Source organism: Spea bombifrons, chromosome 11, assembly GCF_027358695.1.
Source record: "Spea bombifrons isolate aSpeBom1 chromosome 11, aSpeBom1.2.pri, whole genome shotgun sequence".
NCBI classification, from domain to species: domain Eukaryota; kingdom Metazoa; phylum Chordata; class Amphibia; order Anura; family Pelobatidae; genus Spea; species Spea bombifrons.
Genome location: NC_071097.1, coordinates 12,007,837 through 12,243,409, shown reverse-complemented (window position 1 = coordinate 12,243,409; position 235,573 = coordinate 12,007,837). Strand labels below are relative to the sequence as shown.

General features: G+C 41.3%; 2 protein-coding genes and 1 non-coding gene across 3 annotated transcripts in view; 1 reads left to right on the top strand and 2 right to left on the bottom strand.

Annotated features, from left to right (window-relative positions):
- Positions 1-1,441, bottom strand: part of NPFFR1 (neuropeptide FF receptor 1) — a 58,007-nt gene extending 56,566 nt beyond the window's left edge. Inside the window, exons 1-2 of the mRNA XM_053449916.1 lie at positions 1,432-1,441; positions 682-987 (exon numbers count right to left, since the gene is read on the bottom strand). Coding sequence (XP_053305891.1) covers positions 682-987; positions 1,432-1,441 — 316 coding nt within the window. The remainder of the gene's footprint in view (positions 1-681; positions 988-1,431) is intronic.
- Positions 1,442-93,766: 92,325 nt separating this feature from the next.
- On the bottom strand, positions 93,767-235,030 carry LRRC20 (leucine rich repeat containing 20). Its single transcript, XM_053450153.1, has 5 exons — positions 234,912-235,030; positions 229,938-230,048; positions 167,471-167,620; positions 161,796-161,963; positions 93,767-94,390 (listed from the first exon to the last, which is right to left on the bottom strand). The coding sequence occupies exons 2-5, from the start codon at positions 230,005-230,007 to the stop codon at positions 94,272-94,274; spliced, it is 507 nt and encodes a 168-aa protein (XP_053306128.1). The 5' UTR covers positions 230,008-230,048; positions 234,912-235,030; the 3' UTR covers positions 93,767-94,271.
- On the top strand, positions 155,088-155,217 carry LOC128469536 (small nucleolar RNA SNORA35). Its single transcript, XR_008345957.1, has one exon. It is a non-coding gene; the product is annotated as a small nucleolar RNA SNORA35 (small nucleolar RNA).
- Positions 235,031-235,573: the final 543 nt, after the last annotated feature.

Sequence of the window (235,573 nt, the reverse complement as noted above, 5' to 3'; positions counted from 1 at the left end):
GACTATGAGAGAAAGATGGCAGGAAGTAATTTGAGGTATGGAAATACAACTTTTTGTTATTAAACTTCTTTAAACAGGGTACTTTTCCACTAAGACAAAACATTATTAGACCACTTTCCATCTTCAGGTTTGAATGCATAAAAACAGCACAGAAACTTTTAGAACAGATTCCAGAGCATGTTTTGCATCATATGACAATTAAGTATTCCTCACAAATTATGAATACTGCAACATTTATTTTTCTTAAGGGTCTCAACATTTAATAGTATTAGGAATGTTGTTTCCAATATTGCATGTAGTTATAAATATGTTAAATTCAACAAAATAGGTGGAGCAACACCTTTATCTAAACCAACCTAATGTATATCTTATTCTTTACCAAAAAAAGTCTTAAGCTGTATTCCAGCAAGCTAAGGAGGAATGTGCAGAGTGTCTTGGTTCTATATTTACATACGTGTGTACTGCACATATTTTTATTTACCAGAGGTCTAAAACAGACCAATATTAATGTATTTCTGTAGACACAATTGAGGACTATGACATTGGATATTAGAAATCTGTTGACTTTGTCCATGTGAACAATATCAGCCACAAACCAGTGGCTGGTTACAAAGACAAAAAATGAAAGCATACTGGATTATGGATATTTCACATATTGCCTCACCATATAAGGTCTCTTACCTGTAATCAGGTTGTCCACCAAGGTGGTTGGCATGCAGAAGATCCCAACCAGCAAGTCACTGATTGCTAAGTTCAGAATGAACATGTTGGTCACGGTGCGCATCTGCCTGTTTTTCAGGACAATGAAACACACAGACATATTGCCTATCATGCACATAAGAAAGATGAATGTATATGCCAGAATAATAATGGCTGCAATGGCCATGGAATGTTGATAGTATAATGACAATGTTAAGTTGTCCCTGGAGACTTGGGTTGTGTTTCCTGGTCCTGAGAAGCTGGAGTTGAAAGACAAAACAAAGGATCCTGGAAAACAAGACAGAAAAAAAATTGTTAGTCCTATCGGGACACTCATGTCTTAGATTTAGTCAGATGAAATGAAAGATTACGAAATTTAGAAAAAAAGCTTTTATCCTCCAGTGGATGTGTAAACAGAAAAGGTAAAACTTTTCAAGGTTGTTTTTCTCATATGGTTTGATACTATTAAAGGCCATTGTCATTGATGATTTATAATTAAGTAGAGGTGTCTGCATCTAGATCTAAGTAAATTATAAAGTTTATTATTCCAAGAAACTAGAATCTCTGTGGGGAAGGGGACAATTTGTCATGTTTACTGTATTTATCTAGGCCTGAAAATCTTTGAATACATAGGGATCTATTCACTAAACATCAAGGTTATGTAGAAAAAGACCCCTAATTTTCTGGATTTTACTAGAATAAGTACTCCAGCATAAAAACACATCTTCATACCTGGGAACATCTCGGCTCCGGCTACCCGGAGCCTTCCCTTGCTGGACGCCGTCAGGACTGCACACTGACGTCAGCGGGCTGTCCCGCTGACGTTGGTGGGATGTCCCGCTGACGTTAGTGGGTGGTCCTGCTGGCGTTGGTGGGCGGTCCCACTGATGTGGGGGGAGTTCCCACTGATGTCAGCGGCATCCCACTGAGATCAGGGGCGTTCCCGCTGACAGCAGCGGAAAACACCCCCATTTCAAGAAAAAAATGGGCGGGGAGCAGGGCGTGTCAACACCCCGCTCCCACGACCCGGAGGATTAAGGTCTTGACCCGGAGAACTAGAGGAGCAGCGCTCACCCGGCAATCTCCGGGTCAAACACGGAGAGTTCCCAGGTATGCACACCTTGCAATGTTCTTCTTTTACTATTAACTGGGAAAAGTGAATGTATGTCATACAAAATCTGAACAATGATGTGCTGCAAACAATGTTATTAAAGTTAAATAATGTATTGTTTCAAAGTTAAGCAATTTAAATTAAAATAGAAAAAAATGTCTTATCATTAAAAATATTACAACACAGGGTAATTCATCCTCTATAGAACATTGGAATGGCTTCCTAAAAATAGTATTTTCCTGTGGTTTTATGCCCAGAAAGGATTGTGACTCATTATTTAAAAGAAAAGTAGACTAAGTTTCGAGGCAGGTGCTCTTCTCTTATTACAGTTCTAATGCAAGTTTATAAAAGGAAGTACTGTGGCTTAAACTTAAACATTAACAAAGGATTTGGGAAGAAAAATTTGAAATACTTGTTTTCCTTTTAACCCCTTACTCGTAGTACACTGTGGGACAAAGGCTAACATTTTTCAGTTTTGCAGTTTAGCTGTAATTTCCTTCTTTCTCATTTTGTGCACTAACTCCAATTATACATAGTTTTTTTTTCAGGACAAGCAGGGCTTTCTTAAGATACCATTATTTTTACCATATCATCTAATTTACTATACAAAAATGATAACATATGGTGGGTTTTTGTTAAATAAAAGGACTTTTTCTCACTTTTATTTGAAAAATATTTTATTCATCTGCAAAAACTAATAAAAAAAACCTGCTAAATAGATTCTACTATTTGTCCTGAGTTTAGAACTACCCAATGTTTTTATGTTTTTTTCTGCAAGTTATTGGGCAATAATTACAAGTAGCGTTTTGTTATTTCAAAACCATATTTTCCCGGAATCTGGTAATTCTGACTCATTTATTTGGTACTTCTTTGACGCCGGGCAATGCAATTTACCTCATCAAACCATGTATTTTTGAAAACTAGACACCCCAGGGTATTTTTAATGCTGGTATTTAACCCCCTATATGCCCCTCTGCCCTATGATATGCCTTATACCCCTATATGCCACTCTGGCATATAGGGGGTGAAAAGGCATATTATGGGGCAGAGTGGCATATAGGGGGTTAAAAGGCATTTCTGGAGGTATATATATATATATAACTGCTAACAGCAATCACACTCCTATCAAGCACAGGCAGCCAGTACATGCTGGAATCTGGGGATGATAGGAGTGTGATTACAGCCTCCCTATGCCATTTTTTGAGGTCTGATTAGAAGACGACCTCGAGCATCTGCTCTGAAAAAAACCTTGTCTTATAATGGAGCAAATATGGTATATTATTTAAAGAAATTCTTCTTGATGATAGTGATACATTTTGTTTTTAATGTAATGACTAGCTATATTTTTCATACAGTGACAGTGTGTCCAGCCTGGAGGAAGTGAATAAGGGAGAATTGCGCTCCATGGTTTTTCAAGGTCTATAGTTTCTTCAGGTGAAAGCCCAAGTAAGAGAAAATGTGTTTAATCCCTTAGCGTCCATTGACGGGTCAGGCACGTCATGCAAAAACGGTCACTTAATGATCTATGACGTGCCTGACACGTCATTTCATTAAAACAATCTTAGAAAGTGATCTACGATCACTTTCTTCTCTTAAACTGTGTTGCAGTAATGCCTCGAGGTCGAGGCATTCAGCAACACCGAGATCGGCATCGGGGACCATGTCTGGCCCTTCCCAGGGGCATCAACATCAACGATCGCCTCCTAAACTTCAGTAGACCGAACACACACCCCACAACGCTCTGTGACCGGTCACAAACGCCACTGCGAGTGATTTTTCCACTCACAAGATGGCGGCGCGTCCTGTAAAAAAAAATAACAAAGTTGGAAGAGGGTCTCCAGACTCTCTAAAGAACTCTGGCTCTCCTTGCAGGTTGAATACAGGTACTGCATTCAACCATGCAAGTCAATGGAGCCCAGCTCCATTCATAATGTGATTAGTAAAATATTTAAAAAACTATGGAACAAAAAGCTTAAAAAAAGTGGTAACATTTAAAAATAATTATGCATCAGAGGAACCATCCAGTTCCAGCAAAATGTAAAAAAAAGTCCAAAAAGAATAAAATAAAATAAAAAAATAAAGTTTATTATTATGAGCAAGTGCTAAAATTAGCGCTGTATCTTCCCAAAAATCTTGATATGGAAATAGTTAAAGTTAAAGCATTTCAAATACCCAAGGGGTGTCTAATTAAAAAAAAATGAATGGTTTGATGGGGTAAATTGGAGTGACCGGGCTCATGATAGGGCATAGGCACAGACTGACCAAAACGGGGAAAAAAAGTGCACTTCCCAAATGTGGCCTTTTAACATCCAACCCATGCATGTGTGGTATCACTGTACTCGGAAGATGTTGCTGAACACACATTGGGGTGTTGTTTGATAGTGATGTATACCTGGAGCTATGAATTTATACCCAATTTGTGTGAAAAAGGACTAGGGAAACTGTAGCAAGACGGGGAAACATGCAGCTCCGCAGCCGCTATTAGGACACGGGGGCAGTAGGACCAGATGTAAAAGTTCCAAGTAAAAAATTGCGCAAACAACCTGACAAACCCATGCATGGGTGGTATCACTGTACTCAGGAGATGTTGCTGAACACAAATTGGGGTGTTGTTTGAAAGTGACGTATATCAGGAGCTGTAAATTCATACCCGAAGCGCGATTTTAGTGATAAAAAAAACACAAAATAAATTACTACCACAAAGTTTGACAAAGGGTAGTAGTAAAATTAGTGCATGAAAAGGGTTAAAATAATAGCATTTGAAATACCCTGGGGTGTCTAGTCTTCAAAAATATACGGTTTAATGGGGTAAATTGCATTGGCCAGCTTCAAAGATACCCGAAATAGCACATGGGGGAAGATTTACCAGATTTGGAAAAATTGGTTTTGAAATAGCAAAACGCTACTTGTGCTTATTGCCCCATAATGTGCAGAAAAAGGCAAAAAAAAACATAAAAACATTGGGTATTTCTAAACACAGGACAGATAGATTCTATTTTGCAGGTTTTTTCATTAGCTTTTATGAGTAAAAGATTTTCCAAGTAAAATTCGGAAAAAGTCATTTTTTTGTCAATTTTTCACTGTATTTTATACTTTTTAAATGATAACTTATAGGATACAATCAAAACAATGACATCTAAAGAAATCCCTTCTTGTCCAGAAAAAAAAAAACAATATATAACTTATTCAGTAAACGAGTAAAAAGAAAATTGCAGCTAAACACGAGCACCGCAGAAATGTTAAAACAGCCTTTGTACTGAAGGGTACAACATACGTCATAGGTATTCTGCCTTTTTTAGTCAGATGCCTTTCTCCTCACATGAAGGCGATTTCCCCTCCTTGTAGCAGGTTATGTCCTTCGAGGTAATAGTTCATGCCTCACTTCAATATTAGCTAGACCACCTTTATGTTCACTTTTCTCTATATTTATCTCACCCATTATAACCACTCTGAAGTAGGTGGTAGTCCCACTTTGGCATTCATTTTAGTCCACTCAGGGGAATTTCTGCTGAATGTAAACAGTGTACCAATTAATTTCATTATAAACTGTCGCCCCAACCCCTAATGCTAGAAATGAAATGTCAGGATCTAACTCAACTCTATGTGTCCCCTAAATAGTATTTCTTTGAGAAAGTTTTGAATCCACAAATAGTTGAATATTTCAAGGGATGAAAGATATTATTATTAAATTAGTAGGGGAAAGGATTATTATAGTTACTGTCTAAAATGATATTATCTAAAAGGTGTCTAATCCTTTCCCATTCTTTTATTGACAGATCCTCCATTTTATGTTCTGGACTTCTAAGGTAGCAATTCAGTACCATTAAGTATTGCATTTTGCAGGTCTAGGCTTTTCTTTATCCCAGACTTTAATAGTTGGACTAAGAAACAAACAATTGTTCTTCATTGCGCCAAACCTTTAAGGGCTACTATTTATTTACCCATATAAGGAAGGACAGAGCTTTAATTCCTGTTAAATCTGACTCTGTTGTGTACCACGTTTCATGACTAGTGGAGTCTAGTTGTATATATGAACCACAATGTGTGCATGGTAGCACCAGTTTTATAAGAGAATAACCTAAACTGACTGTTAGCTAGAGTAAACCAATTTGAACAAATATCAGGGCATACAATTCTTGCAGAAGGAATTAGAATAAAGAAACATTATAGCTTGATGTATACATCTATCTAAATCAAAAGTTGAGAGTACATTATTTTAAATAACCACAATTGAAGCTGTCAAATGCCTTTTCCGTGTATAATGACTGGGTCAGCAGGGGTATGTGATTTTTCTCAGCTGCATCAAGAATATCAATCAATTTCCTGGTATTATTGCATTAAGATCTTCCTGGGAAAAAGCCAACTTTGTCTTTGTGGACTATTGAACACAAAACACCCTTAAGTCTTTCTGCTAAGACAGCTACATAGATCTTCATGTCTATATTGATTAATGAAATAGACGGTATATGTCTACCTCAATAGGATTCTTATTTTGTTTCAAAATTGGTAGCATTTTTACCTTTAGCAATCCTTTTGGAATGTTTATCGTTACCCTCTTAACTACCAATGACGTGCCAAGCACGTCTTGGAAAAACATTCAGTTAAGGAATGATAAGCAAGGGCTTGTATTTGTGGCGTGCTTTCTGTAAGTGGCCAGTTCTCTAAGTGGCCAGTTGATGCACCACAGCAGCAGAGAAGTGGTATTATAAATATAACGACACCAATTAGAACAAGACTTCACTTGTTTTTTCAGGACATATTTGTCCTATTCTAAGATAGATATGTTCCTGGGAAATAATTCCCTAGTTAACTTAGTTAAAAAGATACTGATTAATGATATTCCATGGTCGAACCATAATATGGTCACTATGGAAATAGAACTCACTAAAATGTTAAAATCAAATAGATCAAACTGGAGAATAAATGGGACCCTATTAAAAGAAAACAAAATAGTAGACTATCTAGGGCAGATAACAGAAATGTTCTTTAAAGAAAACTATAATGGGTTAGTATCAGATGATATGGTATGGTGTACTTTTAAATCAGTAATAAGAGACCATTTGATTAAAATAGAACATCAAAGAAGACGGACAAGGGGCCCATCAATAGCAGAATTATATACATCTATGTATGAAGTAAAAATAAATAAAATTAATCTAGAACAAACAGTAAAGAAGCTAGAATATCTAAAAACAAAATTTTATTATTTTGGTAACCATGCAGGAAAGCTTCTTACTAATAGGGTTAATAGAAAGAAATCAAAGAGGATGGTCACTAAGATAGTGGAGGGAGGGGTCCAGTATTTAACACCCGAGAAAATAGGTCAAGCCTTTAACAAATATTACCGAAGTTTATATATAATACCGAAGGAGGCTAGTACTCTATACAACAATTTAGGGAATTAAATTAGCTAATTAGTGAAAAAGAGATAATGGAAGTTATAACTAAAATTAAAGCAGGGAAATCCCCTGGTCCAGATGGGTTTGATGGAACATTTTATAAGATTATGAAGGGTAAGATCACAAACCCATTAACACGAGCCTTTAACCAAATCATAGCTCAAGGCCATATTCCTAAAGAATTATTAAGAGCGAATATAGCTCCTATATTAAAACCAGGGAAAGATCCAGAGAAAGTAACTAATTTTAGGCCAAGTTCCCTTTTAAACTCAGATTTAAAAATCTATTCGGCAGTGCTGGCCAATAGGATGAAGACCGTGATTAATGAGTTAGTCCATATGGACCATGTAGGGTTTATGGGTTTATCCCGAACAGGTCCTCCACAAACAGTATGCGAAGAATAGTGGACATACTAGATTTGGCAAAAAAAGAGATTTCCCTTCTGAGCCTGTCCTTGGATGCTGAAAAAGCATTTGACAGGGCCAGATGGGATTTAATGGAACACTCAGGGCATAGGGATTTGGAGATTAATTTTTAAGGGCTATCATGATTTTATATTCTACACCCACTGCAAGAACTGTAGGGGCAGGCATAATTTCGGACTGGTTCAATATATATATAATGGGACGAGACAAGGATGTCCTCTGTCACCATTACCAGTAGAGGAAAGACAAATAAAGATCGCACTAGACGCTGATGATACAATATTAACATTAGGATCCCCAGAAAGCTCCTTACCGGAACTGATGAAAGCTCTAGAATATTGTGGAAAAGTCTCTAATTATAAATTAAACATAGACAAATCAGTTGCAATGTCCATTAATATTAAGAAATCAGTTTTGGAAAATGTACAGGCAAAATATACATTTATATGGTATCCCGATGGTCTGAACTATCTGGGCATCAACATTACCCCAAATCCAGAACAAATTGTGGAAGCCAATTTTTTGCCCTTACTAAAAGAAATTAACAAAAAATTAAAACATTTAAGACAGATAGAGGTGTCCTGGAGCAGCAGAATTAAAGTAATAAAAGCATATATGTGTTCCACCATAGAAGCCGCGGCGGAAGTGCCGGCAGCAGCAGATGTTGTCCGTACACATCCCGCAGACAACCTCCTCTGCTGCTGGCACTTCTGCCGGGGCTTCTATGACTGGTGTGACATGACCTGGCTGCCCCCATTAGACACCAGGGAGTCTGAAGCACGGGGGATAAGTCTAGGGATGCATTGGTAAGTTGGGGCATGTGAGGGGTAAGTAAGAGTGGCATGGGGTTTATAAGGAATATCTGGGGGCAGAGTGGCATATAGGGGGGAATAGGGCATTTCGGGGGTGGAATGGCATATAAGGGGGTATAAGGCATATCTGGGGCAGGTGTAAAACAAATACCGTATTTGCTCGATTATAAGACAAGGTTTTTTTCCAGAGCAAATGCTCTGAAAAATCCCCCTCGTCTTATAATCGAGGTCGTCTTCTAATCAGACCTCATTCTGCTGGGGCCAGGCTGCTTACCGGGCTTTGGTCGCAAGCAGCGTCCAGGAGAACAGGAAGCTAGAACAGTCCTCACATAACTCTGCCTCACATAACTCTGGGGGCGGGGCCAACGAAGTTGCTCGCACAGCTGGGCCCCTGCAGAAGTCTGCGAGTGGGAGATCTGCAGTTCAGATAAAGGGGAGGGGGAGGGTTTTTGCACAAGTATAGAATGAATGAGTATTTAAATGTTCGTGAATGAGTGTGTGTGTGTGTGTGTGATAGCATGGATGTGTAAGGGGGGTGGGGGTGGTAGCATGGCATAGGGAGGCTGTAGTCACACTACTATCATCCCCAGGTTCCAGCATGTACTGGCTGCCTTGGCTTGATAGGAGTGTTATTGCTGTTAGCAGTTATGTATATACATATATACCTCCAGAAATGCATTTTAACCCCCTATATGCCACTCAGCCCCATGATATGCCTTTTAACCCCCTATATGTCAGAGTGGCATATAGGGGTATAAGGCATATCATGGGGCAGAGGGGCATATAGGGGGTTAAAAGGCATATCATGGGGCACAGTGGCATATAGGAGGGTATAAGATATTTCTGGAGGCAGAGTGGCATATAGAGGGTTAAAAGGCACATCATGGGGCAGAGTGGCAAATAGGGGGGTATAAGGCATTTCTGGGGGCAGAGTGGCAAGCCTGGGGGCAGATGTGCATAACTGGGGGGGGCAGGTTGGCAAATAAAAGGAAATAAAAAATATATATTTTTCTCAATCATAGCTTTTATTAAATATGAAAATTAGTTTACATGAATTAATATTTACTAGTAAAACTTTTTTCCTATAGGGTAGTCTTATATTCAGGCTTTTTGTTGTTTTTCCTAAATTAATATTTTGATTTTGGGAGGGTCGTCGTATAATCGAGCAAATACGGTAATTTTTCTCAATCATAGTTTTTATTAAATATGAAAAAATGTTTACATGTGAATTAATATTTACTAGTAAAACTTTTTTTCCTATAGGGTAGTCTTATATTCAGGCTTTTTCTTTTTTTTCCTAAATTAATATTCAAATTGTGGGGGTTGTCTTATAATTGAGCAAATACGATATTTAAAAGTTGAATGGTTGAAGGTAACAGAAAATTGTAATAAGCTGGTCAGTAAGAACAAAAAAATTAAAGAAATCACTGTGGTACTCTACAGAAGTACCAGAATGGTAAAAAATAAGGTATATAGAAGAGTATAAAGGTCTAGGTGAAGTTTGGAAAAAACTAATTTTTTTGATACATTTAATAAGTTTATCGAGGCAGAGGTTCTACCTCACTTGTCTAAGTTAAAGACAAATAAGGTGATGGGGCCAAGTTATTAAAAGAGCTTGGATTTATTTAACAAATTCACAAAAAAAAACGGCAGTAGGGACGAGTCAGGCAACTACAGCCCAGTAAGTCTTACATCTGTAGTGGGGAAATTAATGGAAACTATGTAAAAGTATAGGATCTTATGTCACATGGGCTTCAAGATCAAAAATAACATGGGTTTACCTCAGGCAGACCATGCCAAACTCATCTTATTGATTTTTTGAGGTGACTAAAATAATTGATCAAGGTGGTGGTGCAGTAGACATTGCATATCTAGATTTTAGTAAGGCTTTTAACACTGTCCCACATGGCTTATCCATAAACTGCAATCTCTGACTTTAGAGCCCAATATTGTGAGTGACAGACAATAGTGACAGAGGGTTGTAGTCAATGGAGTATATTCGGAGCAATGTCTTGTTACCAGTGGGGTACCTCAGGGATCTATACTTGGATCAATTGTCTTTAATATTTTTTTTAGTGGTATTTAAATACTTAAGGGGAGTCAACATGATAAAGGAAGAGAATTTATTTAAGGAGGAATACTACCACAGCAAGAGGACATAGTCTTAAGAGGGGCAAAGGTTTAAAAGTAACATCAGGAAATATTACTTTACTGAAAGGGTAGTGAATGCATGGAATAGCAGAAGTGATAGATGTTAATACAGTGTAGGCATTTATGCAAGCATGGGATAGGCATAGGGCTAAGCTAGGTATAAGATAAGGCCAGGGACTAAGGAAAGGATTCAGAGGTTGGCCAGACTCGCTGGACCGAATGGTTCTTATCTGCTGTCACTTTCTTTGTTTCTACGTAATGATGTGTATAGCATGTCATGGGGTGAAACAAGCATAAAAAAACTTGCTTTCTTCGTGGTGTTTCTTAAGTGGTGTTGTCGGAGTGCCTCTATACAGGGCTGGCCCAAGACATAATGCAGCCTGGGGCGAAGTTTAAAATGCTGCCCCCTGCCGATGCCAGGGGTCATTATCTACCCTTCCTCTCCCTCCCTCCCTATTATCTACCCTACTCCCCCCTTTATACTTCACTTACCTTTCAGCAGTCCTGCGACGAGTCTCCCTGCTCTGCCACAGTGCACGCTGCTTTACTGCTGAGCGCCGGAAAGGACATCATATACCAGCGCTCAGCATTACGAGCTGGCACAGAGACCGTGCTAGAGGGCTCGCAGAGGAGAGAAAGGGGCGCCGAGCGGGTACTGACAACTTGATAAGCGAAAACCACTCGGCGCCCCACTCTCTCCTCCACTTAAAAAAAAAAACGGCGCTTGGGGCGGCAAAGTGCCGCCTGGGGCAATTTCCCCACCCTGCTCCATGGTAGGGCTGGCCCTGCCTCTATATTGAGTCAGTCAGCAACACCAAAACCGACGATTGCCAAGCTGTTTCCATGCTAACCACAGGTACTCAGCTAAACCGGGCCCCTGAAATATAGCTTACACAGCCCTGTTTTAGTCACTGGCAGCTTGGAGCACAGTTCACCAACATGCTCTCAGATCTCTCTGACTAGACTGAGCACTACCTTTTATAGCCCTCCAACCACACACTTAATTGATTAATTAGTCCCAGATGTATCTGGTATCTTCCCTCAGGCTACAGTGAGAGTTAACTATTTCACCTCTAAATTTGTAGAATCACAGGACCACATTTAAGAGATGTGCAATTCAGTTTTTCAACTTGGAATTTTTACAACTATTCACCCTACCTCCATGTCTTATTTGGGACATCTTTGTAGTCCGCCAATCAAATGCTAGTATTTTAACTCTTTCCAAGCACTAATTCTACTAGCAGACTTTGTCAAACTTTTTGGTAGTAATTTTCTTTTGTTATTTTTCTCACACACATTTTACTTCAGGTATGAATTTACAGCTCCTGGTATATGTTATTGCCAAATAAAAACAACCAGCTTGACAAACTGCGATAGTTATTTTTTTGTCTTGCTTTTTCCAAAGGCTGGAGGTAGATTTATTTCATGGAAAGTGTAAACCCCCTCTTTACTAAGGGGTGTTTTTCAGAATGTTTATACTATGTTTCCTTAACCATGATTTGCCTTTTGAATTCTCCAAGCACCCACAAAAATTACTGTATTTTCCGGCGTATAAGACGACTGGGCGTATAAGACGACCCCCAACTTTTCCAGTTAAAATATAGAGTTTGGGCTATACTCGCCGTATAAGACTACCCCTCCACCCAGTATACAACAACCAGCCAATCACGGTAAGCGATGTACCTTACCGGTGATTGGCTGGTTGTTGTATACAAAGCCTCTCCACACACGCATGTATAGACATACACTGCCCTCACACACCCCTTCCTTTACACACATATACACGTACACACCAGCTTACAAACACACATATACACATACACTGCCCTTACACACACCTGTCCATACACAGACATATACATACATACACTGCCCTTACACACACACACGTATATATATATATATATATATATATATATATATATATATCTACACATACTAACATACGCCTGTCCATACATACACATTTATACACTGCCCTCACCACACACCCCTGCCTTTACACACACAAATATATATATATATATATATATATATATACACACCAGCTGAAAAACACACAAATACCTACACTGCTCTTACACACACCTGACCATACACATACACTGACCTTACACACACACACACACACACACATATATACACATACACTGCACTTACACCCCTTTCTCCCCATCTCTTACCTTTCTCATCTTCTATCTTCCATCCAGTTGTGGAAGCTTGAGGTCTGTCATTTCAGACCTCTGCTTACCTGCTCCATCATCATCACGTGCCGGCAATTGATGCCGAGCGCCGGGATATGACGCCATCCCCGCGCTCGGCATCAATAGCCGGCGCATAGTGATTAGGGAGCACGGAAGCCGAGGTCTGAAGTGCCAGACTTCGAGCTCCCTAATGTTGGGCTAGTTAGAGGGAGGTCGTGATCTCCCCAACCAGCCCTGCATATCGAGCGCCCGCTGATCAGGGCTAGTTGGAGAGATCACGATCTTGCACCTACCTCGGCCCTGAAGACCGGCCCAGGGGAGGCGGCTTCTCCGCTCGCCCCTCCCTTAGAGATTCGCTACAGTTTTAGGGGCTTTGTGGGGAATCGTGATTCTCCAGTCCGGCTCGGTAAGTTTCAGCACCCGGCGTATAAGACGACCCCCAACTTTTGAGAAGATTTTCATGGGTTAAAAATTCGTCTTCTACGCCGGAAAATACGGTATTTATTGTTTTTGCAAGGACAGATATAGCTTTCTTTGGATACATTTTTAAAATGTATAGTCCAACATTTAGTATTAATAATACATTTCTTCCAATATTTCACTTTGAAAATGGTACACAACTAGTTTACATTTTTCGCTGTAGTAGGAGTGCCAGTAGTAACATAGAAACATAGAAAGTGACGGCAGATAAGAACCAGTAGGCCCATCCAGTCTGCCCAACCTCTGAGTACTTTCCTTTAGTACTTGCCCTTATCCTATATCTAGCTTGGCCTTATGTCTATCCCATGCTTGCTTAAATGACTTTACTGTATTAACATCTACCACTTCTGCTGGAAGGCTATTCCATGCGTCCACTACCCTTTACGTAAAGTAATATTTTCTGATGTTACCATTAAACCTTTGCCCCTCTAGTTTATGGTTGTGTCCTCTTGTTGTGGTAGTACTTCTCCTTTTAAATAAACTATCTTCCTTTACCTTGTTGATTCCCTTTAAGTATTTAAATGTTTCTATCATATCCCCCCTGTCACGTCTTTTTTTCTAGGCTATATAGGTTAAAATCCTTTAACCTGTCCTGGTAAGGTTTATCCTGTAATCCATAAACCATTTTAGTAGCCCTTCTCTGCACAACATTTCTATATCTTTCTGGAGATACGGTCTCCAGTACTGTACACAATAGTAGTTTCTGTAGTAGATAGTTTACCTGATATACATTTTCTGTAAGTATTCTGTGTGGATATAAACAGACAACAGTTACAGTGTTTCCAGATACATGCTAGTGGCACACACTGCTGTTTGTGATAGGAGTAGTGTATTAGATCTATACACATCTATACGGTGGTAAAGATTGAATGGGTGTCAGGAACCACTTTTCCGCTGCCTGAACCATGGCATTTTTATACCTGTGGCATTTAAATCTGCTACCACTAGTGGCCACCCTCCGCCCTCGGGAGCACTTAGAACTCAGGTGTGCCTTGTTACCTGGGTTGAGCCCTAGTCAATACATACAGCTGGGCCTTGTTACCTGGATTACCCTGCCTTTATGAACCTGCCCTGAACCTGTTGTGTCTTTGTTTGTATAATAATGCATTGTGGGTTACAGACCGAACCCCAAGTATCCCCTGCACATGGGCTCCTACCCGACCTGATCACCCAAATCCTGACAATGGGATCCAAAGACCCAAATATCTAAGGCCTGGGGAAAAGGCACATCGAAAAGGGGAGCGATCACCCCAAGCATCCTTGGCCTGCGGGAATATCGGGAGTGCTTCTGTTTTGGCAGTGTTCACTAAAAACCTTGAGGCTTTATGAAACATAGTAAAGATGTCCATAAGCAGAGGAATGGATTGTTTTGGATTAGAAAGAAACAAGAGTGGCTCAACTGCGAAAGCGACCACCCTTAATTCGGTCCCCCCACAGGAGTTCCCTCCAACTGCCCCTCAGGATCATAATTCCCTTTTTTGACATCTTTGAAACAGCCAATTCAATTTACCCCATTAAACATATTTTTGGAAAACTGGACACCCAGGTTTTTTTAAATGTTTGGGAAAATACAGTGCCAATTTTAGGACTTGCTCATAATTATTTTTATTAATTTTATTTATTTTTTTACATTTTTTGGACATATTTTTCTTGAACTGCATTATTCTCCTAATGATGTCATGGTGATGTGAGTAGGGTCTCATTTTTAAATTGATTTACATTTTTTTTAAACAATTCACATTTTTAATTTTTTATATATTTTTTTTTTTATTTCACAAATCACATAGTGATTGTAAAGTTCACAGAAGAGTCTGGAAAAGAAAGGTTTCTGACTATATAGAGACACTTCAGAAACTCTGGCTAAGCTTAGAAGGTGATATATGATACTTTTTTTCAGCCGCCAGGCGCCACTATACCGTATTTGCTCGATTATAAGACAACTCTGATTATAAGGCAACATATTTAATAAAAGTATGATTGAGAAGAATGCATTTTATGTTTTTATTTCCTTTTATTTGCCAACCTGCCCCCCAGTTATGCACATCTGCCCCCCCCAGATATGCCCCTCTGATCCCCAGAAATGCCTTACACCCCCTATATGCCACTCTGCCTCCCGGATATTCCTTTTAACCCCCTATTTGCCACTCTCCCCACCTGATATTCTTTTTAACACCCTACATGCCACTCTCCCCACCTGATATTCTTTTTAACACCCTACATGCCACTCTCCCCACCTGATATTCTTTTTAACACCCTATATGCCACTCTGCCTTAGAAAGCCCTTATACCCCCCCCATGTGCCACTCTCACCCTCCCCGACTTACCAGTGCTTCCCCAGACTTGTCCCCCGTGCTTCAGATTCCTTGGTGTGTAGTGGTGGCAGTCGGTGAAGGTCTGCGCGATGCCGCAGCCCTTCCGCCGGAGTTTCTATGAATGAGCATAGGAAGGTCATGTGACGCTGGCGCTCTGTCATAGAAGCCCCGGCCGGAAAGGAAGATCCAGGTCCCCTGCAGCACTGCGGGGGATCTGGACCTTAGTCTTGTAGTAAGACGTCTATTTAAGGTCTGATTAGAAGATGGCATTGAATATAAGAAAGAAAGTGCACCCTCTAGGTATACAAACAACAACACATGACATATTACACCGTGTCATGTTTAATTCAACAAAAATAAAGCCAAAATGCAGAAACCATGTGTGAAAAACAAAGCACACCCTTATTGCTTCCATAGGAAAAAGAATGCTAAGTAGTGGAGAGGTGCTGCTGATCAAATGCCCTTGATTAATTGATCATCAGCAAGTGTAACCACCTCTATAAAAGCCAGAGTTTTAGCAGCTTTCTGGTATGGAGCATTCAGGTGTCTGTTAACACAATGCCAAGGAGGAAAGACATCAACAATGATCTTAGAGAAGCAACTGTTGTTGTCCATCAATCTGGGAAGGGTTATAAGGCCACTCCCAAACTGTTTTTAAGTCCATCACTCTACAGTGAGAAAGATTGTTTAAAATTGGAAACCATTCAAGACCGTTGGCAATCTTCCCAGGACTGGACATCCCAGCACATTCATCCCACGGTCAGACTGTGCAATGATCAGAGAAATTGCAAAAAAACAAGAGTTACATCTCAGACTCTTCAGGCCTCAGTTAACTTGTTAAAAGTTCACCACAGTCCAATTAGAAAAATACTGAACACATATGGTTTGTTTGGAAAGGATGCCAGGAGAATCATGGCAGCCCAGCTTAGGTTTGCAAAGTTGCATCTGAAAAAAATACAAGACAGGCAAAAGGAAACATAATCCAGGTATCAGGCTGAGGTCAGTAAACAGAGAAATCATGATACAATAGGACCAGGACTGCAGTATATGAACATTAGAAACAACAGAGTAGAGAGACCTGGCTCAGACTTTTATATTGATTAACCCCTTAAGGACAATGGGCGGTCCCTAAACCCATTGAAAACAATGCATTTTGAGCCCGTACATGTACAGGCTTTGTCATTAAGGGGTTAAAGAGGCTGCAGGTGCTGGTGTTGATAAGATGACCAGCAAGTGAGTATCACAAATGCAGTGGACAAAAATAGCAGTTAAGATATATATTACTGCTGAAAGAAAGCTCCGGTGATGAAGTACTGGTGGCAGAGAGACCGCACACAGTCTAGAGTGAACCTCATTCAAGACCCGGCCTGACATTGTCTCTCTCTCAGATCATCTTGAATTGCTGTGAGGGTCATTGTGTGTTTATCTTTGTTTCATGTTTCTCTCTTTCTTTTTAACTTCTTATTTCATCAAGCATCGGGTAAAGTACAAAAGAGGTATAAACTGCTTATTAATAAGCGTAAAACATTGCATTGTTACTTATATTCAGTCTTCAATATTTATGTTCAAAATGTATTTAATATTATTTACTCTTTTCTAACCCTCTTATCAAGTGGAATAATAATCCAAAATATAAAAAGATTGCAGATACAAGATACATATTGAGTATTAAATATATATATATATATATGTACACAAAAAATAAGGGTTATAGTAGTATAGCCTCCAAATGAAAGCTATTAATTTCAGTTACAGTTTTAATTCAATATTTTTGGTCTTTCTTTCCTTTCTCACACACGATTATCTGAAGGAAGTGAGGCATCCCACACAAATTTGCTCACTCTAAAAAATTGGTTACACATCTGTATTCCAGATGAACAGTCTACCTAATTATTTCTGAATCATGTTCCTCTAATTCATATTATATCTCTGTGTACACAGATAGGTAAAGTGTGAGACACACTGCCCAAAAATAGAGAATCCAGGTGAAAATTAGTATTCCATTCATTGACAGAAACAACAAATAGCCAAAGAATTTAGAACTAACAGAGAACAGTACTTTATGCAAGTGCTAGCCTTGCTAAGGTACGATTACATATAATGATATGGTCTGAATAATAGCTGAAATAGCATAGATTCGTCTTTGTAGGGCATGTGAATGTAAAATGACACCTTCATAGTTAGTCTATTGTAACCAGATCTTTTATTCAAAACACATCTTACAGCTACAACAGTCAGTCACTTCAGCACCATGGACAGCAGCTTCAAATGTGTTTTTCATTTTCCACCGACTGACTTTGTGTTGAAAATATGAGTTACCGTCAAGCTGAGAGTGAATGGGAAGATGTTACGCTTGAGTTCTTATTCCCTGCCAAAGCATACCTGGTGGCAGACCTATGTAATAAAAAGCTAAATATCCTTGTGTCGTATGTGGTGGGGAACATGGATATGAGATGTAATGACTGTCAGGGATTCTGTATACATGCCACGATGATGTGATTTATGCACCTAAAAATTATTTTTAAACACATTAATGAGAACCTCTGCATACATTTTTTATGAATGTTGTCACTGACAAAGTACACAGTAAAAATAATATATTTCTATTACTTTTTTCTATTAAATTAACATTTTTGCTTCATGGAGGGTCAGACACTTAAATGTAATTCCATGAAGTTTTACTTTATCGAGAGGGTGGTATATAAATGGAAGAGCATCCCAGCAGAAGTAGTCGAGGCTAATACCATGAGGGAATCTAAACATGCATGGGATAGGCTTAAAGCTAGCCTGAATCGAAGACAAGACCAGGGACCGTTTAAGGTCTCTGTCTCTACATCCAGAAAAAATTGGGCAGGGAAGATGGTCCAAGTGGTTCTTATCTCCTCTTAAATTGTATGTTGTTAAGATGTTGACTGCTGATTGAATTGAACTCGCGCAGAGCATATAATGTAAATTTGATTATGTTTGTGCTGTTACCGTATTACAGTGTTATATGACTGTATTTTAAGCAAGAAATGAATTTAGCTTTAGGCAAATTACAGCTCTCCAGACAATGCTGTTACGTGAACACATAATTCTTACAACTTGTAGAATCAAATCTCTTAGTCTGAGTATGTTATCATGATGTTGCTGATTAACTGTTTAATGCCTCTTAAGATGTTCTTTTAGGTCTTAAAAAAGTGGCCCAAACAACCATAGAAGTAATAGCATGTGCTGCATTTTCAGACAACCTGATTTTCCCTTTCTGGCTCTGACCTGCAGAGACAATATACTGACACTCACATTAGAAGTCCAGACATTCCCTACAAGAGGTGTCATTACTAACACTGTTGAAGAGAACCAGTAGTGTCTGTGCGGATTCAGATGGTCCCTTTAATAATCCCCCTCACAATGATCACACTTTTGTAATCAGGAAAGCAGGGCTGATTTTCCTTATTATTTAAAAAGGTGGGAAAGGGCAGATCATCAAAGACATGGATGGAACTTGAGTGAGAACACTTGGAGCTTCTTAGACCCAGCTCCAAATGTAAACAGTTTTTTTCACTTGCCTTGGTGGTTAAGCATCATTTCTCACTCCCAAGGGGATCTGCCATTAGACAGAATTCCTATTATTTACTCAGCTCCAAACACAGACAGGCCAATCCTTCATCTCTGTTGCTTAGGATGCTCCCACATATAATACAAAATCTCACACTTGAACATAAATGAATTTACATACTTTTAAAACAAAAGTTTTAAATACAAAATGCACTGAGCCACATTGATGTCATCAGGACAACTTCCTCAAGTTATGTGCAACAACTGGCGACATCAGTGCTGAGAAATGTGAGTGCCCTCTTAAGAAAATAAGCCCTCCTCCATACATTGGCCTCAGTGGATGAGACTCTGGGAAGGCACCTGGTTTTCCTTCCACTACCAAAGCTCTTGTTATAATACTTATCATATACAGTATATGTGGCTCATATTTGTGTAAAACAGACGTTTTTGTTTGTCCCATAATATAAATCTCACAATTGAGTACTGAATTCACACATTTGCAGAACCATGCTTACTTTAGATTTAAGACAGGAAACATACATGAAGGAAGGGCGCCATTTTGGGTTACACCTTGTAGTAAAGGGTGAGAACAAACGTCACAATGCTTTTTCCAAAAAAAGCTGTAGTAACCAGAACCTCTGAGGAAAACTAGATGAGTTTCAAGGTATGTTAGACGATTCCCTTATGCAAGTTTATATATCACAGGGAGTCTAGAACTCTTAATAAATAAATAATGAATAGATTGTGGCTCCTGAAAAGAACACGTGCATCAGAAGATTAATAAAACTAAATGCCATGCTGTTGTGTGGGTGTTTATTGATTGCATGTCATTTTCTTTATGTAGTAAACCCACAAAGATAGTAAATATAGTACATTTATTCAATATACCATGAATTCCTGTAACCATTTGTTTGTCAATATACATCTAGGGGGTGTTTAGACATTTTATGATGTGAAGGTGCTCTGTTCTGTGGAATTTGTTTAATTATAGAGTAATAATCAAAAGAGATGCAATTGACAACTTTGTGTATTCAATGACACTGAAATTAAATGTTATAGTATTTTATCTATTAAACATTATGGTGTATTTGTCACGCAATGCTTTACATGTTATAGTATTGTTAGTAAAACATAATACAAATAATTTCATTTCACCGGAATACATTTTTTTTTTTGACAATGGAGACGGAAAATGATCAATAAAGGGTGTTTACCCTGGTCAAATCTGAAGGGCTTCCTGCCCACCATGAATTACTGGTACTTAAATGGTTAATATATTTCACAGAAGGGCAATTATATTTAGCATCACCTGCTATGCAACGGAAAACTCTACTGCAATACAGGCTTACAATAAGCAGCAGAAATTAAGGATGTCAATGGAAATCTGAGATCAAAATCAAAACGGCTCACATAAGTTAGTAACTCCCTAGCTGCAAAAGCAGCTGTGCTAGCAATTCATTGTCTACAGAAGCTAATTAATATTTGTGTATGGTGCTGTATTTCATACGTGACTCAGGGGCAGTTTGTCGAATGACACCGCTGAATGTTGTTGTAGTAGTTGTAACACTGTCCCAAAATAATTATTTAATCAGGAAACATTTTCCTTTTTTTCATAATTTTACAAGGGAATTCCAAATTGTCAGATGATTCAAATGTACTCCTCACATGCAGTCCTTAAACGATTCTGGTTTTTATGTGCAACTAAAACTAAAGAGAAAATGTTCTCAGCGTTGTGAATATAGGATGGGAGAAATATTTTGAGTCCTGGATCAGTACTTCTCTCCCAACCCTGTACCTCCAAGCTAAATATTACAGATTTAGACTCAAGATGTGAAGAGGGGAAGTACAAAATAACTCAGTTTGTAGTGACACAGCCATTCAGTATCTCCTCATTTGAGCACAGATCGATACCCTGTAGTGATACTTTCATGCTCAGGGACTAAAGCTGCAGATACTAAACAATTGTCTTTATTATTCTACACCATGCACTTTGTAATGGCTAGTTTACAGAAAAACTGTTAACTTGTTTACATTCATATTACTATATTCACAATACACGTTGATAATGCAGTGGCCGCAATTGATAACACAGAAATCTGTGTGTGTGTGGGGGGGGGGGTTGTTTGCATAAAAAGACATTGCACATATTATGTATTCTTCACAAACTTATCACATTGCCATTTTAAGTGGAAATGTACCAAGCAATCAGTTGGGACCTTGATCCAAGATTGCCACCACTTTCGACTTTGGAGTAAGGAATATCGCTAGTAAACACTAAAAAAGAATTTCTTAACTGTAGAGTGCAAGAAGGGTTCTGCTGGAAAGGCATGGTTGGTTGAGAAGGCTTTTGGACAAAGCAAGTATGCAAAGTCATATGATCTATTAAATAGTATTACCCCTGCAGGGTTTATAAAATAGCAAGTAAATTATAATGTACAAGGCTTATATTCAAGTGATTGCTACCTTGCAGGATACATCTTTTAAATATACATTTTCAATCGCATAAGAGGTCTGTTCATCTCTATATAGAGGCTTATTCCCAAAGCAAAACATTTTTGGATTTAATAACTAAAATGTAATAAAACAAGATTTTTTATCCCAGTAGTTAGTTTTAACTGTTAATTTACTTAGTTATTTCAGTGCATTTTTCATCTTCATTGATAACTAATCAATTCTTGCTACAGATCTGGGGACTGTGATAAATACGGCATTATCCCTTTGGGTGCCCGCAGGGTGCAATGCCCTGCAAAAGCATTCTGTAAACATCTGCCACTCCAAAAGAACAGTCATTATCAAGACACAATAATAGCACTGGTTCTATACATAATGCATTTTGCCAACCCCCATTCCTGTTTACATTCTGTGTTAATAAAATATTACATAATTACACGATCGAGTGTCACGTCTGTAATTAAAGTTGTTATTTAATAAAAACAATAATGTAAATAACTGTTACATAACCACGCATATATATACACTCACTGCAACGAGAAAAACAAACATTTAACAGTAACACATCCTTGCATCCTCTTCTGCTTTCTAGCAAATATATTTCGATTGCTGCTGCTAGCTTAGCACCTGACCCAGACCAGGTATACAAGAATATAATCTGAGCCACAATGTCAGTATTTTCCATGAAATATGGGTCTCAAGTCCATTGAGAACCAAAAAAAGGAAGCGTAAGGCAAGATCTGGAGCCGTTTTTGGTCTGCAACTCCTATCGTGCTCATCCAGCATAAAGGCTGTGATTCATAGAACCTGGGATATGATTTGCTACCACTTTTGTAGTAGGGTTAAAGTGAGGAGCGTCTTGTTTCACCAAATGCAGATTCATGTGTGAACACTCTGGTGTTTCTGGATATGAGAAAAAGGTGCATAGCCACTGCAGCCACTGTATGGAAGCCAGGACCACCAGGCAAACTAAGGCATTCTCTAAACAGATAGTACTTTGCTTTTTCTTTACAGCATCCGTGTGGATGAGAAACCAGATACCCAGAGGAGGGCTGGTACCATTAAGCCCATGGGGCAAGCTCAATAGATTGGACCACTAACATAATGTTCCAAGCCATTTGCCCAACAACATGTCCAATGTGCACTATCCCGTTTAGCACTTCCCAAAAAGGATTACACAGACATCCCTAAAATGATCACAGAAAGAAGGCAGCCCCACAGCACGTATTATCCTTGACAGCCAGCCAATATTTGCCAGCCCTATGTTTGAAAACACAAGTAAAACATAAACAAAAAAAAGGTAATATCCCAACATCTTCAAACCAGAGTAGCGGGGCAGTGGGGGGGATTAATGCCTACCCCCCACCTTGCCAATCCTCCCCGTCATACCCAAGAGACACGAAATAGTTAATAACTATACTATAGTTAACTACTACATCTTACATAATAAAGAATTATCCAAGTTGCCTTCACCTGCACAACGTGTTCAAATAATGGCAAACTCAAGAAAAGAATGATGCTTAGTAACAAATGTTGCTCACCATCCATTACGTTGGTTAATGCAGTGATGGGCAGTGGAAGCCCTCCAGTTCTTGATGTGAGGACAGCTTCTACTCTTATTGGAATTCCTCTGAATTCTTATGAATTTGCCGCAGACGGTATTACATTCAAATAATTCAGTCTAGATCTAGATCAGACTAAACACTTACGCACGTTTACACGTGTCCCTCTCTGTCTTGATTTTTGAGAGCTCCAGGATTGTCAGTTATCCCCTAGCTCTTCGTGCTAGTCTGTTTAGCATATATATATATTCTCATCATCAAATGTCCTTTAAACTTCGCGGAGGGTTAAAGAAAAATACAAGTCAATAACCAAAATAATCCCCCATAATCTTCCGCAACAGGAGAAATAACGAGGGACCCTTCCTTGGTGAATCAAGTCGGTGGCGTCCTGTGAGTCATTAGAGTTACATGGTCTTCAAATGCAGATGTTTGTTTGTTGTGGATGCAGTGGATGTGAACAATCTTAATAAATAGAGTTGAGGGAGAAAAACATGTAAAACAAAAGTGTAAACACAATTGTGTGTATATCGTTAGCCTGGTTTCAGATCTGCAGGGGTTATCTCTGTGCGGATTGCAGACTGACAGGAGAGCTGCTTTTCCAGCCAGAAGTATTTTCTTCCTCTTCGCAGTCAAATCCTTGCCCTGAGTTTCCTCCCTTTATTAGTGTTTTTTATTCTGAGTCATCAGCAGCAATACAGCAGTCCCTTACCTCGTGCTGGAAGGGGCAGGGGTCCTCATGTTGATTCTCACTTCATTCCCCCATTGCTATGGAGACCACTGGTAAACCTATGGCAAGCACAGCCGTGATTCCAAGTACACGTAGTGTGAATAACAACTCCCACTACGCTTAGCCAGACTCAGAGTGTGTTTAAAATCGTTTCATTGGGTCTTCTTCCTTGATTCATCAAGCAGGTATACGATCTCTATGGAGGATAGATCTATTCTCCCTCCAGCTGTTCATTCTAAAGGATCTGTCAAACCTTGTGCATTTTGAGTGTCAAAGCAGGTTGCTGCCCGATTAACTCAAGTGAGCTGACCCTTTGCTGACTTTGAATCTCCATATATATACAGAACATATACATTTGTGTTACACAGACACAAAAATTATATTAATACAGATGGGATAGCTAACAGTTACCGTACTGTGCTTTTAAACATGCTGATTTCCCGAATATGAGGATTTTATATTATATATTTATATTTTTTATTATTCATAAGGGATTTCTTTCAGGACAGTTTACATTTGGCACTGGGTAAAATCTCTCTTATAAATATATGAGATCCTTCCAGATATGTGAATGTTTGGTCTAAATACAGCTGAATGGAGCCATACATTTTCCCCTATCAATATTGCCTTATCTTTGCATATTTTACATAAATACAACAGGGCCACATTCATTCTGTTGGATCCACGCTTACATCACATCTCTACAGCCAGATCCTTGCATATTTCAAATCTATAAAGCTGGATCCTCACCTATTTCAGATCTATACATCCGTATCCTCGCATATTTCGCCTCGATACATCCATATCCTCGCATATTTCGCCTCGATACAGCCAGATCCTTGCATATTTCAAATCTATAAAGCTGGATCCTCACCTATTTCAGATCTATACATCCATATCCTCGCATATTTCGCCTCGATACAGCCAGATCCTTGCATATTTCACAACTATGTAGCTAGACTCTTTTATATTTCACATCTATACAACCAATTCTTGCAAAGTACACATCTATACAGACATATTAAAGCGTAATAAAACTTCAGTACAGATGAATCCATGTATAATTTACATGTATACTGCCGCATCATCTATATTTCACAGACATACATCTGGATCACATATCCAGATCCTTGGGTACTGTATTTCACACATATTAAACATCTATAGAGCTTGATCCACACATATTTCACATAAATACAGCCAGATCCTTACAAATTACCAATCTAAACTGCTGAATCCACGCACATTTCACATCATTACATGCACATGTCATAGGCATACAGCTGGATCACACTTATACTGTTGGACCCAGGCATATTTCACATCTTTACAACCAGATCTACATGCATTGCCCAACTATATAGCTGGATCCATGCATGTTTCACATACATACAGTTGAATCACATTTGTACTGTGGGATCAATGCATATTTCCGCTGGCATAACTACCCCTGCAACCCCTTCTTCCTGTCTCTCCTCCTAGAGGTTCAAAATTGTTTAGAAAGGGTCCTTTGGCCTGGACCGTGTGTGTGTGTGTGTGTGTGCATGCATGTGTACTTGTGTTTGTATGAGCATGGATGTGTACTTGTGTGTATGAGCATGGATGTGTACTTGTGTGTATGAGCATGGATGTGTACTTGTGTGTATGAGCATGGATGTGTTAATGTGTATGTTGTGTGTAAGAATAGATGTGTAATTGTGTAAGTGGGATGAGATGGCGTGTGTGCTAGTGAGTATGAGTAAGTGTATAATTTGTAAGTGGCTTTACATATGTTGTGTGTTGGAAGGTGGGGCAAGGGGCAACAAAGGCATAGATCAGTTGTGTGGCAATGATGGCATAGACCAGCTGTTGAAGCTGAGGGGCCTGTGTCAATTTTTACACAGCCGGATCCTTTCATATTTGACATTAATACAGAGTGATTCATGCATGTTTCCCATTTATACATCCAGATGCATGTGTACAATTGCCCCTCTGATCCGCCAATGGGATACGACAATATTTATGTGAAATATCCATGGATTGGGTTATTTATATGTCAAATATGCATCAATTCAGCAGTATAGATATTAAGTATACGTGGATCAGCAATGTAGATATGAAATATGTGTGGATTCGGCTATATAGATATATAATATGCTAGGATCCAAAAGGTATGTTCATATGCGTTAATGTTAGTGTTTTTCTGGGTATGTATGTTAGTGTGTGTCTGCCTGGGTATGTTAGCGTATGTCTGCCTGGGTATTTTAGTCAGTGTGTCAATGTTAGTGTTTTTCTGGGTTTGCATGTTATTGTCTGTCTGAGTATGCATATTAGGGCCTGTCTGGAAGGAAGGAAAAAGCAAGATTTCCAAAGAAATTGGGGAAAATTTAGCTAAGAGATGGGTACCCCAACTTGGCTAGATTGAATTTAAGAAAGGCAATCTGCTCCATCAGATGAGGAGCCATGCGTGAGCTCTGTGGATTCACTATATTTCCAGTCATAGAACACATGCGCTCACTTTGAACAGTGGTTGGTGGACATTATAGCAGCTACTATGCAACCCATGAGAGTGCAGGCCACACACTCTTCTTTTTATCCCAGTAGCTAAGAGGATCAACATTAGGCTTAGAAGGGACCATTTGACAATTTCAGCAGCACTATTCTCCTTTCTGCTGCTAGCTCTGTCAGTGGGGTCGACTATACTCCCTAGTGCCTCTTCCCAAAACGCAGCTGTGTTGTGCTACTTGCAACGCTGCCGATGCTGCTGCTAGGAGTAGCAGACAACATCATCTCTTCTTCCTCCTGCTCCTCTCCCTCCTCGGACATCATTCCCCTTTTACGCTGCCAGTCATGCACCCTTTGGATCAATTGTTCCCGGTACCTATGAAGAACATTCAATTTGATTGCTAGCTTTCCCTTAATCCTTGGATCGCAAAGGCACGCTAGCATCATTTCGGGACATTCTTCCATTCTTTTGCGAAGGCAAACTTTTAGAGGATCCTTCAGCTTCCTGACTATGGCTGCTACATCAGGATGTAGATATATATAATTAGCCCCTGCAGCCACTATATATAAATATTAGCTCCTGCAGCCAATATGCATGGAGAAGGAATGATCGGTAGCCTTCAGCAGCAGCTTCCTTAGACACACCGGGCTGCCACCAGTGTGCTGTCAAGGAAAGAAAGGCATGCTGCCCGCTAGTTGCACTCCATAAATCTTTTGTGAAATGTACACACTGACTAGCAGCCTTGGAAAGCTCCTCTTTCACTGCTGAAACACAGGAGAGAGACAGTGAGGGGACAATATTCCTACTGAAAGTGGAACATGAGGGAACTGTGTATTGTGGAGTCAGAGCTGCCATCAATTGTTTGAAGAGTCACCAGGATGAGGAATCTGCACACACACCAAAGGAACTCAGGTGCTTAACTGTGCCAGGAAGGGCCAGCTCCCCAGTAGATCAAAATAAATAAAGGCTCCAGGCACTCAAGGGTTCCAGCTCAGGCAGATTTATTGAAGAACAACAACAACAACGTTTCGACCTCACAATGAGGTCTTTATCAATTGTTTGAAAGGCTCCCCTTCAATCATGGAGAAGGATGCCCCTCCAACATCAATGATCTGCCCAATAAGTCGGGTTATTTTATTGACCTGCTGTTTGGACATTGACCTCCTGGAGTGGAATGCCCCAAATTCTTCCAGGGTGGACATGTTGCAGTGCTCCAACCTGCCTTGGTCTTTGGCTGCCAGCACTAGCTGTAGCTGCTATTGGCTCTGAAGCAACTCTTGGGGTTCTTCCACTCTCTCTGGAGATGGTACTAGTTGATGTAGTAGTACCACGGCTACCAGCTATGCTGCCTGCCCTACGTTTTTCTGCCTCTTTCCCAAATAACACAGCGTTATGGTGAGCGCTGAGGTGAAATGTCCAGACACTTTCCCTCTGCTGATTAGCTTCCCACAATGCTTGCACTTTCCATAGAGCCCTTCTTCTACACTTTCATAGGACTCTGCCCTTTTATGTGCTGCTTCTACTGCTCTGGGTGGATGAGCAGCAGCAGGTCTAGTGCTGCGAACACTGGGAGATGGCCCATTTATCTCACTCTCCGTCTCTAGGGTCTCTACACTGCTACTAACAGGGGTTCTTCTTATTGGCACAGTTACAGTACTGGTGGTGGCGCTGGTAATGGTAATCATCCCCAGAATTCCTTTTGTCCCCTCATTCACTAAATCACACATCTCTTTTACTGACTCAAATAAACTGATCAAATAAACAACACATAGAAACAGCACGTGCAACTGAATAAGACATAAAAACAGGTATACATAAATAATGTATGGAAACATAGCATAGCAGATATAGACTAACACATTAACACACAAACCCCTTCTCATTCCATTCTCCCTATTTACCCCTACTCACTCCCTTCTCCCTATCTACTCCCTTCTCACTCCCTTCTGCCCTATCTACCTCTTCTCACTCCCTTCTCCCTATCTACTCCCTTATCCCTATCTACCCCTATCCCCCATCTCACTCCCTATCTACCCCCTCCTAACTATCTACCCTCTCTCTCCCGTCTCACTATCTACCCCCTCCCCCATTTGAAGTTCACTGTGGCGATACTGATGGGAAAAGCAGGCGCAGCACTGGTGGTAGTCTTGCGAGGAGAATTTTCTGCAAAAAGCCTCTGTGAGAAAAAAACAGATCGCTTGGGATTGGGAGCACAACTCTCAGTCTTGCTGCTAAACTTTCTGCCAAACGTGCTTTGCATGGCACCTTGCATGCTGCTCGTGGAAGAGGAAGATCCTGCTGGGGGCAAAAGGCACTTTTTACTCACTGGGCTAGTAGTAGTACTAGTTGTGCTACCCTTTAGCTTTGATGGTGGTACTTACTTGTGCTTTTAGCTTTCCGTAAAAAACCATAGAGCTGGTGGGCCTAGCAGCACTACTACTATTGGTGCCTTTCCTTTACGGGAAATACAATGATTCCCCAAATAACAACTGAGAGCTTGGCCTACTGACACGTAGAAGAACTGCTGGTGGTGCTGGTAGATGGAGCCTGTCCCTGCCTCCTTTTCTTAGTCCCAAAAGGGAATTTTAGGGTAAATCAATGTTTATTGAGGTTTTCATTTTTTGTGAAAAGGGGCAGGGGGAAGGGTACAGAAAATCAAAAAAGGGAGGGGGAGAGGGGAAGAGAGGAACAGGTCCGATTCACACTGTGCGGTGTACAGATAGCACATCAATGAAACATGGGTACATAGCCAAACGGACACAACGTCTATTTAAAATTTTATGTTGTGTGTGTGTTGTTTTTAACAGTAGGGGACCGGGGGAAATAGTTTATTAATGAAATTGAGAAAAATATGAATAAAAAAAAAAGAAAGGAAAGGAAAAATGGAAACCTCAGAAAAATTTAGAGGAAGTTTCTCTTCAGTGCTACTGATGAAAAACTACGCACAACTGCACTGTGCTGTCGTGTGCAGTCTGCCAAAGTGCTCAAGTTATTTAACAATTGTTTAACTAAAGCTACTAAATAGTGTTACTAACTCATGTGTAACTATTATAATACACTAACTAGTAGTAAAACTACTAGCAATATTTCTTATTTTAAATTTACACAGGCCTAAGAGCAAGATTGATCTCTTTCTTCTACTACTAAGCTAAAGCTTTTTTCAGGCTTTATTTCCTTCCTATTGTAAGTTTACCCCTAGGCAAGGACAGATGCTCTCAAGCCCACTAAGCTAAAGTGAGGGTATCTATATATTATATTTAATTAATATTATTTATTTATATAATATAGATTATAAATTATAATTATACTATGGGGTTAAACAACTTTAACTTTAAATCAGATACAGAAGCAGGCAGATATAGTCTTACTACTTCTGTTAAGTCTACAAATATTAGATAAATTATTTTCTTTCTTACTGCTAGTGCTACAGCCAGTGGTGTCGCTACAGGGGGGGGCAAGGGGGGGCAATTGCCCCCCCTAGGATATTCCTTGCCCCCCCTGATTCCCCCCCCCCCCGCCGAATTTGGAGCCACCCAGGACAGTCCCCTTGACTGCTAACGACGGCATGGTGCCGTCGCTAGCAGTCCCAGTCAGGTGCTTACGACGGCACCATGCCGTCGCTAGCACTCTCTTACCTTGATGGAGGTCTGTGGACCCCCATCACCACCTACCCCGGCGATCTGCCCCTCACACTGAAGGGCACCACCGGGCCCACCCGATCCGGCCGGTGACGGCACGCGCAATGACGCGATGACGTCACTGCGCAACTTTATTAATAACTGACAATTGTCAGTTAAAGCGGTATGGGGGCATGCTGCTTAGATGCCTGTATCTCAGCCATCTAAGCAGCTACAGACCTCCAACATATACCGTTGGAAAGGTAAACGGTAAAAAATTAAAATTAAAAAAAAAAAAGAATTTAAAAAAATTACGTTAAAAAAAATTATTTAAACATAAAGTAGTTTAACTTTTTTTTTTTAAAAAAAGTTTAAGTATTCTAGCTAAATGATCACTGTGGTAGCCAATGTTACCACAGCGATCATATAGCTATAAAAAGTAATATTCCCTTTTTAAAAATGGCCGATACTAATTTTTAATCCCATGATCCCTTTGATCATGGGGTTAAATTTAGCCAACGGTAGAGGGAGGCAATTTTTGAAATCCTGATGAACTGCAAATATTATTAAAATCAGCCATTTAGCCTGTGTGGTACGTGAGTAACCATCTCATCCCTGGAGCGCCTTGCATTTTTACTGCAAAACTTATTTTTGCTGTAAAAGTGATTTTTTTTTCTCCCTTTACCATCATTTCTTTGGGATTGTAAGGGGAAAGAATGGTGTGTGTGCTTCTGTGAGTGAATGTATGGAAAGTATGGTGTGTGCTTCTGCGAGTGAATGGAGATATGAAAGGCGTGTGAATGATCAGTAATTAGGGTTGAAGCCTTGACGTGGCATTACTGCTCATGTAGGAAGTTAAATTATGGCACAAAAAGTACACATTTGCAAGAACTACACCCCTTGGCGCATCAAATGAGGGGCTGTATGTGTTTCTAGTACAAACCTGGAGTGCGCTAGACACAAATGAGCATGTCTCTATGGATAGAAAAAACATATTTTCTAGCCAAAGCGACATATTCTATCATTATTTGTGCACTCAACTTTTGTCCTAGAAATACATGTAGCCCCTCATTTTAAGCTCCAAGGGGCGTAGTTTCTTAAAATGGATGAATTGTCTGAATAAGGGAGAGCATGAGTTAATGTGTTTGTGTGTATCATAGATGTATAATTGTGGAAGGGCAAATATGGCACTAGCAAGATGGTTGAGCCTTGGGGACCGAGATGGCACAGGCCGGGTGTATATGGGACAAAGATGGCAAATCGTATGTGTGTTATCTGGGTCCTGGCCAGGTTCTATGTGGACAGTGTGGATGCCAGGGCTTGCTTTGGGGTGTGCAACCTGTGATCTATGCCTGTAATTTAGGGGGTTTTAAATATACCTTTAATGCTGTGTTTTTATGTGAATTAGAATTGATCTGTACCTGCAAAGCTGGGTTTCTGTGTTATTCTGTAGATCCATATCTGCTATGCTATGTTTCCATACATTATTTATGTATACCTGCAAATACAGGGTTTGTATGTCTTGTTCAGTTGATTAATACCTGCAATGCTGTTTCTATTTATTTATTTGATCTATACCTGCGATGCTACGTTTCATATATTATTATTGTATACCTGCAAATACAGGATTTGTATGTCTGATTCTGTTTATTTGATATATACCTTCAGTGCTGAGATCACAAGTGAATTTCAATTGATCTATACATGCAAAGCTGGGTTTGTGTGTTAATGTGTTGATCTATACCTGCTATCGGCAGCAGGGTCTAATATTTATTTAACAGCAAAACAGTTAGCTTCACTGCTTGCTGAACAAGAAAAACCACGCAGCACTTATGTGGCTGGACTCACTAGCCCAACATGTTCACTTTACTGATGGTCTGAGGTGAGCAAAACAAAGGAAAAATATAATTATTATTAATTCATATTAAGAAGAAAAATTGACTTTTTCTCTTGCTGTTGCTAACACAAAGCACAAACTAAAGCACTGCAGCACCAGTACTAGTAAGATTAGCTTAACTTTAAAATGAAAAGTTACTAAGTAATAATTATTAGGGATTTCTTATGTTAATATAATTAGTAATTATCAACTTCTAGTTTAAGCTTAAGGGTAGTAGTGGACTGATTAATCTTTATGTGGGATAAATTAACTCTATCTTCTACCTGATAGAATATAATACAGCTAAGTTAGCTGGCTAAAATGAATTATAACATTATTAATTATAATTAATTAACACCCTAGTAGTCGCCTACTCTAGTATACTATGATTGATATTTATATATTATATTACTATTAAATTATATTTTTAATTAATATTATAATACCAACAGTTCAGCTTAACTAACTTATTGACAGCTCACTCAATCAATGTCCCTCCTCTTCTTTGAAAAATTGGCAGGCGCGCCACAAAAAGGAAGAATCTTAATTTTGTGCGTCTTTGTCTTCGTGTACGTTTTGCCGCCGCCATGTTCGTTTCTTCGTCATTCGGTTTGAACAACGAAAACCCACTATTCGTGTTTGTTTTCATGTTCACCTGAATACGAATGCACAAGTCTAATAATTATATATACAAAATTATTATTATTATTTATTGTTTTATATAGCGCCATCAAATTCCAAATTGCCTCCTATATTATGCATCTAAAGTCTGCAACCTTTTAAACAGGACACGTCATTTGTGTTAAACAGATTTGCTTTAGTGTAAGCAATAAACAAAAAAACAATGGTAAGAAAAAACTGTATCTGCAAGAACAAATGGAATAAAAGGAGAGCCTTTATGCGGGAGTTTGCTTGTATGCATATCAAGTGATGGAATTCAACTCAGATCAGCTTTTCACTGTACACAGTTTTACTAAACTGACTGACAGTACAATAACTATAGTTGATTGTGCAAACAATCCCTTTTTATTGATTCAAATATTGATTTGAAAATAGAAAAATGAGAACATAGAATTCGGCACTTGATGATGATATACTCCTCTACAATCTACAAAGAGTTCATTTCCTACCACTGACATGATTCATGCTGATACTACGTCCTCTTGATTTCCCCACCATGTAAGCCAGTACAGCATTTGATGGAAAGGCTTTTTATGTATGCAGCACACTCTGTACAAATCATTTCCACCCCCTCTCTTCAGGGCATGTTCTAACCTGTGAAATATGACCCTTTAATTTATTCTGCTATGCCTTCTTTGTCTTATTGAGTGTATCCATTCTCTCTTCTAGAGACCATATTGCATTTGGTGCAATGTTTTGATCATGACTTGTTAGTACTCTCTTTTGAACATCACATCATCACAACAATTTTATCATTGTTTTTTGATCCCTCTTGAAGTCTTTCAATGATTTGTAAAATTATATCAGTGCCTATTTTTCCTGAATACATTGAGACTTCACACATTTTCAAGTATGTCCTGGGGCACCAAGTCCAGAGATGTTAATATTACCCAATCAATGGTACTATTCTATTAAGTATTTCCATAAATCACCATACTTTTGCTGCATTATTTAAAGTTGTATTTGACCTTTTTAAGAGCTCATGAGACAAATTATTTATAGAGGTTGAGATCCCAGTGGGTTGGATTATAGTGGGTTGAGATCGCAGTGTTAACATCTCAGGCATGTTATACATGACAAATGTCACATTTGTATGTACAACTTCCTGTAAAGTGCTCTCCTACATAAGGGCATACATAATCTTGATTAAGTAACTAATTTTAGTTGCATCTAAAATTAAATGTATCATGAAAAGAACAATATGACCCTACTTGGACCACAATAAACCTGAAAATCTACACTGTACAAACCATATTGCATCTATTATATCTAGTGGCTTTTTTCGATCAGAGCCTCCATCCCGCGTCAGGAGTCTACCAATATGATTATGTCCCACAATATTTATGGACACCTTATTATCATGAATAACACACTAATAAATTAATTATCGTTAGACATTCTAACATCCATTTATCATATAAACCAAGTCTATGATTCCAGTTGCCTTCAATAATTCTCTTTAATGGGTTTTTTGTGGTCTGAGCCATATGCTCACCTTGGCCATTTGATGATGGGTGGAATGGTGCAATTGTAACATGTGGAATAAGATTACTTCTTGAATTCTGATAAGGTAAATTATGTTTCATTATCAGACACAATTGTATCCGGCAACCCATGTGCAACAAACAGACTCTTTTATGACATTGACTGAGGTAGAAGATGTAACTGGAACAACTTCTAACCATTTCGATAAGGAGTCAAGAACGGAAAAAAACATCTGTCCAGTGTGTGTGAGCCTGAATGTCTCTGTATAATTGTGTTTGAGCATGAATGTCAGAGGAGGCAAAACAAAGACAGAAGAAGAAAAGGTGGAGGAAGAGGGGCTGCAGGAGAGGAGACAGAGAGAGACAGGAAAGGCAAGGAAACATTGTGAGAGCATGAAGCATGTGTGTGAGATGGCCCTCTGATGGTGATACACAATAACTCCCAACACTGATTCAGTGCACTGTAACTCTTATCACTACATACTGAGCAAGAGACTGATTGTGGTACCACTGTCAGTGCCTGGCACAGTATAAAGTGATGGCAGTTATGCTGTACCGCTTTCAATGTCTGGCACAGTACAGTGTATAGTGATGGAAACGATGCTGTATTACTGTATTAATGTTTGGCATAGTATATAGTGATTGCAGTTATGCTGTACCACCGTCAACGTCTGGCACAGCCTATAGTGATGGCAATTATGCTGTACCACCGCCAACGTCTGGCACAGTCTATAGTGATGGCAGTTATGCTGTACCACCATCAATGTCTGGAGCAGTATATAGTGATGGCAGTTATAGTAATGTTAGTTTTGCTGTCTTGCACTGTAAATGTCTGGCTCAGTATAAAGTGATGGCAGTTTTGCTGTACATGTATGCTGTCAGTTATGTCATAATAAATATTGTATTTGCTCGATTAAAGGACAACCCTGATTATAAGACTACCCCCCAAAATTTGAAGATTAATTTATGAAAAAAAGAAAACTCCTGAATATAAGACTACCCTATAGGAAAAAACTTTTTACTGGTAAATATTAATTCACATGTAAATAATGAATCGCAGTGCTACGTGTACCTAACGGAGGGGCTAATTTTGTACCACATTGGGCTTGTATGTACTGCTTCACTCTGTATTCATTGGGCCACTTGCGCACCATGCGGATTCATGGTCCGCGGCATCCTTATGTTGCGACTCTACCTGTTCCTAATGACTCTGTTACATTGTGACTGAATGTGGTGTACCGATTTGTTTTGTTACGAGTTGTGTTGTTCCAGCAATGTACTGGAACTAGTTCTTTCAACTAATGAAAAGCAGTGCTCCACAGAATGTTCCACTCTCGCTTTATGGTTGCGCCTGTAACTAATGGTTGGGCTCATTTCGTCCCACATTTTGGCTTGAGTGATCTGCACCATTCTGTATTAATTGGGGCACTTGGACCCCATGCAGACTCACGGCCTGCGACATCCTCATGGTATGACTCTAGCTGTATCTATTGCTTATGTTACATTGTGGCTGAATGTAGTGCACCGAAGTGTATTGTGGCGACGCCATGCGTGCCATGGTGCATTGCAGACCGTCACATCATCATGACATGATCACATCTATGACCAACGGTAGTGCCCGCCTTCTGTCACACAACAGCTGTATGTATCATACCGTACTGTATCATGCTGGATCACTCACTCTGATGTTGCTGTCCCTCTCCCCCCTTTTTCCTTTTGTACCCCTCTTCTTTTGTTATGTTAAAACAATAAAAATTGATTTACCTAATTCACATGTAAACTGTTTTTTTCATATTTCATAAAAACCATCGTTGAGAAACATGCATTTATTGTTTTTATTTCCTTTTATTTGCCAACCTGCCCCCCAGTTATGCACATATGCCCCCAGTTACGCACATATGCCGCAGATTTGCCACTCTGCTTCTCCGATATGACTTATTCCGTCCTATTTGCCACTCTGCCTCCCTGGTATGCGTTATACACCCCGATATGCCACTCTGACCCACAGATATGCCACTTTGCCCTCCAGATATGCCTTATACCTTATACACCTCTATATGCCACTTTGCCCCCCTCCCAGACTCACCAATACATCCCCAGACTTGTCCCCCGTGCTTCAGACTCCATGGTGTCTAGTGGGGGCAACAGGTGAACGTGTGAGCAATGCATGCAGACAACCTCTGCCGCTACCCAGAACTTCAATGGTGGAGGACCAGAAGGTCATGTCATGCCAGCACTCCGTCATAGAAGTCCCGGCAGAAGTGTCAGCAGCAGCCAAGGTTGTTGGTGCATATCGCAAAGACATCCACACACTACCAGAGAAGAAGATCCAGGTCCCCTGCAGCGCTGCAGGGGATCTGGATCTTAGTCTTATAGTCAGACTTCTATTTGAGGTCTTATTATAAGATAAGGTCCAAGTACAGATCCCTGATGTACCCCACTGGTAACAAGACCTTGATCCGAATATACAACATTTACTACAACCCTTTTTGTCTGTCTTAGCCACTGCCTATATATTTTCCTAACTGAGGTCCCTTTCCTTCATTTTCATCGGTTAAAAATTGAACAGAAATATTAATTGAGGCAGTCAGCTAGACTTTAATCCTCTTCTTCACACCTTCCTTCTTTTGTTTTTAATCTATCTACTCCTTGTTTTACTTTCTTTTTCTCATTTATATACCTAAAAAACCATTGTATCTCCCATTTATTTTTACTGACTGGGCAATTCTCTCTTCTGTATGTGCTTTGGTAGCTCCTATAAACAGGGCGAAATTACGATGACATCAGTGCTAGGCAGATAATATAGGATAGAATCTTATGTGATGGGATAGGGAGTACATCAGTACACAAAAAAATCATTATACATAGGACGTCTAAAGTCACAATTTACTGCTAATTAAACTTGTGCATTTGTATTCGGGCGAACATGAAAACAAACACGAAGGGTGCGTTTTCGTTGTTCAGCCCGAATAGCGCACATATGAACGTGGCGGCGGCAAAACGTATACAGAGATAAAGACACACAACACGAAGAATCTTCGTCTTCGCCTACCTTATCTACGCAGCATCGCAGGGGTTAATGGGAGCGGAAATCCATAGGTTCGCCGTCGACTGATTGATGCCAGGTGACCAATAGACTCACTCGCACGGCCCTTTAACTCCTGATGGCGGAACTTGGCCTAGGGAGACCATGGTCTCACCGCTCCAAGAGTTAAAGGTCCGTACGAGCGATTCTACTGAGACCAGTGGTCTCCCCCAGCCAAGTTGCGGCACTAGAATTTTAAAAGTCTGTATGAGCAACTCTATTGGTTGCCAGCATGGAGCTCGTCTGCCAACAAGCAATCAAGTTCACCTGCACTTCAATGGTTGATGGCAGAGGAGGCCCCTGCCAGCGACCAATAGAGTTGCTTGTATAGACATTTAAAATCTTGGCGCCAAAGCTGCTGCGTAGTGCATACCGCGTTAACCCTGTATTAACTCCTTTTAACTAAGAAAAAAAATGAACACGAAGAATGTACATGAATATTTACTCAAAGCGAACACAGGAACGGGTGAATATGAATACGAAGATTCCCCCCCCACTAAGACGAAGATGAAGACGAACGCGAAGACGAACATAAAGATTAACATGAAGAGTTGGCCGGCGCCCAAGTCTACTGCTAATCCTTTTTAATAAAATATGCAGATTGAAGTAGAGAAACACAATAATACCTTTATTATTATTATCTTTTATTTATATAGCGCCAACAGTTAATGCAGCGCTTAATACAATACATAAATTCAAGGGGTATGACAAGACAAGAATTGACAGACTAAGACAAGCCGATACAATAGGTGGAGAGAGCCCTGCTCGCAAGCTTACAATCTTGAGGGAATGGGGTGACAAACATAAGGCACAGAAAAAGGGTGAGAGGTAGTGTGGTGGTTGTATCAATGACAAGGTAGTTCTAGCAGCTAAGATGGTATGCTTCTCTGAAGAAGTGGGTTTTGAGATGTTTCTTGAATGTTGGGAGGGAGGGTGAATGCTGAAGGTTCCTTGTGAGTAGATTCCAGAGATATGGGGCAGCTTGAATGAAATCTTGTAGACGGAAAAAGGAAGAGGTGATAAGTGAGGAGGAGAGCCTTAGCCCATGAGAAGAACGTAGGGATCGAGTAGGAAAGTATTTGCTTACGAGGGCAGAAATGTATGGAGGAATAGTATTATGGATGGCCTTATATGTCAGTATCAGGATTTTAAATGTAATTCTTTACTAACACCTCTCCCCTCTGTCAGTGTCTTCACTGGCTGCCTGTGTGCTTCAGGATGGATTTCAAAATCCTGACTCTTACTTTCAAAGCCTTTCACAGTGTTTCCCCTACCTACATCTCCTCACTCATCTCTAAATACACTCCTAACCAGTCTCTCCGCTCATCCAATATATCTATCCTCTCCTCTTTCTAGCTCTCATGCGTGCTTACAAGATTTCCCCAGGGCTGACCCTATCCTCTGGAATGCCTTTCCCATGGCCTATCCGTCTTTCCTCCTGCCTTCGATCCTTCAAAAAATCCCTCAAGACGCACTTCTTTAAGGACGCTTATAACATTGCACATTAACGCCCTCCCATATTCCTTTAGCTCACCTTTCTTAGTCCCTCTCCTGCAATACTTACACTAGTGTGGCTGGTCCATCCCTAACAATGGCACTTTTACTTTTTACCTATTTCCTATTGTGTGATATACCCTAACTCCCTCACTTGTTGTTTCTGTAAGTCAAATTCTTATGTTACATACTACTTGTTATGTCCTGTCTACCCATTGTACAGCCCTACGGAATTTGTTGGCGCTATGTAAAACAATAAATAATAATAATAATTGTGGTTGCTGCAGGCTTTTGTCCTGCGTGAAAAATGGCCCTGGCGGTTGTGCGGCCGTATCTCCTAGTTTCCCGGTGGGCCAGTCTTTCTTTCATATATATATATATTGTGACAGAAAGGCCGGTACAGTAGTGGATGGGCGGTATATATGCCCTACCTGTGCCATCTTTGTCTCATAAACACCCTGCCTGTGATATCTTGGTTCCCAATGCTTAAACACCCTGATTATACCATCCTTGCCTTTTTGACAAATCAATTATACACCTATGATTCACACAAACACTTTTACAGTCACTCACTAATTCACTTTCATTCACATCATTCATTTACACAATCATTTATTATTTCACTCTTTCGCACAAATTATTTACACATATTAATTAATGCATTCTCACAAATCCATTAATTATCTCACTCATTCACACAATCCATCCACACATTAATTCATTTATTCTATCACTCATTCACACAATGCATTCACATATTAATCCATTCATTCTCTCTCTTTATTTCAATATTCTTGCTACCCTCCTTTCTCAAACAACCCCCGTCTCTCGCCCTTTTTTGGTACCTTCATAAGCCTTAGGCATTTAGCGGTACGCCTTGAATATAAAGTTATATATAATAGTTATTTTAGGAGCTGTCCACTTTCCAGCACTTAAGTCAGGTTTGCAACAAAACTGGCTATTAGATCTCATTTCATGTTGTTATGCCAAACATTAGTATGTTAGTATGGGGCAACTGAAGAATAAGTTAGAGCAAAAATGTGTTCCTATTTATTTGCGATCATTTAAGACGAGCAAGTTGGGAAGAACTTATGCTTGTTATCTTTTAAACAAGCTCATCTGATTGTAGATTATCACGTTCCACTCTACTCTTACTTTAACTTTGGCTATCTGCCGTATGCATACTGGCACATTTGACAGATGATAAATTGTAGTGTTTTAGAGCAGCAGCTTGCACCATTTCTTTGACGGTCTTTCAAATTATAATCACTCAACATTCATGAATGTGTCAGCCACAAAAGACAGTCAAAATAAGGAAATGAGATCCCCGTGGAGAGAAGTAGGAACTGTGGAATGGTTTATCAAAAATTTGATGAGGTACTTTTTGGTACCAAAAATGACATGCCATTGATGAAGCAAATGCTGAGCATTAAGAATATGCCTATTAGTGCATTCAAAGATACAGTAATTTCCACAGCAAATCAGTCACTGTCTAAAACCACACTACGGTTTGTAACTCAATCAACCCAACAAAGTATACAATGAAAAAAATAGTGTGTACTTTAAAAGTCCTGGTAGTCCTCCAGGAGGACTTTGTTGGGTTGATTTTAACATAAGTTTACAAAATAAATGTGATTTTACTGCATCCTGGGATTTCCAAACATTTGGTGTGCTACAGCTGCTACCTGCTTCAAAGAAGGGTCTGCCTACCCTATATTAAGCACAAGCCACAACACTCAGAGCCAGGAAATTTTATGGCTCGAAACAAGGGAGGAAAAAACCACAGAGAGACGTTTAGGTGAAGTGCCGCCTTAAGGGCACAGTCGTGTGATTTTCAGGAGCGCTTTTTTTAAAGGCTGTTTAAATTGTGAGTATGCACTCTGTAGGATATATATACTATCTATCTCTATATACAGACACACTGCACTATTATTTTTGTATTTCTGTTAGATTGTCTCTATGTTTCGTTTTATCCATGGTTTGATCAAGATTTTTAATATCTTTATCAACCAATTTTTGGAAAGTGTTAAGTGCCTTCTTTGCCTTAGGAGAGAAACCTGATTTTAAGTGGAGGTTAGTGATGTCAACTGTCCTATTGTTCTCACGGAAATATTTTCTCAGTTAATTTTTTTATTAATTTGTGTACACCAATATAAGCATTAAATGGGGAGGGTCTAAGGGAGTGGCCACATTTTAAACCCTTACCCAGCACTTGTTTTTGTTCTTTACTTAGAACTAAATTCAAAGGTTAAAGATATTTACCAAATCTCCTTTTTTTTTTAGGTGATAGGTATATGGTCCTGGTATCTTCCTCTCTATTTCTTTTCTCAATCTCCTTTTTTGTTGTATTCTTTTTGGATAGTGTAAATTGTGAGAGGGGATTGTCGGCTAGACATGTTTGCCACACTTCCAATTCTATTATAATAGTAGCATATTCCTTAAATTATTTCCTAATAGATAGAAAATGTTTCTTTGAAATCACAGACCTTATGGTTGCACGTATATATTATTATTAGAAAGCATTTTGCAAGTTTCTTAATTTTGATATGTATATCATAGAACTTCTGAATTAATTTATAATCTCAACTCAATTAATTTTTCATAGATTACTGTTTTTTATGGTGATTCACACATTTATTGCATTAACTATTTTCCAATCGCAGTGTATGCCCCTAAGGAAGTAGACATGCGCTACAAAACGCGTAGGCAGGATTGCAAATTGTTCCGCTGGCTGAGACCTCACATACTGTATACTATATACGCTGCACACACAGAAAACTTGTTGATAGCGAGTGGACATTTAGTGGCAGACAGTACTTTCTCCATAAGCAGTGTACGAGAGACCCAAAACAGCATCTCTCCTTTTACTGGAACTTTTGATGTGTCTGACAAAGCTTTTTTAAACAGGCTATGAAACCGGTTACTCTTTTTTTGTTAAAAAAAACTAAACTTGTAACTATATTGATAAGCTAAATGCCTTATTATACTTGATTTGATTGTTTGATCAATTTGCTTTATTTATTTGTATATTTATATTTGCTCTGTGTTTGCTACACCTATTGAGTGATTTTATTTCTATATATCTTTATAGTAGAAAATGATCAGGCAGTATAAAACAGTTATTTCATAATGTATTTCAATAATGCCGGTTTCTATAAATCTAAATATTATGTGTTTGTGTGTTGTATTGAAGGTAAATGGCATTTATTCACAATCCTTTTAAACTAAATAAAACGAAACAAATTGAATTTTTCAATCATAAAGAGTGCCCTCCCCAAGAACTGCTGCATTTTGTTTACACTTAGTTTTGTTTGTTTGCATTCATTTCTATTTATTGAGTCGCATAAACAAAAATAATTCATTTATAACATTAATTATTTATTTTCTAGATTGTGTCAAATGGAGTGTATTGACTGATGTTATCTAAGCTGTTTCTACGTCCATAGACTGAATGTAATGAGTGTACAATTTTACATTTACTATTCACTGCCTAAGGCCTTTATATACAATGACAATATGTGATTGCACAGTCCTATGCTCAGTGAGCAGACTGATATGTATTTCCTTTTTGTTTTTCTACCTACACCCAGCAAAGTGATGGTTTTCATCTTTATGTGACTCCTCAAAGGCAATAGCAGGCAACAAATAAACAATTCAAAAATAACAAGCCTTGACAGGGCTTTTTAGCAAGAACACTATTTTATTGTTCTGTGTGCTTGGATACACGGTTCAAAAAAAAATGACAGGCAACTAAAATGAACACTTAAAAAAAAATCTTTGTTATCCTGCTGAGTGCCACATGGATACACAGTGTGCACATTTGCAGGAATCATAGGTGCTAAAAAAGGAATATGAAGAGGAAAAGCCTGTATTGCAAGGATTTTCAGACAATTTGGAGGCTTTTCTTCATCTAGAAATGAAACTGAGCAATAGTTTCAATGATGTAGGTCCCTGCCACCTCCTAGACTCATAGATTTGGACACCATCTTCAAAGAGAGGACCTGATGGAGAACTTTGTGTGGTTTGTTTTGTCTTATTGTATGTAAATTACTCCTTGTACTGTTTAACCCCTTAATGACAAAGCCCGTACATGTACGGGCTCAAAATGCATTGTTTTCAATGGGTTTAGGGACCGTGCAGACCTTCCCCCGGCTGTCAGAGATCAGAGTTCCCCGCACCGGGGCAGCCGGGGAACTCTGACAGCCGGGGAAGGTCTGCGCGATGGACGCAGACAACCCCCGCTGCTGACTGCACCTCCTCCCAGCCGCAGCGGAAGTTGTCTACGCGAATCGCGTAGAGCTCTACATGCTGACCTGACTACGCACCGGGGACTCAGAAACACCGGTAAGTTTGGAGGAGGGAGGGTGAGTGTTAAATGGGGGGAATTAGGCATTTCTGAAGGCAGAGTGCTCTATAAATTGCCTTTTAACCCCCTTAATGCCACTCTGCCTCAAGAAATGCCTTTTAACCCTCTATACGTCACTCTGCCTCGAGAAATGCCTTTTAACCCTCTATACGCCACTCTGCCTCCTGAAATGCCTTATACTTCCCTATATGCCACTCTGCCCCATAATATGCCTTTTAACCCCCTAAATGCCAGAGTGGCATATAGGGGTATAAGGCAATTCTGGAGGCAGAGTGGCACATAGAGGGTCAAAAGGCATATCATCGGGCACAGTGGCATATAGAGGGTTAAAAGGCATATCATGGGGCACAGTGGCATATAGGGGGAATAAGGCATTTCTGAGGCAGAGTGGCAAGCCTCAGGGTCCTATAAGGTCGTCTTATATTCAGGCTTTTTTCTTTTTTTCATAAATTAATATTCAGATTTTGGGGGGTCGTCTTATAATCAGGGTCGTCTTATAATCGAGCAAATACGGTACTCAGACTAGCCTGTCTGGCACCAACAACCATGCCACGTTCAAAGTCACTTAAATCCCTTTCTTTCCATTCGGATGCTCAGTTTGAACTTCAGCAAGTCTACATGCCTAAAAGCATTGAGTTGCTGTTACTTGATTAGCTAATTAGCTGTTTGTGTTATATATATACATATATAAAAAATATTTTCGTGAGCAAGTCCTCAAATTAGCACATTAGCTTAAAACAATTCTCGCATGGAAAGAGTTAAAATACTGGCATATTAAATGCCCATGGGGTGTCTATTTTTTAAAAATGTATGATTTGATTGGGTAAATTGAATTGGCTGGGTTCAACAATGTCCCAATTAACACGGGGGGAAGGATGGCCACACATCTAATTTTCAATTAGAAAAATGCACACGTCCCAAATGTAGCCTTTTAGTTCCCCAAAAAACCCATACATGTGGGGTATACACACAAAACATACTACTGCAAACTTTGAAAAAATGCTGGTGGTAAAATGTGTGCATGCAAAAAAGTTAAAATACCAGCAATTGAAATACCCTGGGGTGTCTAGTTTTCAAAAATATATGGTGTTATTGGGCACACTGAAATGGCCCGGCTCAAAGATGTACCAAATAGGGCATGGGCAGTGGATCACCAAATGCCAAAGTTAAACATTGAAAAATGTGCATGCCCCAAATGTGGCCCTTTTTCCCCCAGCCAGAACACATATTGGGGTGTTTTATGATAGTGACATATACGAGAACCTGTGAATTCATACCTAAAGTAAAATGCGTGTATAAAAAAATGACTACCACAAAGTTTGACAAAGACTGGTGGTAGAATTAGTGCATGGAAGGAGTTAAAATACCAGCATTTGAAATACCCTGAGGTGTGTTGTTTTAAAAAATATATGATTTGATGGGGTAAATTGCATTGCTCGGTTTCAAAGATACCCGAAATGGCACATGGTCGAAGAATTACCAGATTTGAAAATTCCCCATAGCCCCATAAAGTGCAGAAAAAAGCAAAAAAAAAACCATAAAAACGTTGGGTATTTCTAAACTCAGGATGAATAGTATCTATTTAGCAGGTTTTTTTAATTACTTTTTATAGATGAGTAAAAGATTTTTCAACTAAAAGTAATTTTTTTCTAAATGTATCACCATATTTTATACTTTTTTAAATATTTAATAGTAAATAATATGATACAAACAAAACAATGTCATGAAGAAAGCCCTTCTTGTCCTGAAAACAATATATAACTTGTGTGGGTTCAGTAAACGGGAAAGAAGAAAATTACAGCTAAACACGAGCAGCGCAGAAATGTTAAAACGGCCATTGTCAGGAAGGGTACAAAATATAAAATCAGCCATTGTCACGAAGGGGTTAAACATTGTGTGTGCAATCTCATGTTTATGGCCACTGGTGTACATATATCTTTTAGAAGTGATAAACCAATATTGATGTTCCATTCAAGTATTTTTACCTATGAACTGATATTCAAGTGAAGTACTGAGGTGAAGTATTGATGTGAAGATGTTAAAGTCACACATTGTATCATGTATCACATGCTCTGCATGTGACAAAGGGTGCTACATTGGAGAAACTGGGCTTAAGCTGCACCTTAGAATGAACCTGCACCGAAGCTCCATCAAAAACCATGAGGAAGAAAAATATTGCACCCCGGTAGGACATCATTTCACACAGAACAATCACTCCATCCAAAACCTAAAAATTAAAGTACTCAAAGGAAATTTCAGAGACTCTCAGGAAAGAAAAACATTTGAGATGAAAATGATTACACATTTCAACACCATAAAAGAGGGACTTAATGTGGATTCTGGTTTCCTTACACACTACCAGAACTTCATATGAACTTCATCGAGTCATCCAATGTCTAATTGCTGTTATCTTTGATGTTTTACTGTGGTTATTGGTTTCCCTAAGTTTATTTGTTCTGTCCCTGGGTTATCTCTCTACCTCTCTGCATTTCTCACCTCCAGACCTATTATTTACGACACCCCACTCAACCACCCCCCTTCTCTTACACCATCACTTGTTTTAAGTTGTAACCTCTATCATGTTGATTAGTATTGCTTTAGACCTGATGAAGGGAGGATAACTCTCGAAAGCTTGTCTTTTTAATATTATGTTAGTCCAATAAAAAAGGTATCACCGCATACTCTGCAATACTCTATTTTTTGACATCGTGTCTACTGGACTAATACGGCTCCACCCTTTTACATTATCTATATATATATATAGATATATATATAGATATATATATATAGTAATCACAATTGTAAGTATGCCATTCCCATTTATATTAGACTCATTTATTTATATTTGACAAATATTAAACATTTTAGCAGTACAGTTAATAGTAATTATTTTAAAATGTAATTTTTTAGGCTCAGCCTCAATAATGAAGAAGTTTCTACTATATTATTTAAAGAAATTCAAACAATTGGCTATTTCGAATGAAGATCCCACTGAACGGACACCAAGATATGATTCAAAATCCACTTCTAACAATGAACAAAGAATAAAGATTCAGCGACTTATTTTTTAAGTAAGGTAATTTTCATCTAGGTTTTTATCTTTTAGTAAGAAAGCTCAGTGTTTTTACTAAAAAAATTGAATCCCACTACTGACTGTATCATGTTAGGATATTTAACCCCTTAAGGACAATGGGCGGTCCCTAAACCGAATGAAAACAATGCATTTTGAGCCCGTACATGTACGGTGTTTGTCATTAAGGGGTTAAGAAAAAATGTTATAGGCATTTCTGCTGATCAGTATTCTTCTCATTTGATCTATACCTGCAATTTGGGGTTTGCATATGATATTCAGTTGATCTGTTTGTTTACGATGCATTCCTTCTTTATGACATGCCAAAGATATTTTCGTATTTTGACCTATAAATGTTTTTGGCCTGTTGCAATAAAGCTTAGAAAAATATTTTGAACATTAAATGGTTTTTAGGATTGTTATAAAATTATTGGTTAACAAATGTTTTGCACGTTTCCCTCTAAAGAATAATTTAAACTGTCTTGAAGATGGTATAGTAAAATAATTTTGCACTTTTTTTAGGAGAGCTAAAAGTTATTTGCCTTTTTATCATCTACTGTGAAAGTGATTTATGTGTTTTATAACATTGTTTCAGTAATTTAAGTAACCTTGAAAATGGTTAATTTCATACTTTATTTAGCATCATTTGGACTATACCAGCACGCTTCCAGATGATCCCAACCCATTACATGATGTCATTGGCCACTAAGAACTAGACTTGGGCACCGGCCAACTTTTCGTGTTCGTCTTCGTGGGGGAAAAAATCCTCGTATTCCACAAATATTCGTGTACATTCTTTGTGTTCATTTTTTGCCGTTTTTTGTAGAAGGGGTTAATACGGGGTTAACGTGGTACACACTACGCAGCTTTGGCGGCAGGATTTTAAAGGTCCGTAAGAGCAACTCTATTGGTGGCCAGCAGGTGCACCTGCTTGTACAGACTTTTAAAATCCTGGTTCCGCAACTTGGCCGGGGGAGACCACTGGTCGTTCATTTGGACTTTTAACTCTTGGAATGGGCCCAGGCCAAGTTCCGCCGTCGGAAATTAAAGGGCCGTGCGAGAGACCAATACAGTCATTCCGGGAGCGGAAATCCGTAGGTTCGCCATCAGAATGCACAAGTCTACTTAAACTGCTTTTAATAGCCATCTTATAAATGCATATTGTTTCCCTATTCTGAACAAACAAAAATTGGACCAGAACCCCACACATAGCAACAATGAAGCTATGAATTATGGGACAAGTATTCAGTTATTTCCAGGGTTGGTTTTCATTCCCAGTCTGGCCCTGGCAGCAGCAGCAGTAGAGCCCTGGGCAAGCACTTGCAGACAGACACATCCAGCCACATGATTTGAAACTGTATTTCTCCAAAAATTTGACTATTCTTATGTATTGATCTTTTAGAATAAGAAGGCTAAGGTTATAGTGTGGTAGCAGGAGCACTAGGGAGCAAGGTCATATCCCTGAACTTCAGGACTGCCATCACCTGGACCATAAATGGCCGTTCACCTCAATGCTCTGCTCAGAGGACATGGAATGAAGAACTAGCTGCTGCTCTAGGATCTGAAAATATATAACTTTGATTGTCAACACAACTCAGGAACAGCATTTCAAGAAATGACACTGTGCATGTAGTTTAGTGCCCTGACCTGTCTGCCTACTTTGGGGACGATGTTTTCTTATTTATTTTGTGCTTTACAAAAATATGAGGGTATGTTTATCCCCTTAAGGACAATGGGCGGTCCCTAAACCCATTGAAAACAATGTTTTTTGAGCCCGTACATGTACGGGCTTTGTCATTAAGGGGTTAAAGTTTAAGTGTATACCTGAAAGACAACTGAGGAAAAGTATTTCAAGAAACGACACACTGCATGTACATAGTCCAGCACCCTGACCTGCCTGCTTAATATTTCTTATTTATTTTGTGCTTTACATAAATATGAGGTTTTGCTTGTACAGCAAATACAGTACCGAAACACAACTCAGCAACAGTACTTCAGGAAATAGCTTTTCATTTTAACTTTGAAAAGAGACCAAAAAAAAAAAATCAATTAAATGTAAAAGTGTTAGTTAAATGCAATATTAGTAGTCATACAGCTTACCCAAAAGATTTTCTGCACTAGAAGTATACTTACACTAGTTGTAGTATTGTAAAGGAACCTCTGTTTCAGCTCTGTCTAACACTAACACTGCCACCGTCTGTCTGACATGTCTAAATCTCATCTATTTCTGGCTGCTACTGAATTAAAATGGCATCAGCAAGCTTATCAATGGTACCTGTCAGGTACGTGTCCATTATTGCCTATAATTTTTGTCCTGACTTTAGAACCACTGGTGGCGGGAATGAGAAGCCACATCTAAAACTGTCTCACCAGGAACACAAAATTGGCCCATTAGCAGACGTTATAGTGGCTTTCCCATATCCACAAAACTCTATCCCACCACTTGTGGATCTGTTGGAAGACTACTCTAAAGTCTCCTACTACAATAGCAACTCTGGATCTACAATCATACAAAACTGAAAAAACAATAGGTAAAAGTGCACATGCCCTACAACACTCTGTGGGAATCCCACTCTCCCACACTTCAACAACCCACCAACAGTGAACAGCGCAACAGAAGTAAATATAAATGTAACTCACCCCAATGGGTTATGTAGAATAAATGACATGAAAAAATGACAAGAAAAAAAATTATAATAATAGTGCACTCTGTATGATAAAATATAGCGAATTTATAAAAAAAATGTATAAAAAACTCACATTCTGATGAGTCAGACAAAGATTGACTCAAATCATCAACGCCTGGTATGATGAGGGATCACACACCCAACTGTACTTGAATGGAGATATCTACAAATGGATAAAATCGCATAGAGCAGTATTGCAACACATCAGAAATGGAACAGAAAAAGGTGGCTACAGTTAGCGTCTCACCTTGCCTAGAGCCGGTAACCTGGCTCCAGGGATAAAGAACACTGTACTGACTTAGGGCAGTACTCCCACTTTAAGGTGATGGACAGCCGAGTGGATCCAGCAGAGTGTATGGAGTATATGTATATAAATATAATATAAAAGGTGATGTAAAATGTAAAATAAATACTTTATTACATAAATTACAACACTATCATAAAATATACTCTATTTAAGTGTCTCTGTGAATCCTCTGATGCGCGTTTCGCCCGTGGGCTTCCTCAAATGGTTTTGCTCAAAGTTTATTTGAATGTTTATCATCTACTATTTGAGTGATTTCTGTTTTTCAAATAATCTTTTTTTGGGTGATGCACACTATTGACGCAAAGGAATTTCATCCCAGACTGGAATCACCATACAAAGCAAACTAAGCTCCTGACAGTATGCTACACTACCTTGTTGAATCTAATAAAAAACTTTATTTTATGGTCCAATAGGAAGCAGAACTACGAATAACTTTCCAGGAGAAACAGCGGGTGATTGTTGTACAGAATGCCAAATAGCAAAGGTTTTTTATAGATAGTATCTGGTACTGACGAGGATACAGAAATCAAAGCTGAATACGGAATGGATGTGTTGGAGGTATTGCAGGAGGAACAATGATGCGCGTGTATTGGAAATGCCTGGCTGTAGAAGCCCTGTGGGACCTGATTTTCAAGCCCATGTAAGAGATAACAGCCCCAACGTTTACTCCTACCCTGATGTCGCTCTCTAGAAACTGGAAGTTATCTAGGACCATACATAAAAGAGTGTTGGAGTCCCTTATTGAAATACATAACTTTGAATATAATTTTCCAGAAGCTTCAGGGTTCAGTGCCTACATTTAGAAAGATATGGGCGCCATGAATGAGCTGGCAAAAAAATTCCTGGCAAAATCCACAGGATATTTAAATCCACAGGATATTTAAATCCACAGCTCCCCTCTCATTGGATGGACATAGGGGGCTTGGTTGTGACAGTTTGTATTGTCATTACCTCACACAGCCAATCGGCATAACCTGCATTCCTAGACAGAGGAGATGTGTAGGAAGAGGTTAAATACGAGAATTAAGCCTCATCCGTAGATTGCTCAACTTGATAACATGGTCACCAATTGAATAAAAAAAGAATAGATATGGGAGCGCACATGTATTCTGTCATTCGTACTCTCTTGTTATGAGACACAGTGTACGGGACCCTCAAGTTTGATAGTGTGATGATCGTATTAGTTCTTGATGTTATCCCCTTATTAATTCAGTATCCATTAGTGATAAAGTGCTCATTTCAACAGTCTGATGAGATTTAATACATTATCTAGCAGTCCTTTAATGTTACTAATCACTTAAGTGTATAAAGTATATGTTATGAAGACTGAGTATTGTTACTTAATATTTATGATATCATCAAAAAGCACAACTATGTTCATTCCACAATGACACCCACGCTGGAGGAATATCACTTAATATATATTTTGTCAAGGTCCACTTTTCGCTGCCTGAACCATGGCTTCATTATACATCAGGCATATCCATCTGATACCCCTAGCGGCCACCCTCCTCCCTCTGGAGTGCTCAGAATCTCATTATCAGGTACAGCTGCGCCTCATTACCTGAGTGAAGCCCTGCTTTTATAAGACCTGCCCTGCCCTTCAGTCAGGGCCTTGGCATTGATGTTTGAGGACTGCTTTGCTCTGAGCCCATGCCTGAGCCCGTACCCAAGCCTGTACCCGCGCCAATACCGGTACCTGTGCCTGAACTTTTACCTGCACCCGGCCCTGTATTGCTCCGTTCCTGTCCGCCCAGCCAGTGGGTCTCCGTTCCTGTCCGCCCTGCCAGTGGGCATTTGTTCCCGTCCACCCTGTCATTGGGCTTACCTGCCAGTGTGCCTGTCCCCGAGCCTGTGCCTGTACCCGAGCCTGTACCTGCCGTCCGCCTGCCAGTGGACTTACCTGACGTCCGCCTTGCCTCAGCTCCCCTGTCTCTGCCCCAGCTCCCTTCTATTCCGTTTTCTGGTCCTGCTAATCTGTCTGTACCTACCTACCCATCAATATGCATAAAGGGGTACAGACAGACTCCCCAGTATCCCCTGCACATGGGCTCCTACCTGACCTTCTCGCCCGGGTCCTGACATATTTGTACAGCTAGGTGTTCATACTTCCATGTAGTATAAATAAATAGAAATGAACATTAACAACTTATCTGTTTATAGTCCACATATCTAACACCATACTTAATTCTAAACAAAGGAGAAAAAAACAGCTGACTGATAAAAAACTCTACTGATTACTGATTACTCTACCCTACAAATAGAATCAAATGAAACAGAACATCTACTGACGATGCTTACCCTCTTCCCTATAGTCCTTGCTGTCAATGGAGGCAGGTTATGCCGATTGGCTGTGTAAGGTGATGACAAAACCAACCATCATGACCAAGCACCCTACATAAATCCAATGGGAGGTGACCTGTGGATTTAAATATCCCGTGTCTTTTGCCAGGAATTTTTTAGTACCCCTAATAAAGCGGAGCAAAGCCTTGGCAAAATGCACGTCACCTTTCATTTTTTTTTATCCTTAAGTTTAGGTTTAGTTTCTGTGATGATAGGGATTCTCTCCTTCTTGATCAGACCATAGCTTCTTTGGAACGAGTTAGTGATTTCAAGTGGAACCAGTCTCTGCTATATTCACAGCTGAAGTTAGTGATACACTGTAAGTAGGAAGAGTCTTGCCAGATACATGACACATTTAATTTCATTATTTGTACTCAAACGATTAAGTGAGCCGTTCACTGGCGACCCTATGGTCAAGACTATTGGTAGGATTGTCAATGAGTATGTGTGTATCCTAAGCGTTTAGAGACCCTGTTTCTTTGCATGTGTTATTCACTACCTATATTAATTTGATGTTTTAAGGAATTTAGTTTAGTTTTTTAGGTCTCAGTTTTTTTTTGATTTGCAAATAACTATTTTTGTAGGCATTATAAACACCCAGATTTTCTTTTGGTTTAAATGCGTATTTATTTAAATGATCATGAGGTTTGCTAACTCTGAATTCTTAACATGACTGCAATTGTACATCTTAGGTATTAAGGGTGATATTTTATTCTACACAGAGGCATTCTGAAGGGTGTCTTTTATATGAACAATACCTTTCAGTTACAATTATTACATGTCTCCGTAGCAGTAGGCGTGTTTGGAAACCTACTTAACAATGTACAGTCTTGTGCAAGTTGTAGTTAATTTTGACATCTGTGTAAGAACAGTTTTCCAGAAAATGTGAAATTTGTAAAATGTTTAAAAGTAAAGCCTTGCCTTACCTTATTTGAATAGGATTACCCAATTCTACTTAAATTATACATAGTAGGCAATGTCTGGTTCTGCCACATTACTTTAGTTCTGTGTTTGCCCTGTCTTTCATCCCCAGAAAGGGTGTATTTACTAAACAGTGAGCAGTGAGTTATTGTAATAGAGTAACTAAAGTTGGAGTTGTCAGGAGAGCTTCAGTTTCAACTCAATTCAACGATGCGTCATGCCCGTTTCATTTCCTTGCTGACAACATGTAGCAAGTAAAGTAGGTCCCTGTGTAGGGTATTCTCTAGCTCCAGGGTTTCAGCCAGTGGACATCTTAAAAATAATAGTTTATCTTGGAACAAATGCACAAAACATATTCTCTTACACACATATATAGTACCGAGGTGTTGTTTTTTTCACAAATATTTAATTTGAATTCTGGGATAGGATCTTGGTAAGAAAGGGTAATTTCCTGTGTATTCATCTTTTTTATACCAAACATCTCATTTGAAATCTCACCTTTCAGCTTGATCCTGGATTGTTGTACTGTTGGCTATATTTAGCCAGAATAATGATGCATGTTGCATTCAATGTCTAGATACTTTTCTTCTTAATTATCTAGACATTTAAATTATATGTTGAACTCTGTTCTTCTCTTTTGGCTTCAGTTGTAAAGTGTTGTTTCCAATTGATTTGTATGAGCGCATTTGTATTTGGGGACAAGCTGTGCGTTTTTATGGTACAATCAAGCATCTTTATAAAGTATAAAATTGGGTCAATTGAAAATGATTGCAAAGAGATAACAGAAGCCTTTTTATTGTAGGACTTTAGTATGTAGAAAAAGATAAGAATGAGCTAAAATGGCCTCCCGATATTCCCAGCAAGATGAATAGCTATTCTGTTGATGGGTCTATATTATAGACACAGCATTAAATAGCAACTGTAATGGAAGTGGCTTTTTTTATATAAAATGGTATAATAATAGTGTAAACCATATAAAGTAAGTGTGATGCGGTCAATGAAGTCGATGGCTATGGAAAAATTTAGTGTTAGATTTTCAATGTACGTTTTAAGACTTTTTTTCTACTTGGGTTGTGCTGGAGTGAAATAAATTCAGTTGAACAGGTTGCCACCTGTCCTAGAATAAAGAGGTAAATCCCAAATTACGGATTTACATCTTTTGTCCCTGAAACTGCTGGGCTGGTAGGGCAGGCAGGGTTCAGCAAGGTCATGTATAATAGAATTATTTGTGTGAAAGCTGCATTGAAGACAGGCTAAGCCTTCACAGAGAAGTGTGCAAATTTCTGATTAGCGAGAGTGTCTGGGTATGTGTTAGTGTGAGTGTGGGTGCGTTAATGTCAGTGTCTAGGTATACTAGTGTGTGTGTATGGGTAGGTTAACACGTGTGTTACTGTGTTAGTGTCTGGCTGTGTTAGTGTCTGTTTTTGGGTATGTTAGTGTATGTCTGGGTGTATTAGTGCGTTTGCAGTAGTGTAATGTCTGGCTGTGTTGGTGTGAGTGTCTGGGTGTGTTAGAGTTTGTATGCGTCTCTCCCTTTTTTCTCCTCACTTGAATTCTACCTTTCTCTCTTCTTTTCTCTTGTGCCACCCTTCTATTCTCCTGTAAATCAATAAATAATAACAATAATAATAATCTTAGGATAATATAAAGGAATCATACTTTACAATAATTAGAATGTTTTCATTCAAACCCCCTGAAATTGAGGTGTTCAGCAGTCGTAGCATAACAACTAAAGAGAGAGTGTGTACTTGTGTTTAAGTGTTTGTGTGTTAGTCTATTTGTGTTACTGTATGGTGTTAGAGTGAGTGTGTCATAGTGTATAGTGGTAAAGTCAGTGTATGTTAGTGTATGGTGCTAAAGTGTATGACACCAAAAAATCCACAACTCAGGAACCAGGGGTAAAATAGGCTCAACCCTGCATTTACACATACAGTATATAAAAAATACATATATCCTTAAAGGGGACTAGTTCTGACAACAGTTAACCAAAGTTTCATATTCCCAGTTATTTGCATCATCACTTGTGCTCTTTGTTTTTTATTCATTTAAAGATATATGTATATAAGTGCAAAATAAGTGCTTCCAATAAACAAAATGGCCCCTGCTATTCATTGCCATGCCAGTACCAAAATGGTACAAACCATCACAGAGAGAGAGGTGCATCTTCAGTCACATGCAGCCAATATGTTCTGAATTAGAGTTTGTTTACATTTTTTATATGTGTTTTTCTATCATCTAGAAGACCTATACCTTTCTTGTCATGTATTGGACTTTTTGAAGTTTGATGGGATATTTGAGATCTGTAGAGTATATAAAGACTGCTTGCAGAATTAAGGGGTAATGCACAGATCAAAAGACAAACTGGTCATTAAAGTTTACTAACCAATATTTGTTGGGACTTCACCATGTATCCCTTTGGCGAATAGTGTTTTCAAAATCACTGATATGAACTACAATATATGACCACACTGTGGTATATGAAACAGGAAAATGAAAATACGCTTGTCATGTTAACCCCTTGAGGCTGAGGAGGTTTGAGGGGGGACCGTGATGGATTTATGGGGAGACTCCCTGCCTGCCCAGTCCCCTCTTATGTCTAAATCACCCTAGGCTCATTGGAGGCACAGGGTCACTGGAAAACCCAATCTGGTCTTCCTTAGCCAGACTTCCATGGACTTGCCAGCTATGGAGGGGGCTCTACGTGGCAAGAAATGCTCCATGCATTGACTTAAATCTATGGAACTGTGCAGCGGCTAGGAACCACAGTGATGCCCACAAGCTTTGGAACTGAGTCTCTACGGACATCCGTTGCCCTACCATGTCCTTCTTTTAGGTTTACGCTGTATGCGTGTTGGGTCAGAATCGGGGGTGGTTACTGAGAGGTAAGCTCATTTGGGAAACCTGGTTTTACTACCCAACATTAGAATGGGGGTTTACCCAGCCATGGCTCTGAAACTCTGGTCTGGCTACTTTATGGACTATTCCAGGAACATTCCCAATGCTGTTGCTTAGGGTCCCGAAGATGGATCAAGTTGCTTTTTGGAACAAAACATCCTTGGACGATGGGCTCTTCATTGGTAGCCTGGGATTGCTGCCGCTGCTTCAGTATCACCCCAAAATAATGGGCATTGCTGGCCATGAGAATTGTATGGAGGCACCAGTCTGTCTGGTAGATTATATTATTATACTCCTTATCTGAATGTGTTTGTGTATGAATACCTGTACTGTTCTCAATAAACCTACTTCTGTTTGCACCTCATACTAAGTCTTGACTTGAGTGGCCATGAAGATCTCTTTAGAAGAGAAGCTCAGTTAGAGTATGGGTCTCTGTCACAATACTTAAAAACACTTGTCTGTAAATGCCTCTTTGATCCTCTCTAATGGCAGCTAAATAAAGCCAGTGACTTTTATATTGTAAATTCTAGGATCTGTTCAAATCCTTATTCAGAGATTTGCTTACTTACATTCAATTTCATATATTTAATTGAATCAGACTGGTAGCATAAGTAATTTCTAAAAAAAAGTAGATTTGTGCATTTGTATTTATACAAACATTATTTTTAAGAAATTGGCAAAGTTGTACAAATCTCCAATGAGAAGGATGCCCAACAAAACACATAAAAGTTTTGTTAAGATTTGTTAATTAGCTTGCCATGTTTTGGCGCCATTACAACCAGTTTGGGTGCTCTTTGATGAGGGACTGTGTGTAGGACAGTGAATATGAATGACTGATAAGTAGAAGTTGCCCAAAAATCAACGGGGATGGTCTATTTGATGGTTATGGCTGTGATTGACAGGTCCAACAATATTTGGGTTTTTTCTTTACTTATTTCTTTCTGGCCAGTCAGCATTTACAAGAGAAAGTCAACGACAGTTACAGTGCTGAGGCTGACAAAATTAGCCATTTGACTGTGCTTACGAACAATGTGTTAGTTCTTGAAATACTGTTTCTGAGTAGAGTTTAAGACATGAGAGTTTAAGTTGCACATTTACGCCACCAGCAAACCTCTAGTTTGTGGACAACACAAAACAGTAGTTCACTGAATACTGTAAATACTGTATTGGTGACAAAATTAGGCATTGGACTGTGTGCATGCGTGCAGTGCGTTTCAGTTCTTGAAACAGGAAGTTCTACTTACCAAGAGCTTCTTTTCCCTGCCAATCCCTGGCGACAGTACGGATAGACTCTGTGACGGCACCGGGTTAATCGGCCCCGTCTGTAGTAGTGGTTGTGACCCTCCGGGGTTAAAATGTGTGGATATATTGATTATTGGTGATTTACGTATTTTCCCCATATGTGGTGTGTATTTGTATATACTTTATTCTCCCTCATGTCCTACCCTATCCATGTGCCACATGCCCTGCCCCCAGAATTTTAACCCTGTATAACCCGGACAACATCGGCCGGGAATATACAGGCGGTCCGGGGAAGGAGCTGCCTGTATATTCCCGGCCGACAGGACTTCCAGGAGAGCAGGGTTAGCCGGTGCGGTTATGGAACCTGCACCCGGCTACCTCGCGGTTCGTCCTGGCGGAACTTTGAACTGCTGCCCCTCGGGGTCCCTTCGACCGATCACAATGCTTTTTGGACAGGATATCCTCAGGACCCCGAGCTATCCATCGGGATTGCTGCCGCTCCATCAGGATCACCCCGAAAATGATGGTTTATGGTTGTAAGGGCCTTGCGGGGCTCAGTGGCCAGAGTATGGCGCCGGACTGTCTGGGCAGGCCGGGGTTATGTGGACATGATTTATGGCCTTTTCCTGTGTTGGACAGTATATAAGCCTGTGTGTTTCCCAAATAAAGACTCCCTGTTTTACCTCACTACGAGTCTCGTCCTGTTATTGAGACAAGCCTCGGCGCTGTGTGATTGGTTATTGTATTTGTGATTGGTTACATTGTGTGGTTAAAACATTGTTACAAGCACTGAGTGCTTGTACCACAGTCTCGCACACACCATCTATGTATCATCAATTAGCAGTGTGTAAACATCTAGTTAGATAATATACATATTTTCAGTGGGTTATGTGCTTATGAATTCCCCAAACACTGTAAACTTCTTGTTAAGGAGCTCTGTGTAAAATTAAGAACTACATTATTATAAATACAAAAATAAAGAATATTTTGTTTATTAAATAATTTGAAGTGTATATTTTTTAATAATAATAAAAACAACAGTACAGGAGTTAAAAAATCAGTGTTTGATTTTCAGGGACTGGAGTGTAATCTCTGATTAGCAATAATTAATTAATTCATATGGTATTTAAGGAAGATCAAAGGATTATTCTACTGTGTTTCTAAGGTAAATTAGATCATATTTCTAGTAGTAATATAGTTATTAAATAAAATATTAATGAAATTAGCATATTCATATAATTATGTTTTACTTATGATTTATAGAAAGTTTGTAATTTTTTTTTCGCTGTATACACATTAGATACAGGGATGATGTGCAATAGGTAATATATCGTTACATGAATGTTGTTGGGTACAAAAGTATTAGATAAAAAAAAAAAATGCTAACTCTTATTGGTCCAAATGAGGGATTTAATTATGCTGCATTCTTATGAGAGCTTATTGGCTTTAGGAGTACATAAATGGTTCTATTATTATACATACTGTATATTTACAGTATACATCTTAGAATCTGAATGTTAATGCCTTTTTATGTTGTGCGCTCCCCTTTTTTGTATATTTATTGTGCTGTGCATGTTTGTAGGTTTAGAGCAAACTTTAGGGTTGAGCAGCCCTCCTGCCACACATACGCTTCATTAATATTGTCCAGGGAAGGCTTTAAATTGCTTGAGAATCTCTTTAGGTTAAAGTGCAAAGCAGTCCCACCGATAGCTCCTTGGTAAGCAACATATCCATGAAAAATTACAAACACACAAATTTTACATTACAAAATTACACGTCAAACTTAGGTATGTGTTTTTTGAATGGTATTCGCTGGAAATACTATTGAGCCTTGTCACATAAAGAGACGCAGTACAAATACACATAAGTAAGGAATGGTTTTATCTCTCAGAAGCGCAATATCTGCTCTTCAAGGAGTATGAGTGCACCCAGCAGATAACATCACTAGGAAGTGCATTATATAGAACTATAAGCCTCAGAGCTCTGTATACTCTGTGTCTAAGGTGACTGCTAACCCCCATGACCTATTCAGAATGGTATTGAATAAATCACTTATGGCAGTTCTTCTGCCTCTGAGGACTTGGATAGACCTTTGATCCTCAAGTTGTTCCTCCTTCCTGTATTATTTGGATTTAGAGAAAAAGGATCTGAATGTTGTTGGCAGATCCTTTTATCCATAATAGTAAGCACTGTGTGTATCTTGGTGGGATACTTCAATTTCTTCCAGAATAGTATTTGTAGCTGGTAAAAGAGACCACTGAAATTCCCCTTTAACTCAGCTAGGGCTGAGAGGTCTCCCTTGGTGGAAAGAAGCCATGCCTGCTCTTGTCAATCCAGAGGGACAGACGAGTCTGCTTGTAGGCCCACACTGTAGGAGCTGTAAGTGCTGGAGGCCCCAGACTCCATCTTGTCAACCTGTGAAAGCATGTCTGTGCGTAGCACAAAAAAGTTTTCACAGTACTTGGCAGGGCCGGACTGGCCCACCGGGATACCGGGAAATTTCCCGGTGGGCCGGAAGGTCCGTGGGCTGGGACCAGGGGCAATTGCCCCCCAGGCTGCCCGAAATCTAATCTGAGCGGCCGCTGGGTGCTGATGCGGCCGGCGCTACTATAATACTTTTTTCTTAATTTAATATGGCAAGCTGGTCCGGCTTGCCATATTAAATTTTAAAAATGTATTACAGTATCGCCGGCCGACCGCATCGGCACCCAGCAGCCGTGTGCGATGGCCGCCTAGTGATGGGAGCAGCGTGAGGGGTGAAAGCTCCGCCCCCTCGCACTGACCTTTCACCCCTCACGCTGCTCCCATCACTATGCGGCCGTCAGATTGCTGGGAATGTAATCTGAACGGCCGGTGCGTGCTGATGCCGCCGGCCGGAGCTACTTTAATACTTTTTTTTTTACTTTATATGGCGAGCCGATCCTGCTTACCATATAAATAATAAAAAAAAGTGTTAAAGTAGCTCCGGCCGGGGGCATCAGCACGCACCGGCCGTTCAGATTACATTCCCAGCAGTCCGATGGCTGCATAGTGATGGGAGCAGCGTGAGGTGGAAGCTCCGCCCCCTCGCACTCAGGCTGCTGCAGCACCGGATGTCAGGTCAGTGAAGAGAAGTAGAAGGTGAGTAAAGTAATGTATTTTTTTGTACAAAATGTATAATATTTTTTTGAATGTGTTTTCAGCATGTGTGTGTATGTAAGTGTATCCCCCTATATGCCACTCTGCCTCCAGAAATGCCTTTTACTCCCCTATATGCCACTCTGTCCCATGACATGCCTTTTAACCCCCTATATGCCAGAGTGGCATATATATGGGTATAAGGCATTTCTGGATGCAGAGTGACATATAGGGGATTAAAAGGCATATGATGGGACAGAGTGGCATATAGGGGGCATAAGGCTTTTTTGGAGGTATGCCTTTTAACCCCCTTTATGCCACTCTGCCTCCAGAAATGCCTTATACCCATATATGCCACTCTGTCCCATGATATGCCTTCTAACCCCCTATATGCCACTCTGCCATATAGGGGGTTAAAAGGCATATCATGGGACAGAGTGGCATATAGGGGTATAAGGCATTTCTGGATGCAGAGTGACACATAGGAGGTCAAAAGGCATATCTGGAGGTATAGTGGCAAAAAGGGGGTTAAAGGTATATCACGGGGCAGAGGGGCATATAAGAGGGTTGAGGCATATCAGGGAGGCAGAGTGGCATATGGGGGTTAAAAGGCATATCATGGGACAGAGTGGCATATAGGGGGGCATAAGGCTTTTCTGGAGGCAGAGTGCCCCATGATATGCCTTTTAACCCCCTTTATGCCACTCTGCCTCCAGAAATGCCTTATACCCCCCTATATGCCACTCTGTCCCATGATATGCCTTTTAACCCCCTATATGGCAGAGTGGCATATAGGAGGTTAGAAGGCATATCATGAGACAGAGTGGCATATAGGGGTATAAGGCATTTCTGGATGCAGAGTGACATAGAGGAGGTCAAAAGGCATATCTGGAGGTATAGTGGCAAAAGGGGGGGTTAAAAGGCATATCACGGGGCAGATGGGCATATAGGAGGATTGAAGCATATCAGGGAGGCAGAGTGGCATATAAGGGATTAAAAGGCATATCATGGGGCAGAGTGGCATAAAGGAGGGTATAAAGCATATCGGGGAGGCAGAGTGGCATATAGGAGGGCATAAGGCTTTTCTGGAGGCAGAGTGCCCCATGATATGCCTTTTAACCCCCTTTTTGCCACTCTGCCTCCAGGAATGCCTTATACCCCCTATATGCCGCTCTGTCCCATGATATGCCTTTTGACCCCTATATGGCAGAGTGACATACAGGGGGTTAAAAGGCATATCATGGGACAGAGTGGCATATAGGGGGTATAAGGCATTTCTGGAGGCAGAGTGGCATATAGGGGGTTAGAAGGCATATCAGGGGGGCAGAGTGGCAAGCCTGGGGGCAGATGTGCATAACTCGGGGGTAGGTTGGCAAATAAAAGGAAAAAAAAACAAACATGTCTCAATCATAGCTTATATTAAATATGAAAAAAATAGTCTACATGAATTAATAAAGAAACAAAAGTTTCTTACCAGAATATCGTGAAGAATAATGTGATCACTGTTTTGTTCCACTGAACTTTTTCATCTAAAATGTTCGCTGTAGCAAATGTTTTGATCCCATTATGTGTAATGTATTTCATTTATTAGGGCCTTTTAAAACTTTTGCTTTCTGGCATTTTAATACAAATAATGAGATAAAAAGAATGGCGAATAGTGTGAGTCGGGTATGTATAAGGGGTGCGTGTGGTTAAAGAGCGCGACCGTGAGATAAACTATATGGGGCTGGTCTCCAAATTTTTCCAGGGCTGCTTTTCAGTCCCAGTCCGGCCCTGGTACTTGGGGCTGGCAGTATCCTACCCTGAGAGGATCCATGGGTCACATGGTTTTCCCATGGTGGAGGCTAATTTTATCTGGATGGAATGTTAGTTATAGGGCTAGTTGGTGTGGAGCTTCCCCACTGCACATCTGTTTACATTTCTGGCTTGCCATGCCTCCCAGAATTACATTTAACCGCTTAAGGACCAGGCTGTTTTTTATTGTTTGTACTTTTTGGGACCAAGGCTGTTATTCATCCAAAAAAGCTAATGAAAAAAACTTCCAAATAGATTCTACAATTTTCCTGAGTTTAGAAATGCCCAATGTTGTCATGTTTTTTTTTTTGCTTTTTTCTGCAAGTTATTGGGCACCCCAAGGTATTTCAAATGCTAATATTTTAACCCTTTCCATGCATAAGATTCTACCACCAGCCTTTGCCAAAGTTTGTGGTAGTAATTTTTTTTGGTATTTTTTTCACACAAATTGTACTTCAAACAACACCCCGATATGTGTTTAGCAGCATCTCCTGAGTGCAGTGATACCCCATGTGCGTGGGTTTGTCGGGTTGTTTGGGATTTAAAATGCCACATTTGGGAAGTGCACATTTTTCAGCTTGGAACATCTGGTCCTACTGCCCTCATGTCCTAAGTGGGCCTAAGCCAGTGAATTCAATTTACCCCATCAAACCATATATTTTTGAAAACTAGACACCCCAGGGTATTTCAAATGGTGGTATTTTAACCCTTTCCATGCACTAATTTTAGCACCAGCCTTTGTCCAAATTTGTGGTAGTATTTATTTTTTTTTTTTTTTAAATGATCACACAAATTGTACTTCAGATGTGAATTTACAGCTCCTGGTACCTGTCACTGTCACACAACATCCCAATATGCGTTCAGCAACATCTTTTGAGTACAGTGATATCCCCTTTCCCTGCACTAATTCTACTACCACCCTTTTTTCAAACTTTGTGGTAGTAAATTATTTTGGGTATTTTTAAAATTGCGCTTCAGGTATGGATTTACAGCTCCTGGTATATGTCACTGTAACGGGTTCACCAAGAGAGCTGTAGTAACTCCCAGAGATCACTCAGTATCCTCCTGTTGTCCCCGGAATAACTTCCAGCACCAGCCAGCATGCGCACCTTGGAACCCTGCTATGTGTACCCAGTAAGTAGACACACAACTACCTTGAATTGAGTACAGCAGGAATGAACAGTTTATTGATGTAAAACATGGACTCATATAGCCACAGAACTTCATTAACATAAACTAACATTGATAAACAGGTATATGTAGACAACCCAACCTTTAATCCCCTTTAACTACTGAATCTCCCCCTAGTAACAATCCTGTTATGGGATTAGTTTACACAATAGAGTTCCTGCCTGTTTGGCAGCCAGGCTTGGGCGATCTCTTGGGGCCTCTCTTGAGTACCTTGGGGCCCTGTATGACAGGTCATTCTGTCACAGTCACTTTCAAACAATACCCCAATATGTGTTCAGCAACATCTCCCCAGTACAGTGATACCCCACATGCATGGGTTTGTCGGGTTGTTTGAGGGGTAAAACACCACATTTAGGAAGTGCACATTTTTTAACTTGGAATTTTTACATCTGCTCCTACTGCCCTCATGTCCTAATAGGGCCATCTTTGAAGCCAGCTAATTCATTTTACCCCATCAAACCATATATTTTTGAAAACTAGACACCCAAAGGTATTTCAAATGCTAGTATTTTCCCTGCATGAGATTCTACCACCAGCCTTTGCCAAAGTTTGTGGTAGTCATTTTTTTGTATTTTTGTTCACACAAATTGTACTTCGGGTATAAATGTATAGCTCCAGGTAAATGCGATGCTGGCTTCTGCTGTCAGGGGGGAGTCCAGGCTGTCAAACGATCTCCCGTGTAGCGGCAGGGACATATCCAGAAGGACAGGACTTACCAGTACATCCATTGGGGTTTCTTGGTATGCGTTCTTTGGCTGTACTGGTACCTCCGTAGTGAAGGGGTTAAGAAACTTGCTTGCAGATCTGGCAAAGTAGTCCAAATGCAATTGAATTCCTTTTGAATCCTGCAGAGGCCTGGTTTCAGAAGGTGGCTAGCACACAGCTCGAGATGTAACAGTAAATCTTTTGAATCCAGGGCCAGACTGGCTTATTGAAAGATTTCCTGGTGGGCCGGCTGGCTTGGGAGCCGGTGGCACACTGAAGTGGCCAATGCGGCCGCATTACCGACAGGGCCGTTTTAATGCGGGGCAAAAGCTGCAGAAACCGCGATCACAGGGGTCCTGCTGCTTACTTGTGCCACGTCTCTTGTACTGCCCAGGGGAAGCAGGAACCCAGCAGAGTCATGTCAATTTACATCATGTCACATGACCCTGCTGCATTACTGCTTTCCTGTGCGGTACAAGAGACGTTGTTCGTAACCAGTGCAAGCGGCACAGAGAGATCTGCAGTTCACGTAAAGGTGAGGGGGGTGGTGTGTGTGTGATTGAGGGAATGAATTAGTATCCGTGAATGAGGGAATACATATCTGTGACTGAGTGAATGAATGAGTGAATGCACTTTACTTACTGTAGAAATAAATTAAACTATTTAATTTTTACTTATCCAGAGATAAAACACTCTCCTGAATTTGTAGTTACTTCAGAGGAGTAAACATTCCAGGCCCAGAAATCAGTTAGAGGAAAAGTAAAGGTATCATGTTATATACTCTTTCAATAAGCAGATCTTATCACAGATGTATAGTCACAGAAACATGGACGGTGGTTGGGATCGTCAGAGTCTGTGAAACCCAATTTAATTATAAAGCCTTATTTCATTATGCGCTATTTCCTTTGGTTTCACAGTCCTTTCCCCTTAAGGGAGAACCTTTTACATACCCACTAGCAGAACTGGAATGTTTTCACCTATCTATCTGTTTATCATACTTTGGCCTTTTAACACTTTTGGTTTCTGGGATTTTAATACAAATAATGTGATAAAAATGAGCCAACAGACTTTATAAAGACAGTGCCACTGTTTGCATTACCTGTCAGATTCCTGCCAGAAGGATAAAAGAGTCTGGCCAGACCCCGCTGGGATCTCTTTTACTCCTTCTAATAATATGCATTAATGATTGCATTCTGAACAGTACAGGGGAGACTGGAGTGAAGAGGCGGGAACAAAGTTTCTCTTTCAAAGAATGAAAAAAAAAACTATAACGGGAAAGATTGACTAATTAAGCAACTCTAGTATGCAGTGGCATCTCCAGCTTTCATATTTAGGGGGGGCTCATGGGGGGGCAGGGACCAAAGTAGGGGGGCAATTACAAAACGCTACATATACAATATATATATATATATATATATATATATATATATATACATGCGTTAGACAAGCATTTTTAACTACATAATATGTACCTATCTCTTTTGAAGTAAAGACCGTGATTGAAATATGATTTAAAAATAACATGAACTGGCAGTTATTATTCATTCTTTAATATTAGCCCCTGCTGCCGATATATATTAATATTAGCCCCTGCTGCCGATATATATTAATATTAGCCCCTGCTGCCGATATATACTATTATACCTTGCTGCCTATATATACTAATATTATACCCTGCTGCCGATGTATACTAATATTATACCCTGCTGCCGATATATAAATATTATACCCTGCTGCCAATATATATAAGTATTAGACCCTGCTGCCAATATATATATAAATATTAGACCCCGTTGCCAAAATATTTTATAGTGAAAAAATTGGACCCTACCCAAGCATTTCCTTGGGCCCCGCTCCACGCTCCCTAGCATGCAATCACTCCCTCCGCTACCATGCCAAAATAAATATTTGCCACACTGATTGCAGATCAGGGGAAGACGGTGAGAGTCAGTACAGTCTTCCCTCCTTCTTACTGCACCATGACATTGAGAGGCCCTTAATCATCCCCAGAGCCCCTCTGTCCCCTCATTCACTAAACCACACCTCTCTTTTACTTACTCCTTGTAGTTCAGGTATAGATCAAATAAACAACACATGAAACAGCACGTGCAACTGAATAAGACATAAAAACCCTGTATTTTCAGGTATACATAAATAATGTATGGAAACATAGCATTGGAGGTATAGATCAACAGAACACACAAACCCAGCATTGCAGGTATAGATCAACTGGAATACACATAAAAACCTCAGCATTAAAGCTATAGATAAAATACCCTAAATTACAGGCATAGATCAAAGGTTGCACATTCCAAAACCAGCCCCGGCATCCACACTGCCCACATAGAACCTGACCAGCACCCAGATAACACACATAGGACGTGACATCTTTGTCCCCAAACAGCCCAGCATGAGTCAACATTGTCCCCAAACAGCCGAGCGTACACCATCTTTGTCCCATACCTGGGCCATCTAGGTCCCCAATGCTTAAACACCTGTGCCATCTAGGTCCCCAATGCTTAAACACTCTGCTTATACCATCTTTGCCTTTTTGACAAATCAATTATACACCTATGATTCACACAAACACTTTTACAGTCACTCACTAATTCACTTGCATCCATACAATCATTTATTCTTTCACTCTTACACACAAATTATTTACACATATTCATTAATGCATTCTCACAAATTCATTAATTCTCTCCCTCATTCACACAATTCACCCACACATTAATTCATTTATTCTATCCCTCATTCACACAGTGCATCCACACATTAATCCATTCATTCCCTCTCTCTTTCTCATTATTTCAATATTCTTGACAGCCTCCTTTCTACCCATCTACCCCCTCACTCCCCCTTCTGCCCTATTTACCCCTTCTCACTCGGTTCTGCCCTATTTACCCCTTCTCACTCTGTTCTGCCCTATCTACCCCTTCTCACTCCCTTCTGCCCTATCTACCCCTTCTCACTCCCTTCTCCCTATCTACTCACTATCTACCCTCTCTCCCCCATCTCACTATCTACCCTCTCCCTCTTTGAAGTTCACTTACTTCATAAATTTCTAGATCTAGATATTGAATCTTGGTTTTGTTGAGAAGGGGTTAAAGCAATTTTGTCAAGATTAATACATTATAAAGGACCTCCCCTTGAATTTGTTTTGGAGTTTCTGTTGTTAACTTTACAAATGAATTATTTTAGATTCGAAACAGATTGGTTTATGCAGATGCCTATGTTTATGGAGTAGAGAAGCAATATTGGTTAGACAAATATAATGAGAAGATCGTCTGATATTTTCGTTATATCGACGATATCCTCATTATATGGAAAGGCACAGAGGAAGAATCAAATGTTTTTGTTGAATATATAAATGAGTTACCAACACCTATTAAAGTCACTTCCCAGATAAACAAAACCAAGATTCAATATCTAGAAATTTATGTTGCAAATAATATTCTGAATTATACATTGTATACAAAACCCACTGATCGTAACACTATCTTACATGCTAATAGTGCCCATCCTAAACACCTAACTCACAATTTGTGAGAGTGTTACGCAACAATTCAGATGTTATCAATACAGAGAGACAATTAGAACAAATGCAACATAAATTTCTAGCAAGGGGATATACACAGGACCTCATACAACAACTGGTAAGACAACTGGTACAAGCACCAACTAGAAAGGATACTTGTTTGGATCTGGTGATAACAAACAATGTTGATCTTGTGTCTAACATTCAAGTGGGGGAGCACTTGGGTAATAGTGATCACAATATGGTCTCTTTTGAAATAAACTCAAAAAAGAAATTGCCCATGGGGAATACTAAAACGTATAATTTTAAGAAGGCCAATTTCAATAAGATAAGGGCAGCTTTACAACTTATTGACTGGCAAAAACTCTTCAGGGATAAAAATACTGAGGAAAAATTGAGTATTTTCAAACAAATATTAGCAGGGTACACTTCTCAGTATGTACCACTAGGAAACAAATATAAAAGAAACAAATTGAAACCGATGTGGCTTAGTGGGGTCTTAAGCAGGAAATGGCTTTTACAGCATTTAAATCAGACGAATCAGAGGCATCCTATATAAGATATAAGGAAGCCAATAAAGCATGCAAAAAAGTGATTAGATGGGCTAAACTAGAAAATGAGAGGGTGATTGCCAAAGAGAGCAAAACTAACCCCAAAAAATTCTTTCAGTACATAAATTCTAAAAAACAAAGAATGAAAACGTAGGTTCATTAATAACAGAGAGGGGAGTGTTGGTTAAGGAGGACCAGGAAAAAGCAGAAACTTTAAATAATTATTTTTCCTCAGTATATGTTATGGAGGAACCTATGGCAATGGATATACATAGGACCACTGAGAAAAATTTTCAGTCAAACTGTGAGTGGATGGCCCAGGACAAGGTACTGCAGCAACTAAAGAAAATTAATGTTAACAAGGCTCCAGGGCCTGACGGTATTCACCCACGAATACTTAAGGAGCTGTGTCAGGAAATAAGTGAACCTCTGTTTCTAATCTTTCGGGATTCTTTTCTTTCAGGAATTGTACCAGAGGATTGGAGGAAGGCAGATGTGGTTCCTATTTTCAAAAAGGGTTCCAACTCTGTGCCCGGAAATTATAGACCTGTGAGCCTAACTTCCGTTGCTAGGAAAGTATTTGAAGGGCTGTTTAGGGATAATATTCAAGAATTCCTTGGGAAGAATAGTATTATTAGCATAAATCAGCATGGTTTTATGAAACATAGGTCCTGTCAAACTAATTTAATTGCATTCTACGAAGAAGTAAGTAGAAGTGTCGATCAGGGTGTTGCAGTGGATGTAATCTACTTGGATTTTGCCAAGGCGTTTGACACGGTTCCACACAATAGGTTAGTATTCAAACTGAAAGAAATTGGCCTAGATGCAAATTCTTGTTCTTGGGTAGAACATTGACTTAGAGGTAGAGAACAGAGAGTTGTTATAAATGGTAAATTTTCAAGCTGGTCAAAAGTGGTAAGTGGTGTCCCTCAGGGTTCTGTTCTGGGACCAATTTTATTCAACATATTTATAAATGACCTGGCAGTAGGCATTGAAAGTCATGTTTCTGTGTTTGCAGATGACACAAAACTAGGTAAAGTTATACAGTGCTGCAGAGGGATCTAGATAGACTGGGGGACTGGGCACTCAAATGGCAGATGAAATTCAATGTAGATAAATGTAAAGTTATGCACTTCGGGGTAGCGAATGCACAAGCAACCTACACCCTAAACGGTAGTGAATTAGGGGTAATGACAAATGAGAAGGATTTGGGAATTGTTATAGACAACAAACTAGGCAACAATGTGCAGTGTCAGTCTGCGGTTGCTAAGGCCAGTAAGGTATTGTCGTGTATAAAAAGGGGCATCAAGTCGCGGAATAAAGATATAATTTTGCCTCTGTATAAATCAATGGTAAGGCCGCACCTTGAGTATGCTGTGCAATTTTGGGCACCTTTTCTAAAGAAGGATATCATAGCACTAGAAAGGGTGCAGAGGCGGGTTACAAAATTAATAAAAGGAATGGAGCAATATAGTTATGAAGAAAGGTTAACTAATTTAAATCTGTTTAGTTTAGAAAAACGTCGCCTCAGAGGGGATATGATAACATTATATAAATATATTCGGGGCCAATACAAACCATTGTGTGGAAATCTGTTCATAAACAGGACTATGCATAGGACACGTGGTCATGCATTTAGACTGGAAGAAAGGAGATTTAGACTAAAGCAGAGGAAAGGGTTTTTTTACAGTAAGGACAATAAGGATGTGGAATTCTCTGCCTGCAGAGGTAGTTTTATCAGAGTGGATAGGTTTTACCTGGAAAAACATAATGTTCGGGGATATAATCTTTAATTATGGGGAAACAGCTTATTGATCCAAGGAGAAATCTGACTGCCATTTTGGGGTCAAGAAGGAATTTTTTTCCCTGGTTAGTGCAAAATTGGAAAGAGCGAAGCCGGGGTTTTTTGCCTTCTTTTGGATCAACAGCAACAAATTAACAGATATAGGAAAGGCTGAACTTGATGGACGCATGTCTTTTTTCAGCCTATGTAACTATGTAACTATGTAATCTTTGGTGAAGGCCAGATTAGGTCCCAAGGAGAAGGAGACAACAGGGAATCCTAAACTATATTGCACGACCACATTTAATAGGCGTAGTCACGAGCTGACTAATAGCATTCACAGAAATTGGAATATGCTAGCTAAAGACAATACACTTCCTACACTGTTTAGTCAGAGACCAGTGATAAGTTATAGGCGGAATAAAAATTTGAGAGATTTGTTGGTTCATGTTGACCCAGTGGACAGTTATACCAATAAAAGTAAAAAATATGGTAATTATGGTAGTGTAAGATGCTTAGGGTGTGTTACGTGTAGCCATATGATACCTAGTAAGACATTTGCCCATCCACATACAGGAAAGATTTTTAACATCAGACATAGGATCACATGCAAAACTATGTACGTGATCTATAAAATACAATGCCCATGTGGAGTGGCTTATATTGGGAAGACAGAAAATACATTAGGGGAAAGAATCAAAGGACATCGCTCCACTGTTAGGGCGGCATATAGGGATGGGGTCTCGGATAAACCAGTAGTTAGGCACTTCCTTGATAAGGGACATTCATTAACATCTTTTCGCTTTATAGCGATTGATCACATCCCTGAGTCTCCAAGAGGGGGGGTAGAGGTAAAATTTTGCTACAGTGTGAGACATTTTGGATAGTTCACTTGAAGACTATGGCTCCAGGTGGGCTAAATGAGAAATTATCATTTTCCTCATTTCTATAGTGTTAGAACGTTAATTTATTAATAGAAATTATATAACTGTGGGGTAAGGTCTATAAGAATACTCCATATAAATGCTATTAGTTTGACATATGGACTGGGGGCTATTTGTGCATCCATTTGAGATTTGTAATTATTATACTATATAGGAGTCCAATATATTTCATACAATTAAGCATTATGATATGTAGTGCATTATTTTAATTGGTGGTGGTTATCAGGTGTTTTAGGTGAACATTAATAGGCATAGTCCTAGTTTCTAAAAATATAGATTTAATCAGGTAATTATGTTTATTTTGAATTTTCACAGTATTTATCACTTCATTATACATTATAAGTTAATAATTTATTACATTGTTTTATGGTTTCACGATTACCTGAAATATTATGTTTTTATTTATCTTTATGTTTATATTATAGCGGAGGGTAATGATACTCTGCTATAATAAGGTTATGTAACACCATATCTACACAAAACACTATCCGATTATTATGCAGATTTGCCCTTAATATTTATGTTAATATATGTATAGGAGCTGTTGACTCCTTCTAAATTATTATATTATTATGCACAATCATACAAGGGCATTTCACTGAGGTTTATATATCGGCAAACAAGACACGTACTATGCAGATTAACTGCAGTTTGTATACAAACGTTGCCATAACTACCCGGCACTTTGACTATACGTCCGAGTCTTGGGCACACTGGTGACGTCACGCACATGCGCACTTGAGAGTTATACACGCCGAGTTACCTCGAGCACTACAGGTGTGGTAAGTTCTGCTAATTATTTTTTCTATGGTATATAGTATAAATACTACACGCACTCTTCTTTTGTCATGTCCTGAAGGAAGTCTATAAATAAAAAGACTAAAACATTGACTAGAAAATCTGAGTTTTGTGCAATCATTTAAGACAAGTCCCAGGAGTGCCGGTAACTATCATTGGAATTTTTTTATATATATATATATATATATATATATATATATATATATATATGTATATTTATATATATATATATATATATGTATATATATATATATATATATTATAAAAAGAAGATACCACTATTTGTCCCGAGTTAAGAAATACCCAATGTTTAATGTTTTTTTGCCTTTTTATAAGATAAGTAGTGTTTTGCTATTTCAAAACCATTTTTTTCCAAATCTGGTCATTCTGCCCTCATGTGCAAATTACTTCCATCAAACCATATATTTTTGAAAACTAGACACCCCAATGTATTTCAAATGCTGGTATTTTAACCTTTTCCATTAACTAATATTACTACCAGCCATGGTCAAATTTTGTGATAGTAATTTTTTGGTCAGTGAGGTGATACCCCCAATGCAAGCGTTGGTCGGTTTGGGGACTAAAAGGCCACATTTGTAAGTGTGCATTTATCAAATTGGAATGTTAAAAAATTCTGCCCACATATCCTTTTCGGCTTCAAAGATTTTCCAAATAGGACATGAATTTTCCAAATTCCAAGTTGAAAAACTGAATTGTGCATGCCCCAAGTGTAGTCTATTACCCCCCAAACAACCTAACAATGCATGGATGGTATCATTGTACTCAGGAGATGTTGAACACATATGACAGTGACATATACCCATAGCTGTAAATCCATACCAATGTATTTGAAAAGAAACGCAAAACGCAAAACAATTAATACCACAAAATGTGGCAAAGGCTGGTGGTAGAATTAGTGCATGTAAAGAGTTAAAAAACATTTGAAATAACCTGGGGTGTCTAGTTTTCAAAAATATATGGTTTGATGGGGTAAATTGCATTGGTCGGCTTCAAAGATACCCAAATAGCAGTAATGACATCTGCTGCCTATGGCATTTGTAATAATTTATTGCAAGATATGTGTGTTCAGTGATGTATCCAAGCCTAGGCTGACTAGGCCCATATCTGGGACGGCAGTCCCCAGTACAAAACCAGGGGGCAGATTGCCCTCTCAGGAGATCAAGCCTGCAAAATAATAGGCTGGCTACAAAGGAGAGCTTTGATCTCTCCGATCAGCCTATTTATAGACTTAATTAAAAGGTGGTGCGTGCCTTTACTATACGGTGCGCCAGCTCTCAGCACCTTTACTGTTTTTTGTAGTCGTTAAAATGTGGTAAAGACCAGAATAGCAAACATATTACTGGTATTTTTGCATTAATTTGCAGGTTGCTTGCCCCACACATGTTCTATCATCTTCATTATCTATTATCTTCTTTTACACTTGTCTTCAATATTGGTTTTCAAAAATTTAAGGAAGGAATATCCATTGATTTTCAAAATTTTATTTCTAAAAGTATTCTATTATAACATATGGAATGAGAAAATTGATCTGTGGACTTGTGTTTATATATGTGGTGTCTTTACTGTCTCTAAAATATATATTTATGATGTTTATTTCTAGAGTGTCACATAGTACCATAGCTTCCAAGATACATGTATTGTTCATAGAGCAAAGTAAATGTACTCTCTTCAGTCTGTTTGTGGTTATTTTATAAAGTAACCATCTGTTATTTGGAAGTTTGAAGCAAGTCATTAGATTTGAATTATAATATAGCAAAAGAAGAGTCTCTCAATACATTTATTATGGACTATATGTATTATGAGTGCACTGTGCCTCAGGAGGTTGGATACTTCACGGCCGCTGAACACAATCAACACACTTGTGAACCATCTGCTCTCGGAACAGTAAACATGGACAGCATGCACCTTGTGTGTATTCATTTATAGCAAACAGCTCGAGCAAGGTCTTGTCCAGAGTGGGCGGAACCTATGTCTCAGGATCCGTTTTTACAGGCTTTTGTGTTTTAGTGAAATGTTATAAATGGATGTTTTATTAATGTCAACTATTATGGCACTGTTATATGGTCAGGGAGCCCACCACTACCCACTGTGTGCATGTACTGAGATAAGTATGTTGTCAAATAACACTGATATCTGTGTTGGAGGTCCTTGTTTCTTCAGTAATAATAACTCAGGTGTTTTATGCTCTAATATGTGTTATTGTCAAATTATCTACAGCAGTGCCTAGTCCAACATTTAATATCTTAACCTCTGAATTTCAAGAATAGATTACATTGGTTTTTCAATATTCCACAACTTAAATTGGGGGGGTATTGCTAGCAGGAAGGACTAAGAGGGTTTGAGTGTTTCAGCCCCCAGTCGAGATACTCCAGGTAAGACCAGTGTCAAACAGCAAAGTTAGGCACCTGTGAAGTTTTTGCTTTTTTTTTTATTTTTTTTTTTTCTCTGACCAATCAGCAGTTGCAAGGGGTAGGTACTAGCATAGACATATACGTGTGCAGATTTTTTAACATGTTAGTAGCAGCCACATACTTATGGGAATTAGGAGTGTGAGACAGTCATTGAAGCTGAAATTGAGGGCCATCTACCACATTGCAAGTGTCAATAGTTTAATACAATGTACTGGACTGGGGTGGATTGAAGAAGCTATACAATTATAGAAGGTTTTTTCCTTTTTAATGTAATAATTTATTTATTTACTTTTGGGCTCTTTTTTTAAAATAAAAATAAATTTAGGAGACAATTTTTAAAATATTTTCCTATTAAGTTGTACCTTATTAATACACTTCTATACTACCAGCAAAACCTTTTATTTTTGGACAACACAAAACGATTACTATTGGTGACAATTTAGTAAGTCAGAGCAGGGGACTGTGCAATGTGCACAGTGCGTTTTGGTTCTTAAACTACTGTTCCTGAATTGGGTTTAATACAGTTGTACATTAAAGATACGAGGAAAACCTCATAAAACAATAATAGTTCTGACAAATTATATAAGGCATTGTGCAATGAGTGCAGTGTTTTTTAGTTCCTGAAATACTGTGGGTTTAAGTTGAATGAATGCCCGATCAACATGGGTTTACTTCAGGAAGATCATGCCAAACTAATGTTGTTGATTTTTTTGATTGGGTAACGAAATTAATTGACCAAGGTGGTGCTTTTCTAGATTTCAGCAAGACTTTTGCCACTGCCCTACATAGAAGACATAAATAAACTGCAATCTCTTTTAGATCCCAATATTGTTGAATGGATTAGGAGTGACAGACAACAGAGGGCTGTGGAGTTAATGGAGTATATTTGGAGCAAGGTCTTGATACCAGTGGGATCTGTACTTGGACTCATTCTCAATAATATTTTTATTAGTGATATTCCAGAAGGTTATGATGGTAAGGTATGTATTTTTGCTGGTGACACAAAATATTTGCAACAGGGTTGATATTCCTGGAAGGATAAGTCAAATGGCAAATGATTAATGCAAGGTGGAAAAATGGTCAGAGCTGTGGCAATGTAGTTAAGGGCAAGAAAATGTCCCAGGGCACAAAAACCCAAAGGTGAAGTATAGAATATTTGATACTGTCCTAACCTGAAAATCTGATGAAAGGGATTTAGAGGTAATTTTCTCAGAAGACTTAGAAGGTAGGGCAGCAGGAGATGCTAGCCAAATGCTTGGTTTTGTAGGGAGACCACAACAAGCGTACATAGTCTTAAGCTACAGGGGCAAAGGTTTAAAGGTAACATCAGGAAATATTACTTTACTGAAAGGGTAGTGAATGCACGGAATAGCCTTCCATAAGAAGTGGTAGATGTTAATACAGTGAAGGCGTATAAGCAAGCATGCAATAGGCATAAGGCTAAGCTAGGCATAAGATAAAACCAGGGAATAAGGAAAGTATTCAGAGTGTGGGCAGACTAGATGGGCGGAATGGTTCTTATCTGCCATCACTTTCTATGTTACCGTGTGTTTAGTGTCCTTTATAAATCCTTGAGATGGGGACATATTTTTAAGAAAAAAAGTCTATGTATTTGGAGGTGTTACAAGTTTTACCCACTTATGATGGGTCGGCCCATCATATAAAAAATAGAAAACTGGTATCCTTGAAAATGTTTCATTAATGTTCAAAATGCCTTCACCCAATCGCTTCTGTAGTAGATTTTGTAAAACTTTTTTTGTTTTGTTGAATTCCTTGAAAGTTTCTCATAACTTCCCATATCACTCAAAATTATATTTGCCTCTTTAAGATAATATTTTTTACTCTAATATCACTATGGCCCCTCCCTTACTAGCCAGTTTAATGACTAAGTCATGTTTTCTTTGAAGGTTGTTTAGGGCCTTTTGTTCTGCTTTTGTTAAATTGTACCTACCTTCTTGTGTTCCCATTATTTCCAAGTAATTTATTAGGAGATTAGTGAATACTTCTATGTATTTACTTTTTTCTTTAGTAGGAAAAAAAAAATCAGTGTTCATTAAAATGAGAAAGTGAATATGGATCAGGCTAAGAAAAAAATATTTTTATGGTAAGTTTTCATAAAACACATGTATCAAATGTATCTTTTTTTCCTTAGGTCCCTTTCCTTCATTTTTATTTGTAAAAACTGAACAGAAATATTCGCTGAGGCAGTCAGCTAGACTTTTATCCTCTTCTACATCCCTTCCTACTTTTATTTTTATCTAACTAATCCATGTTTTGCTTTCCTTTTCCCATTATATATCTGAAAATCTCCCTTTCTACTGACAGGGTAATTATCTCTTCTGTGTGTGATTTGGCAGCTCTTATAACTTACTTTCTGCTTAATCTGATAGATCTGTCTATCTTCCTCACTTTGGGTTTTTTGTATTTACTAAAGGTAAACAGTTTTTTTTTTTACAATTTTGGCCACTTCTGCGGAGTACCATAGCGGTTTCTTTAATGCTTTACTCTTACTTATCTTCAACACATTGAAGTTATGGTAATATTTTTGTGTAGCTGATTGGGAACATTAGCATATTTAGAATAACAATCCATATGGAGAAAACCTGGTGCTATGGAAAGGGTTCATAAATAACTTCCTGATAATTTGGAAGGGCTCTAGAAAACATCTGGAACAGACGTTTATAGCATAAATTAATACATTTGTCTTCAACATATAAGAAAGTAGTATAGTATATTTGGACCTATGTCTATTTGTAGAAAACATTCAAATTCGGTCAAGGAGGTTTAGCAAATTCATTGACTATACGAGCTGCCACCATCCATTATGGTTGGATATAAGTGCAGCACTTAAGAATCAGAAAAAATCTAAAGATTCAGATGTTCAGACACAGGCCAAAGATCTGAATAAAAGATTTCAAGATATCCAGACAAAATTTTAAATGAACGCTTGGAACAAGTAAGTAGGATGAAAAGATCTATTGAAGGAAAGAGACAAAAAACATAGCACAAATAATGAGAACTTTCACTTTGCTTTCTTAACAAAGTACAATACAAAGGTTTTTGAGATTAAAAGACTAATCAGTAAACACTGGCATATCTTTAAAAAGTGATTATGTCTCAGCGAACATCTTACCTGACAAACCAAAGGCCATATTTAAAAAAACAGACTCACTAAAATCAATTTTAGCCCCAAGGATGTTACCCATAGAGGTGGTCAAATCTCATAATAAATATATAGATCTTAAAGGATTCAGTGGGAACTGAAAAATGTGCCCAAGAAAACAAATTCCGAAGAAAACAAATTAATTTATAGGTACGAGAACAGGTAAAACCTATGAAATAAACAAGTTTATGAACTGTAATTCCAAAAATCTCTTTCAGTATGCCTTTGGCTCCCAATATGTAGGGAGGACCACAAGAGCACCGAAGGAGAGAATCTTGGAACATATAAGGAATATGAAAAACAAGAATCCAAAACATAGTGTACCTAGACGTTGCAATGCGTGTTCCAAATTTAATTGGAAGAAATGTTGTATAATGGGAATAGATGCAATTGTACCATGATGGAAAAGTGTAATATTCAATTTAAAATATTTTTTAAAAAAGGAGATTAAATACAGACCTTGACAGCTTAGCATTTATGCCTTTACCCGTGGAGTGTCTAGTTTTCAAAATGTTATGGTTTGATGGGGTAAATTCCATTAGTCCGGCTTCAAATATAGCCTAATTAGGACATGGGGGCAGTAGAACCAGATGTCAAAGTTCCAAGTTAAAAAATGTGACCTTCTCAAATGTGAGAATGCCTCTCACACCTCCGTTTTATGATCCGATTCTTGGGGGAACACGGCTGGATCATAAACCAAAAGAAATCCAACTTTATTCCAACCAAAAAGATCCAGTTTTTGGGATGGATAGTGGATTCCAACTCTTTGTGACGTCATCTCCCACATTCAAGAGTGTAAGAAAACAAGTTTCCACTTTGCAAAAAAACCCTACCTGTTCTTTCAGCGTCCTGTGAATTCTGACAGCTTGTATCCAAGCGGTAAGCTGGTCCAAGGCACATTTACGACCCCTCCAGTGGGACATCCTGAAGAATTGGTCCAAAAAAGAGGAAGATCTGGACGCCAACTTCAAAGTGTCCGAACACGTCTTAACTCAGCTAAATTGGTAGAGGAATACAGGTCACCTCACCAGGGGTCGTCGATTTCTACATCATTAATAGATCATTCTTACCACAGATGCCTCCAAAATAGGCTTGGGAGCTCATTTAGATTGCCTTTTCCGACAGGACAAGTGGTCGTTAACCGATCAGACCCAATCCTCAAATGTTCTAGAACTGAAAGCGGTTTTGCTAGCTCAAAGAATTCGGTCTGTGGTTAAAAGGGAAAGCAGTAAGGATTCAATCCGACAAAGCCACCACGGTCTCATACATCAACAGGCAAGGTGGTACCCGGATTCTACAACTTCAAGCCCTTTTGGAAAAAAATCATGTCTTGGGCTCAAAGGAACCTGGAAGATTTAGCGGCTACGCATATCAGAGGAGAGGACAATGGTTTTGCAGACGATCTCAGCAGGTCCAGTTGGTCCCAAGCAAGTTGGTCTCTAGACGGGAGAATCTTCTCTATCTTAGTACTAAGATTCGGCCTTCCAGAGATCGACCTTTTGGCAACCAGACAAAACAGCAAACTTCCAGTTTTCACATCTCTGTACAGACAGGACAGCCCTCTAGTACTGGACAGCATGTCTGTGGTATGGAAGAGCTTATGTGTTTCCTCCGGTGGCCATGATACCTCGTGTATTCCTCAAAATTCGAGCAGACAAAGCCAGGGTATTAGCAATTATCCCGTATTGGCTGAATCGGAGTTGGTTTTCAGAGCTACTAAGTAGGGCAATTTCAGTTTGGGAGCTGCCAGTGTCAACCCCTCTAATAGAAAACAAGAAACTGTCCATGGAAGTCCTTCAGATGTTCAGAGTGACGGCTTGGCTGTTGTAAGGGTAGTCCTTCAAGACAGGGGACTTTCCTGTTTATATGGCTAATATCCTCCTTAATTCTGTTAGAAGGTCCACCTCTACTATTTATTTGCAGGTTTGGAATAAATTCCTCTCCTGGTGCCGGAGCAAGGGTTTGAATTGTTCTTCAGCTTCCACAAGTTCCATTTTAGATTTCTTGCAGAAAGGCTTTTTAGCAGGTCTTAATATCTCGACCCTTAAAGGACATATTTTGTCCTTTCTTCTCTCGGATTTGGCCTCACATGTTTCTTTAAAGCTATCACCATTCAGTGGCCCCCAGACGTTTTCATTTCCCTTCCTGGGATTTGACCTTGGTCCTCCAAGCCCTTTATTCGGAACCCTTCAAACGCCTGGAGGAAGTCCCTCTTAAGTTTTTATCTCTTAAGTGTTCTTAGTGGTGGTTACTTTGGCAAGAAGGGTTACTGAACTTCATGCCCTGTCCGCGGCTTCTGAATTTATTATTTTTCATCAAGATAAGGTTGTCTTATACGCCAAGCCCTCTTTTCTTCCTAAGGTCCTCTCTAAATCCAACGTCAACCAACTGTTAATATTGCCTTCCTTTTTTCCATCCCCAGCAACTCCAGAGGAAAGTCTATTCTATCACAAATTGGACGCCCGAAGAGCTCTGCGGATCTATATAGATCGCACCTCATCTCTATGTGCAACAGATCGGTTATTTGTCATTTTTTTGGTAGATCAGCAGGTCGCGCAGCCTCCAAGCATACTATATGTAGATGGCTTACGGAGTCTATTTGTCTAGCTTACTCTCTCAAAGGTCAGGTCCTCACGTAACGTGTTACGGCTCACTCTACTAGAGCTATGGCAACATCCTGGGCTGAAAAGTTTTCCACATCCCCTGAAGAGATATGTAAAGCTGCCACCTGGTCTTCATTCAACACGTTCGTCCGACATTACCGGCTAGACATCTTCTCCTTCTCTGATGCAGATTTCAGGTGTTAGGTGCTCCAGTCAGTGGCCTCTTAATACTGTTCCCCATCCAAGGGGCATCTTGCTACATCCCCTCTGTACTGTCACTATATGCCAGGAAAAACAGAATTTTTTTACTCACCGTAAATTCTTTTTTCCTTAATATAGTGGCAGTACGTATTTTCCTCCCTCATGTTGTTTTGCAAGCAATCTTGTGTTCTTGGTACTTACTGGTGTTATGTGGACGGGTGGTCTCTTATGTGGTAAGGAAGAGGAGGAGTTGGAAAGGGTGGGGTTAACCTATTATTTTTTCAGGTCCTTGTCCCTAGGAAGAACAACACCCCTCTGTACTGCCACTACATTAAGGAAAAAGGAATTTACGGTGAGTAAAAAAGTTCTGTTTTTGCACATTAGATTCTATTGTGAGTAATCTGGATTTCTTTTTACAAAACTGTGTCGGTGATATTGAGCAATTGGTGTATCTCCTCTTGTTTTTAATATGGAAGTAATTAATTTAAGATGAGCCTGGTCTCACAACATTTTTGTGAGTAAAATATAATCCTCTCCTGTGAATTTTGAATTTGATTGGATCATCTGCACTACATTGTTTTGTGGTTTTCTTTTTGTAAAAGCACCCCATTGTGTATTCCTTATATCCAAATAATAGCCTACAATAACCTGGAAATGAATCAAGGGCTTTACTACAGCATTAAATCCTATTACATATCACTAGTTAATGTAATGCATTAAATATTACAAAACAACAATACACCCATGTTACACATGTGTTACAGGAAATAATGCTATTCCCTTTAGGCCCAAACAGCAATAGTATGAATAGACTGTCAAAATACAATACACTGCCCATACACACACACACACACACACACACGTACACTGCCCATGCACACACATATACACTGCCCAGTAACACACGTTCACTGACCATAAACACACACTTGCCCTCACACACGCCTGCCCATTCACACACATATACAATCACTGGCCACTTTATTAGGTACACCTGTTCAATTGCTTGTTAACACAACTAGCTAATTAGCCGATCACATGGCAGCAAATCAATGCATTTTGGTATGTAGACGTGGTCAAGACAACTTGCTGAAGTATTGTTGCTGACCATGGCTTTTATGACCACAGTGTACAAATCTTCTGATGGCTACTTCCAGCAGGATAATGCACCATGTCACAAAGCTCGCACCACCTCAATCTGGTTTCTTGAGCATGACAATGAGCTTACTGTACTCCAATGGCATCCACAGTTACCAGATCTCAATCCAATAGAGCACCTTTGGGATGTGGTGAATGTGCAGCCAACAAATCTGCAGCAACTGCGTTATGGTATCATGTCCATATGGATCAAAATCTCCAGCACCTTGTGCAAGGGAATACACTGTATATAGTGCTCAGTGTTAAAATATACTTGATATAATAAGTGAATCAATGAATGACTTAATTTGTTGAATACATAGAATAAATAAAAAAAATAAATTCATCCCTAAATCCTCAATAGTGAATTTCCAATCAATAAATGAATTAATTTGAAAAAAATAATGTCATGAAGGCCTCCGTGCCATGAGCTCCTGGTGGGGCCTGAGGACCAGCCTCCTTCCTACAGACTATGGGCCCTGGCATTGGAAGTGGTTCTGTTTTGGGGAGGAGGGTACAGGGTGTCCATTGAGACTACTTCTCACCCCTGAAACAAAGTGCTACGTTTCCCTGAGTACCAGAGACTCTAAAACTGTGGAGCTTGGATGCAGATTTGGGGCACCTGCATTTTGTGTGTGGTGTTACTCTCCATCAGGTGAGGACTTACAGGACAAAGACCTCCATGGCTAGTATTTACACTAAGATCTGATATCCAGCAGGTTTTCAGCCAGTCATGGAACCACCCATGTTTACCATCCTCCCCATAGACTACAATTGCAACCCCCCTACTGGGCTGAGGTGGGCTGAGTGCAAATACTGAGCCGTGTGCAAATGAGGGCCTGATGGAGAACTATGTGTGTTTTGCTGTGTCTATTTATGTAAATTACCAATTTGTACTGTTTATTAACTGGTGTGTGTTTGGGTGTCAGTGTGGCAGAGCCTGTTCTGATGTGTGTGGTTCTGGGTATCAGTGTGGCAGAGCCTGTCCTGGTGTGTGTGTGTTTGGGAGTTGGTGTGGCAGAGCCTGTCCTGGTGTGTGTGTTTCTGGGTGTCACTGTGGCAGAGCCTGTCCTGGTGTGTATGTGTCTGGGTATCAGTGTGGCAGAGCCTGTCTTGGTACATGTGTTTGGTGTTGCTGTGGCAGAGCCTGTTCTGATGTGTGTGAGCGGCGGCGTGGGAGCTGGAACCTGCGATCGGCGGGTACTCAGATGAGTCACTTCATTGGGGTTCTCTCAGTGAACCATGACACAAAGTGTTATGCGGGACCGAGGACAACACGGATGATGCACCCACTATGCAGAGACGTTAGCGTAGCACAGCACAAAGGGTATAGGCAGAGAGAAGGTAATCAGGATATTCCACGGTCGGGGCAGGCAGCACAGGAGCAAAGTCGGTATACAAGCCAAAGTCGGGGCAGGCAGCACAGGATCAAAGACGGTAAATTAAGCCAAGGTCGGGGCAGGCAGCACAGAATCGAAGTCAGGAAAACAAAGCCATGGTCAGGTACATGTAAATCATTCATGAGCGAACAAGTGAGCTATAACCCAGAGCTACACGCAAGTGACTCTTTGAATGGGCACTGCAGTAATGGGACAGGAGGTGGGGGGGAGCACAATTAACCAATGAGACATGTGTGTAACGTTATCGCGACCGGCGCACACTAATGGCGTCGGCGTGATAAACAACAAACATCTGAGTGTTCTACACCCGCGGTGCGGGTGTGCCACATCGGCAGATGCTGGGGTAATCGAGCCCCGTGACTCGTCGCGGCAGCTCGCTCATAGCTACAGGTGCGTCGTCAGTGTGCCACCCCGGCTCGCATATCGTCATGCGTCTGCCGTGAGGGTGCTGTGCCGACGCGAGCCTCTCTCTGTGTACGTGCCGCGCGCACAGTACACTGAGAGGATGTGTGCATGGCACGTCCTCTCTGTGTACGTGCCGCGCGCACGTTACACCGAGAGGACAGGTGCGCGTCACCGCGCAAGCGCCGCCCACCAGTGGCAAACTGGCGAGGGACCGCGGCGGACACGGTAGGTATCACACAGAGCCTGTCTTGGTATGTGTGTCTGGGTGTCGGTGTGGCAGAGCCTGTGTTGGTGTGTGTTTGGTCATCTGTTTCCTGGCACTTTACTTACTGTAGGAAAAAATTGAATACATTTCATTTTACTTATACAGAGATAAAATGCCCTCCTGTATTTGTAGTCACTTCAAAGGACAAAACTTTCTAGGCCCAGAAATCAGTGAGAGGAAAAGCAAAGGTTTTGTGCCATTTACTCTATTTCAATCTGCATATCTTATTAAAAAGTATTAGTGGCTCTAAATTGTGGCGTCAGGCATCCCATGTATGATTACTTTTTTTAGCGTACTGATGTACTCCCAATCCCATCACATAACATCAATATGCGTTAGAAAACCAGGAAAAGATGGGCATGGATAGTGGGTTTATTCGGTAGCGCAATGGGCCACTTGACTAGACTTTTCCCACCAGGCCGTAGGCTGACAGCCCTCCCCTGCTTCTGATATGCTGCTGTAATCCATAATGTAAAAAGGAACAGAGAAAGCCCCATCTCAGTAATACTTGCACAGTTATGTATGTTTCAAACCATGTTCCAGACTGGTTAAGTGACGTTAACGTCGAGGCTTGCTGGGACAGTCCTTATGTACATGACCCAGTTTGCCACATCAGTTGCACAACTTGGACTTATCACAGTTGGCGGTGAGGTGGTCCATTTCTCCACAATTCGAGCATCTTGTTCTTAAAGCAGTCTTCCATTCACCCCCTTATGAATACGTACAACGTTATGAGAACCTCGAAGATCTAGTTTAGAAAACATGAATGCTGTTCGGACTTTAATGTTTCCGTAAACAGAGGAAGAAGTATCTATTCTTAATAGTGGGTTTTAAGATCCTAATTTTTTTTTCCAACCAAGGAAATTCTGGCTCCAGCTGGAGACGTGGAAGGGCAAATGAACACTTTCTGCAGATTTTTATCAATATAGCTTGTTAAATGTCTTAATTCTGAGTCTGAGAGAGAATACGTTCTTCCATGGGGGATAGTGGCCCCAGGCAGTTGGCCAGCAGATAGCTTACAGAAGACATCTCAAAATTCTTGATACTGAGAAGGTAATCCTTGCAGAAACTCCTAAATCACTTTGGTGCTGCCATTACAACAGGACAGAAGACCTTTACATAAACTGGAGGGAAAAAGAGACAGAACTGGTGGTCCACTGAATAACTGGATTATGTTTTTGCAGCCAAGTCATGTCTAGGATTAGCAGGAACAGGAGGGAGCGAATCAAGTCAAATGTTAAAACTTAATGGAAAGCCAAGCCAATAGTGATAAGGAGGGAAATAGTTTCTAGGACAACTGGGTCAGAGGGACAACTAAGATCAGTGGACTCCCCCCATCAATAGGATTAGGTTTAGGGAAGGTCAGGATGCTGATTTGATCAGCCAAACCAAGATCCATAAAACATCCTCTGGCTCCTGAGTCAGTAACTGCATGCAAGCAGAAGGAGGTTATGTTCCACTATATGAGAGAGGAATAGTCAAGAGAGAAGAGAAAAAAACAGGGCTCTCAGAAAGAGGGGGTATAACTATACCAAGCCCTTTCATGGCGTTGCTCACAAAGACGCCGGTCGATCTGTAATGATAATAATACAGTGGATATAAAAAGTCTACACACCCCTGTTAAAATGCCAAGTTCTTGTGATGTTAAAGAATGAGACAAAGATAAATCATGTCAGAACTTTTTCCACCTTTTATGTGACCTATAATGTGAACAATTCAATTGCAAAACAAACTGAAATCTTTGAGGGGGAAAAAACTCACAATAACCTGGTTGCATAAGCATGCACACCCTCAAACTAATACTTTGTTGAAGCACCTTTTGATTTTATTACAGCAACCAGTCTTTTTGGGTAGGACATTCCTTCACAGAGATGTAAACGACTTATTGCTAGTTATTGTAGACATTTGATTCAGCTGTTGCCACCACTGCAGCACTGGGGGCACTGTTCTATTAGCAACAACGCGTCCCAAAAAAAGCTAGGTGTAGGGTGATAAAGAGATATATAAGAGACATTAGTAGCAGCACAAGTATGTGATTATGCACTTTACAGATTCTGGTCAGACCTCACTTTCAGTATTGTGTATAGCTCTAGAGACCCTATCTCCAGAAGAATATTGGCATTTTGGAGAGATCACAGAGGTAGGCTTCTTAAATGCTGAATGGTTTGCAGGGAAGACCAAGGGATATCGATATGTCTAAAGAAAAAGAGAGAGTGGAGATGTAAAGAAACACTTAAATACATAAAATGATGGGAAGCTTATAGCAAATAAGGAAGAATGTTAGAGGTCATAATGTAAAACCAGAGGGTCAGAGGCTTAAATCTAATGAAAAGATGTTTTACTTTACTGAGAGGGTGGGATATAAGTGCAACAGCCTCCCAGGACTGTGATAGAATTTAAACATGCATGGGATAGGCATATAGCTATCAATCTAAGATCAAGGACTACTTAAGGTCAGATTGTAAGCTCGCAAACTGGGCCCTCTTCTCCTTTGCCCCAGTTTGTTATTGTATGTGTGATTGTATGTGTTCCTAAATTGTTCTGCTAACTGTAACAGTGCTGCGGAATCTGCCAGTGCTTTATAAATAAATGTAAAAATGGCAGTCTAGGTAGGGAAATGGTTATTTATTTTCCGTCAAATTCCATATGCCTGACTTTCGTAGATTGTTTGTGGAATGTGGAAAATTATGTTTTAAAGCCGTACTTGGATCATGATTTACATAATTAATTTCCGCTCCTGACAGTCTGATTTTGTTGAACCACATATTAATTTCAGACAATCAATCATTTATGCACTTTACAGTTCTCCTCCTGAAAGTCATGGATAAATTAAACAACCTTTTTCTTTTCTTCCCAAATATTAAAATTTTGTATCTTTGTGAGCTTTGTGATTTTTACTCAAATGTATTTTCATGATTTTTTTAACAATATATCTGCCATGACTGTCTCAGATACCTGTTGCCACAATCTTCAGGGACTGAACAGTTTTCATCTTTTGTGTCATGGTATTAGGAATGTACTCTACATTCATAAGTGAAGTCTTCTTAAAGGTTCTGTGGAGCATGCTTAGTGGCTGGGGCTTAGAGCATTACATTCAGTGCCATTTTTAAAGGTGCTCAGTTTTATCTTGTTCTACACTGTGTCCTTTTCTATGCAGCCTATTCCTGAGTCCTTGAGTCTCTTGGCCACTCCTTTCAGTTGCCCCTGTCTCTGCCCTATTAGTTTCATTGGAGCTTGGATATTGTTAATTAGGACTGCTGTAGTTTCACCTCTTGTTTCTACCTAGGGTACTACAGAGTCTTGGCCAATCCACAAGTCTCTGATCGCAAACCCTGGGCCATGTAGACCTGTAACCATATCATACCATCATGACTATTTTGTTAAATTGCCACACACTTATTTGAAAATGATATCTATGATATTGCAGCTTATGTCATGGAGAACTTGCGAAATTTGGAAGCAAACGGGAATACAGCATCAGGAAATGAAACTGACTTCAAGACAGAAGAGATCCTTGTCACACTTCCCAAGGAAAAGGCAAGTGAATAGGAAGAGGCAACAACAGTTGAAAGAAAATGACTGTGGCAGTTCTCAAAATCAGCTGGATAGGCGTCAGTTGCTGGCAACACAATAGGGTGTACAGCTGCAAGACACATCTTCAGGAGTTTGAAGCATTGCTGGGGTTGGTGAGCGCAGCAAAAGCAATGTGGTTAAATTGGGTGAGATAGTGGCTTCCTTAGTGTTTTTTTTTTTTTAAGAAATTGCAGAATCCTCGTCCAGCTCAGGCTTGGGGGAAGGAGAGTCTGTTAACCCCTTAAGGACCGAGGCTGTTTTAACACTTTTGCAGTGCTTGTGTTTAGATGTAATTTTCTCCTCCCCTATTTAGCGTACACACACAAGTTATATATTGTTTTTTTCAGGACAAGAAGAGCTTTCTTCAAATACCATTGTTTGAAATAAAATATGATGAAAATTTGAAAAAAGCCCACTTTTTCTCACTTTTATTTTAAAAATCTTTTTACTCATCAAAAAAAGCTGATGAAAAAACCTGCTAAATAGATTCTAATATTTGTCCTGAGTTTAGAAATACCCAATGTTTTTATGTTTGTTTCCTTTTTTTCTGCAAGTTATTGGACAATAAGTACAAGTAGCATTTTGCTATTTCAAAACCAATTGTTTTCCAAATCTGTTCATTCTGCCCCATTTGCTATTTCGGGTATCTTTAAAGCCAGCCAATGCAATTTACCCCAGCAAACCATATAATTTTGAAAATTAGACCCCTCAAGGTATTTCAAATGTGGCATTTTAACCCTTTCCATGCACACATTTTACTACCACCCTTTGTCAGACTTGCCTCAACTGCCACACGAAAAACCCTCACAAATTGATAATGCGATGGGGGGGTGCCATCCTGGTGGATTAGCAGAGGGTCGTCTATCGGGGGATGAACCGAACAATACTGATCCCAATACCCCACCGTGCACAACACAGAACCCGGAACCTCCTGCAACCAAACCCAGGAAAGCATCTCTAGACAGCTCTAGACCCAGCCATTCACCCCAGACCTTACCATAACGACGCCACGTAACATGCAATACCGACCCCTGGATCCACTGAACTATTCAATTAAGCCAAGGCTCCACAGCTCTGCTGGTCATGGGGACCCCACCTCGTCCGCCCCTGGTGCCGCTGCCCGGAAATCCGCCCACTGTGAACGAGAACGTTACGCACGCCAGTAATATGCTGAGCCGGAAACATAATGTTATAAACAAGACAACAAAGAACCAACCTACGTAACAGTCTAACTACTGGGGGAGAAGATGCCATCAAGTTATTAATAGCCATCACCACCCCCAGGTTATAGCGATGGAACACTACCCTGCGATCCCACAGAGTCCCGCCCCACAGCTCCACGGACACAAGGATAGGGAAAAGTTCCAGATACGCCAAGTTCATGGTAAGACCCGCTACACACCACTCCTCTGGCCAGCTCTCAGTGCACCAACCGGATCCCAAAATTGCCCCAAAACCCACAGACCCTGCAGCATCGGTGAACAAATGCAAATCTGTATTGGAGACCTCTGGTACCTGCCAAAGAGACCGGCCGTTATACCCTGCCAAAAACACATCCCACCCGTCCAAATCCTTCGTGTGAGATGAATAAAATGCTGCGGATGACTTGCATTGGATGTCGCCGCTGCCAACCGTCTATTAAATACATGACCCATGGGCATGATCCTATATGCAATGTTCAGCCTCCCCAAGGGACAGAAGCCTCTGCAGCTAGATTTTCTTAAGGCCAAGAGCAAAACCCACCTCCGCTGGACCCAACAACAAGAAATCGTCTAGGTAGTGCATAATGGAGTGGCAGCCTGACTCCACCCACACCACACAGGAAATGGAGCAACCCATAGGGACGCTCAAATCCACTGAAAAACAACCATCAAAATAACAACCTAGCAAATGCTGACAGTCTGGATGAACGGCAGAAGTCTCAACAAAGAATCCACGTCAGCCCTAGCCAGTAACGCTCCCTTACCTGCCAGCCTCGGTACTTAAACGTGCGTGCGGGCCTGAAGCTGGGTAAGTTGTGCCTGAAGCTGCCTGCCACCGTCCAGCCTTGTCTCAGCCCTGAGAGCTGCTAGGATCACCTTCACGTCTATCTCAGACCATCCCTCAAACTCCAGTAGCACCAAAGCTGCTACTAAGCGGTCAGGTAAAAATGGCTGGGGCAGGGAGGAAGGGAAATGCCCATTCCACCCCTTAATTCCCACACTTCCCAACCCCATACATGGGCCCTGTCCGCCTAGCTATGCCTATCTACCAGGGGTCCAAACATATCCCAGGGAATGTTATAGCTGATGCTTTGTAAGGCTTTGATTTAAGGAAGCAGGTACATCGAGCAGACAGAGAAAGGTTGAAAGTTCCACAGAGCCTCTGGGAATTGACTTCACCAAGTGTTTAATTGCTAGATCTCTGTCTAAGGGTACTTGGGATACCTATGGGAAGGCAAGGAAATTGTGGTTGTGCTTTATGAATATTAAGGGTGTGGATGAGCTGAATGCTGACATTGAAACGGCTTTGGAATTTGTTTTTGATTTGATTAAGAATTAAAGATGTGGTGAAAATTGAAGGCTGTTTTTGAGATCATCTAAAACAGATAAGAAGGCAAGAGGATGTTGGGTAGTACTGCAAGGGGTCCAAATTGCAGGAAATTGGTTCATGCATGGTTCTGGCCAACCTTTAACGATCTTGCATATAATAGCAATATGTTCTTTGGAATTTTAATCCCCAAATACACTATAGCAGAGGGTGCTCACGAGAAACCAAAACTAGGGATATGCCAAGGGCGAAGATCTGGGTTGAGATACAATACTTGGGATTTCTGACCGTTAATCTTATACCCCATGACTGTACCCCATTCATCAAAAGCGATAAGAGTCCAAAGGATAGGCTCACGGTGGTCTAGCAATAATAATAATAATAATAATCATTATCAGCAAAAGCAGCTGTTCTCAACTCCCTAGACCCCACCCTAATACCATGAAAGTCTGGTGACAAGTGTATAGATCTAATTACATAATCCAGGGCAAAAGCAAACAGTAAAGGATACAGCAGACACTCCTGACAGACCCCTCTATGCATGGACACCTGCTGTGAATTAAGTTTGTTAATGCAAAATCTCATAAGGGGGTTATCATAAAGCTTTCGGAAGAATTTAAGAAATGGACCCCCATAATATTGAAATGTTAAGATACAGATTAGGTGAGACCAATTTATGCAGTCAAATGCCTTTTCGGCATCGAGATTCAATAAAAGGGCATGTTCGTTCAAACCTTAAAGGGAACTGGCCTGTACTGCCGGTATCACCGCCCTTATATTTGCCACAGACTGCTTCTCCAAATGAATCCCATGCAAAGTATCAGGGAGTGTAATTTGAAGCTGCCGCACCAATATGATCGTAAGGCAGGGCTTGACAAATTTGTTGTGAATCTAGGCGCCAGCTAAAAAAGTCAGGAGCCAGGATTTTTTTTTTAAACTAACAGTTGGTTAGGAGTGATCTGATCATCATCAGCCCACTTACTAAAATCACAGCATTTGACCTGGAAGCACCCTGGACTTTCAGGTCAGTGCTGGTTTTTGTTGTTTTTTTTTTTTTTTTTTTTCAATTTTATTTTTTAACACTTTCAATGCTGATGTTCTATTGGAGCACAGCATTGACTGATATTTAGTCCCCACAAGCTTGTGGGGACAAATGTTAACCCCTGCAATGCCACGAATGTGTTATACACAATTGTGGAATTGAAGTGGTTAACGCTGCACTGTCGCTCTCATGAAGCGATCAGGTAGCAGGGGGGTGTTGGGGCTGGTCTCCACACTCATGTGGAGACCGAAGAACCCTCTCCCCCTGTCCCTGAAGCTGCCTCTGGCAGCTGGGACGCAATTGCTGGTCTATAGACCAGCCAATGCAGGGGGAGTCTCTGATGACTGCTGTAGGCTTCCATGCCTACAGGAATCATCAAAGGGCTTGTGGGGGCTCGTTTTTGCTGTTGCTGGTCTGCTTCCAGGCAGACCAACAGCAGCAGAGCCCCTTACAAAACGGGAATTAACCCCTAAAATGCCGCGATCGCAGCATTGAAGGGGTTAACGCTGCACTTTCGCTCTCATGGAGCGATCAGGCAGCAGGGGGATGTTGTGTCAGGTCCCCACACTTGTGGGGCGAGGTATGTCCTGCTGCGGGACGCGCGCCCCCGTGTGGATCGAGTGATCTAGACGGGACGCGCGCCGAGACGTCATGAGAGCCGTTCGTGCATGCGCGAACGGCTATCTCATGAATATTCATTAGGGGACTTAAAGGGACCTTTTATCTTTTTTCCTCCTCCCCCTTAATTAGGTGGGTAGGAGGATCTAGGGATGGAGGGATATTTAAACCCTCAGTTGAGAGCTATACCTTGCCTGTGATAGAGCCTTTATTGCCTACACTAGCGTTCTTGTATCTATTTGCCTTTTTGTTGCCTGAACTCTGCCTGAACCTGACCACCCGTTGTTTGCCGCCTGCCTTTACCTGAACTCAGTTTGTACCTGACTATCTGTTGTTCGCTGCCTGCCCTGACCTCTGCTCGTGACCCCGACTATCCGTGTTTGCTGCCAGTCCTGATCTCTGCTCGTGACCCCGACTATCCGATTGTCTGCTCCTAATACCATCTGTTCCTGCATTGCTCGTCATCACCGCTTGGGGCGCCTTTCCTTGTACTGCAGCGAGGATCCACAGCCTGAACCACCGTTAGTGACAGTATCACAGGCCCTACCATGGATCCCGCAGACTTGGCAAGGATGTCCAACAGACAAGACAGACAGGATCAAGTTCTTGCCGCTCACGCTTTCCAACTCCAATCCGTGGAACAGAAATTGGACGACGTGGCGGACCTGCTAAGATCGATGGCTACGAATCTGTCCCCAACTATGCAGCAAGGGGCATCCTCTGATTCTTCACCTCCTGTGCCGGGGCAAAGTACTTTGGCCAAAGCACCCAAGATGCCACTACCAGACAAGTTTTCTGGTGATCCTCAAGAGTGTCGCGGCTTCCTGAATCAGTGTGCATTACACTTCTGGGCCCATCCTCAAACCTTCTCCTCTCATTGCAACCGAGTGACTTTTATTATAAACTTATTAAAAGGAGAAGAGCAGAACTCGCCTATTTTGGAAGATGCAGACGCCTTTATTACATCTTTTCGTGCTGTCTTTCATGCTCCTGGGAGGCGTGAAGCTGCAGAATCCAATTTAATGGAAGTCCAACAGGGAAGAAGGTCTGTGGCTCAATACGCCGTTGAATTCCGAACATTAGCATACGAGACAGACTGGAATGTCAGTGCTTTTTGATCACGCCGTGTTTACGTTTAGAAGCCAGAGGTCAGGAAAGAAAGTTCGAACGCGACCGTGAACGCGATAGAAGGCCACGTCAATTAAGGCCTTGGACGCGATATCCCACTCCTGCACCTGCTGAACCTGCTGCCGCCGTTGCTGAACCTATGGAAATAGGTCCGGTGCTCCATCTATCTGCTGAAGAGAAGCAACGCCGCAGAACTTTGGGACTATGCTTATATTGCGGTCAAAAAGGACACTTGATTTATGCTTGCCCTAGGAAACCGGGAAACGCCAGAACTTAGTAGAGGTTGGGGGTGCTTCACTAAGTACTACTGTCGCTACACCTCCTCAGTCGCAGAGACTTTTGGTTCCCATCCAGCTGCAGTGGACAGGCCACCAAGTGGCCACCCAAGCTTTCATTGACTCGGGGGCGGCTGAAAAATTTTTTCACAAATCATGGGCCTTGGAACATAGAATTCCTTTACAACCTAGGACCCAGAAAACCTCAATTGCCGCATTAGATGGTTCGCCTCTGGGAACTGGGATCGTGTCCTTTCAAACTGAGGTTATTGGTGCAGTCATCGGAATACTTCATTCGGAAGAAATACAATTTAATGTACTATCCAGTCCTCATCTCCCGGTCATTCTAGGAATGTCATGGCTCCGACAACATAATCCCAGCATAGACTGGAGAGAGGGACAGATTCTGGCTTGGAGTAAAGAATGTTTAAAGAACTGTTGCAGCCCTCCTACCAAGTTGAGTTTAATGCTCGAAGTACCGGCTCAGGGCGAAGAAGAATACGAGGTACAGACCATCCTAGACTCTAGAAAGAAACAAGAGAGGCTCCAGTATTTTATTAGATGGAAGGGATACGGTCCTGAGGAGAGTTCTTGGGTTCTTGCTTCGGATGTCCATGCTCCAGCGAAGCCAGCCTCCGATCGCCAGGATGGCTCTTGTAGACAGGGGGGTACTGTTACCTCGCCGGCGGATCCGCAGTGTCCTCGTGCGGGGGAGCCGAGACGCAGCTCGCGCAGGCAGCTCCCGGCTCGTCTCGCTCGCGGGAAACGCGGCGAGGTCTGCCCTGCTGCGGGACGCGCCCCCGTGTGGATCGAGTGATCTAGACGGGACGCGCGCTGAGACGCCGAGGATCCACAGCCTGAACCACCGTTAGTGACAATAGGTCAGAAACAGCCAGTGTCAACAGAGTGTATATCTAATCTCAGGGTAACAGGAGCATGATCAGAGATCTGTATCGTTAACACCTCCCCTCAAGACATGAGACAACAACCCCGGTGAGATAAGGAAATAATCAATACGAGAAGGGGAACCATGTACTCCAGACACAAAGGTATACTCCCTCCCCAGGGGATTCAACACCCTCCAAGGATCCAACAGTTCAAAATGGGCTTTAAAAAGCTCAATTCCACACCCAGGTCGGGCAGCAGGGGATCGGTCAGGGCCCTGTCTATCCAGGACCTGGTCCTGCACCATGTTAAATTCACCACCCACAACTAATCTGGCCCCAGAAAAATCTGCCAGGGTCTCCAGAAGATTACTATAAAAAGTAGCATTAGCAGCATTGGGTGCATATATGTTCACTTATACAGAGCGTCAGTCAAAAATAGAAATGTCTAACACAATAAATCGACCCTCAGGATCCAATATAGTAAAATGAATGTCATAACGCAATGAGTTATGCAACACATTCAGCGATCCATGACCTCAAAATGTTATTGTCGGAGTGTCGCCAGTAAGTCTAATTAATCGGTTAAATATTAACGAGAAAAATGACATAGTACTTGGCATTTATTATTTAATTTTTCAAATATGTGTTTGGTAGTGTATGTTTTGTAGTGTACATCTGCTAGGCTTTATAAATGTTTAAATGTACCCAGCTGGTTTTCCATTGGTAGTTAATTTGTAAATTTTGTAAAACCCTACATATAGTAAATTCTCGGCTACAGTTGAAGTTTAAATACTGTACACCATTTCTAAAGTGGATCTTCCTTGCAGAGGTGCTTAAAGAACAACTGTAGTAAGGAATAAAATGTTTCCTTTAAATCATTTAAACCCTAATAACACCAGAGCTGCTGTAAAATTTTAATGCAAGGATATAAGAAATTTGGTTCCAAACACTCTCCATACAGCCTGCTGTACGCATCCATATTGAGTAATATTTTGGTCAGATCTGTCCCAAGATGCACGTCCCCGTTTGTATGTGATGTTTGACAACAAAACACTTGCCGCTGTACCTACATGTATAGTTAGTTTTAGAAGTGTGATAAAAAACGTAGGATTTGATCCAACTTTTACCACTAAGTCAAAACACTCACCATTGTGGTGGGAGTCCTAAATTTATTAGTAGATGTTTGATCAGCTTTTTAGAATTTGATAACTGAGAATAATGTAGAAAAATAACCACTGAACAATTAAACACCAGCCATTGATTTTTCTGTATTGGTCTGTATTGAGTTTAATTTAAAATGGTTTAACAATGGAGCACAAATCAAAAATAGTATCCAGGGACCAACATTTTTGTAGCTTTCATACTGCAAACATTGTATTCACCACTGCAAATAAAACAGTTAAATCCAATGAGCTGTCCAGGATTCAATGATCACCCTAGTAGGTTGACTTTACCAATCAGCGAATATACATGTAAAAAATTTAGATGGGTTCAACATTCAGTAACAGAGTTAAATGCTTTATGAAGGAGTCACCGATGTATAATGTATCCTCGGAGCTTGGTCTCATTTATGATATTTGAAGAGCTTCCACGAGTTGCTTTATGAAAATTTGCTATAACTTGCCATTTGGTAAATTTACCCCTTTAGAGCTTAAACAGGGATACCATCAAAACCTGCACAGTTAGAGACCATATAGTCCTGGTTTTACGATTATTGCTATGAAGTACTTGCAGTTTTTCACTTGATCAGTGTTCCATAACACAATTTACAGAAGCAACTGAAATTTGAGGGTAGATAGGTTCAAGTTGCCTTTATTCAGGGGATTTCCTTTCAGGTTCACCAAACGTAGAGAAGGCATAGAACTTAACTTCTCAACAGGAACATCTATGGAAAAAAACATGAAATGTATAACATGGCAAAATCATTATAAACATTATAACAATAATATAATAATTTAGCATCTCGATGCATGTGGTTCACTGCTACAGATAATCCTTTAATTGGTTGGTTCTTTAATTTTATGTTATGTCCAACTATAAGGATTTCTGTAAAAAATGACAGTCACATAATATAGTAATGTGATTTGTGTTATTTCAGGCAGACAATGCAACAAAAGAAGAGCCTGACATTATTTCAGGAAATTAATACATAGCTGCCAACTAGGCACCAGGATGGTGCTGACAACCAGCAAATAACACACATATTTCACATTTACTGGGACTGCAACAGTGCATGTCACCCTAAGTATGAAAGTACACAAGACCCTAAAGTAAATTAGTTGTTAAATGAGCATTGCATCCCTACTGTAAATCCTGCTTAACTATGACTCCGGGTATGTAGATTATTTTTAATACCACAATGCTGAGGAACCAATTTTAGCCCCTTGTTTGATGCTGCAGTCTCAGCCCATGTTTGACTTTGTTTGTGACTTTTCTTTGGCTATATCCCTTGAGTGTTACCCTTAAGTCCTGTTCCTTGTCCAAAGCATACTACTTCTTCCCTTCTAAGTTTCAATTGTGTGGTAGGCGGCAATATCCCCCAGACCTAGCTGAGCTCCCAATCACTAGATGTCCCTGTCCTAAGGTCTGTCTAGAAACTACCATTAAAGAGAGATGACAAAAAGTAGGACTATATATTTATATATATATACATACACACACATATATATATATACACACAGTATCTCACAAAAGTGAGTACACCCCTCACATTTTTGTAAATATTTTATTATATCTTTTCATGTGACAACACTGAAGAAATGACACTCGGCTACAATGTAAAGTAGTGAGTGTACAGCCTTTATATTTCTGTAAAAAAGAAGTCATCTGAAATAAAAAGGTGCGATACTTTAGTGCCACAGCCAATATGCAGAATTAATTGCCCCCACATCTGCTATTGCTAGCACCCTAGGCTGCCTAATGTCACTGGAAACAACAGGGAACCATTACACACTGATTCCTGAAAAATAGTTTATTCAAATAAATATACATACAGCCTTCTATGTCAGTTCTTTGGTTCAATTTGTCCATTTGTATTTGAAGTTTTACTTTACTGTAAGGTTGTTATATAAGCGGAACCACTTGCCACCACAAGTGGCTGAAGCTAACACAGTGAGGGAATATAAACATGCATTGCACATGCATTAAGCTAGCCTAAATTTAAGACAAGACCTAGGAAAGGTTTGAGCCTTTACAGCAAGAAAAATGGGCTCTTATCTGCCATCAAACGTTAAACAAGGGTCCAAGTTATATAATATGTTTAGATTGGAGGAAAAATGAGAGGGGTTAGATGTGACAGAAAAATGTAAATATATAAAGGCTTGTAACAAAGTACAGAAAGGAAAGTTTATTTCAGATGAGGAAATGAGCATCCCATCGGAAGTGGTAGTGACTAAAACATTGAGGGAATTTAAACATTCATGTATACAAGCGAAAGCTCAAGTCTTCTCATGAATTATAATCAAGTATTTTGTAAGGCGTTAATAAAAAATGGTTAATGGTTTTAATGAGATTGGTGGAGAAGAACTTGAATCGCCTGCATAGAGCTCTGACCTTAACCTCTGACTGAACTAGTCTGGAATGAGTGTTGATTGATGAGTGTTGATTGCAAGCCAGACCTTCTCATCAAACATCAGTGCAAAATTGCACTTTTGGCTGAATGGTCACAAATTCCCACAGACACACTCCAAAATTTTTGTGAAACAACTCCATATTAACGTCCATCAGGGCCAACGTGGGGCAAAAAGGGCAGCTGCACCAGGTCCAGTTATTCCTGAGTACCCAAAGAAGCGGCCCCTTGAGAGTGCTGAAGAGGGAGCAGACTTCCTCAAAAGGGAGGAGCTCCCTCTTCATCTACCATTATACTACAGGGAGGACACACAATTCAGAAACCTGGAAGCCAGGTACAAACAGGGCCACAGGCAGTGTCGAGAGACCAGAAAGGATCCTGAAGACATGGGAAGCACAAAGTGGTGTCATACTGGAAAGAACAAAATAAGAGACAAGACCATCAGGAGAGACGAAAGCAAGCACGTGCCAGCAATTGGAAAATCAGGAAAACAGCAGAATACACCAACCATGGGTGACCCAGAAGAGGAAGTCCAGGTTTAAATAGGGAAAGGTGGAGGTGTGTCCTGCATTAAGAGGTCACCTGAGGTCACCCCTGTTTGCCATGTGGTCGGCCACACGGTGAAGACGCCGACGGGTAGCGGTGGTACTCACTGCCCGGGAACGCGTCTGAGGAGGAAGCGTTGCGGGACCGGCCACAGAGCGGGACTGGAGAGGCAGGTAAGTCCTTACATGACCTATCCCTGCAATTTATGATTTCCATTAATTATTTATTAGATCTGTACCTTCAAACAGAGTGGTTTTTCAGTTGATCTATACCTACAAGTTTGTGTTGTGTTATTCAGTTGCTCTATAGCTGTAATGCTGTGTTTCTATGTGTTATTTATTTGATCTATACCTGAAGAAAAAAAGAGATGTGGCAGAGTGAAATGTAGCTGCTGTGGCTTTTCCCCAAGTGGACTCTTCATAAGTGGACAGATATGAAGACCAGGATGGGTGTCTGGATAGTCCAGTGTAACTCTTGTTTTCATCTGACTACTCACCTGGCAATCTGTATTAATCTCATCCTTTTCCCTCTCTTACAGGTATGGTTATTTCATAACTTCTGATCCATCCCTGAACCCCTCATCTTCTGTTGTAACACCCCTGTTTATCACCTGGTATGGTTATTTCATAACTTCTGATCCACCCCTGAACCCCTCATCTTCTGCTGTAGCACCCCTGTTTTTCACCTGGTATGGTTATTTCATAACTTCTGATCCACACCTGAACCCCTCATCTTCTGCTGTAACACCCCTGTTTTTCACCTGGTATGTCTTTTTCCGGCCTGTCTCCATACCCTACTGCTATCAAAGGGTTAAATTTGGTGGCCTCTAGTCCAGCCTAATTGCAATTTGTTAGCCAAGGTGTGAACCATCTGCCTCCTGTATGCAATCACCTTATCTGACCACTTGTGAGGCAGCTCTATATATATCTAGACCCCACTTGGAAATGTAGCTGCTGTGGCCTTTCCCCAAGGGGACTCTTCATAAGTGGACAGATAAGAGTTACACTGGAGTTAAACGGGAGGGACACGACAAACGACATACCGAGCACATTGCAAAAAGCAGGTAACCCACATAGGCGCTTGCTTGCTGCACTCCTTCCCTACTATGAACCCATACATGTTTCTATGTCTTCTACCTACAAATCGCACAATCGCTGTAGCCTCTACACCCCTTGACAAATCCTCTACAGCCCTCATAACTCCATCCCATCTATCACCCCACCCTAGCTCATATTCCTTTCTGTTTTCCTCATACCCCAACACCACTAAACACTCACAAGTAAAGGCATCCAATGCCCACAAATCACATTGCCATTTGCTTTCTGTCTGTATTCTACTCCTTCTGTGCTCAGGTGACATTGAACGTAACCCTGGCCCCACTATCCCCACCTTCTTCCGTCCCCACACCTGCCGATTTAACACAAACTACCGCAATCCCTCCAATTTCAAACCAGTCCACTGCAACCCCGGCATCCCTTTCCCCTGTGCCCTCTGGAATGCACGCTCTGTTTGCAATAAACTAACTGCTGTCCATGACCTTTTCATCTCTAACCACCTTAGCCTTCTTGCACTCACTGAAACGTGGTTGATGCCCTCGGACACTACCTCTCACTTACTGCTGCTCTCACTTACGGTGGCCTTCACTTCAGCCACACTCCCAGACCTGGAGACAAACAGGGATTGGTATTCTCCTCTCTCCTCGCTGCACCTTTCAATGTCTACCACCAATTCCCTCTCTGTCTTTCTCATCTTTCGAAGTACACTCAGTCCGCTTTTTCTCCCCGACTGCTCTTCGCGTTGCAGTGACTTTGCTGCTTGGCTTTCCCACTTTCTTTCCTCCACCATCCCTACACTAATCCTAGGGGACTTCAATATATCTACTGATGACCCTTCCTCAATTGCTGCTTCTAAACTACTTTCACTCTCCTCCTCCCTCGGACTCTCACAATGGACTAACTCCCCAACCCACCGTGGCATCAAATCGATCTTGTGTTCTCCCACCTTTGTTCCACATCTCAGTTCTCCAATTCTCCCATCTGCCTATCTGATCACAGCTTGCTTACATTTAATCTCGACATACCACACACACCCTCCCTACCCAAGAAACCACCACAAACCTACCATAACATCAGCAACCTCAACACTCCACAGCTTTCAGATACACTACGGCCACTCCTCTCAAGTATATCCTCCACCTCCTGTCCTGACACAGCTACAGCTCAGTATAACCATACACTAGCCTCATCCCTAGATATGGTTGTCCCTGTAACTGTACGCAATCCCCCACACCGTCCACCTCAGCCATGACACTCCAAACAGACACGCCTCCTTCAAAGGTGTTCACGTACCGCTGAGCACCTGTGGAGGAAATCTCATTCACCTACAAATTCACGCTCCGCGCCTATACATCGGCCCTCCATCTCTCTAAACAAACATATTTCATTTAATTAACCACCTCTCTTTCCCATAACCCTAAATGTCTATTCTCCACATTTAACATCCTTCTCAGACCCACAGCACCTCCCTTGCCCTCCAACTTCTCTGCCCAAGAGCTTGTCACCTACTTCAAAAACAAAACTGACATCATCAGGGCCAACATCCCCCCCCATAGTGTCAATCATTTGGTGCCTCAACCTCCCATCCTCACCTGCTTCAGCTCAGTTACACCACTCGACGATTTCAAGGTCCTGTCGTCTTCCCACCTCACCACCTGTCCCCTCGACCCTGCACCTTCACATCTCCTGCCACTCCTCTCTAGCGTCCTTACCCCAAGCCTAACCCGCATCTTTAATCTCTCCTTATCCTCTGATGTATTCCCATCCTCATTCAAACATGCCATCATCTCCCCCATCCTAAAAAAATGTTCACTTGATCCCACATCCCCATCAAACTACCATCCAGTTTCACTTCTCCCGCTAGCTTCCAAACTGCCGGAACGATTAACCTACAATCAACTGACAAACGTTCTCTCGTCAAACTCTCTACTTGAGCCTCTACAATCTGGTTGAAAATTATTTTTCCCAAAATATCACATAAAACAGCTTATTTCTGGCAACATGATATAACAAGCTAGTATAGACAGATTGCTCCTGTTTTTAGAGCATCATAGCATAATAATGTACTATTGGGTGTGAGGAGGTGGCCCAAAGGAATGGAATCACATCATGAAAACAGAGGCTGAAGTGGAACTATATAGCTCCATACTAGCTTAGATCATAATGTATGTGGGAAATTACATGTGGGAGGGTTGCTGAAAAAAAAGCCAGTGTACCATATTAAAGTATGTCTCTGTGTCGAAAGACACAAGAAGGCATGGTATTTTTGATTGAAAGGACTCTCAAATTACATTTATAAACTTCCGGTTATTGTCTACTGGTTGTCTGACAGTACGAAATGCCACTTGACCTGGGTATTATCAAAAAGGTAGGAAGGTGCTGATTGTATTGTATATTGATAAGATTTTTTCATCAATGTTAACATCATAGTTGAGAAGAGATGTAGGTCTGAGGTTTGGGCATTGATTGTGAGAGTTTCCCAGTTTAGGGGTGGTAATCATGTGAGCTTTTACATTTTTTCAGGAACAGGAGATGATGGTTAAGTACAGGTCAGAACTGGTTATACTATCAGGACATGAGCTGTCCCACCCCCTTTTCAACCTCTGAGTTCAATTAGGCAATTCTAGTATGCTATTGATTTAATTAGATTGCATTGGCAAGTGGTGCAATTCCAAATGTCCTGCAGGGTAGGATTGTAAACAAACCGATCTGTTCGCAAATTGTAAAGGCTTTAAGCTTCAAAAGGAGACAATCTTTTGTGACATTATATTGTTCCTTTAAATGAGAGACACAGCTATTGAGTCTGCCCTGTGTTACTGCCTTATTGGCATTTGTTGGAGATACAAATAATATTGCATTCAATATCACTAATGCTATAAGAGTATTGGCTCATGAAATTATTGGTTGGTGTAGATGTTCAAAGTCCCCAATGGTAATGCCTTTTTATTGCATTTACAATTTGTTTGGATTAAGGAGATTTTATGGGACAGTTCCAAAGACAGAAGTCTTAAATAGAGGCTATCCTCTGAAAGCAAGGACATTTAGTCACCCAATGGTGACTCAACCATGTCACAACTTGATTTATTTTACACTTGATCACAGGCTAATTTAGGGGGCTACACAGGTATGAACATATTTTGCTTGTGTAGTACATTGCAGGGGTTTCCAACTGTCAGGAGCCAAGAGGTTTTAACCACCAACCCCAACCAAGTTCAGCTAACCGTTACACCACCAGGCAAGGACAAATAAGGGCCTATAAATACCTGGGCATGCTCCTTGCTTAGCGTTAAAGCATTGTGTTCATGGCCCTGTTTATATTCTGCGGAGTGCCATAGTTTGGATTATCTTGATTCTGACCTTTGGTGTGGACTTTGACATTAGGCCTAGTTTGCCCCTTTGCATTGCGATTGATTCAGATCTTCTGAACTTTGATGTGTTTGCATGGACTTTTGACTCCCGTTTGCCCTTTTTTTTTTTTGGTACCATGCTATTGTTCCCTGGTCTGCTCATACCTGGGAAGTTCTCGGCTCCGGCTACCCGAAGCATTCCCTTGCGCGACGCGGTCAGGACTGCACTGACGTTGGTGCACCCACCAACGTCAGTGCAGTCCTGACCGCGTCGCGCAAGGGAATGCTTCGGGTAGCCGGGGCTGACGGCAGCGGGAAACATCCCCATTTAAAAGTTAAAATGGGCGGGGAGCGGGGCGTGTCAAGAACCCACTCCCGTGACCCGGAGGATTCGGGTCTTGACCCGGAGGATTCGGGTCTTGACCCGGAGGATTCGGGTCTTGACCCGGAGGATTCGGGTCTTGACCCGGAGGATTCGGGTCTTGACCCGGAGGATTCGGGTCTTGACCCGGAGGATTCGGGTCTTGACCCGGAGGATTCGGGTCTTGACCCGGAGGATTCGGGTCTTGACCCGGAGAACCGGAGGAGCAGCGCTCACCCAGCAATCTCCGGGTCAGACCCGGAGATTTCCCAGGTATGCTGATGCTACAGACCGCCTTCTTTTCGTGCTACAGTGCTGTCTGTTTGTGTTACATATATTTTATTGTGTTCTGCCTGTACTTGCCTACTCTACGGACCTTTGCTGTGAGCATGTTCTTAGACTTAGAAATGCCCAATGAATGTCCCAGTGATTAAGGTCACCGAAAGGAAAAAATAAATATTTTTTCTATGATATTACTGGTCCTATATCAAAATTGTGGGAAAGATGTTTAAAGGAAATCAGCACTGAAGTGTAGCTTTCCAATCCCATATGTTTAGGAGTCCCCTTCTTCATACATATATGCTGTTTTGGTACTAAATAGCTATATCTCAGAACGCATGCAGTCAATCTATGTAACAGATGCAAAATGACAAAAAACTAGGGACATTTTAATGGGCAGAGAAACTAAGTAAGTGATTTGGTTACACCCACTGAAGAGCACAAGGCGGACTGGGGCTTAAAATAGGCCTGTGCATTTTAAAGTACAGCAGTCCACTGTACCATCAATAAAATACATATATATATATATATATATATATATTTACACAGTCACATGAAAAAGAAAATACACCCTCTTTAAATTCTATTGTTTTAACAATCACCTGTTATTATTATTTATTGTTTTATATAGCTCCATCAAGAGCCTTAGTGGCATGCTGTGTTAGGAAGGGACGGATGCGAGCAATGTTTTTAAGATGGAGGGGGCAGTTTTTATAGACAGACTGAATGTGGGGGGTGAACGAAAGGTAGGAGTCAAGGGTGGCACCAAGGCAGTGGGCATGAGGAGACGGGGAGATAATAGCACCATTAACATTGAGGGAAACCGATGGGGGGAATCTTAGCGTTGGAGGGAGGGAAAATGAAAAGTTTGATTTTGGAGAGGTTTCAGGAAATGTGCAGACATCCAGGTAGAGACAGAGGCGAGACAGTTAGTTACACAATCTAAGACAGAGGGAGAGAGATCAGGAGAGGATAGATAGATCTGGGTGTCATCAGCATACAGGTGGTATTGAAAGCCAAAGGATGAGATTAGTTTGCCAAGTGAGGAAGTGTAAAGATAAGAGCAGAAGGGGTCCTAGAAATGAGCCTTGGGATACCCCGACAGAGAGGGGGAGGGGAAGTTTTACTGGAGACAGAGACGCTGAAGGTACGATCAGAGAGGTAGGAAGTGAACCAGGAGAGAACAGTGTCACTCAGACCAAGAGCATGAAGGGTTTGAAGGAGAAGAGGTAAGGGCAGTCTCAGTAGAGTGTCAAGGGTGAAAACCAGACTGAAGAGGGTCAAGTAGGGAGTTGGAATCAAGAAATTTAGTTAATTGGGTATAAACAATTATTTCAAGAAGCTTAGAGGCAAGAGGAATTAGAGAGATCAGACAGTAATTGGACAGATCAGTCAGGTCAGGGGAGGGCTTTTTCAAGACTGGAGTAATGGTAGCATGCTTGAAGGAGGATGGGACGGATCCGGTAGTGAGGGAGAGGTTGAAGATGTGAGCTAGAGTAGGGACAAGAGTGGATAAAAGACTGGGTGAGATGGGGAGGGATCGGGTCAAGGGGACATGTGGCTGGACAAGAGGAAAGAAGAAAAACATGTACCTCCTCTTCAGCAGAGAATTGATAAGAATATCAGAGAATATAATGAAGGGCGACAAGGTCAGTGGGTAAGAGGGCGCATAGTCAGAGGGAGGGTTAGGGCAGGGTGATGACTATGCAGATATGTCATATCTGATAGTTTCAATGTTATTATTGAAATATGTAGCAAAGTCAGAGGCATTAAGGTTAGTGGAAGGGGTAGTAGGGATAGGTCCAAGAAGGGAATTGAGAGTTCTAAAGAGTCATTTAGGGTTATGAGAAGAGATGAGGGAGTTGAAGTAGGTTTCTTTAGCAAGGTTTGGAGCGGAGTAGTAGGAACGTAGCATAACTTAGCATAAATCTGTAGTGCAGAAAGTCAGCCATGGAATTAGACTTTCTCCAACTACACTTAGAAGTCGTGTGCCGGGGTTGATTAATATATATATACATATATATGGACTTTTTCAAAATCTTTATTGTAACTGGTGATTCCCCTGATGTTTTTTTTTTTTTTTTTTTTTACTAGTCACAATGTGATTAGGGAGCTGGGCTCCATTGACTTGCATGGTTGAATACAGGTACCGTACTGCAGGGGAGCTCGAGATAATACTAATACTTATTAGTATTTCAGTTGGAGCAACCATCCTATAAGTGGCAGCAATGTCACTCACTGATGGCAGTTGTGTTGGCTCTTCTGAACAATCACATGGTGATCTGGGTAGAGGGTTGTGTTGCTGAATGCCTCCATATATACTACCACAAAGTTTGACAAAGGCTGGCAGTAAATTTACTGCATGGAAAGTTAATTTTTTTTCACTTTATCACCATATGAAATATTTTTTTTATGGTAACATATGATGATATGATGGCAATAATGGTAAGCCTTCTTGTTCTGAAAAAAGCAATATAACTTGTGTAGGTAACACTTAATGAGAAAGAAGAACATCACAACTAAACATGAGCACTGCAGAAATGTTAAACAGCCATTGTTACAAATGTACAAAGAATAAAATCACACAATTGTCACAAAGAGGTTAAAGGAATTAAAGTCCAGGCGGGAGGTTTATTTTAAAGGATGAGAAATATAGAGTAAGAGATTTAGCTGCAATGTAAGGAAGTTTTACTTTACTGAGAGGGTGGTTGATAAAAGGAATAGCCTCCCATTAGAAGAAGTAGAGGCTAATACATTAATGGAATTTAAAACGGCAGACTAGGTGCTTATCTGCTGTCAAATCCTGTGTTTCTGTGTTATGTTTCTATGGGGTCAAATGTTTTCCTTCCTGGTATTACTGTACATTAAAAAATAAAAACACATATACTTTTGTAAGAAAAGGACAAGCGGAAAGTTTATTTTCCAGCACTTGCACAAAGATTATTCATATACTATCAACACACAATGATACACTTGAGTAAACAGGAAAGGACAATTCACATAAAGCGGGAAGACTCTCTAAACATGAAAAACTAAAAAGTGTGTGTCACAAGAAAAAAAAACTTTTACATCAAGCACTATTTGGGGGATTCTCTCCTTAATGTAGTTGTTTAAGTATTTTGGGCTAAATAGATATATGGTAAACAACTATACACACTATAATGTTTGTCTCTTTGTTCATATGGTTTCATCACACAGGCAACTACTTAATTAATAATTGAGAATTTATTTAAACAGGTGGCCTATGATGGACTTTTCCATATGTAATGTAAGAGCAGGGTTTTTTTTTATTTGAGCACAACAATAGTCATATCATTAAGCTCTTTCAGGTGAGTAACTTCATCATCAGAGTCAATGTTGTCAAGGTTAGGCTGTGACTTTTCATCTTTATAGAAACCAGGAATTTGTATACAATTTAGTCCTCTTCATACACCCCTATCCTTATGAACACAAACTGTTTCACTTGGCAAGGATCAAAACTGAGAGGCAATTGGGTTTACACTTGGTCTAAGCAATCACTTTATATCCTGTAACCCAGTACTATATACTGTGTGCATTTGTAAAGACCGGCTCAGCCTGCTAGCCCCATTGTCCATGGTATATCATACCTCCCAAACATTTCAAAATGTGAAAGAGGGACACTTTTTTTTTTTTCTAAATCTCGCGGAACTCACCGATACAAACAATTGCACTTTACAATGTCGTGCTCGCATCGCCATTTAAAACATTCTTTGTTTTTCTCAGCACAGTCATGCATACAAAAAATAACCAACACATTGAATTGAATTCCCTTGAGGCTCAGCCAGACTTCCATGATGCTGGCTGAACATCATGAGAAGTGCAGCAACAGTAAAGCTGCAGATGCTAGCTCTGAACTATAATTCCCATGATTCTCAGCCAGTCAGGTGTCCACCATAATGCTTGCTGAGCATCATTGGAAGAGTAGTCCACAGCAGCAGAGATTTTTTTTAAACTAAAAAAGGCTAATGTTAGTCTCCCTCCCAGGACCCTTACACGCTGCCTTTACACACACCTGCCCATACACACATATACACATACACTGCCCTTACACACACATATACACTAACACTGCCCTTACACATGTACACTGCCCTTACACACGCATATACATGTACACTGCCCTTACACACACACATATATACACATACACTGCCCTTACACACAGCTAAAAAATGCCTATACTGCTCTTACACACACCGACCCATACACAAGCTTGCAAACACATACATACACATACACAGCCCTTACACCCCTTTCTCCTCATCTCTTATCTCTTACCTCTTCCTCCAGCCTCCATCCTGTATCCTGCATCCTTCATCTTTCTTCCTCCAGCCTCCATCCTGCATCCTGTGGTGGGAGCACGAGGTCTGTCACTTTACTGCTCCCTCTTTACTACCTGCCGGCTATTGCTGCAGAGCGCAGGGATGACATCATATCCCCGCGCTCTGCATTATTTGCCGTTGCGTAGTGATTAGGGAGCAGTAAAGCGAGGTCTGAAGTGACAGACCTTGCGCTCCCATACCGGGTGCTTCAGGCTTTTGCACTGCATTGTAGACGGCCCTGGCGCGGCCGCTTAATTTACTCCAGCCACCCACCCCCTTTTATATTGATTTTGTAATACCAATTACACCCTCCCTTTTGTATTAAATTTTAATGGTGTCACAGAGGAATCCCCCTCCCTTAAATATGGGTCCACTTTCCTCTAACCCTTAACTATTGTTTGAAAATATTTTATTATGCCACCAATAGAATAGAATAAAGAAGACAGAGAATTTTTGCTTTAAGCAGGTGTTTCGGAGGGCCTTTGCAAACTTAGTTAAGAACTTGATTTCTCTGTTATCAGTAGTTATTTCTCTGATTTCTCTCGAGCCACAAGCACCTCCACACTACATCAATATCGCTTCCTTTTTTACTTTCATCTCCCCTTCTCTATCCCAGGTACTTTTCACCTTCACCTCCTTTCTTCCCACACCTCCCCCCACTCTCAGCATTCTCTCTGCTCACACAAGTCCTATCTTACCGTTTAGCAGCTGGGGATATCTCCCCAAATCCTATGCTTCCCTTGTTGCTTCCTCCCTATTCTTTGCCAGTTAACGTTCCTCTCTGTAATGCATGTTCTGTGTGAAACAAACTCGTTCCCTGTACCTAAAAACTGTCTAAGGTACAGACCTTACAATTGGCACAATGCAGTTAGGCAAGTAATGTTCTCCTGGAATCGGCCTAGCAGAGAAGTGTGATTAGTCACTCCACAGAACATGGAGCCCAGTGGTGGCATGCGTTATACCACTTGATCTGCCACTTGGCATTGTACTTGGTGATCCGAGGCTTGCATGCAGCTTCTCAGCCATGGAAGATCAATCCACAAAGCTCCCGCCTCACAGTGTGAGATGTTAATGAGATGGGGGCCATCATAGAGCAGTGGGAGAGGCAACGTTAATCTCTTTTAACGTTGCCTCTCCCACTGCTCTATGATGGCCCCCATCTCATTCACACTTCCAGACATGATGACAAAAAAAGGTTGCGGTATAGGCTTCCTACTCTCACCAACTTGTACTTTTCAACATATTCACTCTGCTCCATCACATCTTTCTCCTGATTTGAGGTCCATGCTATCTAATTAATCTCATCTCTTTACGTCTTGCTGTTTTATACCACACCCCTGGCCCTGCTAACATCTTTCTTGACCATTTCTTCTCATGGCTTCCCATCTTCCTCTTCTCTGATGTGCCTTCTGTCATCCTTGGAGACTTCAACATCCCAGTTGCCACAATCCTAAAGCTTTAAAATTTGTTTCCACTGCCTCTTCTTTTGATCTCACGCGACATATTAACTCCCCTACTCATGATGACTATCATACCTTGGACCTTATTTTTCCTAGCATGTGCTCTCTCACTAACTTCTCCTTTACCCCACTCTGACCACCACTTCCTATCTTGCTCTTTTACCTTGCCTCCTAACCCTTCCCTTGCCTTTAAAAATTCTCAACTGAGTTCCTGCCTCTCCTCTCTCCTATCTCAACCATGTCATGCCCTAACGCTACTTCTCTATAACTCCACCCTCACATCTGCTCCTGAGGATGTATCCCTAACTACTACTTGTTCCTTACAACCTGCATGTTTCCAACTCGGGCACACAACTGTAACCTTCGACGGTGTTCCCGCACTGCTGAATGTCTTTGGTGGAAGTCTCATTTCATGCCTGTCTTTTTATGAATTAATGCTACATTCCTACTACTTTGCTCTCCCCCTTGATATGAAAACCTACTTTACTTCCTTCATCTTCTCCCTGTCTCTTAACCTTAAATGCCTCATCAGTACTTTTAATCACATTCTTCAACTTATCACAACTTTTTCTTCCACTAACCTTAATGCCTCTGACTTTGTCACATGCATCAATAATACAATCAAAACTATTAGATATGAAATATCTGCCATCACCTTCCCTCTGACTAAGAACCCTCCCTCCTCAGTGTGGCACTTTTACTTATTGTGTAATATACCCTTACTCCCTCTAGATTGTAGCAAATTAGTTCCAATATTTGGCCGGCATTGCCGCTGTTCCTAGCCACCGCACATTCAATGGATTTGCACCTAGGTCCTGATCAGACACACGGAGCATTTCTGGCCATGTAGAGCCCCCCCGGCAAGTCCATGGACGTCTGGTTAGGGCAGACCAGACAGGGTTTTCCGGTCACCCTGTGTCTCCAATGAGCACAGGGTGACAGACATAAATCCCTCATTGCCCCCTCCCAAACTCAAACCTACCCCCATGTGTCCTCAATCTCATGGGGTTACCGTGACATACATACCGTAGTATACACATACTAACAGACACATGAACTAACATACTTACACACACAGTAACATACTAAAATACTAACATAGACATGAACTAGCATACTTACACACATGCTAGCATATTTACAGGGTACAGTTGGTATCCCTCTAGTCACAAGAGAGCAAAGAGGACCATCATAGCCTCTATGCTTTATGGCCTGTCCTATGGTACATCCTAACTTGAGAGAATTACAATGTTTAGCTCTCTTGTGCCATTACAAAGAGAAAATTATCATTATATCAGTATGATGCTGTTTATACAAATGGAGACATATTACCTGCTAAAAATGGCTCGGGAAGGTCCATGGTATATGTTTGGCCTAACAAGCATAATAGTAGAAAAGAGATATTTACTGTAGGCAGAAATATTGGTAGCTCCTAATATCATTGGTGGAGTAGTACTGCCATCCATGCAATAAAGATAATCTCCTAGATTTCCTCTCAGGTCATGTGATGTTGGCATATGATGTGATGATGACCACTCCTCTTAATACAGGCATGTCCAAAGTCTGGCCCGCGGGCCAATTGCGGCCCGCGTTCCGGACTGATACGGCCCCCCAAGTGAGCCACGGGACTTGGCGTCATCAGCCGGCGCAGGGAGAAGGAAAGCGCGAGATTTGGGATTTCTTTCTCCCTGCGCCGGCACACACAGCCACAAGAGCATCTGATGAAGAAATTGTGTAGGGGAGGGTTAGATTTCAACCCTCGTCTACAGTAACTTTAAACAGGGTTCATGTTTGACTGTAGACGAGGGTTGAAATCTAACCCTCCCCTACACAATTTCTTCATCAGATGCCCTTGTGGCTGTGTGTGCCGGCGCAGGGAGAAGGAAAGCCCAAATCTTGCAATCTCGGACGTCGTTAGATTTGGGCTTTCCTTCTCCCTGCGCCGGCACACACAGCCACAAGGGCATCTGATAAAGAAATTGTAGGCAGTGGCGGAACTACCGGGGTCGCGACTGGCGGCGGCGGCAGCAGCGGCGGCGGCGGCAGCAGCAGCGGCGGCGACGAGCAGAGGAGTCCTGGATTTCTGTCAGTCAGGGGGGCCCAAGAGGTGCCGAGCGGTCGTTTTCAGCAACCGCTCGACACCCCTTGGGCCCCCTTGACTGGCAGAACTCCAGGACTCCTCTGCTCGTCGCCGCCGCCGCTGCTGCTGCCGCCTGCCTCTGCGCTGCCCAGAGTGCAGTGTTGGAAGCGTGAGGCGTTTGTCTCGGGTGCCGGCGCTTCACGAGCGCCGGCATATAAAGTCAGCTGTGAAGCGCCGGCACTCAGCTGTGAAGCGCCGGCAGCGTTGACGGTAAGTGACCTAGGGAGGGAGTGTGCAGATCGTGAGAAGTGGGGTAGGGAGGGAGAGGGTAGATCGTTAAGAGGGGGGAAGGGAGGGAGAGGGGAAATCGTGAGAAGGGTAGGGAGGGAGAGGGGAAATCGTGAGAAGGGTAGGGAGGGAGAGGGGAGATTGTGAGAAGGGGGTAGGGAGGGAGAGGGGAGATTGTGAGAAGGAGGGATAGGGAGGAAGAGGGGAGATTGTGAGAAGGAGGGGTAGGGAGGAAGAGGGGAGATTGTGAGAAGGAGGGGTAGGGAGGAAGAGGGGAAATTGTGAGAAGGGGGTAGGGAGGGAGAGGGGGGATTGTGAGAAGGGGGTTAGGGAGGGAGAGGGGAGATTGTGAGAAGGGGGGTAGGGAGGGGAGATAGTGAGAAAGGGATAGATGTGGTATGCCGTTTTCAATAAACTTTGCATAAAATAGTTAATTTGTATTTAATTTTAATGGTTCAGAAAATGTCAGGCAAAATGGTCGGCCCTCGCACATGTTCACTTCGTCAAATCTGGCACTCTTCGAAAAAAGTTTGGACATGCCTGTCTTAATACATATACCTCTTGACATAATGTGTAAAACAGATCAATGATTTAAAAATACAGTGAAACCTCACATTCTGTATATAAATGACACTTTCTTTCTAACCTGCGGTGCTATATGCCAGTAAAATAACATATAATAATAAAAAAGATCTGAATAAATAATCATCCATTACAATGTGCTTTTGTCTAGCAAAAGTTCATCAGATTCTCAGTGGGTTCTCTAACCTTTTTGACTCTTATAAGTGGCATTTTCACAATGATGTGAATATGATGAATCATATACTAATTGCTAAATTTAACTTGCTGACAGCCTAAGACATCACACCATGTGCTCACGAGCAGTATAACAATATGGAACAGATTACTAAAGAACATTTAAGGTTAATTCAATTAGTGAGTTAACTGTGTAAACACATTATGTTCGGATTGTAAGAAGAATACAATACAACTTGTATGTCAAACTACATGCTCAATGACTGTGTTAATGTTTGATTTACATGGTGCCAAATGGTCATACCATACACATGCCATTGAACACTTCACATATGCCTTCCAACAGTCAATCAGTCAGTCAGTTACCATAAAAGTAATAATGCTACATTTTTTCGATTACAAGACAAGCCCGGTTATAAGCTGACCTCCCCAAAATGTGAATATTAAATTAGAAAAAAAGAAAAAGCCTGAATATAAGACCCTATAATAAAAAAGGTTTTATTAGTAAATATGTAAACTATTTTTTTAACCCCTTATTGACAAAGCCCCTACATGTACGGGCTCAGAATGCATTGTTTTCAATGGGTTTAGGGACAACCCATTGTCCTTAAGGGGTTAATATTTAATAAAAACTATGATGTTTTTTTTCCCTTTTATTTGCCAACCTGGCCCCAGTTATGCACATCTGCCCCACAGCCGGCTACTCTGCTACTTAAAACCCCCTATGTGCTACTCTGCCTCGCTGATATGCCTTATACCCCCCTATTTACCACTCTGCCCCCAGATATGCCTTATTCCCCCTTTTTCATAATCTGCCCTCCTGTGCCTTATACCCCCTATATGCCCCCTGACTTACCGATGCATCCCTAGACTTGGGTTGGCCGCCCATGCTCCAGACTTCCTGGTGTCAAGTGGGGGCAGCCAGTGGGGCATCTGCACGATGCGCGTAGACAACCTCCGCTGCTACCAGGGACCTCTGCCGGGCTTGTTTCACTGAGCACCGGAAGGTCACGTCGGTGCTCCGTCATAGAAGCCTCGGCGGAAGTGTCGAGTAGCAGCGTAGGTTGTCTGCGCACATCGCACAGACGTACTGGCTGCCAGAGAGGAGGATCCGGGTCCCCTGCAGTGCTGTGGGGGGATCTGGATCATAGTCTTGTAGTCACACCTCTTCAGGGCTGATTATAAGACGACCTTGAATATACGACGAGGGGTATTTTGCTCGTCTTATAATCAAATGCGGTAAATACAGACATAAAAAGATACTCATTGTTCTTGAATGTTATTGACATTTTTCATGAGCTGGCTAAGAGTATCCAATTGTTTATAACTGAGAATGTTATGAAAGAATAACTTTTTTTTATTCCAGTATTCACTACTGTTGACCTGTACAAAATGAATATATATATTTAAAAACACAAACTAACTGGAGTATAGTTTTTTTATTTTAAAGTTTTCACACTGGGTAGCTACTGGCTGGACACACATGGCATTATGAAACGGTTTTACACAATAGAGGTTTATCAATCACCATGTGGGCACTATATAAAAATAATTATTACTAATAATTAAAATGAAAGCTAGAAGGTTTGTGCATTTATACAACTGACCTTACAATTGGCACAATGCAGTTAGGCAAGTAATGTTCTCCTGGAATCGGCCTAACAGAGAAGTGTGATTAGTCACTCCACAGAACATGGAGCCCAGTGGTGGCGTGCGTTATACCACTTGATCTGCCACTTGGCACTGTACTTGGTGATCCGAGGCTTGCATGCAGCTTCTCAGCCATGGAAGATCAATCCACAAAGCTCCCGCCTCACAGTGTGAGATATTAATGTCAGTGGAAGGTTTGAACTCACCAGAGCTTTAGGGACTTTTATGCACCATGCGCCTCAGCACTCGGTGCCTTTATGTGGTCTTTCATGGCTGAGTTCCTGCTGTAACTAAATACTTCCGCTTTCTACTAATACAATTTACAGTTGACTGTGGAATATCTAGCAAGGATGAAATTTCACAAACTTATTCCAAAGGTGGCATCCTATCACAGTACCACGCTTAAGTTATTGTAAATGCATGCCTATGTATGCTTGATTTTATACACCCGTGGCAATGGGTCTGATTGAAACACCTGAATTCAATAATTAAGGTGTGTGTACCAATGCCTTATACTGTCATTATTTCCTTCAGATTAAAAAAAATATACAAATGTATTACATTATGAATGTATTTGCTTATATTTATGTTAATTAAAAACATTTTGTAGTACATACACTTTGATTTTAGTGTACTTCTACTTTAATGACCTTTATTTCATTTTTATCAAACATAAAAGCCATGTTGCCATTTTCCCTTCAGTGTTCCATTTTTCAGAAGAACTCCAAAATTGCATAAAGTACACTTCAAATGCACTTTATGTACTTGCATAAAATACTACATATACTATATTTTAGCAAGCTGAGTAAGAAAGTATTTAACCCCTTAAGGACCAGGCTGTTTTTAATTTTTCAGGGAGTGCGAGTACCGGCTGACAGAGAGGATGATTCTCTGTCAGCCGGTGGGGGTCTGCATCGCACAGACAGCCTCCGTTACTGCCCTTCACTTACGCTGAGGCTTCTATGAAGCTGCAGTGAAAGTGCCTGTCAGCAACGGAGGTTCACAAAGCACCAGGGAGTCGGGAGAGAGGCAGAGCAGTGAATGGGAGGGGGGAGGAGTCAGAGGGGTGTATGGGAGGGGGGAGAGAGACGGAAGTGAGAGACCGGCCGACAGTGAGGGGAATCCAGGTCCCCTGCAGCGTTGAGGGGGATCTGAATTCTAGTGTTATAATCCGATCTCTGAGGTTGGATTATACAAGGAGAGGAGTTTTTCAGAGCATTTGCTCTGAAAAAAACCTATTTTTATAATCGATAAAAATCGATTCGACTAATCGATCATGAAAAACGTTGATAACGATTTTCATTATCGATTATTATTGATTTTATCGATTAGTTGTTTCAGCCCTAATAGACTATAAGAACTACCTTAGTCCCAGATTTGTTCACATGTTTCCATTAGCAGTATCTAAGCTAAGTATTAAAGCTGTTTAAGAACTCTGCCTTATGTCTGGGCATTCAGGCAAATGACATAGCCTGTCAATAAGTATATATGAAAAAACATAAAACTGCAGCAGCTCCCTTGATGCTTTCAAAGTCCATAGGAAAGAAGTAAAATATATATGAAAGAGGCCAAAATGCCGAATAGAAACAGAAAAAACATATATATATATATATATATATATATATATTCATTTGAATGAATGAATGAGTGAGTCTTTAAGGGCAGGTATGGGCAGAGGTGGCACAGATGGATTGTTTAGGGGCAGAGGTGAAACAGGCAGGTCGCTAAAGAGGCAGAGTTGGCACAGGCAGGCTGTTTGAGGGGCAAAGGTGGCACAGGAACAGGGCCACGCCTAGGTGGGTGTTCGGGGTAAACTGCACCCAGTCAGCAGGGAGCGGAGGAGAGAGAGAGGGCACTGAACTAGCGCTCATCAAAAAAAGTGTTTAGCAATCTCTTAGCTCCCTTCTCTCTCCACCACTACCTGCCGCCACCCACCTCGGCCCTGTCCATATTGCGGTGGTGGGAGCGCGAGACCTACATTTTGGCCTCCAAGGTGTTTCATGCTGAGCGCTGGAGTATGACATCATATCCTGGCACTCAGCAGTGAAGTCCACACAGCGAGGTAAATGAATTAGAAAAGGGGGTAGATAGCGAGAAAGGAGGGAGAGATAGTGAGAAAGGGTGGAGAAATAGATAGTGAGAAAGGGGGACAGGTAGATAGGTAGAAAAGGGAGTAGAGGTAGATAGACCTAGATAGAGGTAGAGAAAGGAGGTGCTAGGGCAACCTGGGTGCTGGGGAAAGCTCTGTGGATACAATCTGAGTGTTGGGGAAAGTCCTGTGGATGCAATCTGAGTGCTGTGAAAGTCCTGTGAATAGAATCTGGGTGCTGAGCAAGTCCCATGGATGAAATCTGGATGCTGGTTAAGTCTCGTGGATGGAACCTGGGTGTTCGGGTAAGTCCTATGTGTGTGCAACCTGGGTGTTGGGGCAAGTCCTATGTTTGTGCAACCTGGCTGCTGGGCAGGTCCTGTGAGTTCAACCTGAGAGCTGAGCAAGTCCTGTGTGCGCAATCTGGGTGCTGGGGCAAGTACTGTGGATGGAATCTGGGGGCCAGGGCTGGCCTTTTGGGGTGTACGACCTGTGATCTTTGTCTGCTATGTGGGTCAATAAATACTAATGTGTATTCTTCACTTGATCATGCTTTGGTAGTCTTCTCTGTGTTTAAGCCATAAACATTTAATTTGTTGATCTGTGATGAATCAATGTTCATATACTTAATTGCCCATTCTGATGGGCCAACCTTTCATAGTTTCTTCTAGCTGGTCCTTTTATATGTTTAAACTGACCGTTAAAATTGTATAATTACAATATTTGCTCGATTATAAGACAAGGTTTTAATCGAGGTTGTCTTCTAATTATCTTCTATTAGACTAAGATCCAGGTGCCCCGCAGCGCTGCAGGGGACCTGGATCCTCCTGTCTGATAACCTCAGCTGCTGCTGGCACTTACCCCGGGGTCTATCACCGAGCACCGGCGAAAGTGCCAGCAGCAGCCGAGGTTGCATATGCGCGTACCTTCCTACTGCCGGGATAGCCCGCCCACTGCATGGAAGCAGAGCCGGTTGGGGAGATTGCTCCAGAAGCAGGACCGGGACCCCGACCGCACTGTGCCGTCCCAAAGCGGATCCGGTAGACCTCTTCTATTTTCTGGAGGAGGCGGGACCTAGCGGGGTCAAACAGTGTCATGCCGCAATCCCATGGGAGCTGTAAGCGTCTGCTGGGACATCGCAGTGAGTGAAGTGCCTTAGTTGCTTGAGTACGTGTCTTGGTTTAGAAGTGTGTCTGAGTGGGTATATTAGTGTCTGGGTATGTAAGTGGGTATATTAGTTTCTGGGTGTGTAAGTGTCCCCCTATATACCACTCTGTCCCATGATATGCCTTTGAACCCCCTATATGCCACTCTATTTCTGGAGGCAGAGTGGCATATAGGGGGTTAAAAGGCATAACATGGGGCAGAGTGGCATATAGGAGGGTATAAGGCATGCCTGGGGGCAGATGTGCATAACTGGGGGCAGATGTGCATAACTGGGGGCAGGTTGGTAAATAAAAGGAAATAAAAAAAATTGTTTACATGAATTAATATTTACTAGTAAAACTTTTTTCCTATAGGGTCATCTTATAATCAGGGTTGTCTTATAATTGAGCAAATACGGTATTGAACATATGTTTTACCTACAGCTACTTGTTGTAAAATCTAGGAAAGCACCAATAGACCAGCACATACAATTAAAAAGTGACATTAATATACTGATGTGATATTGGGAGTTATGATGTACCACCATCAGTGTCTGTATCACTATATCATTTTAAGAGTTATACTGTTTGGTTGTGGTGATGGATGTGGTGGTATACCACCGTCAGGCTCAGTATATATATATTGATGGGAGTTATACTGTAACACCATCAGGCTCTGTATATATTGATGGAAGTTATGCGGAGTCTGGTATGCAGGATAATACAAGCTGTCCCAGAAGGGATTAACTAGCAGAAAGTCCAGAGAACACAGTATATATACCCTTGTAGAAATCCTTGAGACAAGTCGAGGTCAGGGTCACCAGGATAGGAGCAATATCCATTAAACAAGCCGAGATCAGGGTCACCAGAATAGGAGCAAAATCCGTAAAACAAGCTGAGGTCAATAATGAAACACACAATACAGGAACTCAGAGCAAATACACCAAGCAAGGAACTGCAGGGTAAGCTAGCTCTTAAATGTTCCCGGGCATGGTGGCGTCATCCGGAGTGGGCCCAGCTGACAGCCTCCGCCGTAGAGAAAAAAAGAGGGTGGGGTGTCACGCTTGGCAGTCTCCCGTTCCAGCATGCGCGCAGCGGAGGACTAGACTCGTGGGTATTCTGGTGAGTAGCTACAGACCGGGTACTGACACCGTAATGCTGTTTGGGGGGCAAATATATCACCGACGACCTGTTTAGGCCCAAAATGGCACTGACAAGCTGTTTGGGGATAAAAATGACAAGACATTTTGCACCCAGGCGTCGGTGACCCTAGGATTGGCCCTGCACAGGCAGGCTGTTTTAGGGGTATCAGTGGCACAGGCAGGCTGTTTCAGGGCCAAAGGTGGCACAGGCAGGATGATTGAGGGGCAGAGGCCTAGCGCCTCTATGTCTGGCCTACTGTATAGTGATTGGGGTTATGCTGCACTACCATCAATGTCTAGCTTAGTGTATAGTGATGGAAGTTACGCTGTACTCCCCATCAATGTCTGGATCAGTATATAGTGATAGGAGTTATGCTGTACCATATCTGTTCAGTAAAGGTTATACTTAATTTATTCATAAGTTAATTTATTTTTTTAGATTTCTAGTTTTTTTCCAGTTGACATATAGTTTACAAATTTCTGAAATAAATATTCTTGCCAACATTAATTTTTTGTGGTGGAGGGTGCCACATACAGGCACCACCCCGGGTGCCAAATACGCTAGGTACGCCCCTGCCTGGAGCTTGTGTCTGTTTAAGCTTGTAGCAACAGGCACAGACGTGGGGTGTCAACTCGAACATTACCAGTCTAGGCCTCATTGTTGCCTCAGACACCCAGCTAGTGGCTTTACTGTCCGATGTCAGACACGATGAAGCCTGTAGAAAGAATATCGATCTGTTCATGTTCTCTTGGTGCTGACTGTGTCTACTGCTTCAAGTGTATTTTTGTTTCAATGTTTTTTTCCACTTCAATGGTACATTATTATTATTTATTATTTTATATAGTGCCATCACATTCTGTAACGCTGTACAATGGTAGACAAGACATAAAAAGTAGTACCGTATTTGCTCGATTATAAGTAGGACTGCAACTAACGATTATTTTAATAATCGATTAGTTGGCCGATTATTTTTTCGATGAATCGATTAATCGGATAAAAAATAACAATATGCACATTTTTCGTTTATTTAAAATAATTTAATGAACTGGATGTTAAAAACAACTTAAAATTTACATTAACATTCTTATTTTGTTATGATGTAATAAAAAACAATATTTTCAAAGTACAAGAACCCAAACACAATATTTATGCACTTTGCACCCAGCACTTTGCACCCAGCCCTGGCAGTTTGCACCCAGCACTTTGCCCCAGCCCTGGCACTTTGCACCCAGCACTCAGCACTTTGCCCCAGCCCTGGCACTTTGCACCCAGCACTTTGCACCCAGCCCTGGCACTTTGCACCCAGCCCTGGCACTTTGCCCCAGCCCTGGCACTTTGCACCCAGCACTTTGCACCCAGCCCTGGCACTTTGCACCCAGCACTTTGCACTTTGCACCCAGCAGTTTGCCCCAGCCCTGGCACTTTGCACCCAGCACTTTGCACCCAGCACTTTGCACCCAGCCCTGGCACTTTGCACCCAGCACTTTGCCCTGGCACTTTGCACCCAGCACTTTGCACTGTGCCCCTGCACCCAGTCTCCAACTCTGCCCTGCACCCAGCCCTGCCCCCACATTCTGCCCTGCCCCCACACTCTGCCCTGCACCCACTCTGCCCTGCACCCACACTCACACCCTGCCCTGCATCCCCACCCCCACTCTGCCCTGCACCCAGTCTCCCACTCTGCCCTGACCCCCCACCCCACCACTCTGCCCTGCACCCACACCCTGCATCCCCACCCCCACTCTGCCCTGCACCCAGTCTCCTGCCCTGCCCCCACACCCTGCCCTGCATCCCCACCTCCACTCTGTCCTGCACCCACACTCACACCCTGCCCTGCATCCCCTGAAACCCCACCCCCACCCCGCCGTGGACCCCCACTCCGCCGTGGACCCCCACCCCCGCGAATCGCTCTGTGCGAATGGAGCCACTCGCACAGGGCCATTCGCACATAGACAAAGAATACTTACCTCCGCTACAGACTCGTTCCACTTCCAAGCTTCAAGTTTAAAACTTTATTGAACTCTTGAGTGAAGCGCGTCACATCCGTCACGTAGCTAAAAGAAGGCGGAGACTGCAGAGCGTGTAGCAGAAGCGGGGAACGCTCGCGGAGGTAAGTAAAAGGAGCCGAGTGCTCCAACAACGAATCAATCACTCGATTAATCAATAACGGAAATCGTCGACAACGATTTCCGTTATCGATTATTATCGACTTTATCGATTCGTTGTTTCAGCCCTAATTATAAGACGAGGTTTTTTCCAGAGCAAATGAAATAGGTATGACTATGAGACTAAGATCCAGATCCGCCGCAGCGCTGCAGGGGACCTGGATCCTTCTGACTGCAGCCGGAAGGAGGTGCGGTTACCAGCGGGGGTTGTCTGCGTCCATCGCGCAGACCTTCCCCGGCTGTCAGAGATCAGAGTTCCGCGCACCGGCGCGGGGAATTCTCTCTGACAGTCGGGGGTGTATGCGCGATGGACGCAGACAACCCCCGCTGCTAACGGCACCTCCTTCCGGCTGCAGCGGAAGTTGACTACGTGAATCGCGTAGACGTCTACCTGTTGCCCGGACAACACACCGGGAGTCAGAAGCACCGGTAAGTATTTTTTTTTGGGGGGGGGTTAAATGTGGGTATAAGGCATTTCTGTAGGCAGGGTGCTGTATGAAATGCCACTCTGCCTCCAGAAATACCTTTTAACCCTCTATATGCCATCTGCCTCCCTATATGCCACTCTGCCCCATAATATGCCTTTTAACCCCCTAAATGTCAGAGTGGAATATAGGGGTATAAGGCATTTCTGGAGGCAGAGTGGCAAATAGGGGTCAAAAGGCATATCATGGGGCACAGTGGCATATAGGGGGTTAAAAGGCATATCATGGGACACAGTGGAATTTAGAGGGTTAAAAGGCATATCATGGGGCACAGTGGCATATATGGGCGTATAAGGCATTTCTGGGGCAGAGTGGGAAGCCTGGGGGCAGATGTGCTTAACTGGGGGGACAGGTTGGAAAATAAAAGGAAATAAAAAAATATTTTTCTCAATCATAGCTTTTATTAAAAAAATAGTTTACATAGTTTAACATTTACTGGTTGTCTTATATTCAGGCTTTTTCTTTTTTCCTAAATTAATATTCAGATTTTGGGGGGTTGTCTTATAATCGAGCAAATACAATATATATCATAACAAATCGACTTAGAGAAACAACAGGTGAGGAGGGGCCTACTAAAAAGAGCTTACAATCTATGTTCTAGTTCATGATGTGACTACTTAATACATGCAAAAAAATGTATATTGAATGGAGTGATTTATTGTTAAAAGGCAATTATACAGTATAGCTTTCTTCTAGCAGTACATAAGAAACCACCCTTTTACTTAAGAAACAGAACCGAAGCAATACACAAAGTAATTAGAGTCAACGGGAATATGTAAAACTGAACGATGCAGTAGGGGGTGATGTAACACTTTTCTTTCATCTGGTTTATCTTCATAAATACAAACATTTGGTTAGACAGCATGTGCTGCTTTCTCAGTAGCTTATATGCAGTAATTGCCACATCCATATACACTCACACAGCCCCTTGTTTTGTTTTTACGTAGACCAAAAACGAGAAATTTTAAATCAGCTGAAAAGACAGAAAAAAAGCATAGGACAGCCATCTTTAATATAAGCAGTGGTTGGGGGGGGGGAGTAATTACAATCCCCAAAGAACACAATATATTCTTTAAAAAAATATTTGTGACATCAAAATAAATAAACATACAAAGATGAGCCAAGTAAACTTCAGTCACAAAGTCATCTCAAAGGCTCTGAAACTCCAGCAAACCACAGTGAGAGCCATTATCAACAAATAGAGAAAACATGGAATAGCGATGAACCTTTACAATAGTGGGCAGCCTTCCAAAACATCTCTGAGAGTGCATCGACGACTCATACAGGAGGTCACAAAAGAACCCAGAGAAGCAAGTAAGTATTTAGCTATGGCCCCAGCAATATCCCCAGCAATATCCATAAGATACATTATTTTATAATAAGAAAAAGGTTTTTGATGCAGCCAAGCAATACATGAAAATGTAGATGTTAAGGTTGGAAAAATACTTCAAATTAAATTGACAGGTAAACAGATTTGAGATGCCACCTTAGCAATAAAGCTGTTAAGGGTGCAGAGGGGATACAGAAAGTCTTTTTAGGGGCAGAGGTGGCACAGACAAGCTGTTTAGGGGGCAGAGCAGGCACAGGTAGGCTGTTTAGGGGGAAGAGGTGATGCAAGCAGGCTATGTAAGGGGCAGAACAAATAACTTCAGGCCTCATTTGCCTCAGTTAGGTGAGTGTTTACAATTCCACGAAAGAGACTGTGAAATGGCAAATTAAAGGTGCATATGTGCTTATTCATGTTGTCCTCATCTTATATTAAAATTAGTAGGATGATCTGAAACATTGAAATGTGACAAATAAACCAAACATAGAAGAAATAGTGAAGGGGTAAATAATTTTTCACAGCACTGTATATGTGGCAATTTCATCCACTCTTTCAGTTGCCTGCCTTGTCAAAAGGCACTTGATACAAATGTATCTACATTTCAGGTTAACTATCTTGCATGTAAGCTCAAATTCAAAACCTCATAATGACTAAACCTCACAACTTGGCAGATGGCCAAATACACTATTTGTGACATAAATTTTACTGGTATACTCCAAAATTATATAGACATTAAATCATTGAGTTTGTATCAGATTTACAGATTTGGTTTAGGATGTTGCTAAAAATGTAGTGTCAAGCTGCAAGAACACTTTTTAAATTATTTTTTTTTTCAGACTTGTAGTTCGGGGCCTATACGATATTGAAAGGCTACATGTCTTATTGAACACATTATTGAAAGGCTACATACCTTTCAATAATGGAGGTGCTCGGTGGGGGGTTAAAAAATAAATAAATAAAAGGTACTAAGGGGGGCGATCAGCGATCACCTCCTAAGTGCCTCTATATATATATATATATATATATATATATATATATATATATATATATATATATACACATTCAGCAACACTCACACAGAAAAAAGAATTTGAGTTCCCTCTGCAGGTTGACTACAGGTACTCAAGCCAAAGATGCCGGTCAATGGAGCCCAGCTCACTAATCACTATGTGATCAGTGAAATAAAAGAAAAAAAAATATATGAAAAAATTGAAAATGTAAACTTCAACAGGACTTAAAATAATCACATGACTACCTACAGTGGTGACCTCTAAATCTGCAGGTCATTGGTAAAAGATTGTTGGATCATTATGAAATAAAACCCACTTCTCTTGCATGTTGCCCTACATTGCTGTATAATGCTTAACAAAAAAGATTTATTTTCTCAGGGAATTCCGTATTTGCTGAATTATAAGAGGACTCTGATTATAAGACTCCCCCAAAACTTGAATAATAATTTAGGAAAAAAAGAAAAAGCCTGAATATAAGACTACCTATAAGAAAAGTTTTACTAGTAAATGTTAATGCACATGTAAACTATTTTTTCATATTTAAAAAAAAAACTATTAGAAAAAAAGATTTTTTTTTATTTCCTTTTATTTGCCACTCTGCCCCCAGTTATGCACATCTGCCCCCCAGAAGTGCCTTATACCCCCTATATGCGACTCTGCCTCCCAGATATGCCTTTTAACCCCCTATTTGCTATTCTGGCCCCAGATATCCCTTCTACACCCCTATATGCCACTCTGCCTCCCTGATATGTCTTTTAACCCCCTTTATGCCACTCTGCCTCCAGAAAACCATTTAACCCCCCCGACTTACTAGTGCATCCCTAGACTTGTCCCCCGTGCTTCAGATTCCGTGCTGTCTAGTGGGGGCAGCCGGTGGAAGTCTGTGCAAGGCTTTTATGACAGAGCGCCGGCATCACAGGACCTTCTAGTGCTCCACCATAGAAGCCCCGGAAGTGCCAGCAGCAGCGGAGGTTCTCTGGGCGCATCCTGCAAACATTCCACCCGAGCTTCTATGGTGGAGCACCAGAAGGTCATGTGATGCCAGCGCTCCGTCAAAGAAGCCCCAGAGGAAGTGGTGGCAAAAGTAGAGGTTGTCTGCGCGCATTACACAGACGTACACCGGCTGCCAGAGAGGAGGATCCAGGTCCCCTGCAGCACTGCGGGGGATCTGCATCTTAGTCTTATAGTCAGACCTCTATTTGAGGTCTAATTATAAGACAACCTTGAATATAAGATGAGGGATTTGCATTTGCTCTGAAAAAAAAAACTAGTCTTATAGTCGAGCAAATACATTATCACCATTACTGTCTTCTTCCTGTCTAATCCCTTGGTTCCAGTACAAAGCCTGCACTTCTAATTGTACCTCAGATCTTTCTTGAACACACGTGTCATTGTAGGGTTAAAATAAATCACCGTGATTATGGTATATATAGAAAAATCTCCACAGATCCTCAAAAACCTAACATGTGTTTAGCCTATTTTTCAGACATATGAATAATTAAGACCCGCCATGCAAATAAGAGTCAAATGATTACAGCAATTATGTAATAATTGCTAACTCTTCCCATATAGCCCTGTTCACGTGTGCCTTGTGTCTTCACCCAGGATGCAATCAGTCAATTAGAATAAGAAATTGTACAAATTATCTACAAGAATTATAGCTTAGCCGCACACACAATTACATGAATTTCAAAATTATACAGAGGAAAAGAGTTGGCGACAATCATCTGGAATATGAAATATAAACAATTTAAAATTCAACAAAATTAGTTGGAAATTAGATAACCATGTTAAAACTGAACTCATTATAAAGCATTTTAACCCCTTCGTGACAAAGGCTGATTTTACTTTTTGTACCCTTCGTGACAATGGCCGTTTTTACATTTCTGCGCTGCTCGTGTTTAGCTGTAATTTTCTTCTTTCCCGTTTACTGAACCCACACACATTAGATATTGTTTTTTTCAGGACAAGAAGGGCTTTCTTTAGATGACATTGTTTTGATTTTATCATATTATTTACTATTAAAAAAGTATAAAATATGGTGAAACATTTAGAAAAAATGACTGTTCCTAACTTTTAGTTGAAAAATCTTTTACTCATCTATAAAAGGTTATAAAAAAAACCTGCTAAATAGATTCTACTATTTGTCCTGAGTTTAGAAATACCCAATGTTTTTAAGTTTTTTTGCTTTTTTCCATACATTATGGGGCAATAAGTACAGGTAGCGTTTTGCTATTTCAAAGCCATTTTTTCCAAATCTGGTAATTCTTCCCCCATGTGCCATTTCAGGTATCTTTGAAGCCGGCCAATGCAATTTACCCCATCAAGTCATATATTTTTGAAAACTAGACAGCCCAGGGTATTCCAAATGCTAGTATTTTAACCATTTCCAAGCACTTATCCTACCATCAGCCTTTGTCAAACTTTGTGGTAGTCATTTTTTTGCATTTGTTTTGTCACACACATTTTACTTCAGGTATGAATTAAAAGGTTATCGTATATGTCACTATCACAAAACACCCCAATATGTGTTCAGCAACATCTCCTGAGTACAGCGATACCTCACATGAATGATTTTGCCTGGCTGTTTGGGGTCAAAAGGGCCACATTTGGGGCATGCGCATTTTTCAATGTTGAACTTTGGCATTTGGAGATCCACTGCCCATGACCTATTTGGTAAATCTTTGAGCCGGGCCATTTCAGTGTGCCCAATAAACCCATATATTTTTGAAAACTAGACACCCGAGGGTATTTCAAATGCTAGTATTTCAAATCTTTCCATGCACCATATCTACCACCAGTCTTTCTCAAACTTTATGGTAGTCATTTTTTTCCATTTGTTCTGTCACACACATTTTACTTCAGGTATGAATTAAAAGGTTCTCGTATATGTCACTATCACAAAACACCCCAATACGTGTTCAGCAACATCTCCTGAGTACAGCGATACCTCACATGAATGATTTTGCCTGGCTGTTTGGGGGCAAAAGGGCCACATTTGGGGCATGCGCATTTTTCAATGTTGAACTTTGTTATTTGGGGATCCACTACCCATGCCCTATTTGGTACATCTTGGAGCCGGGCCATTTCAGTGTGCCCAACAAAACCATATATTTTTGAAAACTAGACACTCCAGGGTATTTTAAATGCTGGTATTTTAATTCTTTGCATGCACACATTTTACCACCAGCATTTTTTCAAAGTTTGCAGCAGTATTTTTGTGTGTCTATTTTTCCCACACACACCTACTTTATGTATGAATTTACAGCTCCTGGTATATGCCGCTGTCACACGACACCCCAATATGTGTTCAGCAACATCTCCTGAGTACAGTGATACTCCACATGCATGGGTTTGTCATTTTTTGGGGGAACTAAAAGGCCACATTTGGTACGTGTGCATTTTTCTAATTGGAAATTAGATGTGTGGCCATCCTTCCCCTGTGTTACTTGGGACATTGGTGAACCTGGCCAATTCAATTTACCCCATCAAATCATACATTTTTTAAAAGTAGACACCCCATGGGCATTTAATATGCCAGTATTTGAACTTTTTCCATGCGAGAATTGTTTTAAGCTAATATGCTAATTTTAGGACTTGCTCACAAAAATATTTTTCTATATATATTTTATTTTTTTTGCCTTTTTTAAAAAAAATGTTTAACATTTTTTTTTTTCAACTTGAAGGTTCCCCTGATAGTGACATCAGTGGGAAATTATTTTTACATTTTACTGTTTTTTTACTATTTTTTTTTAATTATTATTAATTTTATTTTTAATTTATTTTTACTAATCACACTGTGATTAGAAAGCTGGGCTCCATTGACTTGCATGGTGAATGCAGTACCTGTATTCAACCTGCAAGTGGAGCCAGAGTTCTCTAGAGGGTCTGGAGACTGTCTAGCGAACTCTTTCATCTTTATTGTTTTTTCCCCCGGGCCGCCGCCATCTTGCTGAGGTAAGTGTTTGGTGTGGCTGGATGCCTCCTGATCGAGGCATTCCAGCGACACCATTTAAGTTTAAAACGCTTTTAAAACGGGTGTCTGCCACCATACAAAGTATGGCGGATTTTGACGCCCCGGGGAGGGGCCAGAGATGGCCCCTTTGTGCCGATCGTGGCGTTGCTGAATGCCTCGAGGTCGAGGCATTACAGCAAAGCTGTTTGGGCACAGAAAGCGGAAGTAGATCGCTTTCTGCGCCCGTTTAAAGACGTGCCGGTCTTGGCACGTCAATTGTCCTAAACGACATGTTTTTCCGTGGCGTGCCAGAACCGGCAATTGTCATCAAGGGGTTAAAGAACAGTTGAGATATAAATATAATATATAAAAAATCTACCAAAAACACCGAAAATAATAATGTCATAGATCTTTACACTATATGGACAAAAGTATTAGGACACACCTTATTTGTTAAATTCAGATGTTCCAATCATACCTATTGCCAAAGGTGTATAAAATCCTACACCTAGCCAGAAGTCCGCATTTACAAACATTTGTAAAAAATAAAAACAAAAATGGGTCGTTCTGAGAAGCTTAGTGAATTCAAGTATGGTACTGTGATTGGATGCAATAATTCAGTTTGCAAAATTGCATCCCAGCTAGATATTTCACGGTCAACCGTGGTATTATTGGAAAATGTAAGCATTTAGGAACAGCAGCAACTCAGCAGAGAAGCGTAAAGTCACAGAGCGAGGTCACCTAGTGCTGAGGCACAAAAACTGTGCAGAGGGAACTCTATGGAATGACTCTCCATACCAAGTACAATGCCAAGCATCTGATTGCGTGGTGCAAAGCACACCGCCACTGAACCCAGTGCCCACAGAAACAAGATTTGCAGTCGGGAGGAAGTGTACCTTGGCAGTAGGCATTCACATGAGACGTGGGAACAGAGGAACTCTCATACGGACCAAATCCTTTCCAGTCAATTACATTTTGAAGGGATCACCTGACCATTCTTGAGTCAAGAATCTTATTGATATTCGTCATATGCCTGGACCCGACCAGGTACCTTATCATGGGTTTTAACAGGAACACATGAAAAACATTTTTGTATCCTGACGGTAGCTGTGAGTGCCAATGTTTTAATACAAAAAAGGCACAGGGAGACTCAGGACTCCATCTCTTTAGATTAGCCCCTTTCCTGGTCAAGGCTGTGATTTTGGAGAAATTAAGTATAAGTCTCCTATTATAGTTGGAGAACCTCATGAAAATGTTCTGAAGTCATGTGAGAGATGTCAATCCGTCACTTCTTTGACATTGTTTGAGCACATTTCTAAACCTTGGGAGTAGAGGTTCTGTGATACGAATGAGATTATATGTTCCTTGAAGATCCAATTTAGTTAAGTAGTTTGATCAGTTGAGATGGTCATATAACTGCGATATGAGTAGCAGTGATTGTTGAGGCCCAAATAGTCTATGCAGGGAAGTAGTGAACCCTTCTTTTTTTTAGATGAAAAAGAAACAAACACTAGCTGCAGAAGAGGAGGGTTAAATGAATCCCCTAAGTAGACTGTGCTGGATGTATTGTGAGAGACTCTCATTCTCAGGTATTGATAGAGCATATACTCCTTCCTTTAGAAGGTAAAATATACTTTTCCATTAGGAAACTAAATGGCAGAATAATAATGCTGATGTGGCGGCAGTGTCTCTACTTGTTTCTTCGAGAACACGTCAAGGTAATCCAAATAGGTGTATGGAACCAGGTTCTTGAGGTCTTTTTGAGGGATCTCAACATAACTGCAATGGGTATGATGCATTATAGACAGGATTCCTGGAAAATGCCTCAACCTGACATGACTGCCTGTTTATGTGGATTACAGATTCTATATATAAGGCATGTCCCACAATGATGGGTACTGTAGGACTGATAATTTCTTTCAGAATGACATCTTTCTGACGCAACACCGGAAGCCAGAGACACATTGAAACCAAATCATGGATCACTTGGCCAGTATCGGTATGTTTTGCATTTAGGGATGTGAAGGAAGCCAAGTTATTTTGGGTACCAGAGGTAATCAATTCTGTTTAGCCCAAGTTTAGTCAATGAAGACACCTGCAGTACCGGAATCAAGGAGAGCTTCCGTGGTGGTCATATGACCCTCCCAGGAGAGGGTCACAGGAACCATAATGCAATTTTGGGTATGTGCTTAGAGTAACTCTTCCATCTTGCTCTAAGCTTCCTGGCTTCTGGTGTCATTCGTATACTAGATCAATAGTCCCCAACCTTTTTGGCACCAGGGACCGGTTTTGTGGAAGACAATTTTTCTACGGACCGCGGGAGAGGTGTTTGATTCAAGTGCAGTGGCGTCGGCAGGGGGGGGCCAGAGGGGGCCATGGCCCCCCCTACATTATGCTGTGCCCCCCAGTGTGCCCCCCCAATTGAAATGCGATGCCGCTTTGACCCGGCCCACCGCCGGGAGACCGGGACATTTCCCGGTGTGCCGGCAGATTGAGCTGAAATTGCAGCCGATGCGGCTGACAGTTTCAAAGCGGTTTTAAAACGCATCGGCTGCAATTTCAGCTCAGACAGTTTCAAAGCGGCTGTAAAACCGCTTCGGTTTTAAAACCGCTTCGGTTTTAAAACCGCTTTGAAACTGTCAGCCGCATCGGCTGCAATTTCAGCTCAGACAGTTTCAAAGCGGTTGTAAAACCGAAGCGGTTTTAAAACCGAAGCGGTTTTACAGCCGCTTTGAAACTGTCTGAGCTGAAATTGCAGCCGATGCGGCTGACAGTTTCAAAGCGGTTTTAAAACCGAAGCGGTTTTAAAACCGTTTCGGTTTTAAAACCGCTTTGAAACTGTCAGCAGCCGGCCGGTTAATGGCTTGCCAATCGCTGAGGCTCTTCGTCCCGCCCCTTTGAAGATGCACCGTGATGCTCAAGGGGGCGGGCACTTTCGGAACAGATGCTCTGTGACAGGGAGCACGCGGTAGGAGAGCAAGAGCAGCGGTGTTAAGGCGGAAAAACGAAGACTTCAAAAAAGTAATTATTTCATTTTAAAAAAATAGTTGAGGGTCTTCAAATGTCATTTCAAATTAAAAGGAGAACCCCCATTAAATATGTTTGGGTTAAAAATGCCATTATTTAATATTTGTGTTATTTGCTCTAAGAGCAAGGAGCAGTGCACTAGAGCAAGTACACCAGATCTCACTGGAGGTGGCACATTAACAAGGGGGGGGGCTGCCTTGGGAAAATAAAATACATAAAGATGGTGGCTGGCAGGCTGGGGACATAATTACACATCAGGGGGGGTTAATACACATTTGTATGGGGGCCATTATAATAACCATTACAAGGGGTTGGTGCATCAATACACAAGGGAGGGGGGCAGGCTTGGGGCATCAAATAAATCAATACACAAGGGAGGGGGGCTGGCTGGGGGCATCAAATAAATCAATACACAAGGGAGGGGGGCTGGCTGGGGGCATCAAATAAATCAATACACAAGGGTGTATAGCAAAAATGCACAAAGGAGGGTGGCTGGGGGGGCACAAATACACAAGGGGCAATACACACAAACAGAGCAATGTGGAAAGCATTTTTATACTAGTAGTAGTATATACTTAATAATATTAGTAGGTTATCCCATCCTGGTGTGGGGGTCCATGTGGCAGCAGAGCCTGCCCTGGGGTGTGTATTTGGGTGTCAGTGTGGCAGAGCCTGTCCTGATATGTGTTTGGTCATCTGTTTCCTGGCACTTTACTTGCTGTAGAGGGTTAAATAGAACTTTGTAATTTGTATTTATCCAGATTTTGTGGTCACTTCAGAGGACAAAACTTTCTAGGCCTAGAAATCAGTGAGAGGAAAAGTAAAGGTTTTGTGTTATTTACTCTTATTTCAGTCTGAATATATTATTAAAAGGAAACGTAGATGTTGGTTCAGAGTTTGTGAAACTCAGTTCTTGATTTCATTATACAGGACGCTATTCCCCTTTGGTTTCACAGGCCTTCTCAGACCAAGTGGTACTCAGCTTAGTTATATGCAGCTGCATGCATTGTGTTATCTGTAATGAGGTGTTCATTTGGTGACGCAGTGCTAAGATGGTTGTGATGCATTAATGCATTAATATTGTTAAGAATAATGCTATCACTGTTTTGTTGCGCTGAATAAAACTGGACTTTTTCATCTAAAATTTTTTGCAGTAGCAAATGTTTGATTCCATTATGTCTAATCTTAATTTATTTGGGCCTTTTAACTTTTTTGATTTCTGGGATTTTAATAATGTGATAAAAATGATTTATAGTTGTTTGGATGTCAAATAGTGTGTATAATTCTGTTGATCTGTATCTGCTATGTTTCCATACATTATTTATGTATACATGCAAATACAGGGTTTTTTTTTGTCTAATTCAGTTGCATGTGCTGTTTCCATGTGTTGTTTATTTGATCTATACCTGAACTACAGGGTGTAAGTAAAAGAGCGGTATGGTTTAGTGAATGAGGGGACAAAGGGACTCTGGGGATGATTACAGGAGAGAGGACCTCTCACTGTCACGGTGCAGGACTGACTCTCACTGTCTTCTCCCGATCTGCAGTCAGTGTGGCAAATATATTTTTTTCGGTGTGGTAGCGGAGGGAGTGATTGCATGCAAGGGAGCGCTGAGCAGGACCCAAGGAAATGCTTGGGTAGGGTCCAATTTTTTCACTATAAAATATATTGGCAACAGGGTCTAATGTTTATATATATGTATATATATGTATTGGCAGCAGGGGCTAATATTTATTTATATATTGGCAGCAGGGTCTAATATTTATATATTGACAGCAGGGTTTAATATTTATATATATTGGCAGCAGGGGCTAATATTAATATATATCGGAAGCCGGGACTAATAATATATACCGGCAGCAGGGTCTAATATTAATATATATCAGCACCAGGAGCTAATATTAATATATATCGGAAGCAGGGGGTAATAAGTGCATATTATGTAGTTAAAAATGCACGTCTAACGTGTATATATATATATATATATTAGGGCTGCAACTAACGATTATTTTAATAATCGATTAGTTGGCCGATTATTTTTTCGATTAATCGATTAATCGGATAAAAAAAATGAATGTAAATTTTTCATTTATTTAAAATAATTTACTAAACAAATGATGTTAAATACAAACAGCAGAATAAAAAAACTTTGATAATAAATTTCTTGTCTTTATTTCCCAACCAGCCCCCCAATATATGCACATTTGAGCCCAGGCTTGCTACGCTGCCTCCCAGACATGCCATGCTGCCCCCCCCCACATATGCCACGCTGCCTACCACAGCACTCCACGCTGCCTCTCACATATACCACACCACGCTGCCTCCCACATCTGCCACGCCACACTGCCTCCCACATCTGCCACTCCACTCTACCCCCCACATGCCACTGTGCCTGATACGCCTTATACCCCCTGAAACACCACTCCATCCTCCCCAGACATGCCACCCTGCCCTCCCCACATATGCCATGCCATGCTGCCTCACACATCTGCCACTCCACAATGCCTCCCACATATGCCACGCTGCCTCCCACATCTGCCACTCCACGCTGCCTCCCACATCTGCCACTCCACGCTGCCCCCCACATCTGCCACTCCACGCTGCCTCCCACATCTGCCACTGTGCCTGATACGCCTTATATCCCCTGATACCCCACTCCATCCTCCCCAGACATGCCACCCTGCCTCCCAGACATGCCACTTCTCTACCCCCAGATATGCCACTCTACCCCCAGATATGCCTTATACACCTTGATACACCACTCCGTCCTCCCCAGACATGCCACACTGCCCTCCCCACATATGCCTTGTATACTGTATATGCCTTATACCCCCAGATATGTCACTTCACTGCCCCCAGGATTTAGATTCCCCTAAATTAACCCTAAACTCCCCATTAACCATAACTGCCCCTAAATTAACCCTTAACACCCCCTTAACCACAGCATCCCCTAAATTAACCCTAAAGACCCCATCAACCACAGCATCCCCTAAATTAACCCTAAACACACCATTAACCACAACTGCCTCAAATTAACCCCAAACACCCCATTAACCACAGCTGCTCCTAAATTAACCCTAAACACCCTATTAACATAACTGCCCCTAAATTAACCCTAAACACCCAATTAACCATAACTGCCCCTAAATTAACCCCCACCTCCCCTAACTTTCAGTAGCCCAAATATATATATATACACACACATAATATATATATATATATATATATATATATATAATGTGTATGTGTGTATATATATATATAATGTGTATGTGTGTATATATATATTATATATATATATATATATATGTGTGTATATATGTATGTAATATATATATATATATATATATATTTGGGCTACTGAAAGTTAGGGGAGGTGGGGGTTAATTTAGGGGCAGTTATGGTTAGTGGGGTGTTTAGGGTTAATTTAGGGGCAGTTATACATATACTTACAGTTAGATGAGTGTCACAGCCATGTGGTTCTGGCCTGGAGAAGGAAGGGGCGGGGCCAGTTGTCACAGTGATTACAGGGAGGGGGGAGTAAGTAGGAGTTGCTGCTGTGAGACGGTGAGTCAGACTAAATGGATTATATAATGAGGGGATTTTTTAGAGCGTTTGCTCTGAAAAAACCCTCATTTTATAATCGATAATAATCGATTCAACTAATCGATAATGAAATTCGTTGCCAACGAATTTCATTATCGATTATTATCGATTTTATCGATTAGTTGTTGCAGCCCTAATATATATATATATATATATATATAGTGTATATGTACCATTTTATAATTGGCCCCCCTACTTTGGTCCCTGGCCCCCCATGTGCCCCCCCTAAATATGAAAGCTGGAGACGCCACTGTTCAAGTGCATTACATTTATTGCGCATTATACTTCTATTATTATTAAATTTAAAATACAATGAAATATATTTGCAACTTCCCTGGTTGTCTTTCCATCCATAAAAAGCACATAAAATTGTGCCACTCTGCCCCCCAGATATGCCACTTTGCCCCCTAGATATGCTCTTCCCCCTGATATGCTTTATGCCCCCTAGATATGCCACTCTGCCCCCCTGATATGCCACTCTGTTCCCCTGATAAGTGTAACGGCCAGGAATGGTCAGGATCAGTAACTGAGGATCCACAGTGCAGAACCCAGACACGAACCAGAACAGGCGTCAGGAACACGGATACAGCAGTCCACAAACGAAGCCGAGGTCAAGGATAGGAGAAGTTAGGATAACCGTGAGACGTAGCCGAGGTCAAGGATTGGTGAAGTCAGGATAACCGTGAGACGTAGCCGAGGTCAGAACCAGAACAAACAGGATAACTGAGAAGCACGAGCAGAGCCCAGAGAACAAGCAATGAATCTATTTGACAGGCAGCTAGTGGACAGCTAAGGAGCCCTAAAATAGGCCCCATGCAGATAACCCCGCCCCAAGCCAAGTGCACAAATAGATGGAGAAATGGCCTGCACATGCGTATACTGCCACAGGAGTAAATGGTCAGCTATCATTGGAGTGGCCTACGCATGCGCAAGGTCCAACGGCATCTGCGGGAGGTTGCTGCAGCCGTAGCCACAGGTAAGGTGGTTACACCAAGCCTTAACTGTCAGCAGAGAAATTATGAAAATAAACCCTTGAAGACTGATCTAAAGTCTAGACAGCACAGGTAAAGGAAACCTCAGCCCTCTTTCAGATCACCTGCACATTTTTCAAGAGGGGATAGTTTGGAAAGCCTGTAGAAATACCAGTTATGTGGAGTTTCACAGGAATTATGTCTGACAGCAGGTATAGGAGACACTAGAGAAGTTGTGAAAGCTATAGTGAAGACCATTTTTGAGAGAGCACCCAACATGTGTTGAATTGCTGAAAGTCATAAGACAAGTCTGCTCCTGCCTTGTAAGGACTTGATGCAACTCTACGGAACCCATGTTTTGGCCCATGCAAAAATGCAAAGCCAGGTATAGGTGTCAGCATAAGCATTCGCAACTCAGAGCTGGTATCACCTGATGGGCAAAACCTGGCACAGGAATAGCAGGAACGTAGTGCTAAGGGCAAGGAAGAATCTTAGTCAAGGCAGGCCAAGGTCGGGTATACCAGAGCCAGGACTCACGACGTCAGACGAACAACAACGTTTTGACCCCACGATGAGGTCTTTATCAACTTGATAAAGACCTCATCGTGAGGTCGAAACGTTGTTGTTCGTCTCTTTCAATAAATCTGCCTGATGGAACCCTTGAGTGCCTGGAGCCTTTTTCTATTGTGATTTGCATCAGTCCTTACCTGTTCTTTGCACTCACATCTATAAGATTTCTCCCGTGCTATAACTATTTTTTGGAATTTCTCCCCTATATATTTTAACTTAAATGCCTTCTAAACACCTGCCTATTCAGAGAAGCATACAATCCATTCTTTTAATATACCACAACCTGCATTCTATAAACAAACCATCTGTTTCCCTCATCTTCAAGATCTCCAGGCAACATAACCTTCACTATAAAGTCTGATTTTAAATATTATATTGCTGCTCAAAAATCCCGCGGTGTTATGTTTCCACTTTAATGACAATACACTTGCTGAATGGAAGAGTTCCGCTGCTACATTGGTGTCGTCGTACATACTGAGAATTTAGGACACCTTTACTGTTGTTTTCTACTGGCCACCAGTTAATCAGTCTGCTCTTCAAATGGACCACAAGGGTTGATTTGTCTCCTTTTTCTTGACACAATAAGAGTACACAATGACGTAATTACGCTTTTACATTGTAGTCGTTACAGTCCAAGAGCAAGAATGCAGTTGTCTCATAGCCTTTAAAGCACACCAGCATTACAATTGAATTATTTCACTCCTGATCAGTCTAAATCCTCTCTGTACACACAGATAAATAAATTGTGAGATCACCTCTAATAATTACGGAATATACACTGGTTGTATTGGTCACAAATTTAATAAAAAAAATACAAACAACAGTGATAACACTTAAAGATGAATTGACACAATCTACATATATTTACACACCCTTAAAATCTTTATTGTACATTTATGTTGTACATGACTGAAGAAAATTATCTTGCTCTGGGATAGTCAGATCATTTCAGAGTACATGGCAATTTTATAAGGAAAGGAAGAACTTGCACATTCAGATTCGTACGAATTACAAATTTACTGAATTTCAGTAAAGTCTGCGATTCGTAGGATTTCTGTCCGAAATTCATGGGCCCACATTCACTCACATACTCTCATTGTCATTTACTCTCTCTCACACTCTAAAGGTTTCCCTACCTTCTTTGTCGACCACTTCCACTTCTATCTTTAATTTTTTCACTTCTCCTCTCTCTTCTTTTGCATCTTTGGGAGAAAACCCAGCCGGAAACTTGTGCCAAAATGGCAGCGCATGCAGTTTTGTCACCGCAAGCCCTGCCATATTGTCATGAGTTCAAGTTAGAGTAAAACGAAGGCGCTTTTGGTCCTCTCTGTTGATCGTAGGATAAGGGAGAGGGAGTCACCAGACACACTACCATATCGCCCCAAGTTTAAGTTAAGGGAAATTGATAGCACTTTCAGTGACACCCTCTCCCCCACATGGAAGATCGTGAGAATACATCACCAAAAGCACTGCAATTTTGATGGAAGTGTGCACCGTCTTATGTTCAAAGAGATGCTGACAAAGATAGAAGATAGAAGATTGAAGAGAAAAGAGAATGGAGAAGATAAATCATGAAGAAGATGCAGAAGTCGAAGCGGTTGGCAGAAGTATACGTGGTCAGCAGAGGACCACATTTAGGAAAGTGTGAGAGAAAGTGAACGACAGAGCATGTGAGAGTGAATGTGAGCACTGGGCAACTAATTGTTTCCAAATTAAAAATGACCCGAGTTTTTGTCAGAACCCAATGGGTAGGGGACAAATGGGTCAAACACAACCAAAAAATGTGTCCAAATCATATTTGGACCATTTGCACATGTCTACTGTCTGGTATTCACCATGCTACTGGGACTTCCCTCATTGACAAGCTATTTTTTAAGAACAGTGGATTAAAAATGTAGAGAAGCCAGGATTTAACCAACAGCAGCAAATGTATCAACTAACTAAAAATATATTTTTTGACAGGCAAGCTGAACATCTTATGAAAGGTTATGTGTAAAGACATTAACACCATACAATTTTGGATCTTTCCATAATGCTGTTGAGTTTTACACCATTGAATGTTATAATTTGTAGGGAGGGGTTTGCTTGAGTGACAAAGTACCTACTTGTCTTTTAAGATATGGAAATATATGTTTTCTGTCACCCTGGGCAACAGAAGGGCACTTTGTTACACAAAATAAATTAAGCCACAAATAATAGTTGGTCCGGGGTAGGCATTACTAGAAAAACACCTTATCACCCCAGATTTTTGGAGTGACCTTAATTAATTTTCTTGCCATATCCAGTTTCAGATGACATCACAGAAATATAGAAATCATTTTCTGGATATTACGATTTCAAAACAAGGCCACATTTTAACAGATTTGTTCGCCAAACCAACAGATAGAAACAACCTCCATTTTTTGATTTGCCCCCCTCTTTACCTAAGAGCCGGTTTATTAGAGTAAAAAGAATAACACCAGTGAAATACAAGAGAGAAGATTGGCTGATATGACAAAAAGTTAGTGACAGAGGCTATCCAAGAAGACTATTGAATGATAGTCTGAGAGAAATAAAAAATCTTAGAAGACCTGATCTTTTAAAAAAGGTAACAAAAAAGAATGAAGATAGACTGGTGTTTGTTACAACATATGGAACACATAGTAAAGAAATTGAGAGGATCTTTTATAAACACTGGCACATTTTGAGTCTAATTGGCTTAGAAACGTAGTAAAAACTTTTAGGATCAGCTTGTTAATGCTGAGCTATCCACCTAAAAAATAATGTTTCACATTTTTTTGGATCTAAAAAAACAGAGTTTTTGATGTTTAAACTGTGTTGCCTGCTGTAGCATCATTAAGGGTGACAAGTTTAAGGACACGAGTAAGGATAAGTGGTACAGTGTTACATTTTATTTTTCATGTGATAGTACATATGTTACTTATATTTTGAGCTGTCCCTGCAATTATTTCTATGTTGGTGAGACAACACAGAAAATTAAAACTACTTTCTCTAAACATAAATCAATCATTAAAACAAAAAAATTTGATTTACCAGGTCCTTCTCATTAACACACATATACACATACACCGCCTTTCCACACACATATACACATACACTGCCCTTACACACACCTGCCCATAAACACACACATACACTGCCCTTACACGCACACATATACACGTTTTAACTAATCCAAATTAATCCTAATTTTTTATTAGAAAACTGTTTTTCAATTATGTTAGCACAGCTAGAAAACAGCTAAATGACCCCAAACATTTGAATGGTAGTTTATATAAATTGTGACAAACCCTGTTACTGAGGGTCGTAAATATTACGTTTAGGGATCCCTAAGCACGGTCCTCTAGAGCAATAAGGCTCAGGAACACCGATTTGCAGCAAACTGTTTGATTTATTTGCAAGTTTGGAAATCAATCACTCCTCTCTGGCTCAACTACTTATTTCACTTCCCCACCAGAACCGGCCAAGCCATGCTTTGAGAACCACCCTCCAGAAATTACACACTGGTCCAAGCTGGTTTGTAGCACTTCTTCTGGGCCTCTCCTTGCCCTGGGAACACAGAGGAACTTCCTTTACCCACATGTTTTCCTTATTGTGATGCTTCAGGGTGTAAATGTCCAGTACCTGTGCCTTCATCAATATCCTGGACTGGATACCTGCAAACCTGGCTTGGGTATCCAGTCTGTTGCAAATGTGGAGCATTGGTCGAGCCTGCTCTTCAAATGATCCACCCATACATAAGATTCCCACATCATCTGTGCACAATCATCTCCCTGGGGTTGTACAGTGTAACTAATTATTATAATTAATTATTATAGCTTTATCATGTGTTGGTCTGTATCAAACATATATATATATAGTATATATATATATATATATATATATATATATATATATATATATATATATATATATAGTATATATATATATATATATATATATATATATATATATATTGTGGTAAAGTGTATGGGAAAGTGGTGGAAGGGGTGTATATCTCACCTGGTTTTCTCAGCCAGGCACGGTAGCAGACATCCAGGAGGATACATGCTGCTTTAGCAGGGCTTAGTCTGCTAGGGCTCTTTTGTTTAAAGGTACTTGGACACCCACCCCCATCCACACCCCTAGTCCACTACGGGTTTTCCTTACTCTAGGAGTCCTCAGGTCAGGCTTCCTATGCTTATTACTGGGAGGAAGCCTTAAAAGAGAGGGCTGTTAGGTTTGCAGGATATAGGAGAGACTGAGTCAAGGAGCAGCTACAGCCAGCGCTGCAGCGTACCAGGTATGAACCTTTCCCAAAGGACAACATGTTGATTTGCTTGGTGCCAGACTTTAGGCTTGTAGTGGGATGGTGAGGTATCCTGATGTTTAGTTAGAGCCGAAAGTCCACTAGGGGGCGATCGTGTATTCCATTCAATGAAAAATAAAACAAAGAAAAATAATATAGTGTAGGTGTACAAAAAGGTGTACTGTGCCCTGCGTATCGCAGATTTCACACTCACAGTGTATCAGTGTTGTTCAATGCGTCACAAGGATAGCCTCAGGGTCCACATACGGGATATATACCGAAGGGAAAAAAACAGAAAGGGATCCAATAGTGTATTAATGTATATAGGGCTAGAGACGCAACAAGTGAAAATATACTTACACTTAAACAAGTGTAAAGATGCCCGTAGTTCCTGGTGATGGTCTGGTTACATCTGTATATTCTTCAGTCTGGTGAGTCCAATGGTTAAATACCAGTAGGTGTGTGGTGTGTCAAACAGCCACTGTCCACATGAGAGGTATATTTAAAAGAAGTATTTATTCCAAGGTAACAATAAGCTGGATTTACAACAGATGCAGCTATAAAAGTATTAAGCAAATAAAATAAATAAAAAGTACTAGTGCGAATAAAAAGTAGTTATAAAAGTCCTAAAAAGTCATTCAACGCGTTTCGCCGTGTAAGGCTTCATCAGGAGTTGTTTCTTCTCGTGTGTGGAGGTCCTTTTAAATGTTCGGCGCCATCTGCTTGCCGTCTGTGTTGTGGCGTCTGACGTCAGGCCGATAATTACTTCCGGATTCCATTCATTCGTCAGCATACAGAGGTCGCTGTCTTCAGAGTAGCTGATGCCCCGATCGGAGGTTGCGTTTCACCATAGGATTAAAGGTAAGTGAAAGAACAGTGTTTGTCTCATCATACTGTTATGTTTTTTCATTATAGGTGGCAAGAAAACTGCAGGAGGACGGAACGGTATTGTCCATTCGAGGGACGAAACAGGACAAGCCGTGACCGTGTGGGACGTGTATGCTGATCGGTATACATACCGGTGTATGCGCTCGGGTTAAAAAGGGGCCGAAAGGGTGAAGGTTTTCACGGGGATATATAGCAGTGTACGGAAACGGAGTAAAGCGACGATGCGATACCGGAGACAAGTGATTAAACGAAAATATGTGACAGTATGCAGCATCAGGTGAGGAGAGTTGTGTGGAATGCAATGAAAATGCCTTATAGTATATAAGAATGTGGGGGCCAATCGTATGGGGGTCTAAGAGCTGAGGGAGCTATTGGAAATGTATATATTAATGCAAAGTACTGTTTATATATTGATGCAAAGTACTGTAATGCAAAGTGCTGATTATATATTAATTATATGGACCTAAGATACTGTAATTGAATGAATGAAAGCTTTTACATTATTTCATATTATGTATGTCTATATTCAATCTATAATAAATATAAAAATAATAAATATTAATAAAGTGGAATGCATTGGACTCTTCATTCAGGATGTGGGTAGTTTAGTTAGAGCCGGACAGGCTTAGAGTTTGTTTTGTTTGCAAGGTGTTCTGTGCCTAAATCAATTAAATAAACACCCTCTTGAACTTTTGAAACCTGCTGCCTGTGTGAATACTGTCATTGCTGCCCCATGTGTGAGCTGTTCCCTACAATATATATATATATATATATATATATATATATATATATATATATATATATATAGACCAAAGCTGCTTCACTACACATTCTTTTCACGAGATATTGCACACGATGTCCAAAATATTCAAGGGTGTCAATAATGTTGTCATAACTATACAATGCCTGGAGGTTCCCTTTAATAGCATTGTACAGTATTTCATTGCTTTATTCAAATATACACATTGTACAGTATTTCACAACTTAATTCATATAAAACATATGTTTTTTAAGGACAAATGTGACTCACTGTTATCTATGACCAATGTGGCCTTAAATATTTTAACCCGGGAAGGGGAGACTTAGGGACCAACCAGAAAGGTGCCTGCTATTTGAATATGAAATATAACTCTACGTGTCAATCAAGAAGTTGGCTAATATGCGATAATGATTATTAGGTCAGTGTCTGCACACATTCCCAAATATTGAAAGGAAAAGTACTGAAATTAAAAATAAATTCTACAAATAGTTAAAGGCATGATGAATGTGTAACACATTAGCATGACTACACAGAGGCATGAAACCAACAATGTAATTATTACCTAATCACAAACTTGTGCAATGGTCACTCGCATGTCTATTTACTAGGATCTGGCAGTAAAGATGACTGAAATTAGAAACTTGAAAAGGCACTTTTATGGGTGTCAAGCAGTAAAATTGTAATAAGATGGCAATCATTGCTAATCTGCTAGTTTTCTATTAACCCAGATCAGATGTATCTAAGCTAAATGAAAAAATTAAACTAAATGAAAACAAATAGCATTAAATAATTACATAATGCAATTTTTTCACAATTAGTACACCAGTAATCATTATTGTTCAGATTCCTTATGGCTAAGCTAGGTTGCAGAATGCTTAGCTGCATTGCTGTTTCAATTTTCCCTCTAATAACAGTAAGGGCCTGGCTTGTTAGAGACCTATCTGACTCAGATATTGTATCCTTTTTTAGCATATTGTCATTATTGTTCTCAATAAATTATCACTGACAAAAATATAATATTTTATTCCTAAGTACCAACTACAGGTGATTATTATCTAACATTCACAAAACATACCTGGTGGCAAGAACAGGGCCGGCCGAAGACTTAACGCCGCCTGGGGCGAAGTTTAAAACGCCGCACCCCCCCTAATTCCCCAACCCCCCCCGCCGACGTCGGGGGGGTTGCGAAGTTTAAAACGTCGCCCGCCCACGGCGTCGGGGGGGGCATTTTAAACTTCGCCGACGCCATAATCTACGATTCCCCCCCCCCCCGGTACTTACCTTTAAACAGTCCTGCGGCGACTCTCTCTGCTCTGCCACGGTGCCGGCTTGTAATGCTGAGCGCCGGAAATTGATGTCACTTCCGGCGCTCTGCATTACAAGCCGGCACCGGGACCGAACAGGGAGACTCGCCGCAGAGGAGAGAGTGAGAGGGGCGCCGAGCGGGTAAGCGAAAACCACTCGGTGCCCCTCTCTCTCTCCTCCGCTTCAAAAAAAAAACAAAAAAAAGCGCTTGGGGCGGCAAAGTGCCGCCCCTTCTAAAGTGCCGCCTGGGGCAATTGCCCCAGTCTGCCCCATTATAGGGCCGGCCCTGGGCAAGAATATAGCAAGTTGCATAACATTTTAGAAAACGATTAACTAGTTTGTAAAATCTGAGAATGAATAAAAAATGAACATTAATATTTTAACCTTTGACTGTCAGTTTGTTTTTATAGAATTATATCCCAAAACTAGTCTTCTTAAGTTCAAAACACGTAATCACAATAATGCAAGGCATCATCATGCAGAAACAACTGTGAAGTCTGCTAGGAAATGCACAAAATTACAACACTTTGTTTCTGTTTCAGTAAATAAATTTTGTCATATTTCTTTCAACGTATCTATATACTGCAGAGTGCGTGTTTCAGTTTTTATTTGTTCTACAATGGTAGGAAGGATAAATGTCATGTAGGAGTGAGGCATTATTCCCAATATCACAATCTTCACATCACAATACAGCGGTTTCTCTTAATTTAATGTATTGTGGGAATTAGGATCCCTACTTAAAATAACATTAGTGATCTGTGGATGCGGTTGATGGAATTAGTCTGTGTGGTTACCAGCCGACAGCATTTGTACACAGATACCAGTGTCTGTCATCACAGTTTGTGATTTCTTTTACCCTGCTGCAGCATCACATCTGACGTTCACTGACCTTCTTCTAATCAGCCTGAAATCAAGGAAGCCTGAGGTCTTTTCCTACAGACCTTTGTCTCAGTACCTACTCTCTTACTGTGTGCCACCTATTAATGCTGAGCACCAAGATAAGATGTCATATTTCTCAGCACTGAAGCTTCATGCACTGCTAGGGAGCACTGACACAAAGGTAGGAAAAGACCTTGCTCTCCTACCACATGACCTCTAAGAATTAACGCAAACTGTAGGAAGAAAAGAAGGGGAATGAGAAGAGAAACGAGAGAGAGAGGGAGAGAGATAGTGTGTGTTTAGAAACTATTTGCACAAAGTAAAGTTTGTATGTTATGGCAGGTCAATAGGGCAAGTGTACGATAGGATGTTTCTTTGTTAGGGCAATCGTAAAATTGTGTCTAAGGGCAGGTACATGTGTGCAAGGGCAAGTGTATTTGTCATAGCTATCTACTAGTATTTCTGTGTAAAGGTAATATAAGTTCTCATTCTAACACTTCTAACCTAGGAAACTGGTATATTTTACAGCATTTTGTACTCCTTCATGACAATGTTTTAATATGTCTGCGTTGCTCGTGTTTAGCTGTCATTTTCCTCTCTCTCATTTAGTGTACCCACACAAGTTATATATTGTCATTTTCAGGGCAAGAAGGGCTTTCTTTAGATACCATTATTTGCATTTGCCCCATGTGCCATTTGTAACATCTCTGAAGTCAGTTTAATTTATCCCCATCAACCCATATATTTTTTGAAAACTAGACACCCCAGGTTATTTCAAATGCTGGTATTTTAATTCCTTCCATGCACTATTTCTACTACTAGCCTTTGTCAAACATTGTGATTTTTTTTGTTTCTTTTCCACACAAGTTGTAGTTTTGGTATGCATTTATAGCTCCTGGCATATGTCACTGCCAAATAGCACCCCACTATGCTTTCAGTAACATTGCCTGAGTACAGTGATACCACCCGTGCATGGGTTTGTCTGGTCATTTGGAGGCCAAAGGGACACATCTGGGAGGTGCACATTTGGTGATCCTGTGACCATGCCCAATTTGGGTCACCTTTGAACCCAGCCAATTCAATTTACCCAATGTAACCATATATTTTGGAAAAATAGACAAATTTTCACCAGCACTAATTTCACCACCAGCATTTCTCAAAGTTTGTAGTAGTGATTTTTTGGTGTTTTATTCACACAAAATAGTAATTTAGGTATGAATGTATAGTTCCTGGTTTATGTCACTGTCAAACATCTACCCAATATGTGTTTCGCAACATCCCCTGAGTACAGCAATACCACCCATGCATGGGTTTGTTTGGTTGCTTGTGGGCTAAAAGGTCACCAAGGTGCCATTTTTTATTTTAAAATCTAGTCAGTTTTCATATTGGCACTATTACCTGGTCTGACCATGCCCCTCTCACACTCTCTATCAAATTGGATCATCCAATAGGGGGAAGAGGCTCCTGGAGACTGAATGACTCACTTTTACATTCCGATGCCCATAAAACTCAAATTCAATCTCATCTTACTCAATATTTCCAAGAAAACCAGTCCCCGGAGGTCTCTATCGAGACTCTCTGGAATGCTCATAAGGCGGTTCTTCGAGGACGCCTAATTAGTCTAGCTGCCCACGTCAAAAAGCAAGCCACCAGTTCCCGTACTGAGCTACTTATCCAACTCTATGACTTAGAAACTCAAAATAAAATCTGCCCCACGGACTCCCTTATTGCTAATATTAAACGACTCCGACTATGCCGAATTTGACTCTCACCGCACCTCTTCTATGTTACTGAGGCTTAAACAACGCTTTTATGCAAAAGGCAATAAAGCAGACACACTTCTGGCCAGGAAACTGCGCCAAGTTTTAGCCACTTCCAGACCTCAATATATCCATGATAAGGATGGACGCAAAATTTCTGATCCTTCCCGTATGGTCGAGGTTTTTGCAGACTTTTATACCCACCTCTATAATCTCCGACGTGACACTGCGACTTACCACCCTTCCTCCTCCGACATTGACTCGTACCTTTCTTCGATAGTCCTTCCTTCTCTTTCCCCCGATGAAGCGAATTGCCTTAACGCCCCCATAGAACGTAGGGAAATTGAGAAGGCTGAAGTGCAACTCCGCAAGGGTTCTGCTCCTGGTCCTGATGGCTACACCGCCTCCTATTACCTGACCTTCTTACCCACTCTGGGCCCATTCTTGCTTACGCTTTTTCGCTCCTATATGTCCTCTGGCTTTATCCCTTCTGAAAACCTCCGTGCCCATGTCATCACTATACCCAAACCGGGCAAGCCCACTGATAATTGCTCTAGTTACCGTCCCATTTCCCTCCTCAACAATGACTTCAAAATCTATGCTAAAGTCCTCGCAAACAGATTGAATTCCCCTCCTACCCTCTCTCCTGCATGCCGACCAAGTTGGATTTGTTTTGGGCAGACAACCCTCCGACAACACCCGCAAATTCATTAATGTTATTTGGGATGCAAACAGACGTAAAATTCCTTCTCTTTTAATTTCCTTCGACGTGGAAAAAGCCTTTGATAGGCTTCATTGGCAATTTCTCAATTCTGCTCTTTTAAAATTTGGCCTCCCCCCTCTTTTTCTCCAAGCGGTTATGGCCCTTTACACCTCCCCGTCGGTATGCATTTCTATGATGGCCTTTCTTTCCCGCCCTATATCCATTACTAACGGCACCCGACAGGGTTGCCCCTTATCCCCTCTTGTCTATGCTCTAGCCTTGGAACCCCTTTGCCGCGTGCATCCGCTCTGACCCTCTTATCTTAGGTTTCCCACTAACTTCTACCTCTACCTGCACTCTGGGACTTTTTGCAGACGATATACTGGGTTCTATAACATCGCCCTCTACCACGCTACCCGCTCTCCTGACACAACTGGGACATTACGCGCTGGCCTCTTACCACAAAATCAATGTTTCTAAGACCCAAGCCCTCTGTCTTAATATAGCCGAACCACAGAGGCTTCAACTCTCAGCATCCTATCCCTTTGATTGGAGGGATTCTCACCTCACTTACTTGGGAATCAAATTGCCCAAACACACACACTTCCTCAACGCACTAAACATAGTCTCTACATGGCAGCGGATCAAACGCGACATTTCGCGTTGGAAACATTTTGAACTTTCTTGGTTGGGGCGGATCAATGCATTACAAATGACTGCACTCCCCAAACTTCTCTATGTCATGAGAACTATAACCATCCAACCCCCTCCTCCCCTATTACGCTCCATACAGACGTTTTTTGTGGACTTTACTAAAATTCGGGGCCGCTCTCGTGTCGCCAACTGCACTAGATTCACCCCTCGGTTTCACGGTGGACTGGGGATACCCCACATCCACTCATATCATGAAGCCTGTGTATTGTCGCAAACCCTGATGTTCCACACACGCACTAACCGACCGGTCTGGGTTTCTCATGAAGATAGTCTTCTATCCCCTCACACAATCCCCCAATTTCTCTGGACTTCCTGCACCCGCCACCCTCCCTTACCCCCTCTCCCACCCACGACCAGTGTTCCCTCTAAGCTGTGCGCTTGTGCGCGCGCACATAGCTTTCAGAGGGAGCGCATACGAACAAAAATTGTGCGCACAACCAGTAGCGTACCGGTATCGGGGGCCGGTCCGCTTCCGGTTGTGTGCACAGCACCCCTCCAGAGACGGACAGTAATGTCCGCCGCTAGAGGAGCAAGCTCGGTTGGGGAGATCAACGATCTTCCTCCAACCGGCTTTAAATCAATCAAGGGCACGGGAGGTCTGTTAATACAGACCCCCGATCCTGCTCCCTTGCGATGCGGGCGGCAACTGATGCTGTGCGTCGGGATTTGATGTCAGATCCCGGCGCACAGCACTGAAGCCACGCCCACTGTCTTTACGGCACCGGAAGGAGAGGACACAGAAGAGGAAGAACAAAGTGGAGGAAAAGTGACAGAGAAAAGGTAGGAAAACACTCTGTGAGAGGGAATTAGTAAGTGTATGAGAGTGATGGGTGTTTTGTTGTAGTTTAAACTGAATGTTTGTGAATGAGTGTGTGTGTGTGATAGCATGGATGTGTAAGTGTGTGTGGGGGGATAGCATGGCATAGGGAGGCTGTAATCATATTCCTATCATGCTCAGATTTCAGCATGTGCTGGCTGCCTGGGCATGATAGGAGTGAGATTGCTGGTAGCAATTATATATTTTTTTTGTTCAATTTCGGTGTGTTAACCACACCTTTATTAAAAGTAAGTAACACACCAAAATTGGACAGAAAAATTTGATAATATTTATATATATATATATATATACATGTCCTGATGAAAGTCTGTAATAAACAAGACTGAAACGTTGACTTAAAAACCGAAGTTGTTTGTGTGGTCATTTGCAAAGTCCCTGGAGTGCCGGTAATTATTTTTGGACTTTATATTATTTACTGCTGCAGTTATTTGGCACCGGGCAGAAATTTGGCATTTGGAGTGCAATTGTTAATTTTGGACTTTATATATATATATATATATATATATATATATATATATATATATATATATATATATATATATATATATATGATTGCTAACAGCAATCCCACTCCCATCATGCCCAGGTTCTAGCATGTACTGGTTGCTTGGGCATGATAGGAGTGTGATTGCTGTTAATTATATATATATATATATTTTTTTTGTCTAATTTTGGTTTTACTTTTAATAAAAGTGTTTTTTTTATTTTTGTTTTTAAAGGTGTGGGGGGGGTCATTTTCGGTTTCAGTCAAATGAATGCTAAATTTTCAGGTCCACAATTTTCATTTCGGTGCATCCCTATATATATATATATATATATATATATATCTATATATATATATATATATATATATAGTGCGTATACATATATATATATATATATATATATATATATATATATATAGTGCGTATACATATATATATATATATATATATAGTGCGTATACATATATATATATATATATATAGTGCGTATATATATATATATATATATATATATATATATATATATATATATATATTAGGCCAGACACTAAAGTGGTAGGCCTACACCACATCAATGTTTGGCTTAGTATATAGTGGTTGGGGTTATGCTGCATTATTGTCAATGACTGGCTCAATGTATAGTGATAGGTGTTATGTTGTACCACAGTCAACGTGTGCCCCTCTATATAGTGATAGGTGTTATGCTGTACCACCGTCAGTGCGTGCCTCAGTATATAGTGATAGATGTTCTGCTGTACCACTGTCAATGTTTGCCTCAGTATATAATGATAGCCGTTATGCTGTACCACCGTCAATGTTTGCCTCAGTATATAATGAAAGCAGTTATGCTGTACCACCGTCAATGTTTGCCTCAGTATATAATGAAAGCAGTTATGCTGTACCACCGTCAATGTTTGCCTCAGTATATAATGATAGCAGTTATGCTGTAACACCGTCAATGTCTGCCTCAGTATATAGTGATAGGTGTTATGTTGTACCACCGTCAATGTCTGCCTCAGTATATAGTGATAGGTGTTATGTTGTACCACCGTCAATGTCTGCCTTAGGAAATAATGATAACAGTTATGCTGTACCCCTGTCAATGTTTGCCTAACGATAGAAGCTATGCAGTTTTAATGTGTGTGTGTGTGGGGGTCCCACGTACAGGATCCGCCCCAGGTGTCAAATACTCTAGGTACACCCCTGCGCACGACAGTTTTTCCCAATTTTTTTTTATCCTTTATGTGGCCTGGAGCCTCCGCTCGTGATCCGCTCATAATTTACTTATGCAGTGAGAATTTCACCTTTAAAAAAACATTACAGTAAGTAATACTGTTGTGTAACTAATACTACATTAGCACACTATAATGTAGTGTTATTAACCATGAGCGAGCTGTTCCAAAAATATAGAATAACAATTTAAATTTAACGGGAAAATTTTTGCATAAGAGAAATTTTCTACGCACACCACCTAAGAAAAATTAGAGGGAACAGTGCCCACGACATCATACATGCTCTTGTCCTGGACTAAATGTCAGAAACGGTTCCCTTCCCTTACTCGTCTTTTTCCTTTTTCACCTCTGGACGTGCTGGACTTCCTCATACCAGACTTACATATACATAAATGGCTCTGTCCGTCCCTGAGGGTACTGGGAGACCTATATCACGAAGGGGCTTTGACGTCCTTCTCTCACCTCACATCTTCCAATCACATTCCCCATCATGATTTCTTTAAATATTTACAAATTCGTCATGCACTGTCTACCATGATCTCCCCTGTGGCCCCCTCTCCATTAGAGTTACATCCGATCCTCTCCTTGTTTCGTAAAGCCCCTGATGTCAAGGGGGCAATCTCTCACTGGTACTCCCTGTTGGTCTCCAAATTTTCCACTCGTAAATTACCCCACATGCGAGCATGGGAAAGAGAGATACGACAACCCTTCCCATCAGACTCTTGGTGTGAATCCGAGGCTATGATGAGAGGGGTGTCTGAACCATTTGGAACTTCAAAAGAAAATCAGTTGTAGATGGTATCTGACCCCAGTGAGACTCTTATATGATCAAGGGTTATTCCAGACTCTGCTGGATGGGATGTGAACAGGAGGGCTCCATGCTCCATATCTGGTGGTCCTCCCCGGTCCTATCCCATTTGTGGAAACAAATTTTCTCCACCATACGCCTTGTCCTCCACCTTAGGTTGGACCCATTGCCCGAAATCGCACTGCTACACATCTTTCCTGATCCCCCCTAGTCCATTGCGCAAACTACCGTATTTGCTCGATTATAAGACGACCCTGATTATAAGACGACCCCCCAAAATCTGAATATTAACTTAGGAAAAAAAGAAAAAGCCTGAATATAAGACGACCCTAAAGGAAAAAAGTTTTACCAGTAAATGTTAATTCATGTAAACTATTTTTTTAAATAAAAGCTATGATTGAGAAAAATATTTTTTTTTTGTTTTTATTTCTTGTATTTTCCAACCTGTCCCCCAGTTACGCACATCTGCCCCCAGGCTTGCCACACCAATATGGCACTGTGGCCCATGATATGCCTTTTAACCCTCTATATGCCACTGTGCCCCATGGTATGCCTTTTGACCCCCTATGTGCCACTCTGCCTCCAGAAATGCCTTATACCCCTATATCCCATTCTGGCATTTAGGGGGTTAAAATGCATATTATGGGGCAGAGTGGCATATAGGGAGGTATAAGGCATTCCAGGAGGCAGAGTGGCATTAAGGGAGTTAAAAGGCATTATATAGAGCACTCTGCCTCCAGAAATGCCTTATACCCCTATATGCCACTCTGGCATTTAGGGGGTTAAAAGGCATATTATGGGGCAGAGTGGCATATAGGGAGGTATAAGGCATTTCAGGAGGCAGAGTGCTCTATTAAATGCCCCCTTAATGCCACTCTGCCTCCTGAAATGCCTTATACCTCCCTATATGCCACTCTGCCCCATAATATGCCTTTTAACCCCCTAAGTGCCAGAGTGGCATATAGGGGTGTAAGGCATTCCAGAAATGCCCTACACACACACACACACACACACACTCTCTTACTTACCGGTGCTTCCAATTTCCTGCTGTATTGCCGGGGCAGCGGGTTGACGTCTCATTCCGCGGCAGCCGGAAGGAGGTGGAGTTGGCAGCGGGGGTTTGTATGCGTCCGTCGCAAATACCTTCCCCGGCTGTCAGAGATCAGGAACTCTGGAACTCTGATCTCTGACAGTCGGGGAAGGTATTTGCGACGGACGCATACAAACCCCCGCTGCCAACTTCACCTCCGGAAGCACCGGTAAGTGTGTGGGGAGGGGGGGGGCGACGACAGGAGGATCCAGGTCCCCTGCAGCGGTGCGGGGGATCTGGATCTTAGTCTCCTAATCAGACCTCTATTTGAGGTCTGATTAGAAGACGACCCCGATTATAAGACGAGGGGTATTTTTCAGAGCATTTGCTCTGAAAAAACCTCGTCTTATAATCGAGCAAATACGGTAGTTATACACTTCTTCCTTGCCACAAAGTTATGCATAGCACGCCACACACTTGATGTACGTTTCTTGTCGTGGCTGTATCCCTCATCGTATGACATCTGGGAATTTACTCCTGAAATCCGCCACTCTTTACATTTGCCATTACCAACGCTGTATGCCACTCTGTTTTTTTACGGTTTGGTTTTGTTTATTGGTTCTGTTATTGTTTCCATTATACATCACACACACTTGGAGCGCCTGTACGCCTTTGCGCCTTCTCCTACATTTAGGCGCTTTACTTTACACGATGTTCTACACTTACATGATTTATGTATAAAACACAATAAAACACTTCGGGTCCAGCTCCTTTGCTGTTCTGGATCTCAGCACGATTCGTTGACAAGGCCGCTCCTCGCGAGCGGTCATCCAATTACCCAGAGCTGCTTCTTGTATTCTGTATCTGGATGTGTATCTTGTGCTGATTCATTTTGTATTTATGTTGACTGTTACACTGTCCAACTGCATTACTGTATCTTATTGCATGGATCTGAATAAAAACCATTTCAATTAAAAAAAAAAATCTAGTCAGTTTGCACCTATCCCCTATTTGTGACATCTTTGAAACCAGATAATGAAAATTAACCCTGAATATATATATATATATATATATATATATATATATATATATATATATATATTTAGTAAGATATTCATTAAAAGGTGAGTTTTATTATAGCTTCCCTGTTTTGTTTAGTTTTTATTCAGTGTGAAGGGTTTGACTACCCTTAAGAATACCTAGAATACAGTGATCCTTTGGTTAGCCAACACTTGTTTAGGTTTTAGTACCCATATAGCTCCCTTCAATTTTCCTTCTGAGAACATGAGCTTTCTCTCTAGGGCACAAGACCCTGAAAGTTAGGGTGATGATGGCATGTGATGATGCATGTAAATGGTGAAAATTCATTAAACCTACCATCACCTTTCCTGATGCATCTTGCCATGGAATACTAAAGATCCCATCCTTCACAAATTGCTGCAGCACAGTAGCAATATACAGGATAGGTTGTAACTGCTGTAAAGAATGCATTGATAAAACCTTTCGTGAGTTTAGAGTTAGAATTCATGTCAATTTATCGGCATGCATAATTGTACCATAATGGTAGGGCCTCCTGCTTGAACTTTATGGCCATAGAAAGGATCAAACATTCAGCCAGGGAGAGTGATATCAATATTAAGCTGCTGAGGATAGACTGTTACTGGATCTATCGTCTACAGACCTTCGCCCCCAAATGATTAAATTAGGTTTTCCATTTTACCCCTTTACTGAATAAATACATTACTAGCAATTGTGAAATAATCAATATATATATATGTGTGTGTGTACAATGTTGTCAGAACCCATGGTGGGGTTCTCGCCGGCATTACTTACCCGCTCCGGGTAGACGGTCCCACGCCGTGGCTGTTCCGTCCTCCTCAGCCGGCCGCGTGGTTTGTTCTAAGCGCGCGCCCTCACAAAACTTTATGTGTTCCCCGTCACAGCCTGCAGGGAACGCGCTCGAGTGGCGTCACGTCTATGGGCGTGGCGATCACTGGCGGTAAGTTTAAAAACTGAGCACTGAGACTCATTCAGTGCTCAGTTATTGTGCCTTATACCTCTAGCATCCTGTTTATTCCTTGCTGCCCTTCTCTAGTACCAGACCCCGGCTATTCCGGACGTGCCTTCTCGTGTACCAGACCCCGGCTATTCCTGACGTGTCTTCTCGTGTACCAGACCCCGGCTATTCCTGACGTGCCTTCTCATGTACCAGACCCCGGCTATTTCCTGACGTGCCTATATTGGTGGTGTGCTCCAGTATTTACCTGCATACCGGGTTTCCACCTATATTGTCTCTCACCGTTCCTGTCGCCTCACAAATGGGTTGTTTGTGATCTTTTGGTTAGCCAACAACGTTTTCATTCCTTTTTCTACTGTATACCATTAAAACATTGAGATTACAATTTAGTTTTTAATATACAGAGATATCATTCAGGTTCTAACTACTGCCGCTTCTGTATTAGCTGTGGACATAAACATCCACTTAAAAATTAAGTAGTTTACAGTTGATGGTGATTGCTTGCTTCAGATGATTAAAAACAACACTGTGGATATGTAATACTTTTTATGATCCAATAATTCAGGAGTTTTCTATAAACGAGTGAAGACAGACTCATTAGAATATTCCCCACTCAAAGAAAACCAATTAGGCAGAAATCTTTCTGCGTGCATAGGGAAGATTTAAAAACGTTGGTATTATAATTACCGATTTGCTAAAACAGATTTAACTCGAAAGACTTAAACGACATGTGGTTCCAGGGGCCATTTCTGGAAAACTCTACTAATTCAATTACTTAAAACGAAAGTCTAAAGGAAAAAATATTTTTCTGTGAGCATTAAATACAACGTACTAATGTAGTTTAGCAGCAAGGAAAAGAGGGCTTTATTTAATTTTGTTATATGATATTTTGTATTTTTCAGCCCTATCACAATTTGCACAGAATGAGCCCAATTAAAGGATCAGCACCATCATTCCCATTTTTAAATTTTGGTTACTAAATAGATCAATATAAGGTATAAAAATGTAATTGTCATTTATGTTCTTATTTAGCAGATCTTTTTACAGTTAGCCATTGCCATAGGTGAAACATGTCAGGTGGTGGTATATACCATAAGGTTGTTTCAACACATATGTTGAACAAAACAAGCCATTATTCATTTCTGATTCATTTATACTTGTGTAATAACCTTTTAAATAACTTATGATAGAAGTGTGATTTTTAAATATGGTATTAAACTAAATGGTAATTTGGATTTTGAATTGAAATTGTATGCATCATGTTGCCAACATTTAGAACCTACGAATGATTGTCCTAGGCAAAATTTCTTTAAAACACTATAACCATCAAAGGTGTTTAGAACTCTCTTCCACCATTTCTTATGACTTTTACACGGAGCTGCTCAGTACATAGATTACTTTTATTTAGGGGCTTGTTATTTACTTTTCTACCTTGTGACTGAACGTCTTTTAAAGGACAAGGAGTTCCTCAAAGATCTGAAAGAACCACTTGTCTTCTAGGGTAAAATCAAAACTAATTCCACATCCAGCTAAAATATAAATATTTATTTTCTTCAAATCAGCAGCAAAACCAAAATACAATATAAACAAAATAAATCATTGCTCCTCTGGGCACTAACTAACCACAGAGTTTTTTCTCTCTAGGTTGGGGTGGCTTCCCACTGAAACCAAACTTGATGACAATTGCCGGTCCGGGCACGTCACGTAAAAACAAACCGTTTACGACAATTGACGTGCCAGAACGAGGCATTAAGCAACACAAAACAAAAATTGCCTGGGATCCGTATGATCGCTCCTAGGAGCGCATACATTAACTATTTTGAAATAATGCACGTCTTTCAAATATGGTGGTGCCCTGCCGCTGAAAAACGGGTTTAGGAAGCGATCAAGAATCTTTTCCTTTGCTTAGCTAGTGTTGCTAAGATGCCTCAGTAGCGAAGGAAAGGACTCACGATCACTTCCTAAATCCTTTTCTTACCTGCAGGACACCGGTGTATTCAAAATACACCCAGTGTTTCAATATGGCAGCGCCCCGCAATAGCTGGGGGACGTCGCTTGCTGTCATCATCAGGGGGTGTTGCTGGATGTCATGGACATCCAGTGATTTACACCTTCAGCATTCAGATCACTCAGAAGAGTGATCATGATTTGCTCAATCAAAGGCAATGTTTATAAACATTGCCTTTGACCAGTATGGATCTGCCTCTCTCCTTCACTTTAAGTGAGGGAGAGAGACAGATCCTTGTGTGAAAGCAGGAATTTGTGAAATAACAAAAATATAAAACTATATATTTTGATTAAAAGGCTCATATAAGAGCCATCCATTCGATATTAACACCTCCGTTGCCATTGATCACTTGCATAGTGACAATTGTTTTAGGGGTTAATTTTTTTTAAAAAAAAAATTTTACATTTTTTTTGTCATTTATTACTCTCACAAAGGCTCTCCTTAGAGCTATTAACCCTTTCCTTTCCACTATTTTTGCTATTTTAGCGATGCAGCGCAGGTATATGGCTGAGGAGGCATAAGCCTTTTTAGCCACACATTCTGAGGCCACTGATACAGCTTAAAATTTTGATGTTGGTCAGTTCACAGATACATCTAGTGATATATCTGTGGCTGTTGGGTCCCCTGCCACAAATAATCGTGGCAGTGCACCAGAGGCATGGGTAGCGCCTAATAGGTATAAGCCAGCTATCCCTCCTTTTTCTGCAATTCCTGGCATCAATATTGATGTTACGGGATTTACTCCATTGCAATTTGTGCAGGTTTTTTTCGGAGATATCTTGAGAGACATTGTCTCACAAACTAACCTTTATGCCCAGCAGCGCACCGTGCTGCTAGCCCTAATTCTTTTTGGGCAAAGGAGCCATGGACTCCCATCGACGTGCCAGAATTTCTTAAATTCTGGGCACTCACAATGTTAATGGACATTATAAAAAAAACTCCATCTGCTCCTATTGGAACACCAGCTCCATCTGTAGTACCCTATTTATGCCCAGTCTATAGCTAGGCAAAGGTATGAAATGAATCTTCATTTCATGCATTTTAACAACAGCCTGTGCCCCCCTAAGGAGCAGCCCCAGTTTGACAGGCTCTATAAAATCCACCCCCTGATTACCCATCTTGCTGTCAGGTTTCCAGAGGTTTATACACCTGGAGTGAAGGTGTATAAGCTCTGCGAGAGCGAGACTGAGTATAGTCAGGCCTTCCGGGTATATAAGGGAAACCACACCTTGACCCTCCAGGTTGCCCAGAACATCTGGGAACCTAATATTGCCCCTTATGAACAAAGGCAAGGTTGTATGTAGAAAACGTCTATACAAGCGTCCCTTTTTTCAAGCTGCTGTATTGTTTCGACACGGCAGCTTGTGGTACTATAAAAAAGAACCGCATGGGTTTCCCAAAACATCTGGCTACAAAAGGGGGAGACCTCAGCTCTACGTCAAGAGGAGCTCTTGGCGTGAAGTTCAGGGACAGAAAAGAAGTGTGCATGCTGAGCACCATCCACGATGAGAGAACTGTGAAGGTTTCTGTCCGTGGCAAAGCTGAAGTTGTAAGAAAGCCAGTGTGCATCAGGGCCTATATTTTTTTCCATTTACTGCTTTTTAGATTTTTTCTGCTCCACTATTTTGATGAGTTTTTATTTGCACTGACAAGTGTTCCCTGTGTCTATTCCGTGGCTAAGGGTTTGTTTAACGGTGCTAGACCAAATCCCTTCTTGGAGAAAGGCCAGGCTTTCTTGTAACCTGCCCCTTCAGATAGTTGGGTACAAGCATTTTTTTTACCCAGATGTAAAAATTCCAAGTTGAAAAACTGAATTGCTTGTGTTCCAAATGTGGCCCGTTTGGCCCCAAACAATCTGACAAACCCATGCATGTGTGGTATCACTGTACTCAGGAGATCTTGCTGAACACATATTGGAGTGTTGTGTGGCAGTGACATATACCAGGAGCTGTAAATCCACACCTGAAATACAAAATGTGTGAAAAAACCACCAAAAACAATTACTATCACAAACTTTGACAAGGGCTGGTGGTAGGATTAGTGCATGGAAAGGGTTAAACTATCAGCATCTGAAATGGGGTGTCTAGTTTTCAAAAATATATGGTTTGAAGGGGTAAATTTAATTTGCCAGCTTCAAAGATACCCGAAATAGGAAGAATTACCAGATATGTAAAAAATGGTTTTGAAATAGCAAAACGCTACTTGTACTTATTGCCCCATAATGTGCAGAAGAAAGCAAAAAAACATAAAAACATAAAATCAGCCTTTGTCACGAAGGGGCTAAATAAATCCAACAATGTTTTTGTACAGTAGCTTTCTTGGTTGGAATAAGGAGAGTGAATTGACCCAAGTGGGTCTTTTTAAGCCCTCCTAATTAAACCAGGGGAGCTGTAGTTGGTCACCTGTAAATCCTGGTCTGGATTTTAAAAAGCTGTTGGAGCACCCTACTCTTCTGAATGCTCCACCACAGAGACCTATTACACAGTTTATAAGTCTCAAACTTATTTTAAAAATTTATTGTGCTTAACTTCCCCTTGGGCTTTAATTTTACATCTATGGGTGTGATGGGCTTCGGGTACCACGGGTGAGTACACCTGTCGATTCTTTGTTGCTTCCTCCCGGAACTACAAGGGTTAACCACTTCCAGTGCTAGACTATACTGGCGGGGAAGGGACCAGGAATGGCTTGGATGCTTTGATGAAATAGCTCCGTAGCTCGCCGAAGCGTAGCCGGATCCAGTGCTGTAACTGTTCTGAGAAGGACAGTAAGTGATCCAGCAAGCCCCTGAAGCATTAGACAAGACTAATGTCCAGGGAAGTGACACACTTTACTGGGAAACACACAGGCTTATATACAGGTTAGGTGATAAAAAGGTTATAAATCGGGACAGATCTTCCCGCCCTGCCCAGACAGTCCGGCGCCGCGCTTAGGCCACTGAGCCCCGCAATGTCGGGCATACTTTGGTCGTCGTTCTCGGGGTAATCCCGAAGGAGTGGCGGCGATCTCGGGGGTGCCGAGGGGGCCCTCGGGGTCCAGGAACATCTGGTCCAAAAAGCGACATGATCGGTCAACGGGGGGACAACAGTTCAAAGTTTCCCCGGGACGAACCCCGAGATAGCCGGCGCGCGTTCGGCAGCCGTGCCGCTCGTTTTCCGCTCCTCCGGAAGTCCCAGCGACCAGGCATCCATGGGAGGCTTCTTCCCCGAATCATTCCTGCTCCGTACCCCCACCCCCCTGTGGGTTAACAGCAGGGAAATGGTGCTGTAGGGGGGGCTGATGGTGTCCGGGTTAAAGTATGTGGGCAGGGCATGTGGAACATGGACAGGGTCGGCACATGATGGAGAACAAAGGCACATAAGACATTCATACAGATGGATATACCGTATTGGCCCGAATATAGGCCGCACTTTTTTCCCCCACTTTAAGACTTTAAAGTGGGGGTGCGGCCTATATTCGGGGTCTAGCGCCCGACACCCGGGACATGTAGTCCCAGGCGCCGGGCAGGCAGCGGGGTTAGGATACAGATCCCCCGCATCGGTGCAGGGGACCTGCATCCTACTCCCCGATACGCTCAGACAGCCTCCCCTGCCGGCACTTTCCACGGGGGGAGTACCGGCACGGGAGGTTGTCTAAGCGCATCGCACGGACAGGGCAGACTCCCGGGTGTCTTGCAGGGCCGACGGAAGACACATACGCATTACGCAACACGCGTATACAACTTCCGGTGCCGGTACTTCCGCTGAGTGCCGGCACCGGGAGTTGTATACACGATGTGCATAGATGTCCTCCTCCGGCCCCGTAAGACACCCGGGAGTCTACTCTGGTAAGTTGGGGGGGAGGACAGAGTGGCAGCATATCTCGGGGGGTGGGGTGGACAGAGAGGCAGCATATCTCGGGGGGGGGAGAGGACAGAGTGGCAGCATATCTCGGGGGGGAGAGGACAGTGTGGCAGCATATCTCGAGGGGGGGGAGAGGACAGAGTGGCAGCATGTTTTTTGGTGCTTTTTTAAAGAAAAAAACTTTTTCTTTAAAAAAGCACCAAACTTTTAGGGTGCGGCCTATATACGGGGGCGGCCTATATCCGAGCCAATACGGTATATATCAATCACAACCCCTGATTATTAAATGGCACTTTTTAACCCAGGGTTGTGACAATGGACAAACAAAATTAGCCAAAGTAAGCCGTATATACTGCCAATCCACCACTCTACCAGCATTTCTGTCACAATTTGTATCACAATAGCTTGTAATATGTGTTATTATATGATATTTATAATGTACCTATTGCTGACACAAATAAAGATAAAATTACTGTTTTTTGTTTTGCCTGTTATTACTATGCTGTCTTTACATTTGATAATGTTCAACAAATACCATTTAGCTGAGCTAAAGGCATGGATTGTACACGTTATGTTTATTTTTGCCTAGGGGAAAATGGCGTAAATTGTTCAGTTATGGCCATCTAAAGATCTGACATAAAATGTGCATTGCAATCTCCACATACAAGTGGGAAGACAAACAATCTAGAATGTGTTTCATAACACTCTGGAACCTGAAGAGTTAACTCACAGAGCAAAAACACTTGTTGGGAATAAATCATGTCTCACTACAGTTAATTAAACAATTATGTAGATTGTATTTGAGATTTAAAATGAGTTGTCTTGTGGCAATAGAATCCTTACTGTCGGCTTTCAGATGACACAGATGTGGATACACGGCATATTATAAGGTGCCAAGATGCTGTGATGCTGTGATTCTCTAAAATTATGTGTGATTTAATTGTTCTCTTTGGAATAAAAGTTAAAAGTAAAAGCTAGATTGGGATATCAGTTTTCTTGGCAATGTTTATACCAGTGGACTGGTACCAATATGAGTTTAACCCCGCAATGTGTTAGTGACAATGCCCGTACATGTACGTGGTAGTGTTATTTGCCGTTGATCATGGCGTTTTCGCCGTGATCAGCGGCATCACAGTTTTCCTGGAAGCCCACAAGCGAGGCTGTCCAGGCAAAAAAAAGTTTTTCAGACCTTCCGATCGCCGTGAGTCACGGTGATTAGCAGTTTAAACAACAGACCAGTGATGCAAATCAACAGTCTTTTAAACACGCCCCCGGGCCAGATGCAAATGACCCAGAGGGGTCTTCACAACCTCCCGATCGCCGTGAATCACGGCCATAGGTAGGTTAATCGACAGACCAGTGACTGAAATCACTTTGTTGCCAAGCTTTAGACATTAATGGCTGTGTGTTGAGTTATTTTCAGAGGACAGCAAATTTACACTGTCATACAGACTGTACACTCACTAGTTTACATTGTAGCAGTATCATTTCTTCAGTGTTATCACATGAAAAGATATAATAAAATATTTACAAAAATGTGAGGGGTGTACTCACTTTTGTGAGATAATACACACACACACATACACACACACAAAAGAACTGGTTTAGAATGACTATAAAGAATTACCACCCAAAATATTACATCACTAATAACAATGGCAGCCTTCAGGTTTGTGGATAAATGAAGTTTATTGGAAGAACATGAGATGAAAAAGAGATTTTGTCATGATTACCATGTACAGCACTGTATTTTAGGCTCAAGGAGAAAAATACTTTTGCCCCTTCAAATTTCTTGTTTAGTTTTATTGTATTTTGGTGTCTTCAGTCATGATGTTGATTTTGGGATTGTAAAACAACTCTACTGGGAAAAGGACTTTCACTGTTGCGGCTCTTGCGTTGTATCAGATGAATCAGATTATGTTACAACAAACCAGATGTTTCTTGAAAAATAGGCATAATTGTACAGATGTGGCTGCATCTGAGTTTCCTGCTATGTAAGGGAAAACTGCACACTAGCCCATTCCTGTTTACATCATGTTCTAATGTATTGTTGGCACACAAGGCACCAGCTGGAGAGCTACACATTATATGGCTGCTGTAATGCCTGAAACATCTGTTCCATCATACTGAATTTCTGCAATTTTCAGCCCATTGTTAGAAAGTGCTTAGTGTGTTACTTTACAAAGGCATTGCTTTTATGAAATATTTTATAAACACCTGCCTTTCATAAATTACAGTCTTTGAGTTTGGATTTGAAAGAAATTAAGTGGATAGGATATTCAATCTCACAGAACATTAAACTTTCTAGTCAGGTACCTCAGAGACTCATTCTTTTTTCTATTGTATTAGCGATATTTCATTATAAATGTAAAATAGTGCACTTAACATCAAGTAAGTATAGTATTTAGGGTTACTGTGTTGATAGCTAAGACAGGGGAGAATGGTGAAACCTCATTTAGCATTCTGAAGACCCCATATCCAGAAAAGTATTGAGAGAGCTCAGAGATGAGCTACTAATGGTAAATGGTTTGCAAGGTAAAAAAATATGAAGAAACACTACTTCTAATAGAAACACTACTTCTAATAATCTCAGAAATAATGGATAGGGGTATGTCAGAAACATTTAAGTACATAAACTGATTAAACAAAGTACCGTATTTGTTTAATTATAAGACGACCCTGATTATAAAACGACCCCCAAAATCTGAATATTAATTTAGGAAAAAAAGAAAAAGCCTGAATATTAGACGGCCATATAGGGGGAAAAAAGTTTTACTAGTAAATATGAATTCATGTAAACTGTTTTTCATATTTAATAAAAGCTATGATTGAGAAAAATATTTTTTTGTTTTAATTTCCTTTTATTTGCCAACTTGCCCCCAAGTGATGCACATCTGCCCCCTGGCTTGCCACTTTGGTCTCAGAAATGCCTTATACCCCCTTATATGCCACTATGTCTCCCTAATATGCCTTATACCCTCCTATATGCCACTCTGCCCCATGATATGCCTTTTTACCCCCTTTATGCCACTTTGCCTCCAGAAATGCCCTTTAACCCTCTATATACCACTCTGCTCCATGATATGCCTTTTGGAGGCAGAGTGGCATAAAGGGGGTTAAAAGGCATATCATGGGACACTCTGCCTCCAGAAAAGCCCTTCCCCATATAACCCCCCCGACTTACCAGTGCTTCTGACTCCCTGGTGGGGGCAGCGGATGGAGGCCGGACGTGCTCCGCCATAGAAGCCTGGGCTGAAGTGCCAGCAGTAGCGGGGGTTGTCTGCGCCCATCGAGCGGACATTTGCCGGCTGCCAGAGAAGAGAATTCCCTGCAGCGCTGGGGGGAATTCTCCTCTCTGGAAGCCGGGGGAAGGTATGCGTAATGCACGTAGACAACCTTCCGCTGCTGCCCGCGCTTGGTGATAGAAGCCCCGGTGGAAGTGCCGACAGCAGCTGAGGTTACCAGACAAGAGGATCCAGGTCCCCTGCAGCGCTGCGGGGGATCTGGATCTTAGTCTCATAGTCAGACCTCTATTTGCATTTGCTCTGAAAAAAACCTTGTCTTATAACCAAGCAAATACGGTACATAAGGGGAGTATATTTCAAAGGAGGTGTAATGTAGGAGGTAATAGTCTAAAACTAGAAGGTCAGACGATTAGATGTAATGTAAGTAAATTCTACTTCACCGAGATGGTAGTAAATAAGTAGAATACATCATTACAGTAAAAGTGGTAGTGGTTAATACAGTGAATAAATTGAAATATGAATATTATGGTTATAACACAAAACCAAGAACAAAATAAGGTTTGCGGTTTTTCCAACTGCAAAAATGAACAGAATGAGCATCAAGCAAAATGTTTCTTATCTGCCAGATTCAATTCCTGTGCTTCTGAACATTTCATGCATTATAAGCACCTGTTTAACTATAGTTGCTTTTGGCAATAGTTTTTAATAGTATTATTTTATTTAAACTTTCAAAGGGTAGTCCATTTCATGTTTTTAATTGTATTTCTAATGAAGGTAAATAAACATTACCTACTAAAAGATACAATGACAATTGATGCAAAATGTTATTTATCAGTCATATTTAACCTCAGATGTCTTGAGGTATGTAAATAAAACTCCACATTTAAGACCTGAATACATTCACTCGATTTATGATAGAAGATATATATTATAGAACAGTATTTTTAAGATAACAATATAACATGACTATAACAACAATATATACAGTATATTTATAAAGATTCACCTCATGTTTGTTTGGATTGTAAAGAAAAGCTAATGATGACAGTTGCTTTTACATGATTTAGTATTCTAATAATACTGAAAACTACATGCTCACCTTATATAATTACACATCGCAGAATATTTATATAAAGAAAAAATATCTTATACAAACTTCCCCTATATTATGTCAGATAAAAAATTATTTGAAGCCTTTCATCTTCAAACATTTACGAAACTATAGAAATTGCTTTGCCAAATTATTTTTCAGAATGTTTCCTACCTTTGATCTGATTGTCTTCTAGGTTGATGCTTTCCATACTGTTGATGTCTAGTAATTTGTCAGGGAATTCTTGGAATTTGTTTCTTGATAGATTAATAGACTTAAGAAACAGAAGGTGGTTAACTTCATTAGGAAGTTGCCGAAGAACATTTCCTTCCAGGTTTAGATCTTAAAAGAAAGGATAAACACAGTTAGGGGACATGTAAGAGTTTGTCTTCTAGGTAATATGTTTGTCTCGTCACCAATACCAAAAATATAATATAGCAAGCATATATGGCCATTGTTAAGATGACATTATTTTCTTCTCTGTTTCTCTTTCTTCCTCTTTGTGTCTCTCCCTATATGTGTTTTTCACTCTCTATTCCTTTCTCCGCCTTTCTCTTTTTCTTTTTCTTTTTATGTCTCTCCTTTCTCTTTCTCTGTCTTCCTTTCCTTATCTTTACTTTTGTTTTTACTCTTTCATTCACTTTTTCTTCTCCCCTTTTCGTCACTCTCTCACCTCTACCTTTCTTTACTCTGTCTCCCTCTGTAATTTTAACTTATGTTGATTCTTCTTTCTTTCATTTTACCCTTTTACTCTGTGAGCGTAGAATTAATAATCCTTATCTATATGTGAATATATTGTAACTTTTGTTGCTTACCTCCAGGAGCCATGTTAAAAGAGCTGACCAAAACTCTGGGTATGGTTGAGTTAAATAGCCTGAACCAAACAAAATAGGACAGGTGCACAATTACTTTCCCAGCTATTCTTGAAAATTATATTTAAATGTACGTGTGTGTTCTGTCATGTTGTGGATTGTAAAATCTCTAAAGATAAAAGCTTTTAGATGTATTCATTGTTATTTTCATTGAGACTTTCACAAGATAATAGGAATGGTACAATATGCATTATACAAAAATATACAAAGTAGTCCCACAACAGGACCATAGGGTATTGAACAGACATATTGACAATTCCCTGCATCAAACAGGTTGCAAAGCACATATGTAAGAAAAATCTCAAGTAGTTTTTTTTATTATTAAGAAACAAAAGTCGACACTCTCTGGGGGGAGAAAGAGGGAGAAGGAGGGAGAGGAAAAAACAAAATTATATAATACGTATCCCAATATTCCCAGACGGAATAACTCTATCGCTCCTTATATTATATAGTTTAGTAAAAACTTGATCCAAAAAACTTAGATGACCTAAGTTCGGGGTGTACAGGTTTAGTAAAGTGTGAGATACGCCATTGAAACAACCTTGTAGAATCACGAAACGGCCCTGAGGGTCACATGTCTGGGACTGCAATTGGAAATGAACTTTGTTACTAATAAGTATGGCTGCTCCTCGGGTCTTAAAAACTCGAAGGGATACAATTTACATACTAACAAGCGGTGGTTTGACTAAGATAAGTGAGCATTACTATATCAGCTTTCTGTGATTTGTTTTCCTTAAATAACAAACAACGTTTGTGCGGGGTATTCAAGCCTCGCACATTGAGGGATAAAACCATGAGTGGCATTGTAGCAATGGACTAGTAGTGAGAACAGACAAACAGAGAGAGAGGAGACGGATCAACCAAAAAGGAAATAAAGAAGCAGAGAGTATGAAATATAACCAACTATGTCAGTCAGTAAGTATACACTTTGTAATTGGATAAGCACTTTCGACGAAAGGTAGTAACACGGGGGGGGGGCAGAGAACATCAATATTAAACAATTGCTTAAACACTTGCATAATAATGTATACACATGAGTTACCGAGTTGAAACAAATGGTAAATCCAAACAAAAAGCCAACCTAAATACCATAAAAATTACATCACAACACTCCCTGACCTTGAGAATGCGGGGAGCCCCCCTCCAAAAAAACATCCCAACTTGTCATGTTATGGCAAATACAAGTATAAGGATTATCTGCAGGAGGAGTGTGTCAGTGTGTAATATAGAGACTTGTTTATACTGAAATTATGTAACATATCTCCGAAAATGGAACCCATACACAAGAAGGTGATGAGAGAAACACAATGTTGCAAACAAAATATTGGCAAATGGAATGTATCAGTTCCCTAATATATGAAAATATGAATAGTGGCTGCATCGCTGAAAAGTACCGTATTTGCTCGATTATAAGACGAGGTTTTATCCAGAACAAATGCTCTGAAAAATACCCCTCGTCTTATAATCGGGGTCATCTTATAATCAGACCTCAACTAGGTCTGACTATGAGACTAAGATCCAGATCCCCCGCAGCAATGCAGGGGACCTGGATCCTCCTGTCCCCACCTACCGGTACTTCTGAGTCCCCGGTGCTTAGTCCAGGCAGCGTGTAGAGATCACGGGGAACTCTGATCTCTGACAGCCGGGTGCTAACCACACTTGCTCCCGGCTGCAGCGGAAGTTGTCTACGCGAATCACGTAGAGCTCTACACGCTGCCCTGACTACGCGCCGGGGACTCAGAAGCTCCAGTAAGTTTGGAGGAAGGAGGGGGAGGGAGTGTTAAATGGGGGGGCATAAGGCATTTCTGGAAGCAGAGTGCTCTGTGAAATGCCTTTTAACCCCCTTAATGCCACTCTGCCTCCAGAAATGCATTTTAACCCTCTATACGCCACTCTGCCTCCTGCAATGCCTTATACCTCCCTATATGCCACTCTGCCCCATAATATGCCTTTTAACCCCCTAAATGCCAGAGTGGCATATAGGGGTATAAGGCATTTCTGGAGGCAGAGTGGCACATAGGGGGTCAAAAGGCATATCATGGGGCATAGTGGCATTTAGAGGGTTAAAAGGCATATCATGGGGCACAGTGGCATTTAGGGGGTATAAGGCATTTTTGGGGCAGAGTGGCAAGCCAGGGGGCAGATGTGCATAACTGGGGGGGCAGGTTGAAAAAAAAGGAAATAAAAACAAAATGTTTTTCTCAATCATAGCTTTTATTTAAAAAAATTGTTCACAGTTTATATGAATTAACATTTACTGGTAAAACTTTTTTTCTATAGGGTAGTCTTATATTCAGGCTTTTTCTTGTTTTCATAAATTAATATTCAGATTTTGGGGGGGTCAACTTATAATCAGGGTCGTCTTATAATCGAGCAAATACGGTATATTATATGACTTCTGTTGCTGATTTTGCCTGTTTGACCTCTCCATTCCTGACCCGGCTTGCCTGACCATTCTATTGAATACCGTTGCTGATCTTGCGTGTTTGACTTTGTTTGACTTCTCTGCTCCAGACCCCGCTTGCCTGACCCAGCTTGCCTGACCATTCTATTGAATTTTTGGTTACCTAATTTTGGCCATGATTCGTATTTCTGCATACTGGGTTCCTCGTCTGATTCATTCCTAACAGATCCATATTCACTCAGCAGATATAGGAAAGGCTGAACTTGACGGACGCATGTCTTTTTTCAGCCTATGTAACTATGTATAGACACGTGTAAGGGAACCAATTAGTCAGACATACATCTCCCATACTGCAGGGCAGCATTTTATCTGGGCTGGTGGCATCAATACACAAGGGGGCAGCTGGGGTCATTACATAAATCAATTGTAAAGGGAGCCTGTCCTGATGCGTGTGTGTGTCTGGGTGTCGGTTTGGCAGAGCCTGTCCTTGTAGGTGGGTGTCTGGATGTATATGTGAAAAAAACAAAAGCATTATTCATACATTTTTCATCCTCACTAAATTAATTACATTGACAGAAAATGCCACCCCCAGATTTAACAATTCTGGTGTTATGATCTCAACATCTCAACTAACATCTCAGTTATATAGAATTGTGGTACATTTCAAGCAATTATAGGACATATATTATTAGGTGCACATCACTCTTCCAAAACTGTTTTTACAATTAGTAGGCTGGGTTCGTAAGTGGAATTTTAAACCAAAAATTATATATTTCTGTAAAACAGACAACCCAGGGTATGTCCCTAGGAGCTTCTGGACACTTGTGAACAGGCCCGGACTGGGACATAAAATAAGCCCGGGCATTTAAGACTGAGCAGCCCATTTTTTTTTTGTTAAACCAAATTCTGACAAATTTAATATACCATTTCGTGTTGTCTATTGGCTGGTCAGATCACCCTCACGACGAGTGAGTCTGCACAGCAGGGACTGTGACTCCCTGCACAGCATAGCAGGGAAGAAACTCAGACCTCAGACCACCCCAACCGAATTGCGGCGCACAGCCAATCCTCTAGGCGGAGAAATGTGACGTCAGGTAAGTATAACCCATGACCAGCCTCCCAGGACTGCAATATGGGAAAAGCGAGAGGGCCGTCTTTCATTTTCAAAACTAGTTATGGATTTTTTTTCTCAATTACAGCTCGACTGGCCCGGCCAGGGCCAGATTAAGAGCATCATGGGCCTGGTGCTGAGGATTTTGGTGGGCCTTTTTTGGAAATAAATAAAATAGACAGAATGGACAGAATCTTAACTCCTCTAAATCCATGTGTACTGGATAAAGAGATTATCAGTGCTCGGCAGATAGTATAAGATAGAATCTTATGTGATGGGAGTGGGAGTACATCAGTACACTAAAAAAAGTCATCATACACGGGACCCCTGAATCCACAGTTTAGTGCCACTAATACTTTTTAATAAGATACGCAGATTGAAATAGAGTAAACAACACCTTTACTTTTGCGCTCACTGATTTCTGGGCCTAGAATGTTTTGTCCTGAAGTGACTACAAATTCAGGAGGGTGTTTTATCTCTGGATAAGTAAAAATTAAAAAAAAAAAAAATTAAAGAGTTCAATTTATTCCTACAGAAAGTAAAGGGACAGAAAACAGATGACTAAATACACACCAGGACACGCTCTGCCACCCAGACACACACACACTAGGACAGACTCTGCCACACCGACACCCAAACACACACACCAGGACAGGCCCTGCCACACCGACACCCAAACACACACACCAGGACAGGCCCTGCCACACCGACACCCAAACACACACACCAGGACAGGCTCTTCCACACAGACACCCAAACACACACACACCAGTGTTTTTGCGTGTCGTCAATTGTCACCAAGGACTGTCAATTGTCACCAAGGGATTAAAGAATGAGCAACAAGAAGAATTAACTTGACAGATGGCCTTAATGCATAGTGACCTCGGGTAGCTGCAAATATCTTTGGTTTAAAGACTAAATTGTTGGGTACAGTGGACATAATCTAAAAATCTACCTCACCTTGGGTTATGCAATGCTTATAAAACATACATTGAAGATCTTTAACCCCTTAAGGACTGGGCTTATTTTTTATTTCTGCACCCTGTGGGACCGAAGCTGTTTTAACACTTTATTTAGAAGTTTGTCACAAAATTACAGTTTTTGTTAATGTTAACCTACATCACTCTATACAGTAATATATTTTATGCTCAATGAGAAAAATATATTTTGATGGGACTTCCCCTTTAACAACAAGTTAAATCAGGTTATTCTGGTATTAATTTGTTCTAAAACCAAAGCATCACAAAACGGACATTAACTCTAATTCAGAAAGGTATACAATGTTCCACTTTTTTTGAAATCAGTGGTTCTGTGCATAAATGACTCCTGATTTATTGACATTTGATTTAAAGGACTTACCTATACCACATAAATTACAAAGTACATAGAGAGATTACACATTTCAGATTGGATATACCAATGAATCAATCACCATCTTTAATCTATATTAAACATCACATACCTTGTAGTTGACTGAATGTGCTAAAGAATTTGTTTGTCAGCGCCTTTATCTCATTGTTGGCCAATGTAATGGACTGGATATCCTGCGTCACATTTGTCATAACTACATAAAGACCAATGGGGAAGGAATTCAGAGCACAGCTCGACAGGTCTGCAATAGGTACAAAAATCAAACAAAATTTGTCACAATACAACATAGCTACTATCTCAAGGCACATTTCTTTCATATTCCTCCATCGCAATTTACAATTTTCTATATTGACACACCACTCAAGAGAAAAACAATGTATACAATATATAATTAGGAAATTCAAATTATTTTGTTTTGGGTCCCAAGGAAAGTCACTTAAGAGGAATGTGTTCATAATATACGGTGGATACAGTTAATAATTATTATTCTACGTTATCATTAAATGTTTGAGGTAACCCTAAAGGCCCCATTATTGTTATACAGTAGAAAAAAAGAACAAGAGGTTCACATTAATCGTTTAGACGCCCTTTTGCACTGCAAATACAGTTTATATCAATGCATTCAATTGTGAGATACACAGCCAACTTTTTTTTCAAAATATTGTAGAAAAGGATTAAAAAAAAAATTGCAATCTTATATTCACACAGGAATAATGTTATAAATCTTACATCAAGTTGAAACAAACCACATGAAATTCAAATGATGTGAAGGCACTACAAGTTACTTAGAAAATTATAGAATGCCTTTTTTAATTTGATTAACATATAGCTAGGCATGGCCTGATGAATTATTGCATAACATGTGTCCACTCAAATGAAGCTTAGTATAAAAAAAAGATAACAGGTAAACATGGATGAAGCTGGAACAATTGTCAACCTTTGCCATTTTACAGAGGCTTTGCTTCTTAACAGAATATAACATCATTCTTTATTTTTATGTTTCCATCTCAACAGAGTCCTATTGCTGCAGAGGCCTAAAGAGGAAGGAACAAAACAAAGAAGGCAGCACATAAAATACAATACATTATTCACACACATGTGAAGGAAGAGTCAGCAACAGTTGGAAGAAAAGGTCTACAGAAGGTCCAAAGAGTCAAGGCAGAGCTGGGGTTGGTGGGTGCATCAAAAGCAATATGGTTAAATTGGGTGAGATAGTGGGTTCCCAAGTAGGTTTTTTGAAGGAGTTGCAGAATCCCAGTCAGGCCTGGCGGGGGGATATGTTAAGAGTATTGTAAATGATTAATTAGCTTGTGAAGTGTCTCCTTTAGGTTTCCATTTGACTGATGGAAGGGTGATTATGTTGATATTTTGTGCTTGCTTCCTACACCTAAGGAATTTTTAGTTTAGGATGGTAGGATAGGAGGTTGATTGACAGGTATTTTAGTAACTGGTTCCAAGCACAAGAATTTGGTGTCATGGCTTGGTTTAACTAAGATGAAATTTTCAGGCAAAAACTATCTGTGCATAAGAATTTGCAGTGAGGTATGAAGAATGCGGGCACTTGGGTTAGTGTGATGCTCACGCAGAAAGGCGCTTCAACTTTCAGAGCCCAAGGGATTAATTCTCAACAGATGTACCAGAAAGGGATTTGTTGGGCTTTTAGTGACTTTTACTGGTTTAAACATGAATGTACTATTTACGCAAATGCTTTTGTAGAGGACAACAGGGTAAAGAACCGGTTCAGAAAGGCGGATACTCTAGTGAAATGTTTAAAGCTGCTCCCCCTTTTAGACAATTATCCAAACAAACAAATGGCTAAATTATGTCAAAGTTTTAACAAAGGTGAGAATTAAATCTGGGTCAATAATCTCAAATCAGTTGAAGATAATTAAAATATAGTTAAAGAGAAAATTAGAAAAGAGTTATCACTTCGTAGAATTGAAGGCCCTTTTATTTTTCACCCTTTTCCTAATTTTAGATTGTCCCTTTTGGGTTTAGTGCCAAAGAAAGATAAAGGTTCTTATAGATTAATTCATCATTTATCTTTTCCTAGAGGTAGTTCTGTTAACAAAGACATTAATAAGCTGTTTTTTTCCAGGTACATTTTATTTTACAAATGTTTGCCTATCGGCTGTTCTATTTCACGTTTTTATTTTGAAGCATTAGCTTCATTCTTAGAGTGGTCAGTTAGAAAAGTATCAGGTTTGGATTACATTGTTTGGATACATTATTTAGACAATGTTTTGTTTATTGGTAGGGTTGAGAGTAAGGAGTGTTTAGATTTGTTAAATTCATTTTTTGTTTTATCTGATTATTTTGGTATTCCTTTGGCGCATGATAAAACAGTTTTTCCTACTACATCTTTATAGTTTCTTGGTATTAAGATAGATACAGTTAACATGTTATTTAGGCTGCTTAAAGATGAAATTGTTCAGCTACAGTTCATGATTAGGGTGTTTTTGAAAGCAAAGAAGTAACGGTAAATGGCTTCCCGTCGTTGCTTGGGCTGCTGAACTTTACTATTAGAGTAATTCCTACGGGTAGGGTTTTCTCTATTGCTGGGAAAAAAGCCATTGCTGGGAAGAAAAGTATATCATAGAGTGAGGGTTACTAAGCAACTAAAGGAAGATTTAACCCCTTAACCACCTTTGCCGGTTCAGGACCGTCATGGAAAACCGGTCGCTTAATGACCTTTGACGGTCCTGAACCGTCAAAAAATTAAATAAGCTTAGAAAGTGATCAACGATCACTTTCTTTGCTTAAACGGCGTTACTGTAATGCCTCGATGTCGAGGCATTCAGCAAGGCCGAGATCGGCATCGGGGGCCATGTCTGGCCCCTCCCCGGGGCGTCAACAGCCGCCATACATTGTATGGCCCGTTTTAAAAGCGTTTAGGAGGCGATCAACGATCGCCTCCTAAACTTAAAAACTTAAACACCAAACACTTACCACTGGATGGGCTGTGACCGCTCCGGAGAGCGGTCACAGCCGCAGCTGGCTGTGATCTTCGCCATCAGCAAGATGGCGGCGGCCCGGGAAAAAAAACAATAAAGATGAAAGAGTTCGCTAGATGGTCTCCAGACCCTCTAGATAACTCTGGCTCCACTTGCAGGTTGAATACAGGTACTGCATTCAACCATGCAAGTCAATGGAGCCCAGCTTTCTAATCACAATGTGATTAGTAAAATATTAAAATAATAATAAAAAAATGGAAAAAAAAAATGCGCTAACATTTAAAAATAATTATGCAGTGATGTCACTAGATGAACCATCCAGTACCAGCAAAATGTGTAAAAAAAAATATTAAAAAAAGTATTAAAAAAATAAAAGAAAAGAATAAAGTTTATTATTTTGAGCAAGTGCTTAAATTTCTCAAAAATCTCAACAAAGAGTTAAAATAAAAGCACTTCAAATACCCAAGGGGTGTCTAATATAAAAAAAAAAAATGGCTGATGGGGTAAATTGGAGTGGCCGAGCTCAAAGATAGGGCATAGGTACAGACTGACCAAAATGGAGAAAAAAAGCGCACTTCCAAATGTGGCATTTTAAATCTCAAACAACACGACAAACCCATGCATGTCGGGTATCACTGCACTCAGGAGATGTTCCTGAACACACATTGGGGTGTTGTTTGACAGTGACATATACCAGAACCTGTATATCTATAACTAAAGTACAATTTCTGTGGGGGAAAAAATAAAAAAAAATACTATTACAAAGTTTGACAAAGTGTAGTTGTATAATTGGTGCATGGAAAGGGTTAAAATAACAGCATTTGGAATACCCTGGGGTGTCTAGTTTTCAAAAATATATGGTTTGAATGGGTTAAATTGAGTTAACCGGCTTCAAAGATGTTCCAAAGAGGAGATGGAGGCAGATTTGTTAAAAAAGGTTTGGAAATCATAAAACGCTGCTTTTACTTTTTGCCCTATAACTTACAAAAGACAGCAAAAAAACATAAAAACATTGGGTATTTCTAAACTCAGGACAAGTAGTAGAATCTATTTAGCTAGTTTTTTACTTGCTTTTTTAGGTGAGTAAAAGATTTTTCAAATAAAAGTCATAAATGTGGTTTTTTTTCAATTTTTCACCATGTTTTTTTTATTTTTTTTTATAGTAAATAAGATGATACGATCAAAATAATAGTATCTGAAGAAAGCCCATCTTGTCCTGAAAAAAACAATATATAACTTATGTGGGTACACTAAATGGGTGAGGAGAAAATTACAGCTGAACACAAGCACCACAAAAGTATTAAAACAGCCTCGGTCCCACAGGGTACAAAAAGAAAAAACGAGCCCGGTCCTTAAGGGGTTAAAAACATGGGAGTTATTTCATAAAGAGTTTAACGGTACAGCAATTTAGCAGGATGAACTTATTGACGATGATGATGATTTGGAGTTTTTTTTACTGATACTGCAGGGGCGTCGGGTTTTGGTATTTTTTTTTTTTTTTGAAAAGAGAAAAAAAAAGGTAAATGGGCAGAAGTTAAGTGGCCCAAAGAATGGTTTGAAGCAGGATAGAATAAGAATATGGTGTTGCTGGAATTGTTTCCAGTGGTGGCGGCTTTAGAATTTTGGCAAAGCTTCTGGTACAATAAAAGAATACTATTAAACTGTGACTATATGAAAGTGGTTTTGGGTTATTAACATGTTAAAGGCTAAATATGTGCCAGTGATTACCTTATTAAGGCGTTTGGTTTACTTGTATGGTTAAAAGCTAAGCATATCCCAGGCAAAAAGAATGTAATCCCAGATGCGTTGTCACGCTTTGATTTCAAGCTCTTCAGGTAGCTGGTACCTCAAGCAGAAAGAAAAGAGTGTAAATATTAAGGGGTAGGGATAAGCTGAATGCTAACATTGAGATGGAATATATTTTTTTTTAATTAAAAAAGGTTTTACACTTGTTCACTTGTTATAGATAGGTGTCTTTTTTCTTTGAATTGTCAGGTAAGCAGTATATGTTTAAAGATTTATTAATAAGGCAGATTCTAAAAGGATGTGGTTGATTAAATTTAAGATCCTGGTACTGACATATAAGGCCATCCACAATACTGCTCCTCCGTACATTTCTGACCTCATTAGCAAATACTCTCCAACTCGATCCCTACGTTCCTCCCATGGGCTAAGGCTCTCCACCTCACTCGTCACCTCTTCCTTTTCCCGTCTACAAGATTTCACTCGAGCTGCCCCATATCTCTGGAATCTGCTCCCAAGGAACCTTCAGAATTCACCCTCCCTCCCGACATTCAAGAAACATCTAAAAACCCACTTCTTCAGAGAAGCATACCATCTTAGTTGCTAGAACATCCTTGTCATTGATACCCCCACAATACCTCTCACCCTTTCTCTATGCCTTATGTTTATCACCCCATTTTCCCTCTAGATTGTAAGCTTACGAGCAGGGCTCTCTCCACCAAATGTATCGGTTTGTCTTAGTCTGTCAATTCTTGTCTTGTCATATCCCTTGAATTTATGTATTGTATTAAGCGCTGCGTAAACTGTTGGCGCTATATAAATAAAAGATAATAATAATAATAATAATAATTGTATAAAACATATATAGGATTCTAGGAAGCCTATATCATATGATTTACAGCACGAGTTAGTGAAAGTTTTAGATAAAATATGTTGGAACAGATTTGAAGATTGTTTAAAATGTTTTTTTTTGCTTTTAAAATGGCCTTTTGGTGCTTTTCGTGTTAGCGACGTAGTGGCTTTCAACATGCGGGTTGGCTCAGATTTACAAGTTGAAGACGTGGCTTGCGGTGAAAATTTAAGGCTGTTTTTGAGATCAAAAGGCAAGAGGCTATTGGATAGTATTGCGAAGGGTTGACGGGGAGATAGCCTATGCAGGTTGATGCATGGTTCAGGTCAACCTTTAACAAAGTCTCAAATTAGAAGTGTGCTTAAAAATTAGGGCTGCAACTAACGATTATTTTCATAATCGATTAGTTGGCCGATTATTTTTTCGATTAATCGCTTAATCGGATAAAAAAAAAGAATGTAAATTTTTCATTTATTTAAAATAATTTAATAAACAAATGATGTTAAATAAAAACAGCAGAATAAAAAAACTTTGATAAAATGCATTTCTTGTCTTTATTTCCCAACCAGCCCCCCTCATTTATGCACATTTGAGCCCAGACATGCCACGCTGCCTCCCAGACATGCCACGCTGCCTCCCAGACATGCCACGCTGCCTCCCAGACATGCCACGCTGCCTCCCAGACATTCCACGCTGCCTCCCACATATGTCACGCTGCCTCCCACATATGCCACTCCACGCTGCCTCCCACATATGCCACTCCACGCTGCCTCCCACATATGCCACTCCACGCTGCCTCCCACATATGCCACTCCACGCTGCCTCCCACATATACCACTCCACGCTGCCTCCCACATATACCACTCCACGCTGCCTCCCATATATACCATTCCACGCTACCTCCCACATATACCATTCCACGCTGCCTCCCACATATACCATTCCACGCTGCCTCCCACATATACCACTCCACGCTGCCTCCCACATATACCACTCCACGCTGCCTCCCACATATGCCACGCTGCCTCCCACATATACCACTCCACGCTGCCTCCCATATATACCATTCCACGCTGCCTCCCACATATACCATTCCACGCTGCCTCCCACATATACCACGCTGCCTCCCACATATACCACTCCACGCTGCCTCCCACATATACCACTCCACTCTACCCCCACATATGCCACACTGCCTCCCACATATGCCACTCCACGCTGCCTCCCACATATGTCACTGTGCCTTATACGCCTTATACCCCGATACACCACTCCATCCTCCCCAGACATGCCACGCTGCCCTCCCCACATATGCCACTCCACTCTACCCCCAGATATGCCACTCCACTCTACCCCCAGATATGCCTTATACACCCTGATACACCACTCTGTCCTCCCCAGACATGCCACACTGCCCTCCCCACATATGCCTTATATACCGTATATGCCTTATACCCCCAGATATGTCACTCCGTCCTCCCCAGATATGCTTTATACCCCCCCCAGATATCTCATAGTCCCCTCATAGAGTCACAGACCTGTTCACAGCACACTGACACCATACTTTTATAAATAAGTACTGGGTTAATCTTCACTGCCCCCAGGATTAGGATTCCCTTTAGTCTGCCCCCCTTTATCTCTAACTGCACCTTAAGTTAACTTTATTAAATTAATTAAATTAGGGCTGCAACTAACGATTATTTTAATAATCGATTAGTTGGCCGATTATTTTTTCGATTAATCGATTAATCGGATAAAAAAATGTAAATTTTTCATTTATTTAAAATAATTTACTAAACAAATGATGTTAAATACAAACAGCAGAATAAAAAAACTTTGATAATACATTTCTTGTCTTTATTTCCCAACCAGCCCCCCAATATATGCACATTTGAGCCCAGACTTGCTACGCTGCCTCCCAGACATGCCATGCTGCCCCCCCACATATGCCACGCTGCCTACCACAGCACTCCATGCTGCCTCCCACATATACCACACCACGCTGCCTCCCACATCTGCCACTCCACGCTGCCTCCCACATATGCCACTCCACGCTGCCTCCCACATCTGCCACACCACGCTGCCTCCCACATCTGCCACTCCACTCTACCCCCCACATGCCACTGTGCCTGATACGCCTTATACCCCCTGAAACACCACTCCATCCTCCCCAGACATGCCACCCTGCCCTCCCCACATATGCCACGCCATGCTGCCTCCCACATCTGCCACTCCACAATGCCTCCCACATATGCCACGCTGCCTCCCACATCTGCCACTCCGCCTCCCACATCTGCCACTCCACGCTGCCTCCCACATCTGCCACTGTGCCTGATACGCCTTATATCCCCTGATACCCCACTCCATCCTCCCCAGACATGCCACCCTGCCTCCCAGACATGCCACTTCTCTACCCCCAGATATGCCTTATACACCCTGATACACCACTCCGTCCTCCTCAGACATGCCACACTGCCCTCCCCACATATGCCTTATATACTGTATATGCCTTATACCCCCAGATATGTCACTTCACTGCCCCCAGGATTTAGATTCCCCTAAATTAACCCTAAACTCCCCATTAACCATAACTGCCCCTAAATTAACCCTTAACACCCCCTTAACCACAGCAACCCCTAAATTAACCCTAAAGACCCCATCAAACACAGCATCCCCTAAATTAACCCTAAACACACCATTAACCACAACTGCCTCAAATTAACCCCAAACACCCCATTAACCACAGCTGCTCCTAAATTAACCCTAAACACCCTATTAACATAACTGCCCCTAAATTAACCCTAAACACCCTATTAACATAACTGCCCCTAAATTAACCCTAAACACCCCACTAACCATAACTGCCCCTAAATTAACCCCCACCTCCCCTAACTTTCAGTAGCCCAAATATATATATATTACATATTACATATATATATATATATATATATATACACACACACATACACATTATATATATATATATATATATATATATATATATATATATATATATATATATATATACATAAACTTACAGTTAGATGAGTGTCACAGCCATGTGGTTCTGGCCTGGAGAAGGAAGGGGCGGGGCCAGTTGTCACAGTGATTACAGGGAGGGGGAGTAAGTAGGAGCTGCTGCTGTGAGACGGTGAGTCAGACTAAACGGATTATATAATGAGGGGGATTTTTCAGAGCGTTTGCTCTGAAAAAACCCTCATTTTATAATCGATAATCGATTCAACTAATCGATAATGAAATTCGTTGCCAACGAATTTCATTATCGATTATTATCGATTTTATCGATTAGTTGTTGCAGCCCTAAATTAAATTAACCCTCAGTCTTCATCATTAAATTAATCCTAAACACCCCATTAACCATAACTACCCCTAAATTAACTCTAAATACCCCATCAAAACAACTACCCTAAATTAACCCTAAACACCCCATTACCCACAACTGCCTCAAATTAAACCCAAACACCCCATTAACCACAGCTGCTGCTAAATTAACCCTACACACCCCATTAACCATAACTGCCCCTAAATTAACCCTAAACACTCCATTAACCATAACTGCCCCTAAATTAACCCCCACCTCCCCTAACTTTCAGTAGCCCAAATATTAATTTACGTATTGCGTAGATGTCCCCCGCCGGCCCCACAAGACACACCCGGGAGTCTGCTCCGGTAAGTCTTGGGGGCAGAGGTAAGACGCATCGTGCGGACGGTCACCGGTGACGGTGACCGTCCGCACGATGCGCTTAGACAACCTCCCGTGCCGGCAACCCCCCCCGTGGAAAGTGCTGGCAGGGGAGGCTGTCTGAGCGTATCGGAGAGTAGGATACAGGTCCCCTGCACCGTTGCGGGGGATCTGTATCCTAACCCCGCTGCCTGTTTGGTGCCCAGGACTGCATGTCCCGGGCGTCGGGCGCTAGACCCCAAATATAGGCCGCACCCCCACTTTGAAATATGATTTCAAAATAACAGCTAAACTGGCAGTTATTTTTCATTCTTTAACCTCTTCATTCCCCTATAGACGTAGCGGGACGTCCAAAAAACGCCTATCAAGAAACCCCTATGGACGTCCCGGTACGTCCAGCCCTTCGTGCAGCGTCAGGGACACATCCCTGCCGCTGCACGGGAGATCATGCTGTCGTTTGACAGCCTGGACTCCCCACTGATAGCAGAAGTCGGCATTGCCGGCTTTCTGCTGTACGATCTCCTGTAACAGCTTCCGGCATGAAAGCCGCTAACATTGCTAACTGTCCGATCGTGCGATCGAGCATTCCCTTCACTGCTGACGTAACCCGGAAGGTCATCGGAGGACAGGATATCCCCTGCGCCCCTCCCTTAGAGATACGCTACAGTTTTAGGGGCTTCGTGGGGAATCGTGATTCTCCAGTCCGGCTCGGTAAGTTTGAGCACCCGGCGTATAAGACGACCCCCGACTTTTGAGAAGATGTTCATGGGTTAAAAAGTCGTCTTATATGCCGGAAAATACGGTATATAAATATTTGCCCCTGCTGTCAATATATATAAATATTAGGCCCTGTTGCCAATATATTTTATAGTGAAAAAATTGGACCCTACCCAAGCATTTCCTTGGGCCCCGCTCAACGCTCCCTTGCATGCAATCACTCCCTCCGCTACCACAACAAAAAAAAAAAAAATTGCCAAATTGACTACAGATCAGGGGAAGACAGTGAGAGTCAGTCCTCCACCGTGACATTGAGAGGTCCTCTCCCCTGTAATCATCCCCTTTGTCCCCTCATTCACTAAACCATACCGCTCTTTTACTTACACCCTGTAGTTCAGGTATAGATAAAATAAACAACACATGGAAACAACACATGCAACTGAATAAGATAAAAAAAAAAACATTGTATTTGCAGGTTTACATAAATAATGTATGGAAATACTGGTAATTGCATTGCAGGTATAAACCAACAGAACACACAAACCCAGCATTGCAGGTATAGATCAACTGTAAATCACATGTACACTGAGCACTGAAGGTATAAATCAAATAAACAACACATGGAAACAGCACTCCAGGTACTGATCAACTGAATAAGACAAACAAATCCTATATTTGCAGGTAAACATAAATAATGTATGGAAACATAGCCGATACAGATCAACAGAATAACACAAAACCCAGCTTTGCAGGAATATATCAATTGGAAATTACATATAAACTCTACATTAAAGGTATAAACCCCCCTAAATTACAGGCATAGATCACTGGTCGCACACCCCATAGCCAACCCTGGTGTCCATATTGCCCACATAGAACCTGACCAGCACCCAAATTACACATACATAGGACGTGCCATCTTTGTCGCCAAACAACCAAGCATGAGTCAACAGTATCCCCAAACAGCTGAATGTACGCCATGTCTGTCCCATAAACACACTACCTGTGCCATCTTTGTCCCCAGTGCTTAAACACCCTGCTTATACCATCTTTGCTTTCTTGACGCATCAATAATACACCTATGATTCACAAACACTTTTACAGTCACTCACTAATTCACTTTCATTCAATCATTTATTGTTTCACACAAATTATTTACATATGTTCATTAATGCATCCACACATTAATCCATTCATTATCTCTCTCATTCTGACCCCTGTACTCTTTGACTCTCTACATGACCACATACACGTTTTCCCATTCAAATAGTAGGACACTCACCCATCACATTGCACATCCCATTGGCCATAGGTAACAAATGAACCAATTCATGTCATGTGTTTACCCAGGTGTGTCAGCTTTGCCTTGTGTCCTTAAAAACCCTGTGGTTTCCCCTAATAAACAGCTTTTGCATCCTTACTGGTGTGTGTTGTCTGAAAGGTTTGGATGTAATAGGCTTGCCAAAAATGTGTCATAGTACGGTAATTGTTAGTATGGTGCTTGTTGAATATTCCTATTAAGAGTAGGCTGTGAATATTTGCGTTCTGAGAGTTTCAAATGACAAATTAAAATAAAAATGGAAAATATATGTATAAGATGGGTGTTTCTATATCCCACAAAGGTGATATTATTGTGCCACAAAGCAACCCCACACGTCTCACTGTGTATACGAGATTTAAAAAGCATATACACCCTGGTGTTTTCGCACATAAAGAGTTTATACTTTCCTTTAATGGAATCCCTAAGGATATTAGGAAACTCTTCAGTACAATTGGTATCTTCAAATAATATAAATATATAGAAAATAAGAGGGAAAAAAGAAACCTAATGTAACTGTTACAATGTCAAGCCAATGTAAAGTGTTGAGGTGAATGGACTCTTACCTTGTTTTCTCTATATTTATATTATTTGAAGAAACTAAAGAGTTTGCTAAAATCCTTAGGGATTCCATTAAAGGATGTGCACAGACACCCGACTGTGTGTGTTTACTACCAGTTTACTTTTTAAAAATGAAAATTGGGATGAAAGGAAAAAAAATATGGATACCTGTGCTGTAAAAGTTCTCTAAAATTGTTTTCTACTGTCTCAGAAGGGTTTACTTTATGATGATCCCTTTAAGGTGTGTGACAGCAATTACTGTCTCTAGCTCCTTCCTTCTGCAATGCTGAAAATCAAATGGATACAATGTATCATCTCAGAAGTGCTGAAAAAAATAAATGCAATGAAATTAACTAAACTACAGTGGCCTTAAAAATCTATTGAGCCATAGATAACAAATATTTAAAATAAAAAAGTGTCCAAATAATCTGAAAGTAAACCACTTAGATAAAATGATTCAGCAAACATTTTTGTTTTGCTAGGTGAGATTTACAATCCCAGTGATTAAAGACAAAAAATAATGAAGATAAAGGGCTTTGTAGATAGAAAGTGATCATGTTATCAGGGAAATGGGTGCCAAAGCACATGCTTGGACACAAATAGTAATAGGTAGGATGGTGATACCATTAAGAATCTGAACCCACTTTGCAAAGTAACTCACCTTATTTAAAAAAAGCTTAGATGGAAGCAAATCATGCATCAAATCACAGAAACTAAATAATTTTCTTCCAAAGTCCTGATCCCCTCCTAGTAAATGTATCCAATATATGTGGTCGTACCTACATCGTTATTGCCTACAATGGTTCATGTCATAACGACATAATGGTCAATGCCATATCCATCATATTCTGCAGTGTGGTACAATAGTCAGACGTGCCTTAAACCTTAATTCCACAAGAATTACAGACTTCATTTTGAACTGCACTAGATCCTACAGATAGACTGATGGTTGATTCCATAAGATGATGCAGTCACCCTCCATGTGGCTAAAGAACACTAGCAATTACAATTATTTTGAAGTCCTCAGAACTTCCATAGCAGTTTTAATCTATGACATAATCACCAACAGTTATTTCAACATAAATCAGGGTAAGGCAGGGCTCGACAAATCCCAGGCGCCAGGTCGCCATGGCGACAGAGAATTTTGTCCTGGCGCCTAGGTGTTTGTCAGCCTCTTACGTCTGCAAAAAAAAATGCTCCCGCATCACCACGCGGGGGCGCTGCTGCTGCTGTCTGCCCAGGAGTCTGGGCAGACAGCACAGCCACTTCGAGCCCGCCCCCAAGCCTGAGATCACTCCCACGGAGTGATCCTGTAGGCTGAAAACGCGGTTGCAGGAAAACCAGCAATCGTGTTTTCAGCTGCCACAGGCAGCTTCAGGGAAGGGGGTTGTGTGTTGATTAGGTCCCCACACAAGTGTGGGGACCTGACACAATACCCCCCTGCTGCCTGATCACTCCATGAGAGCGACGGTGCAGCGTTAACCCCTTCAATGCCGCGATCGCGGCATTTAGGGGTTAATTCCCGTTTTGTAAGGGGCTCTGCTGCTGGTGGTCTGCCTGGAAGCCCAGGCAGACCAGCAACAGCAAAAACGAGCCCCCACAAGCCCTTTGATGACTCCTGTAGGCATGGAAGCCTACAGCAGTCATCAAAGAGACTCCCCCTGCAATGGCTGGTCTATAGACCAGCAATTGTGTCCCAGCTGCCAGAGGCAGCTTCAGGGACAGGGGGAGAGGGTTCTTCGGTCTCCACATGAGTGTGGAGACCAGCCCCAACCCTCCCCTGCTGCCTGATCGCTCCATGAGAGCAACAGTGCAGCGTTAACCCCTTCAATGCCACAAATGTGTATGACACATTCGTGGCATTGCAGGGGTTAACATTTGTCCCCAAAAGCTTGTGGGGACTAAATATCAGTCAATGCTGTGCTCCAATGGAACATCAGCATTGAAAGAGTTAAAAAAAATCAAAATAATAATAATAATATAAAAAAAAAAAACAGCACTGACCAGGAAGTCCAGGGTGCTTCCAGGTCAAATGCTGTGAGTTTGGTAAGTGGGCTGATGATGATCAGATCACTCCTGACCAACTGTTAGTTTTAAAAAAAATCCTGGCTCCTAACTTTTTTAGCTGGCGCCTAGATTCACAACAAATTTGTCAAGCCCTGGGGTAAGGGACACGTGTTGTATTACTCCAAGACAATAATGAACCAACGGTAAAGGGTCACAGAAGCCTGTTGTTCATGGAGGATATACATAGTCAGAAATGATACAGCAATCCACACATCTAAGTAGACTTTTCGGTCAAGTACACATCATGGGATTTTATTGGGAGGCTCAAAATGAAAGACATAGGCAATACCTTCCAATGCACCCATCCAGCCTTCTATGTGTACCATTGCAACAAAGCTATGTGTATACATTGATTGTGCACATGCAAGATCCATGACGTAGGCAAAAGCATTATAAAAGACCTAAGCCATTAGGACTGACCAAACCCTCTGAACAGACCTACACTGCAGCAGACAGGTAAATACCAGGTGGAGAGAAACAAAAAACAATGTGCTTTGGTTCAGCATATTAGAGAGAACACTCAGCAGTTCCAATCTGAGAGATAAACAAGATAAGTTACAACTAGGTACACAAGGGAGCTGGAAGCAAGATTAAAGCAATGACCATGCTAGATGGAGAACAGTTATGACAAGTTTAAATTTATAAGGGGGGCCTGGGAACACGGATATTGCCTCCATACTTACATACACATAAGTTAATTACCTGTTTGGTAACTGGTTATCTAACTCTACTTAAAAAGTTGCTAATTAATCACAACATACCGTATTTTGAAATTCTAATATCTAAAGATAAGCCAATGATTGGATATGGGGATATGGTATACCCGAACACCAATTAAACGTAATAGTTTATCATTTTATAACACAGATTCTACAGTAATGTGGGTATTTTTAATAATATTAAAAAAAATATTACAAAAGACAAAAAGCTATAACACTTTTGAGAAAAACCTAATAGAATCAATAGAATCCGAAGTGCGTGTTAGTCATTCACACATTAAAAAAAGACCTACACTTACACAACATAAAACTAGGACATGTGGATTCACCCCCAGGCATGGAGGAAGACCTTGTGAACGGTGACGATTTATCGATCGTTAGATTAACTATTGTTTAAGGATTGTTGTTAGATCTGTGCATCGGCCAACATTTTTCTATTTTATCCTGCCAGAGTTTTCAGATTTCATAGTTTTTTGATGAGCTTAAGTATGGCCAGCGCAATGTTTTTTTCCATTGTTAAGTGTTTAATTGTTATACAATTACAAACCAAACCAGCTGAAAAGGTTGTTTTAAATTCCGAGCGAACGATATCTTAATAGCCATTAGGCAATGGGTAATGAATTGTAAGTCGCTTCTTCTGATTTTAGGCAGTTATAACAGTAATAATGCGACTTCAGGTGTTTCCTTTAGTTTTATATTAGTCATTTCATCAATAAAGTTAAAGACCTTGGACCATATTGGTCTAATGTCCTCGCAACGCCAACATACGCGGAGGTAAGAACATGCTGCCTTATTACATCTCCAGCATGTGGCAGAGCTTTCAGGATACATCTAGTAGGCACCAGATACCATCTATTAGAAACTTTGAATTGTGTCTCCAATAGGTTTAAGTTATGTACGGTCTTGGTAAAATCAAAAAAGGCATCACACTATTCATCTACATCTATTGATAATTCTTTTTCCCAGATTCTAATTTAAGGGTATTGAATTGGTACGTTCTGATCTTTTAAAAATCGAATAGCCTTAGAGAGAGTCTTTTTGACCCTCTCTGTTGAAAACAATTTTTCAATTATAAGTAACTTTTTTGGTAAGCATAGCATATTTCGAGTCAGGAAATTCTTAACCCTGAGGTATATAAATACCTCAGTGCTTGACAGGGGATATTCTTGTTGGATCTTGGAAAAGGCCTTCAACTTTTCACCATTTACTAATTGTTCCATCGAAAGAATCCCTCATTGTTTCCAGGACCTCAGACTTAATGCTTTCATTACTTGTATTTTTTTTTTTATTCCAATTGTCAAGGGTCTGTTCCAAAATCATATTCCCTTTTATCTCTATTAGTCCCTCCTATTTTACAGAGCAACACACTAGGTTCAAGTAACCTAAGTTAAGCCCATGTAGAACTTGACTGGCCCACACAGAGCCCTGACCAAAAACCTCAATCAAACACCTTTGGGATGAACTGGAACGGAGATTACGAGTCTGGCCTTCTCATCCAACATCAGTGCCTGATCTCACAAATGCTCTACTGGGTGAATGGGCAAAAATTCCAACAGAATCACTCCAAAATATTGTGGAAAGCCTTCCAAGAAGAGTGGAAGCTGTTATAGCTGCGAGGGGGGGCAACTACATATCAATGTCCATATGTATTAGCATTAGTGTATTAGACGATATAATAATGTTACTTGTGCCATTATTCATTACTACCGCGTTTGCTTGGTTATAAGACAACCCAGCAAGAAACATAGCTAGACAAGACATACATGGTACAGGACACAACAAAGGATAGGGAACAAGGAACACAAGGGATAGAGTGAGGAGCCGAGATCCTCAGACGCTTCTCTTTTAACCAATAAAACACCTAGGATACCAGACCAAAAAAGCAGGATACAAAGAGAGACAGGATTAAAAAAACCACAGAAAATTAAAGACCTGGATACACAGGGAGTAGTGTAAAAGAGCAATGAAAAATACAATATAGATGTCAGGGTCCATCCAGGCTGCAGAGCTGCATATCTCTGATTTTCCCTGTCTTGCTACAGTTCCCCCTTTGCTGTAATCCATTTCTGGATTTCAATATGCTCTGTTCTGTGCTTCTGATTCCTTGATTCCGGTTTTGCTCCTTGCTTCAGCTCTGTTTCTTTTATAAGGTGTGCCCCTGCAGTCTAAAGGTATGTCCTTCTTGGTTTTGTGTTTAGATTCAATGTTTAGTTTCAGTTTATTAGTAATTCAGTCGGCAGGGTTTAGTGTTAGGACCCACCGAAAATTGGAGTACTTTGGCGTAGTGGTGGGCTAAGCATACTATGGCCATATGATGTGACAGAATCTCCAATTTTTATCACATAGTCATAGGCTAGTTCCTGTATTTCATGTTTGTCTGTCTCTTATGTACCTTTGCCCTCTTTTTTTATCACACAAATTGCACTTCAGGTGTGAATTGAAAGCTCCTGGTACAAGTTCAGCAATATTTTTTTATTACAGTGATACCACCCATGCATGGGGTTGTCTGGCTAAAAGGCCACATTTGGAAGGGTGCTTTTATCCCATTTTGGTCAGTTTATGCCTATGCCCCATCTTTGAACACGGCCACTCCAATTTACCCCATCAAATTTATTTTTTTTAAAGGAGACACCCCTTGGGTATTTGAAATGCTTTTATTTTAACTCTTTCCATGTTTTTTTCCATGATTTTTTGGAAGATACAGTGCTAATTTTAGCACTCTCCGGAGCAGTCACATCGCGTCCTGGGGTAAGTGTTCGGTGTTGCTAAATGCATTGCTATCGAGTCATTTCAGTGACACCATTGAAGTTTAGGAGGCGATAAACTCTTTTAAAACGGGAGTCCGCCACATACAGTGTATAGCGGACGTTGACGCCCCTGGGAGGGGCCAGACATGGCCCCGATGCCGATCTTGGTGTTGCTGAATGCCTCGACATCGAGGCATTACAGCAACACTGTGGAAGCAAAGAAAGCGATCGTAGATTCCAAGCTTGTTTAATCAAATGACGTTCTGTTGTCTTTGGTCGTTACCTGATGTTTTTGTGTGACGTGCCTGGCCCTTCATTGGATGTTAAGGGGTTAAAATACGTTTTGGTTTTGAGTTGAGTTTGTTCACTATAAAAGGTGACATCCAAAAAATTAATGGTGATGGGGTCGGATTCAAAAGTGAGAGTAATGTTTTTGGGATTGGCATTAGGATACAAAAATATATATATATATATATATATATATATATATATATATTATATTATGTATGTTTATCATATATAAACATTTTTAAACTGCCCTATATACCATTATTAAAGTTGTCCTATCGGGTATTTATTAATATATTTATTGATTTGTTTAAGTTTATATGATATATACAGGTACCCATTTTTTCATGTTTCATTTATTGGTTAATAACGGCTTTGTTTTTCTTCATACTATAATTTTTCAATTATTTTGAATATTATTTTCACTATATCATAAGATATATAAACATATATAACATCCATGTTTATGGTTGTATGTATTTTTAAATCAGAATCAGTATCCACCTCTTTGCAGACCATATGTAAGCTCCATCTTAGTGTTAATGCTACAGAATCCTGAACAATTTCCCGGACGAAACGCGTTGATTCTTTCTGATCCTATTTGGCTTCCGTAGAGAGAGAGGTGCCCGCCCGCCCGCCTTTGCCAAATCTAATGTGAAAGCACTACTCACCGGCAGCTTCCATTACGTGTGCTGGATGCTGTCTGTATGGCAGTTCATCTCTAGCTGTGTAGACTCTATTACCCTTGGACTACTACATGAATAGCCCTGTCTTTTGTTCTACCAGCATTTGGATTCAGTCACTGCTTGTACATCCAGTGTGGATTACTGTTCCTACTGCAACATTAAACACCTTTATTTTCAGAAACTACTGCTTAGTGTTCCTTATCTGCCTTTTAGTTCCTCCATCTGCATTATTGTGAGTGCATTTTAAAGTATTTTATTTTATATATCTCCATTGTTACTGCCTAGTAAGCATATCCATCCCCCTTTTTAAAGTATTTTTATTTCCCAATTATTGGTGTTCTATTTTAGGTCACCCTTGCGCTGGGTTTATTCCTTTTCTCTGTTATCTCTCTTGTCTTGTACATGGTTCATTCTAGTAGCCCACTTGTCGTCAGATTGTCCTGGTTCATCAACATCTAACACGGACCTTGTTAATACAGGCATTATGCATTAAAGGGTGTTGCCCAAGGACTCTTTACTGGAAGTGTAAGGAAAGTCAGGTTCCAGCCCGAAAAATTAGGTTCCAGCTGTTGCAACCCTTTCATATAAGATTGTGGTGTTAGCATGTGTGCATTAGTGTATGTGTTAATGTAGGCATGTGTGTGTTTTTGAGCATATGATGGTTGCATGTGTGTAAGTATGCTAATGTATGGTGTTAGCAAGAATATTTCTTTGTCGGTATTTGGTGTCAGCATGTTTGTGGGGGTGATTGCCAAAGTATGATATTATTGTGAGTTTCTTGGGCCCACATTCACTCACACACTCACTCATTCTCTCACACTCTTCTTTACTCTAAACTATAAGTTTGCCTACCGTTTCTGCCAACCACTTCTGTATCTTCTTCTTCACCTATCTTTTTCCTTCTCTTCTCCCTTCTTTAGCCCTCACTTGAACTGAAGGAAATATGGCGATGCGTTCGATGACACCCTCTCACCCGATTGGAGGATCGCAAGCGCAGCTATTTTGGCTGAAGTTCCCATCAGGTTATTTACGTGGAGATACAGGCGAAGATAGAAGAGAAGAGGGAAGATAAAAGATAGAGGATGCGGAAGTGGTCGACAGTGAAGGTAGTGTGGTACTTCCTCCTGAATGTGACTCATGTGCTGGCATACCTAAACACCATGGTTTAGGAGTATTATAGAAATATAAAATATAATAAGCATTTGGCCAATCTAGTTTGCACACTTTTTCATTGGTTCTGTTATTAATTTTGTTATGGCCCAATTACTAGATCATTTAAAAGCTGTCACAAAGTTCTTGTGTGAGGAACCCAGTATGCAGCAAGGCACAGAAGTATCAAGAATCGTCAAACAAGCCAGGTCAGGAGTGGAGAAGGTATCGAAGTCAGGAACAGGCATAGGCACAGGTCAGCAACGGAGATGGTTATCATACAAGCCGGGTAGGAGTAGAGAAGGCAGCAAAGTCAAGAACAGGCACAGGTCAGCAACGGAGAGGCAATCAGGTAAGTATAACTCTTTAAACGAACTACTCAGCAGGAACAATAACCGAGCACTGAATAGAAGTCAGTGCTCGGCTTTTGAATCTGCCGCTCAGACCAGGCTCCGCCCCCAGCGGGTGACGTAACGTCAGGGAGGCAAGCTATAAGAGAGGGGGCGTGGTTCGCCCCCGTACGTACCGCCCATCATTTGCGATGGGGATACCCTGCAGGACCTGCCCCGGGTGCTTGCTGGCTGCTGGCACCTCGAAGCAAGGTCCCGGAGCTGCGGGAGAGGTGAGTTTCGAGTACCCGCTAGCCGCGGGTACTCGGGGGAATCACTACATTGCGGTCCGTGACGCGGACCGTGACAAAAGCTAAGGCAAGCCAATTTGGATTGGGTGAATGGGAGCAACAATAGGTTTAGGAATAAGCAGAAAGGAGGGAATGCTGGTTGGGAGTAGGCCTGACCATATGCTTAACATAGTCTTTAAGTAAAGTTGGACCTTTAGTAGGTAATAAAAGTGATATAATTTATCTTGGACCAGCACTGGTATACCCATTTAAGTGCTCTAAACCAAATAGGTGTGTCTTCTAACACTAGCTAATCACACAAATCCCTTGTAAGTTGTACAAGAAATGTATTATTATTATATTTAATGGTAGTCACCTTGTGCAAATGTTTCCTCCCTCAGTTGCTTTTGGTGTTTTGGAACAAATGGACTGTAATTGTGTGTATTGTTTTCTTTATTTTTCTTTCTCTTTTTCTGGTTTAATTTCCAATTGATTGTTTTAAGATCCCTTCACGAGAAACAAAGACAAAAAGGTATATGCTTTTACACTGTGCTTTCCATCCCCTGCCAGGAAAGTTGTTAAGCAGTTAGCATAACATCATGTTTTTTCATATTCTCTTTCCAAAAAGACTGATTATTACTGGATTATATTTATGTTCATTTGAAGGCTTGCAATCAGTTCTTTCTTATTCTGCTGAGATGAGCACTTATCCCTGAATTAGGCAATCAACAATCAGCATCTCTCAAAAACATTGGAAAATTATTATTCTGCATAAATTCTTAATTATAAGATTACAGTTCTAGCAACTAGAGTAAAAAATACAATAAGAAAAACATACACAAAACAATATAGATTAAAAATGGGTATAGCCCAAAGGAATCCAGGCTGCTGGGCTAGCATTCTGAAAGCTTACGTCACATTACATCTTTTAACTAAAGCCCATGAATGGTGTTAAATGGTTTATTACTGCTAGGCTTTGGATGGCACTTTAAAAGGCCAACAAGCCTAGGTGGGTGGCAAAATGGTGTGGTCAAGAGGCCCTTCAAAGTTTATCACCGAGCAGTGTACAAGTGTAATGTCTGCTCAAGCTATACCTAATCCTATGGGGGCTTCTTGTAATCCACCTGTTGCGGTCACTGGTTCCAGTACTACTGCTCGGCCTCCAAAAATGCCTTCACACAACAAATTTGCTGGGAATTCAGTAGAATTCTGTGTATTCCTAAACCAATGACATTTTCATACTCAACCTCACACCTTCGATTCTCATGACACAAGAGCAGATTTTATAATCACTCCTTATGAAAGAAAAAGCATTTGCCTGAGCCTCAACATTATTAGATAACAATGCTCCAGTTTTAGAAGTTTTGGATGCTTTTATTTCTGCATTCCATTATGTACTTGATGCTCCAGGCAGGCATATTTAGAGGGCCTTATTGCCATACCTGGGCACTTGTGGGCTCCGGCTACCTGCAGCCTACCCTTGCAGGATGCGCCGAGGACTACCCACTGATGTCAGTGTGCATTCTGGTTGATGTTGGGGGATGTCAGTGGGCTTTCCCCATACCCATTTAAAAGGGAAATGAGCAGGAAGTGGGGCGTGTCAAGACCCTGCTCCCGCAACCCGGAGTATTCAGTTGTTAAACCGTTGCTTCTCCCGAGTTCTCGGGGGCCAAACCTGGAGAGTGTCACGACCGCTTACACAACGGCGCACACCGCAGAAGTTCTTCTGCCCAGAAGCCAACCACCAAAGGAAACCCTTAGTGGCAGGGAGCTGGCACGTAGACAATCCCAACAGCGAGGAGGCCAGGTGCAAGAGGATAAATATAGGAATGAGTTGGATGCAAGGAGCAGGAACAGCAAACACAGAAGCCAGGAGCCAGAACAGAAATGCCAGGGAAATAACGGACAGGATGGTCAGGAAAGCCGGGTCAAAACACGAACGCGGGTAGTCAGACGAGCCAAAACTGGAAACCAGGAGACACAGGACACGGTACAGAATCGCTAGGCTAAGGATGATCAGGCAGGCAAAGGGTCAAAGATTCGGAGATACTCAGAGAACAGTTCAACAGGAAACTAACAGCAACGAAGACCACAAAAGGGTACCAGACAAAGCATATCCGGGGTTTTTAAATCCGGCACCAAATCACAGTCTCCGCCCCCCAGCCCGTGTCACAGTAGCTCTGGAAGATCTCCCAGAACCCCGCCTCCGAAGCAGACCGGCCGCACCCCCATCTACACTACCAAGAGAAATGCCACCGGACCGAGCGCGTATAAGTACAGAATACTGTGAGTCACTGCTTCGTCGGGCAATATGATGCCCGTCGGAAACAGGACTCCCTGCTCCCGACTTTTGTCCTCAATGCCGGTGGTCGGACTCCGACCACCCGCATCGGGTTAATGGGTACCCTCACCATGCACACGTGCTGTACCGAAGGGGTGTCCGGGGAACTTGGCAACCGCCGCGCGCGAGCGGGTGACCGTGACAGAGAGTTCCAAGGTATGCTTTGGTCCTGGATTGGATGCCAGGAGTCAAGAGAGGAGAGAACAAGAAAAACTATGACTATGTGATAGCTATGCCTACGTGGAGCCAGTAGTGGCCACCCTTCCCTCTCAGGAGCACCCTTTACTTATTCTTGACAGCTGAGTCCGAATCTAAGGTCCCATCCAGCCACAACGTTCCCCATAAGACTTCAGCTGTGTTTCCAGCCACAGTGCCCTGTCAAGAGACTTTCCAACTTGTGTATTACCTACAGCCTGTATCCTGTTTGTGGCTTGTTCTGTTGTGTAAACCAGTCCTGTTTATATTAACCAATCAGCCAGCACATTGCAGAGTAGATTGTTTCCTAAACATCCAGCCATGTGTGTGTTTTCTCTTAGACCGTCTGTACCTTCTCAGCACCTGTAGTCCCCTGCTTCTTCCATGGCTGAACCTATGAAAGTATAAAATCGGGCCATACTTACATCTCTCTCCTGAAGAAAACCAATGCTTGAAAGCACCGGACCTATGTGTGTGTATTGCCCTCAGAAGCCAGGTAACTTCATCGGTTAGTAGAAGGAGGTGCTCCACTGAGTGCGACTACCATTTCAACTCCTTTTCCTCAAAGACTGTTAGTGTCCATACAACTCCATTATATCAAGTGAAACCTACTCATCCTGATGCTGCACTTCCTACAGCAGCACAATCCAGTTATCAATTCGTCTGGAGGGCAATCATTTAATGGAGTTTGAGATGCCTAAGTACTTGCTGCAGAAAACCACAAAGAATCGATTCCGTCATTGAATTTTCGGCAAATGATCCTCGCAACTTAATGCCTATACATTATTTTGCTACATTATCCCCTATGCACCAGGCATGTGTATTAACAGCTAAATAATGTTATATTAAATTTATATCACCGTATTTACTCGATTATAAGACAAGGTTTTTTTCAGAGCAAATGCTCTGAAAAATACCCCTCGTCTTATAATCGAGGTCGTCTTATAATCAGACCACAAATAGCTGGGGGGAAAAAGGTCCGCTGGGGCCAGACTTTTCTTGTACTAGCAGCAGGAGAACAGGAAGCCAGCAGAGTCATCACATGACTCTGCCCCCTCCTTCTTCCTCTGGGGGCGGGACAAGAGAAGTTGCTCGCACAGCCGGGCACCTGCAGAAGTCTGAGAAATCTGCAGTTCAGGTAAGGGGCGGGGGAGGGTTTATGAGCACGTATGTGTGGAATGAATGAGTATTTAAATGTTTGTGAACGAGTGTGTGTGTGATAGCATGTGTAAGGGGGGGTAGCATGACATAGGGAGGCTGTAATCACACTCCTATAATCCCCAGGTTCCAGCATGTACTGGCTGCCTTGGCTTGATAGGAGTGTGATTGCTGTTAGCAGTTATATATATATATATATATATCCGAAAAATGCCTTTTAACCCCCTATATGCCCCTTGGCCCCATAATATGCCTTTGAACTCCCTATATGACAGAGTGGCATATAGGGGAATAAGGCATATCATGGGGCAGAAGGGCATATAGGGGGTTAAAAGGCATATAATGGGGCACAGTGGCATATAGGAGGGTATAAGACATTTGTGGAGGCAGAGTGGCATATAGAGGGTTAAAAGGCACATCATGGGGGCAGAGTGGAAAAAAGGTGGTATAAGGCATTTCTTGGGGCAGAGTGGCAAGCCTGGGGGCAGATGTGCATAACTGGAGGGCGCTGGTTAGCATATAAAAGGAAATAAAAACAAAAAATATTTTTCTCAATCATAGCTTTTATTAAATATCAAAAAATAATTTACATGAAGTAATATTTACTATTAAATTTTTTTCCTAAAGGGTAGTCTTCTATTCAGGCTTTTTCTTTTTTTTTTTTATTAAAGATTTAGATTTTGGGGCGTCGTCTTATAATCGAGCAAATACGGTAATAACACCATGTCAGCAGATGTCAACCACCATAATAGCACTCCTCATACAGAGCTCATCATCCTTGGGACTTCACCTCATGAGTTTCTCCTCACATCCACTAAAACGCAGAAGATCTGCTCCCCGGATTACTTCCTCCTAAAAGCTGTGGTGCCCGCAGACAGAAACAAACAGGATTGCGTGAGGGCATTGCGTGAGAAATGAAAATTAAATTGTATCCGGCCCAGCCACAACACAACGTGGGGGAAGAGGCTTCAGTGGCGACCTGCCACTAATTGGAGGATATGCGTAAGTTGCAACTAATGATTATTTTCATAATCGATTAGTTGGCCTATTTTTTTTCTCGATTTAACAAATAAAAAACAAGTTGCTCATTTTTTGTTTATTTTAAATAATTTAATGAACAAGCTGGGTGTTAAAAACAAACAGCAGGATAAAAAACTTACAATTTACAGTAACGTCTCATTGTATTTTAAGATACAAGAACCCAAACACCATATTTCTCAAACTAGGTTTTAATACCAAAAAAGTTTTACTAGTAAATATTAATTCACATGTAAACTATTTTTTAATAAAAATTGATTGAGAAAAATGCATTTCTTGTTTTTATTTCCTTTTATTAACCAACCTGCCCCCCAATTATGCACATCTGACCCAAGGCTTGCAACTCTGCCCCCAGATATGCCTTATACCCCCAAATATGCCGCTCTGTCCCCCAGATATGCCTTATATCCCAAATATGCCACTATGTTCCCCATATATGCCTTATCCCCCCAAATATGCCACTCTGACCCCAGATATGCCTTATGACCCCCCCTATTTGCCACTCTGTCCCCAGATATGCATTATACTCCCTGTATGTCCCTCTGCCCCATATATATATATATATGCCTTATGATCCCCCAGATATGACACGACTCCCCTATATGCCACTCTGCCCTCAGATATGCCTTATGACCCCCAATATGCCTTATACCACCCAATATATCACTCTGACCCCCCTATATGCCACTCTGTCTCCAGGTATACCACTTTCCCTCCCCAGACTTGCCAATGCATCCCCAGACTTGTCTCTCATGCTCCAGACTCCCTGGTGTCTAATGGGGCAGCTAGTGAAAGCCTGTACAATGTGCGCAGACAACCTCCGTTTCTGCCCGACACTCCTGCTGGAGCTGCGCAGGAAAGTCACGTGACGCCAGCGATCCGTTATAGAAGCCACGGCATAAGTGGAGGGTAGTAGCGGAGGTCGTCTGTGTGCATCGCACAGACATCCACCAGGTGCCAGAGAGGAGGATCCAGGTCTCCTGCAGCAATGCGGGGATCCTCCTCTCTGGTAGCCGGTCAAGTCTGTGTGATGTAAGCAGACAACCTCCGCCGCTGCTGGCTGGCACTTCCGCTGGAGCTTCTGGTGGAGCACCAGAAGGTTATATCACGCCGGCACTCTGTTATAGAAGCATCGGCGGAAGTGGAGGGTAGTAGCAGAGGTTGTCTGCACGCATCGCACAGGCGTCCTACGGATGCCAGAGAGGAGGATCCAGGTCCCCTGCAGCACTGCGGGGGACCTTGATCCTAGCCACGCTGCTTGCCCATAGCAGGGCTAAATGAAACAAAAAACCACCTGCCTGGCACCCGGAACCTGTCCCAGGCATCGGACGATACAAATTCCACATCCCTGTGTCTTGTCCAGACAGTTTGAACCACCTAACATCAAATACCAAGATGAAACCATCATCATGGCCTCTAAACTGATTGATACAGTTTCTCTGTCTTTACTACAAAAAATTTATCAGCATCCGTCTTCCAGAGCTGAAGAAAAGAAGCCTCCCCAGGACGGTTATATGTGCAACCTAAATTCAGCAGACAGGTTTTATTGTGGGTTCATTCTTCTCCCATAGCTGGTCATCGTGGAAAACAAAATGTGAAATCCTTACCAAAATGTGAATACCACACCATTTCTGGTGGCTGTCTTTTGTGTAAAGACAGCACTGATTTTGTGAAATCATGTTCAGTGTGCGCTCGATTCAAGATACCCAGAAATAGGGCTACAGGTCTTCTGTGTCCATTACCTATACCTGAAAAACCCTGGACCTATATTGCCCTTGTATTACCGTATTTGCTCGATTATAAGATGACCCTGATGTCACTGTAACGCTGGAGTATTAAGGAAGGTCATCCCCGCAGAAGTTCTTCTGCCCAAACTGCTGCCACTGAGAAGAGTTCCCGGCAGCAGCAGCCCAGGACTTAGATGATCCCAACAGTGGACAACCTCCCACCAGCTGGAGATAGGTACTGAGCGGCAGCAGCGGCAAGGCGCAGTACGAGACAGGAACACAATGCGGGTAGTAAGCCAAGCCAGGGGTCCGATACACAGAGCGGGTAGTCAGACGAACCAGGAGTCAAAACCAGAAGTCACAGGCGAAGGTACAAAATCGTAGCGCAAAAGGGGAGTCAGGCAAGCCAAAGGTCCAAACACAAAACTGGTAACACGAGCAGAATACAATAGACTTGAAAGACCACAACAGGGTGCCTGTGAAAGGCACAGCCGGCTTTTTAAAACTGGCGCCAATCACAAGCCCCTCCCGGACCAGAACAAAAACCACGCCCCCCCAGCCGTCAATCTATCCCCAGACGAGCGCGAGCCCGGGAGGCGGACCGACGACCGGAGGATGGGTAAGTACTCAGGCTCCGGGAACCGTTGTTCCTCGGGCGGAGGATTGTCCGCTGCCCGGGGAGATGTCCTCCCGGGAACCGCGGCCAACCCTTCGCCCACTACTAGCCCCTGTGCGGCGAGCAGAGGACCGCCCGCCTTCCCGGTTCGCCTCCTGGCGGCGTCCAGAGCCGCCGGGATGGAGACACTCCCAGCGGCATCCGGAGCCACCGGGACGGTGACACCTGATTATAAGACGACCCCCCAAAATCTGAATATTAATTTATGAAAAAAAGAAAAGGTCTGAATATAAGACGACCCTATAGGAAAAAAGCTTTACCAGTAGGGCTGCAACTAACGATTATTTTAATAATCGATTAGTTGGCCGATTATTTTGTCGATTAATCGATTAATCGGATAAAAAAATACATTATTTTAAATTGAAGAAAAATTGCAATAAAAAACGTACAATTTACACTTTCATCTCTTTATTGCAATGGCCTCTCTCTATTCACCTTCTTATTTTACTGACATAATAATAAAAGCTACAAGAACCCAAACACAGTGCTTCTCAAACTAGGTTTTAATACAAAGTTATTAGTAAATATTAATTCATATGTTAACTATTTTTCATATTTAATAAAAACTGAGAAAAAAGCCTTGTTTAAATTTTTTTATTTACCAAACTGCCCCCAGTTATGCACATCTGACCCCCAGCTTGCCACTCTGCCCCCATATATGCCTTATACCTCTTATATGCCAGATTCCACTGTGCCCCCTGATATGCCACTGTGCCCCTGATATGCCTTATACTCCTTATATGCCAGTGATATGCAACTGAGCCCCCTGATATACCTTTTACCCCCAGATTTGTTTTATGCCCCCCTGATATGCCTAATATCGATGTCTTATACCCCCTATATGCCACTGAGCCCCCTGATATACCTTTTACCCCCAGATATGTTTATGCCCCCCTGATATGCCTAATATCCATATGCCTTATACCCCCTATATGCCCTAAAAATTCATAATACCCCCCATACACCACTATAACTCACCCATACACCACTCTGGCTCCTCCCCTCCCAAACACCACTCTGGCTCCTCCCCCTCCCAAACACCACTCTGGCCCCTCCCCCTCCCAAATACCACTCTGGCTCCTCCCCCTCCCATACATCACTTTGGCTCCTCCCCTCCCATGCATCACTTTGCCTCCCCCCCTCCCATATACCACTCTGCCTCCTCCCCTCTCATACATCACTTTGGCTCCTCCCCCTCCCATACTCCACTCTGCCTCCTCCCATACACCACTCTGGCTCCTCCCCCTCCCATACTCCACTCTGGCTCCTCCCATACTCCACTCTGCCTCCTCCCATACATCACGTTGGCTCCTCCCCCTCCCATACATCACTTTGCCTCCTTCCCCCTCCCATACTCCACTCTGCCTCCTGTGAACCTCCGTTTCTGACAAGACAGCAGGGAGCCGGTTAGAGAGGCAGAGTGGCGTATGAGAGGGGGAGGAGCCAGAGTGGTGTATTGGAGGGTGGCTCCCATACACCCCTCTGACTCCTCCCCCCTCCCATACACCGCTCTGCCTCTCTACCCGGCTCCGTTACTGAAGGCACTTTCACTGCAGCTTCATAGAAGCCTCAGTGTAAGTGAAGGGCAGTAACGGAGTCTGTCTGTGCGATGCAGACCCTCACCGGCTCTCAGAGAGGATGATTCTCTGTCAGCCGGTGAGGGTCTGCATCGCACAGACAGACTCCATTACTCACCTTCACTTACACTGAGGCTTCTATGAAGCTGCAGGGAAAGTGCCTGTCAGTAACGGTGCCGGGTAGAGAGGCAGAGCAGTGTATGGGAGGGGGGAGGAGGCAGATGGGAGGGGGAGAGAGACGGAAGTGAGAGACCGGCCGACAGTGAGGGGAATCCAGGTCTCCTGCAGCGTTGCGGGGGATCTGGATTCCGGTGTTATAATCCGATCTCTGTTTGAGGTCGGATTATATAAGGAGAGGAGTTTTTCAGAGCATTTGCTCTGAAAAAAACCTCTTTTTATAATCGATAAAAATCTATCCGATTAATCGATGATGAAATTCGTTGACAACGATTTTCATAATCGATTATTATCGATTTTATCGATTAGTTGTTTCAGCCCTATTTACCAGTAAATGTGAATTCATGTAAACTATGTGAACAATTGTTTGTTAATAAAAGCCCACTCTGCCTCCAGAAATGCCTTATACCCCTATATACCACTCTGGCATTTATGGGGTTAAAAGGCATATTATGGGGCAGAGTGGCATATAGGGAGGTATAGGGCATTTCAGGAGGCAGAGTGGCGTGTAGAGGGTCAAAAGGCATTTATGGCGGCAGAGTGGCATTAATGGGGGTTAAAAGGCATTTCACAGAGCACTCTGCCTCCAGAAATGCCTTATGCCCCCCATTTAACACTCCCTCCCCCTCCCTCCTCCAAACTTACCGGTGCTTCTGAGTCCCCCGGTGCTTAGTCCGGGCAGCGTGTAGAGCTCTACGCGATTCGCTCTATAGAGCTCTACACGCTGCCCGGACTAAGCACGGGTGGGTAGGGGGGGCATACCACAGTCCCTGGTGCTTAGTCCGGGCAGCGTGTAGAACTCTACGAGATTCGCGTAGACAACTTCCGCTCTACGCGAATCGCGTAGAGCTCTACACGCTGCCCGGACTAAGCACCGGGGACTCAGAAGCACCGGTAAGTTGGGGGGGCATACACAGGAGGATCCAGGTCCCCTGCATCGCTACGGGGGATCTGGATCTTATTCTCATAATCAGACCTATTTGAGGTCTGATTATAAGACGACCCTGATTATAAGACAAGGGGTATTTTTCAGAGCATTTGCTCTGGAAAAAACCTTGTCTTATAATCGAGCAAATACGGTATATTGACTTTATCACTGAGCTGCTTCAATCACAAGGCCAAACCACTATACCACTTGGTAGTAGTATATTTATTCTTCAAGCAAGCCCATTTTATTGTATTACCCAAACCTTCTTTGGCCAACCAACTGGCTCCCTTGTTTATGCCCAAGATTGTTTGTGTATGTCTCAGACAAGGATTCCAGTTCATATCTACAACTCTCTGCATAGCCACCAGAAGGAATATACAGCTGTAAGAAAAGACGTGCGGTTGGGTGCTAAACACACCAGTTCCTTAGGGTACTTCACCCATTTTTATGAAACTTCTCAGCCAGTCTTCAGGAGCCAGGGAATACTTTGGAGCGTTATTTAAACTCTTATTTATGGTCTAACCAGCGGCCATAATGGAGCCTGCAAGCCTTTTATCAAGCAATTCCCCAGTCTTAACTTGTTTTAAGTGACTTCGATTTTGGAATATCATTGTGGTTTATTCAATTCCGTGTGTCCTGACCACGACCTGTCTGACTTTTCTCCTGCCTCCGAATTGGATTACAGTTCCAGGCTTATCGTGCCAACATGCAGTTTGGTGCCAAATGGGTTTACGCCTAGTTCTAAATCATGGATCCTCCAGTTCTACCGGCACATGACAGGGGCCTAGGCAGTAACCCAGATCACTTTGCTTGTACACGAAGCTACAAGAGATTGTAGATTTTTTATATCAGATATATCTGACATGTGCAAAACCATTTTTTTACTATTTTAGCTCCAGGCAAAGCTGACAAGATTTTTTTGCTTATAACATGACATGGTCTGTTTTTATTATTCATTTTTAAATTATTCTGCAGTGAATATAAGCTTATTGTAGAAGGCCGTACAGGAATAATGTCAACAGAGAGAAAAGGTCAGAAAATTTAGGGTGAAGTCAATGACAATCATCAAGGAGAGTAGGAAACTGGTCTAACTTGAATAGAAGGAATGGTTATCAACACTTGCTGGGTAGGAAAATGGTAATTACAACATATTTTCAAAAAACAATGGTATTCCATTGACAATGTAGTTTGTGATATTCACAAGGTTTATAAACTGATGCCTTGCATTAATACAAATTCTAGATCAAAGATCTGTGACTAGTTTATAAATATTAGATTATGTGTTCTAAAATGTATCGATCTGGATTTTGGCAGTCAAGTGGCCAATACTCAACAGCACATTGACAGTAATTTATAATGGACTCCGGGGGAATTTAATACAGCCAGTGCAGGGGTGTTCACTGAATATCCATATCTAAAGCAGTAAGTCTACAATTCAAATTGTCTTTATCACAGTAGGCATTGATAGCCTGCTTGTGTTAAAGCTGTCCCAAGATTTAGCTATCATACAAATACTAAAATTCTGTATTTAATTGACTGCTACACAGGCATTTATGGGAACTTCTGGGCTCCGGCTACCCGGAGCCTTCCCTTGTGGGATGCGACCATGACTGCACACTGATGTCAGAGCGTCGGGGGCATTCCCGCTGATGTCGGGGAAACACTCCCATTTAAAGAAAAAACGGGCAGGGAGCGGGGCGTGTCAAGACCCCACGACGCGGAGGATTCGGGTCTTGACCCGGAGGAGCGGTGCTCACCCGGCAATTTTTTAGAGCAGTTCCCAGGTATGTACCAGGGGAAGATATTTGATAGAGTTCAAGAAATTGCAAAAGGTTACCTTTTGATTGGTGGAGATATGAACGGTATTCAAGATGCAAAACTAGACAAAAGTATGATGTATGGACTGCAAAAACAAAATCTTTAGCTAAATTATTTTCGCTATGCCTAGCTCGCAACAAATTATATGATATCTGGAGAACGCATAATCCATCTGTGAAAGATTTTACAGATTATTCTTCAGTCCATCAGAAGACTCTAGAATTCATATGTTTATGTTGGATAGTAAGTCTATAGAAATGTGCAACTCAACATCAATAGGAAACCTGACATGGTCTGATCATGCACCAATTTTTATTATACAGAACAATACAGAGCTACAGAACAATGAGAAGTTTAAAATAAGATCAAATGGAGATTGAATTAATCCTTATTACTCTGCTCAACATTTAGGGAGCAACTTTTTAATTTAGCTAAAAAAAATTTAAACGACAATGGGACAGTTTCGGATGCAACCCTGTGGTGTGCTATGCGGGGTTATCTCATAAAACATGGGACACTTATCAAGAAATCAAGGGGACGGATTCTTACAGACTTGTATGTTAGATTGGCACAATTAGAAGCCAATAATAAACTAAATCCAACAGTTTGGATATCTAAAGACAAGCAAGGATCAAAGAAAACCAGAGAGAACTAATGTCTATTAACACTAAAACAGGATTGATACTATAGCAGTAACAGAGCTAGCAAAAATGTAACCAATAAAATATAGGAATAGTGAAAAATGAATCAATAAGATAACTTCAAACGGGAAGACCTATTTAGCCCCTAAACAAATCAGCAAGGCATTTAGGGAACATTACAACTTTCACGTCCCGAACCGCATCGCAGCCATTCACCCGAGTACCCGCAGATAGCGGGTACTCACCACCTACCTTGCCCAATCTTCGGTGCCCAATCTTCGGTGCCCTCGTCCGGCGGGCACCCGTGGTCTGCTGCTCCCCATGCCTCCTCTCCGGAGTACGGAGGACGCGCACGCACGCGCGCGCCACGCCCCCTCCTTTTCTCTATGCCTCAGTGGAGACCACGCTACACGCACGGCTCCACGTCATCGGCTAGGGGCTTGGAGAAGCGGAAAGTTTAAAACCTGAGCACTGACACTCAGTCAGTGCTAGGTTGTTGTTCCCAGGTGAGCTGTTCTGCATTATTCTCGTTGCTATTCGGTTTGTTCCTGTTGTCCTGATATCTCCACTCCTGACCCGGCTTGTCTGATTACCCTCTCGTTGCTGACTCGGCTTGTTCCTGTTTATGATGTTTTCTCCACTCCTGACCCGGCTTGTCTGATTACCCTCTCGTTGCTGAACTATTGGCTTGCTCCTGACTACGTTGAACTCTCCATTCCGCACCCAGCTTGCTTGACTATTCTTTGGATTCCGTCCAAACCATTCCTGTTGCTACCTTTCCTGCATACTGGATTCCTTACCTGTATACCTTCTCGGAAACGTTACATAACAACCGAGCCACTATGGAATCCGCAGGATTGGCTGAGGCTGTGGCCGCGCTTACCCAACAAATGGCAGTGTTTAATCAGTCATTACAAGATGTTCAAGCAGGACAGATTCAGATACGCCAGGAAATGCACCAGAGACAAGGCAGCTCTAACATTCAAGGTGATCCTTTTTCGGCTCCTTCTATGGCACCTGAATCTATGACTCTACAAGAAGCAATCGCACCTGAACCTCAAATTCCTATGCCTGAACGTTTCTCCGGTGACCGTAAGAAATACACTACTTTCATGATGTCTTGCCAAATTATGTTTAATCTTAGACCACGTACTTATTCATCGGACTATATCAAGATTCATACTGTTATAGCACTTTTGTCTGAAGAACCTCAATTCTGGGCTCACCACCTACTTCCTAGCAATAGCTCTATTTTGGCGTCATGGAGCTCCTTCCGTCAAGCTATGGACGCTCTACGAGGATCCTTTCAGATCTACTTCTGCTACCAGTACCCTACGAGCACTGAAACAAGGTAAAAGACCAGGTTCTCGTTAATACCAAGGCCGATTCATTATCCCGCATGTTCGAGATACCCACTTTACACTCCCATGACGAGAACACTGTACTACAATCGGGACATTTTTTAACACTTACAGGATCTCTATGGGATGACCTTCATCTTCTCTCCTCCAACATAAATCCGTCTGATTTCCCTAAACTACAGTTCCGAGGAGGTTTATACTATCAGGGAGATGTGATTTACACCCCTCCTGAAGTGCGTCTTAAAGTATTGCAACATTTTCACGACACTCCTGCAGCTGGACACGGACGGGGGCATCACACAGACTATTGACCTAATTCAAAGAACATTTTGGTGGCCTGATCTCAAGGAAGACGGTTCATAAATTCATACGATCCTGCAATATATGTGCTCGTTCTAAGGGTTCCCATAATAAACCTGCAGGTTTTTTGTGTCCTCTGCCAGTACCGGTGCGGCCATGGTCCGACATTTCCATGGATTTTATGACTGACTTACCTGAATCTAACCAACACACCACTCTTATGGTGGTCGTCAACAGGTTTACGAAGATGGCTCATTTTATCCCTGCAAGACATTTACCCACATCTGAAGAGACAGCTACCTTTTTTATTAAGGAAATATTTCGCCTTCATGGACTACCTGAGAATATCGTTTCAGATCGAGGAACACAGTTCATGTCACGAGTCTGGAAGGCCTTTTGCGAAGAATTACACATACAGCGTTCTTTATCTACTTCATTTCACCCTCAGAGCAACGGACAGACAGAACGAACGAATCAAACTTTAGAACAATATCTCCGTTGTTTCACGTCCCACCTGCAAGACGATTGGTATCAACTCCTACCACTGGCGGAATTTGCCTATAATAACCATATCCATTCCTCTATACAGATGTCTCCCTTCTTTTCTAATTATGGCTTCCATCCTTCCATGCTTCCTAGCTCCCCCATCTCCAGTGTAGTTCCTTTCGTAACAAATCAGATCTCGAGGATGACCAACATCTATCGAGATTTACGTACCACCCTTATCAAGTCACAACAACATTATAAATACCAGTCGGATAGACACCGTAGTGTCACACCTGCATACAAACCTGGGGACAAGGTATGGTTATCAACTAATGACCTCAAGTTGAGTTGTCCTTCCAGAAAACTAGGACCCAGGTTCGTGGGTCCCTACACAATCCTACGAATAATCTCTCCCGTGGCAGTTGAACTAACGCTACCTCCTTCTATGTGGATTCACCCGTTTTTTTACCTTTCCCTTTTAAAACCATGGATTGAGAATCCTTTTCCGGGTAGACACCTGGATCCTCCTGCTCCTATCGTCATTGACAAGTCTGAAGAATATGAGGTAGAGCAGATTATGGACTCCAGAAGATACGGGGTCGTCTCCAGTACCTCATAAAATGGAACGGATACGAGGTGAACGAAAATTCTTGGGAGGATGCCAGGGAAGTACATGCTGATGAGTTGGTACAGGACTTTCATTCCCTTCATCCTTACAAACCAGGTCCCTTGAGAGTCTGGAGGTCTCTCCTTAGGGGGGGAGACTGTCACGATCCGGAACGTTCACGTCCCAAACCGCATCGCAGCCATTCACCCGAGTACCCGCGGATAGCGGGTACTCGCCACCTACCTTCCCCGGTGCCCAATCTTCGGTGCCCGTGTCCGGCGGGCACCCGTGGTCTGCTGCTCCCCATGCCTCCTCTCCGGAGTATGGAGGACACGCGCGCCACGCCCCCTCCTTTTCTCTATGCCTCAGTGGAGACCACGCTCCACGTCATCGGCTGGGGGCGGGGCTTGGAGAAGCGGCAAGTTTAAAACCTGAGCACTGACAGTCAGTGCTCGGTTGTTGTTCCAGGCTGAGCTGTTCTGCATTATTCTCGTTGCTATTCGGTTTGTTCCTGTTGTCCTGATATCTCCACTCCTGACCTGGCTTGTCTTATTACCCTCTCGTTGCTGACTCGGCTTGTTCCTGTTTATGCTGTTTTCTCCACTCCTGACCAGGCTTGTCTGATTACCCTCTTGTTGCTGAACTATTGGCTTGCTCCTGACTACGTTGAACTCTCCATTCCGGACCCAGCTTGCTTGACTATTCTTTGGATTCCGTCCAAACCAATCCTGTTGCTACCTTTACAGCATACTGGATTCCTTACCTGTATATCTCCTCGGAAACTCATTGTATAATTTACCAGATATAACGAAAGACAAACGACAGATTGTATACCTTTTCTTTTCTTAATACTAGGGCTGCAACAACTAATCGATAAAATCGATAATAATCGATAATGAAATTCGTTGGCAACGAATTTCATTATCGTTTAGTTGAATCGATTATTATCGATTATAAAATGAGGGTTTTTTCAGAGCAAACGCTCTGAAAAATCCCCCTCATTATATAATCCGTTTAGTCTGACTCACCGTCTCACAGCAGCAGCTCCTACTTACTCCCCCTCCCTGTAATCACTGTGACAACTGGCCCCGCCCCTTCCTTCTCCAGGCCAGAACCACATGGCTGTGACACTCATCTAACTGTAAGTATATGTATATATATATGTATATATATATATATATATATATATATATATATATAATGTGTATGTGTGTATATATATATATATATATATATATATGTGTGTGTGTATATATGTATGTAATATATATATATACCGTATTGGCTCGGATATAGGCCGCCCCCGTATATAGGCCGCACCCTAAAAGTTTGGTGCTTTTTTAAAGAAAAAGTTTTTTTTCTTTAAAAAAGCACCAAAAAAAACATGCTGCCACTCTGTCCTCCCTCCCCGAGATATGCTACCACTGTCCTCCCCCCCGAGATACGCTGCCACTGTCCTCCCTCCCCGAGATATGCTGCCACTGTCCTCCCTCCCCGCGATACGCTGCCACTGTCCTCCCTCCCCGCGATACGCTGCCGCTGTCCTCCCTCCCCGCGATCCGCTGCCCTCCCTCCCCGAGATCCGCTGCCCTCCCTCCCCGAGATCCGCTGCCGCTGTCCTCCCTCCCCGCGATACGCTGCCGCTGTCCTCCCTCCCCGCGATACGCTGCCGCTGTCCTCCCTCCCCGCGATACGCTGCCGCTGTCCTCCTCTGCCCCCCCTCCTCGACTTACCGGAGCAGACTCCCGGGTGTCTTCAGGGCCGGCGAGGGACATCTACGCAATACGCGTATGCAACTTCCGGTACCGTTACCGGAAGTTGCATTTGCGTATTGCGTAAATGTCTCCCGCCGGCCCCGCAAGACACCCGGGAGTCTGCTCCGGTAAGTCGGGGGTGGGCAGAGGTAAAACGCTTAGATAACCTCCCGTGCCGGCACCCCCCCCCGTGGGAAGTGCTGGCAGGGGAGGCTGTCTGAGCGTATCGGGGAGAAGGATGCAGGTCCCCTGCACCGCTGCGGGGGATCTGTATCTTAACCCCGCTGCCTGCCCGGCGCCCGGGACTGCATGTCCCGGGCGTCGGGCGCTAGACCCCGAATATAGGCCGCACCCCCACTTTAAAAACTTAAAGTGGGGGAAAAAAGTGCGGCCTATATTCGAGCCAATACGGTATATATATATATATATATTTGGGCTACTGAAAGTTAGGGGAGGTGGGGGTTAATTTAGGGGCAGTTATGGTTAGTGGGGTGTTTAGGGTTAATTTAGGGGCAGTTATGGTTAATTGGGTGTTTAGGGTTAATTTAGGGGCAGTTATGTTAATAGGGTGTTTAGGGTTAATTTAGGAGCAGCTGTGGTTAATGGGGTGTTTGGGGTTAATTTGAGGCAGTTGTGGTTAATGGGGTGTTTAGGGTTAATTTAGGGGATGCTGTGGTTGATGGGGTCTTTAGGGTTAATTTAGGGGATGCTGTGGTTAAGGGGGTGTTAAGGGTTAATTTAGGGGCAGTTATGGTTAATGGGGAGTTTAGGGTTAATTTAGGGGAATCTAAATCCTGGGGGCAGTGAAGTGACATATCTGGGGGTATAAGGCATATACAGTATATAAGGCATATGTGGGGAGGGCAGTGTGGCATGTCTGGGGAGGACGGAGTGGTGTATCAGGGTGTATAAGGCATATCTGGGGGTAGAGTGGCATATCTGGGGGTAGAGAAGTGGCATGTCTGGGAGGCAGGGTGGCATGTCTGGGGAGGATGGAGTGGGGTATCAGGGGATATAAGGCGTATCAGGCACAGTGGCAGATGTGGGAGGCAGCGTGGAGTGGCAGATGTGGGAGGCAGCGTGGCATATGTGGGAGGCATTGTGGAGTGGCAGATGTGGGAGGCAGCATGGCGTGGCATATGTGGGGAGGGCAGGGTGGCATGTCTGGGGAGGATGGAGTGGTGTTTCAGGGGGTATAAGGCGCAGTGGCATGTGGGGGGTAGAGTGGAGTGGCAGATGTGGGAGGCAGCGTGGCGTGGCAGATGTGGGAGGCAGCGTGGAGTGGCAGATGTGGGAGGCAGCGTGGAGTGGCAGATGTGGGAGGCAGCGCGGAGTGGCAGATGTGGGAGGCAGCGCGGAGTGCTGTGGTAGGCAGCGTGGCATATGTGGGGGGGCAGCATGGCATGTCTGGGAGGCAGCGTAGCAAGCCTGGGCTCAAATGTGCATATATTGGGGGGCTGGTTGGGAAATAAAGACAAGAAATGTATTATCAAAGTTTTTTTATTCTGCTGTTTGTATTTAACATCATTTGTTTTAGTAAATTATTTTAAATAAATGAAAAATTTACATTCATTTTTTTTATCCGATTAATCGAAAAAATAATCGGCCAACTAATCGATTATTAAAATAATCGTTGGTTGCAGCCCTACTTAATACCATACATTTGCCAAAACTCTCTAGTGGGAAGCTGGCTTGGTTAAATGAGCCTATACAACTGTCTCAAATAAAAAAAAGATAATTTGAAATCTGCAAAAAGCTAAAACCCCTGGCCCAGATGTTTTTTCTGTCCCTTTCTATCAATCTTTAGATCCAGTCATTTCTCCGTTACTAGTGACACCCGGACCAAATGGGGCTTTATATAAGAACCCTGAAAGCCAAGATATCAGGACCAAACCTAGACTCTAAGCTTTTTAACATCAATAATAGCACAAGATAAGGATGCCCATTGGCCCCCATTATATGTCCTTTCAATTGAACCACTTGTGGTTATAACGCGCCAATCTACCAAAATTAAAAAAACAACAGGCCCACATGAACATAAAACCTTACTATATGCAGATGGCATCCTCTTAACGTAAGCTACACCTAAAATTTCTATCCCTGAAATTTTAGAACGAATCAGAGAATATGGGTTATACTTTAATTATAAACTGAATTTAGATAAAACACAGGTCATATACTTTAATATGGATAATTCATGCATAGACATGAAAAATGAGAGGCAGGGTTACATTCCATTGGAAACATAATACATTGAATATCTAGGTATTAAAATCTACTGAAACTTTGAAGATATAATAAATGTGAATTATACAGATTTGCTCAATTGTTTTAAAATTCAGTTTATAGAATTAAAACGACATGAAATCTCATGGCTCGGTAAATTAAATATCATAAAAGCATATGTTTTTCCCGAAACAAATCTATTTTTCACAATTTATATTAAACAAAGGTCTGTTTCAGGATGGGCTTAATTATCCTAATCTTCGTAATTTATACGAAATGTATCTGTATATGTATGTTTGGTCATTTTTTGGCATGGGACGTTAAAAGAGGTTAGATTTAGGTTGGTATAACTATGAGAAATGGAAATGCCGCAATCTATATCCATTTTATCTTTACTGGACTAATCCAAATTATATCAGAGATCTAGAGATATCCAACTCAATTATTACAAATATTCTGCATCATATGTTTAAATACAAGAGAAAATTAACACCAGACGACTCTTGGACGCTATTTACCCCCTTTGAAGTACTTCAACTTTTGATTAAGGGGATATTGATCTAATGATCTGGCACAGACATGGGATTATAAAATAGCAAGATATCTGGTCCTCTTCAACATGATATTCATTTAAGGAATTACAGTCTAAATTTCTCTCCTCTCCTTCCTTGACAGCACATTTATCCCATAAAACCTTGGGATATGATTGATTTACCACGAAAACACATAATTCTTAAAGTTTGTTACACCATTTCAAGACAATATTTCCAAAAGTAAAAAAAGTGAAATTTTATTGACAACATACTTTGCTATTTTAGAATGAAAAAAAAAAAAACATTTTACAGGTTCATGTATGTCTATCCAACATTAATTTTGGCAAAATGTAAGGGTGCAACCTGTTTCAATATCCCAAATTTAGGGATTTCATCCAGCATTGCTAGAATTAGGAAACGTACACCATAAAGGTGCCAAATTCCAAACAGAATGGCAATGTGTGTGTCACACAGTTCACATTTTACCATACACACTACTCTGGACCATACACACTACACACTGACATTTTAACCCCTTCAGGAACGGGACGTACCTGGTACTTCCTGGTCATAGGTCACCGCTAGACCGGGACGTACCAGGTATGTCGCCGCTAATAAGCGGTCCCGCGTCGCACAGAACGCTGGGATCGCGAAGGACTGGCTGCTACTGACCACTGGGCGACCCCAGCGATCGTGTAGCAGCCAATCGCCGTCAATTGCGCGCACGTGATCGCTTTAAGAGCAAATCACGTGCATGCTTTTGAATATTGACAGATACAATGTTTGTAAACATTGTATCTGCCTATATTACCCTGTCTCCCTCCTCCTCACTCGTGGTTGTGAGTTGGAGAGAGACAGAAAATGGTATATTTGAGTGTCCTGAGCGAATTGTATTAAAAAATTTTTTTTTCAGTGTTCTGATCAGCAGTATTTGACCCTAAGGGGTTTATTTTTGTGGGTGGGTTAGTTAGTGGGGAATTGATTAGTTAGTGGGGAATTGATTAGTTAGTGGGGAATTTATCAGTTAGTGGGGAATTGATTACCGTATTTGCTCGATTATAAGATGACCCCGATTATAAGACGACCCCCCAAATCTGAATATTAATTCAGGAAAAGAAGAAAAAGCCTGAATATAAGATAACTCTATAGGAAAAAAGTTTTACCAGTAAATGTTAATTCATGTAAACTATGTAAGCTATTTTTTTTAATTAAAGCTATGATTGAGAAAAATATTCTGTTTTTATTTACTTTTATTTTCCAACCTGCCCCCCCAGTTATGCACATCTGCCCCCAGGCTTGCCACTCTGCCCCATGATATGCCTTTTAACTCCTTATGTGCCATTCTGCCTCCAGAAATGCCTTATACCCCTATATGCCACTCTGGCATTTAGGGGGTTAAAAGGCAAATTATGGGGCAGAGTGGCATATATGGAGGTAGAAAGCATTTCAGGAGGCAGAGTGGCATTAAGGGGGTTAAAAGGCATTTCATAGAGCACTCTGTCTACAGAAATGCCCTATGCCCCCCATTTAACACTCCCCCCTCCCAAACTTACCGGTGCTTCTGACTCCCGGTGTGTTGTCCAGGCAGCAGGAAGAAGTCTACGCGATTCGCGTAGGCAACTTCCGCTGCAGCCAGAAGGAGGTGGTGTTAGCAGCGGGGGTTGTCTGCGTCCATCGCACCGGGGCGGGGAACTCTGATCTCTGACAGCCGGGGAAGGTCTGCGCAATGAACGCAGACAACCCCCGCTGCTAACCGCACCTCCTTGCAGCTGCAGCGGAAGTTGTCTTCGCAAATCGCGTACCGGTAAGTTGAGGGGGGGGGGCAGGAGGCTGCAGGGGATCTGGATCTGAGCAGGGCTGGTTGGGAAGAGCACAACTGTGCAGCTGCCTCAGCAGTCCCCTGAAGACCAGCCCAGGAGAGGTGGCCTTTCTGCTCGCCCCCTCACCTATAGATACGCTACTGTTTTTTAGGGGCGCCCTGTTGAGCTGGTCACAGAGATCAGTCCTGGAGGCTGCAGCTGCTGATCAGGCAGCTGTGCACCCCCTTGCAGGTGCACCCTTCCTACGGCCCTGGCTGAATGACGACACTCGGCTCTATTTAGAAGCTCAGAGATACAAAAAGAGGATACCGTATTTGCTCGATTATAAGACGACCCCAATTATAAGACGACCCCCCAAAATCAAAATATTAATTTAGGAAAAAAACAAAAAGCCTGAATATAAGACGACCCTATAGGAAAAAAAGTTTTACCAGTAAATATTAATTCATGTAAATATATTTTTTAAATTTCCTTTTATTTGCCAACCTGCCCCCCCCCAGTTATGCCACTCTGCCCCCAGAAATGCTTTATACCCCCCCTATTTGCCACTCTGCCCCATGATATGCCTTATACCCCTATATGCCACTCTGGCATTTAGGGGGTTAAAAGGCATATCATGGGGCTGAGTGGCATATAGGGGGTTAAAATGCATTTCTGGAGGTATATATGCATATCATGGGGCTGAGTGGCATATAGGGGGTTAAAATGCATTTCTGGAGGTCCAGAAATGCATTTTAACCCCCTATATGCCACTCAGCCCCATGATATGCCTTTTAACCCAGCATGTACTGGCTGCCTTGGCTTGATAGGAGTGTGATTGCTGCTAACAGCAATCACACTCCTATCAAGCCAAGGCAGCCAGTACATGCTGGAACCTGGGGATGATAGTAGTGGGATTACAGCCTCCCTATGCCATGCTACAACCCCCACCCCCCTTACACATCCATGCTATCACACACAAACACACATTCACAAACATTTAAATACTCATTCATTCCATTAATCACACATACTTCACACATTAATCACACATACTTCACACATTAATCACACATACTTACCCAAAAACCCTCCCCCACCCCCTTACCTGAACTGCAGATCTCTCACTCGAAGACTTCTGCAGGGGACCGGCTGTACCAGCAACTTCTCTGGCCCCGCCCCCAGAGGAGGGAGGGGGAGATAGAGTTCTGTGAGGAAGCTACAAGCTTCCTGTCCTCCTGCTTCTAACGGAAGAGACGCTGCTCGCGACCGGTAAGCAGCATGGCCCCAGCCATTTTTTTGGGGTCTGATTAGAAGACGACCCCGATTATAAGACGAGGGGTATTTTTCAGAGCATTTGCTCTGGAAAAAACCTCGTCTTATAATCGAGCAAATACGGTACATCTGGTCTCTCAAGCCTCTCTGCTCAAAATTTGATAACACAAGAATTCATAAGCAATCTTATGGAAGTATATTATAAAGAAAATCAAACAGGATTTAGAATAAAATGTAGCCCAGATCAGAGCAGAACTATTTCAAGCCTCTGAAGCACTTGCCGAACAGGAAAGCAAGATAACAAGTATACAAGCGGATAATACTACACACCATCAAGCAAATGCAGTTATAGTAAATAAAGTAAAGGAGAAAAATTACAGATATGGAAGACAGATCTCACAGAAAGAACATAAGAATTAGAGGAAGTAATACAATACCACTCTTTGGAACTACTTTTGAAAGATTTTTTTCTCTCTCTTATATCACCACAAGAGCTAGGCTACCCGTTTGAAAGATTCCACACTCTGCAAAAACCCAAATCCAAGGCCTGTCTTCCCCAGCAGATGTAATTGTGAGATTTTCCAGCTATTACACAAAAACACCTGATTATGAAGTAATTAAGCAATGATAAACCAAGATTAGATCAATATAAGATTATACTGGTGTTTCCAGCTCTCTCACATGCGACAACATCAGCTAGGAAATACTTAGAAGCCATGGCAACCATGTAAAGTCTATATAGGTGAAACAGTATATAAAGATGTTTTTAGATGTATATCTAAAAACAAGTTGAACCTAAATCTAAAAAAAATAGGGAGAAAACCCTGGGCATTACAATTAATTTGAATTATAAACAGAAATAAAATTAACCATAAAAATAATAAACATAATGGATATAGCAACCCCGATAATTCCTTAGTGTTTTTCCCCACGAAATGAATGAGTATGATTGTTGAATGGTTTAGTTTTGTGTTTTTCTTGTTAAGGAATATATGTTGGATATAAATGTTCGCAGCGGGTTTATACATTAATACTGATATAACTATTGGTAAAATTATAATATACAATATTTGTTTGTTTGTTTTTTTAAACTTGAAAATTTCGATTGATCTGTATGAGAAATATCTTGTACTTGTAAATAAAAACAATAAATATAAAAAAAATTCTTAGTGCTTGCAACTAATCTGTGTGGTAAGAACGTTTAGGGTTTTTTGGCATTATCTGCTTTATAACTACAGTTAGGTTTACAGTGGAAAACAAAAGGACAGTATAACCCCTAATATCTACATAAATATAATTTGTATTGAATTACGATGCTTACATATTTGTGGTTTTATAAATCTCATACAGTTTGATGATCAATTCACTAGACAATTGTGAACTTGACGGTCCAATGGAAATCGGTAGGGGCTTGCCAGGGTTTAATCTGGCTGAAACATATGTTTTTTTATTATTATTTATGTATGCAAAACAACGCCTTTATTGTCCAATGAGTCTGCATTGTCGTTTATTAGACACAATTTTAAATGTCATTTCTGTGAAGATTTCTCAACTGAGATATGTGGGTATAGAATGTGTACATTCACTGTCTGGGGGAGGAGATAGGAAATGCCCTAAGAAAAAGGAAACTGTACTACATTTACAAATTACAGAACCTGTACCCCTGGGTCCTAAATTAGAAGGGGATTTGGCTCCTTTTTATTCCAGAGAATAACCTAGATGGGCTAATAACATATTATATTGTTATATGTTAGTATTGTGTATTATATATGAAGGTAATATTATGAACCACACTGGTAGCTGATATTCATGACAACAGTTTCCCAAGTATGATAAATGTATAATAGACTTATGCACTCTAATTCATACAAATGTAATGTTTAAGAAATGTCCCTAGTTCTGCATTCGTTTGAATCTACAAAGAGTATATTTGTTATCCATTCATCTGATAGAGAGAGGGAATTGTAATGAATTTAATTTCTGTTTATACTTCAAAGATTCTGTGTTATTACAGCATGCATAATATGCAAAATGTATGTATCACTGTAACACTGCTGGTACATTGTCTTTTGGCTAATCTACTCTATGTGTCATAGTGGAACTGATGTAGTGACATTATGACGGCGACCTCCCACAACGAGGAACTCTTCGATTCCTGTAGAAAATGGCTAGTTGTTTGGGATTTTATTTAGATAGATCTATTCCTTGAGAAGGGTGCCATGATTCTACCAAAATGTTGGGGGGGGGGATTTCCTTAGTGCCTGCCTTTTTGTTTTATTCACTGTATGATTTTACTTTTTGTTTTCGTGATATGTATTGAAAATTATAATAACATATCACAGTGTATACATGCATAAAAAAGAGCATAGCATGGGTTTGTAATTAAATGGTGTAAATAAAATAGTAATAAAAAGTGAGGGGACCGTCAATCCCAATTCAGCCGGTGTAGTGGGAATGGATTGCGTCGTCCATTATTAGTGATTTACATCACAAACGCAATATCTGTATATCCCTTTGGATAAACCACTCCACTAACTGGGGCAAACATTACATTACCAATTATTTCTATTATTTAAGAAGTGCATTATCTCTACCACCAGGAAGCACTAGAGAGTGAGTGATGATATGTACATATCTTGTTTATCTAAGACCATGGATAATGGCTGCCTATATGAAAAGCTATGTGGGCTACACAAGGAACAATGGGATACCAGGAACTCCAGGAAGAGGGGGGAGGAGCAGAACAGACTGAAAGGTATGAAATAGGAAGCTGCTCTTCCATCTTGGGCTAGTTAAGTGCCTAGAAGCTAGGACTAGTTATTGCCTAGTGTTGTAAATACAATTAGAAAACAACAACTGAAAGATTGCCTTAAAGTCTTCTATATGAACCTGGTATCTAGAGCCATTTTAGATACTAAACATCAAATGAGTCATTTGGTAAGCTTATCCTCTCTAAAGTAAAGTACACATGTTAATGCCATGTTATTAGAATATAATTGTTGTCTATCTGTAATTTTGTTATGGTAACCTTTTCTTTCAAATATATTATAGCAACCTTTTCGATATTTTGTTTTTCCGTCAGAGGTTTTAATAAAGTATACCATTATATATATTATAATGTCTCTTGGTATTCGTCTTTACATAATTTAACTGTATTCCTGAATCAAATAAATTTATTGTTGTATTGTTAGATGTGTTTTTGTCAAAATTGCATAAAACAGGCCACTACCGCAACAGCCGGGTATGCTACATTGACAATGTTTAGCCTTATAAAAACAAAACAAAAAATAAATACATTTAATTCTGCTTCAAGCATATTTGAAACATTCTTTAGAACTTTCACAAAAAATGTCCCAGGTGTAATTATAAGAACATGAAGATCAGCAATAATTTGTTTTGATTTGCAAGAGGATTTTGATGGGGGATTACAGTTCGGCCCAGGTAGCCACAACTAGGTTAGCGTATATGTTTTAATTAGCTCAGTGAGAACTAAATCCCTTTTGGTTAAGTAAAAAAGATCCTAATTATTATGTATGAAGGACATTGTTCATCATCACCCTCATCATATGACTAATTTATATTCACGTAGACATGTTTTCCCCAATCATAATAACTTAATCCTTTGGCTCAATTTTGTATTCAATAGATGAAAATACATAACAGCTATACACATATTACTCATAGAAATAAATTCCCATATGAGTGTAATTAGTTCTTATCCTTGTTGCTGTGGTTAAAAAAAAAACTTTATTAGAATACAGCTTCAACATTAATTCTTTGTAAGCCTATAATGCTATATAAACTACATAAAATAAATGTGTCTGACTTTAAATTTTAACTAAAATTAAAAACAAATGTAAAATGGGATAATCCTGGTAATAAATTATAATCCTAATGCTGAATTGGTTATTTACATTACTACATAAAAAGTGACAAAGTACAATAATTCCCTTTCTCATTTAGTGTACCCACACAAATATATGTACAATGAAACATTTTTTCACAGCTTTACAGGTATATAAGCTCTGATTTGTAAACCAAATTTCTTTTTTATTTTCACCTAACCCGAACACTATGCCTAACCGTATTTAACGCATTTCCCACCATTCATTTTTTTTTTATTCCTTTTTTTTTCTCTCTCTTTCACTCTCTCATGTTCTCTAAATGTTTCTCTTCCTTCCCTACCGGCAACTCCTCCAATCGGGGAAGAGGGTAAACTGAGGGCAATATGGAGGTGCTTGCAATCACGTCCTCTCCGCCAACTGGAAGATTGGGAGAGGACGTCACCTCAAGGGTGTATTTTCTTTTTCATACGACGGTAGTCCATGGCATTTCTGAAAACCAGACACCTTATTGTACAACTGATTTAAGAAGGTACTGTCCCAAACTGAATGGAGAAGGGTATGAGAGTTTGAATGCTTATTTCTACATAACAAAATAACATATTACACATAACACAGATACAATAATAATTACAAACTAGCTAGATTGTAAAATATATTCAAAAAATATGTTGTGTACAAACTATGCCTTAATTGTTTTTCTGCATTGTTGCATATTTTTTTACATCGTTTTGCTCAGAAGATTTTGTGTGTAGTAGTTATACATAGGACATCTCTGAAAACAAATGACACCAAAGGCTGATGCCTGTTTCATTTGTTTGGTGTTCTAGATAATAAAATACGTAACCTTTAAGTGAACAAGAAATTGCACCCAGCCCAGTAACCTCAACATAATGCAGGGTACTATTCGAGTAATGTGTTTGATAAACAATAAGGCCTGATTGAACTAGCTCTAAGATGTCAGCACACAAGGTTCCAATGCCATATGCTACATTCAATTTACTTTCCTGAACATCTATGAAAAAACTGTTGTTTATGCTTATCAGCAGTTAAAGATATACACAGTCACCTCTAAGGTTCAGGGCTCTCTGAGCCATACTGACCTAATAGAGAAGGTTTGGGACATGAGTAACTCTTTCCAGAAGTAGCCATCCTGCCAAAATATCCCAAAAATCATAGTGTAAAATCATCTATAAAGCCACAAAAGGATGTTGGAACAATATGTAAGGATCTTTTGGTCTCTCCTACTGTTCGGTTAGTACTGGTGGGAAGTCCGGGATGCAGGATAGAGAGTGGTCAAAATGGAGGCCAAGGTCAGGGTACGGAAAACGGGTCAGCAAGTAGAGGAGCCAAAATCAGGATACCAGCAAACAGCAAAGTATCCCAAGCGAGGTCCCAAGCCAGGGTAAGGATACCAGAGAAGCAGCAGGAAGGTCAGACAATCTGGAGTCAGCAACAGCAGGGAACACTAGGTAGCACATCACAGCACAGCAGCTCTAAAGAAACAAAAACAACTGAGCAATGAGCAAAGGCTCAATGCTGGCTTTTAAATCTGCCCCCTTTAAGCCACACCCCCTATGCCATGTCATACTGAGGCGCGCACCGTCGCATCCACTGGGGATGCAACAAAGGTGACTGGGATAGCGCGCATGCGTTTAGATGTGGACAAACAGAGTGGTGATACAGCAGAGGTGGTTTGAGCAGCTGGCATTGAACATGGCCAGGTACCTGCTAGAAATGGATACTCTGGTGAAGAGGAGCATTGAGGTTTGTGACACATACCTCGTATATGGTCAGCGTTCATTACTATATGTCACAAATGGGGAAAATGGTATTTGTGAAGAAGTAGCAAGAAGAATACCACTGTTAAGAAGAACATAAATGCTCCTGGATACCCCTCAAGAGTTCTAGAATAACACTATGAAAGATGAGTCCAACGTGGAGCCATTTGAGCAACAAAGGCCCTGTTTTGTCTGACAAAAAGGCAAATACCCAATACAGTGCAAATCCCTGCACAAACCCCCAATCTGTAAAATAGACAACATAATAATGTAAAGGGACCACAAAGCTGTACATATGGTGGCTGGAGTGTCCATTTAAAATTGGATAGATCTTAAATATTAATACCATTCTCAAAATTAAGAGGACTGGTAATCATATGTAGCAATTAATATTTGTCTATATCCCATATACATGTCTGCATGATTCTACTGTTATGTAGAACACAGAATAAATATCTCTTAGTGTAGCAGTGAATAAAAGTTAAGTTTTAATTTATAAACAGGATTCTATTTTTTCTAGTGTTCAGACCACAAAATAAATCATTGTGGGGTTAGATCTCCACTTTTCATGAACATTATTTAAACAGTGTAGAAAACAGATGTATATCATATTTAAGTAAACCAAACTTATGAACTACTGCACAACCAAGCAGTTCTACCAGACATTCTACCAGTTAACTACTAACTTTAAGGTGAAGGTGCAGTGTCACTGTAAAATGTAGAGTGGGACCGCACTGTTGCTACATGATCCACCGCATTTATAACACATATATTACAATATAATATTTATTGTAACATAACATGTGTGGTCTTTTTAGCCATCTTTTGGTCAAGATCTATGTATGTGTTTATGTAAGATATGCATAAGAGGTTTATCAAAACAATGAACATGGCTGTAAAACTATTACACAATATATATATTAGGTTGTACGGAATAAAAGAAATATCACTGGAACTGTGCTCTATTTCTGAAGTATCAGACTATGGTACTGGTATTTTCCATTACATATCTATTTCCTCAGTGAAGCTAACAGCAAAATGCAGAGGGAATACGTGATGAAAGTCCTTTACAACTACATTGTCTTTGAAGCTACAATAAGACTTTAGATTTAAAACTCCACTTTGTAAAATAATAATGAAAGTAAATTAACTTCCCAGCTGATAGATAAATATGACATCTGTGGTCAGTGTGTGAAGCCACAAAAGCAGCTGTAACATAAACAAGTTTCTTTTGTGAAGGCACAAATCAATACATATCCATTATCATTCTGTTTTTTTAACCCCTTAACGACAATCCCCATACATGTACGGGGTTGGCGTGCAACGGGTTAACGACAATGCCCGTACATGTACGGGCTGCAGTTAAATAGCTGCATCGCCGCGATCGGCGGCTTTGCAGCGTCCACGGAAGCCTCACAAGTGAGGCTGACCGTGGATCCGGGGAGGGCAGCCCTTGGCAGCCCTCCCCGGAAGAAAAATGGCCGCCGCCGCACCGATCATCAAAGATCGCGGCGGCGCCCGGCTACAACTGCTTAGGAAGCGATCGGAATCGCTTCCTAAGCATAAACGGTGTTACTGACATGCCTCAGTATCGAGGCATGTAGCAACACAACCCCCCCGACCCCCGATCGCCTTGTGATTGCTCCGAGGAGCAACCACAAGTGCCATCCTGTGAATGACGTTGCCGTCATTCACAGGATGGCATTAACAGTAGATCTGAGTTCAGAGGGTCTATCCAGACCCTCTTAAGAACTCTCGAGCTCCTCCTGCAGGTTGAATGCAGGTACTGCATCCAACCATGCAAGGTCAATGGAGCCCAGCTCACTAATGAGAGTGTCTGGTAATAAAAAAAAAAAATTCAAAAAAAAAATTGGTCAAAAATGTTTAAAAAAAAATTAAAAAAATATGGTAACATGTAAAAATCCCCACTGTCACCAAAAAAAAAAAAAAAGTTTTTAATAAGCAAGTCCTAAAATTCTTTATCTTTACAAAAATTCCAGCATGGAAAGAGTTAAAATATTGGCATTACAAATGCCCATAGGGTGTCTAGTATTAACAAATATATGAGTTGATGGGGTAAATTGAATTGGCCGGGTTCAAAGATGTCCCAAATATGGGACATGGGGCAGATGTCTAAATGGCAAAAAAATACACACCTCACAAAGGTGGCATTTTACCTCCCAAATAACCCTACAAACCCATGCATGGGGGGTATCACTGCGCTCAGGAGATGTTACTGAACACATATTGGGGTGTTGTTTGACACGGACATACACCAGGAGCGATACATTTATACCTGAAGTACAACATGTGTGAAAAAAATACAAAAACAATTTACTACCATAAAGTTTCACAAAGGGTGGTGGTAAAATTAGTGCATGGAAAGGGTTAAAATACCAGCATTTCAGATACCTTGGGGTGTCTAGTTTTTAAAAATATATGATTTGATGGGGTAAATTGCATTGGCCGGCTTCAAAGATACCCGAAATGGCACATGGGGGGAAGAATTACCAGATTTGGAAAAAAAGGTTTTGAAATAGCAAAACGCTACCTGTACTTATTGCCCAATAACGTGAAGAAAAAAGCAAAAAAACATAAAAACATTGGGTATTTCTAAACTCAGGACAAATAGTAGAATCTATTTAGCAGGTTTTTTCATTCGTTTTTGCAGATGAGTAAAAGTTTTCTGTTTAAAAAGTGAGAAAAAGTAATTTTTTTAACAAAAAATCCCCATATTTTATCATTTTTTTTATAGTAAATTAGATGATATGATAAAATGAATGGTATCTAAAGAAAGCCCTGTTTGTCCTGGAAAAAACAATATATAATATGTGTGGAAGCATGAAATGAGAAAGAAGAAAATCACAGCTAAACAGTAACACTGAAAAACGTTAAAAGAGCCATTGTCCCGCAATATACCACGAGTAAAAACCCCTATTGTCCTTAAGGGGTTAAATAAAATGAAATACACACACACACACACATTATATATATATATATATATATATATATAATATATACATATACACACAGAAGTGATACACAGAACCAAGAGAAACACGTCTGCAAATGCACAAATGCACTAGAGTTAAAGACTCAGTAAAAGTTGAAAATATTGCTTTCTGCTTAGACTTCTAAAAGGCAATTTCTTGCAATACAAACCATATTTCACTGTTGACAGTGGATAATTTCAAGGTTGTACAAATGGATAAACCTTCAAAGAAAAAAATGGAGTTTTAAATATTCTAGTACACAATTATTCGATTAATCCAGTATTAACATCTCAGAAAGTTTGAGCATTATTTAAACTAATGATTTATACACTCGCTGGTCACTTTATTAGGTACACCTTGCCAGTACCAGGCTGGTACTTTTTGCATTCAGAACTGCCTTCATTCTTCATGGAATTCTTTCTACAAGGTGCTGGAAACATTCCTCAGAGATTTTGATCCATATGGACACGATGGCATTACCCAGTTGCTACAGGTTTGTCGGCTACACATCAATGATGCGAATCTCCCATTCTTCCACACCCCAAAGGTGCTATATTGGATTGAGATCTGTCAACTATGGAGACCATTGGAGTACAGTGAACTCAATGTTACGTTCAAGAGACCAGTTTGAGATTATGTGAACTTTGTGACATGGTGCATTATCCTGCTGGGAGTAGCCATCAGAAGATGGGTACACTGTGGTCATAAAGGGATGGGCATGGTCAGCAACAATACTCAGGTAGGCTATCACATTAAAATGATGCTCGATTGGTACTAAGGGGCCCAAAGTGTAGAAAGAAAGAAAATGTCCCCCACACCATTACACCACCACCAGCAGCCTGAACCGTCGAAAAAAGGCAGGATGCATCATGTTGTTTATGCCAAAGTCTGACCCTGCCATCTGAATGTCGCAGCTGGAATCGAGACTCATCAGACCAGACAACATTCTTCCAGCCTTCCACTGTCCAATTTTGGTGATCCTGTGCGAATTGTAACCTCGGTTTCCTGTACTTTGTTCCTGGTTATTTGTTATGCATTATTTGAGTCCATCATATGCCCTGTATTTAGGCTCCTCCCTGATTTCCTTGCCCAGGTGCGAGGCACGGAAGCGGAAATAGTTGGCAGAAAAGGTAGGTATCACAGGTATCCGCCGGGGCTTCTATGACAGAGTGCTGACATCAAATGACCTTCCGGTGCTCAGTCACAGAAGCCGTGGCAGAAGTCCGGGCGAGTAGCGGAAGTTGTCCCCACTTGATACCTGGGAGTATGGAGCATGGGGACAATCTAGGGATGCATCGGTAAGTCGGGGGGACATATATATGGGGTAAAAGGCATATCAGGGGGCAGATGGAAAAATAGGGGGGAATAAGGTATATCTGGGGGCAGAGTGGCAAATAGGGGTATAAGGCATATCTGGGGAGGGCAGAGTGGCATATAGGAGAGGCAGAGTGGCATACAGGAGAGACAGAGTGGCATATCAGGAAGGCAGAGTGGCATATAGGGGGTTATAAGGCATATCAGGATATGCCTTATACCCCCTAAATGGCACTCTGCTTCCCAGATATGCCTTATACCCCCTAAATTCCACTCTGCCCCCAGAAATGCCTTATACCACTTATATGCCACTCGGCCCCAGACATGCCTTATACCTCCCTATATGCCACTCTGTCTCACTGATATGCCTTTTACCCCCATATGCCACTCTGCCCCCCAGCTTAACAATGCTTCCCCAGACTTGTCCCCCATGCTTCAGACTCCCTGGTTTCTAGTGGGGCAGCCAGTGGATGTCTGTGCGATGCACGTAGACAACCTCTGCTGCCCGTTAGTTCCACCGGGGCTTCTATGACTGAGCACCGGAAGGTCATGTCACGCCAGTGCTGTGTCATAGAAGCCCCGGTGGAATTGCCAGCAGCAGAAGTTGCCTGCGCGCATCTAGCAGAAGTTAACCGGCTGCCAGAGAGGAGGATCCTCTTCTTAGATGTCATTCTTGGTGTAATGGTCAGGTGTCCCAATACTTATGTACATATAGTGTATCTTCAGTGGTATGAATATCATTTCTATCCATTATATGTGCACAAAACTCCAGCTTTGGTGCCATAAATTAGCAATTCTGAAAACTGACCTTAGTTCGTACTCTACACCTCTCTGGAGCCCAAGTTTTACATTTCTCTGGTGTTCCTCATCACTGGATACAGTGACCAGCTCGTCATAAAGCATAAATGGTATTCCTGCTAACACCTTATCCATTTTTCTCTACCGTATAGCTGGTGCTGGGGAAATCCTGAACACCATTCTGGTATAGTGGAAAAGTGTGTATTGATGGTGAGTAATTCTCTCAATCTTCATGCCCTTCTAATTGAAAGTATTACATTCAATGTGGACAATGGGTATTGATCAATAATCAGCTATTTATTTAGAGCCACATGGAAGTATTTTTGAATTAAAAACTTTATTATATTCATTATAACAAATATTGATATTATATATATATGTATACTTGTGGAATACTGTTCCTGAGTAGAGTTTACTAAGACAGTTGCCGATTTATGCTACCAGCCAAAGCTTTAGAAAAACGTGCAGCATCAATGATAAACAAGTCAGCAACACGTTTCACCTGTCGCAGCGGGCTTCCTCTAGGCATATCAAATTTGATATGTTCTGATTAATTTTGATATGTTCTGATTAAGGGTATCACAATTCAGATTACAGCTTCACTATCACTCAAGCGCTGTAGACACACCTTGTTTTTTCTCAATTTAGTAGAGTAATATGTCTGTAGAATGACAGGGTAGATGGATCTTTATCTGGTTTACATATCAATATAGTTCTAGCTGAGGTAAATAAATGTGCTGATGTTCCCCTAAAAATACCATTAGAGAGTTCATTCAGGGTACTAAATATATGCGGTTTTAAGATTTTGTAAGTATTCGTCTGGGCGTGAAGTTTTATTATTTTTAAGGTTTTTAATTGCCAAAGTAATTTCAGTGTTCTATATTGGGTCATTCAATGGTTTTATCTGGGTATTAGTCAATTACAGGAGTTTTGCATTTTGAACTAATTGTACACCCTCATTTTGTTGTCCTGATCATCAGTGTATAATGTTTGAAATATTGTTGAAAAAGTTTGCCTATAACTTCTGGGTCAGTAATTGTATTGCCTTGTATTCGTATGTGGTTGATGTGATGTTTGCCCTGTTTGCTTCTTGCCATCAACGCTAGGAGTTTGCACGATTTGTTACCCCAGCTGTAAAAAAAAAAATTTGTGTAATCTAATTGTTTTGGGCAATATTTGTTAAATGAAGGGCTTAGACTGTTAGTGTAAGCAGTTTGAATTTAATTCTTGACATAATACAGAGCCAGCACATGACTTCACAAACCGTGGCAGCATAAGAGAAGCATGGCTCAAAAAACCACTTGCGTAATGGAAGTCACCACAGCCAGGGGCGTAACTAGAAACCTCAGGGCCCTGGTGCGAGAATCTGTTAAGGGCCCCCCCAACCCCTCTATCTCTTTCTCACGATCTACCCTCTCCCTCCCTCCCCCCCTTCTCACGATCTACCCTCTTCCTCCCAACCCCCCCTTCTCACGATCTACCCACTCCCTCCCTACCCCCCTTCTCACGATCTACCCACTCCCTCCCTACCCCCCCTTCTCACGATCTACCCACTCCCTCCCCCCCTTCTCACGATCTACCCACTCCCTCCCTACCCCGCCTTCTCACGATCTACCCACTCCCTCCCCCCTTCTCACGATCTACCCACTCCCTCCCCCTTCTCACAATCTACCCACTCCCTCGCCCCCCCTTCTCATGATCTACCCACTCCCTCCCCCCTTCTCACGATCTACCCACTCCCGCCCTCCCCCCCTTCTCACGATCTACCCACTCCCTCCCCCCTTCTCACGATCTACCCACTCCCTCCCTCCCCCCTTCTCACGATCTACCCACTCCCTCCCTCCCGGCACCCGAGACAAACACCTCACGCTCCCAACACTGCACTCTGGGCAGCGCTGAGGCACGCGGCAGCGGCGACGGCGGCAGCGGCGGGGAGCGGAGGCATCCTGGATTTCTGTCAGTCAGGGGGGCCCAAGAGTTGCCGAGCGGTCGTTTTCAGCAACGGCTCGGCACCCCTTGGGCCCCGCTGACTGGCAGAACTCCAGGGCCCGGTCGCAGTCGCGACCCCTGCGATCCTGGTAGTTCCGCCACTGACCACAGTCCCGGTCCAGTTGGGTCCCTAATGCCAGCACTGCCAAACCCCAACACCCTCCAGGCCAGGCATCCCAGAGCAGTGGCATTTCCCAGAGCTCAAAAACAAACATTGTGGATGGATTGCAAGGGAGCAGAAGAGCTGTCATCACTGATGTCCTATTCCCTCCTTATGCCAAAAAAGGCAGAGGTACAAAAATAAATGTGTGTCAGTATGTAAACGTGTGTGTTTGTTTATGAGTCTGTATATCACTGTGTGTAAGTATGTATAACAATAAGTTTGAATTGATGCCCAGATAGTCTCCTTCAGGATTTTCTAGTAGAGAGCCAAATTCATGGTTCCATCAATTACGGCAAGTTGCCCAGGTCCTGAAGCAGCAAAGCAACCTCTGACCACCACACTACTACCACCATGTTTGATTGTCGGTATTATATTCTTATTGTGGAATGATGTGTTACCTTTACGCCAGATGTAACGGGACCTACGTTTTCCAAAAAGTTTAAAATCATCAAGATGTTTTGGGGCAAATGTGAGACAAGCCTTTGTAATCTTTTTGGGCAGCAGTGGTTTTTACCTTGTAACTCTCTCATGGATGCCTTTTTGCATCCTCTTGTTTTTTGTGGCACCATGAATACTGACCTTAACTAAGGGAAGTGATGCCTGCAGTTCTTTACATGTTAGTCTGGGTTCATGGGAAGGCTCACTACTGTTCCATTTGTCAATAAGAGCTTTAGAAATGGCTTTGTAACCCTTTCCAGACTGAAAAATGTCAATGACTACTTCTCATCAGTTCTTGAATTTCACGACATGCCATGCTGCTTTTTGAGACCTTTAGCCTACTTCACTTTGCAAGAGAGGTTCTATTTAATTGATGTTTAATTTCTACAGGACTGGCAGTAATCATGCCTTGGTGCCTAGTGAAATTCATAACTGAAATAGAAATTTGGATAAGTGGTTGATTTAGTAAATAAGGGAGCAATTATTTTTTCATCAAAGGCCGGGTAGGGTTGGCTAGCTTTTTTAACTTGTACACAATTATCATTTAAAAACTGCATTTTGTGTTTACTCACATTTGAATTTGATGACCTGAGACAAATATGCAAAAATAGAAGAAATCAGGAACGGCACATACATTTTTGTAGCACTGAATGTTTGTTAGTGTGTGTGTTGCATCAGAATATGTAGTTTATTTCAGGGCTTGACCAATTTGTTTTGAATCTAGGAGCCAGTTTTTTTTTAAACTAACAAAGTTTTATTTTCAATGCCAAAAATAACATATCTTAAATTTACACGTAAAAAAGACTAGAACCAAACGTCATGGGCATTTAAGTTATGCAGATAATTTAATATATTCTTATGTGACACACCAAATTTTCTATATAAATATATTAGTGTTTTTCACTTGGCTTTTGTGGCCATAAACAATTTCTCATTGTCATAGTATTTGTTACTGCTTTGTCATAAACCCCCCCTTTCATATTTTTGCCCCTTGTGTATTAATGCCCCAGCCAGGCCACCCTTTAGTATTGATTAATGGTTTCTGCCCCACAATCTTGTGTATTGCCCCCCTTTGTGCATTTATGCCACCACACCCATGTGCATTGATTTAGGTGTTGCCCCCAGCCAACCCTCCTCCCTTGTGTATTGATGCCCCCACCCCTTTTATAGTGGTTAATGCGATGCCCCCCTTTACTATTAATTTGTGATGCTCAACCACCCTTTTTTCTATTGATGCCCCCACTGCCATATGTATTAGCTCCAACCACACACACCCGTTTATATTGATTTTGTAATTTCAAAATCCAGCCACCCCCCTTTCGTATTATTTAAGTTTTAATGATGTCCCAAGGGAATTCCCCCCTTTCCCTTAAATATAGGTCCACTTTCCTCAAACCCCTATTATTTTAAATACTTACATCTTCACTTTTATTTTTTCCCGCTCTCCTCCGACGTGACGATCCTCTCCCTGTCACAAGGAACTCTTCTGTGAGCCTTGAGCGTCACGTCTTGAAAGTGGAGGGACGAAGAGCCTCACTGAGGCGCTGCCACTCAGCAGCACGGTGTGTGCAAGCCGGTCGCCTAAAAAAATTAAGCCCGGCAGACCAACGTTAATTTTATTAGACGTCCGTCTTGAACACGCCATGCTGCATCGTGAGCAGGGCCAGTATGGCTCACGAGGGCCGAACATTAAAGTCCGGTGGGCCGCACGTTGGATGCCCCTGACCTAGGCGCCATGACAACCTGGCGCCTTGGATTTGTCGAGCCCTGGTTTATTTGTACATTTACATTTAAAGGTTAGGTTTTGGATATGTTATTTTCTTTTGGCTGGCTTCTAGATCCAAGCCAAATTTGCTAATGCATGGTGTAAGGAAGATAAGTTTTGGATAATTTGCATTATTTAAGACAGAGCAAGATCAACCAGAAGGGTGCTGCAAGGGAATGCAAGCGAGAAACGAAAGAGATGAGAGTCAAAGATGACCCAAAGGCATTAGGCCTCTTATAACAGTAATTACAGTAATAATAGGTTTTTCCATATTCTGTGGATAAAAACATAAAAATTAAAATGCAATATAGTTTGAAAGCAAATAAGCAATTATAAGAATATGTTATCCGTATAAAATACAATTTCACATTTTTGTACCCAACTACAGGACTAAAATAGGTTTGAAACCCATATCACTCTACTAAACCAGGAAAATACTAATATATGCTATTAACTGCACACTATGACCCAGAACAAAAAATTATCTGCTCATTTTCTGTACAATTCGAGAAGGTAATGATTAGGCCTTGTTAGACTAATTAAGAGTTGTGGTTTGCATATATTTTTCCCATGCAAGGCCTGTTATGTAAGAAGCATTAAGCAATGCTCGCATTTGACTTCAGTGACTTTTACATGAATCACTGGGTATTTTGAATCAAGTGTTCTAGTTTGTTTGCCTAAAAAGTAAACATAACCAATGCTGAAAGTATTCAAATATGGAAAAGGAACATGCAGGTACACATGTTCTAAGAATATAAGAGGGGAAACAGGCCATTTCTTTATGACCATCCAACTCGTGTAAAGTTCTTATAGATGGTTTCTGTTTAAGGTGGGAGCCTCTACACAGGAACATGGGACAGGCATATACAGGGGTGCCTAAATGCAGCCTAAGCCTTTTTGAGGGCCAACAACAACCACAAGACTGACAAAAACCGGCAGGGGCCCGGGAACCGGCAAACAGCAGGGGCATGGGCCACAAACAGGGTCAGGCTAGCAACGGTCCGACGTGGAGGGGATCAAAGCACTATACAGAAAGATAAGCCAAGCCCAGCCCAAGGTCAATTGCCAGGTAAACACAAGACCAAAACAGGGTATGGATGTGCAAAACAGAGGCAGAGTCAAGGGCCAATCCTAAAAAAGATTCAATTTCTGTGTTAGCCTTTTAATTTTCACAGTAGCATATATCTGATTGCTTGTCATTCTTTTTTCTCTGGATTTATCTCCATTGACAATACAAATATATTCCATTTAAACCAAAAGCAATTATCCAGTAAAAGCATGTCATACAACTTATCAAAAGTAAAGTTATTTCTATTACACAGTATAACACAGACAAGCAAAATGCCAGTTACCAGAATGAAGTGCAAGTCAATACTAGCGCATTTTGAAAAGCTTATTCTATACTACCAGGTGCAATACAAAAGTGGTATAAAGAAATGCTCTTCTGCCATCTGCTGGCCTTGGTACCGATCACTTTGAGACATATAAGTGATTGTAACCAGTTCAATCCTTACTGTCTGTTGCTATATTACATATATATAATGGGTTAAAGCAACCATTTTTTTAAAAATATTTTGAATGGATATGTTGTTAAAAAAGGTAGGTTAACTTCCATTTATTATCTGGCCAGAAGATTATTAAGCACTATTACAGTTAGTGGAGAATGAAAATGAGCAATGGCATTAAAACTTATAATATACAACATTATATTATATATTGAATGGTTGCAATTAGGAAAAGCTATGTGACAGATAAATAGACTGATGAGCCACTTGGCTGAATATGACCAAGTGCTGTTTAGAACAGTATACTACCGCCTAGTATTCAGCTTTAAAGCACACAGTATGAGTTATCAATGAGTCTCTGGAATTTTTTAGCGACTTTAACCCAAAACACTACCAATTAATTACATTTTACTTTTAATGCTCTTCTACAGTTTCAACCCTGTTATTATTATTACTTGTGACAGTAAAAATGATGCTGGTTTTCAAAACACCTTCTTACAAAGAAACTTTGATTTATTGGTTCAATCCTAACACCAAATACAACATTCCATAACATGGAAATATTGCAAAAATACATCTGTGGATCTCACCGTGGTAATATAGAAATCTTAACATGGAAATTCAGTTTGTTATTTTTTAAACAAGTTTTTTTTTCCTATGACATTTAGTTAAAGTTTGCCGGTATGGAATGAACCGAATTCTCAATAATAATCGATAATGAAAATCGATTAAAAGGGCTTGGTGGTGTACTGGCAGATTTATTTAACAAATCATTGGTGACAGGAGTCGTCCCAGGGGATTGGAAATTAGCGAATGTTGTACCCACACAAAAATTTGCAACAGGGTTACTGTTTCTGGAGGGAGAAGCCAAATGGCAAATGATTCAGGTAAACTGGAAAAATGGTCAGAGCTGTGGCAACTGGCATTTAATGTGGATGAATGCAAAGTAACGCATCTATGGCATAAAAACCCAAGGGCAGAGTATAGAATATTTGATACTGTCCTAACTTCAACGTGTGAGGAAAGGGATTTAGGGGCAATTATTTCTGAGGATTTAAAGGTATCTAGACAATGCAATAGAGCAGCAGGAAATGCTAGCAGAATGCTTGGCCGTATAGGGACAGGTGTCACTGTCACACAACACCCCAATATGTGTTCAGCAACATCTCCTTAGTACAGAGACCCCTCCCTCCCCATGCATGGGTTTGTTGGGTTTGGGGGCTAAAAGGCCACATTTGGGACGTGTGCATTTTCCAAATTGGAAATTTGACATGTGGTCATCCTGCCATTTTTTCTGTCCATAGGGCTCCAGCAAGGAAAGATGGCGGCTTGTTCAAAATTAGATCTTGGCCCCTAGTAAGCACACTGACCAATTTCCTCTCATTAAATTTATACCTTTTCCAGTTCATCTCGAGTTTCCAAGCCGGCCCAGAGGTGGTATAAGTGGAGATAAGGTGTATCTATAGGAACCATAAGTGACCTCCCCCTTGTGTTGTGGTAACATATCAGTCAAAATAACTTATTTTCATTTTATTGCCCCTCCTGTGCTCGCCCCAGCAATAATTCATGCATTTATGAATTTCTTGTGAATTATGAAGTCCATAGATATGTCTTACTTGCTACTTATGACTTAATATCAGGGTCAATTTCTTCCAAACAGCTTAAGTTGCACTAGCCATATTTGCATTCTTTTTGTAGGGTGTGCGTTCTAGATATGCACAAAAGGAGGTATGATTATGAATCTATGGGTTATTATTGTATGTATGCGTTGGATATGACCCAGTAAGAAATGGTTTTCCTGACTGCTAGTGGTCACTTAGCATATCAAAAGAATTCACAATCTATGAGGGGATACAGGCATATGGTGGATCACTCAGCAAGTAGACGTAGAGGCACCTCCGCTGTAAGATTTCACACCTTGCAGAGGGCCCTGGTTGGGGTCCCAGCTTCAAAGGACAAATGTATCTTATAATACTTTTTGGCACCACATGCCTATACCATCTCTACTGGGTGGCAAGTTCATGTATGCACTACACAAGTTGGCATGACAGCACTAATTTTAGAACTTGCTCATAAAAATATATATATATTTTTTTCTTTTTAAATGTTTTGGAACTGGAAGGTTCCCCTGATGGTGACATCAGTGGAGAATTATTTTTACATTTATCTTTTTAAATGTTTTGGAACTGGAAGGTTCCCCTGATGGTGACATCAGTGGAGAATTATTTTTACATTTATTTTAGCAACACCATTGAAGCTTAGGAGGCAATCAACTAAGCATTTCTTCTAAAACGGATGTTGACACCCCGGATTGGGGCCAGACGTGGCCCCTCATGCCGATCTCAGTGTTGCTGTAATGCGTCGATGTCGTATATCGCTTTCCACACCATTTAAAGTCATGACGGTCCTGGCACGTCAATTGTCACTAAGTGACTGTTTTTGCGTGACGTGCCTGGACTGTCAATTGTCGTCAAGGGGTTAAAGTGATAGGAAAAGCCTGAAACATTCACTGTTTGCAGTGATGCATTCTAGCCTAGGCCGACTAGGCCTAGGGCAGCATGTCCGGGGGATGGCATTCCCCGGACTGTGGGGCAGGTCAAGTCCCCCAATATCCCGCTGCTCAATGGGCTGCTTACAGGAGCGTTCTTTGATCTCCTCAACTAGCACATGCCGGCTCAGCACAGCCGCCCATAGTCTACATTAGAAGGCTCTGCACACCTTTAAGACATGGAACAGGATATGATGTCATATTCCAGGCAGTGCAGACTCCAAAGAGGAATGAGGCGACAGAATGTAAATGCATCGACTCAATGGGAAAAGTTTGATAGGTGAGGAGACAAGCCAGGGCACTAAGCCACGGACAGACAAGGGAGAGAGGTAATCAAAACAATTTGACTGAAACATGGTTATAACCAATCCAAAATAATGCAGCCAGGGATGAAGCCTAGCAAAGAAGTACACGGTTACTGTGCCTGCATGGCTTTATAGAGAAGTTTGACACCAGTCATACAAGGATTGTAATTCTACGTCCAAATGCATTAGTAGGCGTCTGTGTCATGTCTCGTGTGCATCTGAACATGCATCTTGTTTCAGAATGTGGAATGCATTAAGGGGCAGTGCATCTTTCACTTTTGCACAGCCTCCAGATAGATGTATTGCAGCTGGCATCTTTAATTAGCGATCCAAAATATGTGCAGAGGGAACATACTGCCAAAAATATATATCAACCTACCCAGATGGTGCCCTCCATTCTCTACCACCTCGTTGACTTTTCTGGCAACTCGGGCTACAGCTTCAGCCATTCTTTTTGCATTTAGACGGAGCTCTTGCTCTTCCAGTTTACCTGAAATAATATCGTATCAAAAGGTTACGTTGGTATTTTTTGTGTGTACTAATAAGCTGTGTGTCACCCAGATATGAGAGAGATTGGATATAAAAGAAAAAAAGAGAGGGCGTTACTCCCGTTTTTTTCAAAAACTGTTCAAAACTATAACCTGTCAGGAAACATTGGAAAGCAGGCAGCCCTAAGATACATTTTAAGCCCCTTTAGTGTAAAATTATGTGATAGTATGTTAACTAAATATGTTCACCCTAAGGAAAGAGAGTACATTACCCGGTTTTATCAAAAAATTTAAATTCATTTCAGTAAAATCATAAAAATAAAGACCAACTAATAGCTAAATATATATGAGAATGAACCCAAAAAGTAACAATAATGAAAAAGAAATTGGTTGTTACAAAGTGATTATCTATTGAACATCAAGTCCCTGAGAACAAGGAAATCCAGGTGGCTCTACTAGAAATCTGCCTGCTCCCTCTTGATGTTATCTTGTGGCTGTCTTACTCTAGGATTTCTGGGAAGATACTGTCAGGGTTACATAGCAGATTTCTCTTGTGTTGATCTCTCTGCCTTTTCACTGTGGGGGATCTTTGAATCTGCACCTTCCCCGGGCCTATATAATAATCGTGAACGTAGACACCTACCCGCACCTTCCTACTGGGGAGGGTCTGGTTGTGCTCCAGAAATCTCCATCCCCAGGTGCCCTCCCAGAAACTGGCTCCCCGTTACGTGGGGCCTTTCTGTATCTTCCAACAGGTGAACCCCGTGAGCTATGCCCTGGATCTTCCTTCCAACGTGCACATCTACAATGTGTACCATGTCTCGCTGCTGAAACCCCTGGTTTGTAATTGTTTCACTACAGTCGCTCCTTGAACCCATCTGGTGTCCGTTGACCATGAGGAGTTCGAGATCCGCTCCATAATCGTTGATTTTGCGGGAAGCTTTAATATCTGGTCCATTGGAAGGGGTACGGTCCAGAGGAGAGATCTTTAGTACCAGCCCCGGATTTCCACGCTCCTGCCCTCCTCCATGCCTTTCACACACATTTTCCCCTCAAACCCGTCCCTGCCCCGCGAGCGGGGGTCATGTTATGGTTTCACAGCAGATTACTCTAGTGTTGTGAAGGATTCATTTGCCCTTGTGTTTTGCTTGCTGCTACCAAGTGCATTCCGTTGTTCCTGAGTTCTTGAGTATGACCTAGCTTTGTCTGACTATATTCCTGGCTCTACCTGCTATGGTTCCTGCCCTGGCTTGTCTTTTGATATATGCGCTGGATTGCAATTTGGCTTTGTTTGCTTGCTTTTTACAATAAAAGGTGTTTTGCGCTATATACCTTTTGTGTCTGCCTGGTTCCTGTTCCCCAACACCTACCTTATAAATGGAAACATACCTGATACTAACGGTTAAATATAGTGGTGGACCCAGACACTTTGTTAGAATACGGGACATCAGGGAATCTATCAAATATTAACAGATCTTTAATGAACACCTGACTGCCTCTGCTAGCAAGCTTAAAATGGGCCTGCCAGTAAGGAAACGATCCAAAATATACCATATTTGCTCGATTATAAGACGAGGTTTTTTTCAGAGCAAATGCTCTGAAAAATACCCCTCGTCTTATAATCGGGGTCGTCTTCTAATCAGACCTCAAATAGAGGTCTGATTAGGAGACTAAGATCCAGATCCCCCGCACCGCTGCAGGGGACCTGGATCCTCCTGTCGTCGCCCCCCCCCCCCACACACACTTACCGGTGCTTCCGGAGGTGAAGTTGGCAGCGGGGGTTTGTATGCGTCCGTCGCAAATACCTTCCCCGACTGTCAGAGATCAGAATTCCAGAGTTCCTGATCTCTGACAGCCGGGGAAGGTATTTGCGACGGACGCATACAAACCCCCGCTGCCAACTCCACCTCCTTCCGGCTGCCGCGGAATGAGACGTCAACCCGCTGCCCCGGCAATACAGCAGGAAATTGGAAGCACCGGTTAGTAAGTAAGTAAGTAAGTAAGTAAGTAAGTAAGTGTGTGTGTGTGTGTGTGTGTGTGTGTGTGTGTGTGTGTGTGTGTGTGTGTGTGTGTGTGTGTGTGTGTGTGTGTGTGTGTGTGTGTGTAGGGCATTTCTGGAATGCCTTACACCCCTATATGCCACTCTGGCACTTAGGGGGTTAAAAGGCATATTATGGGGCAGAGTGGCATATAGGGAGGTATAAGGCATTTCAGGAGGCAGAGTGGCGTTAAGGGGGCATTTAATAGTGCACTCTGCCTCCTGAAATGCCTTATACCTCCCTATATGCCACTCTGCCCCATAATATGCCTTTTAACCCCCTAAATGCCAGAGTGGCATATAGGGCTATAAGGCATTTCTGGAGGCAGAGTGCTCTATATAATGCCTTTTAACTCCCTTAATGCCACTCTGCCTCCTGGAATGCCTTATACCTCCCTATATGCCACTCTGCCCCATAATATGCATTTTAACCCCCTAAATGCCAGAATGGGATATAGGGGTATAAGGCATTTCTGGAGGCAGAGTGGCACATAGGGGGTCAAAAGGCATACCATGGGGCACAGTGGCATATAGAAGGTTAAAAGGCATATCATGGGCCACAGTGCCATATTGGTGTGGCAAGCCTGGGGGCAGATGTGCGTAACTGGGGGACAGGTTGGAAAATACAAGAAATAAAAACAAAAAAAAATATTTTTCTCAATCATAGCTTTTATTAAAAAAAATAGTTTACATGAATTAACATTTACTGGTAAAACTTTTTTCCTTTAGGGTCGTCTTATATTCAGGCTTTTTCTTTTTTTCCTAAGTTAATATTCAGATTTTGGGGGGTCGTCTTATAATCAGGGTCGTCTTATAATCGAGCAAATACGGTACATCTTAGACATTAACACGTTTAGTCCCAGGGGTTTTTGGTACCTCAAGTCCCAGAGCAGCAATTACTCCCCTTTCCTGTGAATAGTGTACCCATGTAAACTATATACTGTTTTTTCAAGGAGAGAGAGGGCTTTCTTTTGATACCATTGTTGGATAATTAGCTGAAAATTTAGGATGAGAAATTTAGTAAAAACTAGTGGAAATTGGAACGAATTTTTACATTAGGTATGATGGAATTCTAATTTTAAACAAATAAACCAAAAATACCCACAATTATATATTTCTGTAAAGTAGACAACCCCAACTATTGTATCAGGGGTATTTGGCCACCAATCATTGTCAAAGGTGGCCGCAGAAATTATTTACTGCGCTTTTTTCCCACCAACACTTCTGTGTTGCTTAGATTTGTTTGCACAGGGTATATATTACGGCAAAGAAACCCGGCCAAAATTGCTTAGCTGCATCTCCTGAGTATGGAAATACCCCACATATCCATATCTTACATATAGTACCCTATAGGGTAGCATTTTTATACTTATGGCTTAACGAGTATGTGGGTTGCAAAAGGGGGCAGGAGGGTTATACCATTTTATATCATTTTTTTTATAGCTTTTTATTTAAGCCCATAAGGGTTTCTTGAGATGCTTTTTATGGATGTACTGGTACGTCCATAGGGGACCGAAGGGGTTAATAAAACAAATGTATTATTTCATAAATGCTCCACTTCACAATTCTGATAAAATTACTACCATATCCCAATTTACAGCAACATACCTTTCAAGTAATAGAAATAATACAATATATAATTGTTCCATATTAATCTCATATGTCTATGAATATATAGATACCGCACGTGTGGTATAGTATCATATCCCCACCCAAAAAAGGCTCCCAAAGCAACAGACTGAAAAGTTGTGTTAACTTCAGAAATTCTCAGATTTTTACCAAATGCGCTCCTAATGTTTTTGGGTGCCAAGCACCACACTAACATCAAAAACCATAAATTGCCAGAAATCACACCCCTGAGAAACAGAGTACAACACTGAAACTGTTACTATTAACTGTCACTCCATTTGCTTCATGAAAAGTCAGTATTTCAGGATTGTTGTGAGTAGGTGGGGGTCTATATAAGATTCACACCATGATCTAGGGCTGGGGTGGGATCTGTAAACTTGCTCAAATTCTGCCTCACTGCTGCCAGGGGCAAAGAAGGCAAGACAAGTTTTTGGGGGGCAATAATGGCACACACCAGCTGTTGGGGGGTTAAGATGGCAGTGATAAGCTGCTTGGGGACAAAGGCACTCAAGCTGTTTGGGGCAAACATAGCAGTCAAAAGTTGTTTAAGGCAAAAGTGGCACTATGGCACATGTGTTGCATGGTAAAGTTGGGGGGCCCAGGGGCATTTTTTGCACCATTTACACACACTTGCATACACATTGGCTGCCATAAACAGAGAAGTCAGCTCCTACCTGCACAGTATCATTATTTCTGTAGCTTCCTACACAGTAACCATGACCCTTTTAAAGTTCTAGGAGATGCATAAACATTTTGTTTTTTTCATGAGAGAAGTGACAATTTGAAGTCAAAGCTTGGGGACCATGTCATAGTATATAACATTTTACTGTTCGCTTGTTTTGTTGATCCTTTATGGTGAAGCCCCACTCAAAATGAATCAAGCTTGTTCCAAAAATATATCTGTATATATCTATACAGATTTGCTCAGTCTTTCTCTCTTTATAATTACTTTGGAAAACAAAAAAAAATCTGCAGCTTACAACTTCACCAGGTTCTAACCACATCTCTGTTTACATCAATACACAAACTGTAAAGTCTAACGAATTACCCTTAACGGGTCAAGTGTCCTCGCTACAACACATTTTATTTGCTGTACACTGCAGGAATCTGCATGTTCTCATACAGATAGATTGCTGCTTTATTAAAGACATATAGGGTTATTTGTCGCGCACATGGCGGTAGCTGGAAGTCTCCTTACCGGCACACAAAACACCCACTCTGCTTCAATACCCAGCAAGGCTGAATGAACAAGAACAGCTGCAGGTTTTGGAGACCACGCCCCTGTACCAATCACTTGCGGCCGCTCCCCGAGCAGACCTAACTGGGAGTTGGCGAACGAAGGCCTAGTCACTCGTACTATGAAAGAAGCAGGGGGTTAGCGTTGGAGTTTTTCACTGTCACCACGCACCAGATATTTCCGTAAATACGTATAGCGCAAGTTGAATATCTGACGAAAAAATGACTTTCCGTTTGGACTAATGCAGTTTTATTAGGCATTTTTTCATGACCGCAATATGTTTTTTTGGAGTTAATGTGCTATGTGTTTTGTTGTCATTTCCATAGAAACCTCTGCTGATACAGACACCCCTGTGTGTAACTAAAAATAATCTGTCAATGTTATGTTAACAAAGACATATTCTGTGACGCATAAATGCATTTTTATGTTGGTCTAACAACGTGTCACTAAGGGTTTATATTAGGGTTCATATCATTATTAATGTGACTGACGGGGGAACTGTTTGCATAATATACCATATTGGCTCGGATATAGGCCGCCCCCGTATATAGGCCGCACCCTAAAAGTTTGGTGCTTTTTTAACCCCTTAATGACAATTGCCGGTCCTGGCACGGCACGGAAAA

Bases quoted from the DNA above. Each gene is read 5' to 3' on its own strand.
- LRRC20 (XM_053450153.1), bottom strand. From the start codon at position 230,007: ATGGCTGAAGCTGTAGCCCGAGTTGCCAGAAAAGTCAACGAGGTGGTA. The intron at 167,621-229,937 runs GTAGGTTGATAT...TACCTATTGCAG, and splicing joins GAATGGAGGGCACCATCTGG to ACCTGTCGAGCTGTGCTCTG. The intron at 94,391-161,795 runs GTAGGAAACATT...TTTTTTCCATAG, and splicing joins AGAAGACAATCAGATCAAAG to ATGTTCCTGTTGAGAAGTTA.